Source organism: Chelonia mydas, chromosome 6, assembly GCF_015237465.2.
Source record: "Chelonia mydas isolate rCheMyd1 chromosome 6, rCheMyd1.pri.v2, whole genome shotgun sequence".
Taxonomy (NCBI): domain Eukaryota; kingdom Metazoa; phylum Chordata; order Testudines; family Cheloniidae; genus Chelonia; species Chelonia mydas.
The window spans coordinates 123,897,219-124,132,354 of NC_051246.2; the positions used below are offsets into that span (position 1 = coordinate 123,897,219).

The 235,136-nt window shown below is 44.1% G+C and overlaps 5 protein-coding genes, 1 long non-coding RNA gene and 1 other non-coding gene across 24 annotated transcripts; 4 read left to right on the plus strand and 3 right to left on the minus strand.

Annotated features, from left to right (window-relative positions):
- The first annotated feature begins 32,203 nt into the window (after nt 1–32,203).
- Nucleotides 32,204–72,566, plus strand: DLGAP5 (DLG associated protein 5). 5 transcript variants are annotated; one of them, XM_043549166.1, is made up of 19 exons: nt 32,204–32,241; nt 33,554–33,804; nt 37,447–37,658; nt 39,431–39,523; nt 41,690–41,786; nt 44,627–44,728; nt 45,844–45,920; nt 57,198–57,499; nt 57,959–58,086; nt 58,183–58,306; nt 58,920–59,005; nt 60,282–60,442; nt 62,537–62,629; nt 64,237–64,459; nt 65,844–66,078; nt 68,616–68,685; nt 69,808–70,063; nt 70,483–70,532; nt 72,092–72,566. In XM_043549166.1, the coding sequence occupies exons 1-19, from the start codon at nt 32,219–32,221 to the stop codon at nt 72,215–72,217; spliced, it is 2,709 nt and encodes a 902-aa protein (XP_043405101.1). In that variant the 5' UTR covers nt 32,204–32,218; the 3' UTR covers nt 72,218–72,566. The 5 variants fall into 5 exon arrangements, with proteins under 5 accessions (XP_043405101.1, XP_043405103.1, XP_043405102.1 ...); XM_043549168.1 differs by having other exon boundaries at nt 69,808–70,054; nt 70,480–70,532; XM_043549167.1 differs by having other exon boundaries at nt 64,240–64,459.
- LOC114020155 lies at nt 43,098–43,231 on the plus strand. Its single transcript, XR_003565040.1, has one exon.
- Nucleotides 72,567–79,070: 6,504 nt separating the features above from the next.
- Nucleotides 79,071–94,871, minus strand: LGALS3 (galectin 3). Of its 3 annotated transcripts, none has more exons than XM_037901248.2 (6): nt 94,732–94,871; nt 86,216–86,237; nt 84,142–84,435; nt 83,237–83,325; nt 81,220–81,388; nt 79,071–79,363 (listed from the first exon to the last, which is right to left on the minus strand). In XM_037901248.2, the coding sequence occupies exons 2-6, from the start codon at nt 86,231–86,233 to the stop codon at nt 79,208–79,210; spliced, it is 726 nt and encodes a 241-aa protein (XP_037757176.1). In that variant the 5' UTR covers nt 86,234–86,237; nt 94,732–94,871; the 3' UTR covers nt 79,071–79,207. The 3 variants fall into 3 exon arrangements, with proteins under 3 accessions (XP_037757176.1, XP_043404226.1, XP_043404227.1); XM_043548291.1 differs by lacking the exon at nt 94,732–94,871 and adding an exon at nt 94,440–94,649; XM_043548292.1 differs by lacking the exon at nt 94,732–94,871 and adding an exon at nt 93,703–93,887.
- Nucleotides 93,876–136,186, plus strand: LOC122466150. The gene is made up of 3 exons (XR_006291456.1): nt 93,876–94,269; nt 104,062–104,534; nt 135,664–136,186. It is a non-coding gene; the product is annotated as an uncharacterized LOC122466150 (long non-coding RNA).
- Nucleotides 116,536–131,962, minus strand: MAPK1IP1L (mitogen-activated protein kinase 1 interacting protein 1 like). Of its 6 annotated transcripts, XM_037901252.2 has the most exons (6): nt 131,765–131,904; nt 130,719–130,787; nt 124,908–125,051; nt 123,196–123,223; nt 120,132–120,845; nt 116,536–119,290 (listed from the first exon to the last, which is right to left on the minus strand). In XM_037901252.2, exons 4-6 carry the CDS (start codon nt 123,217–123,219, stop codon nt 119,279–119,281), a joined length of 750 nt encoding a protein of 249 aa, XP_037757180.1. In that variant the 5' UTR covers nt 123,220–123,223; nt 124,908–125,051; nt 130,719–130,787; nt 131,765–131,904; the 3' UTR covers nt 116,536–119,278. The 6 variants fall into 6 exon arrangements, 5 of the variants coding, with proteins under 5 accessions (XP_037757180.1, XP_037757177.1, XP_037757181.1 ...); XM_037901249.2 differs by lacking the exon at nt 124,908–125,051 and having other exon boundaries at nt 131,765–131,903; XM_037901253.2 differs by lacking the exon at nt 130,719–130,787 and having other exon boundaries at nt 131,765–131,871.
- A 29,865-nt stretch (nt 136,187–166,051) lies between the features above and the next one.
- Nucleotides 166,052–176,300, minus strand: SOCS4 (suppressor of cytokine signaling 4). Of its 5 annotated transcripts, none has more exons than XM_037901257.2 (2): nt 176,155–176,300; nt 166,052–167,941 (listed from the first exon to the last, which is right to left on the minus strand). In XM_037901257.2, the coding sequence occupies exon 2, from the start codon at nt 167,840–167,842 to the stop codon at nt 166,532–166,534; it is 1,311 nt and encodes a 436-aa protein (XP_037757185.1). In that variant the 5' UTR covers nt 167,843–167,941; nt 176,155–176,300; the 3' UTR covers nt 166,052–166,531. The 5 variants fall into 5 exon arrangements, with proteins under 5 accessions (XP_037757185.1, XP_037757184.1, XP_037757186.1 ...); XM_037901256.2 differs by having other exon boundaries at nt 176,151–176,286; XM_037901258.2 differs by having other exon boundaries at nt 176,080–176,221.
- On the plus strand, nt 176,220–226,001 carry WDHD1 (WD repeat and HMG-box DNA binding protein 1). 3 transcript variants are annotated; one of them, XM_037901255.2, is made up of 26 exons: nt 176,220–176,373; nt 178,987–179,073; nt 182,331–182,442; nt 188,012–188,163; nt 191,332–191,443; nt 192,033–192,083; nt 193,032–193,127; nt 194,773–194,865; nt 195,832–195,938; nt 202,251–202,392; nt 202,576–202,774; nt 202,969–203,153; nt 204,114–204,298; nt 205,792–206,033; nt 206,876–207,013; nt 208,945–209,101; nt 211,582–211,696; nt 216,137–216,268; nt 217,119–217,333; nt 219,239–219,369; nt 220,790–220,846; nt 221,116–221,159; nt 221,295–221,453; nt 221,890–222,023; nt 223,564–223,699; nt 225,041–226,001. In XM_037901255.2, the coding sequence occupies exons 2-26, from the start codon at nt 178,997–178,999 to the stop codon at nt 225,242–225,244; spliced, it is 3,375 nt and encodes a 1,124-aa protein (XP_037757183.1). In that variant the 5' UTR covers nt 176,220–176,373; nt 178,987–178,996; the 3' UTR covers nt 225,245–226,001. The 3 variants fall into 3 exon arrangements, with proteins under 3 accessions (XP_037757183.1, XP_043403921.1, XP_043403920.1); XM_043547985.1 differs by having other exon boundaries at nt 176,367–176,427; XM_043547986.1 differs by lacking the exon at nt 225,041–226,001 and having other exon boundaries at nt 221,890–222,027; nt 223,564–223,594.
- Nucleotides 226,002–235,136: the final 9,135 nt, after the last annotated feature.

Here is a 235,136-nt window from a genome sequence, read left to right on the forward strand (position 1 = left end):
CTTAGTAGATAGTCCCTGCTTAAAGGAGCTCGAGAAGAAAACTTCTATAAGGGATCCAGAGATGATCGAGGCTCAGAGAAGAGAAGGAAATGGGTTCTCCACACCAGGCAGTTGAAAACGCCTGGCTGGAATGACCTATAGTGAGGTTCAGGAGCAGAGGCTTGAGGAAACACCAGGAAGCAAGATCTAAGCTTTGGAAAGAACTATTGAGTCTGGCAAGGGGGTGAAGAAACTGTGGAGTGGGGAAAGATTTGTTTTGGTATAAATTGCCATCTGAATTATGATGTCTTAATGAACCAGACCCTAAGAAAGGGAGTTAATTGACTTGCAAATGGCTGGGTGCAGTTTTTGAGAAACCCCAGAAGGGGAAAACTAAGGCAGCAACAGGGTCCAGTGCTGCAATGGTAAGCCCCTCTTATAAATTTAGCTAGACCTTTTTTTTTTTTTTTTAGCCTGTTGTATTGTCCCAGATAGGTGTCACCTTGCCTATGTCCCCTCACTTAACTTTTACATGCCTAGACAATCACAAGAACAATGCTGTGTTCCACAATCTCTGAGTTAGGTGCCTAGCTCCTATACAATGAATGGGGAGAGAGAGATGTCTTAGGCTAGAATCCACAAAGTTAGCTGAGGAGCTGCCTAAACTAGCCAATGGGAGTTACTGATGACAGGGGTGTGCTAACCCTACCCCCTCGGCATTTAGCACTTAAGTCAGGAGTTTCCCTGCAGGCCAATCTCTGCTTCCAGTCTATGAACTAGAAGAAGATAGGCATTTGGCCACCAAGGTGCCTGTGAGGCCTAAAACAAAATGTAGGGTGTAGAACAAGGACCCTCTCTTATAACCCTTAGCCTAGTGAATAGGGTATTCACACAGGACATGGGAGACTCCCCCTTCAAGTTCCCCTCCACCTGAGAAGAAGGGAGTTGAACAGGGATCTGCCACCTCTCTGGTGAATGTTGTAACCACTAAGCTATGGTCATCCTAACTCTTACTGCCCTAACTAGTCAATTTAATTAAAGTGAAACAACTTCAATAGGAGAAATTGAGGGAGACCCACATCAAAATATTCTATAAAAGAGTGGTTACAGCACCCAACTGAGAGATGGCAAACTGTGTTCAGGTCCCTTCTCATCAGGCAGAAGAGGTCTTGCATTTGGGGTCTCAAAAATCCTGATGAGTACCTTAGCAGTTAGGCTAAAGTTTATAGGGAAAGTCCTCCTCCTCCTCAGGTGTTTTGTGCCAACTCACCTTAGGTGCCTGATCCTGTAGGCCAGGGGTCGGCAACCTTTCAGAAGTGGTGTGTCAAGTCTTCATTTATTCACTTTAATTTAAGGTTTCGCGTGCCAGTAATACATTTTAACGTTTTTTAGAAGGTCTCTCTGTATAAGTCTATATATAACTAAACTATTGTCGTATGTAAAGTAAATAAGGTTTTCAAAATGTTTAAGAAGCTTCATTTAAAATTAAATTTAAAATGCTGATCTTACGCCGCCGGCCCGCTGCTAGCCTGGGGTTCCGTTCACCTAGGCTGGCAGCAGGCTGAGCAGGGCCTGTGGCTGGGACTCAGGCTGGCAAGGGGCCGGCAGCCAGAACCCCAGACTGGCAGCGGGCTGAGCAGGGCAGGCAGCTGGGACCCCAGACTGGCAGTGGGCTGAGCCGCTCAGCCCACTGCCACTCAGCCCGCTGCCGATCTGGGGTTCAGTCCGCCGGCTCCTACCAGCCAGGGTCCCGGCTGCCGGCCCCTTGCCAGCCTGGGTCCCGGCCACAGGCCCTGCTCAGCCTGCTGCCAGCCTAGGTGAACGGAACCCCAGGCTAGCAGCGGGCCGGCGGCATAAGATCAGCATTTTAAATTTAATTTTAATTTTAAATGAAGCTTCCCGGCCCTGCCCACATAGAGTGGGTACCTACCTTCTCCCTGGTTCTAGCCCATTCTCTTCCTCTCTCTCTGCACTGAGCTGAGGATGGGAGTGCACTGAGCACAGGGCTGGGGGTGAAGGAGCAGGCTGGGGGTTGGGGTGTAGGGTCTGGCCAGGAGCTAGAATGACGGAGGAGGCTCAGGGTTGGGGTTTGGGTGTGGAGTGCTTTCCTGGGCAGCTCCCGTTTGGTGCAAGGGATGCAGGTGGGAATGTGAGGGGTGGGGGGGGGTGCAGGAGCTCCTGTTTGGTGCTCAGGGTGGGGGTGGGAATGTGGGGGGTGCAAGAGTCAGGACATAGGGTGTGAGGGGGCTGGGTATAAGGGGGGGGTGGTGAAGTTCGGGCTGGGGTTGTGGGGGGTGCAGGGGTCAGGGCAGTTGAGAGTGTGTGGGGGGGTGCAGGGGTCAGGGCTGGGGGTGTGGGCTGGGGTCGTGGGTGTGCTCCCAGCCCCCTGCCCTGAGCGGCTCATGGCAGGGGGCTGGAAGGGATATGCCCTGATTCCACCCCACTTCCCCAAGGCCCTGTCCCCACCTCTTCTCCATCTCCTCCCCGGAGCAGCACGCGCACTGCGGCTCCACTTCTCCCCCTCCCGCACAAGGGCCATCAGCTGATCAGCGGCAGGGAGGGAGAGGAAGAGGGGCAGGAACCCAGTGTGCTGGGGGAAGAGGTGGGGGAGGAAAGACCTTGCCTGCCCTGCAGCAGCAGCCAGCAGGACCAAGCTTCTTCACCCCGCCCCGGTGAAGAAGAACCATAAATATTCCTCCAGAAATTTTAGTGCCACGTAGGAGTGGACACAGCATCTCCAATTTTGTGTTATTTTGTGGTGCGGCTGCTGTCACTCAAGCTAGGTAACTTGACTGTAGCTACTCAAGTTACTTCTTCAGTGAAGACCTTCTGTAAGAAAAATTTGCTTAGCTACTAAGCACAACCTGAACTCAGCTACTTTTCCTATTTGAGACAAAGCCCTGGGTCATTTCTATACGGGCCAAAAGGTGTAGTTTTTCAAACATGTTAGCTTCATGTGGTTGAAAACCCTCTTAATGCTTAAGATGCAGGAGACTAGTAGGGAGGTTAGGGTTTACCTCAACCAGCTAATGTGTTAAAACTACAACTTACATTAGGATTTTAATATGTATCAGTTATCATGTTAAAATACACTCCTTATCCTAACAAAGACAAGGCACTAGATGCTCCAGTTAAACTAGTGTTAATCATAAAGATTCAATGGCTATGGAGATTAAAGCTGATGCAGGGAAGAACTAGCATCCACTTAGTTCCTATGCTCTTAGTCTAACATGTTTTCCATGAACCCTCCCAGATAAAGTTCCACAACTAATTAGTTAAATAGCAGGCACCAATATAGAGGCTACATGTTTTAAAACAATTTGTTTCTCAACGTTGAGTCCTTCTCCATATGAAGCCCTATCCCAGTGGTTCTCAAACTTTTGTACTGGTGACCCCTTTCACATAGCAAGCCTCTGAGTGTGACCTAACCCCTCCCCCCCCCATTATAAATTAAAAACACTATTTTATATATTTAACACCATTATAAATGTGGGGGGCAAAGCGGGGTTTGGAGTGGAGGCTGACAGCTCACAACCCCCCATGTAATAACCTTATGACCCTCTGAGGGATCCCAACCCCCAGTTTGAGAACCCCTGCCCTGTCCGGTGCCAGTTATTTGGACGTGGCAGCATTTGCTACAAATGTGTTTAAAAACAAACACCATTTACAGTCAATTGAAAATACTGTGTACCGGGGTAGCCAAACCGTGCCTTGCAAGCCACATGTGGCTCTTTTACAGTTAAAGTACGGCTTGTGGAGCCTCCCCCACACCCCGCCATTCTCCACCTACCAGACTGGGGTGGGGGGAAAGCTCAGGGCTTTTGCCCGGTGGTGGGTTTAGGGGCTTCAGCCTAGTGGGAGGCACCTGCCAGCTGACAGGGCTCGGGGCTTCAGCCCTACTCCTGCTGAAGCCCTGAGCCCTGGCAGGTCCACCCATGGGGCTGAAGCTCTGAGCCCCACCACCCTGCCACAGGGCAGAAGCCCTGAGCCCTGCCAGGTGCACCCTGCTCTTAAACTTCTGAAGATTATCATATGCGGCTCAGCAAGTTGGGCCACCCCTGCATGTACTGCAGTGAGCTGTTGTTTCATTATAACAAAGAATTACAGATTATTTACTTATGCATTCTATCAGAAAGGACACAAACTTAAAAGGGGGGCAGAGTCTGAATTCTTTACTGCACTAATCCTTTATGCGGTGGAGTTTGTAGTAAAATAGGGTCCTAATTTGATACGGTCAGGGCCCCTTTGGTATTGTACAAACTCAGTGAGAAGCAGTGCCTGTCTTGAAACACTTACAGTCTACATAAATAGATGAGATGGACAAACAGTGGGAGAGGAAACAGAGAGGTGATGTGTATTGTCCAAGGTCACAGAGCAGGTCGCTGCTGAGTTGAAAATAGAATTTGAGTCTCTTTGGGGTATGTCTGTGCTACTAAAAGACCTGCAGCACAGCTGTGGCTGGCCCAGGTCAGCTGATTCAGTCTCACAGGGCTCGGACTGCAGGGCTAAAAATTGCAGTACAGATGTTCAGGCTCAGCCTGGAGCCCAGGATCTGAAACACCAAAGGGGGTGGGGGACGTTCAGAGTCCAGGTTCCAGCCCAACCCCAACATCTACGCTTCCATTTTTAGCCCTGTGAGGCCAAGTCATTTGATCTGGGCTCTGAGACTTAGTGCCATGGGTTTTTTTATTGCGGTGTAGACGTGCCCTTAAATTCCACTCCAATGCCCTATCCATTGGACCACAGCATCTGCATGCTAATAGCAACCCTGGCAAGAGCATCATGATCTTTCCACTAGTGCACATATTCAGGTGGGAAAGGATGCAAACAACAAACACTCGGCCCTAGGATCATGATGGATGCTATGAATGCATAAGCAGGAACCTTATTTCTAGTACTGGTGTCATAGTCTGCATAGCAGCTATAGCCGGTAGGCCAAATTCACACCAGCATAGTTACCCTAAAGATGATTTAGATTCCCTGTCTAATAGAAAAAGGCCATGCAATGCAACTATATAGCCCCAATTTTTTGTTACAAGCTGATAAGCACAGCTGAATGCCACTTGTCCCAAACTGGCTTCTAATGAATAATTTCTGTGGGAGAGGAGCGGGGGCATTCAGGCTATTTAGTGATAAATATAAGAAGGATTTTGCAATTTGTTTACCTTCCCCAGCCATCTGGCACTTTTGCGTTTCAGTAGCCTTGGACACTGAGAGAACAGTAGATAAAACAAAATAGTCCTATCTTATCAGAGACCTGGAGAAATTTAACTCTGTATTTATAGGATTAACCAAGTCACTATAGCTCTTGTATGGCTTCCATCTTAATTAATGGTCATGTTCCTCAAAGCTTTTCTTTGTTGCATGTTGCTAAATAGAACAGTCGCTTATCTCCTTTTAATTTGCTTTCACTGTGAACCAGTTGGATGCAGGTTTCAGAGTAACAGCCATGTTAGTCTGTATTCGCAAAAAAAAAAGGAGTACTTGTGGCACCTTAGAGACTAACCAATTTATTTGAGCATAAGCTTTCGTGAGCTACAGCTCACTTCATCGGATGCATACTGTGGAAAATACAGAAGATGTTCTTATACATACAAACCATGAAAAAATGGGTGTTTACCACTACAAAAGGTTCTCTCTCCCCCCACCCCACTCTATTACAGCTATTACCAGCAGGAGAGTGGGGTGGGGGGAGAGAAAACCTTTTGTAGTGACAAACCATGAAAAAATGGGAGAGAAAACCTTTTGTAGTGGTAAACACCCATTTTTTCATGGTTTGTCACTACAAAAGGTTTTCTCTCCCCCCACCCCACTCTCCTGCTGGTAATAGCTGTAATAGAGTGGGGTGGGGGGAGAGAGAACCTTTTGTAGTGGTAAACACCCATTTTTTCATGGTTTGTATGTATAAGAACATCTTCTGTATTTTCCACAGTATGCATCCGATGAAGTGAGCTGTAGCTCACGAAAGCTTATGCTCAAATAAATTGGTTAGTCTCTAAGGCGCCACAAGTACTCCAGTTGGATGCAGTAATCCTGCCCAGCCTCACTACTGGAGGTGCTGCTGATCGAGCAATAGATACATAAAGGCCATATTTGCACTGGGAGAAGAATAATTTTAACACATGGTAAAATTTCAAAAGCACCTGAAGCTCTGGCCTGGTCTACACTAGAAAATTAGTTTAACTACGTCAGTCAGGGGTGTGAAAAATCCACCCACCTGAGCAGTATAGTTAAGCCAGTCGAAGTCCCCATATAAACAGCATTAGGTCGATGGAAGAAGACCTAGCTACAGCCTGTCAGTGAGGTGGATTACTTACGCCGATGGGCAGAGGCGACGCATGGGGGGACATGCAGGGCCAAGTGCCCCCCCTCCCGATTGGTCTGCCGGGAGTGGGGAGGGAGAGGGGCTCTATCCTTCTATTCCTGAGCCTCTCCCCCAGCACGTTTGGCCCCTCTCCCTGGCAGCCAGGCAGGGAGCAGGACAGAGCTGCTTCTGCCTGAGAGAGCCTGGCTGGGAGGCAGCCCCGGGCTCAGCTGCTGGGGACATGGGCCAAGCATGCCGGGGGGAAAAGGGGGCTTCAGCTCACTCAGCCCTGCCCTGTCCCCAGCAGCCGAGCCCAGGCAGGGAGTGGACCGCCGCTGCCTCCCAGCCAGGATCTCTCAGGCAGAAGTGGCTCTGTCCTGCTCCCCGCCCTGCTGCTGTGGAAGGTAGCCAAATGTGCCGGGAGGAGGCACAGGGAGAGAAGGAGAGAAACACCCTTCTCCCTCCACGGATAACGTGGGGTGGGGAGAGCGTGGCAGCCTCAGGCTGGGCACACGGTGGTGGGGTTACTGGGCAGGGGAGACACGCAGGGTGGTTATGTGTCCTCCCTTTAGATTGTGCCTCCCCACCCCCTGCTCAGTATGGGGAGGCAGCATTCTATGCCGACGGGAGAATTCCTCCTGTCGCTGGAGGTAGCGTCTACATTGCAGTGCTCCACAAGCACAGCTGTGCCGCTGTGGTGTTTTAAGTGTAGACAAGCCCGTTGTCTAGGAGAAAAGGTGCTTTTTTCTTCTTCAGACAACTCAGTGAAGTTAACTCTATTGAAAATTCCATTTAGTACCAATACAGACCCATTTTAACACTGGGAGGGTGATTAATCATTGGAACAATTTATCAAGGGTGGGGATGGATTCTCCATCACTGGCACTTTTTAAATCAAGACTGGATGTTTTTGTAAAAGATCTGCTGTAGGAATTATTTTGGGGAAGTTTTATGGCCTGTGTTATACAGGAGGTCAGACTAGATGACTACAGTTGTCCCTTCTGGCCTTGTAATCTATGAGCATCTGAAAACAACTAGGCTATAACTTGATGAGCTAAAATTGAACTATTGGTATTAAACTGTGTCTAGGTTGGTGTTAAGTGGGGTTTTCAATCAAGTTAAACTAGCTTCTGTTCTATGTATGTTCTTATATAGCTCTCAGTCCGAGTATCTGAGCACCTTCCAGGAATGCATTAAGTGATGTGACTGTACTGTCACGTCCTGTTTAATCTCTCATCCCTTCCCCAAGGGAAGAAGCATTTGCAAGTGGAGTGTCTTGTTTTGGTAGGGTTTGGTGTTTTTTTTTGGGGGGGGGCAGGCGGAGTTGGGCCTGGGTACAGTATACTAGTTATTGCTGGGGGGGCTGTATGTGTATCCTCCTATGGGGACATCACCTAAATCATCCCTTATACTAACAGAGGATTTGTCTCGGGCTATGCGTATGCTGCATTGCAGTGCAGATCATGGGGGTGTGAATTGTAGAGCACACCAAAATGTTGCACTCTAACTGCCCCAGTGTGGATAGTGCAGGCATGAACAAAAAGGTGCACAGTTTACATCAACATACGTTTCAGAGTAGCAGCCATGTTAGTCTGTATCCGCCAAAAGAACAGGAGTACTTGTGGCACCTTAGAGACTAACAAATTTATTAGAGCATAAGCTTTCATGGGCTACAGCCCACTTCATCGGATGCATAGAATGGAACATATAGTAAGAAGATTATAATATATATATATATATATTGTGACAGGGTCGGGCCAGATGGCTAGAGGAGAGTAATTTTTTTTTTAAGCAAAAAAGGTATTTTTTTATTTGCATAACACACTTACAAAACAAAACAACAGCATATGCAATGTGTAACACAGCAACCAATCACAATTGTTTTCTCAGCTTCAGGGGAGGGAAGTGTTCAAGCTTGCCTGAGCCCAGAGCGGGGGGCTTCCTCGACTCTGATGGTCTTCCACCCTTCCAAGTTAGCTGGTGGTCCAGAGCAAGGGGGCTTCATCGTCTCTCAAGGTCTGCCACCCCCTCGAATTACCTGGCGCCACGCCCGAGTGTCACCAACAATTCCCTCCTCTGAAAGCACCCAACAAAAGGGGCAGGCTGTGGGGTGGACAATCGGGGGGGGGGGCACGTGCACCCACGTGTAAAAGGACCCCTCTAAGGTTGTGGTGTCCACAGCAGCAATGGCTGGGGCTGGGGTCCCTTACTCTCTCTCCCAATCAAAGGGTCAAAACAAAGGGAGCTGGACAGGGACACCAAGCAGAGAGCCTCAGACATCGCCCACCGCTCCTCAAAAGCATCAAGGGAGTCGGTGGACTCCGCCCAGAGGAACTCCGCCCGGATACGTGAACGGACCGAGGATCGGAAAACGGCCCCACAGTCACAGGAAACTCCATCGGCCAACCTCCTCTCTCTGGTTTTATAAATGGCCATTTTAGCCAGGGCCAGGAGGAGGTTAACTAGGAGATCCTGCAACTTTGTGAGGCCACAGATGGGGAGTGCATAAATAAAAAGATGAGGGGAAAAATGCAACCAAAAATGTAATAAAAGATTTGTGAGGAGCCGGAACAGGGTCTGCAGCCTGACACACTCCAAATATATGTGTGCCAGGGTTTCCCTCACACCACAAAAGGGACAAGTATCTGGGATGGGGTTGAACTGCGCCAAGTACGTGCCCGTGCTCACAGCTCCGTGAAGGAGCCGCCAACTGATGTCCCCGACGAGCCTCGGAACCAAGGTGGAATATAGGCTGGCCCACCAGGGCTGCTCACCCTCCAAAGGTGGCAGAAGGTCTCGCCACTTTGTGTCAGGGCGGGACACTAGGGTGAGGGCGTGAAGAGTGTGGAGCATGAGTGTGTATAGATGTTTCCTTGGCGCGGTTTGGAAGCATACCGGCTGCAGTTCATGCAACCGGCTCACCGTAAAGGGGTGAGGGGGTCGATTGGGTCTACGGGGCAAGGGTCCAATTAAAAGGTCCGGCAGGCCTGGGGTAGAGGGTGGGCGGGGCGTGCCCTCGAGCAGGACCTGATCGAGGTAAGCTCTAGCAGCGGGCGGCAAAGCGGCCTTCACCTCCTGAAGTATGCGCCGGGGGGTACGAGGTCTGGAGAGCCCCATGCACCGAGCAAGCATCAGGGGATCCAGCCAGTCTCCCCGGTCGTAGTCCAGGAGGTCTCCGACTCTCGTGACTTCTGCCAGGATCAAGCTCTGGCGCACCAAGCGGGACTCCGCCACCTGCACACGGAGCTGGGGGTTGTGTAGCAGGGGCTCCGCAAGGAGATCTGCCCCCTCAGTGGCTGCCACAGACCTGGTCATTAAAAACAGTTTCCAAGTCTGGAGGCGGTCCTGGTAGAAGACCGGCAGCCCGGAGAGGTCTCGCGGAAGACCTCCCGGACAGAGATAAAAGAGCTGCCGGTCATATCGGAGCCCTCGGATGCGGCGCAGGATGGCATGCGCCAGTATGCTCCACGCCGAACTGCCTGCACCACAAAGGAGCCTCTGTAAGGCCTGGAGGCGGAAGACGCGGACCTGAGTGTGCAGACACTTCAGGCCCTGTCCTCCTTCCTTCAGGGGTAGATGAAGAACCCCTACAGGGGCCCAGTGCATTCCTGACCAAAAGAACCCCAGAATCGATGTCCGGAGGTTGGTCAGGAAACCCGGGGCCGGGACCAGGGTGTTGAGCCGGTACCAGAGCATGGACAGGACTAGTTGATTAAGCACCAGCGCTCTCCCTCGGAGGGAGAGACATCAGAGTAGTCCCGTCCATTTCCGGAGCCACTCTATCACCCCGCCCTCTAAATTTTCCCAGTTCTCCAGTGGAGAGGGATGCGTGGCAGAAAGGTAAATGACGAGGTAGAGCAGCGGACTCGCGCTCCACCGGACGGTCTGAAGCGCAGCTGGGAGGGAGCTCGCCTGCTGCCAGTCTCCTACCGCCAAGCCAGAACTCTTGACCCAGTTGACCCGGGTGAAGGAGGCTGCCGAATAGATGGCCTGGCAAGCCTCCACCAGTGCCAAGTCGCCCGGGTCCTGGACCACGAGGAGCACGTCATCGGTGTACGCCAACAGGACCAGCCGCAGCTCTGGCTCCCGCAGCACCAACCCTGTCAACCTCCTGTGGAGGAGACAGAGGAAGGGCTCCATCGCCAGAGCATATAGCTGGCCTGAGAGGGGGCACCCCTGCCGTACTCCTCGCCCGAAGTTGACCGGTTCGGTCAGGGTCCAGTTGTGCTTAACCAGACACTCTGCGGAAGCGTACAGCACCTGGAGAAAACCCCCAAACTGGGGTCCGAAGCCAAATGCCCGCAGAGTGCTCATGAGGTACCCATGGTCCACTCTATCAAAAGCCTTCTCCTGATCTAGGGACAGGAGGGAGAACGACAGACTGTCTCTACGCCCGAGTTCCAAAAGGTCCTGAACCAGAAATAGATTATCAAAGATACTGCGGTCCAGGACGGTGTAGGTTTGGTCTGGGTGGATCACGTCCGCCAACACAGACCCTAGCCGCAGTGAGATTGCTTTCGCTACGATTTTGTTGTCCATGCTGAGGAGCGAGACGGGACGCCAATTTCATAAATCGCGGAGGTCCCCCTTCTTCGGCAGTAAGGCGAGCACAGTTCGCCTGCACGAAAGAGGGAGGACCCCGCTCTGCAGAGACTCGGCCCAGACAGTGACTAGGTCTGGGCCGAGGACGTCCCAAAACACACGGTAGAACTCCACGGTCAGCCCATCCATGCCTGGAGACTTATTAGTGGGCATATGACGGAGGGCTTCCGAGAACTCGGCCAGAGTGAGAGGCAACTCTAGCTGGTCTCGGTCACTCGCGCTGACCGTAGGGAGCTCCTCCGAGAGCATTCTGCAAGCGCCAGGGTCGGTCAGATCCGGGGAGAAAAGACTTGCGTAGAAGGCTCAGGCCCTCCCGCACATCTCCACTGGTTCCGTGAGGGGGGTGCCGTCTTCTGCCAGGAGGCAGGTGACGTGTTTCTTGGCCCCCCTCGTTTTCTCCAGGGCATAGAAGAAGCGGGAGCCGCAATCCATCTCCCGAAGGAGGCAGATGCGGGATCGAACAAAGGCGCCCCGGGCCTGATGGTCCTCGAGGGCCCGGAGCTCCTCCCGCTTCTCCCAGCACGCTCCGCAGAGGAGCAGGTCCTCGGGGTCGGTGGCCAGGCGCCTCTCCAGCTCTAAGACCTCCCATTCCAACTGCTCTATCGCCGCATTTCTCCTTTGGCTGGTGCCCCGGGTGTAGTCGCAGCAGAAAAGCCTGGTGTGCACCTTCCCCAGGTCTCACCATCGCCACGCTGAGGGAAAGGCACGCCGCTGCCCTCGCCAGGCCAGCCAGAATTCCCAGAAGGACGTCACAAAGCCCTCATCCTCCAACAGGCTGTTGTTAAAATGCCAGTAGGCCGGCCCTGGCCTCTCCGCACAGAGGGAGGCTGTCACGGTGGCTAGATGATGGTCAGAAAATGGGGACAGCCGAATGCTGGAGGAGTGGGCTCATGAGAGATGGAAGCGTGATAAATAAATGCGGTCCAACTGGGAGTGGCTCGACAGATGGGCTTTCACCCGGACAAAGGTGAACATGGAAGTGTCATCTGCGTGGTGGTCGCACCAGATGTCCACTAGGAAGTGATGTTTGACTATCTCTCAGAGGGTGTCTGTGGCGGCTGGGCTCTGCTCGGTCCCTGAGCGGTCCTGTTCCTCGAGGGTGGTATTAAACTCCCTTCCCAGGATCAGGCACTCGTGAGAATCTAAGGTACCGAGGAAGGCGGATGCCCGCTGGTAGAATTGCAGCCGCTCCGGACCCGATGTTGGGGCATAGACATTAACGAGGTTAACCACAAGCCCCTCCATATGGACCCAGAGATGCAGCAGGCGACCCGGCACGGCCTCGGCGACCCCTAGCACCTCGGGCCGTAGGTCGGGGGAGAACAGGGTCGCCACTCCAGCCTGTCGAACCGTGGCATGGCTAAAGTAGACCCTGTCCCCTCACTCCAGCTGTCAACTGTCTTTGGCAGTCGGGTCTGTATGGGTCTCCTGCAGGAAAACCACAGAGTACCCTCCCTCCCGAAGGAAGGAGAGTACCTTGGACCTGCGGAGAGCCATCCTACAACCCCGGGTGTTCAATGTTGCGATGGTGAGAGGTGTCATGGGGAGGGTCGGGGAGGTCCTCACTGGCAGGGACGCTCGCATCTCCCAGCGGGCCACGCAGCAGTCCGTGACCCATCCCGTAGGTGAGTAATTGTTCACGGAAGACGCGGACCCGCCAGTAGGCCACGGCATCCTGCTTCCCCGTCCCTTTACCTTCCCCCATGAGGGCCCTTGTGGCCCGGAGGATTTGAGAAAAGTCCCCCCATCGCTGGAGAGCAAGCTGTACCTTGTTACGGGAGCCACGGACATCCTCTAAAAACTTCCGCAGCTCTCCTCACAGCTCATGGCGGGATGGGGTTACGGTTTCCCGGTTGTTCCCTGGCGGAGCCCTTGGTGCAGCCCTGTGGTCCACTAAAATGGACAAGCAGGGTGTGGACCCCCGACGGGGTGCCTGATGGGCTGGAGCTTCTAGGCCCCCCTCAAGCTCTGGGGCGATAGGGGGCAGTGGAGGGAAGATAGCAGCTCCTAATGGGTCGGGGCAGGAGAACACAAAGGCCTCTCCCTGGGGGTCATCAGTTGGGAAAGGGAAGGAGACAGCCCTGGGGGCGGCAATGACATTGCAGGAGGTAAATTGGATAGGGGTAGGGGCAGGGGCAGGGGCAGAGGCGAGGTTCTGGGTTTCGGGAGGCAAGCAGCTGGATGGTGGCACCTCCCAATCAGGCTCAAGGGTTAAGGGGGTGGGGAGGGAGCTCTCAGTGACACTAGGTGCGCGCTCTGTGGTGGATTTAGCAGCCACAGCATCAGGAGGTGGATTATCTTCTGTAGGGCCCCTGCCCGGGAAGGAAGTCAATTGCTCCGCACCAACAGGGGGTGCCCCTGGCGACTCTTGCCCGGCCGTGTGGCACTGGCTGTCACCTGAGCAGGCTCGGTGGTCATCAGTGGGGTGCCAACAGCGGCTGGGTCAGTGGAGGAGTCCAGGGGCTCCTCAGAGATGGGAGCGGAAGCAGCAGTTAAGGGGAGGGAGCATGGAGAAAAGAGGGGTGGAGTGAGGTCGCCCAGATCGAGATTTGCTGGCAAAAGGTCGTCCTCCCCCTGGGCGACTGGGGTCAGATCTAAGGCCTCGATCTCCTCGAACATGGAGGAGAGGACACTTTCCGCCGCCCTGGGGTTCTCCCCACCTGCACCCGCCACGACGGTTGCCTCGGGGTTCACAGGGGCTTCAGGTAGCGTCAGGACAGAAGGGGCTTCCTCGAGGGTCTCGGAGGGGAGGGTCTCCCGTGGAGGGGAGACACTACTCTCCGGTGTTACCACATCTTTCCCGGCTGACACCGGTGGATGGGATGCACTCATGGGCAAAGCGGAAGGTTCGGCATAGGTGCCCCCCTTCCTGGTCTTCCGGGGGGCCTCCACCTCGGGTAGATGAGGCGGAGCTTGAGCCTTCTGCTTGCCTTGCTTCCCCTGGACTAGGGCCCAGCCCTCCATGGCATCATCTGGGGGCTGGTTAGCAGGGGTCGTGTCAGGGGGTAAAGGCGAGGGCTCAGGGACTTGGAGGGGGAATGGTGGGGCAGCATAAGGGAGGGAGGATTCTCCCTGGGGCAGGCTCTCTCCCATGCCTGGTGGTATCTCTGCCACACCCTCCTCCATAGGCCCCACCAGATTGTCAGCAGTGAGGGCGGGGCTCTCCCGCTCGTCTGGGCGTTGTAGGGGAGGTGCCCCTTGGGCCTGAGCGGGAGTAGCGGTGGTCCGAAGAGGAGGGGGGGCGGGTTCGGGTACCAGGCAGCCAGGGGCGTCGGCAATGACAGGGCAGATGTCCTGCCGGGTCTCGGGGATCCCAGGTGCCCCTCCTTGCCAGACTAGGGGGCAGTCCCTCCGGACATGCCCCGACGCCCAGCTGGGGTAGCACCAGGCCTCCCCCGTGGAAAAGTATACCCGGTAACGGGCCCCCTGGTGGGGGACTAGGAAGGACCCTTCGAGCGCCACTCTGTCACGCGCTGCCGACGGCAGTAAAAGTTGCACTTGCCGGCGGAAGGAAAAAATGTGACGGAGGGTGGGGTCCTTGCAGCCCAACGGGAGAGGGCTGATAACAGAAACAGGTTTCCCCAGGGTGGAAAGGGCGGGTAGCAGGGCAGTACTGGGGAGAAAAGGGGGGACAGAGGTCAGGACCAGGCGGACACCCAGGTCCTCTAGCAGCTCTAGGGGGACAAACACCCCCCACCACCACCAGGCCCCTCTCCACCACTTCCTGAGCGGCAGCCTCCGATGCTAAGAAGAAAATGACCTTCCCGTACATTTTGGAGGCCGCCACAATGGCCGAGGGCCCCACCGCCAACGCTCACACATAGGTCTCCACGTGGGGCAAGGCAGGCACCAGGAGGCATTGGACACCGTGCTTCCTTGTCATGGTGGGAAAGGGACCCTGGCCGCTATTGATGGTGACGGTAGGTGGGAGAGATGACGAGGCGGCAGGTGGGGGGGCTGCCGCCACCCGGGCATACATCCTGGGGGCTGAGTGAGGGACATCGGCAGAGCTGGTGGAGGGGGCAGTGGGGGAGGACGCTGTGGTCGGTGGCGGGGCTGCAGCAGTGGGGGTGGCCCCTGCCATGGAAGGCCCGGTGATTTTAGCGGGGCCCTTCCCCTTCTTCTTGCCCTGGCCTTTCCTGCCAGCTGGGGGGGCTTCCCTAGAGTCTGGGGAGGCGATGGGCATGGCAGCGGCGGAGGTCACCCCAGTGCCCTCAATTGCCGATGCCCCAGCGGGGGCTGTGGCAGGTGATTAACAGGAGTTGGGGTCAGGTAGAAAGGGACAAGCTGTGGGGTGGACAATTCTGGGGAGGGGCACATGAACCACCGTACGCTTGTCCAGAGAGTCCTGTTTGGTTGGCTGGTGCTTCTGGCCCATGCGGTGGAATCAGGGCGAGCAGCTGAGTCCAGAGGCAGATGTTAGACAGCCAGCAAAGATGGTGGAGTGGGGGGGTGAAAATCGTAGTGTGGGGGTTGGGAGGACACAGATGGATCGGGGTGCAGCTCCATGCCACGCCCCCTGTGTCCCTACAAACACAGTTAAGACACAGTCAAGGCCTCCCCCCACACGAGAGCACAGTTCGAAAGTTACTCAGTCTTAGGCCCCCTCCACGGCGATTTGCAGATTCCCTGGGTGGAGTTCCTCCGGTGGACGGCTTTTTTTCTGTCTGTTCCGGGCTTTCTTTTTTGCATTCCAGAAATGCCGGAGCAAGTGTTAAGAGACCTCTCGACCAGAGACGGGTCCGCAGACAAACAGCAAGCAGCTGGGTCCGGGGGCTGGGTCCTTCCACTCCCCCCTCTGGGGAAGCGGGCCGGCAGGCCCCCCCTCTTTCGGGGGGGGTGGTTTCAGCTGGAGCGGCAGCAGCGTCCGAGGGCGGGCGGGCGGGAGAGGGCTAACAGCCGGCAGCTGGCCAGCACTCTAGCAACAGCAGAGAAAGGGGGGAGAGCGTCTGGCCCAGTCGGGGGGGAAGCCGAAAGCAGGGGCAAAAAGCAAGGAAAGCCCAGGCCAGAGGGCAGCAGCAGGAGAGCAGGCTATGTAGGTCCCTTTTCCCTGGGTAAGGTAACAGGGAAGGTTCCAGAACAATCAGGAACGTTCTCGAGACAATTAAGACAGGCTGATTAGAACACCTGCAGCCAATCAAGAAGCTGCTAGAATCAATTAAGGCAGGCTAATCAGGGCACCTGGGTTTTAAAAAGGAGCTCACTTCAGTTTGTGGTGTGCGTGTGAGGAGCTGGGAGCAAGAGGTGGTAGGAGCTGAGAGTGAGAACACAGACTGTTGGAGGACTGAGGAGTATAAGCATTATCAGACACCAGGAGGAAGGTCCTATGAGGAGGATAAAGAAAGTGTTGGGAGGAGGCCATGGGGAAGTAGCCCAGGGAGTTGTAGCTGTCGCACAGCTGTTCCAGGAGGCACTCTAGACAGCTGCATTCCACAGGGCCCTGGGCTGGAACCCAGAGTAGAGGGCGGGCCCGGGGTCCCCACAAATCCTCCCAACTCCTGGTCAGACACAGGAGGAGTCGACCTGGACTGTGGGTTCAGAAAAACGGCCAAGCTGAGGGCTGCCGTGAAGCTCCAAGGTGAGCAAATCCGCCAATAAGCGCAAGACCCACAGAGGTGGAGCAGGAACTTTGTGTGTGTGTGTCTCTCTCTCTATACACACACAGAGAGAGAAGGTGGAAGTTGCCATACAAACTGTAAGAGGCTAATTAATTAAGATGAGCTATTATCAGCAGGAAAAAAAACTTTTGTACCGATTATCAAGATGGTTCATTTAGACAGTTGACAAGAAGGTGTGAGGATACTTAACATGGGGAAATAGATTCAATATGTGTAATGACCCAGCCACTCCCAGTCTCTAGTCAAACCCAAGTTAATGGTATCTAGTTTGCATATTAATTCAAGCTCAGCAGTTTCTCGTTGGAGTCTGTTTTTGAAGCTTTTCTGTTGCAGAATTGCCACCCTTAAGTCTTCCATTGAGTGGCCAGAGAGGTTGAAGTGTTCTCCTACCAGTTTTTGAATGTTATGATTCCTGATGTCAGATTTGTGTCCATTTATTCTTTTGGGTAGAGACTGTCCGGTTTGGCCAATGTACATGGCAGAGGGGCATTGCTGGCACATGATGGGATATATCACATTGGTAGATGTGCAGGTGAATGAGCCCCTGATGGTGTGGCTAATGTGATTAGGTCCTATGATGGTGTCACTTGAATAAATATGTGGACAGAGTTGGCATCGGGCTTTGTTGCAAGGATAGGTTCCTGGGTTAGTGGTCCTGTTGTGTGATTGCTGGAGAGCATTTGCTTCAGGTTGGGGGGCTGTCTGTAAGCGAGGACTGGTCTGTCTCCCAAGATCTGTGAGAGTGAGGGATCATTTTTCAGGATAGGTTGTAGATCTTTGATGATATGCTGGAGAGGTTTTAGTTGGGGGCTGGAAGTGACGGCTAGTGGCGTTCTGTTATTTTCTTTGTTGGGCCTGTCCTGTTGTAGGTGACTTCTGGGTACTCTTCTGGCTCTGTCAATCTGTTTCTTCACTTCAGCAGATGGGTATTGTAGTTTTAAGAATGCTTGATAGAGATCTTGTAGGTGTTTGTCTCTGTCTAAGGGATTGGAGCAAATGCGGTTGTATCTTACAGCTTGGCTGTAGACAATGGATCGTGTGGTGTGTCCTGGATGGAAGCTGGAGGCATGTAGGTAAGTATAGTGGTCAGTAGGTTTCCGGTATAGGGTGGTGTTTATGTGACCGTCGCTTATTAGCACAATAGTGTCCAGGAAATGGACTGCTTGTGTGGATTGGTCTCGGCTGAGGTTGATGGTGGGAAGGAAATTGTTGAAATCATGGTGGAATTCCTCAAAGGCTTCTTTTCCATGGGTCCAGATGATGATGTCATCAATGTAGTGCAAGTAGAGTAGGGGCATTAGGGGACGAGAGCTGAGGAAGCGTTGTTCTAAGTCAGCCATAAAAATATTGGCATAGTGTGGGGCCATGCGGGTACCCATAGCAGTGCCGCTGACTTGAAGGTATATATTGTCCCCAAATGTGAAATAGTTGTGGGTGAGGAAAAAGTCACAAAGGTCAGCCACCAGGTTAGCCGTGACATTATCGGGGATACTGTTCCTGACGCCTTGTAGTCCATCTTTGTGTGGAATGTTGGCGTAGAGGGCTTCTACATCCATAGTGGCCAGGATGGTGTTTTCAGGAAGATCACCGATGGATTGTAGTTTCCTCAGGAAGTCAGTGGTGTCTCGAAGATAGCTGGGAGTGCTGGTAGCATAGGGCCTGAGGAGAGAGTCCACGTAGCCAGACAATCCTGCTGTTAGGGTGCCAATGCCTGAGATAATGGGCCGTCCAGGATTTCCGGGTTTATGGATCTTGGGTAGCAAATAGAATACCCCTGGTTGGGGTTCTAGGCATGTGTCTGCACAGATCTGTTCCTGTGCTTTTTCAGGGAGTTTCTTGAGCAGATGGTATAGTTTCTTTTGGTAATCCTCAGTGGGTTCAGAGATAATGGCCTGTAGAATGTGGAGTTAGAGAGCTGCCTAGTAGCCTCTTGTTCATATTCAAGCTTATTCATGATGACGACACCACCATAATCCTCTTCAAACAGGACTATGGTAACGCGAACTGGGTACCTTTTAGTTCACGCTGGCAGCATCCACACAGGGCAGTTAGAGCGCAAGGTTTTGATGTGCTCTGCAATCCACTCCCCCGTAATCCACACTGCAACAAAGTCCTTTGTTCAGTTAAGTATTTTGTTGGTGAGTGCAGCATTTGTTCCTGGGGTTAATTCCTGCCTCTCCAACAGTTGTGGAAGGGAACCAAGGGGGACTGGGCTTAGCCGGAGGCAAGTAGAGTTTTCTGAGGCACAAGGCTTGGGATCCATTTAGCCAATCTTGGGTTGCCCCACCACAATTGCAACAAAATTGTGCTTTTTACATCGATCGCTCTCGCTGTAAACTCCAAGTGGAGACAAGATACTGCAGTCTTCACCTCAGTGGAACTAATCAAGGCTAGCCAGCTGTGGGGTGTAAAATTGACTTTGACTAGTTACACTGAGATAAAAACTACACATGTCACATCTCCCTTGGAATTGTACATTGAAAAATAATTTTATGCCAACAAAAACCCTACACTTTTTTGCAGTAAAGACATAGCCTCAATTATGGGGGGAAACCTTTTTTCCCCCCTACTGCTCTAGACAAAGCTTAAATGATTTAGGAGCTGAAAGTCCCATTGACTTTCAAGTCACTTAAGCACTTCTGAAAATTTTACCTAAAGTCTCTTTGGCCTGGTGTACACTACAGAGTTAGTTCAATGGAAGTCCGGAAGCATCTACACTATAATGTTCTTCCTGCTAATGTAAATCACCCGCTATGCCAACCTAATTACTAAACCTCCGCGAGAAGCATAGCGCTTAGCTTGATATAGTTAGACACTGTGTTGTTTACATTGCCATACCCCTGCTCGGGTGTGACCACCGAAGCCTTGCAGCCCGGGGGTCAGAGCTGGAGTTCCACGATGGCCTACTTATGTCAGCGCAAACGGTCCTGGTGAGGACATGCACCGCTGGCAGAGAAGGAGCATACTGTGGACATGAACAGCTGATTTAATTACTGCAGTGTCTGTAGGTTGACCTAACTTAAGTCAACTTAATTTTGTAATTGAGACATGTCCTTTCTATGCTGCTGCTGTCTCTTTTAGTATTTTGTTTTTCCTTGATTGATCTATTTGAGAAGGTGAGGGGGAAAGGGGAACTGGTTTCAAGATCAGTCACATAAAATGAGGACTTTTATAGACAAGCCAATCCCTCTCAATAAACCTGAGGATATAAACGATACATCTGACTCACAACACAGTATTTGTTGACATTTTAAATTATGCACTTCCTGTTTCCAAAATTGGTCAGATCTGCCTCATCGTGCTAACAGGGAGAGTAACAGTCAGTGAGATAAATATTAAAGCTGTCACTTATTTTAGACACTGACAGTAACTTTGACAAGTTACTTTCTTACCCCATCACAAGGTGTAATTTTAAGGTCAGCTCACTCCAAATGACCAGATACTTTTTTTTTTTTTTAACTCATCAAACAAGATGTACTGGACTTACCAGATATAGGCTCTGACCCTGCAAACACTTATGCACATGCTCAACTTTAAGTATGTGAATAGTCCAACTGACTTCAATAAACAACTCTCATGCTTGATGTAGGATTGGGTCCTGAAATCAGTGGTTTTTACTGCATGATGAATTTGGGCTATTGGGAATTTTGATTGAGTTAGGACTTGACAGATCCTTTGAATTAAAAAAAAAAAAAAAAAAGTATTCGCCAGAGTATATCATTATTCAACTCATGTTTTATCTTATCTGAGTGGGAGCAGGAATTTGCCTCTACTTATGAAATTTCACTGATCATGTTGTCTGTAAAGGTTAAAAAGTATTGTGGCATGTCAGACTGGTTCAGGTTGATTTGCAAAGGTCTTTTGATGAGGATTGCAGCAATGTGTGGTTCTACATGCTGTTGCATAAAACAATTATAATTTTATAGGTTTCAGAGTAACAGCCGTGTTAGTCTGTATTCGCAAAAAGAAAAGGAGTACTTGTGGCACCTTAGAGACTAACCAATTTATTTGAGCATAAGCTTTCGTGAGCTACAGCTCACTTCATCCGATGAAGTGAGCTGTAGCTCACGAAAGCTTATGCTCAAATAAATTGGTTATAATTTTATAGTGGCCTGTATATACTGATTTGTATTTAAAAAGACTGCATGAGGATTATATATTTTCAAGGGACTTCTATCATCACATGCACTAGTAAAAACTGCTCAGGATATGTTTACACTAGAGTTATTAACCACAGACTAATTGATCATCAGGTCACATTTGTAGAGGCTAGTGTGGATACTCCACAATATTTGTCACCTAGAACAAACGTGTGAGGTTTACCCTGGGGTGATCTAGATATACTATATACAGAGCTTTTGCTTATAGATCATCAGTTTGAATCCAAACATGGCCAAAAGTTGTGGCCTATAGGGATAAGCTTGAGTCCACTTCCTTGTAGGCATATGTCCCCCTGAAAAGAGGCCTTCATTGGCACTTTCAGCAAAAGAGATCAAAGAATGGATGTCCAAACATACTGGACTTTCCTCTTCTAGAGATCATCCTTGCAGGCACAAGTAAGGTGCATTCATAGGTGTGCATGTATATAAGGAACACAGATACTTTAAAATCATAGAAAGGTAGGGCTGGAAGTGACCGCGAGGTAATGTAATCCATTCCGCCCATGTAGAGGCAGGATTAAGTTTACTTAGACCATCCGTGACCGCCATTTGCTTAACCTGTCCTTAAAAACCTCCAATGACAGGAATTCCACAGTCTCCCTAGGTAACCTGTTCCAGTGCTTAACAATCCTTTATAGTTAGAAAGTTGTTCTTAATAGCTAACTTAAGTCTCCTTGGCAGCTAACTAAGCCAATAACTACTTTTTCCTACCCTCATTGCACATGGAGGGCAACTGATCACCATCCTCTTCATAACAACCTTTTACATATTTAAAGACCTGTTATGTCCCCTTCATCCTTTTAATCTCTAGAAGGAGCATGCCCAATTCTTTCAACCTTCCTCATGGGAGCAGACAATTGGAAGGTGCTGGCTACAAATACCCAAAGTCAGCTGAAAATAGTGAAAGAGGCAGTCCAAGAATGCAAAAAGAGAGAGAGAGATTCCTGGCAGACCAAGCTAAAGCCTCTGAGAAAATTGAAAGAGAGAATCATGTGCTCCAAGGTATGGTAAAGAAATTAACCTTGAACCAGGGCAGAGCACCTGCAAACCATAGTCATTGTGAATCACTAATTAAGAGTCTGAGACAAAAAATGGGCTTTGCCTCTAAACAGGTAGCAGCCATTACAGCGGGTGAAGAGGGAGAAGGTCCTATGTACAGCACCCCCAGGCAAATTACAAAGAGAAAAGAGAGTGAAAAGTTAACTCTGCAGAGGCTGGAGGGAATTAAGCAGCTAAACTTTGTGAAAATGTTAAAAAGAAAAAGTGTTAGAGGAAAAGAATTCTTGGTTTCTTTGCAGCCATTCTGAAGGAAAAATGGGCCCTTTTCCAAAGGAATGTCTGTAAATTAGCCAGGCAAAAATAAACTGATTAAAATCATTTGACTGGACAATTTAGTCAAATTTGCTAAAAGAACATAAGGGGGTTCTATTGGAACTTAACAGCCTCAAATGTATAAAGGAAATGAATGTAAGATGTAAAAAACAGAGCAGTGTGGAAGGGATGTTAAGGAAAAGAAAATGTGTATGTATCTATCTGTGTGTGTGTGTGTGTGTGTGTGTAAATATGTAAAGTTCTAAGGACCAGTTGGTTTTGTTTTTGTTTTAAATAATGCCACTAAAAATCCATTTGGCTCTTTTTAATTCAAAGTTGCAAAACTGACAGACCTTTTTGCTAGACACAGGTAATTAGGGTTGTTTGGCTTTGGGATTTGGCATTTTACCCTTAAAAGGTAACTCAATGCTTTACAAAATTTAAAATGTTTTTAAGTTGTGGCTGCAGCAGGGTAGTCAAAATCAGGAGAATAGAAAAAAAAATTCTGGATTCTTTTTGTTTTTTGTAACAAAATAGCAGATGAGAGCTGTAGTAAAAAAAAAAAAAAAATTTAAAAAGACAGTGCCTCTCTGAAGCAACAGCAGGGGTGAGGTGCACAAAACAAAAAGACTCAATGTTAGAAACACTGAGTCTTAAAATGGCTCTGAGTAATCAGACTGTCACTTTGATAAAGGTACATGAAAACTCTGTAAGCAAAAAAAAGAAGTAGTGACACCTTATGTAAAAATTTGATATGGATGATGTTATAGAAGTTAAACTATGGAAGGAATGTGCATTTGCCCCAGAACATGTGCAGGGTATATTGTAGAAGGGGCAAAAGGAATGCAAACATACCATGCTACTTAATTAAAATGCTATTAGGGCTCCAAAGGGAGCCACAATAGGTTGGGTTTTCTTTTTCAGATTGCTGTGTGTTTTGGAAGCAGAAGTTAAAAAAGTGATCAAAACTCTGGTGAAAGTTGATTGTGTCCCTTTTAAGATAGAATCTCTGAGCTGCTGATGATTTTAAATCCAAAAGCAGGAAGCATCTGTGAAAATGCAAATTATCTAAATGATAAAGGAAGGAAAGAACTAGCAGCACAAAGGAGCTGCAGATAAAGGACATACCTGGTCAGCAAAGAAATTGTCTAAATAAAAGGCATGGGATCACAAGATAATTTTAATAAATTTAATGATAATAAGTACCCCTGTAACAATGTATAGTGGTATGATTTTTGGAAAAATCCTTTAAGGTCATATGGTAATGGTGCTTCTCAGCTATTACCTGTAAATAAACTTAAAGCTTAACACAGCAGGAAAAACGTTATAAACTTGGTCTGCTGTATAAGAAGGAAAACTGAGGTACCCCACCTCATGGATTTAATGACTAAACAGTGGGATAATTTCCCCATAATCCTTAAAAGATAGAAGCCTTTGAAACCTGGCCTGCCTATAGAACAAAAACAGGAAAATATGGGGGTAATTCCTCTGTTTTGCCTGCAATCAGCAAAGGTATTTGTAAAAGAAATATTTTAAGCAATAATCTGCCACCCCAAAAAGAGGTAGAAACATGTTCGTTTGTCTTTCAGAAAATCAGGAAAAGCTGATGTCAGCTAAAAAGCAACCCAATACCATGAGTCTACTGTCACAATAGAAATGATGTTTTGTGTTGCTAGCACTGTTGTGTGTTTAAAAAAAATACTGCAGACCTGCAGGTTATTAAAAATAAATTAAGCTCTCTGTCCCAGCTACAGGACAGCCTGATACAAAAACAAGTACATGCCAATGTAGACTTGGTCTAAATTGGTCTGGGTAACCTAAAAGCCCGATTGAATTTTTGGCAATGGCTTAATACTACCACATGGCTTATGCATAAGAAAAAATTTAGAAATAGGAAACTACACAGCCATAGCTATGTGATGCACTGAAATGCAGATACTTGCCCTAGCTACTTTGGAACACGAAATGTTCTGGGTCATATTGGGAAATATTAAGGGTTTGATGCATTTGTTAAAACAAAGAAAGAGATCATTGTTTGACACTTATCAATATGAATGGATGCAATATGTTTCCAGTATTGTAAAACCAGACTTGTTAATGGGAGAAATTGTTGTCAAAATTGCCCACCAACAGTTCCTGGAGGCAAAGGTATTGAAGGTTAGCCCACTCCCCATATTACACATGGGATCCTTCTGGCTACCCCGGACCTCGAGTCAGTGGGCTGGAGAGGGAGGGAAGCTATTGGACACTAGAGGTTGTACCGAATGGACTCCTGAAAAGTGGGTGTGCCTCACCTTGCCTGTTGCCCCAGAACCTTGTAGTAAAGATACATCACTAGGATCATGTATGTGAGATTAATTGGAATCACAAACTCAAATTGCCTCATAGTACCTTCTCTTGAATAGAAAGTGATACTGACTATTATAAATCTTAGTGGCAAAAGGGGGATTATGTTGGATCATATTAAAGAAGCTCTGTATTAAAATCACAAATGAGTTTGATTCCCCATAGTTTAAATTCCAGGATATTACTAATTAAGAGGTCTCTTGGTTTTTGGTGCTGTTTCGCTCCCTCTCTGTGTGAAACATGCAAGCTGCTAATTGTGTTAGTACATTCTAAGACAGAGTCTGTTCTCAAAGCAATTCTTTGTAACAACAACTACTCACACGAGAGAGACTCAAAGCAATACTCTGTAACAACAGAAACAGCACCCAGAGACTCCCCACCCTTTTGTTGTATTCATCTCGCTTTGTTAATAATTGTGATTAAAATAGAGAGAGAGAGGATGTATGTGGATGGATGCTTGGTGTGAATAATAACTGAATGATCAGGGAGGTGCCAGCCTAAGAATCCAGTGTCCATCGGCTGAAGAAGGCGTCAAGTGGAAATAACCAGAGGACCCCCGGAGGGCAGACTGGAATCCACCCAACAGCCTCAAGGATGGGAGAACCAAAGAACAAAATAACATCTGGCAGCACAGAGCTGTCAGGAATGTGCCATCTGCTGATTGATTCAGCAACAGCATGATGAAGCAATTCCCATAGACTGGCATAGGAAGAAATTCCTATAAAAATGGACTCTAGAAAGTGAGAACTTCGGGGTCTGATTCTGCAAACCAACTTCCAGGAGCATCAGATGAACATCTGACAAGGCCCTACTCCCTCCTCATGTCCAGGCCACCTGGCCAGTGGCTTGGCATGAGCAACTCTAAGCCTGGTAACTATGATAACAACCTTGCAGAACCTCTGTGTGTGTGTGTGTGAATGTGTGAATGTGTGAATAAATATGAAATTGAACGGAACGTTATTGCTATAACTAACTGCTTACTATGATTCTTTCTGTATTCACAATAAATGTGGCATTTTGCCTTTTCCCCTTTAATAAGATCCTGCTGGTTTTTATTGGTATAACAACAGCTGCTGTTCGAAAGGGGTCATTTTGTAATTGCTCCTTCAGTTCTAGCTGGCAAATATTCTTGTCACAGACTACATTTCCCCTTTTTAATTCCTGAGGAGTTAAAGGACATTTTCTCAGAGTAATGCAGTGTGGGGAATGTTTGCACTCTCATTGCTCTGCTGTACCTGTTCTGTGCTTAAATAAAGGACTTAAGTTTCTATTGTGGTCAACATGGGCACTTTTCAGGAGTCCTAAATCTACTTAAAGCCATTTTGTAAAGGTAGGTGTAGCATAATGGAATGGAAACTGTCAGCCCTTCATGACCATCTCTCTGGTATGGCACCATATTCTTGTCAGATCTTTCTCATCCCTTCACATTTGCCCCACTATTATGTGACCCCATGAGCCTCTGGATGTGTCAATGGTGTGGACAGGCTAAAGACACTCCACCCCATTTCTTCAGCTCTCTTCTGAGGTGTCCGTTGTCTAAAAAACTTACTGAAAGTTGTGCTAACTTCAGAACCTTCTCTGACATATTGATAAAAGTGCACCTGAGCTGTTCCAAGTGGGCAGAGGGATTGTCATAGGGCAGCCTTGCCCAAAGCATCATCCTGCAGGAAGTCACAGCATGAGGGGCATGTCTGCCTCAGTTTCCCCTCTGTAATAACAATAACTTCACTTTAGGCTCTCTTGTTGCTATACTTCCCCTCCTTGGGGGTGGTTTATTACAACAATAGAGTCCAAGTAGCTCATAACAAGAGGCCTAAACATGCAGTCCATTTTTCACCCCAGTGCAAGCAGTCATTAAAACTCAAGACATCTCATCCATTGACACCCCACATACCAGCACCTTTGACCACACCCAGACTCAGTCAGTCCTATCTTGTCAGGCCAGCCAACCCAAGCGTTCCAACTGGAGTACAGCCCCACCCTCTTCCCCATCCTAGCAGGAATGCCTATCTGCTGGGAGCATCCCTCACTCCCCCAGCCCTCAGTTCGTCTGAGTCTAGCTGTCCAACCCTGAAGATGCCAGCAGGTAAGCTTCTCAGCTGGTCCCCTGCCTTCAGCCCTCTCTAGGGTTTGGCTGCAACTCTCCATCTTAGAACAAGCCGGCAACACGTGCTGCTGCCACCTTTACCGCCACCTTCAGCCTCTCCAGACATGGCTCCTTGGCTTGGGGACAGCAAACTGCTCTTCAGCCTTCTCCCAGGAACCACGTTATGTTTCCTTTCAGAACTCACCGAGTCCCCTTGGCTTTAGCAGTTGTCACCTACCCTTCCTGACTGACCCACTCTGCTCTGACTCACTGAAACTCACCCCACTATAGCATTCCCTGATCCTTTATAACCCTGCCTGCTTAACCGGCCACATGGGAGCACCTGTCCTGGCACAGGGGCACTGGACCTACTTCATTTACAGGAGCCAGCCACCCTGTGACAGGGAACACACAGGATGAACTATGCCCAGAATGTAGGATGGGGGCTTTGTACCCTCTGCACTAAGGAGCTGAGTTGCACTCTATGCACACAAATGGTCCATCATGGAGAGGCAGGTGTATGTGAGCCTGGTGAGTGGTGGGCATGTGGCCACCTGGGCTGCAGTTCTACAGTTCCAGTGGGTAGAAATCCCATGTAGGTATGAAAACCAGGGGCTAATGCTATGGCATTGGAGTCTGCAGAGCTGTCCTGCACCTTGCCCCTGGTTTGAGGTTAGACCCTCTCACCCCCAAACGCCATATTGTTATACATGTAGGGCCTGCTTATAAAAATTTTGTTCAGGGGAAGGGTGATGTTTGCTTCAAATGAACAATACCCAATGTAAGGGCAATAAAGAGGAGAGCAGAGGCAGGCAATGAAATTCCCAAATATTACGCATCCACAACAATATATTAATAAGAAATAGTGTCTGATATTTAGAGTTGCATTGCACTGAAATACAGAAATGTAAATTAGTTCTCAAAGCTCTGAAGGCTAAAATTGGGATATAATTTTATATAGTGACCAGAAGCACATGACAGGTGACACATTTGATCTTTCAGGCATGTATGATTTGTATGAAATTTAAGGGATAAGGACTTTAAACTTACAGGTTATCTGTCTTATCTATTACTATTGTTAAATGATAAAGTATTTCTTTTAAATTCAATAAAATCAGTAGTGTGGATCAGACATTTGATTGGAAAGGCCAAAAGATCCTTACTACCTTTTTTCCCAAAGTGACACTGCAGTACTTTAAAATCATGGCACTCATTCACATATTTTATGGGACCTAGGTGTGATCTTGACATTCAGTGGAATGTAACACATCAAATGCTTTAGCCTAAACACTTTCAGGAGCAAAAATACCTGTAATTTGAAAAGCAAGGCACACCTCAGCTTCACGTACAGCACATCCAAGAAAATCATGAAATGATTTTTGGTTGGAAGGAAGAAATCCTTAAACCCACTTATACCAGAGTTAGGGGCCCACCATAGCCCAAATTAATCTGAACATAGGCTGAAGTCAGCATGGAACTCCCATGGAAATCTCTAGGCCAAATTCAGCGGTCATGTAAACAGTAGTGTAAGTTGTATGTCCAGTGTAAATGGCCAAGCACCAGAACTTGCATCAGGTTTTGGAGCCTTCAGTGGTTAGCAACTGAATGTAACTTAGAATGTGGGGATGACAGCTGCAGAGTAACTGGGTGCCGCTCTCCTTGACTCTTGTCTCTCCTCAGATCAGAGCCATGCTAGCCATGACCATAGATCCAACTGTAACAATGCTGGTTCTGGTGGGACCCAACTGAGAGTGCCAATTCAGGATAAATTGCTTCAAGCAGGGCAGTTACAGCCCAAGGCTGGGGTTTTTCCACCTCTAAGGCAAACCAAACCAGCCAGACAGAGAGGACTTTGGTTTTACCCCACTGGCTAACCACAAGTCACACAAGCAATTCCCTTGGACACTTCAGTTTCCCAGTATCACCACCAGTGCCACTTGTTAAGGGGATAAATGGTTATGGAAACCAAAACCCCAGTAAACGAAAAGAGGTTCTCTCAATTCCAAAGGACCAAGCCCCAGACCCAGGTCAATATACAAATCAGATCTTACCCACAAATCACGCCGTTGCCAATCCCTTAGAATCTAAAATCTAAAGGTTTATTCATAAAAGGAAAAAGATATAGATGAGAGCAAGAATTGGTTAAATGGAATCAATTCCATACAGTCATGGCAAAGTTCTTGGTTCAGGCTTGTAGCAGTGATGGAATAAACTGCACGTTCAAATCAAGTCTCTGGAGTACCTCCACAGCTGGGATGGGTCTTTCAGGCCCTGGTTCAAACATTCAGTTTAGCAAAGTTCCTCCAGAGATATGAAGCAGGATTGAAGACAAGATGGAGATGAGGCATCAGCCTTTTATAGTCTTTTCCAGTCTTTGTTCTTACTGTGGAAAATTACAGCAAAATGGAGTTTGGAGTCACATGGGCAAGTCCCTGCATACTTTGTTGAGTCACTAGGTGTATCTGCCTTCTCTCAATGGGTAAATTGTACAACTGATGGTCCTTAATAGGTCATCAAGCAGGCTAGGCAGAGCTGACACCAGCTTGTCTGGGGTGTCACCCAGAAGCATAGCATAAGTTTGAAATACAGACAGTATAGAGCCAATATTCATAACTTTAACTTCAAAAATGATACCCACATATAGACAGCATAATCATAACCAGCAAACCATAACCTTGTCTTAGACACCTTATTTGACCGCCTTTATACAAGATTTGGTGCCACTACAGGACCTTGGTTGCAACAATGATCTATACGGTCCCAGATTATGTCAATAACGTCACACCAGCGTATGATATTGAAACATGCTAAGCACCTTATGTGAGGTACTGAGTCCTTCAACTTCCACCGAATGGGAAGTAAGGATGCTGAGACGCTCAGGACCTTGCAGGATTGCACTCTGTGGACCAGATCCTCCGCTAGTGCAAATTAGCATAACTCCATTGATTTAACCAGAGCTACACCAATTTCATAGATTCATAGATATTAAGGTCAGAAAGGACCATTACGATCATCTAGTCTGACCTCCTGCACAATGCAGGGCACAGAATCGCATCCACCCACTCCTGCAATAAACCTCTCACCTATGTCTGAGCCATTGAAGTCCTCAAATCATGATTTAAAGTTCCATCAGCTGAGAATCTGGCCATGTGATTGCCTATCCAAGGGTGGACAGGGCCAAAGTAACTTGGTTCGTGTTACATAGTGAGTCAAAAAGAAAAATGGAAAAGTGTATTTTCAGTGGAAAATACAGTGAATGCATGCAATGAAGTGAGCTGTAGCTCACAAAAGCTTATGCTCAAATAAATTTGTTAGTCTCTAAGGTGCCACAAGTACTCCTTTTCTTTTTGCGAATACAGACTAACACGGCGGCTACTCTGAAACCTGTCCTAGTGTCCTAGTAGCTCTTCTGATTATAGCCAAGATTTTCTTAGTTCTCAGGCCTTTGCTGTAATCCAGAGATTTTCAAACTGTGGTCTGTGGACCACCAGTGGACTGCGAGCTCCACTCAGGTGGTCGCAGATAGTTCCCTCTAAGGTGCATACCTGGTCAGCCTCACATGAGAGAATGAAGGGCCACCCACCTAATTAGTGTGCCTCCACTAATTAGGTGCCTGGATCCTGGAGAAGACACTCATGTAAAGTGAGGTAGTGGCCTTGCGGGGAATAGGGGGTAGGTGGAAGGAGGCAGTGCAGTGAGAAGAGGGGGTGGGGGGAATTTGGGACCTACAGGGCTGCGGCGGCCAGAGAAAGAGGTGACTCTCCCCAGCTCCAGAGCTACATCTGCCGGGGAGAGACCCCCCCCTCCTTCCCAGCCCCAGCTTGGGGGCTGCCGTGGCAGGGTACATCCATTACATTAGAAATGTAAGACTACTGATATTAAAATATGAGTTGTGTGCTTTTATTTGTAGAACAAAAAAACATTAATTATTAAGGTTTTTTTAATATAGCGATTTTATCCAAAGCACTTTACAATAGTTAGCTAACGGTACAAACAACATTTGGGAAGATCATTAAGTAGTCCGCTGAGACCCGCAGCAATTTTCAAGTGGTCCGCCAAAAAAAAAGTTTGAGAACCACTGCTTTAACCAATAGTAGTCTATGCAGTCAGACAAATAGGTTGAAACTTCTTCAGTTGTTACATTGTGAGGTAAGTAGAAACAACCTTACATTATGCCATATAACTTCTTCTATGGGAGGCAGCTCTGTGGCTCAGCACAGTAATTAGTGTCTAATCCGTGTATTGCTGTTCCCATTCACTGATCCCTGATGGCATGCTGGATTGAGATGCTAAAAGGAACATCCTTACACTGCCTGCAAAAGATGCCTATGTTTCTATGCTTATTAATGTGTCTTAAACTTAGCAATATTCTACAGTATTTGCCAATATTGTTCTTTCAGTGGTGATGCCACCATGTGGCTGATTTTGAACGGCTACTTTTATCTTTGAATGTTGCATGGCTCACTTTTCTTTTGTTGATACAACATTTTCCATATGTAAGAATCATATTAAACACAAACCACCTTTTCACAATTGAACATCAGTTTCTTCCGGATATGGTTATCGGGAAAAAAAAGGCAACCAGGCCTGGAGTATGTGTGTGGAGGGGCAAATTAGAAAAGTGGAGAACACATAACATGATATGGGTGGGATTTTTAAAAGAGCTCAGCAGAGTTACGTCAGCGCTGACCACTTCTGAAAATCCTACCTTTGCCTTTTAGAGTAGCAGCCGTGTTAGTCTGTATTTATGCTCACATAAATTGGTTAGTCTCTAAGGTGCCACAAGTACTCCTTTTCTTTTTACCTTCGCCTTGTTTACAAAACTAAGCCCAACTACACTATATATTGTTGCCCTAGTGCTGAATGGGAGCAGAATTGAGAGTCTTAAAGGTCTGTTTCCTGTTTGTTGTTTTTTTATTATTTGCATTGCTGATTAATCTAGGACCCTAATCATGGACCAGGACCCCATTGTTCTGTGTGTACAGCACCTAGCACAAAAACATAGTCCCTGCCCCGAAGAGCTATTGCTTTCTGCACTGTCACCCAATTCGCACCTACCCTTTGGATCCTCTATTGTTCTTAAAGGGGACACTAGTGATTTCAGGCAAAAATTCACCCTTCCCATCCACAAAACTTTTATAAACAGATTATGCAGAGCAATATGGAGCTTGGGGGTGAGAGAATCTAACCTCAAGCCCTGTGCAAGGTGCAGGCCAGCCCTGCAGTTCCAAGGCCATGACACCCGCTTCTCCCCAAATTCTACACACAAGATTGCGGTGAGCAGAAACAGTGCAGCGCAACTGGTGACCCTATAGTCACCAGAGGCCAAGGCCCCGCGGGGACGGCACGGCCGTCCAGTGCCCGGCGGTGGCCAAGGCTGCGTGGGGATGGCACGGCTAGGTCGTGCCCAGCGGCAAAGCCCATCCAGTCTCCGGACACTACAGTGCCTGGCCGCAGGAGGCCCCTATGGGTGCAGAGAGTGGGGGCTGGTGGCAGGAACACCGGTGGTCCAGCAGCTCGCTAGCGCCCCCTGGGCACACCACAGCCACCTGACGCCGCCCCGCCCCGGCAGTGCCCCTCGGGCCGGGATTGAGGCACCGCCTCACAGCTCCCGGCAGCCGCGTCAGGGGGCGCTGCTCACACAGACCGTTCCCCCTCCCCACGGCCCCGCGGCGCGACCAATCACAGGCCGCTCCCCGCCTCCCCTAGCAAGGGCTTCTGCGGCGGGAACGCGCCCGCTAACCAATGACCGCCCCAGGGGGCGAGGCTCACGACAGCCAGTGAGCGGCAGGCACAGAGCTCGCGGTGTCCAATGAGCGGCCGCCGGGAGGCTCGGTGAGGCCAATGAGCGGCCGCCGGCGGGCGGGGCTCCGCCAATGAGGTGTGCGGGGTGAGGTTTGAATTGAGCCGGGGCCCGCGGAAGGGGAGGTTGATCCGCGCGCCGCCGGGTCGTGCCCGCGCTGGGGACTTGGGGTCTCTCTCTGGGTCCGGCACAGGTATGAAGGGCAGGGGGTGGCGCGGCGCGGCTGCAGCCCTGCCGCCTCCAGGGCGCGAGCCAGGCCCCCCCCCCCCATGGGCCCGGCCCCTCCTGACAGTCCCAGCGGGCGACCCCTGCCCCACGGCCCCAGCGGCGGCGCGGGACGGGCTCTGTTCCCTGGCAGTGCCCCCCTCCCCGCCCCTGGGTTTCACTGCAGAGGAGCGTCTCCTGGGAGGGGGAGGGGGGCGCAAAATCCAGCGCGGAGCGAAGCCGTTAACGCCCGGGGGGGCGGGGGCGTGGAGCTACCCTGCAAGAAGGGCGGTGACCCGGGTTCCCAGGCAGGGGGACCGCTACCTCCAGCGTTGCAGAGCCGGGGAGCGGTTCTGAAGGGTCGTAGTTAAACCGACCTAATCCTCTAGCCTAGGCCCGGTCTAACTATCCTTTGTTCTGTAACTGCAGAGATGTGAGTTGCCTGCTTCATCTTAAAGGTCTCCTGGAACATGTTTACCCCTTATGCTAAACAATTTGTCCTTGTATTTAGCCGTGAGGCTCTGATTACCTTTTCCAGACCTGAAGATCTCTGTAGCTCCAAAGTTTGTCTCTTTCTCCAGCAGAAGTTGGTCAAATAAAAGATATTACCTCGCCCACTTTGTCTCTCTACGGTGATGGTAGTTAGCTAGTTAGTTAGTTGTATTGCAGTAGCATTTATGGGCCCCAATCAACTGTCGTGGCCCCACTGTGCTAGGAACTCTCACAACACACAAGGTCCCTGCCCCAACAAGTTCATAATCTAAATTGTCAATGACCTTATGGCTTCTAAGTAGCTTCTACAGTGTTTTGGTTTACTTGTATGATTCCTTAGCGTGAATGGGCGTGGTTGTATAGGACGCCACCCAGTAAGAGTAGCCAGGCAAGTACCAGTCCGGTGGCAAAAGCCTACCCTACCAGAACAGTAGGATGCCAGTGGCTTAGGATCTACTGGTTAAAAGTATTTTTAATGTCTGATGCATATGGCTGTAGTGAAGAGCCATTACTGAAATTCTAACAAAAATTAGATACTTGGAAGCTTTCAGTGGGTATTTTAAAATGCTTTAATGTAAAATTACAATAAACTTGTAACAGAACTTGATCATTTGTCTTATTTCCTAATTCCTTATAAACTTGTTCTAGGATAGTTAAGATGGCTGCTACATCCCAGTTTGCCAATCGATATAGAAAGGATCTGAGCACAGAAACGCTTAGAACAAAAGTTGCACGCAGGAAGTCTCTGATTCAAAAGGAGAACAGATACAAGCAATTTGAAAGGAGCAGACAGTTTGGACTGGCAGATGTCAATGTCCAGTTATCGAAAGACAGGGGACTTCCTAAGCTGGACGAGACAAATGAAGTGCGCTCTCAGGAAAAGACCACAGCTAAACGGAGTGAGTAAAAGCTTATAGTACTGTTCAGCATTAAAATATTTCTTAAATTTCTTTAAGCTGGTTTTATGGCTAAAGAAGCTGTGTTTGCAGTCATAGGGATTTAACTGTGTGTGGAGATGAGCATTATAAATTGGATAATGGGAGATTTGAGTCCTTTGGCTACCACTCCAGTTCTACTGACTATTAATTGGATTAATAGATAAGACTAATATACAGTTCTTCCCTTTTGTTTCCCCCCATTTCAGTGATCATAGTTCATTCTTCAACCTGCTTTGGATTTCATGCATATCTTATTGTGGGCACATTTTATTGATTCCATTTATAAGCTGTCTACAATTAGTACGTGTTTTAGTAAATAATGACCGCTATAAATTGTCTAGCCAGCAGCTCAATCATTTGCTCATATCTCTGGCTTACAACCACCTATAACACCTTCCAATGTGCTTATAACACATACTAATGTCTGTAAAATGCTGTGGAGAATGCAGGAATGTTTTGGTATTCTTTTTATTGACAGGATGGGTGACTCAGTTTACCCACAGAGTGGTGATACTTGCACCTCCACTACAAAGTGGTGCTGGTTAAGAGTGTGGAAAAGAATCAGTCACAGCAGGCTGACATAGCTATGCTGGCAGAATTCCTGGTTTAGACTGAACTGAGTCAACAGAAGAATGCTTCTGGGGCCGCTGCTGGCATAGCTATACTGGCAAAGGCTCAGTAGTGTAGACAAGCCCTTACTGTACGGTTGATTTCTGCTCTGGACATACAGCTGGATGTCACAGAGGGTACATCTACACTGCAATAAAAAAATATGTGGCACTGAGTCTCAGAGTTTAGATCGGGGTGGGGGAAACTTTTTGGCCCGAGGGCCACGTTCGGGTTGCGCAACTGTATGAAGGGCTGGGTAGGGAAGGCTGTGCCTCCTCAAACATCCTGGCCCCCGCCGCCTATCCATCCCCTCCCATTTCCTACCCCCCCTCAGAACACCCAACCTATCCAAGCCCCCTGTTCCTTGACCCCTGACTACCCCCTCCCAGGACTTCCCCCTCCCCCCTGGCCCCTAGCCGCCCACCAGAACCCCACCCCCTATCCAACCCCCCCCCCGCCCCCACTCCCTGTCCCCTGACTGCCACAACCCTTATCCACACCCCCACTCCCTGACAGGCCCCCTGGACTCCTACGCATATCCAACCTCCCCTGTCCCCTGATAACTTTTCCACACACCCCAATCTCCAGCCCATCCAACCACTCCCTGTCCCCTGACTTCCCCTCGGGACCCCCTGCCCCTTATCCAACCTCCCCGCCCCCTTACCATGCCAGAGCCAGCCACGCCGCCGTGCTGCCCGATGGGAGCGGCAGGCCAGAGCGCTGCCAGCGCGGCAGTGTAACTGTGGGAGAGGGGGGACAGTGGGGGAGGGGCCAGGGTCTAGCCTCCCCAGCCGGGTGCTCAAGGGCCAAGCAGGATGGTCCCGCGGGCCTGGTGTGGCCTGCCTCTGGCTTAGATCAATAGACTCAGGCTCATAGAGCTTGGGCTGCGGGGCTGAAAATTTTAGTGTATATGTTTGGAACCACCCTCTCTCGCATGGATTTGGGTCCAGGTTCCAGCCCAAATGTCTGCTTTAATTTTTAGTCACCACAATCTGAGCCCAAGTCAGCTGACACAGGCCAGCCGCAGCTATGGCTGCCATGTTTTATTGCAGCGTAGATGTACCATAGACAAAAGGGCCTGGTTTGGAAGAAGGTATCTTAAGAACTGGCTGGAATTAACACATGTGAATGGCAGACCCAGCAACTGGACCATTAACTCCTAATGACTAGCAGCCAAGAGCAAGTTACTTTCTCCATCTCTGCAGGGAAGCAAAGTGGAAAAGTCCCAAGCAGGAGAACAAAGGGGAGGAGATATGAAGATATTGTGTTAAGTGCACTGCTGCACACATGCAGGAACTCAGATACAAAACCAGGGCTTTGGAGTTGTGCTCCGGCTCCGCTCCAGCTCCAGGCAAAAACCTGCAGCTCCACTGTTCCGGAGCTGCTCCGGCTCCAAAGCCCTGTAACAAAACAGATTCCAGGAAGGTATAGCATATTTCAGCCATAGGCAACGACTGTAGGTCAGGGGTGGGCAAACTTTTTGGCCCGAGGGCCACATCTGGGAATAGAAATTGTATGGCGGGCCATGAATGCTCACAAAATTAGGGTTGGGGTGCAGGCTCCGGAGTGGGGCCAGAAATGAGGAGTTCAGGGTGCAGGATGGGGCTCTGGGCTGGGGCGGAGGAGTAGGGTTCCGGGGTGGGGGGAGTGAGGGCTCTGGCTGGGGGTGCAGGCTCTGGGGTGGGGCTGGGGATGAGGGGTGCAGGAGGGTGGATCGAGGGATTTGGAGGGCGGGAGGGGGATCAGACCTGGGGCAGTGGGTTGGGGCGCGGAGAGAGGCTCGGGGTACAGGCTCTGGGCGGCACTTACCTCAAGTGGCTCCCGGAAGTAGCGGCATGTCCCTTCTCCAGCTCCTGTGCAGCCAGGTGGCTCTGCATGCTGCCCCATCTGCAGGCAGGTTCCCAGCCAATGGGGGCGGCACTTGGGGCAGGGGCAGCATGCAGAGTGGAGCCCCCTAGCTGCCCCTACATGTAGGAGCTGGAGAGGGGCCATGCCGCTGCTTCTGGGAGCCACGTGGAGCGGCCCCCAACCCAGCTTCCCATCTGGAGCGCCGGAGCGGGCCCATGCTGCAGCTTCCAGGAGCCGTATGGAGCAGCCCCCGACCCTCTCATAAAGCAGTATTATCCATCTGAACTTGTTGAAAGAGTATTTAAATAAAAAAATAAGACATTCTAATAAATACCTTTAAAAATTGTGACTTGCTGCTCTGACCTTCTTAAGGGTCTTTTTAACCAGGGAGAAAGTGACTGTATAGAACAAAGGGTGAAACTGACTTGTACAAGGCACAAAGTAAACTGAAAAACAAAAATATCTTTCATTTAGTCATCGTAGGTGATACTTATATCAATAAGTACAAACTTTTCAGATGAGTGTCATTTTTTTTTCAAGTTTGCATAAGTATTTAATCTCTCACATAATCTCTATCTGATTTGTTCTCCTCAATTACAAAACATTGCAGTTTTTTTGGCTGCTTTCACTTCTTTTAGTCTGACTTGCTATGAGATGTACAGATTCTGTGGTTTGTTCCTCATTTGCCTTAGGGTTGCACCTGAATTCCACTGGATGGGTACAAGTTTCACTTTTATGCTATCTGTACCCATCTGTTTTCTCTTGTCTTATATTTAGATCGTAAGCTCTTTGGGGCAGGGATTGTCTTTTTCTTTCATGTTTGTACAGTGCCAAGCACAACTGGGGCCCTGGTCCATGACCAGGGCTCCTAGCACTAATACACAATAAATAATAATAATCGACAAAACCCTTAGCTGAAACTTGTAATGCAGGCACAATCTCAAAGTAAACAGTGAGGGCAACTTTCTGTTGCAACTCAGCATCATCCTCTTGTATCTTAAATAGGAGAATTCTAAATATTTATCCAATGACTTATGTAACCTTCCAGGCAACATTAGTATTCTGGTCATGTTATACTGTAACAAAATTTGAGAGAGTAAAGTATCTTCAGAATTTTGTAAAATGTCCATTTCTGTCTTTTCATAGAACAAACTACAAATGGAGCCGTCAATAAAAGTGAAAATGAGCGCAAGGAAATGCTCCAGCGCTACAAAGAGGAAAAAGAACTTCGAAAACTAAAACAACAAAGAGAGAAAGCTAAACGGGGAGTGTTTAAAGTTGGGCTTTACAGACCTAATGTACCTGGCTTTCTTCCATTTGTACCACAGAACCCAGTGATAGTCAAGCCAAAGGAGAAGGTAATGAAGAGTAAAATTTGTACCGGTCTTCAATGGCACATGTTAAATAATGCTTTATATGTTTTTTTCATTGTTTTATCATACAGTAAGAAATTAATAGAAATTGTACATAACATTTTTACTAATTCAAAAACTGAGGACTAACTTCATCACTGGTAAAAAGAAAAGGAGTACTTGTGGCACCTTAGAGACTAACAAATTTATTTGAGCATAAGCATCCGATGAAGTGAGCTGTAGCTCACGAAAGCTTGGGCTCAAATTAAATTTGTTAGTCTCTAAGGTGCCACACGTCGTCCTTTTCTTTTTGCAAATACAGTCTAACACGGCTGCTACTCTGAAACCTTCATCACTGGTGTAACACTAATAGAGTCAATGTTATACCAGTGGTGATTTGCCTTCTTTTTTTATAAGCAAAGTGGAATAGATTTCTATGGTGTATAAATTTACATTCTTGAACTAGGACAGAAGCTCCTAGAGCTAGTCTGCCCTACAGTGGAGTGGAGGCATATACCAGCAAAAGTAATTCTTTTGTCAGTATAGTTTAAACCATGTCCCCAAACAACATAAGCTGTAATTCAAAAGGAGTCTCTTGCTAGTATAAGCTGCATCTACATGGGGTTGGTGGTTACATAGTGCTCTCAGGGGTGTGATTAACTAGCATAGCACTGCGGGCAAATCTTTGTAGTATAGTAACTCCTTGCTTAACATTGTAGTTATGGTTCTGAAAAATGCGTCTTTAAGTGAAACGATGTTAAGCAAATCCAATTTCCCCATAAGAATTAATGTAAATGGGAGGGTGGGGGTTAGGTCCCAAGGAAATTTTTTTCACCGGACGAAAAACTATATATGTGTGTGTGTATATATATATTGTGTATATATACACAGAGTATAAGTTTTAAACAAACAATTTAATACTATACATAGCAATGATGATTGTGAAGCTTGGTTGAGGTGGTGAAGTCAGAGGGTGGAAGAGGGTGGGATATTTCCCAGAGAATGCCTTACTGGCTAAATGATGAACTAGCACTCGACTGAGCCCTCAAGGGTTAACACGTTGTTAATGTAGCCTCACGCTCTACAAGGCAGCATAAATGGAGGGAAGGGAGACAGCATGGCAGACAGACACGCACCCTGTGTGAGTGAGAGAGATGCACATTGCCCCTTTAAGTACGCTGACACCACTCTAAGTACATCGCCTTTTTAAGTAGATCAGCAAGTTGACAGCTGCTGCTGCCAGAAAGTCGTGTCTTCCCGTCCCGTCCCCCCGTGTGTGTCCCCCTGCTCTATGGAGATGGAGTAAGTGGGGGACAGGGGGGAGGGGGACATCCTGACATTAGCGCACACACACAGCAGTAGCTCCAAGGCAGAGGGCAGGAGCAGCACATGGCAGTCGGGGGAGGGACAGCTGAACTGCCAGCAATAGATAGCCTGCTAGGCGGCTGCCACACAGGGGATTTAGGGGAGCGGGAAGCTGACAGGGGGGCGCCGGTTCCAAGCCCCCATCAGCTAATTCCAATGGGCTGCTCTTTCTGCAAGCAGTGGACAAAGCAGGCGGCTGCCAAACAACATTATAAGTGAGCATTGTGCAACTTTTAAAGGAGCATGTTCTATAATTGATAAGCAATGTAACAACGTTAACCGGGGCAACTTTAGGTGAGGAGTTACTGTATACACCTGTCCTTAGTATGTCAAAGCCTTTTCTTCTTAATTGCTGCAACTGGGGAGAGGGGAAAGGAATATGCTAACTTCTGTTTCTTTGGGGATGGGTCTAGGCTGCTCCTACTTCTTCTGCGAGGATTACAAGATCACAGGCAAAGAGCCACTCGGAACAAACTGTTATGTCGGCTAGATCTCAGCAGTCCATGGTTTGTCTTCTGTTTTTTTGTTTACAAATTGAGAGAATTAGATGTGCTTAATAACTGTGAATGTTGTAATTCCTTTAAAATCCCTAGTTTTGGGTCATGTGTACTTACATTCAAAACTTTACTGCCCAGCTGACAGTTCTAACTATTGTAAACAAGCTTTACAGATAAGGGTAAAAGCACTTGCCTATAGTCCCAAGGAGCTGACTGATCACATGGTGCTGCCTGTTCTTGTTTCCACCTGCTATATTGCACTAAAGAAAACTAACTTAGTTCTGTAAAAATCAAAAGTACTTTCTTAATATTATTTTTTCATAGAAAACAATTGCTCTGCTTACCCCTGGGGATATGTGATGGGATGATATGTGATCACAAAGGAAAGGTGGTTCATGAGACAATCCAATATCTGGTTCTCACTATGGAAAATTTTTTGAAAACTGCTGTGCTAACAAATAACGTAGCTTACAAATATGTAGGATTTTCTTTCTGCATGCTGTGTAGTTGTGGCCATATCAATCCCAGGATATTAGAGAAAGACAAGGTGGGTTAGGTAATCTCTTTATTGAACCAACTTCTGTTGGCAAGACAGAGAAGCTTTTGAGCCACACAGAGCTCTTCATCACAGACCTGAAGCCACAGACCTGTGGCTCAAAAGTTTGTCTCTCTCAACAGAAGTTGGTCCAATAAAAGATACTACCTCACCCACCTTGTCTCTCCAACTTCTTTCTGCTCAGTTCATCTTCCCATGTTTTAAATTCTTCCTCCTACCAAGTCATTCAGTAGCCATTACTTTGGCTTGGAGAATTGGTGAACTATGATGAGCCTTGCATACAGATCTTTGAAGATAAATAACCTTTCCTAACCTGTATTTTCTCATTCTATATTACTTTCTGGCTTCATAGCATAAATGGGTTGAGGACCACCCTAAACACTAGGTGCACCATAGGTGTTTACGTCTACAAAACAGGCCATGGATTTTTATGTTCTTATACAGTGGAACAAGATCTCTTGGTTTTAAATGTCTCATTTAAAAGGTCCTCACACATTACATTGCATACTACTCATTTAATCTTCTAAGGATTAGAGACTGAATTAGCCATAGGTCTAGATTCTAGCTGGGCTCCAGGGAGTCTAAAATAGCAAATCTGATGCTTTGAATGCTAACCATTCCTTTCTTTATTCTGCATATTGCTTTGATAATTTTCAGTGATAAAACTAGCAAATGTGTCAACTGAGCATCTTTACCCAAATCTGAACTGAGAACCCTGTTCAAGAATTTTTAAAGACTGACTGTACGCAAGTATCCCACTGCAGCACTTTGGACCTTTGGAGTGATGAGTCCAGGCCCAGTTCCATTTTATTTTGTCAGCAAGAATGAGTTCAGAGTTGTTTTTGTCTTGCACCTTTCATGCCTAACTTGATTATCACTTAATACTTTAATCAAGGGCTAAACTCTCTCTAAATTATACTGTGTGCTGTTTATTTGACCCCATGTTCTGCTTCGTTATGACTTGCTTCTTTACGGACTAGAGTACTTTGTGCATTTCAGATGCAGTTAGTTCTGACATCTTTCATGACTAACTTTCTCTGCTTTGAACAACTCTACAAGGGTGAAACATTATAATACTGTCTTGCTGTTGGTTTAATTGAATGTTGTATTTGGACTATCTACCTTTTTTGGGCACCAGCTGTATACTTTTGGGGGCAAATTAATTTGAAATAATCTTTGAAAGAGGTCACACTTTGACTCTCTAGCAATCTTGTCTTAGATAATGCGAACTTACATTTGAAGGATCTCTACTAATAACTTTCACTTCATGTACTAAAAGTTTTCTGAGAATTGGCATCTAACTTGCATTACATGTGCATAAAGGTCCAGCAGAAATCAGTACCCACTTCCAAAGTAATTTAGAAACCCAGTTCAAGGACTCACTTCACTCTTTACCCATCCAACTGAGAAAGGGTCAGAAGTATAATGTAAAATTGAGAGAAGTGTCAAAAATGAGCTGTTTTGGTTCCCTTAATCTCTCATTTTAAACACTTAAAATCAGTGTGACGCTAATCAGGACTTTCTAGAAGAGGTACAAAGGAAATATGAAAGAAGGGGAAAGAATTAGTCTTCCTTATTTTTAGAAAGGTGAAGTTTCACAAAACATAACTTCTTTGTAGATCTATGCTGACCACGCTACCAATGGGTATAGCGTGCGCCCTACCCAAACCGGACGCAGACAGACATGTGCAGACAAAGTGACTGAAAAAAAGAAAGGTAGGAATGTAAAATGGTTTGGAATGTGAAAGTGGACACTGGGTTAAAAGGTCATAGCACTGGGACATGGATTGCCTAGCATACTACTAGCCATGAAAAAGTGAATTTTCAGTCTAATTTACTTTTTTCCTATTTGCATTGTTTTATTTTGTTACAATTCCCTCTGCTTGAGCAAAATGGACTGCTCAGTTTCACTTTATGAATACTACAGGGGAAGTTATTTTCAAATTAGTCCATTAAAACTAATGAAAAAAAATTGCTTATACGCTTTGTAAAAGCCTTTGCTCCAAAAATAACTAGTCCACCCGATTTCCATTTAAGTCCGCACTTCCAGCACAACCCAGGCAGGATTTCCCCTAGGTCTTGATGTTTTAACTGAGTCACCTGTAGGTGTGCACCCTCTCCAGACCAGTAGTACCTATGCCATCCCTGTGTTCAAAGGTTAGATTTTTTTTCCCCTAACCACGGTCAGTGAAGTAGTGCCCATCGGACAGACTTCAGCCATGCCTGATCTCATGCAAAGCACTCCAGCATCCAAGCCCCTCTCTTTTGATATACTTTGACCATTTTCTTTCTTTGGTTGTGCCTTGAGAAGGATTTCAGACTAAGACTGTTTTTTAATTTGACACTGGCTATAGCTTGCTGCATGTTTTCATGCCTCCAGGGTTTCATTCTCTTTCCCTATGTCCCTATTATACCTTCTCTTGCCCTATGTTGTGGCTCCATTGTATAGTTAGTGCATCTTTACCCAAATCATAGTTTGCCTTCATAGTTTTGGAGCAAAGCTGGAAGTTCTAATTATTGTGAACAATCGGTGTGCAAAATATGCTCACCACCACTAACTTCAGTATAGATTTGGCAAAAGGCTTTAATACAGCCAAGTTGCTGTTATCCAGTCCAGAGTAGGTTGCAAATTAGACTGGTAAAAAAAACAGTGAAATTTTTACCAAAAAAGCTGCTCAAACCAAGATAATGTGCAAATATAGGTGGTTTTATTAAGTAGTGTGGACAAAAAAAATCTGTCCATAGAACATCTTGTCATTGAAACAGAAAATCTTTAGAGAATACAGATGTTAATGTAGAGACCATGTTTTGCAAGTGTTCCACACAAAGTGTAGTCCTTTTCTGAAAAAGATAATGTTATAATGTGTGAATGAGTTTGTTCAAACTGAAGTTCCTAAAGTGGCTCAACACACTGAAAAATGGCTCTGAAGAGAGCAGGCTAAATGGCTTACAGATTAAACAATTTGCCTTGCATGCTGGAGGCAGGAGTTCATGCCCTCTGTGAGATATTAGGGCAATTAGATGAATGTGGCTGTATTTGGTACTGGTTGCATTGGTCAGTGATATAATGTGACCCTAAGCAGCCACATACATTAAGAAATGGTTCTTGCCAGCAGTATCTGTCTAGTTATTGGACTTCCTGTGTGATGGCTCCATATACTTGCAACATGTTTTTAGAGAGGGTGATTTCAGAGTAGGCACTGGTCCTTAAATATCACTGAGATATAGGTGCCTTAAATGCCTTAGATAATTTGTCTATAATTATCAAACTCACTTAAAAATCTGAGTAGTTTCCAGCATGGATTGTTTTAAATCACTGATTTTAATTATTTAAATCAGCAAGTAGCAAACCTTAATTTAAATAATTGATTTTAGTTATGCTTTCTGTTAGTACTTTAGTTATTTTCTTAAAAGTTTCATAATTTACGAAATAACAATCTGAGTAAAAAATCAGTTGTCAAGCTGCATTTAGAAATTGTAATTCAACTAAATGCACAAACAGCATTTGAATATTGTTTTTCATTAAGTAAAACTACTGTACTGTGTTGGATACATAAGAAGAAAAAAAGTGAAACTAAAAATTCCTAATAAGCTTTTCTGTACAATGAGGGGAGGAGTACTGTTTGGGAAAAACAAAATACTAACATTGACTCCATTATAAAGATGGAAAATGATATAGATACTTGATGCAGTATATGACAAATATTATGTCATTTTTTTAAAGCTTGACCTCAAAAGTTACCATGTTTTTGCTCATAAAAAGTAGCCTTTAACTTGTTACTTAGTGTGTAGTAGAAAGGGCAAGTAGACTCAGCATATTTTTAATTTTTTTCAATGGTTTTAATAGGTGATAGTAAATATAGGCCTTAGCCTAGCTTGTCATAAATTTAATTGTAAACAGATTTATTTTTGTTAAAAAGCATATGATTTATTTTTTAATAAATCAATAACTTTTATCCACTTAGATCCTAGGCTAAAGCTTTTTGCCTGAAAACTGTACTCAAAGACTTATTCTTAGAGGAAAGATGGCTTTGTGGTTAAAGCACAAGTTTGGGACTTGGGAGGTCTGGGTTTAATTCTGAGCTCTGCCATGTACTTCCTGTGTGAGCCTGGGCAAGTCACTCTTTGTCAAGTCCTTGTCTGTAAAATGAGGATAATATTCACTTTTTTTGGTCTGGTCTATTTGTATTGCAAACTTTCAGGACCAGGGACTCTTACTGTGCATATGTACTGTGTCTAGTGCAATGGGCTTTGATCTCCATTAGGGTCTCTAAGCACTGCCATAATACATTCTGAGGTTTTGTGCGGTCTTTGGCAACTCAAAGCACTGTCCTGATGCAAGGATTGATCTCTGCCCTCAGTGCTCTGGGAGCGCTAACTGCATTAGCATAGAGAAAAATCTGGCGACCTGCCATCTGGTGCTGATGCCAAAGCATTTACCGCTGGCTTTTATGAAACCAGAACTCTGGACCTAAATTGATTGATAATATTGTTTTAATGTTGCCTCCTTGCAAGTTATGGTGAAATAGCCTTAGGAATTATGATATTCCTTGCAGTGGTGGTGCAACCTGAACTCCCTACAGCCTCAAATGTAAGAATCACCAGATCGACCTCCTCTACTCTGACGAAACAGATGTCAAAGCCAGCTACGACCATGAGTAAGTGAAGCAGTAAGACTCCTATATTCTTGGTGTTCATAGAAAAACTGTTTCAGCTTGTACAGCTAAGACTTAGTGTTCAGAGGTGGCACAGAAAACTTAGTATCAAACTGACATAGAAAGGAAGGGTCTAAATGTTGAAATCAGTAATTTCTCCTGTGAAAGAAGGCCTTGTGACTGCAGCCTCTATTTCAATGTTTAACTCAATATGCAAAAATCAACATTAGAGAGAGTTGGGGGAAATACAGTAATATGGAAGTATTTATACCTTATGTTAATTAAAGGCTGGCACATCTGTGCTTTTTCTTATCTGGCTTAATGTGCTGCTAGTTGGTTGTATCACCATTAAAATATTTAGGTTATAAATTATCTCTGTCTAGTAACAGAAATCAAAAGAAATACATTGTCCGAGGTAGGGGCTGCTCTCTTCATCGGTGTTTGTATGTTGCCCAGAACAGTGGGACCCCAATCTTTGAGGCTCTGAGAGAGAAATGTTTAATAATGTTATCCCTTCTTGTCCTCAAGATAGCTGTCAGAATGTAACACTTTCTTTCACACTGCCCATTATGCATGGAAGTACCCCCTGAATTAAACAGGCCACTACCACTGTTGTGATCATATGGATGGCTAACATCAAGTAATCATGCTTGACTTTTAATCCTAGTATGTCCACGTGGCAAGAGGAAAGTAGAACAAATTCTGGACTCAAAACTATTTGACAATGTCACTTCAATCTTTAAGGAAATACTGCAGTGTTTATTTTGAGTGTTCTGTCGTTTTATCTGGGGGAAGCTGGAATAGTATAATTCCTTAGATATTTCAGTATTAGCCCCATGGGGAGCTAAAAATCCTTTTAAAGACTAACATCTTGTGTTCTGGAGGGGGGGAAAAAATTGATATCGGTTCTTAGTAGCAGGGGTCTTGTCATGCTGCTAAATCCTAGAGCATCTTTTTGTTTAAACAGTACAACTTTTCTTTAACTATTCCCTGTCTGTAACCACTGTGACATGCCATATTTTTTTGTGTTTTCATACTTCTATAATAATTTGAAACCTTCTGATGAAAGATGTTGTATAAATAAGCTATCTGTTTTAATTGGCATGGAATCTGTTCAGCCTTAGGTAACCAACAACAAAAAAAGTCAACAAGTAGAGGAAAACAGCAGAAAGAGGTCAAAGCTGAGAATGTAGAGGTATGTTACTTGATATTTGTAAATATGAAAATTGAACAAAGTGTATTAACAGATTCGGGAGTGTCTACAAGAAGCAACTGTACTCTGTAGGTGCTGTAGCTGAAATAGCAACCACTGCTTTGACTCATGTCTTCACTGGTCTGCTTGCAACTTGCAGGTTAGTTTGTAACTACTGTTGCATTGCTTTTTAATTTTCTTATTAATATATTTAGTCTTAACTCTTCACATTGGGAAGTTTCAGAACTTTCTGCTTACAACCAAACTTTAAATATTCACTGTGAGCAATATTAATCCAATTTTAGTATTCTTCTTTAAAAGACCACTGCCCTTGCTACTCTGATCAGTTTGTTACCATAAATATTGTCTTGAGATGTATTTAAGTAGACATGGGAACTTTGTATGGAATAGGGTCTTTAGTGGGAAATACATATATATACACTTCCAGAACAGTTTCTCAGAATTGGCATATATAGTTTATAGCAATGTACAGATTAAAAGTTTGGCCTTAAGCTTTTATAGACGAGCACATGCACCCTTACATGAGCTTTATATGCACATCAGTAGTTTTTTAGGCAAGTTGGGTTGCATGCAAAAGTATTCTGCAAAAATCCTAGACTTGTGCATGCACATCAGGTGTTTTTTGCATAGAATTTGTGAACAAAACTGCATGTATGCTTTTAAAACTAAATGGGCCTAATTTTTTGTTATGGGCCAAGCCTATTAGGCTTTTTGGGAGTCTTAGTTAATATCTATTTGAGTGTCATACTGTTGTGTGGCTTTTAACTGGTATCTGCAAGATACTTGACTGAGATAGTTTTAAACACAAGTAGCTACAGAATTGGCATGTTTAGCTAGTTTTTATGTGATCAAATGTACAGTGTAATCATGCTTTTTCAAAAACTGATGGAATTCTGAAATGTTTTGGAGAAGTTGTCTGGTTCAGATACTCCTGTGCATTTTCAACACATCTGGCCAAATCCTTCTTGCTTAACCATGTGTAATCACAGTGACTTAGTTACTGGTCATCAGCCCTAATTTAAATTAGTACAGAGGCATTTATCTGGAATATGCAGATATTCACTTTCTATATGCACACATAAAACTTCACTTGCTGCATCATAAGGAAACAGCATGCCGAGTGCCTTGTTTCTTAACTACCACTTCAAAATTTAGCATAATACTCCATTCCTCACTGAAGACTGTACTGAGAGTTAAGTAAAACTGTCTTTGAATTGAGTGAACAAGTGTCTGGACAAGCTTTTCACGCTTAGATCACTGAACAGAATTTCAGAAGTTGCAAACAATCATCTTCAGATTGAGAGGAGCGTCTCAAAAAAAAAATCATCTTTCTGTGCCAAAAGCTTAACCCACTGAAAATGGGGACTAGAATAAGCCATCCTAACTACAACACACATTCTTTTTAGAGCTATTACCGCTCTCCTGCTGGTAATAGCTAACCTTAAGTGATCACTCTCGTTACAGTGTGTATGGTAACACCCATTGTTTCATGTTCTCTTTGTATATAAATCTCCCCACTGTATTTTCCACTGAATGCATCCGATGAAGTGAGCTGTAGCTCACGAAAGCTTATGCTCAAATAAATTGGTTAATCTCTAAGGTGCCACAAGTCCTCCTTTTCTTTTTGCAAATACAGACTAACACGGACTCTGAAACCATTCTTTTTAGGGTGGTTGCAGATGTGTATTCCACTCAGGTGTGCTGGAGAACTTTGCCTAGTGGTACCTGTAGGGACAGTACTCTAGCCCCTTAGCCCCTCCCTGGGTTATTTAAGGGTGGTGCCACCCAAATCCCCTCAGTTCCTTTTCACCACCTGCCACTAGAGTCGGAGCATTTGACATGGTAGTTTACCTCACTCTGTTTATCTGTTTTTTGGGGCCTTTATTGTATATAGGTTAGTTTAGTAGTACGCTTAGATTGAGTCATAGTAGGTAGGATAGACAGATAGGGTATGTCTACACAGCAAAGAGAAACCCATGGCTGGCCCATGCCAGTTGACTCCGGCTCCGGGGACTCAGGCTGCAGGGCTCTTTCACTGCTGGATAGACTTCTGGCTCGGGCTGAAGCCCGAACTCTGGGACCCTCCCACCCTGCAGGGCTCTAGGGTTTTTCTTTGCTGTGTAGACATACCCATAATTTAACCCAAGGGTTAAACCTTGTCAGTCATGTGGGGTGTCTGTCCCCACTAGTTACCCCCACGCGCAGTGTTTGTTGTGCCTGGGAAAAGGGCACATCTAAAGAAGGGAGTTCATCTGCGAAGTCCTTTAAAAAGAGAACACTGGTGACAAGCTATTTGCATCTGAAGCGCAGCACCTTCTAGAGCAGGCCATGAGTCCCCCCCCCAGCCCCCTTGGTACTAGGGATCTCTACAGACTGTCCCCAGCCTTGCGCTCTCATTCAGAGATGACATGTTGCTTCCAACACAGTCTGGTGCTTCACATAACAGAAAGGGGGTTCATTCACCTTCCTCTAGTCCTCTGAGGAAGAGGTTCAACAAGATGGACCGAGACCATTCCAGGACTCAGGGATTTCTCTTCGTCTTCTAAGAGGAGTGCTGGCTGGCACTATAATTCCTCCAGTATGCAGGTTGAAGCTGGGCTGTCTCACCGATTCCCAGTATCACGACGAGATGAGTTGGACACTGTACTACCATCTCCAGTATTGGCCCTGTCATCGGTATTGGACTCAACAGATGATGTCAGCGTTGGCACTGATTGTACGCCATTGGCATACCAGGCGGTGTCAGACCGGCTCTGCCTTTCCTAGCCTGATTTCCCCAATAATTCAAGAGCATTCGGCAGCCAGGGACGCTGCTTCTGCTGTGCCCTCAGCACCATGTGGTCTGATCGCAGAGATGTCTTGTTCGTCAGCACTGTATTCTACTCTGCCTAAGACTTGGAGTTCAGAGTTGCGGTCAACATCCTTTTTCTTAACAAGCAGCCTTTTGGTGCAGATGCTTTCTTCAGCACCGACTATGTCTTTGCTGCTGACCATATCTTTGGGATTGGTACCTGTGATGGGTTCCCCCCCTGATGAGATATTACTGTCTAGCAGATCAAGACTTTTAGAATGATACCTCACAAGGAATATTTTTGTACAAAACATATCCTAATTACATGACGGTGAATATTGGGGTGCCAGGGTGTCGCAGTACCTCCCTCGTTTGCTTTAGTATTGTGTGGAATTGTGATGCCTCTCTTGGTACTGGAGGCACCAACTGCTCGTTCATCCTTGGTACTGATGCCATCTCCATATTGGTTTTTGGATGAGGAAGGTCATTTGCTTGCCCTGATGGGGATTGCTCCTCCTCTACCAGTGGACAACTTGCTGATCTTGTCGAGACAGAGTTTGGGGACATCTTCCACTTCTCCCTCGCCTTTTGAAGCACTGTTCTCGGAAATCCTCAGGACCATCCTCAAATCACTGTCTGTATAGAGATTGGCACGGTTCTCGCAGTAGGGATAGGGGCCCCTGCCCTAGTACCTATTGGTCACCAATGCCTTATCCCTATTCCCAGTTGCCTCCTTGGAATCCTTAGTACAGTCCTTGGTCTGCCAAATCGTATTTTTTGATGCAGTACAAGGCAAGGTTGCCCATTCTGGCTGCAGTTTCTTGTCCTGAGTCACCTCTATTACATGCATAGTCTGAGTTCATTCCTCCTGACTGGTCCAGACTGATTCTCTCATACAGGAGCTTCTATTGGCCCTGCACTCTTCCTCATCCTCTCCAGATGACTCTTCCTCACCTGTTCCTGAGATTTTAAGGATTTCCTGAGGTGTATGGCTTCTGCCTTGGGCATTCAGGCGGAGTTCATGCAGGACCTCAAGACACAAGTTGCTGGATATTCTCCAGGTGTCAGCTCCAGGGATGGTGGCTCTCCAGGTAAACTAAGCCTTCTTGGAGTTTGCGAAGTCCTTGTTGAATACCCCATCTTCATTACCACCTACAGCAAAGCATTCTGAGAAGCGCTATAATGTTCTCATACAGGGATTCAACTGCTTCTGCTCCCATCAAGCCCCTAACTCTCTTATGGTAACAGCAGTAAATGACCAATCATGACAGAGGAGATACAAATCCACCCCCAAGAACAAAGAATCTAAGAGGCTGGACTTGCCGGGGATGGAGGGTGAGAAACTTACAAGACTATCATTACATATGTGCATTGTAAATCAACAGGCATTGTTATCTATGGACTTGTCTTCATAAATAGCAGCGCAGCTGCATTGGGGTGGCTGATCCTCTATAGTGCTTTAGTGAAGGTGCAGTTACTAGGCTGACAGGAGAGCTTCTGCTGTGGGCTTAGTTAATCTGCCTTTTAGGGGGCTTATTCCTTCACCCACTTACTTCCCTGGTCCTTCTCACATGAACAGAGAGCAACAATACCCAAAGTCCAAAGGTGCAAACAATTTGATGTTTATTGGGGTGAACTTCCAGCAAGCATGATTCCAGTTTCCTTCCTTAGTATCCTCCTTCCCAGCTCTGACACCACAGAGCCTTACACCTGTGTCCCTGTTCCCATTCCTGCCCTTAGCCAAACATGATTCCAATTTCCCCAGCCCCATTCCCTGTTCCCATTTCCCCCACCCGCATGCCCACCCCTCACCCCCTACTTCCTGATTGACTGCAGACTATATAGTAAAACTTGAGTTCTGCTTTGCTATACCTTAACCAATCATGTTCCTGAAATTTAACTAACCAATCCTAACATATTGTAACATGATTATGTACCCAATTATATCCCACCACCTTAATTAGTTTATACCCTGCAAAATTAATTATACAGCAGACAGAAACAATCACAGAACCAGACAGAGACCATGCAAATAAACAATAGCAAAGTGGGAACTATAATGACAAAACAATACAGAAGTGAGGATTTCACATCCCAGCTATTGATAAGTGAGTTCTTGCCAGACAGGATGCTATCAAACTAAGTTTCCTTTTACATTTTCTAAGCACTTCCCTTTCTCTGGAGGTGATAGGCACTATCAGGACAGGATTGTATTCCTAACAGCCCAATAGCACCTTATTTCAATGTGACTAGTTTGGAATGTGAGGATGTGACTGTTCGCTTCCCAGCTTATGGCTGCCTCTGTTGCTTAGCCAAAGGCCTTAGCCTAAGAACAGGGCCTCAGACTGTCACAGTAAGAGAAGGCCCTTACACTGGCAGACAGTGATTTTGATTCTTTCTTTTATACCTCTATAACTAGCCAAGTGATAAGAATACACCTAAATTCTTAAAGTACAGGCCTTTGCAGAGAGGCCTGAATATCTATATCCTAACACTGCCTCCCCGAGAGGCGATAGCTATGTTGATGGGAGAAGCTCTCCCTCTGACATAGCACGGTCTACACCGGGTGCTAGGTTGATATCACTGTCACTCAGGGGTGTGGATTTTTTACACCCCTGAGCGATGTAGTTTATACCTATATAAGTCTTTATGGTAGACCTGGCCTAGATATGACTTCATCAATTGAGACACTATCTCAAAATTCAAGACAGAAACCTCCAGGGAAGAATTTAAGGTGTTTGTTGGAGAGGGCCATCTGGTGGCCAAAACTTCATTGCAAGTGGCCCTGGATATAGTGGACGCCTCTTTTAGAATTACAGTAGAACCTCGGAGTTACGAACACCAGAGTTATGAACTGACCAGTCAACCAAGCACCTCATTTGGAATGGCAGTATGCAGTCAGGCAGCAGCAGAGACCAAAAGAAAGCAAATACAGTACGGTACTGTGTTAAATGTAAACTACTAAAAAAAAAAATAGTAAAGGGAAAGCTTAAAAAATTTGGCAAGGTAAGGAAGCTGTTTCGGTGCTTATTTCATTTAAATTAAGATGATTAAAAGTAGCATTTTTCCTCTGCGTAGTAAAGTTTCAAAGCTCTATTAAGTCAATGTTAAGTTGTAAACTTTTAAAAGAACAACCATAACATTTTGTTCAGAGTTATGAACAACCTCCATTCCCGAGGTATTTGTAACTGAAGTTCTACTGTATGGCATCAGCTGTGACTATGAGAAGGGCCTTATGGTTGCAGAATTCTGGCATAGTTCCTGACGTTCAGCAGTGTATCAAGGACTTACCTTTCAATGGTCACATTTTGTTTTTGGAGAGAACTGATGAGACTTTACATTTTGTTTAAGGACTGCTGGGCCACTTCGTTTCCTAGGGGTTTAAACCCTGTCCAGAAGGAGGCATAATTACGGAAGTCAGCAGCAACAGTACTGCTCACAGCCATTTTTCAGGCAGTAATCTTTCCCTGTTAAGCAGCAGGACTCCTCTAGGAAAGGGCATAGATTGCAGAGGAGGAAGCCTTCTGTGTCTAATTTTAGCTAGCAAGCCCAGCCCATTGTCCTCCATTGAGTAAGCAGCCATTTTGACTTTCAGGTCCAGGACAGCATTCCATTTGTGACTTCGGTGCCCCCATCTCTTCAGTTTGGGAATAGGTTGTCTTGCTTTTATGGTGATGCTTGGGATACAGTAACCCCTGACAAATGCGTGCTAAGCACCTTCAGATTATGCCATTCAGTTCCTCTGCATCTCTCCTACCATGTCCCTCCTCAAGAACCCTTTTTGTGAGCCACTGTTTCTTCAGTTGGTCTAAATTCTACGTGCTTAGAGAGAGCTATAAAGGAGGTCCCGCTGCATCACTGGGAAAAGGGATTCTATTCCCGATATTTCCTGGTCCCCAAACCCAAAGGAGGGATGAGGCCAATTCTTGATCTCCACATCAAATACGTGTGATTCCGTATGGTCACTCTAGCAATGATCCTTTTTGCATTAACTCACAACTGGTTTGCTGCCCCAGATCTTCAAATGCTTATTTCCACGTAATGATTTTCTCAAGCTATAGGAAGTTTCTGAGACTTGTCATGGCAGGTCAACATCAGTATGCTGTGCTTCCCCTTGGCCCGTCCTCAGCTCCTCGTGTTTTTGTCAGATGCATGGTGGTAGTGACTGCATACCTCAGGAAAAGAGCAATTCACACCTTCCCGTATCTGAACAATTGATTAGTGAGGGTCAAGTCAAGACAAGTCCTCTTGCATGTTCAGTTCACATTGTTACCCAGGGTTTTCAGAACCCAAAGCAGTGGCAACTTAACTGTTTCACTCCAGGCGGTGTCAGGAATAAATCAATGGGAACACAGTGCTTCCGGATGATGAAAATTGATAAAATAAGTATGCTCTTATCTAAAACTACTATTTATTAAATTGAAGCACACAAAGACATAAGCAATAGTTTTAGAACATCTCAAATAATTACCTAGAATCTGAGATTGTCTACTGCTGACCTGCTGCTAATTACTCACTACACTCTTTCCTGCCAGGGAGTATGGCATCAGGAAAAAGTCTCTCAGGATAGCTTCAGAGAACTGTTCCAAAGTACACTCTATTGTCTTTTTATAACTAACTTTTACAAAACACATGGCTCATAGTAACCCCTACAGGTTCATCACCTCTCCTAACTTCAATAAACTACTTATCAACAAAACATTCCTAACAATCTTAGTCATAATAAGCTTCTGTATCAAAGGTGCCCAAACTTAATGTCTCCATCCACTTATTTTCTTTCAGTCTCAATTTGTTGACTCTTTTCTCCTCCCCCCCCCCATTCTGGTTAGCAGAAACTGCAAGCCTACAGCTAGTATTTGACCTTACCTCCAGAAGCATGGCTTGTCCAAATTAACCCTTAACGATGTGGTGGTCTATTTTATTAATTCATGGTGGCTGAATGCACACAATATGGATGCAATTAACTTGGTCAAATTCTGGGGTAACATTCCCCTCAATTCCAGGGCAACAACAATGCACCTTTTCAATTATGTGAGTCTGATCTTAAATGAAGGGAGATTAAACATTAATACCAACTCAAAAAATCAAGTTCATTGGGGCCCTACCAGATTCTATAAGATCCAGGGCATTCCTACCAAATGAGCAATTCCAGGCAATTTGTTGCCTGTCTCTGTTTCTCTGCTTTCACACTTCTACTGCCATCTAAGTGTGCCTGAAGTTAAGTCATATGACTGCATGCACTTACATGGTCCACATGCAAGATTTCACATTCGTCCTCTTCAAACCTGGTGGAGGTTGGTCTGTTGCCCAAATTGTCAGGTATTGGATGGGCTGGTCCAAGTGCATCCAGTGGTTCTGAACTCCCTTCAGTGGTGGACAGTTCAATGCAAAGTATACCAAGGTGTTCTCTTTGCTTGTGTTCTCCCCACATCCCCTTAGAGAGGATCATAGTGACAGATGCTTCCACAATAGGTTGGGCAGCACATCTGGGGGAATTGAAGATACAAGGTTTATTGACAGAGCAGGAAGCATCTCTTCATATCAATGTTGTGGAGCTTCGGGACATTTACAATGTATGCAAGATATTTCAAGTGCAGATTGCGTCACAGCAGTTCACGTACTCACTAACAACATCACCAGAATGTATTATGTGAACAAACGGAGGAAACCGCTCCAATCAGCGTCATCAGGAGATGATAAAGTTCTGGCAGTTCTGAATCAAAGAGAACATCATTTCCGCAGCTGCTCGTTTACCAGAGGCCCAGAATCGCTTGGCCAATCATCCAGCAGGAATTTCTCCCAGAATCACAAATGGTATCTGAAGAGTGGTATACTGAGGACCATGGGATACTCCTGCTATTGACCTGATTGTGACAGACGACAAGAAGAAGTGCAATCAAGTTTGCCCTCGAACAGGTCTCAGTCCAGATTCCTTAGCCAATACCTTTCACGTGAATTGGGGATCAGCATTGATGTATGCTTTCCCCTTGATCCCACTCATTCCTCGGGTCATTCTCAAGCCAAGAATGGATCATGCCAGACTAATTCTTATAGCACCAGTTTGGCCAAGACAACGTTGGTTTTCTAACCTCCTCAGTCTTTGTCCACCCATTCCTCTTCCTTGTTGACCCAATCTATTGACTCAGTTCTGTGGTCAGATTTCACAGCCAGCACTGAGCAGTCTGCCCCCAGCATGAATACTAGTATGGTTAGATAAAGAAAACTGCTCAACAGATTCTTTTTAGCAGTAGAAAGCCCTCCACTAGGGCCTATCTATTTGGAAAAGTGGAAACATTTTCCCATTTGGTGCCTAGGCCGGGGGATTCAACTGATGCAATCCTGCATCCAGGACGTCCTGGAGTACCTGTTAGACCTTCAGTCCTCTGGTCTGTATCTCAGTTTGTTGAGGGTCCATGTGACAGTGATTTCAGCATTTCATCCTGAAATCCAAGGACAATCAGTTTCCTTGAACTCCATAGTAGTCAGATTTCTGAAAGGGGTCACTTGTGTCTTTCTACCAGAGAAGAAAGTGAGACTTAATACTGTGTTAGCCCCCTTATGGGTTCTCCCTTGGCAACTTGTTCTCTCTCTCTCCTAGGCAGAAAGACAGGGTTTCTTGCAGCCATAACTTCTGCGAGAAGAGTTAGTGAGCTGTAGGGCCCTGATGGCAGACCCTCTATATACTCAGTTTTTCAAGGAAAAGATTTCCTTGACACCTCATCCTAAATTTTTAGTCTCAGGGGGTATCACTATTTCATCTTAACCAGAATGTTTACTTACCCATATTTTTTCCAAAATCTCATTCCAATGATAATGAACAGTGTCTTCATTCCTTGGATGTGAGACAATGCATGGCATTTACTTGGAAAGAACTAAACCATTTTGTTTCCTTGTCTTTTTATTTCCTTTGCGGATTGCAAAAGGGTCAAGCACTCTCTATGCTGGCAATTCCAAGGCGGATAACATCCCATGTTACAACCGCTTGTTATGGGATAGTCAGACCCCGCCTCTGCAGAGATTAAGAGCCCATTTGACAAGGTCCCAAGTGACATCGATTGCATTTCTCAGTGACATTTCAATATTGAATATTTGCAGGGACGCTACATGGTCTTCCATACATATTTTTACCAAGCATTATGCTGTTACGTCTGCGTTCAGACCAGACATGAATTTTGGGAAGGCAGTCTTGTTGTTGCTCTTTAAGGAGACTTCAAGCCCCACTTCCTTCTGATACTGCTTGTGAGTTACCCGAGTGGAATACATGTCTGCAACCACTCAGAAAAGAAAAGATTGTTACTTACCCGTACTGTAATTGTTGTTTGAGATATGGGTGCAGACTTATATTCCCCGATTCACTCTCAGTCCCCTCTGCCTCAAAGTCTCAGTTCTTGACATTCAGTATGAAGGAAGTGACGGGGAGCAGGGCAGCACTGCCCTTAAATAACCTGGGGAGGGGCCACAGTCGTGAGCACCATCCCTTTGGGTACTGCTAGGCAAAGTTCTCTAGCTTTGGTGCACTTGGCATGCACATACCTGAGTGGAATACACATCTTCATCCACATCTTAAAGAACAACAGTTGCAGCACAGATAAGTAACAGTCTTTCAGGATTCCAGTGCTATAATTTAGGATGGAGGCCTTCATTCTGTCTATTGCTTGGCTAATGTGCCTAAGTATTGGAAGTACACTCACCCTGTAACCCAATATCTAGGTAGGACAGGCAAGCTGAGGGTGAAATGTAAGCCTCAAACTCAAAGCAAGGGAATTCAGTTACCGTAAATAAGACTTAAGGAGGATTAGATCTAAATTTAATCTTCTAGAGCAGTGGTTCTCAACCTTTCCACACTACTGTACCCCTTTCAGGAGTCTGATCTGTCTTGTGTACCCCAAGTTTTATCTCACTTAAAAACTACTTGCTGAGAAAGTCAGACCTAAAAATACAAAAGTGTCACAGCACACTATTACTGAAAAATTGCTTACTTTCTCATTTTTACCATATACTTATAAAATAAATCAATTGGAATATAAATATAGTACTTACATTTCAGTGTATAGTATATAGAGCAGTATAAACATTTAATTGTATGAAATTTTAGTTTGTATTGACTTCGCTAGTGCTTTTTATGTAGCCTGTTGTAAAACTAGGCAAATATGTAGATTAGTTGATGTACCCCTTGGAAGACCTCTGCGTACCCCCAGGGATACGTTTACCCCTGCTTGAGAACCACTTGATAGAATTTCTTTCCACAAATTATCTTGATTTATGGACGACTCCAACTACTGGTCACTTCTTTTAACGTAAGTATTTGTCCCAAAAATGTGTTCTGTATTGTTATCTAATGACTAAAGTCGTGTAGTACTTACAATAATATGGACTAAAGTTGAAATAGAAGTGACAATAACCTCCACTTTATTTCTACTATAAGAACTGATTTAAATGTTTGTTTTGTCTACCTTGTGCTGTTACAGGCACATAAACATGAAGTGGAAGGAAATACTTTAATGGATCAACTAACTGAAGTCTCTGTCAGTAACTCTAAAAATCCAACATCAGAAGTCCATCAGGAAGAGACCCTGCTGGAAAAGGAAAACATATCAGTGACGCACATTCCGGTTCCATTGAGACAGAGAACACGTTCTTTTGCTCCTCAGAACTTTGTGTTTCAGCCCCTAGATGGTTTAACAACTTATAAAGTTACACCCATGACTCCTTCCAGGGCAAATGCATTTTTGACCCCCTGTCTCTCCTGGAGCCCTATGAAAATTGAAGCGTAAGAATTCCCTCTTCTAACAACTTTGCATCCATTACAACTTAGACCTTGGTGATGAAAAAGGATTCAAATTGCAATGGCAATTCTGCTGTGGAAATCTGTCTAATGTTAAACTGTAGCAGTATGTCAGCTGAAGGAGATCTGACATTTAATTAAATGCTTTCTGATCACTACCAGCCAAGCCTATATTTGACTGTGTAGTGGTAAAGGAAACCATGGTCTATAATCATGTGCCTTTAGAAGTAGAGCTCTCTGCAGTCTCTTGATATATGCTATGAAATACACACTTGTTGCTTTTTAGTAAAAATAGTTTGAATTCTCAAGGCACAAATGTTTAACACTTAAATTTGGTTAATTGTACTTAAAAATGCCTTGTTCCTGTAATGTAGTATATTATTGGCCATGTTAGCCAATTTTAAGGCATGCCAAGTAACTCTTTCTAACTTTTCTATTCCTTAGTAATATTTCTAAAGAAGAATCAAGAAAAGAGTGTTTGTTTAAAAGTCAAGTTTCACCTGCTCAGGAAGGGACTGATAAAAGCTCTCAAGAACAGCAAATTGGTACACATTCACTGAAAGTGAAGAATGGTATAGTATTGTGATTCACATTTAATGTAATCTTCTCTTCCTTGTTTGGCAAATGCAGTGTCCTGGTGATCAAATATCCTTCATATGTTTTTTCAGAATGTGTCTCAACCAAGACGCAAGATGCTATGCAGAGTTCAAATAAAACTAGTCCAGTGTCTGCAGATATCCCAGCAATTGAAACCAAAGGAGGAGAAACAGATCATGATGTACCCTATTTCAGGTTTGTGTTAAGATTAGCATCCTACTTGGCTAACAAGACTTCAGAGCAGAGCACTAAAAACTAGAATATCCATAAAACACAAACTCAAGAAGTCACTTTAAACTCTAATAACACAAATAGTAAGAGGTTTTCATGGTAGTTGGATAATCTGAGTCATGTTTAACTCTCATACTGGCCTTTCCTAGAGTTCTTAAAGCCAGTGACAAACCATCTCTTAAATGTTAATTTGTAATAGATCAGTGTCTTCATCTTTCTATATGTACCAAGCAAATATTAATTACTATTCTCTTTGTGCTTTTGTATTCTATACATATTGAATAAAAACAGTTTAAAGTGATGAAGACTAATGCCTTCTTAACCCTAGGAGAGCGAGTCTCCAAGGAGAGAGTCTCCTAGGAGAGAGTCTCCAAGACTGGCTGCTTAGAATATACGAGCAAGCTATAAAGCCTATCAAACCATTCCTAGAGCAGAAAGAAGAAATCTTTCCCTCCTAGTAAGAGACTAAGAGATAACACCAGCAGCTGCAAAAGTAGTAATGGCAGTTGGGGAGAATCAATTTTACTCTAAAATATAACAGAGGTTGGGTATCTCACTTTTTTTCTTTTCTTTTTAGAAACGTTCTTGCCTCTGAGACTGAGAGGCTGATGTCACACTGTCTCCAGTGGGATGGAAAGTTTGACCTGGACATACCAGAGGATGGTAAGAGAACAAACATGTAGTAGGGCACAGAATGGGTTTCATCCCAACCCCATATTGTCTGATCACTGGGGGTGGGGGGAAAAGCATAATTTATTTTGACTGTATGGGCCAAATTGCATTGGTTGGGACACATGAAAAAACTGTATTTGGCAAAGTTTAGAGTTTATCCAGAATATTTTTAAATCTTAACATTAAAGATCAGAGTGTCAGAGTTTCAGGCTAGAAGGGACCACTGGGTAATCTAGTGTCACCTCTTGTATAACACAGGCCACCAACCCTACCTAGCACCCACACATTAACCCAACAACTGAAATGAGACCAAAGTCTTACAATCCACAGGACACTAGACTATTATGAGCCACAGGCAGAGACTAGGAGGGACTGAGGTACACCAGTGACCGAGGCCCCCACAATTGCAGGAAAATGATTGAGACATACACCCAGATAATCCTGGCAAGTGACCTGCACCCACATGCTGCAAAGGAAAGTGAAAAAACCCCAAGATCTCTGCCAATCTGACGTGGGGGGAAATTCCTTCCCAACCCCCACATATAGTGATTAGTTATAGCATGAGCATTTAAGTCAGAACCAGCAGACCAAGCACCTGAGAGAGAGGGTACTTGGTGCCACCTCAGAGCTCTGGCCACCCCTCAGCGTCCCATCTCTAGCCATGGCCATCTCCTGATGCTTCAGAGGAAGGAGATAAATAAAAACTCTCCCAGAATAGCTGGGGGACGGGGGAAATCCCTTCCTGCCCCCTTCTGGTAGCCAGCTGAAACCCTGGAGCATGAGATTTAGGATGCAGCTTGCTGACACTAACAAAGTAAATGGAGTTGTCCACCAAAACAACTTGTCATTTTCAAACTTTGCCCATTCTTTGGTGACTTTTACAAAAAATAATAAAAATGCATGGAACATAGCCAAACTATATAATAGCTTTTAAACCAAATTTAAGACTTAACATAGAGTAACTGTTCTTGTCTGGGGAATATGAGTCCAATGCCATAATCAGACCTCCTCTTTAAAGATCTCTGGAGGTTGTGCTACTTCTAAAAGTATCTAGCATGCCTAGAAGGGTTGCATATGGTGGTTGGCTGCTGCTCCATATGAGCTGTTTTGAAACATTGCTCTGGATGCAGGAAATCTGAAGTCAGGTTATACAGGAAGCGAATTCTGGCACTCTACACTATTAGACATAAATAGATTAAACCACAATAATTGTAGAATGAAGTGTTCTTTTAATGTGTATCTTCAACTGTTAACTTGTTACCATCAGCAAAAGACCTCATTCGGACAACAGTTGGTCAAACGAGACTGCTCATAGCAGAGAGGTTTAAACAGTTTGAAGGACTGGTGGATAACTGTGAATTTAAATGGGGTGATAAGGCGACGACATGCACAGATCTGGATGGATTTTGGGATATGGTTAGTTTTCAGGTATGCACTTAAAATGTTAAACTACAACAAAACACAGAACCTCTATGGAATTCGTGTGAAACTTCTTCCAATCCACTGTGTTCATTTTATGGAGGCTGCATTTGTAGATTTTCAGACCCTAATGTAGTGTATTTTGTGTACACAAAACAAAATTATAGGTGCTGGTTTAGTAGTCTAATGGTAACCTGTACACTGTAACACAGCTGTGTATGATCCCAAGGTGGGAGTACTGCAGAAGCTAAACAATTTGCCCTGTTTTGAGAGTAGTGGGGAAGAACATCTACAGACCCACTTCTGTGTGTTTCAGAGAGCAGTAGTGAAATGCATTTGAGCATGGGGGAAATGAGCCTTTCCTAAACTGGAATTTATTAGCGCCTCTTGTGTCCTTTCTTTAAAAATCAAAAGGCAAAAATGTATTTAGCTTGCAATTATCACCCAAGGGAACCGGAGTTTGTCCTTGGATTTTCTCAGGGAAGTGGGTGGGTCTGCCTCCTGGAAAGTCACAGGCACTTGGGAAGAAACCTTTGGTTAATGCAGCCAACTTTGTATATGCTGAAAGAATGGAATATGCTGCTACACACCTATTCGGTTGCTGGAAAGGCAGCAGAAAACCTTTACCTAGGAGGAAGCATGACAGTGCTGTGGAGACAAACTTGGCATAAAAAAATCCCCCACTCCCTCACTACTCAGTCACTTGCACATGCTGCAAGTGAGAGGTGGGAGGAGAACTGGTGGAATCGGATGCACGTTACCTCAGAGAACCAGTTCACCAGGGACGGACCAAGTGTTGTAACTCCAGACTGACGGGACAGCAAACTCCTTATCACATTCAAAGACAAGCCAGGGAGATGGTACTATTGTAGTACAAATTTATGTCCATAGTCTCAGGATGTCAAGAGCAGGGACTGAACAGGCTAGGAAAAGGAATCTAGGAAAGGAGGCAGAGGTATAGCAAATCTTGCGACAACTCTACACTAAAAATGTTTCCTACCTAGGAGAGAGCCTGCGCTTCTGGGTGTTCCCACTGTAGGTACTGTTGCACAATGTGTTCCACATAGCCCTTAAACCTAATGATTTCTAAGAAAATTTCTATGACACAACTTAATTTCTCACTCTTGATTTCTAATTCAGCATGTGAACAGTAGGCTGGAAGCAGACTACTTTAATTCTAGGTGCTGGATTTCCTGAAGGTGATCCAATGTTTCCTTTCATTGGATCATCCAGTGTGGCAAGGGCTGTTTTGAATAAACCCAAGTGTCTTTGAATCTAATATGTATATATTAGTGTTGGTCACATCAGCTATGTTAACTGGGAGCCAGCGATTCATTTCTCCCACTAGAATCTGTTGGTAGTTCTATATTTAATTGGAAAAGGTACAGAAAAGGACAACAAAAATGATTAGGGGTATGGAACAGCTTCCATATGAGGAGAGATTAATAAGACTGGGACTTTTCAGCTTGGAAAAAAAGAGGCTAAGGGCAGATATGATAGAGGGCTATAAAATCATGACTGGTGTGGAGGAAGTAAATAAGGAAGTGGTGTTTACTCCTTTTCATAATACATGAACTAGGGGTCACCAAATGAAATTAATAGGCAGGCAGCAGGTTCAAAGCAAACAAAAGGAAGCATTTCTTCACACAACGCACAATCAACCTGTGGAACTCTTTGCCAGAGGATGTTGTGAAGGCCAAGACTATAACAGTTTAAAAAAAAAAAACTAGATATATTCATGGAGGATAGGTCCATCAGTGGCTATTTGCCAGGATGAGAAGGGATGGTGTCCCTGGCCTTTGTTTGCCAGAAGCTGGGAATGGGTGACAGGGGACGGATCACTTGATGATTACCTGTTCTGTTCATTCCCTCTGAAGCACCTGGCATTGGCCACTGTTGGAAGACAGGATACTGGGCTAGATGGACCTTTGGTCTGACCCTGTATGGCCATTCTTATGTTCTTAATGTAAAGGTACCTAAATACACAATAAACCGCCTGTTTCATGCTTAAAGAACATTTGATTGAAATAAGTTACACTAGATTTACAGCTGCATATCTCAACCATAACCTAGTTCTGCAATGTTTTCTTGGATCTTCATCAGGTAGAAGATGTGAATAAAAAATTTGATAACCTTAGTAAACTTCAAGAGAATGGTTGGCAGCCGGTTAACATCCCAAGCAAAAGAGCCATCAAGGTATGTGCGACTCCTAAAAGTCTGCTCTAAGACTTAACATGTAAGAGTTTTGAACAGTTCTAAATAACTGGTAGAATTTTTATAGTATAAGGGTACTATGCTTCCTGAAGCCCTGCTCATTCAGTTTTTCCTCTCTAAATACAACCAGTAACATTACAGAACTCCTTTCAAAAAACAGTCTTCACCCTTCCCCCACCCCAATTAATTGAATAAGCCACACCCCTGAGCGACATAAATTACACAGACTTAAGTGCTTGTGTGGACAGTGCTATGTCAGGGAAACCAGATGTTGGTCCAGTTGTTCTGGCAGGGCATGAGGCAGTGTTTCCCTACTGACCCAGTTATGGGACTGTCTGCCACTGCTAGGGCCCTGAGCTGGCACCTGGTGGAGTAGGGTGGGCCTGGGTACCTCTACGCCCTGCCACTGTCCCACACATAGGGCTGGCTGCATACTCGCCCTAGGCCAGAGGGCCTGCATCGGAACTCAGATTGCTGGGTGATTGCTTGCCCCAGCCAGGAGGCTGAGAGCTACAGACTGTTTTTGTTCTGCTCCACCCAGAGGGCCAGAGCTCAGAAACAGCTGTTGTTGTTTGCCCCAGCCAGGAGGATGAGGGCCATAAACTATTGACTACTCCGTCCACACTCAAAGAGCCAGAGCCCAGACCTACTGCTGTTTGCCCCTGCCAGAAGGGGGTGCCACAGACCCTGAGGGGGAAAGCGGCTGCAAAGCCACAAACTTTAAGTGTAGTAGCTCAGTTGTGGTCTAGAGAGAGGACTCTGTCGGTGCAATATTAACTCAGTTTGATTTTTCAGGTGAGGTCTTTGCAGTCATGCCAGTGGCAAAATTAGGAAGTTATGGGTGACTTTGCTAAACCTGTGCTGTAAATGCTAAACTGTAATAAAGGGGAGTAAACGTAGGACAGTTCCACTATTGGGATTAGAATACTTCTGATTTTTTGGGTATGAACAGTCTGACACACTCCAAAAACATGACTGTTAAAGTATTTAATACAGTCTGCCAAGTGGAAGGTAGGTAATTGCTTCCAGTGACTCATTGGACTAACAGTCAGGGCTGTGTGCATTCCACAGTTTGGCTGTAGAATCCATTCTTTGCTGCAGAACTATGCACCAGAACATAAGCTTCAATTAAAAAAAATTGTTGGACCCTTGTGATTAGGAAGAGAAACTTTACAGGTAAGCTAGTAGCATCCCTTTTGCTGTAGTCCATGATGTCCTGCATCTCTATCTCCTGGCCACTAGGAGTCTCTGCAGCCCACTGCTTACAAGGACATGAGCAAAAGAAACCCTGATTGCCATCAGCAAGGTGTCAGAAAAAGTTTTGAATTATAGGCTTTTACTTCAACACTCCTTGAAAAGAAATTGCTCTGCTCTTTTTGTCCATTCCCCAAACCCAGAAATAGTTGAATGATAGTACAAGAGATCATGGACATGAACAGGAATGACCTCTCCAGAAATTAGATTCCTCATGCCCATCTTTGTATGGGCACTATTTACAGTGGCCAGCAGCTCCGAAGATGTTCTTGCATAACTGCTTTTTGTCTCCAAGCTTTAAGATGTGATAGAGATTCTCTTTCTACAACTTTCAGAAGAAAGCTGTCCCAAGTGGGATATCTAAGCTGAAACAGGGGGCTGCTGGAAGAACTGCTGCCCGAAACCGTATTGCTGCCATAAGAGCGGCCATGAAGGAGAAAATGAAGCAGGGAGAGACAGCAGCTGACTCTGCAGCCCAAGAGATGCCAAAGGAAGAAGAAAAGGTGGTGTTTGAGGCAGGATTTTTCAGAATTGAAAGTCCTCTCAAATCTTTACCAGGTCGGTGAAGTTCACTCCTATTACTGTGATCCGATACTGCTGGTGGGACTTCCTCCCCCTGTGCTCCAGTTTGAACTTTGTGGATTATATTTGATGCTGTTGTCTCACTTCAGTGTCAGGTGGAATGGTATTTCACCTTTGTGTAAGTTCATTACACAAAGAACTGAAGGTAGTTGTTTTGCATGGATGAAGTTATTTGAATGAATTCACTCAATTGAGATGTCTACTGAAGTAAATCAGGCAGTAATGTGACAATGGTTTGTATACAGTTTTCAGCACCTGGTTAACTACAAAGCTCTATGTTGAGTATTCTTGCTTTACTCACATGACTAAACAGCCTCTAGATCTCTGTAAATAGGTTATGCCCTTTGTTACTGTGCTAGACACATAGTTAAGAGAGCAAAGGAGTACACAAGATCTTTCTTCTACTGCAATCTAATTATGAAATCCTTTTTCTCAATAGCCTTGTTCCCAGTTGGCTCTGAGCCATTAGGAGCGGTGTTCAGCTTCTTTTCTCTACCATCTTTCCAGGTGTTCAGTCTGATTCTGAGTGTGTTCTCAACTCCTGTTGTTATTGGGTATAGATTCTTCCCAAAAGTAGCAGAATTCTTTTAATGCACGTGACTAATACCTTGAGGTCTTTGAATTAAAAGGATTCAGCAACATTGGCTTTAAATGCCAAGATGGTGTCCACTAACAAATCTGAATCTGTCAGCTGAAACAAGGTGAGTAAGAGATACTCTGTCACTGGACCTACTTCTATTGGTGAGAGAGACAAACTGTCAGGTTTACACAGAGCTCCTCTTCAGGTCTGGGACATGTACTCGGAGTGTCACAGGGAAATACAAGGTGGAACAGATTTTTTAGCATAAGTAGTTAACACATCAAGGGACCATTCAAGGTGAAGTGGCCCTTTAGCACCTCTCCAGTCATAGGTGGGGAAAGGGGTGGGGAGGCTGGGGCAGGGGTTTAAATTGGTTACAGATTGCTGTAATAAGCCAGAAATCCAGTGTCTCTGTTCAGTCCGTGATTTTTAGTATCTAGCAAAGTTACAAATTTAAGGTCCCAGGCTTATCTTTTGATGGAGGTGTCCTGAAAGGAAACCTGTACGAGGACTGAGAGGTCAAATACAGTGATCGCTTTTTGAAAAGTATTCGCCCATGGGTGATAGTGACCTATTCACGCTTGTCACCTTTGTCCGTATTCTACCTGGTAGATTCACAATAAATTATTCTTAACTTGCCATCTGAATAAACCATTTAACTTCAACCAATTGAAAAAATAGCAAATTAGAAAGTGTTTCTAATCAGAATCTTGGTCACTGAATTTGTCCCATCCTATAGAAACATGTCCCATCTAATGAAACTTTAAACACATTTTTCAGCTTTGCCTTCCAAAACACCTGGCAGATCTTCCCAACGGATTTCTAAACAACTGACAACTCCAGGATCAGCTAGTAGAACTTTGCTCCAAAGCAGTCTTGCCATTCTCTGCAGCTCTGAGGACGCTGTTGCAAAACAGACTCCACCATCAGCCAGTGGCTTTCATGTTCCAGAAAATCCTAACAGGCTGCAGGCTCCTACTAGAAAAACTCTGTTTGGCAGCACACTTGAACAAAGGTAGACACTTGAATACAGCTTCATTCTAACTTCAGTTGCTGCAGAAGTTACCAGTTAACTTTTACATGGGAAAATTTAGACTCCCTCTCAGCACATACAGTTGTCAATATTAATGTTTGCTAAATCTTACCATTAATTCTGCCTGGGTAAAAGATGTCAAGTCCTTGTTTTCCTCCCTCCACTGACCTAAAAAGACTTTGCATCTCAAACATAATTTCATTGTGCATAAGTATACATTTAATTTCTGTCCAGAAAATGAGTTGTGTAGTGAGTAGTGACCATGATGGTAGGAGGGAGAACAGCATAATAAAGACAATGGATTTCAAGAAGGCATACTTTAGCAAACTCAGGGAGTTGGTAGGTAAAATCCAATGGGAAGCAAGTCTAAGGGGAAAAACAAAGAGACATTATTACGGGCACAAGAGCAAACTATCCCACTGCGTAGGAAAGATAGGAAGCCTGGCAAGAGACCACCCTGGCTTAACCAAGAGATCTTCAGTGATCTAAAACTCAAAAAAGAGTCCCACAAAAAGTGGAAACTTGGTCAAATTACAAAAAATGAATACAAACAAATAACACAAGTATGTAGGGACAAAATTAGAAAAGCTAAGGCACAAAATGAGATCAAACTAGCTAGGAACATAAAAGGAAACAAGAAAACATTTTGCAAATACATTAGGAGCAAGAGGAAGGCCAAGGACAGAGTAGGCCCATTACTCAATCAGGGAGGAAAGACAATAACAGAAAATGTGGGAATGGCAGAGGTACTTAATGACTTCTTCGTTTCGGTTTTCACCAAGAAGGTTGGTGGCAATTGGATGTCTAACATAGTGAATGCCAGTGAAAATGAGGTAGGATCAGAGCCTAAAATAGGGAAAGAACAAATTAAAAATTACTTAGACAAGTTAGATGTCTTCAAATCACCAGGCACTGATTAAATGCATCCTAGAATACTCGAGGAGCTGACTGAGGAGATATGAGCCATTAGCAATCATCTTTGAAAAGTCATGGAAGATGTGAGACATTTCAGAAGACTGGAAAAGAACAAATATGGTGCCCATCTATAAAAAGGGAAATAAGGACAACCTGGGGAATTAGACCAGTCAGCTTAACTTCTGTACCCAGAAAGATAATGTTTGCAAATAGATTGCTTAATTTGCTCCACCTAGAAGATAATGTGATAAATAACAGTCAGCATGGATTTGTCAAGAACAAATCGTGTCAAAGCAACCTGATCGCTTTCTTTGACAGGGTAACAAGCCTTGTGGATGGGGGGGAAGGGGTAGATATGATATATCTTGACTTTCGTAAGACTTTTGATACCATCTTGCATGACCTTCTCATAAATAAACTAGGGAAATACAACCCAGATGGATCTACTATAAGGTGGGTGCATAACTGGTTGGAAAACTGTTCCCAGAGAGTAGTTATCAGTGGTTCACAGTCATGCTGGAAGGGCATGATGAGTGGGGTCCTACAGGGATTGGTTCTGGGTCCGGTTCTGTTCAATAGCTTCATCAATGATTTAGATAATGGCATGGAGAGTACATTTATAAAGTTTGCGGACGATACCAAGCTGGGAGGGGTTTCAAGTGTTTTGGAGAATAGGATTAAAATTCAAAATGATCTGGACAAATTGGAGAAATGGTCTGAAGTAAATAGGATGAAACTCAATAAGGACAAATACAAAGTGTTCCACTTAGGAAGGAGCAATCAGTTGCACACATGCAAAATGGGAAATGACTGCCTAGGAAGGAGTACTGTGGAAAGGGATCTGGGGGTCATAGTGGTCCACAAGCTAAATATGCATCAACAGTGTAACGCTTGTTGCAAAAAAAAAGCAAGCATCATTCTGGGATGTATTAGCAAGAGTATTGTGAGCAAGACATGAGAAGCAATCATTCTGCTCTACTGTGCTGATTAGGCCTCAACTGAAGTATTGTATCCAGTTCTGGGCGCCACATTTCAGGAGAAATGTGGACAAATTGGAGGGGGTCCAGAGAAGAGCCACAAGAATGATTAAAGGTCTAGAAAACATGACCTATGAGGGAAGATTGGAAAATATTGGGTTTATTTAGTCTGGAGAAGAGAAGACTGAGCGGGGACATAACAGTTTTCAAGTACTTAAAAGGTTGTTACAAGGAGGAGGAAGAAAAATTGTTCTTCTTAACCTCAGAGGATAGAACAAGAAGCAATGGCTTAAATTGCAGCAAGGGCGGTTTAGGTTGGACATTAGGGAAAAAATTCCTAACTATCAGAGTGGTTAAGCACTGGAATAAATTGCCTAGGGAGGTTGTGGAATCTTCATCATTGGGGATTTTTAAGAGCAGGTTGGACAAATACCTGTCAGGGATGGTCTAGATAATACTTAATCCTGCTTTGAGTGCAGGAAACTGGACTAGATGACCTCTCAAGGTCCCTTCCAGTTCTGTGATTCTATGATAACTGCAGAACAAACTATTTAATGGGGTCAAGGTTGGCTATGCCAAAAGTTGAGAATGGTTAGAGAGGACTGAATGTTCAGGTTTCTTTTTCAGTGGCTCCCCACTTGCAGAAGAACAATGCTCTGCGACAGATGGCGCAGCAGAGAGAAATAAGAGAACTAATGTGAGTTGTGTCTTCATTGACTAGTGCATGTATGTGCCTTAAAAATCTATCTTCAGTATATAAGAAACTGTTAATGTTTACCCCATAAATCAGTGGATACCATGGATTCTGAATCAGGAGAATGTACTTTCCTGTTCCTCCAGAGCGTCTGAAAGTTCGGAGAGGTGTTTGCATAGGATCACTAGTATTGAATGGCAGATTATCTTAAGCTTTGTTTCTTGTTTATATGGATCCACATTTAATCCTTTTTGGGCCCAGTTGAGTCCAACAGCATAAAGCCATTCTCCTACACACTACTAAAAATCTCCTGCATTGATTTTTATCCTCATAATCTGCTACACTTAAAAGAGCAAGCAAAGAATGTTCTTCGTGTTTGTTTGTTTCATCTCGGAGAATGTCTAGATGCTATATTATCTTTACCTGCATTTAACTTCTCTATGCACTTATTCCACATCACTGTCTGCAGAGGGGATCTTGTATATGAAACATTTGTTCAGTTATGACTGCCCCTCTTGTCTTCCCCCAAGAAGTTTCTCATAGCTTTCCTCAGGGAGGTAGCCTTGCCTATGGGACTTTTCAAGCTTCAATATTGCTCAGTATGTAGTTCTGTGCTTTTAGGAAACAATGTAGCAAGAGAACGAACTGGTTACCTAAAGTACTCTTCAGGCACCTCTGCTAGAAGTGTAAATTCAGTTTTCTTCAGGGAGGGAGAATTGACCTTATATTTTCCTCCTTTAAAAGCTTGTCAAAGAAGCACCAAAGAAACTAGATTACCTCTGAAATAGATCACAGCAGTGGACTTACAGAGGCCACCTTTTTTTTTTTTTTTTGGTCTTTTGAAGAGTCCCTTGTGTAAATGTACTAAACTCAAACAAATTATCCATAGACTAATGCCAACCCACAGGCCTTGTATCTTAACAATACACATGGTGGAGTACCATCTTCCATGATCTCTTGGCCTGCACATGTCCTGGCCCTCATGTACACTTTGTGCTTTCTTTCTGTTTCTAAAATTGATACATTTTTCACTGACAACAAAACAAAAAGCCCAAAACAGAACTGAGTACTTATTTATTTCTCTCTTGCTATCTTACTTTCTACTTTTCCCTTTTAATTCTTCAGGAAACAAATGTATCTGTTCTTGAGGTGTGTTTACACCCAGATGAAAGGAGGAGTTCAGGTCCTGTTGATTCCCAAGCGCTGGAAGATCCTGGCACTAAAATAGAAATGCCAGATATTACAGAAGAGATGGAACTGTCTGCTACAGATCTTACGGGTCAAGACATTGTCATGCACAGCCCAGAAAAGAATGTCCAGCCAGAAACTGATTTCATTCAGGCTGAAAAACCAAACACACCAGAATATACGTTCTCCTCAGGTGCGTTTCTTTATGGCTATTTCTCATAGTTTGTGTTTTACTGTTAGGATTGAGGCTTTATCTGACAATTTTAAGATTATTAATGGACCTTGTTAACACGTGAACTTATTGGTGCAGGACTATTAGTCTCTCTAAATGGGGTGGGTACAGTGTCAGTGTCTATTTGGCATTTGCACTGACATCCTTGTATTACACTGGATGCACAACGGCAAACAACCATACTACTCAAGAGGTTTTTTATTTTATAATCTTCAATAGGGTGTGTAATCCCGCTATAAAAAGCAGAAGCAAAGGTTGATATACGCTATGAAAACAAACTGAAGTCGGGAATAGGTATAGAAAATGTATAGCTTTTCCAGCACTATTAAGCAATGGAGTGTAACTTTTTTTAAATTTTGAAATGTGGTCTTATTTTCCAGATCTTTTGCATAGCGATTTCATCTCTAGTGATGGAACTCCTTTTGACATGGTAGGTTCACCTTTAGTCTGACTTGACTAAAACAATCCATTTACATGGCAACACCGTTAAACTTTCATATGAAATGGCTTTTGTAAAATTCCCTGAACTACTGCAATGAATTCAACTCCATAAAAAGTCAGTGTGAAAGACCTGGTTACTCAAGTGCAGCGGTTCTCAAACTGCAGGTCTGGGTTTGAATGGGATCTCCAGGGCTGGCTTAGACTTGCTGAAGCCCGAGCCCCACTACCCAGGGCCAAAGCCTGAGGGCTTCAGCCCTGGGTGGCAGGACTCAGGTTGCAGGCCCCCTGACTGGGGCTGAAGCCCTTGAGCTTCAGGTTTGGCCCCCCCCCACCTGGAGCAGTGGGGCTTGGGCTTTGGCCCGCCCCCCCAGGGCAGTGGGGCTTGGGCAGGCTCAGGGTTCAGTCCCTTGCCCCAGATCGTGAAGTAACTTTTATTGTCAGAAAGGGGTCGTGATGTAATGAAGTTTGATAACCCCTGTTCTAGTGAGTGCAGCCCTTTGTGGTGACTCGAGAACAGCTTACGTGGATCCGGATAAAATAGCTCAAGATTTTTGTCTAACTCCTGTCAAACTGCTTGATCCTTGACTTGGTCAAACTGCCAAACATCCAGAAAATCCAATTAGTCTGAACCCTTAGTGATCTTCTCCCTCATGAAGAGTTGAGGCATGATAGCTAACCAGGTGAAGGCTTATTTCCTTCTGTTAATACCTGCTAAAAATGGATCATATGCTCCTCACTTTCTGCCTTCATCTGTCCTTTTCCTTCCCTCTTTCATACGAGACTGCTTCAGGTCTCTATTCTCCCTCTGCCTTGGTAGCTCTAATATTTTCTCGGGCTGAAGTTGTCAAAAGAGCCCCAGGGGAAAGTTGGTGTCCAAATCTAGGGGATTTGGGTGCCCAGCTCCATTGGCTCCTCTGAAGATCCCCACCTTGCATGTAGATTGCTACTGTAACTGGTCCCCTTCTCTCCAAAACTGAGCTGATACTTAAACTCTCCTTATGTGATTGGAAACACAAGCCAGCAAAGTGCTGGACACAGGGGGTCCCAGTGACATTGGTAAGTTGGTTTTGGGTGGGTGTGGTTGATTCGTGGGTTTTGCTTTGGAACAATGTGAAGTACAACAGCTATCACCACATTTGAGCCGAGCTCTCCATCCGATGCTTAACATTTCTAGCCATGCTGCCGCTTTCAGCACTCTTAAGGGTTCTGCTAGCAAAGCCTATGTTTTACCTTTAAAGCTGTGATGATTAGTGCCCATAGTACTGAATGAGGGGATGAGAGAAAATTCCCTTAATAAAATCCCTGTATCAAAACATTGTCCCCCACCTCCTGTCCCAAGGGCTTATACATGTCTACTATCCATAGACACCTACACCATGCATAAACACTTGATTGACAATGACAGCTCCTGTCAGTCTGGCATTAAATCATTTTGCTAATCAGTAGAGTAATCTGCTGCTGTAATATAAATTAGTGACTTTTTTTATGTGCTGTAGGCTGGATAACTGTTGCTTGAACACTTACTTCACACTTTAATTTCCCCTACAGCCAAGCTTGGATTGCAGCCTCCCCTTCACGCCAGTCAGGAATGAAGCACAGAAGGTTGCTGCAGCTGAAATATGCAATGATCTAATTGTATTTTCTCCTTTGTCTCTCCCCTCTGTGGAAAAATGAAGACTGACTTTGAATTCAGAATGTGTAAATTACACTAATTGAATACACAGAGGGACATCTGAAGTACCAGGATATTACCTTTGAGAACAACTGTGTACTGAGTAAATGTGTCTAACCTGGTATTTAAATAGTAGAGCTACTTATTAAAAATGTTTTTTGTAACATTTTATGAAGCAGATGACATTGCAATTTGATAACTGCTGTACAGTAATTGCTAGGGAGGGTGATAAGTAGACCTGCTGTATCCATAGTGACTTGCATGATGACTCTCCTATTTAGGGATAATATATCATGTCTAAGCTTTCACACATGTCCTATCCACTCCATGGTATAAACTTTATTTTATTCAGTTTTTGCTTTTCTCCATTTCTTTCCTTACCTCAAAAAATAATTCATGTATAAAATATGGGGCATACTTTGTGCAGTCATTGTTACAGTGCTAGCTGCACCTCTATCCCCTTTCTGGTCTCTGAGTGCACCCATTCGGGCCCTTTGTCTTTACACTCTGGAATTGCACAGTTCTCCCACACTTACACCGAGCCCTGGGCTAGTTAGTACTCTGTGTATTGACTGTGCTTATTCAGCAGCTCTGACGGGGGCTCTTTTTAGGAGTCAGCCATCAGTGACCAAACAGCTTTCTTAAAGCAAACAATATGTTGGTTTTAACAGTAGGAACAAAGCATTTGAAGAGGATTTGAAAACAGGTGTGTATGAGTGTGGCTGATGGCACCTGAGCCAAGTTTTCTTCAGACTCCCCCAGCGAGTTCTTGTATGTCACCCTGGTTTCCCCAAACTCCCCCTCCATCTTGAGAGAGAGACTCAAACTTGCCACAGTTGTTTGATCTCCTATGTGCCTGAGCCTTTGCCTCTCTTGGCATCGTCTCTTAACAAGCCACAAGTGGTTATGGAGCAGTGGCTTATCCTGAACCCTTCCTTTTCCTTATTAGCCCCCCGTTGAACTAGATCAATATATTCATACAGCAAACATCCCAGTAACCAAGGCAACATCCAGTATTCATAAATTATTATAGATCAGCTCCAATTGTCACACATCATTTTAAAAAAAGTGACTTTTAGCCTCTTCATTGTCTTTGTCAATCTTGTATAATTAAAATACCAATTCTCCCCTAGCTTTACTTCAAAAGCCTAGTCAGATACTTAGTATCTTTCCATGGTTACAATGCTTTCATAGAATCATAGAATATCAGGGTTGGAAGGGACCCCAGAAGGTCATCTAGTCCAACCCCCTGCTCGAAGCAGGACCAATTCCCAGTTAAATCATCCCAGCCAGGGCTTTGTCAAGCCTGACCTTAAAAACCTCTAAGGAAGGAGATTCTACCACCTCCCTAGGTAACGCATTCCAGTGTTTCACCACCCTCTTAGTGAAAAAGTTTTTCCTAATATCCAATCTAAACCTCCCCCATTGCAACTTGAGACCATTACTCCTCGTTCTGTCATCTGCAACCATTGAGAACAGTCTAGAGCCATCCTCTTTGGAACCCCCTTTCAGGTAGTTGAAAGCAGCTATCAAATCCCCCCTCATTCTTCTCTTCTGCAGACTAAACAATCCCAGCTCCCTCAGCCTCTCCTCATAAGTCATGTGCTCTAGACCCCTAATCATTTTTGTTGCCCTTCGCTGGACTCTCTCCAATTTATCCACATCCTTCTTGTAGTGTGGGGCCCAAAACTGGACACACTACTCCAGATGAGGCCTCACCAGTGTCGAATAGAGGGGAACGATCACGTCCCTCGATCTGCTCGCTATGCCCCTACTTATACATCCCAAAATGCCATTGGCCTTCTTGGCAACAAGGGCACACTGCTGACTCATATCCAGCTTCTCGTCCACTGTCACCCCTAGGTCCTTTTCCGCAGAACTGCTGCCTAGCCATTCGGTCCCTAGTCTGTAGCGGTGCATTGGATTCTTCCATCCTAAGTGCAGGACCCTGCACTTATCCTTATTGAACCTCATCAGATTTCTTTTGGCCCAATCCTCCAATTTGTCTAGGTCCTTCTGTATCCTATCCCTCCCCTCCAGCGTATCTACCACTCCTCCCAGTTTAGTATCATCCGCAAATTTGCTGAGAGTGCAATCCACACCATCCTCCAGATCATTTATGAAGATATTGAACAAAACCGGCCCCAGGACCGACCCCTGGGGCACTCCACTTGACACCGGTTGCCAACTAGACATGGAGCCATTGATCACTACCCGTTGAGCCCGACAATCTAGCCAGCTTTCTACCCACCTTATAGTGCATTCATCCAGCCCATACTTCCTTAACTTGCTGACAAGAATACTGTGGGAGACCGTGTCAAAAGCTTTGCTAAAGTCAAGAAACAATACATCCACTGCTTTCCCTTCATCCACAGAACCAGTAATCTCATCATAAAAGGCGATTAGATTAGTCAGGCATGACCTTCCCTTGGTGAATCCATGCTGACTGTTCCTGATCACTTTCCTCTCATGTAAGTGCTTCAGGATTGATTCTTTGAGGACCTGCTCCATGATTTTTCCAGGGACTGAGGTGAGGCTGACTGGCCTGTAGTTCCCAGGATCCTCCTTCTTCCCTTTTTTAAAGATTGGCACTACATTAGCCTTTTTCCAGTCATCCGGGACTTCCCCCGTTCGCCACAAGTTTTCAAAGATAATGGCCAAGGGCTCTGCAATCACAGCCGCTTTCTGCTGCATCTCCCCGCTGACAGGGGTATCTTATTTCAGAATGTTAAGCTGAAAGTGCTGTATTCATGACACTAGAGTCGGGTGTTGAACTAAAGATGAGGGCGCTAACCTGTCTCAGGATTGCTGTGCTGGTCCACTTGCTGAATTCAGTCCCCAAGGCAGATAGCCATCTCCATTCATCTTTTACAGAGGACAAATTTCTTGTTCAGCTGAATTCTTAAAAATCCTGTGTAGTAAGGAGTGTTGGAGAATCATATGTGAAATGTTAGTCTGTATATAATAGTGTTAAATGGTGGGGGGGTTCTGATGACCCTGTCCTTCTGGGCTAGCACATCTCACCTGCTGGCAACTCAAACTGCCTGCTCCTTACTATGTAATGTCACAATTAAGGCATAACTGTTAGTTGCCTTAAGTGGATAACTCATATATTACATATGACTCATTCTTGATAAGTTTGTAAACAGGTTCCCTAAGGGTTTCTTTTAAAGTAATGCTTGTCCTGATGTTCTTCATGTGACTTCAGATTGCAGCTTTCCTGGGGAGTGTTGCATGTGAATGGAATCAGATCTGAAAATGGACTCTGTAAGATTAAAGGGAACGTACAACTTTAACAGATCCCCTCAAAGAAATTAACCGACCCATAAGCCTCTCCTTCCAGCAGGATGTAGGAGGAAATTGTTTAGCTAAACTTTATGGTAAAAGCACCTGGAGATGAAGGATAGTCTAGTAGCTAGGACACTCTGCCACTGACTTCCTCTGTGACCTTAGGTAAGTTGCTTAGCCTCTCCGTGCTTCAGTTTCTTATCTATAAAATAAGGATACTAGCCCTATCTCACAATGGGGGTTTGAGGTGCGCAGGTAGCATGGTAATGGAAGATTTAAGTAATGCTAATTTGTATTGCTCACACCTTCAGCCATCTTATTCTCAGGCTTCAGAGTTCTAACCTCCTTGAAGTGGTTGTGGCATAACTTGCCATACCTTCCCCTTCACGAACAAGGTCAGTTCCCAGACTGCTGCACTGGGCAGCACAGCATGGGGAGGAGGTGACCAGCCCTCTGTGGAGAAAGAAGTGGTTCGGGAGTATTTAGAAAAGCTGGACGAGCACAAGTCCATGGGGCCGGATGCGCTGCATCCGAGAGTGCTAAAGGAGTTGGCGGATGTGATTGCAGAGCCATTGGCCATTATCTTTGAAAACTCATGGCGATCCGGGGAAGTCCCGGACGACTGGAAAAAGGCTAATGTAGTGCCCATCTTTTAAAAAAGGGAAGGAGGAGGATCCTGGGAACTACAGGCCAGTCAGCCTCACCTCAGTCCCTGGAAAAATCATGGAGCAGGTCCTCAAGGAATCAATTCTGAACCTCTTAGAGGAGAGGAAAGTGATCAGGAACAGTCAGCATGGATTCACCAAAGATTAGTCAGGCATGACTTGCCCGACTAATCTAATTGCCCTCTATGATGAGATAACTGGCTCTGTGGATGAGGGGAAAGCGGTGGACGTGTTGTTCCTTGACTTTAGCAAAGCTTTTGACACGGTCTCTCACAGTATTCTTGCCAGCAAGTTAAAGAAGTATGGGCTGGATGAACGGACTATAAGGTGGATAGAAAGTTGGCTAGATTGTCGGGCTCAAAGGGTAGTGATCAATGGCTCCATGTCTAGATGGCAGCCGGTATCAAGTGGAGTGCCCCAAGGGTCGGTCCTCGGGTCGGTTTTGTTCAATATCTTCATAAATGATCGGGAGGATGGTGTGGATTGCACCCTCAGCAAGTTTGCAGATGACACTAAACTGGGAGGAGAGGTAGATACACTGGAGGGTAGGGATAGGATACAGAGGGACCTAGACAAATTAGAGGATTGGGCCAAAATAAATCTGATGAGGTTCAACAAGGACAAGTGCAGAATCCTGCACTTAGGACGGAAGAATCCCATGCACCGCTACAGACTAGGGACCGAATGGCTCAGCAGCAGTTCCGCAGAAAAGGACCTAGGGGTTACAGTGGACGAGAAGCTGGATATGATTCAACAGTGTGCCCTTGTTACCAAGAAGGCCAATGGCATTTTGGGATGTATAGGTAGGGGCATTGCCAGCAGATCGAGGGACGTGATCGTTCCCCTCTATTCAACATTGGTGAGGCCTCATCTGGAGTACTGTGTCCAGTTTTGGGCCCCACACTACAAGAAGGATGTGGAAAAATTGGAAAGAGTCCAGCGGAGGGCAGCAAAAATGATTAGGGGACTGGAACACATGACTTATGAGGAGAGGCTGAGGGAACTGGGATTGTTTAGTCTGCGGAAGAGAAGAATGAGGGGGGATTTGATAGCTGCTTTCAACTACCTGAAAGGGGGTTCCAAAGAGGATGGATCTAGACTGTTCTCAGTGGTAGCAGATGACAGAACAAGGAGTAATGGTCTCAAGTTGCAGTGGGGGAGGTTTAGGTTGGATATTAGGAAAAACTTTTTCACTAGGAGGGTGGTGAAACACTGGAATGGGTTACCTAGGGAGGTGGTGGAATCTCCTTCCTTAGAAGTTTGTCAGGCTTGACAAAGTCCTGGCTGGGATGATTTAGTTGGGGATTGGTCCTGCTTTGAGCAGGGGGCTGAACTAGATGACCTCCTGAGGTCCCTTCCAACCCTGAGATTCTATGATTCTATTAGAATGTACAGAGGCAACCTTTCCTAGGAGCTTGGCCTGGCCAGATCCTTCTCTTTTTAGAAACCTAACTGTGCTCTCTTCTCCAAGACCTACTTAGTATATAACTGTAAGTATTTGAAGTTAAGTCTTAGAAACAAAAATGGGGAAGGGTGAAAGGCCACCAAGCCAGCTCCTTCCCATTTTGGGGTGATCAGTGTAGTAGCATCTCTTCAGAAGATTCCCCTTCCTGGAAAATCCTTTCCCCTTAAAGGAATTCATGTTTAAGTTCAACTAGCTTACAGTGTGGAGTAGTTGAAAGGACAATGAAGTCCTAGTTCCTAAGTGGAAGAATTAATCAAGTTTTCAACTCTGTTTTTATTCCACGTTTTATAAACTAGGTTACTATGGAACCTCATGCTTTCCCTATATTAAATGTAACCCCTCTTGTTCTCTCAGCCTCCGCTTGTCCCAGAAGACTGACCATTAGAAGGGAGATAGCAGCATCTTTATTTCAAACAAGCTAGGTCAGGCTGAACTGTTGCAACTTTTAATTAACTTTTATCTTCAGCTTTAATGAGACAATTTAATTTTCATTAGTTTTAAATGCTACAGGAGTGGATAAAATTAATTTTTGTACAAGCTTAAGCTTTTAGCTTGTCTGAAAAGGTCTTTCCTGATTTGATTTTTTCCAATAACTGCAATTCTCACGTAACTTTTCTTGAGCCTCATTTATTCCTAATATCTTACATAAGAACAGCCAGACCAAAGGTCCATCAAGCCTAGTATCCTGTCCCCTGACAGTGGCCAATGGCAGGTGCCCTAAAGGGAATGAACAGACAGGTTATCAGGTGATCCATGCCCTGTCACCCAATCCCAGCTTCTGGCAAACAGAGGCTAGGGATACCATGCTAGCCCATCTTCAGCTAACAGGTGTGAGTGGAGAGCTATATTGTGTTTTACGGGGTCAAAACATTGCAGCACCACCTTGCTGTAGGCTTCCTTCTGAATGGAGTTCAAGTAGGGGTTAGTGAATGCTCTAGGCTCCAGCTGTACTTCCCGGAGAAGCAAAGAAAGTGGCTGCTTTGCGGTAGCTCTAAAATTAAGAGAATGTGGAAGAAAAGTGATCCTGGTGGCATCCCTCAGAGGAGGTGACCAAACCATGACCAAGACTCATACCCTCAGCGTGGTTGAGCTTTACTTCTGTATCAGTTAGCGTGGTGTCAGATTCTGCCCAGAGCCAGTCTAAAACAAATGAAGATTCACGTCCCAATTAGGCATCTGATAGAGAAACCCTGACCTGGGTGTTCCTTTTACTCATGGGACCAATGGTTGCATGCATCAGGCTGTTCATTTCTTTTCTGGGCGGGCCCAGGCCAAAGCTTTAGTTCATCTGTTCTGTCCGCTGGTAGACACCGCTTCTGGCCTTTAATATGCATTGCCTAAATTCTTGCCCTATTTAAACTTCTGTGGCTTGCTAGGAAAGCTTTTTGTACCCATTTTCTGCTACTCATTTTAAATAACATGGAAGCAAATTTCACATCTAGTACAAGTATTTTTATTAAGTTTATTATACAAAGGATAAATGAAGCCAGCACTTTTTTTGTAAAGGTTAACTGCTACTCAGGACGTGGCCAGAGCATGTTTCTTGGTGTGACGGTCACACTACAAAACACCACTCATATCATGGCAGGCGTAACACTGGTGAGAGAGATGTCCCCAGCAATGCTGAGTTTGGTGATTTCATTCAGGTTCTTCATCCGGTAGCTGAACTGCAGCAAATGAGCATCGTTGACAGCGACCTTGAAATGATCTGTCTCGCACAGGATGTGGATCTGAAAAATGTGAGTCAGGCAGATGAGTTTAACATGGCATTTGTTTCAGGGATTGTCTGTCAGGCTACAGGGACTGTGGCCACCGTTCTGAATCAAGCCTAGGTCAATAGTGACTGGGAGCCATTGTCCCCCTGGCATCAGCTAGCAGCGGTTGTGAAACAAGTTGGTACTGGGAGGGTAAGTGTCTATCGCAAAAAATGGCTATTTGCCTTTCTGCTGCCATTCCACTGATCAAAGATGCAGATTAAAGTATCCCTCACGAGCCATCATCGCTCCAGAGCTGTCGGGAAAGCTTTGCCGTGAGGCTGACATCCATGCCGTGCCAGTTCTGTGGACGGGGGACCTAACTGTCAAGCTCTGATAGCTTTCACAAGCACTTAATTCTGCATCCCTTTTCCCGAATTGAAGCCAAGTGTTTGTTCGGTCCCTTCTCCCTTATGAGGACTAGTTCAGTAAAATTTGCTTCTGAGTCTTGTCCACCACTGCACGCTATCCTGGGAGTTACAGTTCCCCGTTAAACCCCAGGCTCCCTTGTAAAATGGTCAAGAATATCTAGCAGTCCAAACACCTACTCACCAGCCCAGCTCAACAACTGGCTGTTTTACTTGCCTGGGTTGAGTACAGCTTTGCAAGGCTGTTTTAAACATTGAGCGAGCGGGGCCCTGAATACTGTAACTCTACTTCCATATGTTCCAGTGGTGATGTGTAAGCTGGGGAGCTGTTTCACCAACCAGGGAAGGGAAAAAACACTCCCTGCTTCAGGGCCTTAGAAGGACTTTCTTCAGGGCTTGTTTTTTATCCACCAAGCCACCATAAAACCAAAGCACAAACCAATGGTAACAGGACATTTGCTTCCTATAGTATAGACTTTTTCCTGTGTTAGCTAGCCAGGTGAGGCAAAGGCACACCCCTTTGATCCTATGCCCCAGCCCTTGGGCGACAGGCAGGGACCTGCTAACCCTTGAGAGGTTGCAGCACCTTTTCCTCGTCAGCCTGGCTTTGACCACACACTAGACTGTTCTGTAGAAAGTGTTCCTTGACCAGCAGTTTTCTGCATCAGCTAGCTTTCCCTGTGATCTGCTGGGAGACCTCCCTGATCTGCACCATAAGGCCTATGATTACAGCTCTGTGTAGCAGCCCAATTAGTAACTATTAAAGAGAGGCAACATGAGTGTGTGGGGGAGTTTTGAGGGGGTAAAAGCTATGCCCTGAGCCTTGGCAGGAGGGTTGAGAAAGGTATGGAATGGATACATTTTATGAAGTTGCCAATTAAGGTAAGACGCACCTTAACATGGCCCTTACTAAAGCAGGTTTCTTTATAACCAGACTCACTGGACTTTCTCCTTTGTGCGAGCAGCAAAGTCTTTACTCCATGGCCCTTAGCTTGTCCTGCTATGGCCAGCCCTGTCTGGTAGGGACCCTAGTCGTATCTGTCACACTGCACCTCAGAGAAGCTACTGCTATCACTTTTACACAGTCCTGGCATCAGAAGGCATGTAACTTGCATGTGGCTTTTGAATTTAGTGCTGTTGAAAGGTACCAGCTTGACAGCCGTGGCGATTTAATTCCTCTATCCACCAAAAGGGACAATAGCCCTGTGAGCCTCCCAGGGCTGCTGGGTGAACGTGCTGGAAGGACCAGCTGGAGGGCTGCAAGGGCAGCTTCTTGTTTATGCCCATTCATCTAGATTGCTAAAGACAAGGGCCAGTTAGTACCACGGTGGTGAACTTTTTGCAATGGGGCACTGGAGTCGGTGAACACTCCTGTCCAATATATGGCATTTAGGAGCGGATATTTAGAAAATACACATTTAAAGTTTGCATAGCCAGGCCTGCTGGGTAAAGTTTAGTTTATACCTTAAAAGGTTTGCCAGCTTCAAATGGAAACCTGGGCGAGGTTCTCTCCTCCTTTCCCCAGTTATTCTGAATCATTGAATTACAGACAATGACTTGTCTGTTTTCCTCGTTGAAGCGGGGATTAAAGTGGAAGGCGATATCATGCCCTTTCTTGAAATCCAGTGAAAATCTGCAAGAGATCGATAACTGCTCTTTCCACAGCCCCTGAACTGTATTGTGGTACAGCTCGTAGGCTATTTCCCACAGCATTTGCCTTTAGGCCCAGAAAGCAGAGGAGTAAGTCATGAAAACAAGGTAATATGTTTCTGGCTACACTGACTCTAGTACAGCTTAGGCCACGTTCCAAAGCAGAAAGTCAAGAAACCGCTGTCCTGCCAAAAAGTGCATTCATCTTTCAGGAGGGTGGTGCCTGAATGAGACGTTACACAATCGTAATGAAACAGGCAGCCCTGGGTCCTGCTTTCACTGACTTAGCACGTCAGCAACTCCCGGTGTGCCTAAAATTACACACACACAGTACACTACACGCCGCACTCTGACTGGCTGACTATCCCTGCCCCATAATCATGGCTTCCCCAGTGAACCCCTCATCTGAATTACTGCTTCTATAGCACCTTCCACACACCAATTTGCATTTATAATGGATAGTTTGAGAAACTTCTGCTTAATGAAAGGGCAATTCATCAGGAAGCAGAGGCTGCATTGAGTTAGGATAAAATAGCAAATGTGGAGGTGTAGTTCAGATTACAGATGACTAGACCCTGACCAAAAGGGAGGATATGCGACCTCCCCACGTGACTCCTCCCCGCCTGGGGCCCCCATGCTGGGGTGGGGAGGGGCTCTGTCCTTCCACTGGGCCAGCTCCCCCTGGCATGTTCGGAGGCTCTCTCTAGCAGCCAGGCCTCGGAGCCACTCCTGGATGCTGCCCGGGAGTGGCTCCGGGGCTTTCTGCTTTTGAATGTTGCCTAAGCTGTACTAAGCCAGTCAGTAGCTGCCTGGGAGAGCACCTGGCTGCGACTGGGCTGCCTCCCGCCCGGGCTTGGCTTCCAGGACAGTGGCTGAGTGAGTTGGAGCCCCCCCGACCCCTCCAGCATGCTCGGAGTCGGCTCCTGTCCCCAGACACTGAGCCTGGGGAGGGGGCAGCCTGCCGCTGCCGCAGCCAGACATTCTCCCAGGCAGCTGCTGCGCTGCACCAGGCAGCGTGGCTGGAAGAGGCTCTGGCCCCCGCCCAGGCTGGCTGCTGGAGGGGCACTTGGCCCTTCGTGCACCTCCCACGAGTGGCCTCTCTGCTCTGATCAGCCTGTCTGATGGGGTAACGCCCGAGTGCTGCAGATTGGGCCCTGTCATGCCTGTGTGATGCTCCCCAGTGGGGCGTTAGGGGAGCCGCTCTGGGGCACAAAGGTCAAGTGGAGTTTTGTTCACACCAGACTCTAGTGCGAATTCAATTGCTACACCCCCTGCTTCTCCAGAGTTAACCAAAATCCAGCTGGAGAAGGGTTTGGCCACAGCTAGAAATAAAGTTCCACTCGGAGTTGTCATAGCAACCCCTTGGATCCCCTGGGGTGCGTCAACAGGACAGACCTGTGCCTTTAGGCACCGCCTGGCGCAAGGGCTGTGGCGTGAGCTGCACCCGTCCAGGAGTAGCTGTGGACGTCGCAGAGGCTCAGTTGTCTGTCCCTGCCCATAGAGTAATTCAATGCTGGCCTAGCCCAGCAGGAAATCGAGGCAGCCCTTACGCCAGCTCAGCCGCACTGGCCCCCACACCAGAGAGGACAGAGACATGGTTGTACCCATGCCCTATCCCTGATGGAAGCAACCAGCAAACAGCACCCAGTGACTCCTGCACCCTCACACACACGCCCCCTGCCAGCTGTCCGGGGGATTCTGACTCCCCTTTCTGCTCCTGCAGAGGTGCGCAGAGCAAGGCACAACCTAGCCCATCGTTAATACAGCGCGTGCCTCCTGGCATCGTCACCCTGGCTCCGTTTGGGACACTCATTGCTCCGTCTCCCTTTACCTGGAGGGGTTCGGATTCACCGTCCCCACGATTGTTATCAACAAGCGAGGCACGAGGCCGGTCTGCAAGGGCAGGTCAAAGGGGACTCTCTGTGAAAAAACACAGACTTTTCATTAGCAAGAACCGGACTCGTAGCCGACATTTAAAACCACCTATATAAAAATACGCAGCCAAATCCTAAATTCTCATAACTCGACAGTAATCGGAGGAACACAACAGGCTCCTCAGGAGACTGTTAGACACCCGGCTGTCTGACCCACGCAGGAAAGCTACCCCTGAGCCCCTCTCACCCCTAGCTAGCATTAAAGGGACGCTGACTGAAGACTTCCCAGTTACTGATGCTTTACAATATAAATGTAGCTGGGAGCTAATGACTTAAGATCTCTGTCAAGGAAACAAGTTTGCCTGGAAAGGGCATAACTGGTATTTTCTGGGAAGTTTGCTTTAGAAATTGCAATAGTGGATTGTTCCTCAGGAATTAAAATGTTCAGGGATCATTTAGATGCAAGGTGACAACAAGGAGCATGGTGTTTTTCAGTGCTATCAGTTTCTTCCAGCAATCTGTAACATCTCCTTACTCACCATCAAGGACCAGGGACACACGCTGGCACTTTCACCTCCCAGGCAGTAACACTATCGCTCTAAAGGCCTGAGTGACAGCACTGTGGGCCTGATCCTGTAGGGGCCCAAGCACTCTCAATGCCTACGGATGCTGGGAGGCAGGAGGGCACTTTGCACCTTCCAGGAAGGATTCTGCACCTTGCAAAATTGAGCCGCATGTGCTCCGGTTCCTAATTCATACTCGACTGCATTCTCAATCAGTCAGGTCCCGCCTGTTCTCATCCTATCAGACACTGCAGATTGTCTAAGAACTGGAAGCTATTCAAAAATTATATAGCTGTCACCAGTGGAGCAGTAGGTCCCCCTGGCTGAGGGGCAGATCCAAATCCAGGTCCAAATTGTGGAGCAGTAGGAGGTGCTCCAGGATAGGCCCCCGGTGCTCCAGGATACGCCCCCGGTGCTCCAGGATATGCCCCCGGTGCTCCAGGATACGCCCCCGGTGCCCCAGGATACGCCCCCGGTGCCCCAGGATAGGCCCAAGGACCAGCAGGTTGATTTCCCCAGGGACCAGCAGGCCAGCCTTGGTTTGGAGGAGCATTTGGGTTTGTGTTACCGGGTCCAGATAAGGCATCAGATAGCTGGATGGAAGACAAAACATCATCAGTATACTGCCATTGCATCCTGCCAGCCAATGTGAGTCTGTTTTGATTCCTTACATGCTTCTGTCTCTTGGTACTTTACAGGGAGAAAGGACAGGCAGAGACCAGAACATCGAACAGCAGGGTCATTATCATTCTACCTCTTGACCAGGAGAGGGGGGTTTGGAATGTGTTTCACAAACTACAGGATCTGGCCTCTCACTCGACAGAGCCTTGAGATCCAGAGTGGCATGGAGTGGGATTGGAGAGAGAGCCCTAGGGAGGTTAGAAAGAAGGGGAGGTTGGCTTGGAGGTAAGGAGGGGCAGGGATTGGACCAGGACAGGCTAGTCTGGAGTCTCTCTATATGACCCAAAGACTGTGAATGCCAACTGGCAGAGGGCACGGGGATCCCCTGGGTTCACCAAAATAATGTCATGTAAGGTCTCTAATGAAAAACCTCTGGCACACTGGTCATCATCATTGTGAGATGTCTGTATGGAAAACATGAAGAGTTACACATATATGCAGTAAATTATGTTCTCTAGGCCTTGTGTGTAAAGGCAGAGCCCTCAAAGGTAGTGTCCCTTGAGGGAAACTTCTCCAAACAGGAAGAGGAGACGTTTATCTCCCTGCTGGACCATTGTGTGTGTCTTACAGTAGAAGTCTATTAACACACTGAGTCAAATGCTAATGAAGAGCTTGTGGAGACTTCAGAAGAAAATTAACAGGAAGAGGCAAATTGAGGAGGGACCCCAGTTTTCAGATGAATCTCAAAGATCTGTTCTGGTATATTTGCCGGGGGGGCGGGTTGCAGAGAGATGCTTTGGCACACTTCAATCTCTAAGGCACTTTGCCAACAGGCTTGATCTTTTGAAAAGGGATCTCAGCCATAACAGTGGGAAAAGGACTTGGAGTAAGCTACCCTGTTGAGACAGGAAAAGTCTTGTGAGTTAATTTTAAGCTCTAGAAAGCACGTTATAATTTTGTTTTATATGTAACCATTTGTTTCCAATATTCTTACTTACTACCCGCTCTTTGATGATAAACTTATCCTTGTTTTCACTATAAATATATCTAAGTGCTGTGTTTTCAGCAGACTGATGATCCTGAGTTGTATCTTGTAAACTGGTGTGTGCTATTCCCTTGGGAGTAGAGGACAGGCAAGTTCTGTGAGTGTTCAGTGGATCAGGGACTGGGCACTTCAGAGGGACAGTCTGAGGAGTCAGGGGTTGCTAATCTGTCCAGGGAGCACGAGGCCTGCAGAAGCCTGGAAGGCAGCTTGTGTTGCAAGAGGGCAGTGAAGTCAGGGAGCTGATCCAGACTAGGCACAGACAAGACTCCCTCACACTAAGGGCAGGTGGTAGCAAGGTGCCTCACAACCCTGGGAAGCATCAAGCTCTAGCAAGCTGCACTGTGTTGTGTTTATGGTAATAACCATACAATTGAAAGCCAGAATAATGGCGATGAGCCTGGTCCCACTCCCACTGACACCAATGAGAATCTTCCCACTGAAGTCAATGAGAGTAGGGACAGTGCACACAACCCTAAATATTCATGAGCAGCCACTGATTTTGGGTGCCCAACCTGAGACGTCCAGGAGGGATTATTTCAGCACTAAGTGTATAGATTAAGAGTTGAATTTAGTTTTGAGGAGTTCTATACAGCTTAGAAAAGATGAGAAATTCTAGCTTCCACACAAAAACTGGACGCTTTAGTACAAGGCAATATCGTTTATAATGCTCAAAGACTGTGAATTTTGTTTAAAAAGTCAGGACTTACAGAAAAACCGTCTGCCATTTTCCTGAAACAAAGACAAAGGAGACAGTTAATACTCATTTTTCCCACATTCCATCTACAAGACACAGATCTTAGCATTTCACTTTTAAAAGTCACACGGGTTTATATTTAATATGTGCTGAAGAACATATCCCCTATGTCTTGCTTGCCAACTTTTCACCTCAGAGTATTGCTTCTTCCAGAGTGAATGTCTCTTAACTACACCAAGGACTAATGACATCTATATGAAACACTGTTATCTAAATATTAAGCGGGAAGATATCAGTACCATACTAGATGTTACACTGCTGGTACCTGGACCGATGTTTAAAATTAGTGCCTCCTTACTTGGATGATGTTATTCTCTATATTAACCCCGAGGGTTGAGACCTTAATGGGAAGCAGGCCAATAATCGCTGGAATCTTCAGTGCTCAAGGACTGCAAATTAAATGGATAGTTGCTACATTCTGAGATATGCATGCAAGGGCCATTATCTTGGCAAGGGCTTTGTTGTAAGGGACTTGAATCAATAGTTATCTTTCCTGGCTAGATGGACACCAATCTGAAGTGTATCATCTGTGGGGGCTTAAAATCCAGTTAAGGAAATACTGTTTAATCACACAGCAGTCATGTACAGCAGCTTATTCAGTTATACAAGTCCTGATTCAGCACATCCTTAAACACCAGAGTAATCCCAATCATCTCAAAATTAAGCAGATGTATATTACTGAATCAGGGCCACAGTGAGAGAACAAGCATGGCTCAATTTCTGTCTTTCCAACAGAAGTGAGCATCCGATGAAGTGAGCTGTAGCTCACAAAAGCTTATGCTCAAATAAATTGGTTAGTCTCTAAGGTGCCACAAGTCCTCCTTTTCTTTTTGCGAATACAGACTAACACGGCTGCTACTCTGAAACCTTTTAATTAATGGAGCTCTCAGATAGACAGTATGAAAAAGATCTGACAGGCTGTAACATCTGTGTTTCTATTGGCTGTCATTTCCAGATAAGTATAATTTGCACTTGAGATGATTTTTGTACTGACAGTTTCTTACTGAATCTTTGTTAGGTAACAAGATTTCAGTCTTTCCACAAACTGTGTTCTGATTTATTTATTTATTTTTTGAATGGCTGCCAATTCTGATAAGTGTAAAGCCAGTTCCAATATCCTAGACACCAAATTTGTGACATTGGTGTAGGGTGACCAGATGTCCTGATTTTATAGGAACAGTCCTGATTTTAGGGTCTTTTTCTTATATAGGCTCCTATTACCCCCCACAACCTGTCCCGATTTTTCACACTTGCTGTCTGGTCACCCTACATTTAAGTCCAGAGTAACTCCCCTGAAGTCAATGAAGTTACTCTGGCTCTACATCAGTGTTACAGAAATCAGAATCTGGCCCTGCGCAATCCATAAGAAGCAAAAGATAGAGCTACAGTAAGAGTAGTCAGCTTTAAATTCTCCTTTTTGTCAAATACTTTTCATCACAATGTTTTCCTCTGGCCATCACAGTTGGAAATCGATTTGTATCCGTAAGTGGTAACACAGTTATAGTTACAGACATGACTATACGGATGGAGCTTTGATGCTATTTATTCAGTCTGTAAATAAGGACCACATCAAGTTTATCATCTTTGCAAATCAAGACTTCTGTCAAATTGAAAACTCAATAGGAAGAAAGAAAAGAGAAGTCCCACCAATTTAGTTCTTCCTGCTTCCAGGAATGAAGATTTTGCAACCAGAGTTTTGCTAGCACTTTAGTTATTTCTATAGTGCTACAGGAATGCAGGACCCTTTACAGTCACATAGCAAGACAAAGTCTCTGCCTGGAGGAATTGCAAGTGTCTGATTTAGACCAATACAGACAAGTAAGGTGCAGGAGCCAGAGCAAACAGTGCGTGAGAGGAATTCAGCGTAGTGCATTAGGCAGAACAGAATGCAGCCCGCTCCAGCCGCGAGCTGCAGAAGATGGTTTGTGTTAGTGAAGTGGGCAGACCTGCCCCAGACACACAGCAGCCTTGTGCAATGAGAAGGTGCCGTTTTATTTCGTTCTTTCCCCTGACTGGAGCTGCATTTTAAGTTGCACAATGGAACAGCTTGTTTCAATTGTTCAGATGCATAACAAGTTTTCATCTCCATTCGTCATGTGAGTGGTTGCGACTCTTATCCTAGGAGACACAAGTACAAAACCCAGAGACTGTTCACCTCCCATCCCCCACCACAGAGGATGTTTCGACATACTTTAAAAAAAAAAAAAAAAAGGCAGCCCAAAGTTTTTGGAGCAAAAACCACAAACTACGTAATGGATTTTAAAAAAAAAAATTTTAAGTTCAGGGATATCTCCACAGTAACTTCTCTTGGAAAAAACGCTTCGCTGATTTGTGTAGCTTTCAGCTAAGGCGTAGCACAAATATGAGTCAGGACTTCACCCATTTTGATCAACTGCTCTCAGATGGAGTAGGATTCTTCTTCCATTAATAATAAAGAAAGTTTGGTTATGGCATACGACTAGCTTATCTCAGCGTGTCAGATAATGCTGTACAGTGATAAAATTCCCAGCTTGATCTTGCGCTTTTCATCAAAAGTGCTTTACAAAGGAGGCATCATTATCCCCATTTTACAGACGGGGAAACTGAGGCACAGAGCCGTGAAGTGACTTGTCCAAAGTCACCCGGCAGGACAGTGGCAGAGCCAGGAATAAACTTAGGTCCTTTGAGTCCCAGACCAGTGTTCTAGCCACTCAACTATACTACCTCTCTAGCAGTATACTAGCTGAAAAACTCCCACTGATTTCAGAGAGAGCAGGGTCGGCCCCTAGGTTGTTAACAGACCATCAGTCGTCATTTTACATCCCTGCCACTCAAAATTGCACCTGCTTTTTAGATGAACAATTCCATCAAAGGGAACCAAAATCGGGCTCCAAACATGAGCGGCACTGAGGCCAGCAAAGGAAAGAATTAAATTTACCCAGCAACAGAAATAGTTACACTGGCACTGAGCTGGGACAGAGAACGTCTTTGTTAGCTGCTTGGCTGAACTGCACGTACATCCTCTGCCAGAAGCAGGAATCACTGCAACGCAGCCAGTAACATGGGGCCAATTCTTTTGTTTTGTCCTTTTTGTTCTGTTTGTACAGCACCTAGCACACTGGGGTCCTGGTCCTTGACCAGGGCTCTTAGGTGCTACCGTAACACAAATAACAACTATGCAGTAGCCCAGGGGTGGGCAAACTACGGCTTGGGGGCCGCATCCGGCCCTTCAGACATTTTAATCTGGTCCTCGAGCTCCCACCGGGGAGTAGGGTCCAGGGCTTGCCCCTCTCCGGCGCTCCAGCATGTCCCCTCTCCAGCTCCTACATGTAGGGGCAGCCAGGGGGCTCCACACACCGCCCCTGCCCCAAGCGCCGCCCCTGCACTCTCATTGGCCTGGAACTGCAGCCAATGGGAGCTTCAGGGGCGGTGCCTGCAGACAGGGCAGTACGCAGAGCTGCCTGACTGCCCCTCTGCATAGGAGCTGGAGAGAAACATGCCGCTGCTTCCGGGAGCTGCTTGATGGAAGCGCCCAGAGCCTGTCCGGAGCACCCTCCTGCAACCCCAACCCCTCAACCCCAGCCCCATCCCAGAGCCCACGCCCCCAGTCAGACCCCCCTCCCCACACCCCAAACCCCTACCCCAGCTTGGAACCCGCTCCCGTACTCTGAACTCCTCATTTTTGGCCCTACCCCAGAGCCCGCATCCCCAGCCGTAGCCCTCACCCCCTCCCACATCCCAACCCCCAATTTCATGAGCATTCATGGCCCGTCATACAATTTCCATACTCAGATGTGGAACTCGGGCCAAAAAGTTTGCCCATCCTTGCAGTAGACCCTCACTGCACGTGCCTTGAAGATTTCAGTCTAAATGAACACAAACAGGCATATGCAGTAACTCTGACTTTCCCTCACCAGAAACTGATCCCATCACCGTATCCATCCATAGGAGAGTTGATAATTATGCAAATCAGTGTTTAAGAGTATTAACTACTATTACGGCCATAATGCAGCAACTAATTGTATAAGATAGCCTCCACTTCTCAGTGTGCACACACCAGGATCTGCAATTTTTGCACACTCACAGATGCTAGAAATTCCACCATGCAAAACACATTTGAATACATTAATTCAATCAACTGGAAGCACAAGTGTGAACGCAAAAATTGCCCTATGAGCAACAGTGCGTATACAATTATTGATCTGTATTATGGTAAGCACCTGGAAGATCCAAACGATATCAGGGGGCCCCTTGTGTTAGGTGCTGTACACAAACCTAGGGTGGGTCTACGCTAGAATAATGGGTACATTTGGACCTGCTCTGGGAAGGCAAGGGATGTTGCAATGTAGCCACACGAGGACATGTTGTGGATAAGTGGAGGTTAGTTAACACGCTCCAACCTAACCTCAACCCACTTTTCTAGCACAGAGAAGCTCATAGTGAGAGACAATTCCTATCTGGAACAGTTTATAACCTAAACAGCTAAGACAGACAAAAGATGGGAGGGGAAACTGAGGCCCGACGGGGGGAGGGGAGAAGTGACTTGGCCGAGGTCACACAGTATGTCCAGTCACTTTGGGACGAGCTGGCCCACTAGCAGACAAGATGATGGGACAGCAGCCTCAGAATGAGGAGGGAACGTCAGAGCTACAGTGGAACAGAACCGAATAGCGCAGCTAATGCAGAGTGGGGTTCCCCTTTCGTTCAGCGTAGACACACAGGGACATCTGAACACTCTCAGTGTAGCTCAGGGGCAAACCGCTGGAAGGAACGAAGCACAAACGACAACTCCTTCCCCTGGTTAAAAGCATGGGCCAAAGCGCTACTGAAAGGGGCACAAACAATTTCAGTCCCCATTTCTTTACCCCCACGCCTCCCAGAGGTTTGCATGAAGCTCTCCAATTCTGCGGTGTTGTTGTTGAGACTGGAAGACTGGAAGACTCCTCCTACACAACAAATTACAACACAGAGCCGGAGGCTGAGTTCTCAAGCTGCGAGACATCCAGCCTGCAGGTTGAGAGTGTGGGGTGGCACTGGTAATCCAGCCCAGGTGGCGTTTGTCTGTCTGCCCCGTGCCATGCCGAACTGGCAAAGCTGGAGGTGATGTTTTGTCTCTGACAAATCAATACCGTGAGGCCTGGATGTCTGATCCAAAGCCCACTGAAGTCCACGCAAGCCCTTCGGGCCCTATCTTGCAAGCCTGCATTGCGAGGTGTCAGGTTACCGCTGGGTGCTTTCGTAAATAATAAACTCTTACTAAAGTCAGGGGGGATTCCATGTGCAGATGATTAGGGCCTTACATTTTGCATGTCAATGGGGGGGAAAACAGTTGAACAAGACTCCCATCCTGAGAGGCAACACCTTAATGATGCCACTGGAGATCTGGTCCATCTGCTACACAGATTATGAGAATTTTTGCCCTGATCAGTACTCCCAACCTGAGTGTTCCTAAGCCTAATGATCAGGGCTCCCTAAAATCAGGACATGTGTTTTTTTAAATCTCAATTTTTAAGCCGAATACTCCTTTTTGGGTTCCTTGTGTTTGCCTTCTGCTTTTTACATCTTTAGTATTCACTTTTTTGGGATTGTCTCTGCAGCTGTAAGGGCTAGAAGCATCCTGTTTCAAATGGAATCCGATTCTCACATCATCATGTGACTCCCAGAGCTGGGGCTTTAGGTGGAGACACCAAATATCCTGAAACTCATGACAAAGCTGAGAGAGGTGGCAACATCCCTTCCTCGTGCTCTGTGCAGACCAACAACAACTCATGTCTCCTCACCACTACAGGAATGTTTTGTTTGATATTTGAACAATAACTCTGTATAGATAATAATGTTTTGTCAACAAAGGCTATTACGGTTTTCAGAGCCATAGCGAAAGGTCTAATTAACCCTTGGGTTTCAATGCGCCATGAGCTAGCATCAAAGGATTGTCTCAAAAACACCAGGAATCCCCCCCCACAGATGGCTCTGGAGCAATTCCACCATCAGCACCCCTGGCCACCTCAGCTCTCCTTCCTCCCCCTGCATGCTGTGACAAGCAGCTGACACTCTGCTCTTTGGCTGCCTGGAACAGCTGCTGCTGGAGGAAACAGAACGCCAGCCTGTGGCCCTTTGAGATCCCTCACCCTGCAGGCTGCTTTTCCGCCCACCCACTGCTCCAGGGCTGTGTGTACATGCACACAACCAAGGGAGGGTGAAGATTCAGAAACACAAGGATTGAAGTCACATGACAACATTCATTACAACCACTTTTCCCACTCATAGCTCCCCCCAAATCTCCCCTCATGGGCTGACCCTTTCCATGCTTGACATCAGACCTTTGTATTTTGGAAAGTTTGAGGTGAACCCAGTCGCTCAGTTGCACAACCCCAGTTGCCCCGCAGCATGCCCACCCGCCTGCCTCCATTTTTAGAAAAGAGAATTCAATACAAAACCCTCGGTTAATACAGCAATCAGGCTGCAATGAACGCAGGAATGCCAGGAAATGAAATGATCAGCGTTCCTGGCATTCACATCGCATGCTCATAGTGTTTATTACTATCTAAGCTGATACTTACTATAAGGTACCCGCAACGTGGGCAAGTTAATACTGATTTAAGAACCTTTTAAATCCCCAGCTTGTGTGCTTACATCTACACCCCTGGGTGTTACACTAGCAGAGGTCTTCGATTTTAGGACACACGCATTACTTTCTGGTCTGTGTCTTAGGGCATGAATTCTCAGCTTGGGTGGGCATGACCACCCTGCCAGGAGGGATCCCAGCTAGAGGCCAGGGATCACGGTGTTGAAAGGGGGACCCTGGTATGGAAAAAGTTGAGGACCACCATCCTAGGCTACACATCTCACAACCAAACACAAACATGAATATAAATGTTCGATCCTGCTCCTATTGAAAGGCAAGGGAATTTTGCCATTGAACTCAGTAGAAGCAGGACCAAAGCCAGCTCAGAGACATTCAACAGGGGGAAGAGCTACAGATCAAGAGACACCTATTCCTCCGCCTGATTAAGGAATGGATTGGCCATTTTAATATTCCTGAATCTCATCAGCTAAAAGGCTTGTATAGCTATAGGGAGTGGAGGAGTGGAAAAGCAGAGAGGGATACACAGTGCATAGGGAGGGACACACACCTACAATACACACATAATGCATAGGGATTACACAGCTGTTTCTATTTCCAAGCAACGTAAAGCATAAGGGGCACCTTTCATTACCACAACAGATTTAACAGACGTGTTGACTCTGGATGTAAATGAACCCACAGTAACCGCCACAAACCTGGCCGGTTCCTAATGCTATTCATTTGTGCTAGTCACACTCACACAAGCAGGGGACCAAAAAGGGGGAAACGGAGGATTTACATTCGCCGCACAGAAGGGCCCGATAGTTTCGTTGAGAGGCAGACTCCATGGACTAGACACAGAGTGATTCTAATCCTGTCACAGGCAAGTCACTTACCCCCTCCGTGCCTCAGTTTCCCCACATGAGACGGGGCGGGGCGTGTCACAGAGCAGAGGCTGGGCAGCACCGCACAGGGGCCTCTGGGGATCCCTCGCTCCCCTCATCAGCTGGAGGCTCAGTGCGGGCTACCGCTGGCTGGGCCGCGGCACAAGGCTGCCTTCGCTGCGGGGAGGGGTGAGGACCGGGGCGGACCCCCGCCCAGCGCCAGCCAGGACCTCCCCGGACAGGGCCCCAGCCCCGCGGCAGGCAGCCCCCGCTTCCCCCCAGCGCCCCAAGGACAGCTCGTGGGCAGCGGGCGGGCACCTCCCCAGGGAGCCGGGGCCGCCCTGCCCCGGGGGAGGCTGCGCCCCCGGCCCCGCTCACCCGCCGGCTGCCGCGGACCGCGGGCCGGCACTGGCCGGGCGCCCCGCGGCCGCCGAACCGGACCGGCCTCTGCCCCGGCCACCGCTGGAAGAGCCGGAGCCGGAGCCGCGGGGGAGCCGCGGGCCAGGCGCCCGTCCCGGGGTCCGGGGCCAGCGAGAGCTGCCGGATCGTGGGGACTTTGCGGCGCCACCTTGTGAACAGGTGGGAGGGCGCAGGCCCCAGATGGGCGCGGGAAAGCGGCCGCCCCGCCGGCAGGGGGTCGGGACGGATCGCCGCCCCCTGCCTGCAGCTCTCTGCCGGGGCAGGGAAAGGGGGGACCCCACCGGGACGGGCTGGGCAAGCTGCCTCTTGTCCACACGAGCCACTCGCACCCTGAACTGCGGAGATCTCGCTCCTGCGTGTGCACCCTCGCAGCAGCGCGTTCCCGGGGTGCTGGGGTTACAGTGCTGGCCAGGCCAGGGAGCGAGTGTGGACACCGGGCTGGGCTCCTGCCTGCAGCTCGCTTCTCCCCCATTCCAGCTTTGCAGAGCGGGGACTGAGCCTTGCAGGATAATCTACAAAGAGGGGCCGAAGCAGGATCCCCGCCCTCTCGTGGCTTCTCTGTGATGGATAAAAGGCCTGAGAACGCTTCGCTTCCATTCCGCTTCGCTTCGCTTCCCTTACCGTAGGAGCAGCAGGGCCGTCAAGCTTGCGCCTCTCTGTGCTCTCTAGAAGTCTCCCTCCCTTGGAGCGGGCTGGGAGTTTCCTTAGCGCTTGGAGACTGGGCAGGACTCAGCCTGCCACGCCAGTGGGTGGAACAGAAGGTGGGGCACAGGGAAAGCCCCAAACCAGGGCCTCCAACAAATGATTAAAGAAGGAAACTGCAGTGATGTTGCTGTGGGAGACCTTCCTGCCCTGGAAATGCCTCCAACTTCATGTGCTGCTTTGTTGCTGGTGGCATCAATGAGGGTGAAGCGCCAAAGGGGGGGTTCGGGCACTTGAAATGGGAGCTGTCCCTCAGGCTGAACTGCACTTGAGATCAGAGGCGGAGAGTTATATGGGCCCGTGCTCCACCAATGTTCAGGAACATAGGCCCAGCTCCACCAATGTTTGGGCTTATATTTTTAGAGCCATTCCGTCCATAGGACAGACTGGGGCAACTGCCCTGGGCCCCGTGCTTTGGGGGCCCCCGCACTTCATGGGGATGTGGGGTCCAGGGTGGCCTGGGGAGTTAGCGGGAGGCCTGGCCCCGGCCTGCCCCGCCTCTTCCCGCCCCTGCTCAGCCCCCATTCCACCCCTTCCCCCAAGCCCCCACCCTGCCTCTTTCGGGCTTCCACCCCCTCCCCCGAACAACGTTGCGAGCCGGCGGCGTGGGGCAGGGTGAGGTGGGCTGGGGCCAGCTGCTCACTGCTGCCAGTGCCAGGCCCCCTGCTAACCCTCCAGGCCGCCCTGAATCCCGTGTCCCCCTGAAGCGCGGGGCCCCCCAAAGCGGGGTGCCCAGGCTGGTTGCCCTGATCCGTCCTATGGACAGGATGGCTCTGCTTGGACCCGTTCTGGGCACCACCAAAAATTATACAAACCTGGCGCCCATGCTTGAGATAAAGTAATGGCTGGGGCATGGACGGACCCTTTACCAAGGAGAGTTTTCCTTCCCCACTGTTCACTAAGCATGTGTGTGAAATAGGTGTTAAAAAACAAGCCCCCATGTTTTAAACAGAGTGAATAAAAATCAGTTTCCCTCTGAATTAATCAGCTCTGGCTTCCAGGGTAGCCGTGGGCTTCTCTTCCTATTGATTGGGAGAACCTGAGCTAATGATGCTGCTTTCAGCCTGGTGCCAGCTAACTCAAGCGCTCCCGGCCAGGTTCAAATACGATAACATTTCCAATCTAAATGCAGACCTCTGTGGGGTCCCAGATCCCAACCGCTTCACCAGCCGTCCGCAAAAACAGGCTACACCAGGCCTGAATTTCTCATGTCAAAAAATAACCTGAAAACCCACCCCTTTCAGCCCTCCCTTCCCTCATCAGAAAGAAGCAAAAAAAAAAAGGGCACCAAACTCGTTTTCCCCATCGCAGGTCACCTTCCAGGGTGTGCAAGCTAAACTGGCTGTGCCCAAGCATTGTTGCTGCATAACAAAACCAACAATATGCCCACATGACTGTCCTGCTTCCCAGCTGCAACCAATAACTCACTGACTGTGTGTGTCAACAGACCTTCCGCCCTAAGTCAGGGAGCTCAAATGCTGCGGGCCAGGGGGCGTCAGTATCAGCACCTCGAGCAATAAAAGTCTTTTGCGACAACCAGGCCTAGAAGTTTTTGCCTGCTTGGCAATTGACCATGAAAAGTAGGTCAAGATATTTTTAATAAAGAATGTTTTAAGAAGGCACAAGAAAGCCAGAGGGAAAAACTGAATTAGTCCAAACAAAAAAGCCTACTGATCTAACTGAAGCCCTGTGTGAAGATCGTGCTTGGTAAATAAGAAAATGTGGTTCCCTTCTCTCAGTCTGGCTCTTTCAAGACTCAACTGCTCCCATTTTGTGGCTTGGCCCTCCGGTCAGGTCATAGTAATTTTCCTCTTCCGTGGGTGGCTGCATGTATCAAAGTCTCGCATGATGACTCACTGCTCCTTAACCAAGCCTCTTCCCCAATGGCTGGTAGGGGAACTCAGGCCCACCCTCCACGCTGGGTTCCAGTCCAGGGACCCTACAATGTGCCATCAAGATCTGCACTGTCCTAAACCTTTACTGCTGTATCCCCATGGGCTACTTCCTACCTTGCCTTCGCTCTTTTCCTTTTTTTTTTTTAGGGCAAAGCGGACTTGATTAAATAGTCTATGGTTACCACCAACTATAATTCCTCAAGGCTTTGCAGATTATATCCCCTGGCTCTGCCCCGTGTCTTTCAGGTAATGTAGCAGCCCCTTTTTAATAACGCTCCATTTCCCCGGTGCTTTTACTAAATAATAACGTATGGTTTTTTTAACCTTAAGATGTTTGAATTCCTCAAAAACCTTTTCCCTTTCTTTATCAAAGCCCCAGCATACCCAGAAAAGCGACCACTTTACTGAGGGCACATAGTCCATCTTAGTGTCTATTTATTTGAAAAAGATTCTTGTTTAAGTCATAATGTCCCAAGGGCGCCAGAGCCTTCCCCCCACCCCCAAGGCCCCACCCCTGGCCAAACTGGAAGCTGGAGCAGGGTCAGGGGGCCTGATCCCCCTTGCCTGGGGTGGGGTGGGGCTGAAATCAGCCCCCTGCCTCCGCCTAGGGCAGGAGCAGGGACCCAGGCTCCCCACAGCTTCCCGCGCAGCTCGACCCAGTGGGGCGATGGGCGGTCAGAGCTGCAGCCCAGCCATGATAAGAAAGCATGGGCAGCTGTGGGGAGCCCTCAGCGGACCCTCCATCTGCTCGCAGTGCAGGGGGCCCGAGGAGAGCAGCCCTCCGCCCGTGTCTCTGCCCCCGGCCCCCTGCCCAGGGCAGGTGGAGGGTCCGCACCACTGCAGCTCCCCACAGCTGCCCGTGCAGCTCTTATTATGGCTGGACAGCAGCTCTGAGCCCCTCCCCCCGCACAGACAGCTGTAGGAAGCTGGCACAGAGTCACGGACCCTCCACCTGCCCTGGGCTGGGTGGGAGACTGCTCTCAGCCCCCCTGCACGGCGGGCAGGTGGAGGGTCCGCACAGCTCCCACAACTGCCCGGGCTCCCCAGACAGACTCCACCCAGGCCTGGCAAGGCGTGGGGCCTAGGGGAGAAGATGAGGGGAAAGGGGCAGGGTCCACCCCAGCAAAAAGTGGGAGGATCACAGCCTAAAATAGGGAAAGAACAAGTCAAAAATTACTTAGACAAATTAGATGTCTTCAAATCACCAGGGCCAGATGAAATGCATCCTAAAATACTCAAGGAGCTGACTGAGGAGATATCTGAGCCATTAGCGATTATCTTTGAAAAGTCATGGAAGACAGGAGACATTCCAGAAGACTGGAAAAGGGCAAATCTAGTGCCCATCTATAAAAAGGGAAATAAGGACAAACTGGGGAATTACAGACCACTCAGCTTAATTTCTGTACCCGGAAAGATAATTGAGCAAATAATTAAGTAATCAAGTTACAAACACCTAGAAGATAATAAGGTGATAAATAACAGTCAGCATGGATTTGTCAAGAACAAATCGTGTCAAACCAACCTGATCGCTTTCTTTGGCAGGGTAACAAGCCTTGTGGATGGGGGGGGAAGGGGTAGACGTGGTATATCTTGACTTTAGTAAGGCTTTGATACTGTTTCGCATGACCTTCTCATAAACAAACTAGGGAAATACAACCTAGATGGAGCTACTATAAGGTGGGTGCATAACTGGTTGGAAAATCGTTCCCAGAGAGTAGTTATCAGTGGTTCACAGTCATGCTGAAAGGGCATAATGAGTGGGATCCCACAGGGATCGGTTCTGGGTCCGGTTCTGTTCAATAGCTTCATCAATAATTTAGATAATGGCATGGAGAGTACATTTATAAAGTTTGCAGACGATACCAAGCTGGGAGGGGTTGCAAGTGCTTTGGAGGATAGGATTAAAATTCAAAATGAACTGGACAAACTGGAGAAATGGTCTGAAGTGAATGGGATGAAATTCAATAAGGAGAAATGCAAAGTACTCCACGTAGGAAGGAACAATCAGTTGCACACATACAAAATGGGAAATGACTGCCTAGGAAGGAGTACTGTGGAAAGGGATCTGGGGTTCATAGTGGATCACAAGCTAAATATGAGTCAACAGTGTAACGCTGTTGCAAAAAAAGCAAGCATCATTCTGGGATGTATTAGCAGGAGTGTTGTAAGCAAGACACAAGAAGTAATTCTTCCGCTCTACTCCGCACTGATTAGGCCTCGTCTCGAGTATTATGTCCAGTTCTGGGCACCACATTTCAGGAAAGATGTGGACAAATTGGAGAAAGTCCAGAGAAGAGCAACAAAAATGATTAAAGATCTAGAAAACATGACCTATGAGGGAAGACTGGAAAAAATGGGTTTGTTTAGTCTGGAAAAGGGATGACTGAGAGGGGACATAACAGTTTTCAAGTACATAAAAGGTTGTTACAAGGAGGAGGGAGAAAAATTGTGGGTTTTTTTACCTCTGAGGATAGGACAAGAAGCAATGGGCTTAAATTGCGGCAAGTGCGGTTTAGGTTGGACATTAGGAAAAACTTCCTAACTGTCAGGGTGGTTAAGCACTGGAATAAATTGCCTAGGGAGGTTGTAGAATCTCCATCATTGGGGATTTTTAAGAGCAGGTTGGACAAACACCTGCCAGGGATGGTCTAGATAATACTGAGGACTGGAAGGGACCTCGCGAGGTATCTAATCCAGTCTCCTGCACTGAAAGCAGGACTAAGTAATAACTAGACCATAATATTAAATAAGGTCAGGCTGATAATACTTCCCTGTAGTGTACCATTTTTAATATTATATATATTGGATGTAACTTTCCCACCTCAGACCTGCATGGTCCTTTCACTCAAAAATTCTCTAATCCACCCATACATTCTTTCCCTTATCCCTAGTGCACCTACTTTGTACAACAAACCTTCCCTCCATCGCATGTCATATGTCTTTTCAGTACCTAGAAAGACCGCTATCATGGAGCCCTTGTGCCTCATACTTTTTGGTATTCCCATTTCTCATTTAGCAATGGAGCATCTTCCTCTCCTAAAACCACTCTGCACCTTATCTGTAATGCCATTATTTTCCAAAGAGGCCACCAATCTTTCTGTCACTATTCTCTTCATAATTTTAGCTAGACAGAACCTAAGGGCAATTGGCCTACACAACTCCTTCCTGTTCTCAGCTAATGGGCTGTAGACAGACCCCTCCTGTTCCTCCACAGCTGAACTTCACCTCTAATTAGTCCTCATTGCTTCCTGGCTCCTCCTCCTCCATGTGCAGCCTAGGCAGTTAATTGGCCCACCTAGCCACCTTAACCCCTTCAGGCCTGATGTGGGGCAGACACCCCACCACAGGTCCTGAAAGAAGGAGAGTTTGGGGGGACAATAATGAAGAACAGACCAAGGAACTGGGTCACCATCATGGCTACCACCCCCACCTCTTCTAAGACCCTAGGCCTTCATCATCCTAATCCTGAGAGATGTCCTGACCAAACCAGGCCAGAGAGAGAGAGCGAGAGACCCAGATAACATCACCACCTGTATTGGCTCCACCTGGGATGAAATGGGATTTGTCCTTAACAACAACCGCTGCAGCTCCTGCCATAGCTCCTGGAACTCAGGGTCTGACTGCACTCCCTGGCTTGAAGTGGTTTCCAGCCACAGGGTTTTTAGTTTGGGTCAATGACTCTCAGCACCCGCACTATGCAAATTGTTCCAGCACCCCTGGCTCCAGCTCATCTCAACTAACTTTCCTTTTACCCAGCAGGGAGTTATTACTATCTATGATACCCACTAAGAGATTGTCAGACAAAGGGATTTTTACGTCGAAAACTCTCTCCAGCTAAAGGGAAAGGGAACAAAGGACGTTGTGAAAATGAAAGCCTTATTTACTACTTTAGAGTTCAGATGCCTTAACTGTTGTGCATTCTTTTCTGTGTCTTTAACAAAAGGTTACAAGGCTTGTTAATGGCATGTTTGCCATGGTACCAAGCAGGTTGAGGTCGCTGCATACCAAACCTTGTTTAAAATTGGCTAATGTTGGACAGTGACTGGGTTATGTTAACAGCTTTTGACTTTTGGGCCCATATATTCCATCTAAATTAATACACCACCTCACAGTTACCTCATAGGTCAGCAACAAAAACTCTGTAGGGTGAATAATTGTAGTGTGGTTCCATTGCACAGGGCTTGTTGCACATGGGAATTCATGCAGGGGGTCCTTCAGCTTTGCAAGTCATGGAGCACAGCTCCATGTGGGGTGTCTGTGCCCCAAGGGGGGGGCAGCTAGAGGGAGATAGAGTAGGGCTGGAGGTTTGGCTGCATGTTAATCCTTTGAAAAATGGGATTTGAATTTTCTGCTTACAGCAACTTTTGTCACAATGCAGCTATGTTTGCATGCACACACACCTAAAGCTCACTGGCATTGGTGCACGCTGGGTCAGTCAGGGGAGCTGTCCCCTACTGCCTAAGCAGGGGCGACAGTGCCTAGAGGAGGCACATGTGTCACTGCATCCTGGGATTTTTCTGCTGCACGGAGAGAGCTGGGAGGAATGTGAACCAGCCAAACCAGTAACACAGGCAGGGTTAAATATGCAAAGATAATGTTGCATGAAGACAACCTGTGGCAGCCCAGGCAAAAGTGAATAGCGTTTAGGCCCTGATTTAGGAAAGCCTCTCTAGTCGGTTTTCAGAGTAGCAGCCGTGTTAGTCTGTATTCGCAAAAAGAAAAGGAGGACTTGTGGCACCTTAGAGACTAACACATTTATTTGAGCATAAGCTTTCGTGAGCTACATTGGAACGCATCCGATGAAGTGAGCTGTAGCTCATGAAAGCTTATGCTCAAATAAATGTGTTAGTCTCTAAGGTGCCACAAGTCCTCCTTTCCTCTAGTCAGTGTAGCGCTTAAGCATATGCATAAGGGCTACCCTAAATCAGGGCCTTTGAGTAGGTATTAACCAGGGTGTACGTGGACATGTTCAGAGCGAACCATGTTACAAACTAGTGTGCACAAAACCTGGTAGCCTAGGCACCAGTGCCATTCATCCCTTGTGTACGTTGACTAGAGCAGGGCTAAACTGTTCCATTAAGATGCCGTCCCTACCGCCCCCGCAGCAGCAAATGGCATGTGCGACAAATGCACTTTTCACCAAAAATGGCTGTGGGGCTGAAAATTATCAGGTTTTCGTTTAAAATCCCAACCTGATCCCCCCTCCCCATCCCCGTTTTTAACACAAGCAAAACAAAGCTTTGCTTTTTGTTTTTGATGAAAACCCAAAAAAAGTTGAAGAAAATTTTTGATGACAATTGCAAGATGAACCCAACCCTCAGCTTTTGGTTCATTTTTCCCCTTTGCTACAATAAACAGCACTGCCTAGAAGCAGGGAGTCGATGGCCTGTAGCTATTACAGGGCTCGATTCCACAAGCCCCTCTGCACACAGAACTATTTGGTCTAGTGAGAACTAACAGTGTGTGTTGTGTACTTTGCCTTGCTTTAGATAGCATGACTCACGGGATCCTTACTAATGTGGTCACATGCCTAGACGTGGCTGTTGTCGTTGTTAAGCTTTGTCTCCTGGGAGTAAGAAATAGAATCACTGGTTTACTGCCCGGGAAACATAAAAACCACTTCCAATAAATATTATGATTCACAGTTATCACTTCTCTGTCTTGAACTGTCCTAGAGTGTTGCTGTGCACTGTTAAACAGCTTCTGCCTTCCACCCCAGAAGTAGCTGCATGCCAATGGTGGGATCCTTTTATATTACATACACACACACCTATACTTTATTATTTATTCAACACTCACAAATATTATAGCCTGGTAGAAGAAGCACAGTCTTTGACCTGAAGACCTGACAGTTTATGGCCCTGATCTTGTAGCTGCAGTGGGGTGCCGCATGGGAGCAGTAATCTGCCAACATGAGTTGCAAGATTAGGGTCCCCCGCAGATCAGAGCATAAAGCAAGGATAGGAGAGGGACTGGGGGAACCAAATATGTGGATCACACTGATCAGGGCATTCCAAATCTCAGGTTAGTGATGCACTCTCTTTAACAGCTCCAGAATATATGGACACGCTCTCTAAATATAATTGATTTTCCATTTAAAACACCTCTCCAGCCCTTAATGGTGTCAGCTATTATATATTTCTATTATTTTACTTCTCCCCCCACCCTCCCAAGCTTAGCCCGTGAAGGAGGAGGGGCTCATATGTAATAATTTAGCAATACCGTTCTGTATTAATTCATGAGCAGTGTATGTGACCCAGTCATGGGAATGTTTCCTGTATGACGATATGGGATTAATCCACTGCACTCACGTGTTAGTTAAATTTATTAACTTGACAGGAAACAAGCAGGAATTTAACACAACAGGTCCAGAGAAAACACTGGCGACTAAACAGGTCAGGAGGGTAAGAAACAATGCCTAGGCTATTAGCTGTGAAAATCCCTCTTCCTTGGCTCCAGCCCAAAGTTACACAACTGTTTGCAAAGGCTGCGAGTGGGCAGCTGAATAGGACTTAAAAGGGTTAAAACGTCTCTCGCTCGCTCACTTGCTTTCAGGGGCCGGTGTCCGGGAGCTGACGCAGAGACAGGTCTTGCAAGGGAGTCTGAAGCAGATGAGCTTCCGTGCTTTACTTTTTACTGTTCCTGCTGCTAAGATCAAACAGTACTTTGGTTTAAGAAGGCTGTCTGGTCACCGTATGAAGCGCTGGTCACAGCTCGTGGAGGGAAGATGTGCAGATCCCAAGCCCAGTTGGATCTGCTGAGAAATCACAGTTGGGATACAGGGGGCTATAGCCAGTCTAAAAGAGAGGGAGAATTGCAGGCTTCCACCCTGAGAGAGGTGAGGGCACGGGGCCTGTCACCTGCAAGGGGGCGCTCAGACTGGAGAGGGCTCACAGGTGCAGTTAGCCTTGTAACCGTGACATACCCTTTTCCAAGTAACTGCCTGCCTTTCTTTCACATTTTGGAGCACCTGGGGCTGGCTAATGTTGGCCCAGAGCAAGGCTGGGGAAGGATTGGATGAAAATAGTTCCTTCAGCTGTGTTTGTTACCTTCAGCCTTTGGCTTTATTCTGCCCTGTGTAGCTGTGACATTCACAGAATATTGTTAAGCTTCTTGAAGAAATAAACTTTTTAATGGGGGGAGGGAAACAAAAACACCAACCCATAAACAACTGAACAATAACTCTTTGGGGTTTCTGATTGAAATCTCCTGGGTTAAAATAGGGCCATGCAGTGTTAGCAGCTTTCACGTGGATCATGAGGCTCGTGCTACTTGCCTGGCTGCTGGAGTCAAGAGATTGCATGAGAATCTCAGCTTGCATTTAAAACAATAAATTGCGTTTCTCTCTCTCCAGGTGGTGGAGGAAAGCCTGAAAACATGACGCACCCTAAATGCACAGAAACCAGAACGCAGAGGAAAGCAACACAGCATTCATTGCTTTTTAAACGATCTCAGGATTGTAAAGCCAATCTCAGGACTTCTGGAGGCCTGACTCATGATTTTTCCATGCACGCGGTTGGCGGTACTGGCCGTGTGACCAAAAATGGGCACGAAAACCCATCAAGTGACAAAGAGGGTAGTAGCATGATGCATCCTGGGAACGAGTCCGGGCGGCAGCAAGAGCCCAGAGGAAGCTAGTTTCAGCAGAAAATCCGCTCCAGACGGAGAGAAGAAGCAGCCTTGACATCTCCTCCTCTCTCAAAATGCGACTCCTCCCTCCAGGAGATGGGAATGTGGGGATTAGAGATGCCTTGGCCAGAGCAAGTGTTTCATCTGTCTCAGGCATTCCCTAGAAGCAAGAACCCTGGACCCACTTCTTTCAGGGAGGTAAGGCTTTTAGTTTCACTCTACAAACATGCCCTGAATACCAACCCTGGGTCACAGGCAGGCGTCTCAAACCCCACCTAGCTGCAGTCGGCCACGAGGGCATGAAATATAACTCCGCACACACCTTTGGCGAGCAGCATGTGTAGTTCTGCCACGCACAGGTCAGTGAAAAAGAACAGTGCATCACACAGGGCGCAGCCATTAGGTCAGGGCTCCTGGGAGGAACTCTGGATTGGGAATCGCAGACGTATCTTCTCTACCAGGGAAGAAACTGCTAGAAATCCCGGAAAGGATTCAGAACATTTTATGAACCACTGATGGTTCTTTATTACAAAGAGATGCAGTCATTGCACTACTAAAGCCCCACTGACCAGCTGCTTGGTCTAAATTTAGGCCGATTTGTAACTGGGGAAATGTACAACCATTAGAAACAGCAAAACCGGGGCCTGAGCCTTCACCACAGTCCTGGGCAGAATAAGACCACAAAGCTAGAGTCTGCAGTGGCTCAGTTATTACTGCGATGAGGCCTAGATAGTCTTTTGAAATTGAAAAACTTTCCCCAGGGACAGCACCGTGAGAAGGTGCTGAAGGCGTGTGAGGTCCAACAACCTGGCGAGCTAGGCCAGCCGCAGTTTTAAGTCCTGGGAGAGCCACCCAAGGCGGCTAGGGTAGGGACCAGATGAATAGCAGTCCCTGGGTCCTCCAGGCTGGGGGCTGGGTGATAGGCCAACAACAGTTAAGCAACTGTTTGACTTGCAAAACAATTAAGTTGCAAAACCACAAGGTAGCTATTCCAGCAAACAGGGACGGCACAGCCTTGTTCATGCCTTTCGGATGGAAGGTGGATGGTGTGAAGGAGTCAGATTCAGATACTGAAAATCTGGGCCTACAGTCATGGTGCGAGGGGGGTGCAGTGGATTTTATACTGACTGGGAGGTTTCGAGTGGCTGGGCTGGAGGAGGTAGGGCTTTAGCAGCTGGGAGGCATGAGGTGGTTATTGCAGGGGGGGCGTTCTCTGCTGTGATTTTAACCAGTGGCAGATTTAGAGTTAGCAGGGGCCTGTGTGCAGCTTTATTTCCCGTCCCCTCCCTCCCCCGCCCCGGGACCCAGCCAAGAAAAAGAACATGCTCTCTTATCTCCCCCTTCATTCTTTTTTTCTTCACCCTCCTCCTATATTATAAGTAATGGGAAGTAAATGAAAATAAAGTGAGGTACCTTGCTTGGGGCAGGGGGTCGGGGTGCAGCAGGGGGTGTGGGCTGTGGGAGGAAGTTTGGGAGTGAAGCAGCGTGGGGGGAGGGAGGGTAGGCAGAGAGCCGCCTTAGCCCTGCTGCTGGCACGTCTCTGCGCGCCCCTTGGGGAGAGAGGGGCAGCAGGTCTCCGTGTGCTGCCCGGGGCAAGAGCAGCACACAGAGCCACCTGCCCCCTGCCAGGGGCGCACAGAGACGTGCCAGCAGCTGGCCACTTCCCGGAGTGGCATGGGGCCACTGGCCACGGCCTGTAGGCAGCCTCCCTACCTCAGCCCTGCTGCGCTGCTGGCCAGGACTCAGGGGCAGGTTGTCAGATATTTGTCCTGCATTTTGGGAACCCCCCTGTCATTGGAGGCCCTGTGCCACCGCATGGTTTGTTTCATGGCAAATCCGCTCCTGGTTTTAACCTATTAAGGGAGAGCAAGGAAATGCCATGTTAGGACATGTGTGAGTCTGGCCAGCTCTTCAGCTCAGAGCTCTTGCACGGTGGTACAATGGCTTTGCCATTTCGGGGAGATTTCAAACGCTGCCCGGGGTGGGTTGCAAAGCAGAGTGACCCCCACCAGCCCAAGTACCACAGGTGCTATGCAGGGCAGTGATGCAGCCCTCGGTTTAGCACACAGTGTTTACTCAGCAAATGCCACTGTCGTGAAGCTCAGTGTGAATTGCCTCCCCCTCTTTTGGCCTACGTGATTTAATTCAGTCACATGATCACTGACCAAATATCCCACTTGCACTATTACTACCAGGCCAGCTAGGCTTTGGGCCTCCTTCTCCCACTGAGCAATGGCTGCCCATTTCACGCATGGCTGTTAATGCTGACAAGAGGGTACAAGATACACGACACACTTGGCCGTGCAGATAATTATTCAGAGTGGTATGAGCACAGGACTGGGAGCCAGGAACTGCCCAAGTTCGTGCTTGGCATTTCAGCTGGGATTGTACTTGGGGCAGCTAGCCCCGTCTGCCGTTCACGTGACACACGCTCTTTTTAGTGCACTAGCTCGAGCAAGGCTACCACAAGGCTGTCTCCTGGTGCTGCAAGTTATGCCTCTGGCTCAAAGCATGGAACCAGGGTCTAACCCCAGCTCTGCCAGACTCTCCCTCTGAGGCCTTTAGCAAATGACTAGAGGCTCATCTCCACTACGCAGGCTCTGCAGACACAGCAGAGTCCTAGCATAGAGGCTGCATCTGTCGACAGGAGTGTTTCTGCAGTTATAGTAACACCACCTCCCTGAACATTAGCTACACTGACAGAACCGCTCTTCTCTTGGCATAGCTGGATCCAGACTGGGGGCTTTGCCAGCATGGCCATGTCGGCTAGCGGGTGTGACTTCAATAGGACCAAGGCCCTTAAATACTTCTAAGGATCTTCCATGCTGCTCCTGCATTCGGCATCTGTGGTATCTCCTCTTGCAAGGAGCTGGTACCACCTTTGCGGATAATAGCCCAGTGGTGACTTGCTCCTGCTTGTTTTTCCATTGTGAAGAACAGCAGCTGTTTGTAGTGCCAGCCCCGACAATACGGGTGTAGTTTCTTCTCTTAATGGTTTACAGACGTCAAAGTCTGGATGGTGCATTTCACTTCCCCTCGTGCAAAATTAAAGCAAAGGCAGCTCCATGCCCTGCTGGCTGAGCCCACTTGCCGACGTGCTGGGTATGCCAGGGAGGGGAACGCTTTGCAGCTTTTCTATAATATTCAGAAGGTTGTAGCTGGGAGCACGGCATACTCGGCCTGTGAGCCCCCCATGCCTCTTGCTGTCAATTTTGTGAAGTTGCTTTCCAAGGATAAACTAAAGTGACAACGGTAGCAATTTTGGTCCTAATATATAGAAATTAGAGCTCAAAAATCTAAAAACTAACTTAAAGCCAGACATTAAATATCCTCCTCTGTCAGGAGAGCTGAAGGTGCAGTGACCTGTTTATAGGGTGCACGTAATGAGCTTACATTCTCCACAGACACGGCCAGTAAGTCGGGGGAGAAGGAACAGAAGTGCAGGGAGATGAAGTGACTTGCCTTAGTTCACGCAGCAGGACAGCACTGGGAGTAGAGCCCAGGCATCCGGAGTCCAGTCCGGGACCCTATCTGCTAGCCACATTTCCTAACAACGGGTGAAACTCTCGGGTTTGGTTCAGATGAGCACAGGTACCCTTTGAAGGCTCTCTATCTCCTCCAAGACTCTCCCTTTCTCTACCTGACATGCGCTATCCCCCAAAATAGCCATTCAAGCTCCTTTTCTCCTCATGACATCAAATAGATTCCAGCTCTCCCCCTCCCCATGCTCCCAAATCCCATCTTGCCTTGTGGACTTTAAGGCCAGAAGGTACCATCATGATCACCTAGTCTGACCTCCTGCACATTGCAACCCACAGAACCTCATCCACTCACTCCTATCATAGACCTGAGCCCTTTACAGGGGCTAGGGTGGGAACAAGCAAGGTGAAGAAACTGTGTCTAGGGGAAGATAGTCGAAGAGAGTAAGGGTCCTATTTGATGTTACATGGAACAATGACCTGCAGTAGGTTCAGGAGGAAATGATAGGGCTGTTCAAACTGACCTGATTGATAAGAGGCCAGCCAATGTGTATCTTGCACTTGATGAATTTAGCTTAAGAGAGACACTTTTTTATTTTTAATATAGAACAGTGATGATTGGTGTATTATCCTTGACTAGTTACTATGGCACATTACATCAGAAAAGAATCAAATTAGAGCAGCTTTGTTAGTTACATGGGATGGTTAGTATAGAATTTGTTTCCTCCGGGTGCTATTTCTGCCACTCTGTTCCTTGGGCACACAATTTAATATAAATGTATAATAAGTCTTATTATAAACTGAGGATATATTATTCTGGAAGCTACCAATTTGTGTTCTGTCTTTACAATCAAACTAAATGAAAGATGATAAAAATCCCTGTTGTGAAGACGTGATGTTGAAATGCATTGGGATTCATACTACTGAAGAAAATCAGGTAGACGAAAACAACAGCATTCAAAATCATACCTGTGTCTGAGGGAGAAGGTCTGAGATCTGCCACCGTCAAACTATAATAAAGTCTAGATTTTTAAGAGATGAGAATACCAGGCTGAAGGATTTGAAGTAAGTAAAACAAGGCCACTACCCCTTTAACTCATGAGCGAGCACATGAGTTATGCTGGCTTTGCTCTCCCCTCAGAAACAAGGGCAGGAGAAATTCATTGGGCTAGCACCAGGCAGAGATAAAAAAGAAAATTGCCCTGGTGTAGTGGTGCAGTATGAAGCATTGACAGGGTTGCTAGATTCACTGAGACATTACTGAGTAGAAAATTGTGTCTGACCATGTGGAGAGAATCAATGGAGATGGGTCAGCTCTTGTTAATTACAGTTTGCTGTCTGTTAAGCCAGTAGCCATTATGCCCTCTATCGTCCAAACCCGGACTCTGCAAACGTGCCATTTAATTTTGGCAGAAAAAGTCAATCCGCAACCCCCCGAAGGAAAACTGTAGTAGATTCAGGCTAGTCTGTTAAACAAGGCCAGCAGACCTGAAGATCAACCATTTGTATGTTTAACCAGTCTTAGAACAGAAGCTTATGAGAGTTCATTACAACACGGCAAGACAGATTTTGCTGACTGTAGCCTCAACATGGATGCTCCTCAGGGCAGTGGTGAGCTGGAGCCGGTTCGCAGCGGTTCGCTGGAACCGGTTGTTAAATTTAGAAGCCTTCTAAATTTAACAACCGGCCAAAAGTGGCGCCTTAGGCGCCGACTCCGTGGGTGCTCTGGGGCTCGAGCACGCATGGGGAAAATTTGGTGGGTGCAGAGCACCCACTGGCAGCTCCCCGCCCTGCCCCAGCTCACCTCTGCTCCGTCTCCACCCCTGAACGCGCCGCCCCGCTCTGCTTCCCCGCCCCCCCCAGCTTCCCGCGAATCAGCTGTTGGCGCGGGAAGCTGGGGCAGGATGAGAAGCAGGCAACAGCTTCCTGCTCAGGCCCAGGGAGGCGGAGCGGAGGAGAGCTCGGGCAGGGGAGCATGAGGAGGGCCGCCTGCGCCACAGCAGGTAACTCCGGGGGGGGGGGAGGGGGCAGGGGAACCGCTCCCTGCCCCAGTTCGCCTCCGCCTCCCTGGGCCTGAGCGCGAAGCTGACGCCTGCTTCTCAGCCCTCCCAGGCTTCCCACCGAACAGCTGATTCGCGGGAAGCCGGGGGCGGAGAAGCAGAGCAGGGCGGCGCGTTCAGGGGAGGAGGCGGAGGTGGAGCGGAGGTGAGCTGAGGCGCGGGGAGCTGCCGGTGGGTGCTCTGCACCCACCAAATTTTCCCCGTGGGTGCTCCAGCCCCAGAGTGCCCAGGGAGTTGGCGCCTAAGGTGCCACTTTTGGTGTGATCAGTGGGGGAGCGGCCGCTCCCCCTGCTCCCACCCAGCTACGGTCCCCTGCCCCTACGAGCCAGAGGGACCTGCCGGATGCTTCCTGAGAGCTGCCCCAGGTAAGCACCTCCGGGACTCCCCACCTCGCCCGCTGGCAGGTGCCCCTGGCTCTTAGGGGCGGGGCGGGCACCCACTACGGTGGCCCATGAGACCCTCCTGCCCAGTCCTGGGGGCAGTCAGGGGACAGGGGTAGATGGGACTGGGGTCCGGGGGGGGGTGTCAAGGAACGCGGGGGGTTGGATGGGGCAGGAGTCCCGGGGGTGGGGGTGGGCCACGACCCCCTCGTAGGGTGAGGAGGGAACCGGTTGTTAAGATTTTGGCAGCTCATCACTGCCTCAGGGTGAGCATTTGCTGAAACAAGCCCCGTGCAGAACCAGCAAGACACCATCATGGAGGAGGGAGCTACAACACGAGAGTAAATAACAGAGGAAAGAAGGATGTTTTGTAGCTAAGCCACAGAAGGTGCAGCCGAGAGGCAGCTGGCATTATTCAGTAATTATTAGGACTGGCAGTTGTTCCAAGCTACACCCCTGATTACCTGGGTGCCTGCGCTCAGATTTCCTAGCAGTAAAATGGGGAAATGCCATAGGAATGGAGTGAAGCTTAGTGTCTGTAAAGCAAGATTAGAGAAATAGATGGAAGTTTAAAGTAACCTCTGTGCCACAGAGGCTGCCAACGGTAGAGAATGATGATGATATTTAGGGCCGTCAAGCGATTAAAAAAATTAATCACGATTAATCGCGCTGTTAAACGGTAGAACACCATTTATTTAAATCTTTTTGGATGTTTTCTACATTTTCAAATATGTTGATTTCAGTTCAACACAGAACACAGTGTACAGTGCTCACTTTATATTTTTGATTACAAATATTTGCACTGTAAAAAAAGAAATAATACTTCTCCATTCACCTCATACAAGAACTGTCGTGCAATCTCTTTATCATGTACTTACAAATGTAGAAGTACAAAAAATAACTGCATTCAAAAAGAAAACAGTGTGAAACTTTAGAGCCTACAAGTCCATTCAGTGCTACTTCTTGATCAGCCAATCGCTCAAGCAAGTTTGTTGACATTTGCAGGAGATAATGCTGCCCACTTCTTGTTTACAATGTCACCTAAAAGTGAGAACAGGCATTTGCATGGCACTGTTGTAGCTGGTGTCGCAAGATGCGTGCTAGATGCGGTAAAGATTCATATGTCCCTTCATGCTTCAACCACCATTCTAGAGGACATGCGTCCATGCTGATGACGGGTTCTGCTTGATAACGACCCAAAGCAGTGCGGACCGACATGTTCATTTTCATCATCTGAGTCAGATGTCACCAGCAGAAGGCTGATTTTCTTTTTTAGTGGTTTGGGTCCTGTAGTTTCCACATTAGAGTGTTGCTCTTTTAAGACTTCAGAAAGCATGCGCCACACCTCATCCCTTTTGGAAGGCACTTCTGAGTCTTAAACCTTGGGTCGAGTGCTGTAGCTATCTTTAGAAATCTCACATTGGTACCTTCTTTGCGTTGTCAAATCTGCAGTGAAAGTGTTCTTAAAATGAACAGCATGTGCTGGGTCATCATCCAAGACTGCTATAACATAAAATACATGGCAGAATGCGGGTAAAAAGAGCAGGAGACCTACAATTCTTCCCCAAGGAGCTGTCACAAATTTAATTAACGCATTTTTTTTAATAAGCATCATCAGCATGGAAGCATGTCCTCTGGAATGGTGGCCAAAGCATGAAGGGGCATCTGAATGTTTAGCAGATCTGGCACTTAAATACCTTGCAATGGTGGCTACAAAAGTGCCATGCGAACACCTGTTCTCATTTTCAGGTGACATTGTAAATAAGAAGAGGGCAGCATTATCTCCCGTATATGTAAACAAACTTGTTTGTCTTAGCGATTGGCTGAACAAGAAGTAGGACTGAATGGACTTGTAGGCACTAAAGTTTTACATTATTAAATAACTGCATTCAAAAACAAAACAAACAAAAAAATCAACATTTGTAAATTGCACATTCACGATAGAGATTGCATTACAGTAGTTGTATGAGGATAAAAAAAATAGTATTTTTCAATTCACATTTTTACAGTGCAAATATTTGTAATCAAAATAATACTATAAAGTGAGCACTGTACACTTTGTATTCTGTGTTGTAATTGAAATCAACATATTTGAAAATGTGGAAAACATCCAAAAGTATTTAATAAATTTCAATTGGTATTTTATTGTTTAACGGTGTGATTAAAATTGTGATTAATCACAATTAATTTTTTTAATCACAATTAATATTTTTGAGTTAATTGCAGTTAACTCACATGATTAATCGACAGCCCTCATGATATTGTCTCTCTGGCACTCTTCTGAATCACGGCTAACAACCCCCCCCTTTGTATAATAGACTATTCCCAAGGAGAATGAGCATTATTTCTATTTATGCTACATGCATTCATTCTTTGTGCATCTCAGCCCATTTACAGTTATCATATCCTAGCTGCCTTTGGGTCTGAGTTACCACTGAAAAAAAACAACCCGTGATACAGTTCAAAATCATGCAGATAATGTTCCATTACCACAGTTTGAACACTTGCACAAGGCTGTTACATAGAAATTTAACACTTAATCTTGGGTAAGAACAATACTGGAATAAGTTTCAGTTTTCAGCATCTATGAACAGCTCAGTAAAATACAAGTAATAGCTCACGAATAACCCAGTCTTCCATTTGTATACACTATATTCCTAACAACGCCTCAGGTCAGAGCTCCAGCCTGCTTAAGAAACAGTAATAATAATCTGCCACTTCTTTAAGTGAGCCTATGGGATACTTTACTATCTATGAGCCACGTAAACAAACTAAATATCCTCACACCAGTTATGTACAGCCAGAGCATCTCAGAGGGAATTTGAGTCATTTCTCATGTTTTGACTTCGGATTCTCAGAAAGGCTCCTTAGAGAAAGAGCTAATTCCATGTGTGTGTTTAACTGGATACGGAAAGGGATGTATATTTGCAGCACTGTCAGGTGCTGCCTCGATACAGTAATGGGAAAGAGATCCTGATAGAGGAAGAACAGTAAGGTGACTCTATACAGTCTATTAGATTTCATTTACAGTTAAATGCAAACACTTCCAGAGTTTCAAGCAGCTGATCAGAGCTTTGGGTATAATGCCTTTAGTGGAAACATGGTGGTAGGAGAATGCAAAGAAGCCATAAGGTACGCGACTTCCACACAAATCAGACAGGTAGTCTCCAACTTCACCCTGGTCTACGCTTCAGTTTTGCCAGCGTATACATATTGGTCAGGGTATGATTTCCCCCCTCACCCTGACCGACATAGCTATGCCAGCAAAAGCTCCCGTGTAGATGCAGTTGTACCTGCAAGAGCGACAGGTGGGGATATTTCCCAGGGAATGCCTTACTGCTAAATGATGAATTAGCAATTGACTGAGCCCTCAAGGGTTAACTCATTGTTTTTAATGTAGCCTCACACTCTACAAGGCAGAAGGAATGCGGGGGGAGGGGGAGGGAGACAGTATAGTAGAGACACACACCCAGAAAGAGTGAGATGTGCATTTCCCTTTTAAGTATGCTGATCCCTGTCTTAAGTACACTGCCTTGTTAATTAGATCAGCAAGCCGAGACCCACCTCAGCTGATGCCTCCAGGACTGTCCTGTGTCCCCCCTACTCTGTGGAAGATGGGGTAAGCGGGGTGCAGGGGGGACACACCCTGACAGTAGCCCGCCTCTCCCTCCCCCCCCACGTCTCCCCACCTGCACAGCAAGCAGGAGGCTCAGGGAGCAGCTCCAAGGCAGAGGGCAGGAGCAGCACATGGCAGTGGGGGGAGGGACAGCTGAACTGCCAGCAATTGATAGCCTGCTGGGCGGCTGCCGCACAGGGAACTTAGGGGAATGGGGAGCTGCTAGGGGGCTGCCGGCCCACCCTGATTCCAAGGCCCCACCAGCTAGCTCCACCAGGCTGCTCTTCCTGCAAGCAGTGGACAAAGTAGGCGACTGCGAAAGGACATTAGAAGGGAGCATTGCGCAACTTTAAACAAGCATGTTCCCTAATTGATCAGCAACCTAACAATGTTAACTGGGATGACTTTAGGTGAGGAGTTCATGTACATAGGTCTGTACCCAGGACCCATTGTCAGAGTGGAAAAACTGCAAAATCCCACCCTGAGCCAGGAAAAGGTAGGCGGCCTATCACTTGAGGGGATTCACTCAGACCAGAAAGGAAAGGTGCAGCTAGCTAGTGCCAGTCAGAGTGCGTGCTGGCTCTAGATACTACAGGGCTAGCAGCATTAGGCAGGCGTACATGGTTTCAATGATAGAAAACACAATTATCACCCCTAACTGCTTCAGCTACCTTGTAAGCTAGGAGGGAAGATATAACAACTTCTCCTATCTAAACTTTCTCTCTCTCTCTCCTGCAACTTTCACTTTGGCCAAACATAAGAACGGCCATACTGGGTCAGACCAAAGGTCCATCCAGCCCAGTATCCTGTCTTCCAACAGTGGTCAATGCCAGGTGCCTCAGAGGGAAGGAACAGGGAATCATCAAGTGATCCATCCCCTCACCCATTCCCAGCTTCTGGCAAACAGAGGCTAGGGACACCATCCCTGACCATCCTGGCCAAAAGCCATTGATGCATCCTCCATGAATTTATCTAATTCTTTTTTGAACCGTTATAGTCTCGGCCTTCACAACATCCTCTGGCAAAGAGTTCCACACATTGACTGCGTTGTGTGAAGAAATACTTCCTTTTGTTTGTTTTAAATCTGCAGCCTATTAATTTCATTTGGTGACCCCTAGTTCTTGTGTTATGAGTAAATAACGCTTCCATATTTACTTTCTCCACACTAGTAATGATTTTATAGACCTCTATCACATTCTCCCTTAGTCCTCTCTTTTCCAAGCTGCAAAGTTCCAGTCTTATTAATCTTTCCTTATATGGAAGCCGTTCCACACCCCTAATAATTTTTGTTGCCCTTTTCTGAACCTTTTCCAATTCCAATATATCTTTTTTGAGATGTGGCAACCACATCTGTACACAGTATTCAAGATGTGGGTGTATCATGGCTTTAGATAGAGACAATATAATATTTTCTGTATTACTTATCCCTTTCTTAATAACTCCCAACATTCTGTTCGCTTTTTTTGACTGCCGCTGTACATTGAATGGATGTTTTCAGAGAACTATCCACAATGACTCCAAGATTTCTTTTTTGCGTGGTGACAGCTAATTTATACCCCATCATTTTATATGTATGGTTGGGATTATGTTTTGCAATGTGCATTTTGTTGCCCAGTCACCCAGTTGTGAGAGATCCTTTTGTAGCTCTTCGCAGTCTGCCTGGGACTTAACTATCTGCAAATTTTGCCATCTCACTGTTTACCCCTTTTTCCAGATCATTTATGAATGTGTTGAATAGGACTGGTCCCTGTACAGACCCTTGGGGGCACCACTATTTTACCTCTCTCCATTCTGAAAACTGACCATTTATTCCTATCCATTGTTACCTACCTTTTAAACAGTTACCAATCCATGAGAGGACCTTCCCTCTTATCCCATGACAGCTTACTTTGCTTAAGAGCCTTTGGTGAGGGACCTTGTCAAAGGCTTTCTGAAAATCTAAGTACACTATTATCCACTGGATCCCCCTTGTCCACATGCTTGTTGACCCCCACAAAGAATTCTAGCAGATTACTGAGGCATGGTTTTCCTTTACAAAAACCATGTTGACTCTTCCCCAACAAATAATGTTCATCTCTGTGTCTGACAATTTTGTTCTTTACTATAGTTTCAAACAGTTTGCCTGGTACTGAAGTCAGGCTTACCGGCCTGTAACTCCCTGGATCACCTTTGGAGCCCTTTTTAAAAACTGGCATCATATTAGCTATCCTCCAGCTCATTATGTATTTTCCCTGGAAGGCAATTAGGATAGAAGGAGTACATATGCATAGACCTTGTATAGACTAGGTGAAAAGGTGTACAGTTCATAAACTGGTACCTCCCCCAATTTACAGAAGGCCAAAGGACTATCTAATCGTGAACAAATCACACCCATGATGTCCAATTTCCACTAGCTAGCAAGGCAGTTTTTAAAAACAGGTGCCACATAAGAGGTGCTACAGACAGCATTGCAGTGTTACATCCATGCTTTCTGTATATCCTTCATCCAAGTGTCACAAGCAGCCTTTTTAGAGGCCAAACAATTCCAAATTTATATTCAGCTTTTCCTTACTTCCCTCACTCAGGGAAGTCCTGTTTTTGCTATTCACAATCAATATAAAATTTGTACTTTACAGTGTGGCAAAAGTGGGTAAAAGCAGGAATTGAAAGACAGAAAAACATCAGTCCTGAAAATACGTTTAATGTCCAATCTTATACAAAAGTGACAGCATTTTCAAAAAATATCAAATCCTGTATTTATAGCTTTTCGCTATCATACAGCAATATTTGTCTCATCTAAAGAAAATACAGCAGCAGGTGATAGTCTATACTTTTTAAAAGATGTGATTGCTTATATTTCATATTGTAAACAAATGCAGTATGCCAATCTCAAAGCACAAATCAAAACAAACTTCTCAGCAATTTAACTTAAATGATGCATAGAAATGTACAAATTCCATTGCAAAAGCTTCAGGCCAGAAGTTGCTCACACTTGACATTACATGTGATAAAATTACTACACAGCATATAGTGACAACTTGAGTTTTTACACAATACATTAACAGATAAACCCTTTCACTGCTATGCAAGGACCCTTGCTCACAAAACAAAGGGGATATGAAACAGTTTTCATGACTTCAAGAAATATGAATATACATTGAAAAAGTGTCCCATATGTATCTGAATTTTAGCCTAACCTTTCCAGTAATAAATCCTGCCTATTCCAGGAAGAACCCAGACATCTATTTTATTTACTTTTGGAAATCCCCATTTAAAAAATAATTTGATATGTTCACTTTGTATTTTCTACATCTGGCCCCTTCCCCTGCAAACAGATCCAGACCAGTGCACGTTCTACCCACATTGTGACTATAGGATCAATTCCTTTAAATAAATTTGTTTTCCTTAGATCAATTTACAGACTAAGGCCGCACATGTCAAATGCACTTGACCAGATGCAACAAAGCATGTTTGCTATAGTCACGTGTAGAAGCCGTATCAGTCTTGGAGAAATTTAAGTCAATTCAGCAATGAATTTTTGAAGTCTATATTCTATAGGAATAGAATTCTACACTAAATTTATGAAATATCCTATTTAAAATATTTCTTCTGGTTCTGATTTCCAGTGTTCATAGATACTATGATTTATGTTGAATATGAGGGACAAGTCTTAATTTGTTGTGTTCAGTTCCACTATTGTCTTCCTAGTACAAAACACACCGACCTTGGCTATTTAGTAGACCTCATGTCAATATGCTAGAGTGGCCACAGCTCCTTCACAGACTGCACTATTCTGTAAAATTTATTTCAGGGTTCTTGCAACTGCCATGGAGACTATGACTATGTATCCATCATCACTACCAGGCCAGTCAGTTTATTTTTAAAAGTCCACTACTCTGTGCATGCAGACGTCCATAGTAAGGGAGGGAAGAGAAAGTTACCTTGATTTCACAGTTCCACTACGAAAATGGATTTCCTAATGAGCTGATGTATTACTAATCCGTCAGTATTACAATTCCACCAACAGATGCTAAATTAAGATTTCCCAGGTTGGGATAAAATAACTTCTGCATGGTCACAAAAAGTCTAGGTAATCAAAGTACCATAATGAATTTAAAAAAGCCCAAGTCTCAGTGAAGAATGTGTCTTGGTAATGCAAAATCATCATTATGATAATTCCATAAAGATTCTCACAGTCAGGAGAATGAAACTGATAGCAGTGACCCTTCTGATGAACACAGATTTCTAGTCATTCAATTAAAACCAAATCAGATCATGTCATTCAGTGAGGTACAACGTACATCTAGGTATGAACAAAGGGACTACCAATTACTACGTTCAATGGAGTTCTGACATAAGACTGGCTCATTTTAAAAATATGGCAGAAGGAGGGAGATGGATTTTAAGGATCTACCTAGGTCATAGGACTATGTGGAATGCCAAAAGCAGCTTTTTGCCACTGGACTATTTTAATTTAACTCAGGCTTAATTTCCAAGGATGCTGAATAAAAGTTCTGCAGAGTTTACATAGCTTGGCAGCAAAGCCAAGTTTCAGATGGACAGAACCCAAGTTAAGAGACAGGATTATCTCCTAGTGGGAATCAGTTTATCTTCATGTAGAGAACAAGCCAAACTTCCAGTCACCACGACTAATTTTGGGCTGGCAAAATTATGCCCTCCTGTTCATGCACAGACCTCACATTTGTGGATTTAAATGAACTGAACTGCACATCCAGCTACTTGAGTTGCACATAAATGCCTGTTTGTGAATGTGAACAGGTGTGCATACAAGTTAGACTCAGTACTTCGGCCTATGACTGCTCCTCTGTAGTCCCAGAATCAGAGAGAAATTGTGCTTGAGTGTACAATAAATACATGCTGAGACCACCTTCAAATTCACATGCTCCATTTCTCTTTAGTGTGTTGAATTACTGTAGCATGTTTAAAATAAAGAGATTTCACAAAGAAATCTCAAAATACATTGTTCTTACTGATATCCTGGAATACACAGAAAATAGACAAAATATGACTATCCATCCATTTAGTGACCCCCACAAGTCTGGTATCAAAACTTAAAGCAATCACTGACATTTAATGTTTAACTTTTTAGTAAGACTTTAGGCCTGATCCTGTAATCCTTACTCACTTGGCAACTCCCTTTTTCCCCCCCCCAAAAGGAAGTTGTGCCTTGAGTAAGAACCACAGGACTTGACTTTGTCTGCTCATCCTAATTCACTTTAATAAACCAAAAGATGCCAGCATATGAGCAAGTTAAATTTATGCAGATTGCTCCTTCATACGTCAGAAGTACGTACAAGAGGTGAGTGCTCTTCACAATTCCAAAAGTTACTGAAACAAAATTTTTAAAAATCTCTGCAAATAGTGGATGAAGGTGGAAAGCTACAGTACTTTGTTGCCCAGCATGAATTCAGCGGTAAGGCTGTAAAAAATTAAAAAGTGAAATTCAAGGTCAATTTATGGTTTTAGCAAGACAATACATCCTCAAATCAGCACTAAGTAAATGTCTCAACTAAAGGCAAGGACAAATTTAAGTGTACAAGTCAATTGTTACTATGGTGGTTTGTTTTGTTTTTTACCGGTAGTTCTACATTCTAAGGCTATGTCTACGCTAGAGACCGTACAGTGGTGCCCCTGCAAGGTCTCCTGTGTAGCCGCTCTATGCCAACAGGAGAGATCTCTCCAGTTGGCATAATTAAACCACCCCCCAACGAGCCGCAGTAAGGCTATGTCAGCGAGAGAGTGTCTCCCGTCAATATAGCACGGTCCACACCAGTGCTTCTGTCAGTGAAACTTATGTCAGTCAGGAGGGTGTTTTTTTCACACCCAATTGACATAAGTTTTACCCACAAGAGTGCTAGTGTAGACAGCCTTTGATTCTAGTCTCTAAACGAGAGAATGGAAAGAATTATTTGTATAAGCAAGGGGTTCTAGCTGCATGTTCATATTGAGAAAACAAATCAAAGTGATGCCTGAAATGAAAGTATTTTTGGAAGGCCAATAAAATACAACCCTAAAGACCACTGTCATACTTCTCGGGCTTAACAGTATTTCAAATCTGAGTTAACTGCCTAAACTGAGCGTTCCCATACTTTTAACTCCACTAAGCAGATAATTTCCCATTAAACTGCTGACTGGAAAAAATACATAGCAGTTCTAACAGTCCATACCATTTTATTAAGTGGTCTTTCCACTGCCCAACATCAGTACTTGTGTGTGATGAATTCTGGAATTGTTCAACATAGTACAATTTAAATACTCACATGGTGACCACCAGGCATTGATGGAGTACCAGCAGGACCAGATGGCACTTGAAAAGGATTAGGGGGTGTAGGATATAGTCCTGGAGCTGGATATGATCCCGTGGGTGGAGGAAATGGACCGGGTGGTGAAGGTCCCCATGTTCCAGGTGGGACAGTACCCCACGGTACTGTAGGTGCAGCCCCGGGTGTCTGGGTAGGAGTGGCATATGGCCCTGGGGGTGGATATGGCATACTAGGTGCAGGATACTGCCCTCCCATTGTTGCTCCCCATGCTCCAGAAGGCATGGATCCCCATGGCCCAACAGGAGCAGGAGGTGCAGCTGGCTCTGTTGGACCACCATATGGTCTTGGAAGCTCTGGAAAGGGCATATTTGGTGGAGGATATTGCCCTGGCGGGACAGGACCTGGCACAGATGGGGGTGGATATGGACCACCAGGAGGAGGGCAAGAGGGTCCAGTAGGAGGAGGTGGAAATGGAGCAGGCGGTCCAGGTGGCATTGAAGGATACATTCCTGTTGGGGGAGGTCCAAAGGGAACACTGGAAGCTGTTGTATTTGGTGGCAATCCAGATGGCCCAGTAGGTGGAGCACTTGGGGTGTTCCAAGGATTGGAAGTTGGCCAGCCTTGTGTTGGTTGACCAGTTTGTTGACCAGATTTTGTATTGCTCACTTTGGAGGTTTTAGCAGGGGAATGATCCGGTAAAGCATCTGCCAACTAGAAAACAGAGCACCAGTGAGACTGCAAACTGCCTACTATTGTAATCACTAACTGTACATTTACAAATTACATACAATATTGTTAGGTAAAGCTATATTAGCTCCTGCATGGTTGTGCTTCATTTCATATAGCTTCTCTCTTCAGAATAGCTTCTCTTTAGAATAGAAGTTAAGAGACATTCTGACATGCTATAGCGATAGAACTGAAGACAAAAGGAGAGATACCATATGTGACAAGAAAAGGAGTACTTGTGGCACCTTAGAGACTAACCAATTTATTTGAGCATGAGCTTTCGTGAGCTACAGCTCACTTCATCAGATGCATACTGTGGAAATTGCAGAAGACATTATTATATACACAGACACCATGAAACAATACCTCCTCCCACCCCACTTTCCTGCTGGTAATAGCTTATCTAAAGTGATCATCAAGTTGGGCCATTTCCAGCACAAATCCAGGTTCTCTCACCCTCCGCCCCCCCACAGACAAACTCACTCTCTTGCTGGTAATAGCCCATCCAAAGTGACCACTGTCTTCACAATGTGTATGATAATCAAGGTGGGCCATTTCCTGCAGAAATCCAGGTTCTCTCACCCCCTCGCCCCCCTCCAAAAACCACACACACAAACTCACTCTCCTGCTGGTAATAGCCTATCCAAATTGACCACTCTCCTTACAACCTGCATGAAAATCAAAGTGGGCCATTTCCAGCACAAATCCAGGTTCTCTCACCCCCCCCCCCCCAACACACACACACACACACACAAACTCACTCTCCTGCTGGCAATAGCTCATCCAAACTGACCACTCTCCCCACACTGTGCATGACAATCAAGGTGGGCCACTTCCAGCATAAATCCAAGTTTAACCAGAACGTCTGGGGGGGGGGGGGAGAAACAAGGGGAAATAGGCTACCTTGCATAATGACTTAGCCACTCCCAGTCTCTATTTAAGCCTAAATTAATAGTATCCAATTTGCAAATGAATTCCAATTCAGCAGTTTCTCGCTGGACTCTGGATTTGAAGTTTTTTTGTTGTAAGATAGCGACCTTCATGTCTCTGATTGCGTGACCAGAGAGATTGAAGTGTTCTCCAACTGGTTTATGAATGTTATAATTCTTGACGTCTGATTTGTGTCCATTAATTCTTTTACGTAGAGACTGTCCAGTTTGACCAATGAACATGGCAGAGGGGCATTGCTGGCACATGATGGCATATATCACATTGGTGGATGTGCAGGTGAACGAGCCTCTGATAGTGTGGCTGATGTGATTAGGCCCTGTGATGGTGTCCCCTGAATAGATATGTGGGCACAGTTGGCAACGGGCTTTGTTGCAAGGATAGGTTCCTGGGTTAGTGGTTCTGTTGTGTGGTGTGTGGTTGCTGGTGAGTATTCGCTTCAGGTTGGGGGGCTGTCTGTAGGCAAGGACTGGCCTGTCTCCCAAGATTTGTGAGTGTGTTGGGTCATCCTTCAGGATAGGTTGTAGATCCTTGGGGGGGGGGGGGGGGGTGAGAAAACCTGGATTTGTGCTGGAAGTGGTCCACCTTGATTATCATGCACATTGTAGGGGGAGTGGTCACTTCGGATGAGCTATTACCAGCAGGAGAGTGAGTTTGTGTGTGTATGGGGGTGGGGGAGTGAGAAAACCTGGATTTGTGCTGGAAATGGCCCACTTTGATTTTCATGCAGGTTGTAAGGAGAGTGGTCACTTTGGATAGTCTATTACCAGCAGGAGAGTGAGTTTGTGTGTGTGGTTTTTGGAGGGGGGCGAGGGGGTGAGAGAACCTGGATTTCTGCAGGAAATGGCCCACCTTGATTATCATACACATTGTGAAGACAGTGGTCACTTTGGATGGGCTATTACCAGCAAGAGAGTGAGTTTGTCTGTGGGGGGGCGGAGGGTGAGAAAACCTGGATTTGTGCTGGAAATGGCCCAACTTGATGATCACTTTAGATAAGCTATTACCAGCAGGAAAGCGGGGTGGGAGGAGGTAATGTTTCATGGTGTCTGTGTATATGATGTCTTCTGCAATTTCCACAGTATGCATCCGATGAAGTGAGCTGTGGCTCACAAAAGCTCATGCTCAAATAAATTGGTTAGTCTCTAAGGTGCCACAAGTCCTCCTTTTCTTATTTCAATGCTAATCTCAGACCTGAAAGTCCCAAGGAGACCATCTGACAGGTTAGTACATTTAGCCCTCTGCATTGCTCTACTCACTCCAGAGCAAATACCACAACTGCAGCACCAGAAGAATCACCTCCCCATTATTTCTTAAATAACGGTCTGGAATTCAGAATCAAGTTGCTTGGCCAAGCGATTTTTAAGAAAGAAATGTAATTACTTACCGAAAAGTCATCAGCTCCAGACATTTTACTAGGGAAAAAAATAAAATAATGAAGTTAGTTGAAAGTAATTCTCAAAGTATTTCAGGCAAGAGCTTGTAAGGAAGCTAATTCCTGCCTATTTGTCTAGGTGTCAGTTTCCCCAACCATGGCTTTGTTTTTAGGATTCAGAGCTGAACAGATATCCATCTGTTGCCAGGGCAAACTAAGGTAGTTCTCTCATGGGTGAAGAGACAGTTTTAGTAGGGCCTCTGTCAACATTACAATTCCAGCACATCAGGGAACCAGTCATAACATGGTAGATGGGACCTGCCTATGCTGTAAACTGGATCATATAACCAGAGCTTAAAAATTCCATGTGCTTATGGCAAGCTGGAAGTTGCCCCAGGCAACTGCTCTCAGTTTCTGTACAATCTAAACTCTTATTTTTAGTAATATTAAATTTGTGAAGACAACCTTCAAAATGTGAACTGAACAGATGCTGTCTTCGTGAATCTAAAGACAAACCATTCCATTGTCTATTGCTGCTCAGAACTTTCCCAAACTGCAGCAGGGTGAAAACTGACCCATCTTATCAGTTTTTACTACTCCTGTTTGGAACAGCAGGGGCAGCAGTGAGCTGAATCAAACCAGTTTCAGGCTGCTGCTTGGGCAAACTGAGGGATGGCTACTCATTGAGGGTGCCCAGAAACAAAGGAGGTGCAGAGTAGTGGAGATAGTTCGTAGCAACCAGAAATCTCGAGGGATAAACTGGGTAGCAGATAGCCCTTCATCACTATGGCCGGAAGGCTAGAGGAAGGAGTAAAGAAGTGGAGGTGCAAAAGTCTGTAGTGTAGACCTGGCCTTCGTATCAATCTCTGGCTAGCAGATTTAATCTTCAGGCTATTAGATCTCCAATTAACTTCTAAGCCCTATGGTGGACTGATAGGTGTGAGGTGGGCAGGAGTGAGCTGGAGAGACTGATGGACAGAGCTTAAGGCCAGAAGGGAGCATTTTATCATCTATTCTGGCCTGAATAGAGATTTGTGGGGAAAGAGAAAAGCTTTTCTAGGGCAGGAGTTAGAATACAAAACGTAATGGGAAGAGAACAAACAGACCTCAAATTCGACTCAGGAATAGATACCCATGATTTATTATAGAAAAAAGACAAAGGGCAGTGAATCCAGAAAGGGAACGAGAATAACAAAAAGCAAAACCAATATAAATAGGGCTGGCTGAACAGTGTTCATCGACTATATTGACAAATGTCGTTGGTATTTATCAAATTGTACATTCAACATGTTTTGCATTATTTGACCGAAAACACTATTTGAAAAATACTAGCTGAATATCTGTAAAATTAGTCACATTTATTCAATGAACATTTTTCTGTGGTGATTGACAACTTTGCCGTTAAAAACAATTCACAACTGTTTTATTCCATTAAATTACAAAGGGATATAGCCTGGTGTGAGGGTTTAACGATAATTTTTACTTTGGCAAGTAGGCCTAACCCTCAAACTAATAGACGTCAAGTAAAATTTAAATGCTCTGTGCATAAATGAGCGAATCCCATGCATGTATCTCGTGCTAGGTCAGAGGATAGTAATTTTATTTCTAGTATCCCCTACCATGGTTATATTTTTAGTGTAGACTTGCCATACCAGTTTACCCATCCCCTTTTCAGAACCCTAAAAGTAAATCTTTAAAACATATTAGATAAAATATTTATTCACCTTAATGTATGTAGTTTTTCACTAAAATGTTTTAGAAATTATATTTAAATTAATATTCCATTCAAGTTGTTCAATGCAGGGAAAATACAGGTCCCTCAAGGATCTGGACTGGGACCTGTGCTGTTCCACATATTCATAAATGATCTGGAAACGGAGGTGAACAGTGAGGTGGCAAAATGTGCAGACAACACAAACTTACTCAAGATAAAAAGAACAGGAGTACTAACACGGCTGCTACTCTGAAACCTGTCATTACTCAAGATAGTTAAGTCCAAAGCTGACTGGGAAGCGTCACAAAGGGATCTCACTAAATGGCGTGACTGGGCAACAAAATGGCAGATGAAATTCAATGTTGATAAGTGCAAAGTAATGCACATTGAAAAACATAATCCCAACAATACATACAAAATAATGAGGTCTAAATTAGCTGTTACCACTCAAGAAAGGTCTTGGAGTCATTGTGGATAACTCTCTGAAAACATCCACTCAATGTGCAGTGGCAGGAAAAAATGCTAATGTTAGGAATCATTAGGAAAGGGATAGATAATAAAACGGAAAATATCGTAATGCCACTTTATAAATTAATGGTACGCCCACACCTTGAATACTATGTACAGTTCTGGCTGCTGCATCTTAAAAAGATATATTGGAACTGGAGTAAAGAGAAGGGCAACAAATGTTTGGGGGTATGGAATATCTTTCATCTGAGGAGAGATTACAAAAACTGGGTCTGTTCATCTTAGAAAAGATTAAGAAAAGAGGGATATGATAGAGGTCTATACAATCATGAATAGTATGAGAAAGTGAACAGGGAAGTGTTATTACCCATTTATATAAACACAAGAAGTAGGGGGTCACCCAATGAAATAGACAGCAGGTTTAAAAAAACAAACAAACAAAAAAGTACTTCTTCACGGAGTGCAGTGTCAACCTCTGGAACTTGTTGCCATGGAATTTTGGAAAGACCAGAAGTATAACTGGGTTCAAAAAATAATTAGATAAGTTTGTAGAGGATAGGTCCATCAATGGCTATTAGCAAGATGGTCAGGGATGCAACCACATGCTCCAGGTGTCCCTAAGCCTCCAGCTGTCAGAGGCTGGGACTGGATGGATCAGTCCGAATTTCCCTGTTCTGTTCATTCCTTCTGAAGCATTTGGCACTGGCCACTGTCAGAGACAGGATATTGGGATAGATGGACCATTCGTCTGACCCAGTATCGTCATTTGTATGCTTCAATTAAAGTCTCAATAGGCAAAATGCCAGATCAAGTGGTAAATGCCTCATTTGAAGTTTTTTTTTCCTTGACGCTCTTCATATATGCCTACAACTAGTTACGGTATGTCTACACTTGCGCTTTAAAGTGCTCAGACTTGCTGCACTCAGGGGAGTGATTTTTCACACCCCTAAGCCAGCAAGTTAGAGCGCTATAAAATGTTAGTGTAGACAGGCTCCGAGAGCTGGGAGAGCACCCCTCGTAGAGGTGGATTACTAGAAGCGCTGGGAGAGCTCTCTCCTAGTGCTTGCGCGCGACCACACTCACACTTCAAAGCGCTGCCGCAGGAGCATTCCCGCACCAGTGCTTTGAAGTTTCCAGTGTAGACATACTCTTAGATGCAGTGGAGCTGTAGCCATGTTGGATCCAGGATATTAGAGAGAGGGAAAGGAGTTATTCAAGTTTAAAAGTTTGGAAGGGAGTGGGAATGATTACAGAACTGAAAGAAAGAAATAAAACCTAAGTCAGGCTTCCCTCCGTTTGTGGCAAGACAAAGGAAATTCTGTCTTATAAAGACCCCTGCCTCTGGAAATACCCTCCACGGCAGCTCCATGCCCTGCTCCAACAGATCCAGCAGCTTTGAGACACCAAGCCTCAGCCGCCTCCACCTATATATACAGCCATGACTGTGAATCAGGGGAGGGGAGATAGAGCTGCCAGAATGGCCTGTGAAAAGATTCTGATCCTAGATGCCAACCACCTCCCTCTTCCCCCAACATTCAGGGTAAGAAGAGGGCCTGCTAGATACTCCCACTACTCTGATCCAGAGATATGGGGCACAACATTCCAGCAGCCTCCAATTCCACCCACCAGCCCCTCTTCCACAGCAGAACCAACAACTGGACTACATACTCCTGAAGTCACAAGTGACATTTACAGTGACTTTTCTGAATTATGAACTCTGCTCAAATCACGTCCACCGCTCCTGCTGCTCGCTCTCTCTTTCCCTAACACTACTCAGTTAACACTAACACTAAGTGCTGGTGATCTATTAACCATTCTTTTTCTATACTTCATGCCTTACAAAAAGCCCTGTCTTTCCAGCTCCCCTCCAAACCAAATATATCATTCAGTCAGACCTGCACAATAATTATTTACTACAGGACTATAAAAACAACTTGTACATGTTGAGGAGATGCGCTAATAATTGGGTCATTAACTAGCTGCTGAGATTTGATAATCTCTGTCCTTGTTCCACCACAACTGGTCTTGAACAGGAAAAAGGGCTCTGTAGGATTTTTAAATTTTATCTGGAACTAACTGACAGCTATTTCCAGGACAGGCATAACAAATGGCACGGCAACTGCCATAAACACACATGGTTCTTGGTATCAATTACTTACAACTCAAGAGCCAAGTTTATTTCACCTTAAAAAACAAAATAAGAGTGTTTTCCGTAGAAGGCTGAACTATTTGGACATGTAAGTTTCTCAAAACTTCTCTTTTCATACACCTACCCCACCCTTCTCCTTCCTGCTGGGATATCTGTTTGTTGCCACACTACGTTTTTATTCTTTCACTTTCTCTTAGCACAGTGGTTCTCAAACTAGGGCCACCGCTTGTTCCGGGAAAGCCCCTGGCGGGCCGGGCCGGTTTGTTTAACTGCTGCGCCCGCAGGTTCGGCCGATCGCAGCTCCCACTGGCCGCGGTTCACGGCTCCAGGCCAATGGGGGCTGCAGGAGGCGGCGCGGGCTGAGGGATGGGCTGGCCGCCCTTCCCGCAGCCCCCATTGGCCTGGAGCAGCGAACCATGGCCAGTGGGAGCTGCGATCGGCCGAACCTGCAGACACAGCAGGTAAACAAACCGGCCCGGCATTCCAGGGGCTTTCCCGGAACAAGCAGCAGCCCTAGTTTGAGAACCACTGTCTTAGCATTACATAGCTTCTATTCTCAGATTCATAGGGTTTAAGGACAGACGGGACCATTAGAAAGGTCTGAACTGTACATCACAAGCCATTCATTCTCATTGTTACCTTTGTACTGAGCCTAGTAACTTGGGTACGGGTTAAACATACTCTCCAGAAATGTGCCCATTCTTGATTTAAAGACATCAAGAGATGGAGAATCAATCACTTCCTCTTGGTATTTCTGGCTTCTAATGCTCTTGTTATGCCTTTCTCCACTAGGTTAAAGAGCGCTGTAGTTTCAGATATTTTCTCCCCTTGAAGGTATTTACACTCTAGTCAAGTCATCTTTTAATCATCTAAACAGATAGAACTGTTTAAGTCTCTCACTGTAAGGCATGTTCTCCAACCCTGAAATAATTTTTGTGGCTGTTTTCTGCGCCCTCTCTTATTTTCAACATACTTTTAAGATATGGATACCAGAAGTGTACACTGTATTCCACTAGTGAGCCCTTTCTTCTTTATGCTCATCCTGGATACCTCACAAGAAATACAGAACTTTGGTGCAAGTTGTTTGCAGAAAGTCTAGAAGATGATCCTGATAAATTGAGAGATGAGTTCAAAAGAAACAGCAGAAAGAAAGCATATGGTATATAACTTCAATAACATGAACACTGAAGAATTATCCTTGAAACTAGATGGGCAGACATTACCGAAAATGCAATGTTTCGAGTATATGGGTTTCAGAATCAGGGAAAATGGGGAAATTAGAGCTCAGATGATAAATGCCTGGCACAGACGGACAGGTCCTGTACTATGTGACAAGAAGATACCAATAAGATTAAAAGGGAAATATCTATAAAACAGTGGTCTATCCAGTTTTAGTGTATGGTACTGAGGGCTTTTCTACACTTAAAACGCAACAGTGTAGATAACACTTACACCAACAGGAGGGTTGGCATAGATAATCCACCTCCTGAGAGGTGGTAGCCAGGTCAATAGAAGAATTCTTCTGTCAACCTAGTGGTCTGTACACAGGGACTTAGGTCATCTTAACTGTGCTACTCAGGGGTGTGGATTTTTCCACACCCTGGACCGACATAGCTAAATCGACCTAATTTTCTAGGGTAGACTAAGCCTGAGTTTTAGGCAACAAAGAAGAAACATGACCAAGTGATCTGTCCCTCAGTAAAGGAAATGCTGAGGTGAATAAGTGGTGTAAGCAGGAAAGACCATGTGAGGAACATGTATGTTAGAGAGACACTTGAAATAATACCCATAAATGAAAAAGTTACAGTTTGGTCATGTAAAGCACAGTCCTGATAACTATGTGGGGAACAGAGTTCAACAGATAAAGAGTAAAGGAAAAAAGAGAGGCCAACCCAAAAACAAGTGGTGGGATGTCATAAACAAAGACATGTTAGCATATGGTGTGACAGAGGATTATGGCTAAGGCTACATTTTAGTCACGGGTATTTTTAGAAAAAGTCATGGACAGGTCATGGGCAATAAACAAAAATTCACGGCCTGTGACCTGTCCATGACTTGTACTATATGCCCCTAACTAAAACTTGGGAACTGGGGGGCGGGGGGAGAGGTGGGTCGGTGGGCTCCCTACCCGGCTCCCTGAAAGCGATGCCGTGCCCCTCAGCTCCTAGGCAGAGGCACAGCAGGCCGTGAGTGCCCACTCCGCAGCTCCCATTGGCTGGGAACCACAGCCAATGGGAGCTGTGGGGGCAGTGCCTGCGGGCAGAAGCAGCATGTAGAACAGCCTGACCACCCCTCTGCCTAGGAGCTGAGGTAGGGACATATCACTGCTTCTGGGAGCCCCCCCCCAGGTAAGCGCTGCCCAGAGCCCTCACCACACCCTAACCCAACCCCCTGCCACACCCAAACTCCTGCTGCTGCTGGCCCAGGGGCTGCCCGAGTTGCTCAGGTAGCCCTGGGGGCCAGCCGCTGCAGAAGTCACGGAAGTCATGAATCTGTGACTTCCTTCAAATTCTCTGATGCTGCAATTAAGCCTGCAAGTCTGTCACAGAAGAGGATTTGAAGTGCTGCCCACATTTGATGTGATTAACACATGGAATAGGATGACTACGTACACAGAGGTAAAAATCACCTACATACTCCTTCTCACTACTCCCTTGTTTTATTTATGTGTGTGTGTGTACACACACATATACAAGCCTCTTTTGCCACACCACTGTACTGGTAGCTCATATACAGGTGCTTGTCCACTAACACACCCTAAATCCTTTTTAAAGTCACAGCTTTCCAGACTTCAGACCTCCCTATTCTACAAGTATGGCCTACATTCCTTATTCCTAGATGTACCACTCTGCATGCAGATGTACCAAAACCCATTTTGTTTGAACAGGCCGAGGCTGCCAAGTGACACAAATCACACCATATGAGTACTCAGTGCTCATTATTTACCACTCTGCCAATCTGCAAATTTTATCAGTGTGACTTCCAAATCATTGATGGAAATGTTGCTGTGTCAGGCCTAGTCCCAAACCCTGAAGAACCCCACTAATCAATGAGGAAGATTCCCCACTGACAAATTTGAAGTCTGTCAATTAGCCAATTAACCCATTTAACCTGTACATAATATTGCACGGGTTAATTCTAAAATCAAAATGTCATGTGATACTAACTCAAACAGCTTACAAATGTTTATGTATTACATCTCACGTGATCTGAACTAAGGTCACACTGAAAGGAACCAGACTCGCCAAAGGCTTTCTTCAATGAGGCGTCCTTCTGCCCGAGTTAATATACATTTTAATAAGCATTTTATAAGCTTAATGGACAAAATGCTTTTTTCAGACAATCAAAAAAACACAGTAAAGTTTTTTTTGTACTATTACACTATATACAGCTGAACGAACTTGAGACTGATCCCGTTTGCTTTTTACATGGGGTGTAAGAACACAGCACTAACTAGTATAAATGCCATCTTGACGATCAGCTACTAAGCACCAATCAACGGGTTACATGCAACATGCCCCCGGTGTAATGCGGCGTGCTGCCGCAGAAACCGCATTCCTTTGTGCAACATTTCGTGTCACCCCAAGCGCGGCACCCGTTCAACGCCGCTGTGCGGCGCGCCCAGCCGGCAGCTCTGCGGGATGACTCGGGGTAGCTCGCCCACGGGGGCCGCACCTCCAGGCACCTCCTTTTCACAGCGCTGTTAGCGGGGGACACTGCAGCCCGCAGGAGCTCGCGCAGCACTCCGGACAGCAGGGGGCGGATGTGCGGGGCTGAGCCCCTACGCACGGGGCGCACAGGGCCGCGCTAGCCTCCGCGGTTCGCAGGGACACATCCCCCGCCCTGCAAGGGCTCGGCGGCGGCGGCCAACAAGAAGCGAACAAACCCTTCCGCGGCGCGGAAAGAAACCAGCCCCCAGGGCGCCCCGTGCAGGGCGGAGAGAGACCGGAGTCTGCCCCCCGGGCACCAGCTGCCCTCCCCGCCCCCGGGAGGGAGCCGGGCCAGACCCACCGAGGCCACGGCTAGGATCTGCCAGAGCCCCCCCCCGGCCGGGCCAGAGCCCCCCCCCGGCCGGGCCAGAGCCCCTGAGCCCAGCCCGCCCCCGCCAGCCCTCCCCGACTCGGGCCCCGCCGCACCCGGGCCGGGCCGGGCCAGGCCAGGCCACCTTCCCCCGCCCGCGCTGGAGGCCGCGGCCCGAGCGGAGCAGCCAGGCGCGCGCACGCGCGGCCCGGGCTCCGCGGCCGGCCTACCTGCGAGGGGGACTCGCTCGGCGCAGGCGGAGGGCAGCTGGGGGTGGGGGGAGGCAGCCGGCCCAGCAGCAGCGCGACCCAGCCTCGCACTCGGAAGCGGAAGTGCGTCTCTTCCCCCGACAGGAAGGTCACGCCCGCTGGGCCCGCCCCTTCCCGACACGGGCGCTAGCGAACCCGGTCCCAGCCACGCCGGGTCACGTGATAAAGACCCCGCCCTGCGGCCCGAAGCGCGAGCGGCCTTTCCCGGCGCGAGGTGGATGACGGGACACCTTCCAGCCTCCTCCCGGGTCCAGGCTCCCGCCCGGCGCCGCTGCCGGTTTTGGAGGGCGCCACAGCGGCCCCTAGTGGACGGCAAGAGAGGTGCTGCTGTGAATCTAGTGCTCGGGCCATTAACAAGAGCGCCCTGCCCAGTAACATTATTCATAGAATTAACCCCCTGCGAGAAGCCAAGAAAAACAACTAAAACAGGTTTCAGAGTAGCAGCCCTGTTAGTCTGTATTCGCAAAAAGAACAGGAGGACTTGTGGCACCTTAGAGACTAACGAATTTACTTGAGCATAAGCTTTCGAGTGACCTGTAGCTCGCAAAAGCTTATGCTCAAATTATCATACACATTGTAAGGAGAGTGGTCACTTTAGAGAAGCTATTACCAACAGGAGAGTGGGGTGGGGGGAGGTATTTTTTCATGCATTGTGTGTATAAAAAGATCTTCTACACTTTCCACTGAATGCATCTGATGAAGTGGGCTGTAGCTCACGAAAGCTTATGATCAAATAAATTGGTTAGTCTCTAAGGTGCCACAAATATTCCTTTTCTTTTTTCAGATAAATTGGTTAGTCTTTAAGGTGCCACAAGTCCTCCTTTTTACAAATAAAACAGCAACAGCCTAATGTGAAATAAGTCACAGGAGCGTTGCCTGTTTAAGGTGAAACAAACAATGAAACAGCCGCTCTCAGGGAAGGAAAACAAACACACAACCCAGTCATCCGAAATGGAAAAATTCTGACTTAAATCCCCAAATTCTGGGGATTTGGTTAATAACAGAAGAATACAATGGGGTGGGGGGTTGGTTATTTGAAGAAAACCTGGATATTTTGGTGAATTTTTTTTTCATAAAATGCTTCCTTTTTTATGAAACTCTAATTTTTATTTAAAAACTTTTTATCAGAAAAATGTCAAGCAGCTGTAGCAACCATATACATTTATATATATAAATAATAAATGTACAAACAACCCTTTGCACTTGTATAGCACCATCCATCCAAAGATCTTACTCTGTTACAAAGGAGGTAGGTGTCACTCTCTGTCAGCCTGTCTATTGATCTATCTAGGACTCAAGGAGCTCAATCTATTTATCTTAGCAAGGAGAAGGTTAAGGGGTGCCTTGATTACAGCCTACAAGTACCTACATGAGGATTAAATATTTAATAATGGGTTCTTCAGTCCAGCAGAGAAAGGTCTAACACGATCCAATGATTGAAACTAGACAAATTCAGACTGCAAATAAGGTGTAAAGTTTGAACAGTGAGAGTAATTAACCATTGGAACAATTTACCAAGGGTCATGGTGGATTCTCCATCACTGACAATTTTTCAATCACTATTAGGTGTTTTTCAAAAAGTTCTGTTCTAGGAATTATTTTTTGGAAGTTCTATAGCTTGTGTTATCCAGGACGTCAAGTTAGATGATCATAATGGGCCTTTTTGGTTTTGGAATCTATGAATCTGTCTATGAGCTCCAAATATGGTACCTAGCACATGTAGCCCTTGCTATTGAGTCTTCATCTTAATGAGCATAAACCCTGCAATGTGTTATTTAAAATTATATCACAGCATTGGTGATATATTGAGGGACATACTCCTGCCTGGCACTCCAAACTGTAGTACCGATCCTGCAAACATTTTTGTATCTGAGTAATCCCATTGAATTCAATGAAATGTATTCATGTGAGTATGCACATCTCTGAAGAATTGGGCCCCTCATTTGATGCATTTTACTGTTGTCATAAATATACCTCTTTTATCACTTTCTAAGGTCTTGCTCCTGCTCCCCTTTGAAATCACTTACAAAAGTACCACTCTCTTCAATAGGACCAGCAACAGGCCCCAAATGTTACCATAGCTGAAATGGGAATGAGAATGCTATAGCTTTGCCGATGCAATTTATTTACATAAATTATTATTGCCTAAGCCAAAATATATTAACTACAGCCCCAATCCTTTTATGAGGCAAATGATGATTTAATAGTATCTCTGCTAATCAGCTCACTAAGCATTTAATGAAATACAATGGATCATTTAGGCCAGCTTCAGCAATTCTTTACTACTGTAATTTTATCTTTGGCTTTTTAGATTGTCTGGCCAGTATCATCACCACTGATGCTTGTATCAGAACAATCCTGACCAAGTTGGAAAAATGAGGAAATAATATAATAGTAAAATGTATCCTCTTGCCAACAGTGTGCCATTCACAATGGTTCATTTAGTAGCATACTCCAAATTAAGGGGTCCAAGCATGGCAGCTGCTCAGTGCCCCAGACTGTGTAGTGAACACTGTAGTGGCAGCTGGGGTTCAGATAGCATGCCTGCCCTGTGCTGAATAACCTGGTAGCCAGGACTCTTAATTAAAGAGCATTTGTGCAGCTAATGATGGTTACAATGTATAACCTTAAACGTTGAGCTAAAGCTGCCCTAGATCAGTGGTTCTCAAGCAGGGGTATGCGTACCCCTAGAGGGTAAGCAGAGGTCTTCCGGGGGTACATCAACTCATCTAGACATTTACCTAGTTTTACAACAGCCTATATAACAAGCACTAGCAAAGTCAGTACAAACTAAAATTTCATATAGACAAATGAGAAAGTGAGCACTTTTTCAGTGATAGTGTGCTGTGACCCTTTTGTATTTTTATATCTGATATTGTAAGCACATAGTTTTTAAGTGAGGTGAAACTTGGGATACGCAAGACAAATCAGACTCCTGAAAGGGGTACAGCAGTCTGGAAAGGTGGAGAACCACCGTTCTAGATCCATCACATCCATAATACTGCAAGCGTGAAGAAAGAGAGATCTGGTATGTATTGCTCTCCTTCTTCCCCCAGGAAACAAAGGATTGTGCATTTTTACCAAAGATACCTATTTGCACATACAGTCTTCCATTTCTTTGTGCGAAGGCATATTTTGTGTATGTGTGCAAATGCATATGTTGCAGGTGCAAAAGGCATGAAGGCTGGAAAATGTAGCCTGGGTTGTGATTTGCCCAAGGCCACACAACTGTGTGTAAGAGCCAGCTACAAAATTCAGGTGTTCTGACTTCCCGTTCCATGCTGTATCTACCAGTCAATATTACTTGTTCATTCTAAAATACGTAACTGTAGCCTCACTACTGGCACGCAACTCCCGTCGAGGTCAGTGGAAGTTATGTGAAAGTATCTGATTGTAGAATTTGGCCCTTAATTTAAAAAAACCTATTTTACATTATTTTGCATCATTCATTTTGGGAATGGGGAATGTATGATGCGAATGATGACTTCAGAAAGGATGTTATGTGTAACCCTACACAAGGCTATGATTAAACGTAGGCCCACATTAGAAGTACGCTCTATAGTAGCTTGTATTTTTCTTTAGTGGCAGAGTTGTCATCCTTAGCTACTCATTGTAGATTGGTATATGGGAAAGATGGTTAGGAAATACTTAATCTAGAATTTAAAATATGAACAAAGTGTCAGCAATGCTATTCCATGTGAGAACTGTTAGCAATTGCATTGTGCATGAACACAAACATTGGCTTCCTTGGGGTTGCAGGAGTGAAAAACGAGGGTGAAATTTGCATATGGTGCTTCAATTATATTTCACAGGAATTGAGCTGTCATTGTTCCTACCGAGTCAGATTTAATCTTTTTCAGGGACAACAGCAGAGATGTGGAGATGACAAACATCAGAGCCAGGAAATCCAATCACACCCTCCAGGCTGTGCATATCACAAACAAGCTATCCAGAGGAACAACAACAAAATCTTTTTTTGCACCAGCTGTGTGAATCCAGCTACTCGGACCCAAGAAATCCATAACAGAATGGAGAAAAGAAGCATCTTTTACACCCAGCCTAATAAAAGGATTTTTATTTTTTAGCCCAATAAAAGTTCTGGAATACAAAATTACTTGTAGTTAAGACAGAAAGAAATTGCCAAAAGCTTACAATGGAATAGAATGTGAAATTAATCTGCAGTTACACAGAGCTGGGTCTTACTGAGTTACTTCCATTTTTATATCCATCATTGTGCACTGTGTACATCATGCACTCTAAAGAATTAGCTGACCCACCCTGAATCTAGTTTGTAAAGGATACCAGATGGTATGTTCAGTGCATGTGGTAAGCTTTTATGTGCTTCTCCCCTATGGCCAATCGCAGACTGATAATTTATTTCAGAAACCCTCATAAAATAAATCATGTTGAAAAAGATGCTGTCTTCTAGTTAATAATTGTTCTTTCTCTAGGCAGATCCTTACTGCCATGAAGATAAAATCAGAAAGCTGGTTTAATCTGCAATGAAATGGAAAATGCATCCTATTGAGAAAATGAGATTAGACTGGGTTTAACTGGAAAAGAAGCAGTGCTAACATAGTAGAACCTTTGATTCTTCCGGAATTATATACAGGTGGTCTGTCACTAGAGACACTTTGATAATCACTTAGACTCTGGAACAAGGGGTGAATTCTGCAGCAAATTCTGGGCCTGTCGGACTGGGGAATATATGGGACCCTGATTACATGTCAAACTACTGTTGGAACTTTTTTCAGGCCTCACATACGTGGCCATCTGAATGTATTTAGCAGCTGCCAGGACAACCCCATCTATGGAGGAAGATGTTTACTTTCCGTTGATGTTCAGTGAGTAGGAATTAGGTATTTCCAGTACATGTTGACACCCAGAATTTGGGCCTACCCAGAGCTTCTCATACAATTTTCCATTCTCTAAAAGGGAAAAAAATGTTTTAAAAAGTACTAAACATTGGAGCTGGACCCAAATCAACTCCCCTACATCTGCACTAACCACACATTTTGGATCTTGATCCAGTGATGCGAACTGTCAAGTCTCACAACCTCAGCTGCTTTGCTTAAAGCTCCAGTTCTGGAACTAGGTGATTCTAGCCCTCACTGTGGTGGAAAAAAGCTTGAAAACTTGACTCCCCTGGGTCCACAAAGCAGAAGGCAAATAAAAAGAACCCCAAATTTACAATTTTTAAAAAAATCTCACGATTTTAAAGCTAATCTCATGATTGTGGGGGGCCTGACATGATTCTTAAATGCTTGGGGCCACCAATACTGTGGATTCAAACTCCCTGGTTGACCCCCAATTCTCTAATGGATAATAAGAGCTTGCCTTACGGTGCCTGGTACTACTTTTCAGCTCCACAGAATGCTGTATTCCTGTATCTCTGATGGTGCAGCTGCTTGGGTACATACATGTGATAGATTGGTCAAAAGTTATATGCCTTGTCACCCAGATCCTCAAAGGTATTTAGGCTTCTAATTTCCACTGAAATCAATAGGAGTGAGGTGCATAAATATGTTTGAGGGTCTGGGCCTGTGTTCACAGTGAAATCTTTTCTGCAGCTGTTCTTATTTTGGATACTGTTTTGAACAGCACTAAAGCAATTCATATTCTCCCATGGCCCACAAATATATGTCCAAAGCAAGAACAGCATTTTCTGTAGGCAGTATGTCCAAAGATTGCCTCTATGGCCATGTGAGTAGCCCTGAGCAGGGAGTATATTGTGTATCATAGGACACGAAAAAGGATTCATGTCTGCATACATAGCACATTACACTGACTGCAGTCATTTCAGAGACTCAGCAACATGGCTACATCAGTCAATTGTTTGCCACTTGACTGCTTACTTGTGAGTCAGCTTGTGAATTCATCTGTGTCTCACTTTGTCTTTCTGTGCAATGTTGCTCGGATCCATCCATCTGTCTCGAGATAAAAGTGCATTCACACTTTTTTCTCTCTTTATCAAGCATGCTGCATTTCCTCTAGCAATCCTTCTTAGTTCCTTTGAGATCTCTAATTTTGTAAAGCCATTAATGCATGTATTTCTACATGTGAAATTAATTGTTCACAATATAAGGTTTCTCATTTATCTAGTTAAAATGTATAGTAATGACACACATATGGGTAAGGTCAATGATCCACTGATTGGTGCCAGAGAACACATTTTCAGTTGAATGGCTTGTATTAATGATTGAAATGAAGCGTATATGGATCATTTGGACTTGTCAGGGGTCTATAAGTTACTCTGATGGCAAAGATGCTAATGAAAGGCATATCATGAATTACTGATATAAGTACTCAGTCAGAAGCAGTTTGTGGAAAGGGTTAGGCGTAGAAGGTCTGGCCCAAGAGCTAGACACAGGAACCTCACCTGGACAAAGGGGGTGGGTTAAACTTTCCCTTTTGTCTGGATGGGGACTATTGGAGGAGTTGGCTCCTGTGGACATTTGGTTTTAGTTGAACCTCTTTGAGGTTCCTTTGTGTTTCAGAGCAGCAGCATAGGAGAAGTTTTAACAGCCAGGCTAGGTTAATAGCCAAACCTAGACTAGGGAAGGACAGGCTTACACTAGAACCTTTTACCTGGATCGTAATGTCAATTGGGGAGGTGGGGTAGAGTCATGAGAGAGAGACAGACCAGACATTTCTGTACTGACAAAAGCCCCAGTGCTGACTCAGTTATACAGGCAGAAAGTGCTTTTGCCAGTATGTATAGCTTACCTTGTTCACTGAACCAGTATAAGCTATACCACCAAAAACACTTTTTTTCTGGTATAAACTGGGTCTATATGAGTAAGGTCTGCTGGGATAGCCGTACTGGCAAACCTTTTCTAGTGTGGAGCTGGCACTAGTTTTGGGAACGCAAGCATCATGCAGCCAGGGGGACAGTGACTTTGGGCTATGGGATTTCATGGGAATAAAGTACGGGACAGAGGCAGGAGAGAGAGCGAGCCCTGGTCTACACTATGAATTTAGGTCGAATTTAGCAGCGTTAGGTTGATTTAACCCTGCACCCGTCCACACGACCAAGCCTGATTTGTTGACTTAAAGGGCTCTTAAAATCGATTTCTGTACTCCTCCCCGGCGAGGGGAGTAGCGCTAAAATCGACCTCGCTGGGTCGAATCAGGGGTAGTGTGGACACAATCCGATGGTAATGGCCTCCGGGAGCTATCCCAGAGTGCTCCATTGTGACTGCTCTGGACAGCACTCTCAACTCAGATGCACTGGCCAGGTAGACAGGAAAAGCCCTGGGAACTTTTGAATTTCATTTCCTGTTTGGCCAGCATGGCGAGCTGATCAGCATAGGTGACCATGGAGTCCCAGAATTGCAAAAGAGCTCCAGCATGGACCGAACAGGAGGTACAGGATCTGATCGCTGTACAGGGGCGGCGAGTTATATGGGCCCCTGGTGCCTGTGCTCCAGGAATATTCAGAGCACAGGGGCCCGTCTCCACCAATGTTCGGGGCCGGGTCTTTCCCCCAGCACCTGTCTGCTGCCCCTGCGCGCCCCGCCTGGAGTGTCTCTCGGCCCTGACTGCCGCCCCCAAGCAATTTAAAAGGGCCTGGGGGGCCCTGGCCGCCGCCATCACCACTGGCAGCATAGCGGGCCTAAGGCAAGTTCCTGCCCATCCTCGCTCCTCACCACTCCCAGAAGTGGCTGGCACGGCACAGCATGGCCCCGCGGCCCCTGGGGAGGGTGTGTCTCTGCGCGCTGCCCCTGCCCTGACCTCTGACTCTGCAGCTCCCATTGGCTGGGAACTGTGGCCAATGGGAGCTAAGGGGGCGGTGCCTGCAGGCAGCGGCGAGCGTGGAGACCTCCTGCGCCCCCCACCCAGAGCGGGGTGTGTGCCGGTCACTTTGAAAAGCACCTCACCCCTCACTCCCACCCGCACCCCAACCCCCTGCCCCAGCCCAGAGCCTGCACCCCACACCCAAATTCCCTCCCAGAGCCTGCCCCCACACCTCTTCCTGCACCCCAACCACCTGCCCCTGCCCAGAGCCCACACCCCTCCCACGCCCAAACACCCTCTTAGAGCCCGCACCCCTCCTGTACCCAAACTCCCTCCCAGAGCCCGCACCCCTTCTGCACCCAAACTCCCTCCCAGAGCCTGCACCCCAAACCTCCTCCTGCACTCAAACTCCCTCCCAGAGCCCGCACCCCTTCTGCACCCAAATTCCCTCCCAGAGCCTTAGGCAGGTGTTGGGGGGGGGGGCGGCAGACAGGACTTGGACCCATTCTGGGCACCACCAAAAATTATACAAACCTGCTGCCCCTGTCACTGTATGGGGAGAAGAATCCGTGCAGGCAGAACTCCGTTCCAAAAGATGAAATGCCAGTATATATGCCAAAATCTCCAAGGGCATGATGGACAGAGGCTACAACAGGGACACACAGCAGTGCCACGTGAAAGTTAAGGAGCTGAGGCAAGCCTACCAAAAAACAAAGGATGCAAACGGTCGCTCCGGGTCAGAGCCCCGTACATGCCACTTCTATGATTAGCTACATGCAATTCTAGGGGGAGCCCCTACCACTTCCCCACCACTGTCCATGGACACCTGCAAGGGGGGAGTCTCACACAACAGGGATGAGGATTTTGTGGATGAGGAAGATGAGGAGGAGGAGGTTGAGGATAGCTCACAGTAGGCAAGTGGAGAATCTCTTCTCCCCAGCAGCCAGGAGCTGTTCATCACCTTGGAGCCAATATCCTCCCAGCCCTCCCAAAGCGGGCTCCCGGACCATGAAGCCGGAGAAGGCACCTCTGGTGCGTGTACCTTTGTAAATATAATACAGGGTTTAGAAGCAAGCGTGTTTAATGATTAATTTGCCCTGAAGACTTGGGATGCATTCAAGGCCAGTATAGCTACTGGAAAAATCTATTAATGTGTCTGGGGATGGAGCAGAAATCCTCCAGGGAGATCTCCATGAAGCTCTCCTGGAGGTACTCTCTGTGTTAGCCTCAGGAGAAATTTGTTTAAGGGGACATTCAGAGGTGCCCGTTCCTGCTGGGCTGTTTGCCTTTGGCTGAAAAGAAATCATCCCCGCTGTTAGCCACGTGGTGGGGTGAGGCCCGTTCATGCTGAGCTGTTTGCGTTTGGCTGACAGGGATCTTCCCTGATACTAGCCATGCCGGGGTGGTGGGGGGGTTTGAAGTGATCATCCCAGAGAATTTGGGGGGCGTTGGGTTGTGCTGCACATTCACCCTAAAACCACAGCCCCTCCTTTTAAATGGCCAACCCAATGGGCTTTGCTTGGTATGGGAAAGGAGGGTGCTGCTGTTTGAAACCGTTCCCATATGTTATGAAGGTTGAAGAAGCCGAAACTCTTTGTCTTACCATGGCTGCCTGCAAGCCGAATTCTGTTGCCCAGCTGAGCATGTGTGATGTCTCACACCAAACCGGCAGGCACTCAATATAAGAGACAAATGCGACCTTGTACCAAAAGCACATGTGCTATGAACTGTGCATCACTTGATTCAGTGTGAAATAGCCTTTCCTTTGTTCTCTAAAATGTATCTTTTTAAATACTACTCTCCCTTTTTTTCCTTCCCGCAGCTGAAAATGTTTCTACGCTCCCCCTATCATCTCCGTCCCAGAGGCTAGCGCAGATTAGAAGGTGAAAAAAACACACTCACGATGAAATGTTCTCAGAGCTCATGCAGTCCTCCCACACTGAAAGAGCTCACCAGAATGCATGGAGGCAGACAATGGCAGAGTCCAGGAAAGCGTTAAATGAATGCAATGAGAGGAGGTAGGACCACGATGAAAGGAGGCAGGCTGCAATGCTGAGTCTAATGCGGGAGCAAACTGCAAACTGACATGCTCAGGCATCTGGTGGAGCTGCAGGAAAGGCAGCAGGAGCACAGACCGCCGCTGCAGCCCCTCTATAACCGCCTGCCCTCCTCCCCAAGTTCCATATCCTCTTCATCCAGACGCCCAAGAATGCGGGGGGGAAGCTATGGGCACCCAGCCACTCCACCCCAGAGGATTGCCCAAGCAACAGAAGGGAGGCATTCAATAAGTTTTGAACTGTAGTGTGGCCCTTTCCTTCCTGCCTTCCCTCATCCACCACCCCACCCGGTGCTTCCCTCCTCACCCACCCTTCCTGGGCTACCTTGTGAGTTTTCCCCCTATTTGTGTGATGAATTAATAAAGAATGCATGATTTTGAAACAATAATGACTTTATTGCCTCTGAAAGTGGTGATCGAAGAGGGGAGGTCGGTTAGCTTACAGGGAAGCAGTCAACCAAGGGGCGGGTTTTCATCAAGGAGAAACAAACAGAACTGTCACGTCATAGCCTGGCCAGTCATGAAACTGTTTTTCAAAGCTTCTCTGATGCTCAGGGCACCCAGCTGTGCTCTTCTAATTGCCCTGGTGTCTGGCTGTGCATAATTGGCCACCAGGCAATTTGCCTCAACCTCCCACCCCGCCATAAACGTCCCCCCCTTACTCTCACAGATATTGTGGAGCACACAGCAAGCAGCAATAACAATGGGAATATTGCCAGGTTTCAGAGTAGCAGCCGTATTAGTCTGTATTCGCAAAAAGAAAAGGAGTACTTGTGGCATCTTAGAGACTAACAAATTTATTTGAGCATAAGCTTTCATGAGCTACATGCATCCGATGAAGTGAGCTGTAGCTCATGAAAGCTTATGCTCAAATAAATTTGTTAGTCTCTAAGGTGCCACAAGTACTCCTTTTCTTTTTGCGAATACAGACTAACACGGCTGCTACTCTGAAACCTGTCATTATGCAAGGCACTGAATTTAGCCATATGGAGCGGAAATCTATCAACTTCATGAAAAAACTCGTACAGATACAGACAGACATCATCTTCCTTTCCAAATGCAAACAGATGGACATCATACCAAAAGGATTGAAGGTAAAAAATCCATTACAATCTACATACCACACAGACTATGCTGACAGCTTGTGCCACACACTCTCAAAGAAACTGCGGAACAACCTGATCAACATCCTCTACAGCAAACAGGAAAAGATTAAGAATGAGCTCTCAAAACTTGATACTCTCATAAAAAACCAACCTTCCACACAAACTTCCTCGTGGCTGGACTTTACAAAAACTAGACAAGCCATTTACAACACACACTTTGCTTCTCTACAAAAGAAAAAGGATACTAAACTCTCTAAACTACTACATGCCACAAGGGGCCACAACAGTGGTTCCCTTAACCCACCCAGCAATACTGTTAATCTATCCAACTATACTCTTAGCCCAGCAGAAGAATCTGTCCTATCTCGGGGCCTCTCCTTCTGCCCCTCCACCCCCACGAACATGATACAGTTCTGTGGTGACCTAGAATCCTATTTTTGACATCTCCGACTCAAGGAATATTTCCAACACATCTCTGAACAACATACTAACCCACAGAGACCTTCCTACCAAGACTACAAAAAGAAGGATTCTGGTGGACTCCTCCTGAAGGTCGAAACAACAGACTGTAGTTCTTCATAGAGTGCTTCCGCTGACATGCACGGGCTGAAATTGTGGAAAAGCAGCATCACTTGCCCCATAACCTCAGCCGGGCAGAACACAACGCCATCCGCAGCCTCAGAAACAACTCTGACGTCATAATCAAAAAGGCTGACAAAGGAGGTGCTGTCGTCATCATGAATAGGTCGGAATATGAACAAGAGGCTGTCAGGCAACTCTCCAACACCACTTTCTACAAGCCATTATCCTCTGATCCCACTGAGGGTTACCAAAAGAAACTACAGCATTTGCTCAAGAAACTCCCTGAAAAAGCACAAGAACAAATCCACACAGACACACCCCTGGAACCCCGAGCAGGGGTATTCTATCTGCCACCCAAGATCCATAAACCTGGAAATCCTGGACGCCCCATCATCTCAGGCATTGGCACCCTGACAGCAGGATTGTCTGGCTATGTGGACTCCCTCCTCAGGCCCTACGCTACCAGCACTCCCAGCTATCTTCGAGACACCACTGACTTCCTGAGGAAACTACAATCCATCGGTGATCTTCCTGAAAACACCATCCTGGCCACTATGGATGTAGAAGCCCTCTACACCAACATTCCACACAAAGATGGACTACATACTGTCAGGAACAGTATCCCCGATAATGTCACGGCAAACCTGGAGGCTGAACTTTGTGACTTTGTCCTCACCCATAACTGTTTCACATTTGGGGACAATGTATACCTTCAAATCAGCGGCACTGCTATGGGTACCCGCATGGCCCCACAGTATGCCAACATTTTTATGGCTGACCTAGAACAACGCTTCCTCAGCTCTCGTCCCCTAATGCCCCTACTCTACTTGCGCTACATTGATGACATCTTCATCATCTGGACCCATGGAAAAGAAGCCCTTGAAGAATTCCACCATGATTTCAACAATTTCCATCCCACCATCAACCTCAGCCTGGACCAGTCCACAGAAGAGATCCACTTCCTGGGCACTATGGTGCTAATAAGCAATGGTCACATAAACACCATCCTATACCGGAAACTTACTGACCGCTATGCCTACCTACATGCCTCCAGCTTTCATCCAAACCACACCACACGATCCATTATCTACAGCCAAGCTCTAAGATACAACCGCATTTGCTCCAACCCTTCAGACAGAGACAAACACCTACAAGATCTCTATCAAGCATTCTTACAACTACAATACCCACCTGCTGAAGTGAAGAAACAGATTGACAGAGCCAGAAGAGTACCCAGAAGTCACCTACTACAGGAGAGGCCCAACAAAGAAAATAACAGAACGCCACTAGCCATCACCTTCAGCCCCCAACTAGAACCTCTCCAACGCGTCATCAAGGATCTACAACCAATCCTGAAGGATGACCCATCACTCTCACAGATCTTGGGAGACAGGCCAGTCCTTGCTTACAGACAGCCCCCCAACCTGAAGCAAATACTCACCAGCAACCACATACCACACAACAGAACCACTAACCCAGGAACCTATCCTTGCAACAAAGCCCGTTGCCAACTGTGTCCACATATCTATTTAGGGGACACCATCATAAGGCCTAATCACATCAGCCACACTATCAGAGGCTCATTCACTTGCACATCTACCAGTGTGATATATGCCATCATGTGCCAGCAATGCCCCTCTGCCATGTACATTGGTCAAACTGGACAGTCTCTACGTAAAAGAATAAATGGACACAAATCAGACGTCAAGAATTATAACATTCAAAAACCAGTTGGAGAACACTTCAATCTCTTTGGTCACGCGATTACAGACATGAAAGTTGCGATATTACAACAGAAAAACTTCAAATCCAGACTCCAGTGAGAGACTGCTGAATTGGAATTAATTTGCAAACTGGATACAATTAACTTAGGCTTGAATAGAGACTGGGAGTGGATGGGTCATTACACAAAATAAACTATTTCCCCATGTTTATTCCCCCCTCCACCGCCCACTCTTCCTCAGACGTTCTTGTCAACTGCTGGAAATGGCCCACCTTGATTATCACTACAAAAGGTCCCCCCCCCCCCGCCCCGCTCTCCTGCTGGTAATAGCTCACCTTAAGTGATCACTCTCATTACAGTGTGTATGGTAACACCCATTGTTTCATGTTCTCTATGTATATAAATCTCCCCACTGTATTTTCCACTGAATGCATCCGATGAAGTGAGCTGTAGCTCACGAAAGCTTATGCTCAAATAAATTTGTTAGTCTCTAAGGTGCCACAAGTACTCCTTTTCTTAATGGGAATATTGGTTTTGCTGAGGTCTAGCCTAGTCAGTAAACTGCGCCAGCAAGCTTTTAAACGTCCAAATGCACATTCTACCACCATTCTGCCCTTGCTCAACCTATAGTTGAACTGCTCCTTACTACTGTCCAGGCTGCCTGTGTATGGCTTCATACGCAATGGCATTAAGGGGTAGGCTGGGTCCCCAAGGATAACTATAGGCATTTCAACATCCCCAGTGGTAATTTTCTGGTCTGGGAAGTAAGTTCCTTCCTGCAGCTGTTCAAACAGACCAGAGTTCCTGAAGATGCGAGCATCATGCACCTTTCCCAGCCATCCCACGCTGATGTCGGTGAAACGTCCCTTGTGATCCAGCAGTGCTTGCAGCATCATTGAAAAGTACCTCTTGCGGTTTACATACTGGCTGCCAAGGTGGTCCGGTCCCAAGATAGGGATATGCGTTCCATCTATCGCCCCATCACAGTTAGGGAACCCCATTGCAGCAAAGCCATCCACTATGACCTGCACATTTCCCGGAGTCACTACCCTTGATAGCAGCAGCTCAGTGATTGCATTGGCTACTTGGATCACAGCAGCCCCCACAGTAGATTTGCCCACTCCAAATTGATTCCCGACTGACTGGTAGCTGTCTGGCATTGCAAGCTTCCAGAGGGCTATTGCCACTCGCTTCTCAACTGTGAGGGCTGCTCTCATCTTGGTATTGTAGCACTTCAGGGCAGGGGAAAGCAAGTCACAAAGTTCCATGAAAGTGCCCTTACGCATGCGAAACTTTCGCAGTCACTGGGAATCATCCCAGACCTGTAACACTATGAGGTTCCACCAGTCTGTGCTTGTTTCCCGGGCCCAGAATTGGTGTTTCACGGATGAACCTGCCCCATTACCACCATGATGTCCAAATTGCCAGGGCCCGTGCTTTGAGAGAAGTCTCTGTCCATGTCCTCATCATGATCGTGATCACGCTGTCGTCGCCTCCTCGCCTGCTCTTGCAGGTTCTGCACATACTGCAGGATAATGCGCGAGGTGTTTGCAATGCTCACAACAGCAGCGGTGAGCTGAGTGGGCTCCATGCTAGCCATGGTATGGCATCTGCAGGAGAGCAGAGTTGCAGTGGAAGCAGTGGATGATGAGGGATGCCACGAGAATAGATATTTATACAGAACAATGAGAGGACCTGCGAGGTGGATTCATGGCACCAGGAAAGCAGGGGAGCAGAGTTGCAGTGGAAGTGGTGGATGACGACGGCGGTTAGCAGTCCTACTGCACCGTCTGCTGACAGCAGTATGGCATCTGCATGGAAAAAAGGTGTGAAACAATTGTCTGCCATTGCTTTCACAGAGGGAGGGACGACTGACGACATGTTCCCAAAACCATCCGCGACAATGTTTTTGCCCCATCAGGCATTGGGAGCTCAACCTAGAATTCCAATGGGCAGCGGAGATTGCGGGAACTGTGGGGTAGCTACCCACAGTGCAACGCTCCGAAAGTCGACACTAGCCACGGTAGTGAGGATGCACTCCCCCGACTTAATGCGGTTAGTGTGGACATACTTAATCGACTGTATAAAATCTATTTCTAAAAATCGACTTCTATAAGATCGACCTAATTTCGTAGTGTAGACATACCCGAAGAGTGCACAGTGGGAGCAAAGCTGAGATGCTTAGCTGTATCCTCCCCACTTTGGCTCGTAACTTGATGGCTGCACTGCAATGCCTCCAGGAATGCAGGATCCAACTCCACAGCATTCCCTGTACTTCAGCCACTTTTTACATTGCTCTGTCAGTTTCCAACCCTTAAAGAGCAAATTGTAAAAACAGGCATATCGCTCTCAAAGCTCATCAAATCAACACTAACAAGGACATTTCTTCCCACATAGCTAAAGTTAAAGGGCATTCCACCATTCAAAGCAAATCTGGATAAATAATACCCATGTTAGTCTTCCTTGGTTCCCCTTTTCAGATTTAAGGCCCTGCTTTGGCAAATCACTTAAGCATATGCTTGAGTGCTTTGTTGAATCAGTCTCTTACTGCTGATAATACCAACCTGCATCTTCAATCCATGTGAAAGTGCTGTAGGGTTGGCAGGGGGAAGCATTCTCACAATATTGCTTCTGAAAACCCACATGCGTGCTTCTATAGCTGGGTTTTATTTCCACGTCAGCCCTCAGGAAAAGCTCAGCAAGAAAAGAGGATAGCCTGGGAAAGGCTTTTCTTCTCAACTAATAAAAACACCACGGTGATACTTGTTCAGCGGCATTTTAGATCAAATGGATTTGCCAAATCAATAGCCATCAATGGATGAATGATTCCTGTAAATAAATAAGAGACTGAGATATTTTGAATACCTGTTTGACAGAGCTATTAAAATCCAGATATTAGACTGCAATTAATTGAAAGCACAATCAGTTCAAGCCAAAAGACCCATAATAAAACCCTGAACATATTTTAATCTTAGGGGTCTCTTTAGTCAAATATATAGCAGCGATAATAAATTCAGACAAATTCCATGAAAATCTCTGTTCTTCCGACTCTCGAGGCAATTAGCATAATCACCAGTTCCTCTTCCTTTTTATGAAAAGAGGAAGAAATTATGCAGGGTAGGAGTATTTTAAACCCTAGCTCGCATCCCTGGGGAGTTTTATAGACATTTCAGTGATAAATTAAAAGAGGATAATTGTACATTCTTAATAGGCTTGATCCAAAGCCCACTGAAGTTACTGGGAATCTTTATATTGATCTCAAGGCTCTGGATAAGGTCCACGATGAACAGGTCTCATCTGGTGGAGCCATGCTGCCAAGGCTTTCTCTGTGGGCAGAGCTCGCAACAACTTGGGTTTCACAGTGGGGATTACAGAAATGTTAAACCAACCTTGGGCTATATTCTGGGAAGTCAGATTGCATACACTGAAATTAATGAATTTCTAAGAGAGAGCTTGCCGTGCCACTCAGTTCATCTCCTTCAGGATCACTGAATTCATCTGTGACATTAATCTTATCAGTTTCTTCAAAAAGGTAGAGTATAGCACATGGTCAATTTGTGCTAACAATATTCTTGTCTGTATGAATAGAGAGATTTCTGTCTTCATGTCTGTGCCTCCTTTTTATCTTGATTTTAAAGTTCTGCTCTCAAGTACAGACCTTTTAAGAAGGCCCTGCTTTTACAGTTTACCTAGCATTCTAGCTGGCTGGACTGGGATCTCAGAGAATTATTATTTGTTTTATCATCATGTGTATAAGTCCTAGTCATGCACCAGAACCCTGCTGTGCTAGGCACTGTATAAACACAGAACAAAAAGACAGTCCCTCCCCCACAGAGCTTAGAATTTAAGTATAAGGCAAGAGACAACAGACAGATGGGGGAGTACCAGGAAACAATGAGTCAATAGTGGTCAGCCAGGTAGGCTATCGTCTCAACACACCAGCAACCTACTTGTTGTCAAATCAAATGGCCTCCCTATGCTCATTCAAGCTCAGCTCAAGATCTCAAGATCTTACTAGTGTCTAAAATGTTGTTTTAACTACTAGACCGCATAGTCTTCCTTTAACTATGAGGTATGATACTGAACAGCAGATGCTATCCTGGCTCTTTTATCTGTCTGCTGAAAATCATGGCCCATTCCTTTGTCTGTCTGCACTGATTCAAAATTCCCTCAGAAATTTTTTGCAAAGGGAGAATTGAGCCTAATTAATGAATATAAATATTTATAGCAATCATGTTAGAAAGAAAGAGAACTGAAGATTTCGACAAAGCACATTGCAAACACATTTGGTTTGATAGATAGCTCTGTCACAGGAATCAGAGGATGTAATGATAGAATCATAGAAATATTGGGCTGGAAAGGACCTCAAGAGATTATCTCATCCAGCCCCCTGCACTGAGGCAGGAGCTGCAGGAAACGGCTAGACCATCCCGGACAGATGTTTGTCTAACTTTTTCTTAGAAACCTCCAATGACAGGGAATCTACAACCTGCCTTAGAAGCCTGCTCCCGATCTTTACTATCCTTATTGTTAGAAAGTTTTTCCTAATGTCTAACCTAAATCTCCCTTCCAGATTAAGCCCATGACTTCTTGTCCTACCTTCAATGGACGTGGAGAACAATTGATCCCTGTCCACTTTAGAGCAGCCTTTAACATAGTAGAATCCTCTTCTCAAGTCCCCCCTCAGCCTTCTTGTCTCAAGACTGACCATCCTCTGTTTTTATAACCTTTCTTCATATGTCAGAGTCACAGGACGCCTCCATCACCACCCAGTGAACCTCACTATCTGGCCTGTTCAGATGATTTCACAGTAACAAACCCACACCAGGCCATTTATCTTTCACCAGGGTGTGCATTTATTTCCCTCTGACATAATGATACTATGCAACACAGGCTTACGGCAAGGACAGGCTTTCCTACAGCCCACACCCTCTGACTAGGCTTCCCCTCTGAGTTTCCTTTCGAGCTCCTCTTGCATTGCCACCCCTTATATTCTCCCCAGTTACCGTGTTAGCCCCGTGATTGTCAGCCAGATGCTCACAATTCCCCACCAGAAAGTGTGTAATTGCCCTCAGCTGGGCCTGCAGCCTCCTCCAGGCTGCAGCACTGTCAGTGATCAGGGTGCTGCTGAGAGCACCCAGTCACAGTCTGGGTTTCTAAACCATTTATCATTTTTATAGCTCTCCTCAGGACTTTTTCCAGTTTGTCCACATCTTTCTTAAAGTGTGGCGCCCAAAATTGGACACAGCACCAGGTCGCCGCATCTCAAAAGAGATATATTGGAATTGGAAAAGGTTCAGAACAGGGCAACAAAAATGATCAGGGGTGTGGAGCATCTGCCTTATGAGGAGAGATTAATAAGACTGGGACTTTTCAGCTTGGAAAAAAAGATGACTAAGGGGGGATACGATAGAGGGCTATAAAATCATGACTGGTGTGGAGAAAGTAAATAAGGAAGTGTTATTTACGCCTTCTCATAACACAAGAACTAGGGGTTACCAAATGAAATTAATAGGCAGCACCTGGCACTGGGCACTGTCAGAAGACAGAATACTGGGCTAGATGGACCTTTGGTCTGACCCAGTATCGCCGTTCTTATGTTCTTATGTGCACTGGAACTAGGGATACCAACTTTCTAATCACACAAAAGTGAACACCCCTGCCCCACCCCCTTCCTCGCCAGTTCCCCAAGGCACTGCCCCACCCACCCCTTCTCTGAGGCCCCCCCGCCACCCAGTCGCCCGCTCTTCCCCACCCTCACTCACTTTCACCAGGCTGGGGCAGGGGGTTGTGCAGGAGGGGGGAGAGGGCTCCAGCTGGGGGTGCGGGCTTTAGGGTGGGGCCAGGGATGAGGAGTTTGGGGTGCGGGAGAGGGCTCCGGGCTGGGGCAGGAGGTTGAGGTGCAGGGGGGGTGCGAGAGCTCCGGCTGGGGGTGCGAGCTCTGGGGCGGGGCTGGGAATGAGGGGTTTGGGGTGCGGGAGAGGGATCCAGGTTGGGTAAGGAGGTTGGGGCCTGAATGCGCCGCCCCCACAGCTCCCATTGGTCATGGTTCCCGGCCAATGGGAGCTGTGGAGCCGGTGCTGGGGGTGGAGGCAATGCGCAGAGCCTGCCTGGCCACCCATGCACCTAGGGGCCGCAGGGACCTGGCGGCCGCTTCCGGGACCCGTGTGGAGCCAGGGCAGGTAGAGAACCTGCCTTAGCCCTGGACCCCCACTGTGCCGCCGACTGGACTTTTAACAGCCCGGTTGGCAGTGCCGACTGGAGCTGCCAAGGTCCATTTTCGACTGGGCGTTCTGGTCAAAAACCAGATGCCTGGCAACCCTGGCTGGAACCGCAGGAGATGGTGTGTGTGGGTGGCCCCATGTGGGTGTGTGGGTGGCTCCATGTCCCTGCCCCTCTCCATGGCCATGCCCTGCTTCTCCTCTTTCCCCTGAGGCCCCACCCCCTGACCAGGCGGAAGCTCTGGACCCTCCCCCTGTCCTGGGTTAGGGGAGCCTGAGAGCAGCCCCTAGCCCATGTCCCTGCCTCCTGGGGCAACCACCCAGGGCAGGTGAAGGGTCCAGAGCTCTCCACAGTGGCCCAGGCTCCCTGGGCAGCTCTTACCAAACCCTGACTCTGGCTTCTGGCCTGGCCAGCGGGCGGGGCCTCAGGGGAAAAAGAGGAGCGAGGGGGGACCTCATGGCGAGGGGGTGCTAAGGCCAACCTCGGTCCCCCTGCACCGGGGAGAGGCTGGAGATGCCAGCAGAGGCTGATCATCTCCCCCGCCGTGAAGCGCAGCCCCTGTCAGCGCTGTTCAGCACCTGCCCGAAGCTTGCAGTTTGGGGGAGCAACACAGCCCCCCAAACTATGCCCAAGTTAAAAAGGGGGGCCATGGTCCCCTTGGCCCACCCTAGTTCTGGTGCCCCTGCACAGCACTCCAGATGAGGCCTCACCAGTGTCTAGTGGAGCAGGTCATTTACCTCCTGTGTCTTACATACAACACTCCTTTTAATACACTCCAGCATTATATTAGCCTAGTAACTGTCTCATTGTTACCTGGTGTTCCCCAAGCTGTTTGCTGCATTCATCTCCTCTCCCTTGAATTATGCTTAGATTCATAGGCTCCGACTTCCCCTCTGCCCAGTGGGTGCTTGACCCCTCCACACCCCTGGCCCTGGCCCTGCCCTGCCTCTGCCTTCCCCTGCACCGCCCTCACCCTGCCCCCATTCCCCCAAGTTCCCGCTCCTCCTCCTCCCTCCTGGAAAGTCCTAAGCACTGCCAAACAGCTGTTAGGTGGCGGGGGGGGGGGGGGGAGGAAGCGCTGGGAGGGGGGGAGGAGCGGAGATGTGGTGCACTCTGGAGTGGGAGAGAGAAGGAGGCGGGGGGGGGGGAGCTTGGCTGCCGGTGGGTGCGGAGCACCCGCTAATTTTCCCCCATGGGTGCTCCAGCCCTGGAGCACCCACAGAGTTGGTGCTTATACTTAGATTGTAAACTCTTTGGGACGGACACCATCTTATTAGAGTTTCCAGTGCCTAGAACAATGGGACTGCAGCCTCTATAGGGGCATAGGCAACTTTTTGGGGGGGGAGTGGGGGGGTAATAAAGTTAAGAAACAATAAACTAATAGTTGTTAAATATCACTCTAATGAGTAGTTTTGTACCATGACTAAACTTGTCCACTTTTAATAAAGAGAAATAAATTAGCTTAAATTCCAAGCTCAGAGTTTTCTTTCTTTATTCATGCAATCCCTAAATTTTGGAGGGGCTCCAGCCACCCTGAGCCTCCAGTTGTCTGCTCCCATCCTCTAGGTAGGTGCTATCTCAGTACAAATAATTAATATAAATAACACTCAGCTGTCTACATCTTTTCTGTCTAGTATCACATATAGAAAGGAGATCTCTTGCAGAAAAACATAACATCAGGGCTGGTTGCTGACCTGAGAAAACTAGTCACATTCTGGAACAGTTCAAAGAAATCTCTCTTCCTTCCCCACCACTACTCTTGCTAAATACATTTTGAGAAAACAAGATTTGCTGCCAAAATAGCTAGAATGGACCAACTCCCTAACTGGGAGGGAGACCTTCCCCTAACTCTACCGATGCTTCAAAGCACTCTTCTCCCTTCAGTACCAAATATTTTTAGTGCTTCCAAAGATCAGCCCAAGATTTTGTGATATTACTATTTATGTGGTTGTTTAAATCAAATAACAGCGAGTTAAGAGCAAAGGGCACAATACTGCAATCCTATTAAGAGTCCTTACTCACAAGACTAACTTCATAGAAAGACTACTATGTGAATAAAGGCTGCAGGACAAGAAACCAAATCTTATACATTAGGGCCTCAAATCTGCACAGCATTTAAGCACATGCTTAACTTTAAGCAAGTGCTTAAGTCCCATTGGCCTCAATGGACTTATGCATGTGCTTAAAGGTCAACGAGTACTTAAGTGCTTTGCTGAATCAGGATGTAGGAAGAGAATTTAGTTTTGCTGATTCATTTTGAAATTAGACCACGCAATAGTGGTTTGGATCATTTTAAATCATTATTTACTACAAAGATTCAGTATCTGAACCATAAAGTCTATTCCCCTTGCACTTTATGGTATTTGAACCAAAGCTTATGAAATATGGTCAGGTCTCAATGATCCATATTATACTCCCAAATAAAAATATATTTTATTGCAAATTTGTGGTTGAAGAAAATGTATTGGCTAATAGGAAAGTGATATTTTACAAGGTTAGCAAAATCAGAAACATATGTGAAAGGAAATTAATGCTAAGGGACATGAGACCTACTATCTTCCTGCATTTAAACTAGCTATCATGTGGTCTACCCAAAATATTCTTATTCCAGGTTGTTGCTAATCCCTCTAAAATTACATTAAAGAGTAGGTGGGTCAAGGAAGTGCAAAGAGAGATTTTATATAGCTAGCCCAGAGCTTAGTTCTACTGAGCTACTATTTGCACTGTTGGTTAGGCAGCTCTTGTGTTGTGGCTACTGCTTATTTGGCTGTCCATAATTATCTCATTGTTACCTTGTGCTCCATCCATCTGTTTGTATCCATCTTTGGGGGCAGAGACCATTTTTTGCTGTGTGTTTGTACTGCACCTAGCACCTTAGTGTCCTGATCCCTGGTTGGGGCTCCTAGGCACTATGACCTAGAACCTCAAAGGTATTTAGGCACCTAACTTCCATTCAAATCAGTATGTAGCATGTAGGACAACACCTCTATACAAATGTCCTTTCTGAATGTCTGCCAGAGAAGTGATATGAAGGCAGATGAGGTCATGGTTATGGTTTTGCATTAGAGTACAAGTCTGGGGAAGCTGAGGCTTCTGCTTTTGGGTATCTGTTGGAGACAGAAGTTAAAGCCTTATGGGACATTGGAGCATGTTATTGATAGGGCTGAAGGCCAGATGATGGTGGAAAGGACTGCACAAGTCTTTCCCCCTAACTTCTTATTTTAATGTTTTTAAGGTTGTGGGTGGATACAGTGTGTCTTGTCACAACCTTAACTGCCACTACATGTCATTTTTATTCATTAATACAATATGCTCTTTGTGTGAAATGGGGTATGCATCTTTCTTGAATCACAAAGGGTTACACCAGTTTCCACAGTATAGTTTATATTGCAACCTTGGAAAGTGTTGAAAGGCTGAGCTCTAAAAGATACTTTCTAGAGTGCTATTTGGTCATGTTAGTGTAGGAGTTTAATTGCTTAAGGATGCAGTTTTGGGGACGGAAGGCATTATAGTTAAATAACAATGGCACAGTTGTTGGCTTGATGAGTGGCTGGAAATGGATGAGTCAAGTGCTTTCGCCGCTCCCCCCCAACCCCGCCTTCCAACTATTCCTGGCTACTTTGACTCCAAAGAAATGAGCATTCTGGGTACAAGAAGGTGGTAGTTTATTTCCTGCTTTTGTCATTAAATGAAGAAAAATATAAAAGTATTGAATATATGGCCTTGACCCACGTAAAAGAAGAAAAGAAAGAAACCTCTGATTTCATCAGCCAATCTTTCTCTAGCCATGAGTTTGCTACCTACACCTCTAATCTCTACCAAGGGAATGCACCTGTGTCGTTAAGCAGTTCCTATTCCTTTCCATATCTTTTCACTGAGATTTATATAAATACAATCATGAGTGAGATTTTCTTTGAAATCCTAGTGCCTTATACAGTTTATATGTTTAAAGTCACACAAACCCACACAATGTCACCCTGGCATGTATCTAACCCACTCAATTAACCTCCTATTCACCATCACACCTACTCCACCTGACTGAACACTGGGTCAAATCCATCCACAGTGTAAATGTTCTGAAACCTTTGGAGTTACACCAAGGATTAATTTCATCCCAGAGTTTAAAAATGCCAGTAGATGGCCTCATTAATCCCATCTGAGAGTGACTCAGGTTGGATTTAAACGAAGCTCCAAAGCAAAAATGTTGTCATTCAACAAAAGATCTTAACAGGATCAGCCTGACCCTCAGTCTACAGCTGTTGGAGCTGTAAGGTTTTTGGAAGGAGATAGATGGGGGATTTCTGAGCAGCATTCAAGAGCTGCAGTATTGAGTTCCCCCACAGGAAATATGAGAGAGGGGGGGTTTCCTGCTTTTATGAATGAAATACTGTGACAGTGCAAGGAACTAACAGTGGAGCCAGGACTCTGATCACTCTGGCACTAATTGGCTCCACAAGAGAGAGCTGATTGGGTAAATTTCAGAGTAACAGCCGTGTTAGTCTGTATTCGTAAAAAGAAAAGGAGTACTTGTGGCACCTTAGAGACTAACCAGTTTATTTGAGCATGAGCTTTCGTGAGCTACAGCTCACTTCATCGGACGATGAAGTGAGCTGTAGCTCACGAAAGCTCATGCTCAAATAAACTGGTTAGTCTCTAAGGTGCCACAAGTACTCCTTTTCTGATTGGGTAATTGAAGTTAATGATCTAATCAGGTAAGTGGAGGCTGGGTGAGCTAAAGAGCCAGTTAGCTCATCAGTGCAAGACTGATAAAAGCACAGGATGTCAGTGCAAGAAAGAGAAGGAGAGTGGTGAGGTTGTGTCGTAGGTCAGAGAGATCTCCTGGAAGTGAGACGACTTCTCCTGGGGCCTGGGAGAAGGGCTGAGGATACAAGGGATGTGGTAAATCGTATTGCTTGAAACTTGAAAAGTGTTGGTGGAGGAAGCATATCCGAAAAGCACAGTGTGGAGCAGGTGGTGCAAGAAGGCAGGAGCAGAGCATGCCCTGCTACAAAGAAACATTCAGTGGTTCCTGCAATTTGATCCCGCACCACACTCAGCCTTCCATCTACACCTCTCTCTTATCGCTGCAGTTTTTCATTCAGATATCTGCTGTGTCTTCCCTTGTTCTGTTTACTTTGGGCCAGTAACGCTTTGTATGCACTGAGCATCAGGGGCCTCTGGTATTTATATCAATACTTTGACAATGCAAACCAGGTCCATTCTTTTATAAATGCAAGCAGCTTACAACTGCTCAAAACAACAAAAAAGCATTTAGTCACCAACCTCTGTCAGGCTTTGAGACACTGCTAACACACATACATACAATTCTTCTGTGCTTATTTTGCTAAAGAACATTTATTTTCGGGGTGGGGGAGGACCCAGAACCAATGAGACAATGAGTTGTGGGAGTCTCTGTGACATAGCTCAGATTAATTTTCACCCAACTAAGTTTACTTGATCAATTTGTCAGGGTCTGAATATCAATTAAAATAACGCTGTCCATTTGTCTTGTGTGTTATTCCCCTACAAAATAATGAACTGTTTAATACCCCAGAGGCAATTTCAATTTATCTAGTTTAATGAGGGAGGTTGTGGCAGAAGATTTATTACCCTGTTTGATCTGCTAATGTATTTCCCTGACCATCCCAGCAGCACCAATCAGCATATTTACATTATGCAGCTCTATTTTCAGAGGGTCCTTACCTGCAGAATAAAAATGACACAGTAGGTTTCAGCCCAAGAGCTAATCCAATTTTTTTTTTAATTGGAAACAAAATTTGATAAGGCCACTTTCTAGTCAGACCAGCATCAAAAATTAAGAGACGTTTACAGGGCTTTTTGGCCATCTTGTAACTTTTTAAAGGCCTGTCTTGGGAATATAACTACACAGCTGCTGCAGGAGGACAAACTGCAGTCTATTCCTTTAAAAATCACATGGTTAATGCAAGCAATAGGTTTCAATTGGTGCTGATTAACACGTATTTTTAAAAACACTGTAAAAAGGACCTATTCAGCTGATGCAAACCCAGAGCTTTTTCTAGCTGTTGGCTCACAATGACACTTTTAAATAAATTGCCTAAATATACAGAGTAAAAAGGTAAATAAGAAATCATTTTTCTCTGATAGGTTAGAAAAAGAAATAAAGCAGGACGAAGTGGATTAGGCTGCAGATACAAAGCCATGCACCTCTAGGTTATTTGTTCAAATCCTGATCAGGTTGGCATTTTCCAGCAATTGTTACCAAATGGATTCATTGATTGCTCTTTCGTCATGGGCAACAGTATGTGAAACAAGCGTGGTGACTTTTGGGCTCCATTTCCATATACAAGAACCACCAGCACAGCTGGCACCCATCTTGTCTATCACAACAGAGAAGCCACATGGACTTAAAGGCTGAACTGCTCACCCCTTCAAAGTGTTTGTGCCATTAGTTTGAATCACATTGATCAGGAAGGGTCCAATGGCACTGTCTGCATTATAGCAGATCTGCAGATCCAGAGAGGATTTCAGTCCTTGCAGGGCTATTCTCAGTGAGGATGATATAAATTCCATAGGTAGATTAGCTGATTAAATACACTTAACATCAATGGCGAGTCTGTCTGAAAGATCAAGACTGGATGTTCTTCTAAAATACGTGCTCTAGGAATTTTGGGGGGAAGGTTCCATGGCCTTTGTTATACAGGAGGTCAGATTAAATCAGTGTTTCTTAACCCTTTCATGCGGGCGATCCCCTTTGGACTTACCCCTGTGGCACAGGGCCCCAGACACAATGCTTCCTGCCCCCTAACACCAACCCTGTCTGAGACCCCCCTAAACCTGTCCCGTGAGCCCCAGGTTGAGAAATACTGGCCTGGGAATCTATGAATCTTGGCACCTTTAACAGATACATAAAGGTCAGTGTAAATTTTGCCACTGACATCTCAGGGAACAGAATCAGGGACAGAGATCCCACAGAAGAATTAATGAAAATAAAGAAGCACTCAGGCTTTATTAGGGGTATGAAAGCCAACTTCCACTGGAGACAGGCACTTACCTACATAATGTAGAGAAAATAAAATGAGCAAAACAGTTTCAAAAAGGGTGGAACTGCCACTCTTAGAATATGTGGCAAAAGGGAGGGTTGAGTTTGCCAAGAATGTTTGTGTGTGGATGGAGTGAGGGGGGTGGATGGAGAAAGAAGAGAGATTGCATCTAAGGCCTGATTCAGCTCCCTTTAAAGCCAATGGTGTAACACGCTGGCCAAGTGTGTTTTTGTCCTTTCTCATGGCCAGACCTCATAAAGAGGCTTATAAGCCTGCTACAGCCTTCAAGCTATGGAGTTGGTTCTTTAGCTCTAGCAGTAGAGGTTCATGCTTGTAGATCCAGATGTCCCTAGTTCATTTTCTGCAGACAACCTGACCAAGGGGTCTTATAGCAAAACTCCTTTTGAGCATCCGTAGAAGCAGATCTGGAGTCCGGGGAAGTTTACCAGAATCTTTAGAGGTGCAGCAAACACCTTTAAAAATGCATGCACTCCTCAGCACTTTGACTTTATTATCAGAGGGGAAACATTTAGATAATGCATCAGCGACATTCATTGAAGCAATAATTACGACGAGTATTGGGGGTGAAGTTACTGGAATTCACCCCATGCACGTACTATTGATATTATATGCAGCCCTAGCAAATCATGCAGAGGTGAGTAAACCTGTATCGATTTTTACACTGTAGCACATGATGAATATTTCCACCATTCTAAAGGCTTTCATGACACTCTTGGAAACTATGCCCTCACCCTTGCTTCCTGAGAGTAGCATTTAATATGGACAATCAAGTTTAAAAATCAGTTAACAGCTACAGCCTCTGTTTCAAATGGAAATCAATGTACACAGGAGGTCAAATCTCACACAGGGCAATGGAGACAGCTATTGCCACCCAACTGTAGTCCAGCTTGTGTCAGAATAGATACTCTGCCCCCCAGATGACTCTACACATATCACAATCTACAACTTAAAATCAAACGTTTAGTTTCTGAAGCAAACGAAGGCTGGTGCAGATGGAAAGCAATGAGGAGAGGATGTTTGAAATGGTGTTTGCATCATTCATTCTCCAGTGCTAGCCAGTTCCCAGACTAGGAGTGGCATTAGCTCTTGTGCACCCTGCCGAGAGGCAGAATATAATAGATATATGACTGCAGTGCTGGGACCGAGAAAGAAGATGGCTCCCAGTATCAAAGAAAGTGAGAATATTGTATAGATCAACCTAAAATCCCAAACCATCTGAGAAAGCTCCCATCAGCAGTATATGAGCTGTGGTCAAGATTTGTGTCTCATTATGCCATCAACTTATCACATCCCATACACATAAAAAAATAAAACAAACAAACCAACCAACTTCAACAGCATTTTCTATTATAATGTACTTCAGGGATTAAAAAAAACACTTTCTTCACAGTTAATTTTGCTACACCGGACCAACGTACAAGTTCTTTATTGGATTTTTATTACATCTAAAATTGACAGAGAAAATCACTAGGATATACTTAGAAATGGGAAGGAAATGTACGTTTACAATAAATAGGTCTCTGAAGGTCTCTTGTTTCATAGGAAGGAAGCTGTCTTTATATTACATGAACTATAAAAAATGATTAAAACTGAAGAGACAGGAAGCTGATAATTTGATTTATCATCTTAATGGCTATGATTCATGAATAAATAATATAATGGTTTATGTCTCTCTCTTGTAAAAAAGTAGGGAAGAGCAATTTGTCTAATAAATGACTTCAAAAATTACAGTTGAGTCTTGTTTGCCACATTTGTTCTATTTAAAAGAATGAGTGAATTCCTTATTTCTTATTACTTACTAAGACATTTGTTGTATTATTTATCAGAGTCAAAAACCTTAACTAAAAGCCACTCATCTTTGACCACAATCTCCCATTAGCTTTAAATTCAGGAAAGAAGATGGGATTGATCACCAGATCAATAAATCTAGCCTCAAAGCTGACTAAAAGCTTCCTTCAACCTCCTTCCTATGGGGTCTTTTTTCAAAATTAAAGTATCCCCTTTTTAATTATTTAAGAGCATGTCAGTTTTACAGTAAGGCCATGTATGACAGCATCATACAAATATTCCTTCTTTATATTGGAAATGTGGGCAGCTTCTTTAAAGGGACAGCATATAAATTATGATCCCTGTATTTCTTTGCAGCTGGATGTGCTACTAAAGAGATATAGCTTGTAACAAATGACTGCACCGTAGATTTCACTGGTTTGAAGCTGCTGAAGAGTAGTAAAATCGACAAGAAATATATGCCCCTGATTATCAGACATGCTGAGCACCCAAAACCTTCACTCACTCCATGGGAGTTACCAGGGCTCTGCATTGCTGATGTCAGGCAAATAATTTACATTGCTGCAGAGAGCGATATAAACTCAGTGGGAGTAAAATTCAATGTAAAGAGTAACAACCAAAACTATCTTTTCTGTAGGAAAAGCTTATATCTGAAATTTGTCCACTGTGCATTACAGGGCCTGACTTTCCTTCCTATGCTTTCTTACCAAACAACTATTTTACTGAAGATAATGATAGCCAGGCCTTTTCTTTTCCTTACCAGATGGGAGGCCTAACTAGCAAAAGTTAAAAGCATTTCACATTTATTACAATCAGCTTGACATGTTTCTAATGTAGGGGTAAAGAAAGCACTTCAAAGTGGTACCCACCCCACACAGTCATTCTGCTTATGGCAAGACTGGCAGTGTAGTCCAGTGAATAAGGTATTGGGCTTGCTCTCGGGAGAGTTGGGTTGTATTCCCAAAAAAAGAAAAGGAGTACTTGTGGCACCTTAGAGACTAACCAATTTATTTGAGCATAAGCTTTCGTGAGCTACAGCTCACTTCATCGGATGCATGACTAACACGGCTGCTACTCTGAAACCTGTCATTGTATTCCCAGTTTAGCCACTGACCTGCTGTATAAGCCTGTGCAATTGCTTCACATCTCTGTACCCTTTTCCCCTCTCAGGCTAGTGTCTGCAACTTAAATAGAGAAGACAGCAGTCTCTTACTATGTGTATGTACAGTACCTAACACAATGTGTCACTTGATTGTGACCTACAAACAATAATTTACTGGCACTCATTTGTTGACTTGGGGAAGCAAGGGTGGACAAACATATGGACCAGTTGTCAAACTATTGACATATACGTGAGTTTATCCACTGGGTCAACTTTAGGTGAGGAGTCTTGAGTTAGCAGTAGGAACTGTAGTGTCAGTACTCAGCTGTGCATGTGGATTTTCCTAACACTGAGTACGCTGTGTGATCTATAGCACAAGCTGAGGAGTGGTGATCAGCAGACCAGACCTTCTTATGCCAGGGTTTGCAGCCTCAGACAATAGGACCAGCGTGGTATAGTGTAGGATTACCATGGGAAAAAAATCAAGCCCCAGAGGTTAAAGGGCCTGCCCAGGTCTACTAGATTTTGCATGGACCTGGGAATCATAAAGATGATTTCTTATCTGGCTTCTGAAACTAACTCTCTGTGTGAATTTGAGCCTGTCACTTAACTTCTGTCAGCCCCCGTTATCTTTGAAGCAGGTATATTTGCCTACTTCAGAAGCTTAAAGCATGGAATGACATAAAAAAGGTTTATGCCTCTCAGTGTATGCGTGCTGGGAAGGGTAAAATGAGGAATTGCCGTCACATCCAGCACAGGGGACCCTGCATTATCTATAATGAGGACAATGGCATCATCAGGGCTTTTAGAAATATCCCAGGAATTACTCTTCTCAATGTAAACAAGCTGAATCTTTTGAGACTTACTCCAGGTGGCCACGTTGGGCGTTTCTGCATTTGGACTGAAAGTGCCTTCCGCAAGTTGGATGAATTGCATGGTCACAGAGGTGGTGTTAGGCCTTGTATTTAAGACAACATATTAGCAAGTTTGTTAGTGGCAGAAGTGGAAAAAGAACTCAGGGATGTTCTAAACCAGATAGCCTCTCAGAGGGTTCTTTCTCAAAAACTTGACAGTTTGAATTTTTGAACAAAAGGGGCTTTTTGAGTTTTCACATGCTTCACAGTAAAAAAAAGTTTTGTCTTGTGAAATTACACGCCCACAGTCAGATCCCAGGGGTGCAAAAAAATCACATTAAATTGGCAAAACAAAACAAAAACCTGCACAAATTTTCAAAAAACCTTGTTCAGCAATTTTGTTCCTATCTAGTTAAACAGTTATGATTAATTAACCCACACATGAAAGGCTCTGTTTTTACACACACAATAGCTATTCTATTTAACTATTTAGTCTCCCAAAATTGTAGAAAAATCTGGAATAAACCAAGCTACCGTTTCATTTCAGTGTTATAACAGATGCCACAATTATAAAGGCTGCATAAAAATACATAGACAAAGCTGAAAAAATGCACCAGGCTGTAAAATTGCATCCAAGACACATTTGTCTGATGGCCTTTCGTTGTGAAGGGACAATTTTTGTTCTTGAAAATGAAGATAGTCTTCGCTTTGTAAGCCTTCATTAAAGCTCTCATCTTTCTTCTTAACGGGTTCAGTGTAAGAACTTAAATATATTAGATCATTTTTATGGGTTGCAATCTAGTTTTTGTACAGTGTTGTGGAAAACATGATGAACAATTCCACTTAAGTAAGAAATCCTTTAATTATGAAGTGCTTGGCTTATATTGGAGTTTCTGAACGAGACCACTTTGATTAAGCAGACAAAGTGCCTCTGCAAATTTTGGATAAATTTAGGTTTGGACTATTTAGTAGTCAATCATGGACCAATATCCCATTGTGCTAGATGCTACGCACACATGGAACAAAAGATGATTCCCGTTTTTCATCCAGTCTTATGTGAATATGGCAGCAATAGATAATGAAGAAATAGATTTCCTAATATGAACTAGCTTAAAAAAAATCATGAATCCTCTTAAGAGAATGTCTGGTCTATTCAATGAAGTTAATTGAATTGAAGCAGTACAAGGAAGTATGCATTGATGGCTATGGACAGTTTCATAAATATCAGTTCCCTAATAGCCATTTGCACATACAGGGGCAGAGGCTCAACTGATGTAAACTTTTGATACTCATCGATTGTGCTATGATAGTTTACACCAGCTGAGAATCTGCCCCATAGCGTATTCATCAACATATGTTCATGCAATAACATGGATTGATGCACTAATATTTTATTCCTGGAGACTTTGGTTCAAAACCAATTTAAACCACAAGTGAAAACAAACACAATGTTCTCCTTTTAGTCTCTAGTTGAAAAATGTCCACATCACAAGGACACCAGACTAATTCTGTGCGTTTTCTATGCTGAGACGGCTGAGGCCTGAAAAGGAGATGTGACACCGAGGCCCATTAGTGGTTCGCTATTCTGTCAGCAACTCGTCAGGCCTGCCCTACTCGCTACACCTAACATCATGATGTATACCCAAAAGGTGGCAAGTAATCTATCATTGGAAAACTAATAACTCACTGATCATTAAAATTCCTGAGTGGTGTCTGTATGGGATGTGTACAAAGAGTTATAAGTAGGTGCTAGAATTATGTTCTTAAAATGTGTTCAGCAAGAAATGCGTAAGCCTAGACTGCCTTAGATGAAGGAATGTGAATTTGCTCGTCTGACAAGCCTGGTCCTCAGGCAGAAATACTGAAGGTACTTTACGTAAAAAGGAAACAAAGCCATCAAGCTAACATGGGGAGGAACCAGTATGAAGTCTTCCTCAGACTGCATGGCATCTCTTCTCCACAGGAGAAAAGTTACTTTATCTGAGAATACATTTCAAAAGTTTATTGGTCTATAAAGACAGGGGGTCTGAACCTCAAATCATAAGCCATTGAATCAATTGATTGTAAACAATATTGCTGTATTATAAAAGTATATTGAATAAAGTCTTATGAAAGCCTATGACATGCTGGTGATTAATATCATTGTGAAATGTATTCATTAACACTATATGAGGAATTTTGGATATTCACTGATATTATGCTTTAAAGTATGTGACCAAACCCAGGGACGAAAAAGTTCTCTCTCAGCCAGGAGGGAAGGAGCTCTATACCAGTCTCCAATGTAAATTAAGCAATCTAGAATCAAAAAAAACAGAAGCCCTACTAATATACAAATCAGCATGGGGATAGGAAGTCCACAGGAAATTTTCCTGACTCTTGAAACAAAGACAATGAACTTTGGAGTGATATAAGGGGGCAAAAAGACAGTGATCCATTACTTGCGTGATTCAAGGGGCCAGAGCTTTTGAAATCAAAGAACATTGGGTCCTTCAATGTCAAATGTTCAACAGGGGTTAAAGACTTGAGGAACTGAATATAGGTGAGAAACCTACTTCGGCAATGATTGTATCGGGCTGAAATTAAGTTTTAGTCTTAGAAGGGTATTTTTACTTTTGTTTGCTTGTAACCCTTTCTATCTGTATTTTGTATACAAATAGAATAGTGTATAATTTGACCCTATGACTTTTTGTTTAATAAACTGTAAAAGTAAAACAAGTTTATTAAACAAAAAGTCATAGGTAAAAATACCCTTCTAACGCTAAAACTTAATTCAGTTCTGTGACTAAAGTAAGAGCGTTTGTCAAACCTCAGTCAAATTAACAAGCTGCAGCATATTCTCTTCAAAGGAACAACAAAGGTAACTTCTGTGACTGTTCCAGGAGCGGGCTGCAGGGAGACAGCTAAAGAAATTTGGCATTTGGGGGGCACTGGCATCAGTCTGCAAACAGTAACTGGGCTGTGGAAGCCCGGGTGTAACCTGCATGCTTGTAGACTGACTGTTGGCATTCAGGCTGTGACCCACAGCAGCCTAGCGTTTAAGGTATCCAGAGTTGCAGGGGAGGCGATGACACAACCCCTAACTGGTCTGGGTTGAACCCTAAGATGATGTCACAGAAGAATTTTTAGGCAAGGAATGCTGTGCTTCAGTGGAGCTGTGGGGGAAAGTTTGCACAACCACCCCGGCATTACTCAGTCTCCAACTTTGGTGGGAGGGGAGATTTGCTGCCCACAAATTCACAATTTTCTGACAGCTGAAATTAAAATGGCCAAAGAAACAATGTAAATGCTATTTTAGCTTCCAGTTCTGCAAACATTTCTGCATGTGAGTGATCTGATTCAAGTCAAAGAGACTACTCATGAGTCAAGTTAATCACGTATGAAAGGATCAAGGCCTAAATTCCTAAGGGATTATTCAACATGTCAAAACTGTCCACATGGTTAAAGGGAAAAACAATATGCTCACTTTTAGTTACCTATATTATTACTTAACACATTTGACAGATTGGCTAATCTGGGCCCAGTGCCATAAGCAGTGGTGAGTCCCTTCAATGAAGACAATGAGATTGTGGAGTGCGCAGCACCTTACACTGCCATGTACAGTGACTAATTCTATGCCTAACCCTGCACACACTGAAGTTCACTGGGATTGTGCAATTGATTCAAGTATGAGCAGAATAACTTTATTGAAAAGAAGGCAAGAGTTTGATGTTTGTAAATGACCACACAAATATAATGTAAAATGGTGCCGCTTTTTGGAGGATTATCCATGCATAATTTCCTTGCACAAAGAATTTGGCAGCAAGCAATCTTGTCTGGGGAGATGTAGCATTTGATCAATCTGTAGCTATTTCTTCTAAACCATATTTAAACAAAAAGCCCTCCCGCTACGAATGAAGTAAGAAGGTTATCCATCTTCTTTTCAGGATTAACAGTGCAAGATAAAACAGTGCTGTGTCACAAGTGTTTAAAGAAAAAAAAGTAGAAAAAACTTCATAGCAATAACTGCCCATCAAAATAATATTTTACACACAGTAATAGTGTTAGAAATAGACTGATTAATTTTACTTTATATATAGGTCATTAGCACTCATTTTAAAAGATAGAAAATACAGATTAGTCAATCTTTAGTTTACAGTGCATACATTTCAAACATGCCTGCAACATATGCAAATTACAATATAAAAAGACAGATCAAATTCAAATATGAATTTTTATTTTTAAATCTAAAGACTATCCTTAAGTGGAAACCCTAGAAAACCTACCTGAAATTCCATAAAACCCTAGGGTATGAACATTACCAAAAAACCACAGACTCTAGTGAGTTGACTAAAAAGGGGTGGAAGGAAAAGTCAAAGTACATTTGGACAGAAAGACCCAGGCAGAGGTCAATTTGGACTGTAAATAATCTACAGAAAAGATTCAAATTGCCATAGAAAAAAAATGCAAGGGAGGAAGGACAACACAAACGTTATCAGATCAAGAGACAACCCCTATTCCCCCCCCCAAAAATACATTCTAGCTTTGTTGCTCTGGTACATCGATCCTGAGTACTCTAACTTTTGATTTATAGTGATATTCCTTCAGATATAACTTGACAGATGGAGGAATAGGAAGAGCATCAATGCCATCATATGTTGTAGAGTTGCAAATAACTGTTCTGCATATATGCTGAAGGGAAAAAGGGAAAGTCCTGTTTAAGGGAGTGGATAAAAGTGGTTCAAAGAACATACAAGAGCTTGGGTCTTTATAATGCTCTAAGAGACCAGTAATGTCAGGAGAATGGAAGACACAAGGATCATGAGCATCAAAGCTGAAGTTATGATTCCACTGTTCAATTCTTGCATGAAGAGAACGACTATAGCGTCTAAAACTAACAGAAAACAAATAGTCTTCTTGGGCAGAGTCTCGTAGTAAAAAAGTTCCTTCTGGCTTTCCCTCTAGTAGTGCCTCAGCTGCATATTTGTCCATTACACCCCAGTAGCATGGATTATTATTGATCTGGAGAAGGTCTGGGACAAGACAGTGGACATAATCAATCTGGGTATGGTATTTGGGAGGAGTTTCCAACTGTAGCAGCTCATCATCCGTTTCCCATTTGGGTTTGTTCCTCTTTCTAGAACTTGTGCAAAGTGTTATAACTTCATCATCAGAGTCCATATCACTCTCCTCTTTATTGTTCTTTAACACCTTACTCATAACCGATTCAGTCCTAGGATCACATTTACAGGAGTTACTATCTGTAATGTCACATGGCTGTGAGAAAGTGTTTCCTCCCCGATCTGTGCTCTCTCCATCTCTCAGCTGATCATCTGTCTCTTCACTTTGGGATAAATCAGTGATTATCCAATCTTCTGATTTTTGACTTATGGGGGCAGTATGTCTTTTAATTAAATGCCATCGAAAAGCTAGCTCTGATCGAGGTGGGAAAGGACACTTATCTAGCATTAATTCACTGATATGAATTTTTCTCTTTGATGGAAGCACTGAAGCGTGCCGACTGCTACAATTCTTTATAGGAAAACACTGTCCCACAGCATCTTGCAATTTCTGTTTAAGAGACCGGCCTAAAAATCTGTGGCCACATGAACGATCTAAGTCCAGTTCAATAGATGAACAGCTGTGCTTCCTCTCTTGGTTCCTAAAACCAGCCAGTGGTTTTCCTGCACTACTTGCTGCTTCACCATCAGAACAATTCTCATTCTTTTTTGACCATGAGAGCTTCTTTCCACTCCATACGTAACCATCCTTTCTGTCTGCACTCCTACTACGGGTGGTTTTGGGTCTTACATCGACATTTTTACTATTACTTTCTTTATTTTCCTCCATTTTGACAGCTTAACTCCAAAAGTCCCAGAGCTATATGTTGTGTTTTTCTGTAACAGTTTCTACAGCTTGAAGCGTCTTTCAGGCATTTTTTGGAAGTATCTAAGGAAATAGAAAACACAGCTAGGTTAACGGCTTTACAAGCTCATAACACAAGACCAACGCAACTGTATGACAGTAATGGCAATTAACTGCTGGCATATGTATAAATAATATACATCAAGCTCAATTCATTAGGAAGATTCTTCACAAACGCTGCCTTGGTCGCAGACCTAGACACTCTTAATCCTTCTCCATTATTAATATTTCCCAGTAATTACCATCTCTTTGAGTATGAATAAGGCATACATTCAACCATGCTTTATAGCAGAAAGACCTGGTTGTTGACAACAATTTTGCACCAGGTAGATTTTAAAATGGCACATCACATGCATTAGGTTATATTGCTTTAGTTGTTCACTGAGCAAATGCTGCATCTATTTCAATCAGCCTTTCAGGAAAGAACAAGCCAGAACAGAAACAAAGTAGGTCAAAGAGTACAAAGAGCTACTGTACCTCGATGATATGTTTGTTTATTACTAATCCACAAAGTCTGATGCCTAGGATCCTATTCTTAATTGACACTTTTGGGTCACTTTCAGGACACAAAAGAAATTAAAAATAAGTCACAGATTCCGCCAATCTCTGAATGCTTTTTTCATTTATTTTTCAAAATGGAGTTAAAAAACACAACATTAGGTCCCCAGGGGGCTGAAATATCTGGAGCTTTACATACTGAAAAGGATTAAAACAAATCCAGATCCCTTACTAAAAGCAATTGAAAAAAGGCCATGAAAGATGGAGCTGCTTATTACTCATTGTGGAGGAAAATTTACATTAAATGAGCGTTTTCCTGAGACTTATACATGCTTATTTCACTCCTTATGTTTGCTTCCTAAGGCTTATTGTATTCTTAAGAGTTTAAATGTTTGTGTGTGTGTACGTACAATGGGGAAGGGAGGGGAGCATCTTGAAAAAATCTCCTTCTGAGTACATAGCTGAAAGTATAGTAGTACATTTTTCAATATGCATGGCAAGGTGCACCTGAGCATTCCAGGTCTGTCATAACCTGAGGTGGGTTTTTTCCATACCAAAATCAGGATATGCGTCCTCTCCTCAACTGTTTAAAAACGGATAGAGATGGTGAATACAAAGAAGGGGAAGAAAAGGCATACGCTTCCTCTCTCCATCAAATCCATTCTCATCATGAGAATTACCCAGTATTATACCCCATCGCTCTGCATTCCCTGAGGGGCTGAGCACGCTGACACTTCTGCATGCTGAGTTCCCTCCTCTGTTAGTGAGTGAGCAAGAGAGTCCGATGATAAATGAAACCTATGTCTCTCATACAGAACTATACAGCACTACTATTAGGCTAGCAAGATGTTTAAATTTAATCAATACGCCAAATTCGTCCCTGAGGTAACTCCATTGTGGAATTTTGGAGAGTCACTTCATTTTACTAGAAAGTATTTCCCACAGGCATAGTATGGACTTTGCAGCCTGGACAGACAGATATATGGGAGCAGGGCTTGCACGAATACACTAAAAATAGTTGTGTGAACACTGCAGCACTGGAGGAGGCTCGGCCCAGCCGCCTGAGCTCAGACCCACCCTACCTCCTGAGTCCAGGCTCAGGTGGCAAACCTGAGCTGCCGGTGATGCCTCAACATCCACACAGCTATTTTTAGCACACTAGCCCCACCCTGTCTACTCAGGCTAGAAGGCTCACTCCCAGTTGCTGTGTAGACATACCTTTTATGTCGAGTAGGGGAAATATACAGGAAGTCCCAGAAGTTTAATCGAATACTTTTCACAGAGCACTCTTGATGATTAAAAACTCAACAATATCTAGTATTGGAGAATGGAAACTACAGGCCTGGAGAGTAAGTTTAAGAGATTCACTGGCTCAGTTTTCATTTACATCCATATGCGTATATGATGAACAATTAGCATTTGTACTTCAGTAGTGCCTAGAAAGTCCAATCAGGGCTCAGGTTCCTGCTGTGGTAGGCACTGTAGATACACATAATGAAAAGGTTGCCCTGCCCCAAAGAGAATATTATTTTCCCAGTTTCATCTGCTACTGCAGACTAATTTTGTCAGGCCAATTAGAAAGGCAATTGCTACTCAAAATATATGACTATGCAAGAGTACCTGGAGCTGCACCCTCTCAAAACCAGATCTGAACTTGGCCTGATAAAAGGACAGAAAGCAGGGTGCAGTGGCTAGCTGGGGATTTGGGAGACCCAAATTCAATTCCTAGCTCTGTACATACTTCCTGTGTGAAGCTGAGCAAGACACTAAACCCCACCGAAATCAATAGAAGTTAGGTGACTAAATACCTTTAAAAAAACTGGCCCTCAGTCTCTGCATGCCTCAGGGCTTGTCTACACTTAAAACACTACAGCGGCACAGCTGCATCACTGCTGTGCTTCAGTGTAGACACTTCCTACACCAACGGGAGGTATTCTCCTGTCAGCATAGCCAATCCACCTCCCCAAGAGGCAGTAGCTGGGTTGATGGAAGAATTCTTCTGTTGACCTAGTTCTGTCTACATGGAAACTTAGGTCGGTCTTAACTACCCCGCTCGAGGGGGGTAGGGGGGTAGATTTTTCACACCCCTCTCCGACGTAGTTAAACTGATCTAATTTTCTAGCACAGACCAGGTCTTAGTTCTCTATTTGTAAAATTAGGTGAACAACAAAGTCACAGGGGCATTGTGAGATTTAAAAGATTCTGAGGTGCTCAGACACTATAGTGATAGGGGTCATAGAAGAACCTTGGAGAGATACTGTACACTTAACTATCCTATCCATAAACTGAAGACTTTCTAACCAAATAATGCCACGTAGTTGTACTTCCATTAGTGATTAAAATGCAACCCAAGGAAAAAGAAAAAGAGAAAGGCAGCAGAGAGAGAGAGCATACTTTTACCTACCGGGCAATGTTAAATGAAGAAGCTATCCAGTATACCAAGTTATGCACATCAGCTCTGAGAACTTTACATTTACAAATTATACCCATAAGAGTACAGTCTCCTGAGGCTTTCTTGTAAAGTGCATATACCTTAGGCATGTTAGAAGCAGATACAACTGACAAGACTCTTAAACATGAAACTCTTCCTCCTAAACAAATGACAAGACAAAACAACATGCATGGATAAAGCAGGGTTCATGTCAGGCCACCGGATTCTGAAGGTTATTAGATATCATCATAGCTTTAAAATCCCTACAGGGTCATTGCTACACGGTGTCCTGGCATAAACTTCAGGATCTCAACTAAAAGCAACATCTTCTAGCGGATGCATTTATACAGTGAAAATGCTTCCCTCAATCAGACAGTAGGCAACAATCACCAGCCAGTGAAAATATAGAAGAGAGAGAACCTGATCCTGTGTGCTGAAGTCAATGGCAAAACTCCCATAGACTTCAGAAGCAGTAGGATCAGGGCCATAACAAACACAGGGAAGTCTTGTTCTGAATGACTTGAGTGTTCCTCTCCTAAAATATTCTTTTTCTACAGTCACCGTGAATGTTTGTCTGCACTCCACTGCCAATCCCTCCAAAACCTTTCTAATCAAGTTGTTAGTTATAGTTTCCATGTGATTAATTATTTAGGACAGTTCTCTACTCAAATACAAAAATCCAAGCGTCTCCATCTGATTATTCCTCTCATTAAATGACACAACACCACCACGGGTATACTACTAACCAATAAGGTTAATTTCAGTCATAATTGTGGAAGTCGATATTTTTATGTAACTTATAGGAAAAAATATTTAATAGATTTGAATGCTAACTACCGCCCATAGTTTCAGACTGCTTACATTTCAATTTAACTTGTATAAATTAAATATATTATTTGAATGGTCTATATTTATCTGTCATCTCTTTATATTAGTATTTTTAGTTATTTTTTTTTAGATTTTTTTAAAACAAATGATTTAAGTTAAGAACACAAGAATGGCCATATTGGGTCAGACCAATGGTCCATCTAGCCCAGTATTCTGTCTTCCAACAGCAGGTGGTGCCAGGTGCTTCAGAGGGAATGGACAGAATAGATAATCATCAAGTGATCCATCCTCTGTCATCCAGTCCTAGTTATTATATACAAAAATATATTCAGTTATTTATATATTTCTCATTGATCAACTGCTGTTCACATTAATCTTTGCCCAGTCAGTCATTATTTTGGCCATCACACCTCATTTTAATTTAACACTTTCAGTTCCACTGAAGGTGGGACTCTGTTGACTTACTTCTGAAATAAACCCAGTTAAACATAGCATTAACTCTCAATTCCCTTGTCTCCATTGATTTGTCTCAATTCTAACTATTTATTTATTTTGATTTATGTTTCAGATTCTAAAAGTACCTAACCTTATCTCTGGGTGCCTCTGTAATACATTATAGATACAATCCCACTCAAAAATGGAACCAGCAGCTACCTCTCACCCTTACACCAGAAAATAATTTACTAGAGATAAAATCAATACCCAGATGATACCTCTACCCCAAGAAGAAATCCTGATTCTTACCCTGCCCTTTTCTCCGCCAAAACCCTGGGTAGATGGGCCTTGCACCATACCCAAAGATTAAATACCGGAGCTATTTCATATCCAGTATGTGCATGTGTGTGGGAAGTAGGTTCCAAAGTTCAGGGCTACTCATGCAAAATGCCCTACCAAAAGTTCCCTCTTTTATACTCAAGGAGCGCCAAAAAAGAAAACGTGCCTCTGCAGACTAAACAGCAGTGGCCATGTGGCACAGGGAGAAAAGCAGTATCTCAAGTGGGCAGGTACCAAGACATTCAGGGCCTTACAGCGCAAGACTAAGCCTTTAAATTCCACACAGAAACCAAATAGGCAGACAGTGCAAATCATGGAGCACTGCTATCATGCTCCCAGCAAATTTACAGCAATTAATAAGTCAGTTACTGCAACATGCACAAGCTTCACCGTCCAAGTAGATTTAAAGTGTAGCCCCGTTTAGTGTGCCCTGCAATAATCTAATACTCAGACAACAAATGCATAGATGACAGTAACAAGGTCTGGAAAAAAATGGTTGCACCCTCTTGGCCAAGCAAAAAAGAAACAAGCCTTAATAGAAAAACTACAGCTAGACAATTTTTTAACAGCAGCTGAGGATCCAATAATGCCCCCAGATTGTACTTACAACAAATGGAGGGCAGACAATTATCGCTATATCTTCTGATGGCTTTCCTAACCTAACAACATTATATCAATCTTATACGGATTCAGCTTCAGCAAGATTAGCTGTAACCTGATTTTGTACTTAAAGCATCCTTTGCAGTATAAAGCATTTTAGCTGAAATCATTAAAACGTTTATGAAAGACACTATGCATAAGACTACTGAATTGTTTTAAAACAGTTGACATGAAATTCCCTCAGCCCCCATAAGAAATTTATGAGTTGAAGAGAGTAGTTCTACCTTCCCACTCACCTGATTAGGCGTTCCTACTAGAATAATTTGTTAGAACACATATTACCCCATATCCCCACTGAAAATCATGTCTCCGCACAGCTTCTACAAGGTTCCATAATGAGAGCTGAGAATACTAAAAAATAAAAAATATAAAGGAAGCCTAGAGTCTAACACTGTCACTGACTCAAACATGAAAGCACTAATGATGTCACTATTACAAAGGGCCCAATAACAGTTCCAATACAAAAATTATTTCCCTCCGCCAGGCACCGATAGCGCAAATGCAGAATAAAACTGGGCATAAAAGGGTTCAGCCTATAAGCAATTTTTCTTGGAAGCATGAATAAAATGGGCCATATGGTTAAAGGGACAGGAAGGGGAAACAGAGATCTGTTTTTTTATTTCAGATACTTTGTGATTTTAAGACAAGCCATTTTTTTCATCCTTAAAGAAATAAAACTGTATTGCACCTTTAGTGCTGAATACAGCGGTTCAAAGCAATACAGCCTATTGGTTTATGTATTTGAGTAGCTATTCATTTAACTACAACTGTATAGTCATCGTAAGTACAGTATCAGTAAGATACGCTAGTTATAGGATAGTAACAGATTAGTCTCTCATGATTCTGAGAATGATCCCACAATCGGTCAGATCTTGCACTCTTTATTCAATACCCGCCAACACCAATATGATGCCTGAATAAGGACTTGTTCTTTAACTGGAGCTTCCCACAATTTCGTTGAGAATGGAGGAGTTAAGATCACAAAGGGAAATTTTAGTTCAATTTTAAAAATGAATACTAATTAATGAAGGTTACAAAGGACCAAATGTGCTTGCAGGGACAACTTTTTTTTTTTTTAAACTACCAACAACACACTGCAGGTTTGACTTGTACAGTCAAGCTATTATAGCTAAAAATTATAACGGAAGCATCACTCAGAATAGTGTAAGACAGCGACTTGTGTTTACAAAAATATGTCAATGTATTCTGAGAAAGTCTATTTTAGTAAAAATGACTATGTAAGTCAGCATGAAACATAAAATGTGTTCTGCAAACACAGGCTATAAGACATCAACATTTATTTTAACTGCTTTTGTAGACGTCACAACTATCTACAGCCACAAACCTGCACCAAAATACTTAGGAGGACAAGTTCGATTTCCTGTTATTCTCCCCTTCACGAAGACAATAGTATGAGAAAAGAGGGAACGTGTCCTCAAAATACTATTATGCGTCTCCCTAGTGCTTATGAAATCACAGGCATTTAATACCTGACTTTCTGGAATTAACAACAGAAGGAAAACACCATTACTTGTACTTATCTACATTGTAAAGCTTTCACTCCATGAATGAAATACAAGAGCTTTCACTCCATAAATAAGATACTACCCCACTATTAAAAGTTCAGCCTAAAACTATTTTAAAAGCTAAATAACTGCTCCTTTAGGACTACCCTGAAGGAGTATAAATGCATATTTATGCATATTTGAAATGAAGCATAGATTTGTGCATACTTAGTTCTAAACACTAGCTTCTGTCACAGTCTGTTCTGAGCAGTATTAAAAACCCAGCATCCCACCGTATTTTAAGGCACATGCTAAAAGGTGTGAATTGATCAAAGCTTTGAGCCCTTCTCTTTTAGCTGCTCCTGAGCAATAAATAAAAGAATAGCACTGTCCTAATGCAAATGCAGCCAACATTACTTACCTGCTGCTCCCCAGCAGAGCCATTACGAGGGGAATATGCAGGTGGGAATCTCAGAGCCCGACCTCATGCCAGGCAGCAGCAGATAACACTCACCATCAGACACAAAGATAGACTGGATTAATTGAACAGCTGGATGGGTTGCAAGGGGAAGAAGGAATGACAGAGGGGGCATAGGGAGAGAGGAAGCGGAGATTAGAAGGAGGAAGAATATGGGGGTGGGGTTGGAGAAGAGAGAATGGAGACGAGGAGAGAGGGGACTGGCGGAAAATGAGAGAGGCAGGAGAAGTAATGGGAGTGTGGGACAGGGAGGGGAAAAGAAGGAGGGGGAGGCCTGGGGGCACAGAGGGGACACGAGGAAAAGGAGGGAGGGGGAGGCTGTGATACAGAGGAGGGGGAATGAGACAGGCTGAGTCAGGGAGCGAGGAGGAGGAAGAGGGAGTGAGACAGGCTGGGGCAGAAGAAAGGGAGAATGGAGGGGCAGGAAGAGTCTGGAACAGGAGGAAGGGGGAGTGGGGCTGGGGCAAAAGGAGGAAAGGAGGAGTGGGGCAGGCTGGGGTGGGAGAAGTTTGGGAGGAGGGGCAGGCGGAGGAGGGGCAGGAGGAAGGGGGAGTGGGGCAGAAGGGCAGGCAGAGGGAGGGGGAGTGGGGCGGAAGGGCAGGCAGAGGGGGGCAGGAGGGCAGGCAGAGGGGGGCAGGAGGAGGAGGAGGGGGAGTGGGGCAGGGGAGCAGGCTGAGGGGGGGCAGGAGGGCAGGCTGGGGGGGACAGGGGGAGGAGGAGGAGTGGGGCAGGGGGGCAGGCTGCGGCAGGGGGGCAGGGGGAATGGGGCAGGAGAGCAGGCTGAGCGGGGGAGGAGGAGGAGGGGGAGTGGGGCAGGGGGGCAGGCTGACGGGGGGCAGGAGGGCAGGCTGAGGAGGAGGAGTGGGGCGGGGGGCAGGCTGAGGAGGGGCACGCTGAGGGGGGCAGGAGGAGGGGGCTGGCGGCAGGAGGAGGGGGAGTAGGCTGAGGGGGGGGCGGGAAGGACGGCGCAGGGTACGGAGCTGCCTACCGGGCTCTGTGGCGGGGGGGGACCGGCCCTCTCCCCGCGCTCCCCTCTCGGCGGAGCCCCGATCCCCTCACCTGCCTGGGCAGAGCAGCTCCGAAGCGGCCTGAGTCGCGGCCGCCGCCGCCATCCTTCTTCCCCGGCCCGGGCTCGCCCCGCCGGCCCCGCCCCGGCCGCTGACGGGAGCAGCAGGCCCGAGCCGCGGGGGGCGGGCCGAGCCGAGCCAGGGTCGCGCAGGCGCAGCTGCGCCGGCAGGGAGCGCGGGAAGGCTGGAAGCGGGGCCGGGCGGGACCGTGGCTGGTGAGTGCCGGGCTGACGGGTGGCTGGGTCTCGCCGGTGGCGGCGGGTGAGGGGGTATGTGTGTGGGGGGGTGGAGGAGTTGGGTGAGGTGAGGTGAGGTGAGGGGGAGGAGAGGAGGAGAGGAGAAATTGGGTGGGGGGAGGAGGAGAGGAGGGGTTGGGTTGGGTTGGGGGGTGGTGGTGGAGGAGGGGGAAGTGGGGGGGGGCTATGCACACATCAGGCAGTGCAGGAAAGCAGGCGAGAGGATTGTGGGGTGTCTCACTGTGACCCCCGCACTGGGCCCGATCACCCCTCAGGGGCTGGGTGCAGATCTCCCCTTCGACACACAGAAGACGGAGGCAGTAGCCTCTAGATACCAGCCACCCCAGGCTTTGCCTCCTCCTTGGGGTTCAGGACCTACACACGGTGAGCGTGGGGATATATCTCCCCCTGCATCACCATTCCTGTGGAGAACGTAATCCTATCTTAGGGCTGTATAATTTCTGAGGGGATCTCTCCCCATCTTGCCCCCCATATTGATCTAATGTGGAGGATTTAGGAGCAGCCAGGGGCCAGCAGGGAAGCCTTTAGGTACGTCTACACTGCATATTAAACCCGGGCTCTGACTCGGGTTTGAGCCCAAGTCCCCCTGCCAGCCACACAAAAATCAGTCAGATTCGGGTCTGTGAGCACAAAGAACCCTGATCCTAGGACCCTGCTAGGGGAGTGGCTCAGAGCCCACGTCCCACTGTGACTTGGGTGCAAGCCCTGTCATTCTGCAGCGTGGATACAGCTCATTGCTTGAGGGACAAACTTCATTCCGAACTGGTGGAATGATCTGCCCCTTCCAAGAGGTATTTTGCTCCTTGGAAGGGGATGATGGTTATCTAGCCCTATGCTACATACTGAATGAATGACCTGAATCTGATTATCTGGTCATTTTTTCTATTGCCAGTGACTATCCAGTCATGCTTGCAGTGAGGTCCCCACCTCCAATAGGCAACATTCTGTCTTAAGCAGCCACTGTACTTCCAAGTCCTGCAGCCTTATTTTGTTTCACCATTAGCCAAAGGCCCACCACTCTAGGGAACAGAGTAGCAGCCGTGTTAGTCTGAATTCGCAAAAAGAAAAGGAGTACTTGTGGCACCTTAGAGACTAACAAATTTATTTGAGCATAAGCTTTCGTGAGCTACGGCTCACTTCATCGGATGAAGTGAGCTGTAGCTCACAAAAGCTTATGCTCAGATAAATTTGTTAGTCTGTAAGGTGCCACAAGTCCTCCTTTTCTTTTCACTCTAGGGAAATGGCTTTCACTAGTTCCGTGGGAGGTTGCTAAAGTCACTTTTTCCATATATTGTAAAAAGTAAAACATATATCGAATCAATGTAACAGATGTATATGAATTGTGTGTTTTAAGGTTCTATCCAGTTTATAGGTTTGCTGGCAGGGTAAAATACAGAGGTATTCAAAAAAGCAGACATGTGGAGGCAGTTTTCTTATTTTAAGAGCCACTGTGTTTAACCAAGTTCAAGGCCTGGTCTACACTGGGGGAGATCAATCTAAGTTATGCAACTTCAGCTACGTGAATAACGTAGCTGAAGTTGACGTACTTAGATCTACTCACTGTGGTGTCTTCACTGTGGTGAGTCAACTGCTGACGTTCCCCCGTCGACTCTGCCTGCCTCTTGCACCGGTGGAGTACAGGAGTCAACGGGAGAGCGCTCGGGGGTCGATTTATCCCATCTAGATTAGACTCGATAAATCAACCCCCGCTGGATCGATCGCTGCCCGCTGATCCGGCGGTAGTATAGACATACCCCAAGTGATTAATATTTTTTTAACTATGATCCTTCTGGACCTTCAAAAAATAGAAGCAAAAGTGAAGTGCACTGTGTGTGTTGTTCAGTCACAGTCAGTTCATGAAGAATTTAAAATACAGAACTGTTCTGCTTATATCAATACAACTTAGAACATATGTAGAATTTTAGAATAGATGGCTTTTTAAAAAATGCCTTCTGTTGCAACTACATACTTTGAAATGACTGTTATTTGGAGCTGATGTTTATCCATATTTATTTCCCTCATAATAAAGATATACGCTTGTCACAAAGATATCGGTGTTGCTTATGTGAGTCCCAGTACTTCAGTTGGATCTACCCAGGTGAACCCTGATGCTTGCATGGGACCCTGTTAAAGTCATTGGCGTTCTACATGGGTGCAAGGTTCTGCCTTTGTGCATACAGTTACAGGACTTGGGGATGCACTAACGTTTTTGGCATAGGCTAGCAGTTGTTAATAAAGTTCTAATCAATTTAACTCTCATACAGTAAAGTGGTGGTGTATGCTCTTGGTTTATATTTGTTTAACCAGAAATACTGCAGTATTTGCTAATCCCCCCTCTAAATTTCCTCATTTCCCTTCATCATACTTTTCAGGAATATTTTTCAAAATACATATATTGTAGTGATTCTTATCAACATTGTCAAGCTCTTTAACAGGAAAAAAATATGCAAAAATATCACTGCATCAAAATGTTTTAACTACTGAAGTTTCAATAGTGTTTTCCTGTTATTAACACTAACAAATCATTTGTATTTGTTTTATAAAGCTTTTTACATTTTTTTAATTATATAGATAAGAGAGGATGCCTTCAACACAAAAGCCAATGCGCTATGGACATACAGAAGGCCACACGGATGTCTGCTTTGATGACACTGGAAGGTAAATTATTGAAACTAGGGCTTATTTCAGTAGTTCATGTGTCTGCAAGCAATGCCATTGATATTGCAAAACTAGACAGGGTGAGAGAAGAGTGATGAGAATGTTCACCGGCCTTGCAAAACTCTCGTATGAAGAGATGTTGAAAAGATTGGGATTGTTTACCTTAGAAAGGAACTGAGCAATAGAGGACATGATAAAAGTGTATTAAAATAATGAACGGTATAGAGAAGGTAGATCAAGAGCTTCTGCTCTCTGTGTCTCATAGCATGAGAACAAGGGGACATTCAATGAAATTGAAAGGTGGGAAATTGAAAAACGATAAATAGAATACTTTTTCACAAATGTGCAATTAAACTATGGAACTCATTGCCATAGGAAGTCATTGAGGCCAAGATCTTAACAAGGTTCAAAAAGTTATTGGATATTTATATATTTTTATCATCATTAATTAGGACAGCTCCCGATATTCATATCAAGAATATCTGGAGTTGTCCTAATTAATGATGATACAAATTTTGGAAGGGATATCAAACCTCATGCTTCAGGCTTTAAACCAACCTCTGAATCTTAGAGGTCAAGATGAGATATAATGTGAAGGACAGATTATCCCACGTCTTCTATGGTTCTTACACCTTTCTATAAAACATCTAGTATTGACCATTGCCAGAGATAGGATACTGGACTAGATGGACTTTGGGTCTGATCCAGTGTGGCAATTCCTATGTTCCTGTGACTTTCCTGAAAGTTGGTTATAATTTACATTCTGATGCCTCAATCATGCAATGACTTACACATTAAATCAACTTTACACCCATGAGTAGTCCCATAGGTTGAAGTAGAAATGGGGCAGTGCGAGGAAAAGTGTTATGTATATATAGACATTGGAAATCCAAAATGTAGCTGCATAGGTCCAGCTATTGGCTTGCTATCTTTCAGGGTTCTCTTTGGTATAGATCTTGGACTATGTTATTGAAGTTGAAAGGATATAAACCAAACAGTCTCCATTAACTTGAATCTACAAAAAACTCAAGCAGCAAGCGTTAAGTGTGTTAAGGATCTGTTCCATAGCCAACTGAGGTCATTTGAAAGACTATTATTGTCTTCAGTGGGCTTTGGATCAGACCTTATGTGAAGATTTAGCCAGATAACTTTAATCTTCCCAACAAAAAAATGTGTTCATTTAGAGTTGGAATTTCTTAAGTGTGTTTATCACAAGTCAAATGCTAAAAACCAAGGAAATCAGAATTGCAGCCTACAAGCATTAGCCCGCTACCTTTATCACACTCCATTCCACTAACACCCTCAGTAACATGATCAGCTGCTGCTCTGCAATACTATGGATCTCAGCATGCACGCATCAAAGAACTGAAAACTGCATAGAAACACACAACTCCTACGTTCCAGTGCTACTTATTTAATTATAATTGTAAGAGTACAAGTGTACTATCCAGTTGCAGGGAAAAGAATGCAAAGTTCGGTCACATACTCAATTTCTTACTGAATTAAAAATGCAAACTTCTTATATTAACATGACTTTAAAATAATCAGCTCAACTATATGGTACACACAGCTAAACAAAAGCATACATACTCATTTTACACATATATATATTATGTTATACAACAAAGTAACAAACAGGTCAGGCTAAAGGTGGTGAGAAGTAGGCTATGCCTACACTTAAAACATTACAGCAGTTCAGCTACTGTGCTGCAACTGCGCTGCTGTAGTGTTGAGTGCAGGCACTCAATACAGCAACGGGAGGGGTTCTCCCATTGCTGTAGTTAATCCACCTCCCTGAGAGGCAGTAGCTAGATCAAAGGAAGAATTCTTCTGTCAATCTAGCACTGTTTACACCAGCGGTTAGGTTTGCATAGCTATCTCTCAGAGGTGTAGATTTTTAATAACCGTGAGAGACATAGCTATGCTGAGGTCTACTAAAAGTGAAGTGTGATAATGCTGCTGAATTGAAATTGAGCCCTGTTCTACACTACAGAGTTAGATCGATGCAAGGCAGCTTACATCAACCTAACTATATAAGTGTCTACACTAAAATTTTACTCCCTCCAATGTAACTCACTGCTACACCGACTTAATAATTGCATCTCCACGAGAGGTGTAGAATCAATGTTGATGTAGTTAGGTTGATGCAGTATCAGTGTAGACAGTGCGTTGTTTACATTGATGTCATTGGCTTTCAGAAGCCATCCCACAATGCCCACAGTGAGGAGTTCAGTTGGTGCAAGCACTACTGGTGACGGATGTGCACCACCAACACATGGAGCAAAGTGTAGACATGTACAAGCGATGTAATTACTGCAGTGACTGTATGCCAATATAAGTTAGGTCAACTTAATTTTGTTGCGTAGACGTAGTCTGTGTGTGTTAAAAAAGGGTATCAGGGTCAGAATGGCATGGGAATTGATCTACCAACAAAGAACCAAAACCACAAAAGGACAAAATACAAAAAATGATTGACAGACGTTATAAAACCTTTGCATTACTTAGCCAGCATGACTGATAGCAAATACAAATGTCATAGTCTGAGGTAAGGACACTAAGAGGAAGCTGAAGTGTTGCTGATATAACAGAATCCTGAAATCATTCCTGTTTTTCTAATATTTAAAATTGGAGGTTCAGATTTCTGCTCCAAATCTCTGTTGTTAAAGAAGGTTGTGTAACAATTTGTTGCATCAAAGTTGTAGAAGTGAAATCATGAACGACAGGAGAGTTGAATTCAGAATCTTGACAGTTTTTAAAAGGCCTGCCCTCCTGTACAGCCATCTCAGCTTCAATCAGGTGTGTTTAACACATTTGGATTAGGTCAAAACTTTGTGACAGGATAGGGGGCAGATTCTCAGAGGCACAAAGGGCAGTTGGGTGCCCAACTTCTAGTGAAAGTCAGTGCAAGATGGGATCCTAACTTTCCTTTGTGCTGTTGAAAATTTCCTCCTAGATGCTGAAAAATGAATTGGCTGGTTAGTGTCTGAGTATCTAAGGGCAGATACAAAAGAGGGATGGGCATACCTAGTTAGTAGACTTATACTCAATTATTGTGTTATGCTAGCAGAATTACAAGTTTTTCATGTTGTATAATATGAGTGTCTTTCTCATATTGTTTGAAGAATAAATACACTTATAAAATGTGTTTCATTTAATAAAAATGTGAATTTTTAAACATTTCCCCCCATATTTTGGGCTGAGGAAAATCAAAATAACCCTGCTATACACAAATGTAAATAATATTATTTTCTTAACAGCTGTATTGTAACTTGTGGCAGTGATGGAGATGTTAGGATCTGGCAAAACCTGGATGATGATGATCCTAAGTCCATTAATGTGGGAGAAAAAGCATATTCATTTGCTTTAAAGGTATTAGTATAACATTTCCTATGAAATGTGCAATGCGGGTGCTGATATATACCTTGATCCTGCAAAATCTTCCTCATGTCCTTAACTGTATGCATGTGAACTCAATAGGACTGCTGACTTGCATAAAGTTAAGCATGTGTTGGAAATATTTGCAGGACTGGAGCTAGAATGGTATTGGATTTAGCAAACTTGATTTAATGTTACACATAAAACTCATTGCGTTAACTTACATAACATAGACTACTGTATTTGTTGAAAGCTAACTTTTTTTCTTAATGTTGTCACAGACACATCTTACATGATATTAAAAGGATCTGTCTTAATCATACAATCATAGAAATGTGGGGCTGGAAGGGACCTTGAGAGATCAACAGCTGCAGGCCCTGGCACTGTGGTAGGACCAAATAAACCTAGACCATCCCTGACAGGTGTTTGTCTAACCTGTTCTTAAAAGCCTGCAGTGATGGGGATTCCACAACCTTGGTTGGAAGCCTATTTCTGAGCTTAACTACCCTTATAATTAGAAAGTTTCTCCTAATATCTAACCTAAATCTTTCTTGTTACAGATTAAGCCCATTACTTCTTGTCCTACCTTCAGTGGGCATGAACACTTGATCCCCTTCCTCTTTGGAACAGCCCTTAACATATCAGATTCCCCCCTCAATCTTCTTTTTTCAAGACTAACCGTGCCCAGCTTTTTTAATGTTTCCTCATAGGTCAGGTTTTGTTAACCTTTTGTAATTTTTGTTGCTGTCCTCTGGACTCTCTCCAATTTATCCACATCTTTCTTAAAGTGTGGTGCCCAGAACTGGACTCACTACTGCAGCTGAGGCCTCATCTGTGCTGAGTAGAGTAATTACTTCCTGTATCTTATGTGAATGCACCCCAGAATATTAGCCTTTTTTGCAACTGCATCACATTGTTGACTCATGCAATTTGTGATCCACAATAACTCCCAAAAAGAAAAGGAGTACTTGTGGCACCTTAGAGACTAACCAGTTTATCTGAGCATAAGCTTTTGTGAGCTACAGCTCACTTCATCGGATGCAGTCTCTAAGGTGCCACAAGTACTCCTTTTCTTTTTGCTAATACAGACTAACACGGCTGTTACTCTGAAATAACTCCCAGATCCTTTTCAGCAGTGCAGTACTACCACCAAGCCAGTTATTTCCCATTTTGTAGTTGTGCATTTTATTTTTCTTTTCTAAGTGAAGTGTTTTGCACTTGTCTTTATTGAATTTCAACTTGTTGATTTCAGAGCAATTCTGTAATTTGTCAAGGTCATTTTGGATTCTAATCCTGTCCTCTAGTGTGTTTGCAACCCCTTGCAGCTTGGTGTCATCTGCAAATTTTATAAGCATTCTCTCCATTCCATTATCGAAGTCATTAATGAAAATATTGAATAATACTAGACCCTACACTGACCCCTGCAGGACCCACTAGATACACCTTCCCAGTTTGACAGTGGACCATTGATAGCTATTCTTTGAGTATGGTCTTTTAACCAGTTGTGCACACATCTTATAGTAATTTCATCTAGAGCACATTTCCTTAGTTTGCTTATGTTACAGTTCCACATGACATTCTCATAAGTCTTACTGAAATCAAGATATATCATGTCTACTGCTTCCCCCCCATCCACTAGGCCACTAAGATTGTCAAAGAAGGAAATTAGATTGGTTTGGAATGATTTGTTTTTGACAAATCCATGTGGCTATGCTTTATAACCCTATTATTCTCTAAGTGCTTACAAATTGATTGTTTAATAATTTGTTCCAGTATCTCTCCAGGTGTCAAAGTTAGGCTGACTAGTCTATAATTCTCTGGGTCCACTTTGTTCCCATTTTTAAAGATAGGTATTATGTTTGCCCTTCTCCAGTCCTGCGGGACCTCACCTGTCATCCGTGAGTTGTCAAAGATAATTGCTAATGGTTCCAAGATTGCTTCAGCTAGTTCCCCAATTACCCTAGGATGAATTTAATCAGGCTCTGCCGACTTGAATATATTTAACTTATCTAAATATTCTTTAACCTGTTCTTTCCCTTTTTGGCTTGCATTCCTTCCCCCCTTCTATTTTTATTAATTCTGAGTATCTTGTCACCATTAACCTTTTTAGCGAAGCCTGAAGCAAAATAGGCATTAAACAGCTCAGTCTTCTTGATGTTGTCACTTATTAGCTCTCCTTCCCTACCAAGTAGAGGACCTACGCTTTCCCTTGTCTTTCTTTTGCTCCTTTTAAAGAACCTTTCTTTATTGCGTTTTATGTCCCTTGCTAGGTGTAACTCATTTTGTGCCTTAGACTTTCTGATTTTGTCCCCACGTGCTTGTGCTATACTTTTGTACTCCTCCTTAGCAATTCATTCATGTTTCCACTTTTTGTAGAATTCCTTTTTGATTTTCAGGTAATTAAAGCACTCCTGATGGAGCCATATTGGTGTCTTACTATTCTTCCTATCTTTTCTTTGCTTTAGAATAGTTTGCAGTTGTGCCTTGCATAAACTGCAAAAGTGACTGACCTCCACCAATGTGTTTAGGTGAAGGTATTAAAGCCATTAAAAATTGATCAATTTACTTTAAATATCATTTTACCCCCACATCTACTGACATCTGTTCCCAAAAGAGAGATTAATGTTGAATCACTAGAAACATCTAATTGGTTGAACATGTCTATCTGGTTTATAGTTTAGATAAATCATTCAAGAACTTTAAAATGCTTTAGAGTATATTGATTTGACCATTTATTCCTTACCCCATTCAGTGGGGTAAAGAAGTACAGAAGTTTTCCTCATGCTGAGTTTCTCTAACGTACATATCTATCACTTCACATCAGGATATTCTGACTTCATGATTTTAAACTCTCTTAGAGAAACTGAAACAGCAAATTATTTTTATTTTTAATCTACAGTGTAATTTAATTATGATGCTCAGACTTTGTAGTGGTCATTTGGCTATATGGATCAAAAATTACATTCCAGAAGTCATTTCCTAGTGGTACAGATAACTCTGCCCTTGCTAATCAGTGGGTGTCTGGCTTTAAAGATTTTTGGGTATCCAGAAGATGATTCTCTGACCTTTTCAAAGGTAAGAGAGAAATTGAGTCTTGAATCCTTCTTCCACTGCAAATAATAGTAGTTTGTGGGAGTGATGATTAGAACCTATTCTAGTAATCTAACTGATCTGCTCTAGCATTAAAGTGCCTAATATAACTTGCTGTATCTATCCCTCATGAAGGAAGTTCACATTTTTTATAAATATATAGATGGAATGATTATTTGGATATGATCATTAAAATAAGGATGAGTTACATCACTTCTTATAACAGGCGTCAACTGTACATCATTAATGCATCTTTTGAAAACTTCACATATTTGTGTTGACAATTTTCATAGTAATTCCTTTGTCTGAAGCTATTCTTATGCTACATTAAAATGTATTACATAAATACTTTGAGTTTTGTTTGTTTTTGTATAAAATCTGAAATGTCCTCTCATTTTACAGCATCTTTTGAAAATGAGAAAATGATCCCAGGAGTTTGTAATTAATCTTCAAATAGAAAACAGTGTTTGTGGCATACAAGTTTGCAGTGATACATGCATTTTTGAAAAATAAATCTGCTATTAAATTTTGGTAACTTTTTGGGGGGAATGAATAAGCAATTATTGATGTGTACTTAAAAAAATGACTACATTTGAATATATAAGCAAAAACTCAATGTTACAAAGAAAAATTCACTAAAACAGGAAAATTTTGAGGAATACTGATTTTATTTTTTTGGATTAAATAGCCCACTGCTTTCAAAGATGTATGTCTGAGTTTCTTAGCATGAGTTTCAAAAACGTTTTCCAAGACTTAATTCCAGTAATTTTGTTTTAAAAATTAGATGTAATTCTTAATTCACTCATAAATAATTTATCTTTAAGGAAAAAAAGTTTTTAAATTGAAGTAGGTCTGAATCAGTTAAGTACAGTCTGATTGATATCTCTTAACACACATTAGATTATCTAGTCTGAGTGTTGCTGCATGTATATTTTTTGTAATATTTATATTTATGAACATAAACTTTGTGTAACTCTGCTTTTGGAGAAAAATATGCATGGCAGCTGTAATTATGTATTTTATATAGCCTGTAACTTAAATTATTTGTCGAACCTGCTGCCACACATACGTGAAGAGGGATGATACATTTTCACCTTAACAATAGATCTTTTCTATAAACATAAAAGATTGCCATGGCACTTGACCATATATTAATTTGGAATTCTGAATAGGGAATATTGGAAAGATTAATGTGACGGTCTTCTGGTTTGTATTTCTGCAAACTGGCCATTTGTTAAACTATGGCTGACAAACCATCAAGCTTTCCTTAATGGCATTTAGTCTGTGATATTTGGGACAAGGGCGCCCTCTCATGATCATGTGGCACATAAAAACCAAATACAGGCAGTTCTCGACTTTATGACAAACGGCACTTACGATGTTTATAAATTGTCATTGTGTTTCAACTTTACGACGCTTGATCGGACACTGTTCCTATGGGAAATTCGAGTTAAGATGTTTTCAATTTAAGACACGATTTTCAGGATCTGATTGTATCGTAAGTCCAAGGACTTGCCTGTATATTTTGATTAAACTTTTTATGTTGGGAAGTGCGCTTTTTTCCTCTCTATCAAAACCCTGAGAATCCTCCTTGTTTTCCTGCTTCATACTCTCCACAGTTAAGGCCTAATAATCCCCTTCTTCCTGGTGAAGAAGATTGAATGGATCTCATTAGACCTCATTAGTGCCATTCCTGGACTCTCACGCTCATTATTTTAGGAAAGACACAAGGCTCTAAGGCCCTGATCCTGTAAAGACCTATTTACATGCGTAACTATGCATTGTGATTAGTCCCATTGAAGCCAGTGGGGCTGCTCACAGAGCAAATATTTAAGCATGTGAATACATCTTTACAGGATTGGGGCCTAAAGGAGTAACTTGTTTAAATAGCTTAAGACAGTGATTCTCGACCTTTCCAGATTACTGCATGCCTTTCAGGAGTCTAATTTGTCTTCACCTCACTTAAAAACTACAAAAGTGTCACAACACAGCACACTATTACTGAAAAATTGCGTATTTTCTCATTTGTCTATATGAAATTTTAGTTTGTACTGACTTCTCTAGTGCTTTTTATGTAGCCTGTTGTAAAACTAGGCAAATGTCGAGAGTTGATGTACCCCCAGAAGACCCCTGCGTACCCCAAGGGGCATGTGTACCCCTGGTTGAGAACCACTGGTTTAAGGAAGATGGTTAAGTAATATTATTAAATTAAAAGTGTGGAGGGTTGTACTTGTTAATTGAAAATTTTCTTCTCGGTTTCTGTTAAGTTTTTTTTTGTGGCGGGGGGGGGGAGAGAGGGAAGAGGAAGAAATGTAGCTGGAAGAACATTTCCCAGCTGCTGCTCCTTTTTAAAACCAGAAGGTCTTGTGGAACTACTCAAGATTATATATGGAAAGAACTGGCTTTCTGTTCCTTGGACCAAAATATTTTTCTTTAATCCACGAATTCCAGAGTTTATTTGTTTCATTTGTAGAATGGAAGACTGGTTACTGCAGTATCTAACAATACCGTCCAGATTCATACGTTCCCTGAAGGAGCTCCTGATGGCATCCTGACTCGTTTCACCACGAATGCAAACCATGTTGTCTTTAACAGGGATGGTACTAAAATTGCTGCTGGATCCAGGTAATTTGATCTTGATGCAGGAGAAGTCAATAGCCACACTAAATGTGGAACATTAGCGACTTCCTGGGATGTGACTTTTGTTCGCAATGCCATCTAATTAATCTGCATTTTGTGAAGGTTTTACAATGCCTCAAAAGGTCGTCATAGAAGAAAAAAGTCAAATGGAGGAGGCCACTGAGAAAAACTTTCATGGGATAGGTTGGGGCCACATAAATAACTGCCCCACAACATCAGGTTTCCAGATGTAATTTATATTCTTCAGGCACTTACTTTGTGACGGCACAAGGGTTCACCCATATGGTGCTCATTTCAGGATCAGGGCTTTAGTTATTAACTTTGTATTAAGAATCACAGTATTGTTAACAGTTTAGGGACCCAGTACTGCAAACGCTAATGCCCATGAATAAATTAAGCATGTGAATGTTTGTTGGATTGGGACATTATTTTCTAGCGTAATATATTGTCATCCCTCTGCAGAGCAGTAGTAAATGTTGGGTGCAGGATTATACCCCCGGCCCCTGAGGAGGAGAAAGGAGCGATGCAAAGTCTAGTTAATATCTTGGGCAACTTGTTTATTTTACACTATATACACAAGTTCTTTAACAGAGGTGGTAAAACATTAATTTTAGACAAAATGCCAATTCCCAGTTTCCAGAGAGCAGCTCTGCCCCAGTAATTGACTCTAGTTAGATTAAAGCAGAGAACATTCTCCTGCTGCTTGCAACAGCTTTCCTGAAAAGAAAATTATCACAGATCTAACAAAAATACAGTATTTTTTCAGACCAAGCAGTCCTTCCACACTAAGAACTTGTAAGACTTTAACAGTGCCACCTGGAGATTTCTGCCATAATTGTGTTGAGAGAGAGGGTGACATACAAAAAAAAGGGAATGCAAATAAATTGTTTTTATTTTAATTGTCACAAGTCTCTGAAGTATTACTTGAAGTCTAGAACTTTGTGAGTTGACAGTACATTCCACTTAAATGCAGAACATATGGATAAAGCCCGGCAAATCCGCGGGTATCTGCTTTATATCTTTGGACCATTTCTGTGGATACCAGCGTGGATGCAGATACAAATTTTGTATCCGTGCAGGGCTCTGACCGTAAGGACGGGCGAGCAGCTGTGAGGAACTGCAGCGTGGATCTTCCACCTGCCCTGGTCGGGAGGCCTGGGGGCAGGGACGGGGTCAGGATCTGCTCAGGCCCCCCACCCAGGGCAGGTGGAGGGTCCACCGTGACTCCCTACAGCCGCCAGTGCATCTCTTCCCGATCAGGCTCTGGAGGAGGGTGGTTCACCTCGAAGCCTCAGTCTGCACCCCCGTGTAGAGCCCTGCAAATCCGTGGATATTTGCAGATATCCACAGATAATTTTTGCGGTTCGCAGATCAGATGTGGATACACACTTGTGTATCCACACAGAGCTCTACATATGGACTGTTTCAAAGGCTTACCTGATCTATTTGGAAATATTTATGTAGTTTGTTTAAAAGGTAAATTTCGTCAACTGTTCTGTTTTAAAGTTGCAGGGCATGTTATAAGATACTAAAATAGTAGTAATATGGAAATGAATGAATACAATTTATACACTTCTTGCTATGGCTATTTTTTGTGTTAGACTAAAATATTCAGGGCTTGTCTACATAATGTGGCAAAGCGCTCCAGAGGGGTGTAACGTGGCAAAGCGCTCCAGATGAGCTCTGTAACATGTTATGCCCTAACTGCCCTGTGTATACTTTGCAGTGGTTCTCAAACTAGTGCTGCCGCTTGTTCCAGGAAAGCACCTGGAGTTCCGGGCCGGTTTGTTTACCTGCCGTGTCCGCAGGTTCGGCCGATCGCGGCTCCCACTGGCCGCGGTTCGCCGCTCCAGGCCAATGGGGGCTGCGGGAAGCGGTGCGGGCCGAGGGACGTGCTGGCCGCCCTTCCCGCAGCCCCCATTGGCCTGGAGCGGCGAACCGCAGCCAGTGGGAGCCGCGATCGGCCGAACCTGCGGACGCGGCAGGTAAACAAACCCGTCTGGCCTGCCAGGGGCTTTCCCTGTACAAGCGGCAGACCGGCTTTGAGAACCACTGCTCTAAAGGGTACCTAGTTTGCGATAACAGGGACTACTTTGTCCCCTTTAATGCAAACTAGGTACCTTTTAGAGTGTGCCAGTGGGGTCTATGCTGGGCAGCTAGGGCTCAACACCTTAGAACATTCTACAAATCACACCCCTTAAAGTGCTTGCCATACAGTGTAGACAAGCCCTTAGTATCTTGCAGAAACTGTGGCTGTGATCCTGAAAAGAGTTGATTATGCTTAAAACTGCAGGATTGAGGCCGAAGGTTAGATTTATTTAATGAATATGTAGATTGCAACTCTCTAGTGCTATTAAGATATTTTTTGGGAAGTGCATTATAATCCTGATCTTAAGTGGTTCATATGTCAACCATAAAAATGTACTCCAAACTGAATTTGAGCCTCAGATGTCTCTAACTAGTATTCTATTTTTTCACACATCAGAAACCTCAATTCAAGTACTTTTAAATTTTACATTATTTTTTAAGTGTGTGGGAGAGTGCTGGGTGAAGATACTATTGTGGGGCCTAGTATGGCTTAAAAGTTGATAGTATTCTTAATTATGGACTAAATTGAGTCATAATATTGAAAAAATCCAAATATTTGAAAATTAGCTAATGCATTATTTACGTGAAATATTTTAAAGTTTCATAATGATTTTTAGCAAACAAGCTTAATATGCATATGTAGCAGCTATTTAACAAGATAAGTCAATCAGTTGTGGTACTGATAAAATATAAATCTCTACCTTTCAACAGCCAAAGTACAGATTTAGGTGATATTAATCTAAAATTACATAATAATATAGTTATTAATATGGGGTGGGTGGGTGTGATTATGACACATATATGATTTCTTACTAAAGCATTCCATTTCCTCTTTAATTTAGGGGGAAAGTTATTCTATTCTGCTATTGATGGCCTGCTCTTGTTGAAGTAAATGGCAAGACTTCCATTTTCACATAGATTCTACAGTGATAAGTGTGATTAAAAAAGCACCCTATCCATCAATGATCAATAAGATAGAACTCACATTTACTTCAATCAAAGCAGAATACTGCCTGTCAGTATTAAAGTAATATGGTTAATTAAGTATATTGCTCTCATCCACAGTGATTTTATGGTCAAAGTTGTGGAGGTGACCGATAGCAGCCAACAGAAAACATTCCGAGGACATGATGCCCCTGTCCTAAGTCTGTCTTTTGATCCCCAAGATGCTTTTCTGGTAAAAAAATTTCCTGTCACTTTCTACCTTGTACTTTTTCCTCCAGCAGTTCATATTTTATGTTTCTTATGGGATCTTAAATCATAAAATGGTCCACAGGCACAGAGGACATGGTTTTTATTTCATTTGTCTACTGAGTACAGCCTATCAAAAGGGTCATGTGAATATCAAACTGTCACCAATAACCTTAGCTTTATTTTCCTACACGTACATTCTCAATGTGAAATTTTTATATTGTCCTTACTGCTGAGGGGAGAAGTTGATCCACTAACATAATTTAAAACAAACTGTTGATTTAAAAAAAAATTACATCTAATTTTAAGTATTTCATTGTGAAGAATTTGTAAATACAGAAGGGTTGGAATGAACAAGGGTTTCATATATTTTCAAACAAGATGATTTATATTTTATTTAATATCAAAAATATAAATCATATAAAATTTATTGTGAGTTTGTTTAAAGGCTGTTCATCTAGTGTATGTCTATATTGCTGGCTGTACACCTCCTAAACTTCTAATTGTAGCATGACTTTTGCTACTTTTACTGTGAATTGTTGATGACATTTTAAAAACTACTTTTTCTTATATAGACATCAGCAAGCTGTGATGGGTCTGTCAGAGTATGGAAAATCTCAGATCAGGTAAAATGCTAATCTTCTGGAGTTAAACTTTAGATTTTACTGTGTGTATTTTACAAAAGAATGATCTTAACTAAAATAATGCATTTTGTCTTTTGATGTGTCAGAATGGGTGTATTGGCAATAAATGGAAAAGATAAATATTTTAAAAATCCTAATACAGGTGAAAAATTTGCAGATTTAATGCTAACAATAGCTCATAATAATGTAGTTCTCCAGAGTTAGGGCCCAGTCCTGCAGAGTTGTGTCTAGAATTACTTTTGCTTAAATCCCATTGACTCTACAATGGGACTCCAAATGGGAGTAATTTATACATGGGCTGATTGCAGGATTGAGTAGTATCCTTGTGACTTGCTAGTTTTTAAGACAAATACACACCTAAATTGTCAGACCTAGCATTAGAAGTTATGATTGTGGATGCCTTTTGTATAGCAATCCTGGCACTGTAACTTTTCGTATACAATGTTTTGAGATTATAGCTGTGATTTGCATTTCAATGTATAAGCAGTAATATGGGGCACAACAATACAACCCTTTTTGTATCACTGTGGTCAGATCCTGCCTTGACACACACCCTATCCAACCCTATTAAAATCACTGTGGTTTTACAAAGTATTAGTAGGGTAGAATAACCAATCTGATTTGTACCATATTTAATAAAAATGAAAGGTTTGTGCTTGGTCTGAGACTTATATTTTATAAGTAGCTATATTTTTATAGAAATATTTTCACTAAGTTATAAAACCTGGACATGGTTTTTTATAATAATAATAATAAGAAGACAGACTTAATATCATATTTGGGTGAGATATATTACTTCACTTCCACAATTCTAGTATAATTACCTCTTTTCCCTACACTCCACTTTTAAGACTTTCTATTTTTTATAATACAGAAGGATTTTTGCAGTTGCAATCTAGAGAACCTAGTCCCTAAATATTCTGTTTTCAGACATGCGTGACAAGCTGGCCGCTGCTGCAGAAGTGTAACGATGTGATAAATGCTAAATCAATATGTAGGCTTGCCTGGCAGCCTAAAAGTGGGAAGGTAAGTGATACATTGTTTTGCTGTCTGTATTAGTCCTCTCTCTCTGCGAGTACTTAGCACATTGTTAACAACGGAATTTAAGCCACGCCAATCCATATCCCAACACCAAAAAATAAGAAAAGTGTTTTTGATTAAATTATTTAAAAAAACAAACAAACCCTGGAAATGGATACTTGTTAAAGTACTGTATAGTCAGTGCCAAAGTGACGTTGGCAATACTCCAGCTGTCAGCCTGATACCGTATTATATATTCAAGTTATGCTGAACAGGAAGGAACCCTGTTGGTGGGGAAATAACATCTTTGTACACTACCAGGTATCAAAGTGGTTCAGTCATTCTTTCATGTAAGTAAACTTTATACTGTGAATAATTTCTATTGTATAAATAAACAAGCCTTTTAAATAATAAGTTATTGTATTTTCAACAGAAGAATAAAATTGATTTTAGTGTGAATTAAGAAGTGTTGATTGTTACGTTACAAATAAAATGTATATACAATGTGAAACTTACCCAGCCATGCACACAGCCATAGTAAGGGAGCTTTGGACAGGGAGCTAAGTGAAAGTGGGAGACATGGCAAAACCCCTCTTCCAACTTATGATCTGAAAAAATGGTTGCAACTTTTAAATGCCATGTGGGGTTCCCATCCACTGGATCTGCATAAATGCATTTCCATTGTCCCCTCACAAAGCTTGCCTGAATAATCCATTTCAGGCCATCTTGTTCTGAGGCTTTATGTGGAGTCTCTTTGCCCATGTCCACTATCACTGGTACCAGGAGGCTTAAGTTGTGCAGAAGACCATGTATCACTTTTTTGTGCTGCTTGAATGTCACTTACAGTCCATTAGGTTTGCATGTTGCTTTACAGGTATGCACTTTATATACAATTCTAAAACAGTAACAGTTTTGATTGGCAGAACAATCTATATTGCATTCATATCTTGAAATTTAAACAAATATATTATTTTTCTTATTTAGACATAATGTAAGAAGTACTTTGAACTGCAGTGGTCTATGGGGTGACTGGCAGTAACTTTGTTTTTTTCCTTATTTTTTAATACTCTTTGAATTAGGTGAAATTATCTTGTTTAGGTGTCAAATATTCAAAGATTTATATATAAAATATTATCTAACAGTATAAGTATAAAATATTAATACATCCTATCAAAAGGTTTTATAGATATCAACTTTTGAAGGGGTCCATTGGGGGAAGTTTTATTTATAAGCAGTTGAAAACTATTTATAAATTTTGCTAGCAATTCCAAAGGTCAGAATTTCTGTAATTTTCAGGGGCAGCTGTCAGCCTCTTCACCCTTCTGCCAGAAATAAATGCAGATTAAAATACAAACTGCTGTGCTCAACTATGCTTACTTATGGTTTCTTGAAATTTCCAATACAATTCACAATGTTTTGTCTGTCTTTATTTTATCAATCAACAATGTTGGGATGCTAATTAAGATACTGTGTCAGATTGGCTGTTGTGACAGTTACAACTATAATGTCACTTCTGAATAAAGGAACTACACTGCTTGTTGGCTGCTGTAATTAGCCTTATTTGAATGGGAGGGGACATGTGAAATAAAACTAAAGCTGTTTAACAAAATTTGATTTGTCCTAAATTAACAGATTTTTTCCCCCTGAATAGTTACTAGCAGTTCCAGTTGAGAAAGTTGTTAAACTGTACAGAAGAGAAACTTGGGATAATCAATTTGATCTTTCAGATAATTTCATTACTCAGGTAAGTGCCCTAAATCATAGGTTTGTAAACTTTGTCATAGGGTGAAACACATCCCCTTAGAAATTGTCTCATGGACATGTACCCTCCAGGTCAACTTCCCTCTCATTTGCAATCTTGTTATAGTCCTGTGGAATCTACAGCAGTAGTTTATATAGAATAGTAATATTAGGAAAGTATCTGAAGTGTTTTGAAGTATCCTTGGATGCAATGTGGTAAAAAATCAAGAGGAGAGACAGCACCATGTAACCAGCCAGATCTCTGTGGGTCTGAGTTTGGGAACATCTGTTCCAGATGTTTGTTCCAAATAGATTTAATACAAAGAGAACTGTTAGAAATATTTCTTTGCTTGCTTGCATAATAGAGATTTCATTATTCTACTCTATATTTTGATTAATTAAAATCTGCCTACATAGTAGGAAAATAGCAACTTTGCGATCTCCTGTCTTATAACATCCCATCTTTGGAGATCGCTGGGTAGGAGAATGCAAATTCACCTACATGGTAATTTAGATATATGTGTACCTAGGCCTACAAGAGTCTTGTTATAGTACGCGTGTAAATCACTGGGCGTATCGTCAGTGGAACAGTTCTTAATAGTCTTTCAAATATTAAAATATAAAACAGTCTTTTATGCGTACATAACTCCACCTAAAATGGTTGCTTTCTGCAGTTGCAAAATGCATTTTGCTCCTGTCCACGTGTTGCAGGACATTTGAAAAACTCAGACTTTGTTGCACTTCTTTATAGCATGTAGTGATTGAAAATAAGTACTCTGAATGAAAAGGAATAAAAAACATGCTGATTTTTAAAAAGTGGCTCTTATAAGAGGGTAGCAAAAAATCCTCCCACAGACAGCTGGATATAGTTTGCTAAAAGTTCTTGATCTTTTTCATAGATGTCTATTTTACTATACGGGACCAAGAACATTGTTAGCGCTCAACTAATAGTAATGTCTACTTTCCCTAGACTCTGAGTATTGTGACCTGGTCTCCCTGCGGACAGTATGTAGCAGCTGGAAGTGTCGATGGTTGTATAGCAGTTTGGAATGTGGACACTCAGGAGTGCATGGAGAGGTATTCATTGCTTTCCATAAAATATATAAATGTTTATCTATTGTTTTCACAAAGGGGAGTTTTTTCTTATCCCTTATTTTTAGACTTTGTCCATGTAAATAGATACATAATTTGCTTATAGAAAGCTCTTAAAAAGATATATATTTAGATTTTATAAAAAAATCCACTTTCTCTTGCTCCCTGAGCTGGGAGCAGTAGAGAGGCAGCCCACTCATGGTTAGATTAGTGACTCCCTTTATATGGCCCCACAGTGGGTGGGACGAGGGAGCATGGAGTCTCCTCACTGTTGTACAGCCTGTGAAAGGGATGGTCAGAACTGCAGGCCTTGCACTCAAGGGAACTCAGGGGCTGCCTGAGATGCTTTACCTCTTCCCCTCACCAGGAGCAACTTCCTAGACAGAGGGTGGGAAGTAGGCAAAGCCATGGCATCATCATCATCATCACATATGTACACATAGTGTGCACCATGCTTTCGTCTCAGGGCAACCAGGGAGCTCTGGGAGGTATTCTCTAGCTCACTTTGAGTCAGAATGCCTCCTGGTGATTCTTGTGGGGCAGGGACCTGAGTGTGGGTTTATGAGTAAATACAACTATCTAGCCCACAGTGGATAAGGTGATGCATTTTATTACTCACCTTCATCCTTTGGTTAGTTTATAAAGAGTAGTGTTGTGACAGGCTGTAAGGGGAATATGGCTTTGAGCCTCCCGAAAGGGCAAGAACAGTGGCTCTTGTGATGCATTTCTTCAAGAATGGGATACTTAAATTAGGAGGAGGGGAAATAAAGATTCATCAGGGAGCCAACCACTCTTTCGCCTTTGCCCCAAAGGAGAAAAGGCAGAACCTGATTGTGCTACTGTCTTGTTAGTAAAGTATCTCTGTTCCATAAGTCTGATGAAGTGAGGAGGAGGGAGGGTTTTTGCATGTGAATAAGTCAGATAAGAAACATGATTTATTACTTTTAAAATACATGTTAGGAGCCCAGGAAGATTATATGCCGATGATTCGTAGGAGGACACTTATGTGAGAACAAAGGGAGAGAGGAGACTTAATCCATTTGACATTAGAGGCAAAGGGCTAATTAGTCAAATGTGATTCACGAGAGCGCCATGTGTGCTATTGTAACTGGACAATTCAGCAGGACGTGTCTGCTGGGGAATTATTTTTCTTTTTCCACCTATAGTGGGAAATTATCATTTCATGAATATAATTCTGATTTATTAATTGTTTTAAAACTCAAATTGATTTTTTTCATATGAAAGGAAGAACTTCTAGGTGCTATATTATGAACTTCTGCTAACTTCACTTCAGTTCATAGACTTTGAGGCCAGACGGTACCATCATGATCATCTAGACGAGTGATACTCAGTAGGGGGCCCGCAGGCCCGAAAAAGCTTCCTGTATAACCCGCCAGCTCACCTTAAAAAAATGTTCCGCTGCCTATCATTTGCCTATGATTTCCTTAGTAAGTAATTTACTTGCAGTGCTTAATTTGTCATGAAAGAGGTGCCGGGGACTCAGCCCCAGCAAGTCCTGGCACAAATTAAACACAAATTAAGCGACTGGAGAGGGGCAGCTCCTGGATGGGTGCCCAGCTCTGAAGGCAGCGCTGCAACCAGCAGCAGCACAGAGGTAAGGGTGGTATGGTAGTGTCACTCCTCTGCGCTGCTGCTGACGACGGTGGTGCCTTGAGAGCTGGGCAGCCGGAGAGCGGCAGCTGCTGGCTGGGAGTCCAGAGGTGCGAAGGCTGAGCCCCCGCACAAATTAAGCACTGCTGACTGGATCTTAAGTTCTCGTGATAGCGTTGGCTATGATTGAGCTAGGATGCTGCCCATTTTTTCATTAGGAATGGAAATGGAGCCAAAAATGAATGCTAGTGGGAGTAAACATCGCAAAGTCGATAGCAAAAACCAAGCTTTTAACCCAAACTGGACAGCAGATTTTCCTTTTATTACGCCACCTCATTTAAACGCAAAACCTTTGCACTTAATATGCCAAACCACTGTATCCATCTACAAGGTCATCAATGTGAGGTGACACTTCGAATCAAAGCACAATAACTTCAGCATGGCCTAGCCTCCTGGCAGTGTTGCAAGACGTGACAAAATTGAAAATCTGAAGTCTTCATATCGCACTTCAAATGTCATTCTCACAACATCAGCGACTACAAGAAAAAGCAACAGCTGCTTCTCTTCGGATAATGTTGGTACTAGCTAAAAAGAAAAAGCCTTTCTTGGGTGCCGAGCTTGTGAAGGAGTGCCATTGGAAATGCTGGAGGAGCTTTTTGCTGGAGATAAAAACAAAGATGACAATGTGAACCATGTGAAGCAAATTCCCCTGTCTGATTCCATGGCAATGCAAAGATTGGAGGTAATTTACGAGGGTTGTTTGTCAGCGCTTCTTTCTGATTTAAAAAATGCCAAATACATGTCTCTTGCAGTGGACAAATCAAGCGATTTGAGTGACACTGTTCAGCTATTGCTGTTTGTTAGATTTTATGATGGTGACATTTTCAAGGAAGAATTTTTGTGCTTAAAACCATTAAAATCCTACTCCACAGGAGAGATCATTTTTGAAAAGATAAAAGGCTTTTTTGAAAAAAATGGTTTAGATCTGCAGAAAGTAAATTTGCTTGCTACAGATTGAGGTCCCTCCACGACTGGGAAAGAGAAGGGCTTTGCTTCCTGTTTGGCAGCGACACACCCTTCATTAAATATGCTTCATTGCATCATTCACCAGACTGTCCTATGCGGTAAATTGTCTGGGGACTTGAAAAAAACAGTGGGTATTGTGATGACATTAGTGAACTACATATACACTCAACTTCTAGCTTGCAACATCGTCTTTTTAAACCTTTTTTACAAGACGTTTCAGCTGCATACAGTGACCTGTTGCAGAACAACGACATTCACTGGTTAAGTAGGAGGTGCATGTTAAAGAAGTTTTGTGCACTTCAAAAAGAAATAATCGAATTTCTTTCAAACCACAAGACCAAGGCTTGTGAGTTCCTGGAATTTATAAATGATGTCTCCTCTATGTCACAGGTAACTTTTCTGTGCGATATTATTGGTCACTTGAATTCCCTCAGCTTGCAGCTCCAAGGCCATGCAAGCAGTGTTGGGGATCTGTTTGAAAAAGTGTGTGAATCGTGAAGTCTTTCAGACAGACTTTACAGGAAAGATGCTGCATTTTCCCACATTGTATGTTGTTGTTACAGATGAAACTTCAATGAAAACGATCCAAGAATTCCTAAACAATCTGACTGAAAATTTTAAAATGTGATTTGAAAATTTTAAAATTCCAAAGGATTTGCTTTTATTTATTTTTTATCTGTTTGTTGTTTCTGCGGTCCTTGCCCTTCTAAAGCAAAGAACATTCTTGATTTAATTGATGAAGGTGCCTTTCAATTAGAAATTGTAAGGCTCCAGAGCTCAGATGTCTTGAAGGCAAAATTCAGAGAAGTGGGACTTTGTGATTTCTGGACTTAATATGCTGAGCAGTTTCAGAATAGCCAGAATCTATTCATCTATCTTTTAACAATGTTCGGATCAACGTACCTCTGCGAATCTGGGTTTTCTACCATGAACATTATAAAAAAACAACGCTGCAATTGCCTGACAGATGAGCATCTTCAACAGTGCATGTGCCTTGCCCTGACCTCCTACAAAACACGCTTCATAAAGCTTGCCAGAAATCGTCAATATCACTTCTCCCATTAGAGATTGCCAGAAACACAGGTGATAATCAAAAAGAATGAGGAGTACTTGTGGCACCTTAGAGACTAACAAATTTATTTGAGCATAAGCTTTCGTGGGCTAAAACCCACTTCATTGGCTGCGTGCAGTTTAATGGTGTCCAGTTTGCAAATTAATTCCGATTCAGCTGTTTCTCGTTGGAGTCTGTTTTTGAAGTTTTTTTGTTGTAGTATTGCGAGTTTTAGGTCTGTAATCGGGTGACCAGGGAGACTGAAGTGTTCTCCGACTGGTTTTTGAATGTTATAATTTATGACGTCTGATTTCTGTCCATTTATTCTTTTACATAGAGACTGTCCGGTTTGGCCAATGTACATGGCAGAGGGGCATTGCTGGCACATGATGGCATATATCACATTGGTAGATGTGCAGGTGAACAAGCCTCTGATAGTGTGGCTGATGTGATTAGGTCCTATGATGGTGTCCCCTGAATAGATATGTGGGCAGAGTTGGCAGTGGGCTTTGTTGCAAGGATAGGTTCCTGGGTTAGTGGTTTTGTTGTGTGGTGTATGGTTGCTGGTGAGTATTTGCTTCAGATTGAGGGGCTGTCTGTAAGCAAGGACTGGCCTGTTTCCCAAGATCTGTGAGAGTGAGGGATCGTCCTTCAGGATAGGTTGTAGATCCTTGATGCGCTGGAGAGGTTTTAGTTGGGGGCTGAAGGTGATGGCTAGTGGCATTCTGTTATTTTCTTTGTTGGGCCTGTCCTGTAGTAGGTGACTTCTGGGTACTCTTCTGGCTCTGTCAATCTGTTTCTTCACTTCAGCAGGTGGGTATTGTAGTTGTAAGAACGCTTGATAGAGGTCTTGTAGGCGTTTGTCTCTGTCTGAGGGGTTGGAGCAAATGCTGTTGTATCTTAGAGCTTGGCTGTAGACAATGGATCGTGTGGCATGGTCTGGATGAAAGCTGGAGGCATGTAGCTAAGTATAGCGGTCAGTAGGTTTCCAGTAGAGGGTGGTGTTTATGTGACTATCGCTTATTAGCACTGTAGTGCCCAGGAAGTGGATCTCTTGTGTGGGCTGGTCCAGGCTGAGGTTGATGGTGGGATGGAAATTGTTGAAATCATGGTGGAATTCCTCAAGGGCTTCTTTTCCATGGGTCCAGATGATGAAGATATCATCAATGTAGTGCAAGTAGAGTAGGGGCATTAGGGGACGAGAGCTGAGGAAGCGTTGTTCTTGCGCTACATTATCACTACGAAAGGTTTTTTTTCTCCTGCTGATAATAGCTCACCTTAACTGATCACTCTCATTATAGTGAGTATGGCAACACCCATTTTTTCATGTTGTGTGTGTGTGTGTGTGTGATCTTCCTACTGTATTTTCCACTGCATACATCCGATGAAGTGGGTTTTAGCCCACGAAAGCTTATGCTCAAATAAATTTGTTAGTCTCTAAGGTGCCACAAGTACTCCTCATTCTTTTTGCTGATACAGACTAACATGGCTACAACTATGAAACACGTAATAATGTTGATTTATAAACTTTGTTAAAAGAAACACTAATAGTTATGTTGCAGTCAAGGTCTTTATTTATTGGCAGCTGAAGTTTTGTTTTGTGTTTTATTTTGTCAGCCTTCTGCACTAATGGCCCGCCTCTCGTCATAAAATACTCAAATCGGCCCATGGGTAGATCTAATTGAGTATCACTGATCTAGACTGACTTCCTGCGCATCGCAGGCCACAGACCCTCTCCCCCGCCCACTCCTGCAATAGGCTCATAACCTCTGGCTGAGTTACTGAAGTCCTCAACTCTTGATTTTAAAGACTTCAAGTTACAGATCCACCATTTACTCTAGTTCAAACCAGCAAGTGACCCATGCTGCAGAGGAAGGTGAAACCCCTTGTGGATCTCTACCAATCTGACCTGGGGGAATAGTTCCTTCCCAATCCCAAATATGGGGATCAGTTAGACCCTGAGCATGTGAGCGAGTCTCACCAGCCAGACACATGGGAAAAAATTCCCTCTCCCCAGAACTCTCCCCATCTAGAGTCTCATCTGTGGCCCTTGGAGATATTTGCTAATAGCAGTCGTGGATGTGCTGTATGCCATTGGAGGCAACCTCATCATACCATCTCCTCCATAAATTTCTCAAGCTCAGTCTTGAAACAAGTTAGGTTTTTTTACCCACACTACTCCCCTTAAAAGGCTGTTCAAGAACATCACTCCTCTGATGGTTAGAAATCTTTGTCTAATTTCAAGCCTAAACTTGTTGATGGCCAGTTTATATCCATATGTTCTTGGGCCAACATTGGCCCTTTACTTAAGTAACTCTTTCCCCTCCCTGTTGTTTATCCCTCTAATGTATTTATAGAGAGCAATCATATCTTCCCTCAGCCTTTGGTTTTTTTAGCTAAACAAGCCAAGCTCCTTAAGTCTGCTGTCATAAGGCAGTTTCTTCATTTCTCTGATCATCATAGTAGCCCTTCTCTGCACTTTGTAATTTTGTTGTTGCTACATTTATCTGTATGTTGTTTTATAGTACAAGGAGCACTAGAACTTTGCAGAATACACTTATGAAGGTTCCTACCTTAAGAAGCTTAAAAACATTTTTTTTTGTTTTTAGGATGAAACATGAGAAAAGTTACACAATTTGTGGGCTGGCATGGCACCCCAAAGGTGGGCAAATAGCATATACAGACACTGAAGGAAATCTGGGACTGCTTGAGAATGTTGGTAATAGAGATGGAAAGAAATCAAGTGGGAAGGTAATAAAAATATTACTTAACCCTTATCTGTATTGGTTAAGCAATCATGCTTATTTTGACTGAGTACATAAAAACTCAAAGCTCTAGCAGTCTCAGCCCCTGTATGGTTTGATTATTAGCTAATCCAATCTGTGAATGCAAGGTTCAGAAAAATGCTCTTTGAGGATTGTTTTTTCACTTTAGGTCTCCAGTGCAGTGACAAAGGACTACAACAATCTTTTTGATGAAGATGATGACTTTTTAAACACAGACCTGATTGAGCCACGGTCATCTCCAAAGGTCCTATCTAATGAGGAAGATGATGATGATGACGACCTCATGCTAGCTTCAGGCCATCCTAGACAACGAGGGGCAATAATAGAGGACGATGAGAACTCACTAGGTACAGAATGAACTGGATTCTACAGCTCTTAGTGTTTTTTTGGGCTCTGATAGCATTTTATTGAGTCTTACCTACATCCTCTGTCCAAATATGGCCTCTGTTTTATCACACTGCACAGTTTTTAGTGTTTTCTTTAATTTTTTTCTATCTCATCTGCCATGGTAATCCTCTGATATTAAAGTTTTACCTTCTAGATACTGCACTGATGAAAGTTAATTCCGATCTTGAAAAAGATGATGACAATGACCAAGATGGTAGCATTCCAGTTCTGCCAGTATCAACCACCCAAAGACCTTTCTATGATGGACCAATGCCAACTCCCCAGCAAAAGCCATTCCAGTCTGGTTCTACCCCTTCACACCTCACGCACCGCTTCATGGTAAGTCTAATTTTATCTATGGCTGTGTTGATTGATACGATAACTTTTTCAGTAATTACTGACACTACTTCTTGTTTGACTTGCCTAAGACTAAAATCAATTCTTTTACTGTTATCTTGAAAAACTGTAAAATTTGACATAACTCTAAAGCTAAATAATAAAAGTAGCCTTCTGTTAATACCCAGAGCTCTTAATGGTATACTTTGCACTTAGCACCTTTTACCTGTAAATCTCAAAGTACTTCTAAAAAGATGGGTAAGCGTTATATATATTTATATATCTATATCTGTGTATATATACCTATATATCTATATATCGCCATTTTACACATGGAGAAAGTGGGCTGTAGCGAGGTTAAGTAACTTGCCTAAATCGCACATGAGTTAGAAGTTCCTATTTTTATTTATTTTCATGTAGACACAATATTTTGTTTTAAGGGAAAATTAGAATATGATATTTTATACCTGTGCTATTGCATTCTAGATAAAATACTCTTTTAAATCGTTTATCTTCAACTATGACTGAGATCAAGATTTTGTCACTGTTATTTTTAGTAAAAGTCACGGACAGGTTGCAGGCAATAAACAAAAATTCATGGAAGCCTGTGACCTTTCCATGACTTTTACTAAAAATAACTGGGGCGGGAGGAGGGGCTGACTGCTGGGGGGACTGACAGCCTGAGTCCCACTGTGGGAGGAAGGTGGGGACTGACAGTTCCTGCTGCTGCGGGGGGTGGGGTGGGGGAGACAGTACCAACTCCAGCCCTGGCTGCTGACAGCTCCAACAGTGGCCGCTGGGAGGCAGGGGGAGGGGGAACAGCTCCGGCCATGAGGGGGAACAGTGGGGAGAGCTCCGGCCCCAGCAGCTGACAGCCACAGCCACTTTTAAACTGTTCATAGGTGTGAATAATTTAACTGGCTTCTTTGGAATTGCTAATATTCTTCACCTTTTGTCTTATAGGTGTGGAACTCTATTGGTATTATTCGTTGTTATAATGATGAGCAAGACAACGCTATAGATGTGGAATTTCACGATACCTCTATACATCATGCAACACACTTGCCAAATTCTCTGAATCACACAATGGCTGATCTCTCCAGTGAAGCTATCCTGTTGGCATGTGAGAGCACAGAGGAACTTGCAAGGTAATCTATAGTGCATCTGCATGGAACCTGTATTGTGGAATTAAATTCAGCATGTTCGAAGAGCTCTTTGAAATTACCACTTTTTGGTTCTTGATCTTAATTTAAAAAAAAAAATGGTGGTAGATTTTCACATCCTTCCGCTATGTAGATTTAAGGACTATCCTAATACTTTATGTAGTGCAGGTAGTTTTTCTTTGTTTCTTGTTGTTTGAAGTTCTTCTGTCTTTCCAAGTGTATATTGGAAGATTTTAATGCATTGATGTCTCAAACGAAACTCTACATATTAATGACAGAATTTCAGTCCCCTCAAATCAATAATGCATGATAAGGCATTGTTGGGAAGATTGTTACTTCCCTCTGCAGTAGTAGGAGTGATAATAGAAAGCTATTGTGTCTGAGCATTGATGCGTAGATGCATTTTAGCTGCAGGACACACACTGACAGAATGACTTAAGTGTGTGCACTGTATAATGCATCTTAGAACCTGCTGATGAAACGTGCAGTATGTGCTTTCCAGCAGCAGCTGGGGAATGTTCAAGGGCGAGAAAGATCTTCACCCATTTCCTCACCCAGTTCATCCATGTACAACTAGCCAAAATGTAGATCTTCATTTATAAAATGTGATCAGCATCTACTAGTTACAGGAGCTCTGAAAAACGTGTACGTTTTTCAAAGCTTTTTCAAAAGTGTGTCAAATACTTGGGAGTCTGCCTTTTTTGCCTTCTGGTGTTTGAATGTAACAGGACTCTAAAGCGGCTGTATTTTTAAATTTGCCATATGAAAGATGTTGCACTTGGAATTCCACTTTTAAATGACAAACAGGAATATAATGGGCAGTAATGACCAATGGACACAGGGATCAAGCCCTAAGCATGTAGCCCTATCCCTGGGTAGATCTTACTTACCTCTGACCGATATCTGTGGGAGTTTGTCTTTTTTATTTCTTTTTATGTCCTTGCAGCACTGAATAGAACTATTCATGCAAATAAACTCATCAAATTGAAATTTTAAAAGCAATTTGCTTATGTCTGTCTCTTAAAGTTTAAATTTTAAAAACTAAAAGTTTTAATAAAAAAAAAAACCTGAATTTGTCAGGAAAATGTGACAAGATTTGTAGGGCCTGATTTTCAGGTGTGCTTAGCACCCTCAAATCACATTAATTTTAATTGGAGTTGGAGTTGCTCAGCACATCTGAAGATCCCACCCATAGACTCCAATCAGATTCAACATCATGCTTTTGAAGAATCTGGCTTTCTGAAGCTGCAAGTTGAATTGGATGATCAGTCACTGAGCAATAGGGTTACAAATGGTAATCTGCACGTATCATGCCATTTCACTTGTCTGATAGTTGCAAATTGTAGGTAATCCCTCAAGTCTCAGAAAATAATAAAACTTTACAGAGCACAGCTAAGTCGATGGTGTATTTTAAGTCATGCCGTCTATTTCAGACTTAAATGTTTAAATGTTTTCCTTTTGTTCCTCTCATTTTTTAGCAAGCTTCATTGCGTTCATTTTAGCTCCTGGGATTCCAATAAGGAATGGACAGTAGATATGCCAAAGGATGAAGATATTGAAGCTATTTGTCTGGGTCAGGGCTGGGCTGCTTGTGCCACTAGTGCAATGCTAACTCGTGTGTTTACAATTGGTGGAGTTCAGAAAGAGATCTTCAGTCTCCCTGGTCCAGTGGTGTCAATGGCGGGACATGGAGAGCAGCTTGTGGTTATTTATCACAGAGGTACTCTTCTTCCTCTCATGCTTTTTTTTTTTTTTTGGTTTGTTTTAAATCCCTACCATCTCTTGTTAGTGGCTTCAGGTATTGGTTAATGTGCATGGTCACCAATTCTTCTTTTCTTTTCCTTGCTCTGTGCTTCCTCTCTCCCTCTCCACCAGTAACTCCTTTTATTGCAGCAAACCCACAAATGTCATTAAACAATAAAGCCTACATATTCAAACTTGAGTGCCTTAAATTAGGCACCTAAAAATAAGTAGCCTAATTTTGAGAGGTGCTAAGGATGCACAGCTCCCAGTGACTTCAGTAGGAGTTGTAGGTGCTCAACACTTATGAAAATCAGCAAAAAAAAATGTTGCTTGAAATTTTAGGCACTCAAGTTTGCAAATGTTGGCCTCATTGCATATTTATGCACATCTGTCACTTAAAATAGCATGAATTCTGAAGAAGAATGTGCAATAGACATTTAATTGCTAGGCAGGAACAAATGAATGCTTTGATAATTGGCTGAGTTTGTGGGGAGAGGATTGTAACTGTAAGATAGCCATGATCCAACTTGGATTTCAGATACACAGGAGGAAGTTTGTAGAAACTTGTAGTTTGTAAAAACAAATATTACGCATGTGTTTGTAAGAGCTGTAGCTGAGCTTATAAGATACACACAACATGTACTCACATATCTGAGACCAGAATTGGGCTCTCAGTTATTTGACCTACGAGTTCAGGCATAGACCTGAAATAGAATTACTCAGAGGAAGATGCATTTTACCTTCAGATTCTGTCTAATCAAGTATAAAATTATATTGTTATGCAACACAGTCATTGGGTTGACCTTCTTTTCTTACTAGGTACTGGCTTTGATGGGGACCAGTGCCTTGGAGTACAGCTGATAGAGTTAGGAAAAAAGAAGAGACAGGTTTTACATGGAGACCCACTTCCTCTTACAAGGAAATCCTACCTGATGTGGGTAGGATTTTCAGCAGAAGGTAAGATGATGCAGCTATGTGATGAGAGTTCCAGTGAGCAATCTTGGCTTTTTTAGATGGAGAATTTTGCATAATTGTTCACCTAATTTTTAAAAGATAAGATGTTCCTGTAACTCAAATTTGTTTTTAAAGTCTCTTGACCACCGATCCAGCCATCTTCCTCTGATATAAATGTGGTAATTGGAAATCTTAGTGTATTTACAGTATTAAAAAAATACTTTAAAATGTTACCAAAAAACCTTGAGCCAATTGGCTTCCCTCCTGCCTCCCCCCCGAAAAAGCTACATCTCTGCCTTTCTACTGAAATAGAAAAAACCTGAGATCTGTCCCAAATATCTGCTTAGGGAAAAGCCTGTGAGGAAAAATAGATAAGCCCTGTAGCCTTCTAAGAAGGTCAACAAAGTCTCCTCTGTCAGATCAATGTGTGGAGTAAGTTCTAGAACTGAGGGTCCGTAGCTGGGAACCCTATGCCACCAACCACTCCCCTTTTACATATGCAGGCTTTTAAGTCAGTTCTTCAGCTAACCTCAACTGCTGCAGTATAGCATGAGGAGAGGTGTTCTCTGCAATAGTCAGGAACAAAATTAGAAAGTTATTTTATAGGTTGCAGCCAACACCTTGACTTGCACCTGGACACAAATTAGACACAAGAGCACACTGTGGACTACAGGTGTCATTCTCCCAGCGAGAAGCACCATTAAATATTCAGAAACTGCATTCTGCACTACCTGAAATGTGAGTGGTCTTCAATGACAGCTTTGTGTGCAATAATAATTGCAGCTTGAGGTAACAAAGACCAGATAGCTGAGCAGCTCTGCATCCAGAAAGAGAGGTTCCAATCTGCTAGTTATACACAGATGAGAAGAACCCTTCTTGGCTATTAATGCTACTTGAGTGCTAAAAAATACTGGGGTTCTGGCTTGCACACCTTATTGACTAAACGCAGATAAACACCCTCGAGTCCAAGGACAGGTATCAGCCCTAACATCTCTTCTGAATATTTTCTGTGCCAACCAGTATTACCTCTTTCTTCTGTGGATTGAGTCTCCACCATCTAACCTTCATCCAGGCCCCAATTTTGGTTGGATAGTGAGAGAGCAGAGAGACTGCACCATCTGAATCAAATATAGATTATGATTACAGCTGCTAAGTAGAAAGAAAAGGAGTACTAGTGGCACCTTAGAGACTAACCAATTTATTTGAGCATAAGCTTTCGTGAGCTACAGCTCACTTCATCGGATACATTCAGTGGAAAATACAGTGAGGAGATTTATATACACACGGAACATGAAAAAATGGATGTGTATATAAATCTCCTCACTGTATTTTCCACTGAATGCATCCAAAGAAGTGAGCTGTAGCTCACGAAAGCTTATGCTCAAATAAATTGGTTAGTCTCTAAGGTGCCACTAGTCCTCCTTTTCTTTCTGCGAATACAGACTAACACGGCTGCTACTCTGAAACCTGTCAGCTGCTAAGTAGCTGAATTTGGGAACTACCTGTTTGGGAGTTTCAGGATAAACTGTAAATACTGCTGTGCCTCGGGTTGAAGAGAGAAACCTTTTTTCTGTTGAATTTCTAACTTCTGAGATTTATAGTAGGAAAAAGTGCTTATTCCCAAAGTTGTGGTTTTTCCTAAAGTAGCTTATTTTCTGTCAAATTCTTGAAATCTTTCAGGAATTTCAATCTCTTACGTATCTCCATGTTTAAATGTCAGTTTGAATAATCTGGCCAGCAGGTGGTGCAGCTTTCTAATCAAACAGTAGCTTCTCCCAAACAGTTTGTACTTTTGGGCTGGAGGACATTACTTAATATTTGGGCATCCTAACCATGTACTGCTGCCTAGCAGCATCTGCCCATAAATCCTCGGTCATATTGCGGTCTTAGATTGAGTTGGCTGCCAGAACAATGCTTGTGTTTGTTATAAATAGGTACCCCATGTTATGTGGATTCAGAGGGAATTGTGAAGATGTTGAACAGAGGACTTGGGAACACCTGGATTCCAGTATGTGACACACGAGAATACTGCAAAGGAAAATCTGATCATTATTGGGTAATTGGCATCCATGAAAACCCCCAGCAGCTGAGGTGGGATTTTGCAAAGAGAGTTGTTTGTCTTGGTCATGGTATAAATGTTACATTTCCCCTTTAGAATAATAGAAACTGTAAAGAAACTTTAACTAACATGATTTTTAAAGGGTAAATAGCTAATAAATATGCTCAGAAAGTGATCCAATTATATATGTAATTTTTAAAATGGACATTTAATTACTAAATTGACCTTGAATAAAATTGTCAGTAATAATTTGATAAAGAAATTTCTAATGTGTGGCTAACAGGCATCTTACATTTTATCGTGAATTACAAACCTTACTAAAATTACAATTTTCTAAAGCAAATAAGTTTGTAATCTTTCTTCTTTGGGGTTCCTAAAACAGCATCATAAGCTCCCAATTCCATTTGGTCCAGTCCTACATTGCTTTTTTAATACCTTGATCGCTTTGTATACTTTTCCTCCTCATATCCCCTCAATAATTGCCAGATCCTGCAGTGGCATCCACATGGGTTGACCCCTGTGCAGATCCAGTCATAGCTGGTTATTTGTGTGATAATACTTAGCCTATGACTGTGAGGAGCTATGAGCGAACTGTCATTTTGTAGAGCAATATATGACAATAACATTGTTTTAAGGAATTGATAGTTTTCTATCCCTTTTTTTAATGTACCCAAGCATCCTATCTGTTTAATTGCTGATCCACACTAGCTTGGCCTCTTTGTTCAGCTATCTATGACTTCTCCTACATCCTTTTCCAGAAAGGTTCCTGCCAGTTCAGAACCCGTCAGCTTGTTTTTTCAGTGGTGCACTACCCTACAGACTGCTGGCAGATAAATTTAGAAAAAATGTACAGTAGAACCTCAAAGGTACGAACACCAGAGTTATGGACTTACTGGTCAACCATACACCATGTGGAACTGGAAGTAATCAATCAGGCAGCAGCGGAGACAAAAAAAAGAACCAAAAAACAACCAGCTCAGGGCTTCAGCCATAACGGGTTGGGGCTGCAGCCGCAGGGTGGGGGAGGGTCAGGCCTCCGGGAAGGGGGCTCAAGGCTTCTGACCCTCAGGTTTCAGCTTCAGTGCTCCCCCGTAGCTAAAGCCCCAAGCCCTGGCATGTTCCCCCCCACCCCCCCGGCTGAAACCGGGAATGAAGCCGTGGGGAGCTCTGAGCCCCAGTTCCCCCTGTGAGGCTGAAACAGGGAGCAGAGCCATGGGGCTGAAGTCCTGAGTCCCAGCACTCCCTCCAGGTTTAAAGCCCTGGGACCTGAGGGGGGGGCCCCCGCACACCTGGAGCCTTGACACCACCCCCACCCCATGGCTGCAGCGCCAACGCCCCCATAGTTGAAGTCCGTAACATCTTGTTCGGAGTTACAGAACATTTCAGAATTGCAAACAACCTCCATTCCCGAGGTATCTGTAACTCTGAGGTTCTCCTGTAATTCAAAATTGAGCTTTTTACACTCCTCTGTAGTTTTTTATTAAGTGAAAGTATTTTGTGTCACTGGCAGACTTCAATTCGCTGTCCACTTCCTCTTCCAGATCTTTAAATAACCCTGGTCTCCAGGAAACTCATTAAAATGTGTGTCAAACTGGTGGGATGACTGAGTCAGAGTCATCATGAGTTTTTTCCTCCTGCTCCTCTAAGAAAAAGGGTGCTCCTCTATGAATTGCAAAGAACGTTTTATTCAAAGCCACTACAACTGCTAAAGATAAGAAAGCAGGGGAGGCTCATTGTTTGGTGTTTCATTTATCAAACCTTATACAATAACTGACACACCTAACCAGACCAGTAATGCTTCCTCTTTTTTTATGCAGTGTTAAGGAGAAATTTTGTTAATGCTGCAGTGATGCAGCTCTATAGATCACCTTTCCCAAACTGCCATTTTACTTAGCTGAACCCTGCAAGAGAGTACCAACTTAAATGCCATTATAGTGCTACAATAACACTAGAGTCACTTTATTCAGGACTGTATGTGTGATCCAGAACGCCAAAAAGCAGAACGTGCTACAAGACTGTCTTGAGAGAGAGAGAGAGAGAGTGTGTGTGTGTGTGTGTGTGTGTCCCCGTCCCTTTTCATCACACACGCCACTCCTCAGGCAAAAATAAAACAAACAATAAGAAAGCCAGCTTAAATTTTGCAGTTATCTTCTGTTTTTCTGTGGACCGTGATTTGGATAAATTGGAATTTACAGTTTCTAGAATATACCAAATCGTGTGTTAGAAATTTGCTATAATGTTTTTATTGTTTGCCGTATTTAAAGTATCTAAAGTGAACAAGAGAATGGAATAGAGAACTCTGGTGTAGCTGACATTGTGGAGCATATGTTCTGGTCTTTCCATGAGCTTTTATTTGTCTCACCAGTTATACAGATGTAAAAATACAATTTTTGTAAACGACAAACCCTGTTAAAATACCTCATTCCTTCTATATTCTTGGGAGACCTGACTTGCAGTTTGGCTTTTCTGTAGATTTTGAGTGGTTTGTATGTGTTTTGTTTTCCTTGGACAGGTGCATTCCTTGTAAAGGAGCTCGGTTCCCTCCTACACTTCCACGTCCTGCTGTAGCAATTTTATCCTTTAAACTTCCTTACTGTCAAATTACAACAGAAAAAGGACAGATGGAGGTATGTAGACTTTACCAACAAATTGGGATGAGATTATCTTAAGTGTTCCTAGTGAACAGGGGTCCACATTATTAAAACCCCCACTGCAAAGAGGCAAACTATTGAATACATGACAGCACTGAATTAGTGTTCTGCTCCTAGGTCAAGGTTGAGGCACATGGGTAGGATAGTATAGGGAAGCTTCCACTTCTGAAGTCCATCTGTACATAAATAGGGGTCTTCAGTCTCCAGAGCTGTCAGTCTGGCATCTTTCACTAAATTTATTGCAAAATATCTAACCCCAATAAACAATTTGGGAACTGTACTACAAAGAGGCAGCATAGAGTCTGCAGAAGAGATCTAGGTGTGGAGTTTGTTCAGGTTTGGTAGTTCATGCAAGTTTTTTATTGTTAAAATAATTGTATGTACCAAGGAGAATAAATATAGAACAAAGTTGATAGAATCAATGTAAGATTACACATTAAGAAATGCTATCTCCCTTTGATCATCAAAATCTAATCTGTCTGCTTTTCAAAAGTGATTAACATTTTTTGGCTGCCTTAGTGTTTGGGGCCCAACTTGAAACCCATTATAGGTGTCTGAGTTTCAGGCACTGCTGAGCACCCAACTTTTAAAAATCAGGCTCTTTTAAAGTATTTAATTAAGCACGCAAAATTATTAGTCGTTCTGAAAGTTTTGGTCTTCAGGTTTAATTTGTCTCTTAAAGTAGAGACTAGTTGAAAAAAAGATGCAAATGTAGAATATTCTTTGGTATCTCTGCAAAAGATCTGTACTTTGCTCCAAATTCTGATTTGATTTAAACCTCATTTCAGTTGGGGTGTACATGGTGTAAATTGGCACTGAGTTTTAATCTCCATCTCAGGGGCAATTTCATATGTTTTCGCAAAAAGAAAAGGAGTACTTGTGGCACCTTAGAGACTAACCAATTTATTTGAGCATAAGCTTTCGTGAGCTACAGCTCACTTCATCGGATGCATACTGTGGAAAATACAGAAGATGTTTGTTTTTATACACACAAATTATGAAAAAATGGGTGTTTATCACTACAGAAGGTTTTCTCTCCCCCCACCCCACTCTCCTGCTGGTAGTAGCTTATGTAAAGTGATCACTCTCCTTACAATGTGTATGATGATCAAGGTGGGCCATTTCCAGCACAAATCCAGGTTTTCTCCCCCCCCCCCCTCCCCCCAAACAAACCCACTCTCCTGTTGATAATAGCTTATCTAAAGTGATCAGTCTCCTTACAATGTGTATGATAATCAAGGTGGGCCATTTCCAGCACAAATCCAGGGTTTAACAAGAACGTCTGGGGGGGGGGTTAGGAAAACAAGGGGAAATAGGTTACCTTGCATAATGACTTAGCCACTCCCAGTCTCTAGTCAAGCCTAAGTTAATTGTATGCAATTTGCAAATGAATTCCAATTCAGCAGTCTCTCACTGGAGTCTGGATTTGAAGTTTTTCTGTTGTAATATCGCAACTTTCATGTCTGTAATCACGTGACCAGAGAGATTGAAGTGTTCTCCGACTGGTTTGTGAATGTTATAATTCTTGACATCTGATTTGTGTCCATTTATTCTTTTATGTAGAGACTGTCCAGTTTGACCAATGTACATGGCAGAGGGGCATTGCTGGCACATGATGGCATATATCACATTGGTAGATGTGCAAGTGAACGAGCCTCTGATAGTGTGGCTGATGTGATTAGGCCCTGTGATGGTGTCCCCTGAATAGATATGTGGGCACAGTTGGCAACGGGCTTTGTTGCAAGGATAGGTTCCTGGGTTAGTGGTTCTGTTGTGTGGTATGTGGTTGCTGGTGAGTATTCGCTTCAGGTTGGGGGGCTGTCTGTAGGCAAGGACTGGCCTGTCTCCCAAGATTTGTGAGAGGGTTGGGTCATCCTTCAGGATAGGTTGTAGATCCTTGATAATGCATTGGAGAGGTTTTAGTTGGGGGCTGAAGGTGACGGCTAGTGGCGTTCTGTTATTTTAACACGGCTGTTACTCTGAAACCTGTTCATATGTTTTGAAATCTGTGCTCACTGATCTATGTATACCAGGGATCTCAAACTCAAATCACCATGAGGCCTACATGAGGACTAGTACATTGGCCCGAGGGCCGCATCACTGAAACCTTTTCATATAATGATACAAAAATAGAGTCAAAAATGAAAAAAATGAAGAGTAATATAGTATGCTATTAAAAGTCAATGTATTAACTTTTTTAAAACTGTAATGCGAAGAGGGGTTTTAATAAAATATAAATACCTGTAACTATTCCTTATGTGGTCAGTAACACTGATGATGATCCATACTAACAGTCTATCAACATAGCTGTAATGGCAGGAACTTTTTAAAGTAACTATTCATACAAAATACGTTGCCACTTTTAACAAACATTCTTCCCAGCTACTCACAGCAAAGGATCATCCATGATGAATGTCATACCTCAGACTGCTCGTCTAATCCATGAGGCTCCGCCCTGCCCCTGCCCTGCCTCTTCCTGCCCCACCTCTCCCCATCCCTTCCCCGCCCCCATTCCAACCCCTTCCCCAAAGTCCCCGCCTCCACTCTGCCCCCCCCCAGTGCACCGCATCCCCGCTCCTCCCCCCTCCCTCCTGGAAAGTCCTAAATGCCGCCAAACAGCTGTTTGGCGGCAGGAAGCGCTGGGAGATAGGCGGAGAAGCGGGGATGCGGCGCACTCGGAGGAGGAGGGGCTGGCGGGGGGGAGGGGAGCTTGGCTGCCGGTGGAGTCGGCCGCAGGAAATAGCGCCATGTTTGAGACCCCTGATGTATACAGAAGAAGCTTCAGTAAAAAATACTGTATTCTCTTGTGAAGTGTTCAATGGTTTTCCTCCATTTTTCAACAGTACTGACTGAATGTGTGTCTCATTGTCCTTGCCAAGCAGTGGAAAAAGGACTTCCTGAAGTGTTAATTTGGCTGGAGGGAGCTTGTATTTTATGTAGTGTCTACAGTGGTTTTCAAACTGGGGGTCGGGACCCCTCAGGGGGTCCCAAGGTTATTACATGCGGGGTCACGAGCTGTCAGCCTCCACCCCAAACCCCACTTTGCCTCCAGCATTTATAATGGTGTTAAATATATAAAAAAGTATTTTTAATTTATAAGGGGGGTCGCAGTCAGAGGCTTGCTGTGTGAAAGGGGTTACCAGTACAAAAGTTTGAGAATCACTGGTCTACACACTACAGGACTGAACGGTTCCCAATTGATCCAATGAGCATGGACTAGCTTAAACAGAAATGGTTCCGACTGTGCACGTTAGCCCTGTTTGTTTGTGTTGCAGACCACTGCAGTTTTGGCCAGTGTCCATGCTAGTGCTGTTTTATACTGTTTCACTTAAAATGCCTTCTGGTATTCTATCCTACAGTTTCTGTTACAGCTCCCAGAAGCAGTGGATTCTGGGGATTTTGAAAGGCTGCCAATGCACTGTAGAACAGTAGTAGTAGGACTGTTTGAACTGTTTTATTCTGAATGGTTTAGCATTGTCCACTCTAGCACTAAACTGATGAAGGCTCAGATAGTTCCGATTAGACCAGATTCAATCCAGCTGTGAACAAGTATAATATAAATGGCATTTGTTGTGCATGTAAACTGTTTGGAGCTAGGGTTGCCAACCCTCCGGGATTGTCCTGGAGTCTCCAGGATTTAAAGATTAATCTTTAATTAAAGATTATGTCATGTGATGAAACCTCCAGAAATACATACAACCAACATTGACAACACTATTTGGAGCACTTTTGTGTGTGGATATGATGTGGTTTACAAGCATGCCATAAAGTTCGAACCATAGGACTGCAAGGGACTTTGAGAGGTCATCTAGTCCAGTCCCCTGCACTCATGGCAGGACTAAGTATTATCTAGACCATTCCTGATGGGTGTTTGTCTAACCTGCTCTTAAAAATCTCCAATGATGCAGATTCCACAACCTCCCATGGCAATTTATTCCAGTGCTTAACCAGCCTGACAGTTAGGAAGTTTTTCCTAATGTCCAACCTAAACCGCCCTTGCTGCAGTTTAAGCCCATTCCTTCTTGTCTTATCCTCAGAGGTTAAGAAAAACAATTTTTTTCCCTCCTCCTTGTAACAACCTTTTATGTACTTGAAAACTGTTATCATGTCCTCTCTGTCTTCTCTTTTCCAGACTAAACAAACCCAGTTTTTTCAATCTTCCAGCACAGGTCATGTTTTCTAGACCTTTAATCATTTTTGTTGCTCTTCTCTAGACTCTCTCCAATTTGTCCAAGTTCTTAGTGTGGTATGTTTTTCTTTTGCAGATAAAGGCTTAAGGACAAATATCTATCTCTTGCCCCAATAGGATGTGAAAAGGAACATTAGAGAATAATTTGATACAAGTTGGTGGAAAGTACTAAGCACTTTTTTTTCCCTGGCCTTCAGTATGCTTTTTTCCCCCTCTCTCTTATTCAGGAACAATTTTGGCGTTCAGTAGTGTTTCACAATCACGTGGATTATTTATCCAAAAATGGATATGAATACGATGAAAATGCTAAAAATGAGGCAGCAAAAGAACAGCAGGAGCTTTTAATGAAATTGTTTGCTGTAAGTAAAATTTAAATGCAAAAGAAATTAAAGCTTATTGTTGAGCATTAATTTTCAGTAGATGGTATTTGATGCAGTTTAATTATGGATAGCTACTTTGTCATTTTCTTCCATGTGTACAGTTATCCACCTAACACACTGTATGATTTTAGCCACAGTATTGCTTCTCAATCGTGGAAAAGGAGTTGTACGGAGAGAACTACTTTTTTTGCTATACCATTAAGTATTGTTGGCACTCTCTGCCTAATATGTCTAGCACCAGAATACTATAGGTATTGCAGGGTCAGAATTGAATTGTGTTGGCAGTGCTATGTGAAATGTTTGCATAGTTCCTGCCCACATTGTGCAAATCCTGTTAAATTCTCTTATGCAAGTAGGCACACTGAAATCAGTAACACTAATCAAGAGAGCCAGGAGAGCAGGATTAGGTCTATCGTTCGTTGTTCAAGGGAGTGTTGTTAAATTTTCACTATCATGATTACTAAATTTCCAGCATTTTTTTAATAAACGAAAGCCTTAATTGATGGGCTTGCATATCCATGCATGCTCCTATTAAAAAACTATTTTGAATTTCCAGGCTTTTATATATGTGTGTGTGTGTGTTTGTGTGTGTGTGTGTGTATATATACATAATTGGCCAATAGGTCTGTGTTGCCTAAGAAAAGTTACTGTCCTTACAAAATAAGGGAGCTATAAGTTGTATATACAGGTGTCTGGCTAAGCTATACCCCTTAAGAGATATTAAGTTGGTAGTGCTTAGTGCCATTACTGTGATTAATTATTCTCTTTCGGTTATTCTAGGAAGCATGCCTGTGGAGTGTGTAACTAAAGGACTGTTTTTCTTTCTTAGCTTTCTTGTAAACTAGAACGTGAATTTCGTTGTGTAGAGCTTGCTGACTTCATGACCCAAAATGCTGTCAATTTAGCTATCAAGTATGCATCTCGCTCTAGAAAACTAATACTAGCCCAGCGGCTTAGTGAGATGGCTGTAGAGAAAGCAACAGAGATGGCAGCACCTGAAGAAAATGAGGAGGAGGAGGATTTCCGAAACCATCTGAATGCTGGGTAAAAATAATTTCGACATGATAAAGAAACCTGCAGATTTTTTTGTTAATACGGATATATTCAAAATTATGGTGCAGTCAATACAATTTTATTGTCCGATGCTATAAACATGCAATATATTTATTAGTGTGTGACAATTGGCTCTAATCCTAGTGTGATTCTACTCTAACAATGGTCTGTATAAAAGTAGAGCTGTGTTGTTCAATAGCTCTACTCCTGGGGATTCATTTTAATAAATTAGCTCTGAAGAGCCAGCAAAGCTAGAGAGAGTAGGTTGGTTCATTTCCTGCTTATGTGGTGTTGGAAGAATTTTTATCTAAGTCACTCAAATACCGCAGTAATGAGGGTGGCATATGAACCTATATAGAATTGAATTAATTTCTGATTGCAAACTACTGTTGGTGATGCATGAGGCTGAAGGAACTCAGATTGATTTCTCGAGATTCTAAGCTGAGTTGGCAGTGCAGGGACTTAAGGCTGGTCTACACACAAACTGATCGTGAAATAACTAGATCAGTTTTAATGCACACCTTTTGTTATTAGTGTCCACACGCAGACTTGCTCCAAAATAACAAAAATTGTGACTTAAAACCAATTTAGTTATTTCAGTGCAAGAATGTGGTAGAACAGCCCTTAGTTGCGATTTACAGCCAAAGTGGATGTTCCTCACAGCACCTGTCCCCCCTAGGAATAGACAGAGGATTAGAGCTGGTATTAAACAGTATCACTAATCCAGTGATAGAAAAGCTTTCACAGCCTTTCACCAGCACTGAGATAATGGCATCACAGTACAGTGCATAAAGTTAGGGAGCTTATTTTGTTAGAAAGAAGTTTAATTTTGCAACTAGTGCAAGGCCCATACGTAAAAATGTCTGCAGGTTTCCTTTGGAATATGTGGCTGCAAACAGGTTGATAACTCCCTTCCAAGTAGTCTGCTCCAATTTCCTGGTTCATGAATGGAAGCCACAGTCTAATGTTGGTGATTTCAGTCTCTTCTAGGGTTGGATTATATCACGAAAACTAGATTGTTCTTATTGCCAGATTCAGTCATTGCTGTAAGAGTCTTGTTGGAAAACGAGAGCTTCTGTTTACATATACGCACATCTTAGTAATCAGCAAAGATTGAGAGAGAAATATAGAAAATGTACTTGGTAATTTAATGGGATTTCAGTAAAATACAAAATCATATTTTCAACATTTTCTGCCTAAATTGCAGCTTGAAAATATATGCATCCAGTTATTTGGCTTTGTATTTAAATGAGTAGTTTGTGCATGTAATTGGCATGTGTGCATAATTAAATTATGAGTCTTGAAAACTTGGCCAATTTATATTTTTGCAAATTGTCAACACTATATAGCAGGAGATCTCGGATGTTTTATCCCTTTCCTCAATAGTTAGCACCTTTCTCCTTAACTCTTCCTCCAGAAATGATTGCAAGGTTCTTCTTATTCAGAGCCCACCTTACTCTTGCCCATCTTGGGGAGTAAGGTAAAATTGTGTGGTCTGTCTTTGAGCCTTTGAGTTCTGAGTACATTGGAATACAGTGCAGGCTGTTTTAATTCAGTGTTGTGGACTTAAAGAGAAAACACAGGCACTTGTGATCCCCCTTAGTGTCATAGGAGTACTGTGGTGGTGGTGCTGAACGTATTTTGTGTGGTGGTGGCACTGAAGTGCTTATTGATATTTAATTTATTAAACCCTTGAATTGTTTTGACTGTCATACCACAGATTAATCAACAGCATAATCAAAAAAAAAAGCCCAGACTGTTTTCATTTTATAAAATTAATACAGAAATGTAACTTGGTCTTACTTTATTCCTTTCTGTTAATGAGCGTTCCTCTTTCCCTTTGGATGAGGTGGAGTTTCATGCACAACCTCATTAAAATTAATTATTTCCACTTAGTTATAGCAACTCTGGTACAGAGTGGAGCCAGCCTCGAGTCAGAAACCTTCTGCATGAACAAGATATGGAAGACAGCAAGGAAGCTGATGCAGTTGAGGAAGTGGAAAAAATGCCAGAAATGCAAAAATTTAGTAAGAAACACTTTTGGGACAGGTTGGGAAGTTTACACAGACCTTTGTTTTACAGATTTAATAGGAATTAATTTTTCATTGTGGAAATTCCCCTCATAACTTTATAAAATGGATTGGATGATAACACAACAATTTATATAGCGTTTAACGTTTTTAAAGAATTAATTTTCAGGACACCAATGTGAGGTAGGTAAGTATCATCTCCATCTTACAAGGGAAGTGAGGCACAGATGTTAAGTGACACAGCAGGTCAGACCCGTAGGTAGAGCCCTGCACGGATACAAAATTTGTATCCGCATCTGAGCTGCGATACACAAAAATGATCCGCAGATATAAAGCTGATATCTGCAGATTTGCAAGGCTTTAGATATAAAATTTGGATCCGCATCCATCCTCAATCTGCAAAAATGGTCCGTGGATATCCATATCTGTGGATGCAAAGCAGATATCAGTGGATTTGTAGGGCTCTACACATAGGGCCTGATCCAAAGCCCACTTAAGTCAATGGAAAGAAATAAGTATTCTTGACTCCAGTTAGGACACTAACCATTAGACATGTTCTGTCTGGTTTGAATATCCCACTTAACTACGTTACTATCATTGCATTTTTTTTTGGGTGGTTTCATTTTTAACAATAGCACCTGCTGACTTCTGTCTTATCTGATGGAACTGTTTTCTTGGTTTCATTTCAGCTCTTACATAGGCTGAATTAACAGAATGAAGGCACACCCTGGCTGTGCCCTCTCCCTGGCTGCCAATGCCCATTTTCTGGGGCACCTGAAGGAAAAGGGTTATAGGGAGCTTGTGATGCTCTGCTATATCTTCACTATCACCTCCAGACAGACTTTCTAGCATGCATCTCCTTGTGCGCTTTCCATTTCCCTCCTTCTGTGTGTTAATACATATATAGTAATATGAATGCTTTGGACTCTAAGATGGAGGGGTTGGAGGGGAAATAATCACTGAACTACAGTCTAGCATGTGCTTACCATATTGTTTGAAGGAGTGAAGAATGCGAACACTGAAACTTGCTTTGAAGACATGCAATTATCAGTTCATTTTTTCTTAGCATGCTCTTTTCTGTATTATGGTAACACTTTAAGTACTAGAAATTCTTTTAAATAAATGCTATTGCTTCTACTGCTCAAAAAGATGAAGTTTAAGTGGGGTTATCCATAAAAGTGGCAAAGTAAAGCTTAGCTTAGCAAATATTCAGCTCTTTCCTTCTTCTTAGAAAAGGTGAGCCCAAATAGGGATACAATGATTTAAATGTGTCTGTTAAAGCACTTATACAAATACTAAAATATAAAGTAATGATGAAAGTTACATATGAGTTCACTAGGATTGTTTTAAAATGAGTTGTGCTGTTTTAATATTTGCATTTTGTTATGAGTTTAAAATGCATCTTTTTATTCTGAAGGACAGAATCCATTCTGCAAAACTGTAGGATTGCCAGAAATGTCTACTCCTAAATCTGGTGAGTAAATCTCATTTTATTCCAATAAGAAAATGTTGTTGTCAGGTCTATCATTTTTGTTGTCAGTATCTACCCACCTGCCTCGCCTCCTGTTTCCTAACATCCTAGTAAAAGTGCAGAACTTTCAGTTTTGATTTAACAAGGCTGGAATACTTTTATTTTTCTAATTAAGGAAATAAAATGAAAAATGTTCCATTTAATCTTATGGAACACACACAATACTTCTCAGATTTTCATGTGTTGTTTTTTTCCCTTTTCTATAACAAAAGCTGTAATTACATCAAGCAGCCAAGGACGAGTCAATCCCTTCAAGGTAAGAATTTTGCAGTTCATCTGATAGTGATTTTTTTTTTTAAAGTTAAGATTTTCATATAAAAGAAATTCTTTGGAAAAGAAGACTCCCTTTTGTCACTGAAAATAAAATGCTCCCAACTGTTTATTACTTTAGGTATCGGCTAATCAAAAAGACCCAACAGCTCACTCAGCTAACATTCTAGATAATATGAGCAAGTTCTCCAAGAATACCCCAACACCTAACAGCCGGGCTGTAAACAAACAAAAGTCTCCAGTTATAAAGCCTCTGATCCCCAAGCCGAAGTCCAAGCAGGTAATATTTCCGGTCTTTACACTAGTTCAGTGAGCAAAAAGTTAGTGAGTAAAATTGAATTTTCCCTGCTCTTATTGCATATAGGAAACACTGTTGATTGAATGAAACAACCCAGATGGTAAACTCTGTCCAAGCAGAGTACAGAAATGTGTAGAACTACACCATGTGCAGACTAAAAAGCAATATGAGATTTTTTTTGTCAAGCTGTAGAAAGCATGTCCTTGCAGTGACTTCAGTAGTTATTCTTATTTAATAATAGCGTATTAATAATAAACATGTACCATCTTAAGGTTTTAAACCATCAGTTTAACAACAGAAACCCTCAGTCAAATCGCTTTTTCTTGGGATGATGTGGTTTGTATTGTCAGATGTAGATGTATTCACAATGTGTAAATATCACCAGTGGATTTTTCTAAATCTCTATAAATTTTTATAGGCTTTAGCAGCCACTTTTTTCCAGCCCCGTACACCCCATGCTGGTGACAAAACAGTAGAAGAAAGAGAAGAAAAAGCTGAAAATATATTGCCTGAAATCCAAGATGCTGCCACTGAAAACACTGAAAACAAAAAGTGAGTGAATACAAGGGATTTTGTTTCTCACATAACACTTAATTTTAATTTTGATGTATACACTTGACACAATTTCAGAAATGTCTGCATTTCTAATATAAGGCTCATTAATTGTTGCTATTTCATTTTTCTCATCTGTACATTAATGTTCTTCAATGCTTTAGATCTGGCTAGTCTCAGGGTATGTCTGCTTTGCAACCAGGGGTGTGAATGGTAACTCTCAGAGATGTACCCATGCTAGCTGTGCTCTAGCTAGTTTACTAAAAATAGAAGTTAGGATGCAGCCACATGGGCTTCAGCAGTTGCTGCACAAGTGAGTACATACCCAGAATGGTCAGGTGGACTTGTGCAGCCCGCACTGAAGCCTGTGCTGTAGCATCCTCACTTCCGTTTTTCGCGAGCTAGCTAGATTACATCTACATGAGCTGCCATTCGCGACCCAGGCTGCAATGTTGATGTACCCTAGAAGCGTCACATTTTTTTTTTTAAAAGTTTGGTTTGAACATTTTGGAACATGAGCTATAAAAGTGGTGCGTCAACACTTCTGTTATATTCATCTTCTGAGTCTCACTAGCTAATTGAGTATGAAGACTTAGCTGCCTCGCCTCTAGAGGTAGTCCTTACACACCAAGATTGTGGGAACGATTTCTGATGGCATTGGAATGAGACAAAGCTGTATAAAACCATGATAAGAGCATTCATTAATAAGTTTTCGCAGTTGTGAAGCCACTTTTATGATCTTAGCTGGCTGCTATTTATAGTATATGTATTGTCAAACCTGTCTCTGCATAAAACAAATCGTGCGATTGTAAGGAAAACACAGTGAAAGCATAGAACGTTGCATGTCTCCCGATAGTTACAGAAAATCCATTCACAGATGATTTTGTGTCACTTTGAGAGAGGTGCATTCGTATGTGACTGATAGTCATGTACGACGTGTAATGTAAGTTTTAGGCCCTCAGCCATGATTTCTGCTTGGGTATTATTTATGCATCTGATATTGATCGTTGAACAATAGGTTAAGCCATGCTGCTATGCTAGATGGAAGTACTGGAAGTATTTAAATTTGAAACATTTCCTGACGTCTAAATTCTAAATCTAAAGGCTTCACAAGTGGTTCCAGATTCATAAGGGACTTGCATGAAAGTCTCCAATTTGAAAAGAGAACTTTTTAGCAGAGATCTTTGGAGACATTTTAAAGCAGTGGTGGGCAACCTGCTGCGTGTGGCCCATCAGGGTAATCCGCTGGTGGGCCACGAGACAATTTGTTTACATTGACCATGGGCCGCAGGTTGCCCACCACTGTTTTAAAGTCAAGTACTCTGTTTTAAAAACACTCAGATTTGATCTGTTGCTGCAGCCTACTGGAGAACTGTTCTAAAGAGAGAATAGAAACTGCTGAATATGCTGACTTGCTTTTCTAGACAGGATCTCTGTGGCAATAAAAAACACTCCAATCAGTTCTTGTTGCAAATGCTATTTTTGTAAAGTTGTTCTATAGGCTTCATACACTGGAAATTATTTTTTGTGACAATTTTAGACCAAAGACAGGATTCCAGATGTGGCTAGAAGAAAACAGAGAGAGTATTTTGGCAGATAATCCTGATTTGGAGGAAGCAGACATAATAAAAGAAGGCATGAGTCAATTTAGAGTGCTGTCATCTGATGAAAGGATGGTAAGAAAGCCGTGTTGCGCTATATTTTTCAAGAATTGTTTCTCTTTTACCACTGAATCCTGTGGAAATTCCAGTTTTGAAATTTCCTTAAATGCTGCTGCTCTCCATCTGGACTCAAAATATTATACCAGGCCAAAACCCAAAATACATGCTTTAATTATCAGCCAGATCTTTATAAATTGTTTATTTTCATAATGATTTAGAGGAAGGAGTAATGTTTGCAATAGTAAATTGCAGACATGAAATCAGATTTGGAAAGGATGCAGAGACTAGTAAAGGAAGGAATTTAAAAGTTCAGAGAAGTGGTCAAGAATTAGTAAGGTGAGAGAAAGAGGTGAAAACACCAAACGGAAGTTCAAAATGGAAGAATACTTGTTACAAAGGAGAAATATTGAGAAGACCTAGATGTGATCATGAGCAGCAAATTAGACAAGCACTTACAGTTTGAAGTTATAGCAAATGCCATAATGGTATGTATAAATAAGCTGTGGCATGTAAGAGCAAAGAGATAATAGTTCTTCACAATGCCTTGGTTAGACCATCTTTACGTGAAATAGTGCGTGCAGCACTTCCTTATTTGTTGCAGAAAAGACATGTGAAGGAAGGCAAGAAAACTTTGCTATTTTGGACCTGTAGTGATCTCATGGTGCAAATATTAGTGATTAGATGTCCAAATTTCACCTGCAAAAACAAACGGACCAAGGCCTGAATAAAACCTGGCTTTTAAAATGTATAGGCTAAAGAAATCAACAAAGGGACTGTAACTGTGCTCTAAAGCCTGGGGTATTAAATATCCATCATGCTAAATTGAGAGAAACATAACAATTTTTTTGGCGGGTGAGGGGGTTTTTATTTATTGATATTTGGGTCATTCACATTAAGACATCCAATTACATTGTCTTGACATGTATAGGTACATATCTTAATATGGAATTAACAATATTAAGCGATATTGTTGTATCACTAATATTTCTTTTTGTTGTCAAAATTACTTAAACACAACCTTAACGTGGTGTGTGTATGTGTGTGTGTGTGCATTTAGAACAAAGGACCATTGAATAATTTGTCAAGAATGATCATTAAAATACTACCATTAGTGTTCACAACTAGACTAGTTAAGATATTGATGTGAAGAAGAGTCCCACAGTAGCACAAGCTGGACTCAGGAAGTAATTTCCAACCTTACCAATGTGTCTCAAACTTTAGCGGTGGTCAGTGTAGTCACTATTCCGGTGCTGACTTATTCTGCAGATGTTTTCTTTCTGTGATTATATGGTAGGGTAGTAGAATTCACGATAATATGCTTGGTTTTTAGTTTTTTAACGTACCTGCTTTTTTAAGACCTGGACAGAGAAAGCCAAAGGAGGAGCAGCTAGTAATTCAGCTGAGGCAAAAAAGCGGAAGCGCCCAGCAGATGCAACGAATGAGGAGAAAGAGAAACTTGAAGAAAAATCAAAGGAGGACTCCAGTTTGCCCAAAAAGCGGAAGCCGTTAGATCCATCTACAAATGTCAGATTGTCAGCCTTTGCATTCAAGCAGAGCTAAATCAAAATTGGTACCTTTCCACGGTTTTCTGGTCTCAAGACATTAGTTTCTCCAGTATTGAGAAATTTTGCCAACATATACTCTAAGTGCACTTGCAAAAAAGAGTGCGTGTTTTGTCCTAATGAATGATGGAAGTGATGCAGCATCCCTGAGATCCTTGATGCAAATAAGTTTTTATATAAAGTGTGTATAGTTAATACAAATAGTCATAATTCACTGATTATTTTCTAGATATGGGGCCAGATTCTGTGATGCCTCATTGCCTTTGTGTGCCATACCGGTTGTGATATTTGATCCTAAAGCCAGCTAGTTAGCCCATGGAGAAGCAGCAAAGTGTAAGGATGATCTCATGGTGTTGTCGAGCCAAAGTAGGGGCTCTTATGTCACTTACTCTTCCTCCTGTCAATGTAGAAAGGAGAAGAAGCTATGGGGGGAGAGAAAGATGCCCCTGTACCATACTGATCTTTGGCTGCAGTTTCAACTCCTTGTGGTGATTTCGAGCCGTTGAGCTCCAGCAGCCTAATTTAGTAATGAGGGTCCAGCCATGTACCGAAGCTGTACTGGAAACAGTGGGTGTACAGAGGAGAGGTTTAAGCCGTCTTGTGTGTACATGCGTATGCTCCTCCCCTGATCTACACTCTGCAGAGGAGCTCTACCCCAGGATTTGGTGCATAAAGCGCTCTTAACTTTAGAATTTGTGGGTTTTGTATGTAATATTTGTTTAAAATAAAATGTGAACATTTCTGTGTTTAGGTTGGTGGAAGTCTCCTTTTCAATTTTTTCATGTTGCACTAGGAAGTAGACTTGCACCTCATAGTCAGAAGCCAGTTATATACACCATTCTTGCAGGTGGATAAAATACAGTGTCTGATGACTGGAAGTCAAGCACACATTGATTTTCATTTTAAAATCTAGGAGTAACAGATTTAGCAAAAACCTCTTAAATCCTAGAGAATTTAAATTTCAGAGGTTAGTGATAAAGTGAGAATTTTTGTACATTTTAATGTTTTTCATTTTGAAAAACTTGACCTTGAGATTTCAGTGTATCATGGCAATTTTCATTATATGTGGAAAAGTGGAGGTGATCTTGGCAGCTATTGGTGTAAGAGCAAGCAAATGGAAGAAAATCTGAAGATGTATTAACCCAGTTAATATAAAGCTTAAATAATCTATCTGTATTTGATAAACACAAACTTTTGCATACTGTTTTTACTCTTACATGCTTTTAAACAAATGATATAAGGCACTGTACACACCAGTAAGTAAAAAGAGAGAAAACAGATTAAACCATTCTGGGATCATTATGCAAATGCTGCTATTTTAGAAAATACTGACTGAATTCCTAAGATTTACATAATACATTTTATATGTGTATATACTATAAAACACTGAGGCATACACCTATCTCACATGTCTGGTCATGGCAGCATGACAAGTGCAGGAGGCTGGAGCCTTCAATGACCTCACTCCACATCTCATCTCCAACCATAGTCTGTCCTCAGGGTCTGTCTATCTTGAAATCACAGGGTGCGGTTGCAGGACATGTAGACATATGTGAGCTAGCTTTAATCTAGCTAGCTCGAGTACCGAAGCAGTGACACTGTGGCAGTGCATGCTTCAACACAGGCTAGCCCGGCAAGTAATTCCCCAGGGTTTGTGGTGGGCTTCTCCAGTCTGTACTGAAGTGCATGCTGCTGCTGCTTTACTACTACCAGGACTTGAGCTAGCTCCATCTAAGCTAGCTTGGGTATGTCTACTTAAGCTGCAATCAGACCCTATGATTGCAATATAGAGATACCCTCAGTCTGCTTCTCTAGCACTATCTGTGTACTGTTATTCTAGAAGGTGTTTATGGCTGCACAGACCTTGTGCTAGCCACCCTTCATTCAGGTTAAATGGAAGAAATAATTGAGCTCCTTGATGGAGTGAGATAGCTAAAACAGAAGAAACCACCATCCAAGGTACTAGATCTCATGGGAAGGGAGAATAAGAGGGATTTCCCTGGGACTGATTGCAAATGCTGGGGCATTGATCTGGAGTCATATGCAGAAAGTCAGAATAGCATTTGTGAGCATGGCCCTGAGAGAGAGCTTCTTGGGGCACAGGACACAGTTGCCAACTTTCACATGGTAAATAAGCACCCCGACTTTCACAATAAGCCAAAAATCAAGCTAATCCCATTTCAAAACAAGCCAATCCCTAAGAACCCCAACACTCTATATGACTAGATCCCTCCGAAGTGCAGTCTGGGACTGTGGTGGGCCCGCTCTGCACCCCTGACACACTCTCCCTCTTCCCCTGGCTTGCCCCTTGACCCTGCTTGCCGGGAGCCAATAAAAAAAAAAAGCGGCAGCAACAAGCTGCAAGAAGCTACAAGCCAAAAACTAGCCAACAAGCAACTCACAAGCCAATTAAGCCAAAAACAAGGCCAATTTCTGCATTTTTCCCCGTGGGTTTGGCATGTCTGGCACAGGACTGTCTGCAAAGCCTGCCTTGGAAATCATGAGCAAGGAAACTGCCTGCTGTTTGTTCATTCAGTGTTCAGGGAAACAGGGCTTTGTGTACATTCTTTTGAAGTAAACAGGATCGCATTGAGGAAACAGCTGATTCACATAATCAATTTCTCTTCCTAATGGGAACAGCCCAGCAAGGCTCTGAATATTGGCCAACCGCTTGGGTCAAGGAGCGACTGTCTTCTCCTTAGTATTGGTGAGAGAGTCTTTGCCGTGGCTCCTGTCATTTGGAGTGAACTACCTCTTATCCTCACTGCTTTCACCTCTTTTCAAATCCCCGCTGAAGAAAGAATCTTTTGGTCAGTTTAACTTTATTTCTTTGGGGGAAAGGATTTTGTTTTGCTCATTGCATGTGACCCCAGAAAGCTGTTTTCTCGTGCATTATGTCAGAAAGATGATGTACAAAATGAAGTTGTATGGACAAAATGGAAAACAGTTACTATAGTGTTCACACTAAAAGAACATCTTTACCCATCTTCGCTGAACCCCCTTAGGTGTTTTAGTTTACTTGGCATCTGCTTTTGCTGTCATTTTGGTTGCCACAGTAACTCATAGCAAGAGCGCCATAAAATTTCACCGCTGATAGCATTGTGAAGTCTCAGCTATGACGCAGTACAACAATTTTCCGCAATGGAAAATCGTTGCAATTAGACCATATATATCTGTCTCATACTGTCAATGCCTAGGTCAGAGATGCTTCTTGCTGAGAAGCTGTGACTGCTACAATTTGCCCAGTGATCTAAAAAAAACCATGTAGTCTGTAAGGATGCACACATCATGCTGCAACGGTCACAAAATGAAAGTTGTCTGGTGGTTTTTAATGGCTGATGTGTTTCAGTGGTTGCACATCCACTTAGTTACATAAAGAAACTAGGGAGGTAAATTTTAAACGGTTAACAGGTAAGCATTAGTCTTATCGGTTAACCCACCCTAACTGTTAACCTTCAACCCCAGGCCAGCAAATCCCAGCCCCAGCCGCGCCAACTGGCTGACCCCAGCTGTGCTGGGCGGAGCAGCCCCGGGCTGGCCGGCCAACTCTAATCGCATCGGCCGGCTGACCCCAGCCCTGGGCTGGCTAGAGCAACTGCCGGCGGCCCCAGCCCCTCTCCCTTTAATCAGTTAACCGATTAAACGGTTAACTTTTTAAACAATATTTACATCCCTAAAAGAAACACACTGAGGTCCCATCTTAAAGAAGGGTTTTATAAGTGCAACACTTGAGGTTTGAGCCTAAGACATGCTGAGACCCATTGACTTCAAATGGGAGTTACAGTACTCAGCCATCCTAAAGATCAGATTAAATTGAACACAGGCAAAATATACCTGAATACCAGGCATATTGCATTTCATAACCTACACATCTCTTCAAGAGAGAAACATTTGTGCTATAAATAAGTAAAATACACCAATCATCCTACTAAGGAACATTTTCTTTGGCCTTCCATGCACTTGCTCCATAATATTTGAGTCCGAAACAAGACAATTATGCAAGGCTTTCAAGCTGTGCCAACTGGAATGAGGGATTTTTAATTTTTTTTTAAAGGTTAAATTTTAAGTGCCTCATTCAAACACAGAGCAAAATCCTTCATCAGAGGAAAGAGTTAATTTTAAGGAAGTTTAACACAAACTGAGGGAGCTTCCAACCCAGAGAAGTAGGCTTCGAAGGTCTGTGTGTTGTCTTCCAAGTGAAGAAAAATGTGCTTTTTCCCCATTGGCACAAATTCATGACTGCCAGACTCACACAGCCTCTGCACTTGGTTCATAGATCTGTTTAATGATCTGGTAGGTGGGCTGCCTGAGGGCACCAAGGATGATGCTTGGGCTCACAAAGAATTGTTGAAATGTACTTTGCATAGCTTGCCTTGTCTAATTTTCTCTGGCCTGTACTGCCAAGGTACTTGCAAAAATATAGCCTGGTATTTCTTCCTTCTTCCTCACCCTCTCCCTCCCCAATTTCTTAGCCACTTGTTTTACATAAGTCTGTGATGATTAATTTTTTTGGAATCTGAAGACTCCTGAGCATAAAATAGTATCTGTAGTCCTCAGAATATTGGATTTGTCCACATTGTTTTCTTTCACTGCCCTTTAAATAACAGCAATAATCAACCCCATGTCCTGGATGTTAAGTATCCATGGTGTTTAGACAAGATATAGTCAAATAAAATACTGTAGAGTTTATACCTGTGACAGTCTGTATCACTATGTTCACCCCTTTTACAAGACTAAGATAAATTTTGTTCAAAATATACCTTGTGAGGTATCATTTGAAAACTCATAATTTGCTGATCATTACTGTCCTGGTAAACTATTGTGGCAACATTGTATGTAAAGTTATAAGATTCTACTGTATGATACTACTCAGACAGGTTCCAAACCAGTTTCTCAGAGACAAAAGGCAAACTGAAGCCTCAGCAGGTGTCAGCAAAATCAAATGGACTATCACCTGGTTAAGTAGCCATTCTTTGACAGGAAAAAGGGTTTGAGCGAGAAATTTACATCTTGTCAAACAAACAACTGGAGGTTCCCATCCCCACTGACTTTGTCTCCTGAACCCCAGCTGGGGATGATTTTCAGAAGGAAAAGAGAACTATAAGAAAGGGGAACAGATGCCCCAAAATACCCCTTTTCTCTCTGCCCACAGCATCAACAACACCTGAAGGACAAGGAAAGTAACACTGAACTAGGGGAGGCATCTTGGCTGGATGGAAACCAGCCAGTAAGATTGCTGAAGCATGTGGTGAGAGAGACATTTGCTTTGAATTCATTTAGCTTGTTAAGTTATATATTAGTTGTGTTTTATCTTTTATTTTCTTGTAACTAATTCTGACTTTTATGCCTCACTACTTGTAATCACTTAAAATCTATCTTTCTGTAGTAAATACATTTGTTTTATTTAAACCAGTGTGTTTGGATTCAGAGTAACAGCCGTGTTAGTCTGTATTCGCAAAAAGAAAAGGAGTACTTGTGGCACCTGAAGTGTTTTGGAAACTCCATTTGAGATAACAGGATTTGTGCATATCATTTTCTATTAATAAAATGCTAGTCTGTATATGAGCTTGTGTTGTCCAGGAGAAGGCTGGGCGGTACAAGATGCACATTTCTGGGGGAAAGTCTGGGACTGGGAATTTGCTGGTGTTGCTCTGCAGTGTAATTCAAGAGTGGTTTGACATAGCTCTCATACAGTATAGCTGGGAGTAATTTACATGCTGGAGGCAGTGTGAGAGCAGATCAGGAGTGGTTGTTCTCACAGCAAAGCAGTGTGAAAGGCACCCCAGGCTGGAAAACTGAGGGGACACAGCTGTTCAACAGTGCAATTTGTACCCTGGGGTAATATCACAATGCCTTTTAATACAAGGATTTTTAAGCCCTCTTAATTTTCTTTCCTAACTGGCATGGGAGTTCAAATGAGAGGGTTCTTTTGTGGAATAACATTTGACTGAGAAGTTTGTCATCATCTTGTATCAGTGAATTAGCAATGTAATTTTTAATTAAGATACTCATCTCCATTAGGTGAAGAAAAATGACTCTCCACTGCCTATGTCGTTTGGGTTGCTTAGGGCACCTACTCGTGTTCTAGTATTGTACATAAAGGATAAACTTGGTTCTGTGCATTTAAATACTGTCTTAACATTACATGTTGTGTCTAACTAAAATAGACCATCCCTAGATTGGGTTTCTGAAAATCTATCAGTTCTTAAAGGATTCTGGATGATAGGTCCATCAATGGCTATTAGCCAGGATGAGCAGGGATGGTGTCCCTCGCCTCTGTTTGCCAGAAGCTGGGAATGGGCGACAGGGGATGGATCACTTGATTACCTGTTCTGTTCAATCCCTCTGGGGCACCTGGCATTGTCCACTGTTGGAAGACAGGATACTGGGCTAGATGGCCGTTTGGTCTGACCCAGTATGGCTGTTCTTATGTTCTGCTGCAATAGTTACTCACTGAGGCACTCCAACAAGCCACATGCTCCTTCCCTGCACACTCGTGATTTCTTTTGCATTTCTGTTTACTGATTAGAAAAATAAGTAACTATTGGGTAAATGTTACCTTCCCCTTTTTGTTGCTGCAAGAATGAGTAGTGCAACATGACTGAGATGTACGTTCAACTTACAGGGCTGTAAGTTGTTTCAAAGAAGTGGCTGCTCTGGCGTTGGCCAATGTTGGCATTTCAGTAGCCTGTAACAATGTGCTTGGGCTTGGACAGCTTGGTTAACTAGTTTGGGATGTGTTCTTATTACTAGATGGCAGAAGCAGAGTGGTTATTTAAGTGAAATGTCTGGATTTGCCAGTTAAGGCTGTTGTGGGCTGCGTAACTCTTATCAGCCCACTGGCTGGGGATGGATTCAGAGCTTTGAGACAGCAGATTCTGACATGATGTTTCTTGTTTAATCTTTTTTCCAGTGAGAAATGTGTCCCAAATCCAGTCTCCATGAGCATGCCCCTTCCTGTGCATGTGGATTATAGCACTGTAGTAGCATGTCCTAAAAGGAGCAGGAAATGTGACCCCTCATGAGGTGGCTCAACAACTCACATTCTGTTTGCTAGTCAGAGCTATTTCACATTAGGCCATATAATCTCCATGTTGTGAAATACACTTCATGAAGAATGTTTGAAACTTTTCTGATGAAATATAATGGATGGCAAAAAAATTCCTGTTTTACCGCTCCTATCTGTAGTATTTCCAAGGCACTTGGCTCAATTCTGGCCTCGAGCGATTAGACTGAGAGCAACAGAACCTTATTTTACCTACCTGTGACATCCTCTTGCCACAGAAATAAAAAAACAAAGGGGTGTATGTGTGTGTGTGTGTGTGTGTAGTAATACCTGCCATTCTGTGGTTTTTGCTGGTGTATGTATGTATATGAAAGTGATAATCCATTTCAGAGGTAGCTGCACTTTGTTTCTCCCACTTCAGCTCAGTTGTATACTGCTGGTAAAGTGTTTAGAGGTCCCAGGATGAAATAAATGAAGACCAAGCACAGCAGCGTTGCTGCTGTATATTGGCGCAAACCCTGCTACAGAAGCACTGACTTGACACATGTTCATTCCTAGTGTGCCAGGTACCAACATTGTGATTGGCAGTCTACCAAGGAGTAAAACGGATACGTGAAATGATGGAAAACGTAGGACAATGAACTGGACTGGTAGAAATTTAGTGAAGCAGGCTAATCAGCTTCCTGCCTGCCTACTGCAAACCACACCAAGAACATTATTTTTAACTTAAGAGTGACTTTTCAAAAGCGCTTAGCATTTGCTTTGGTAAATGCCAATGGTAAAACTCCTGATTTAAATTAAAATAGATGAATGACAAGTGCTTTTGAAAATCCCATCTTAAAGGTTTTGCAAGTACCCATACAATTGCTGCACATCCTGGCATCATATTTGCCCAGTACAAATGAATCTCTCTCTCTCTCTCTCTCTGTAGGTATTTACTAATAATGTTCTTGATTATTTAAAAGACCCTGGCTTGTTAACAATACATAGGGGCAGATCCTGAGCTGATAGAAGCAGAAGACGTGGCTCATGATTTTGAAAATGTTCCTTTAATGAAGTCCCTGGACCGTTTTATATCACTCCACATTTTCTCATGTTGGCCTAATCCAGGCCAAAGGGCCAGGCAAGGACAAGACAGGTCTTGCATTTCACTGCAATTCATACAAGGGAGACTAAGGCTCTCAAGGAAACACATACAGCAAAATCATCCCCTCAGCCTGACAACTTAAGAGATGGGAGAAAACTACAGGAATGAAAGAAGGAAGTGTGTATCCAGCAAAGTTAAGGTCTCCACATTTTTTGCTGCATTCTACATTATGCAAAATACTAAACTTTCATTTAAAAAAATTAATATCTTTTTCCACTGGAAGAATAAACTGCCATTCTGTAAAAAGATAGGCTACTACCTTGTTAACACAGTTTTGCAGAAAACTAACAGCAGTAGCAAAGAGGAGAATCTTATGCTCCCCCATTCACCAAAGCCACGCAAAACTAATATCCACCAAGGTTGTGAAATGAGCCACTTGATGCGAGATTCAATTGGACATGAATGACAGAGGAAATTCACAAGAATCGTTGCAAGATGTGTGTTGCCTGGAAACTGTGTCCAGTGTACAAATCACATTATTGATCCCAGGATGATAATGCCACAAAGTAAACGAGCAGAGAGATGCAGGGACACAACTACTAAATTAGTTTCCTTTAATCAAAGGCTTGATCTTGTTTTAGATGAAGGTTTATAGAAGACTGCTGCTTTTAAGGGAAGAGCAGTTATAATCTTTGGTGTAAATAGAGTTGCCTTATTATATTTGTTTTCAGATTACAATTTTTATACCTTGTAATCAGCTGGAAATGTTTATAACACCAGGCGGTTTAATTTTAATGTATTTTATATTTGTTGTTTGTTTATATACCAGAAGATCTGTGTGGGGAAATAGCTAAGACGGAAGGTATGCCTCTATAGCTTCACCCCCAATCCTTCCACCATCCCCACAGCAGCTCCTTTGCAGAGAGGTTCTCATTTGTTTATTATGATAAGTATTTACCAGGACCCCATTGTGCTAGGTGCTTTTCAAACACAGGACAAAGAGATGGTCCCTGCTCCAAAGCTCTGTGGTATGGTTTGGAGCATATGGGGCTGAGCAAAATTGCTCTTTGCAGCATCATTTTCTCCTCTAACACCAGAAGACTTTTGCAGGTAAGTTAATGTAGAGGGTGCATTATAGGAAAACTGTGAGTGGAAACTTGCAGTGTTTCCTGTCCCCTAGGGAGAAGAAGGCCACATAAGGGTATGGTGCCTTAAATACTCATCTATTTTGTTTTTTTATTCTAGATGCTGGAATTCTACTACATTTAACTCAATGTTTCTTTAAACTGACAGATCTAGATCCAAATGACTGATGAATCATAGCACTGAGTGAAATGTTCCGTGTGTATTTAATAGTCTATAGGAAATAAGTAAGTACTTTGTGACATCGTCACTGATTATTGCTGTATTCAACATGTACACCTGTGTATATCGTTATTCACCTTACACATTCCGGTTAAATTCTGCTTAAATGCTATTAGCGGCATTTATTTGAACCATCCTATTCTCGTCTGAGCTGTTAATGGTATATTATCGCAATAGAGACTACAGCAGACAGTTAGAGAGTCTCTTTATTAGCAAACATTGCACAATTTGGTTCTTTTAAGAGCTTGAATCCTGAAAGGTGTTGAGACCCCTCAGCTCCTCAGGACTTTAATCAGAATTCGGGGTGCTCCTTACCTCACAAGATTGAGCCCCAAAGCCCACTGAAGTAAACGGAAAGACTCTTATTGACATCAATGGCTTAGGATCAAGTCCTAAATGAGCAATAATGCTTTTGGCAGATTTGCCTCGCTT

What these genes read in the sequence shown, in the direction of transcription:
- DLGAP5 (XM_043549166.1), top strand. Translation starts at nt 32,219, where the DNA reads ATGAGCGGCCGCCGGGAGGCTCG. An exon ending in AGTGACTGAAAAAAAGAAAG is followed by an intron (nt 41,787 to 44,626) that starts GTAGGAATGTAA and finishes TATTCCTTGCAG; the next exon opens with TGGTGGTGCAACCTGAACTC. An exon ending in CAAGCAAAAGAGCCATCAAG is followed by an intron (nt 62,630 to 64,236) that starts GTATGTGCGACT and finishes TACAACTTTCAG; the next exon opens with AAGAAAGCTGTCCCAAGTGG.
- SOCS4 (XM_037901257.2), bottom strand. Translation starts at nt 167,842, where the DNA reads ATGGAGGAAAATAAAGAAAGTAATAGTAAAAATGTCGATGTAAGACCC.
- MAPK1IP1L (XM_037901250.2), bottom strand. Translation starts at nt 123,219, where the DNA reads ATGTCTGGAGCTGATGACTTTTCG. An exon ending in CTGGAGCTGATGACTTTTCG is followed by an intron (nt 120,846 to 123,195) that starts GTAAGTAATTAC and finishes TCTGTTTTCTAG; the next exon opens with TTGGCAGATGCTTTACCGGA.
- LGALS3 (XM_043548291.1), bottom strand. Translation starts at nt 94,582, where the DNA reads ATGGGGGAGAAGCGAGCTGCAGGCAGGAGCCCAGCCCGGTGTCCACAC. An exon ending in GTGAATCCGAACCCCTCCAG is followed by an intron (nt 81,389 to 83,236) that starts GTAAAGGGAGAC and finishes GATCTCTTGCAG; the next exon opens with ATTTTCACTGGATTTCAAGA. An exon ending in AAGCTGGCAAACCTTTTAAG is followed by an intron (nt 79,364 to 81,219) that starts GTATAAACTAAA and finishes CACATTTTTCAG; the next exon opens with ATCCACATCCTGTGCGAGAC.
- WDHD1 (XM_037901255.2), top strand. Translation starts at nt 178,997, where the DNA reads ATGCCTTCAACACAAAAGCCAATGCGCTATGGACATACAGAAGGCCAC. An exon ending in GAAAGAAATCAAGTGGGAAG is followed by an intron (nt 202,393 to 202,575) that starts GTAATAAAAATA and finishes TTTTCACTTTAG; the next exon opens with GTCTCCAGTGCAGTGACAAA. An exon ending in GAAAACCCCCAGCAGCTGAG is followed by an intron (nt 209,102 to 211,581) that starts GTGGGATTTTGC and finishes TTCCTTGGACAG; the next exon opens with GTGCATTCCTTGTAAAGGAG.